General features: G+C 42.5%; 3 protein-coding genes across 5 annotated transcripts; 1 reads left to right on the forward strand and 2 right to left on the reverse strand.

The window, feature by feature from the left end:
• The first annotated feature begins 43,305 nt into the window (after positions 1-43,305).
• LOC109869408 (TOX high mobility group box family member 2-like) lies at positions 43,306-178,946 on the forward strand. Of its 3 annotated transcripts, none has more exons than XM_020459531.2 (9): positions 43,306-43,907; positions 93,987-94,082; positions 116,486-116,545; positions 136,634-136,894; positions 162,826-163,053; positions 169,416-169,496; positions 174,371-174,742; positions 174,940-175,076; positions 177,479-178,945. In XM_020459531.2, the coding sequence occupies exons 1-9, from the start codon at positions 43,818-43,820 to the stop codon at positions 177,519-177,521; spliced, it is 1,368 nt and encodes a 455-aa protein (XP_020315120.1). In that variant the 5' UTR covers positions 43,306-43,817; the 3' UTR covers positions 177,522-178,945. The 3 variants fall into 3 exon arrangements, with proteins under 3 accessions (XP_020315120.1, XP_031659338.1, XP_020315121.1); XM_020459532.2 differs by lacking the exon at positions 43,306-43,907 and adding an exon at positions 88,288-88,512 and having other exon boundaries at positions 177,479-178,946; XM_031803478.1 differs by lacking the exon at positions 93,987-94,082 and having other exon boundaries at positions 43,778-43,907; positions 177,479-178,946.
• An 805-nt stretch (positions 178,947-179,751) lies between these two features.
• On the reverse strand, positions 179,752-181,903 carry LOC109869647 (ladderlectin-like). Its single transcript, XM_031803480.1, has 6 exons — positions 181,809-181,903; positions 181,468-181,507; positions 181,234-181,362; positions 180,917-181,026; positions 180,654-180,791; positions 179,752-180,295 (listed from the first exon to the last, which is right to left on the reverse strand). Exons 2-6 carry the CDS (start codon positions 181,499-181,501, stop codon positions 180,266-180,268), a joined length of 441 nt encoding a protein of 146 aa, XP_031659340.1. The 5' UTR covers positions 181,502-181,507; positions 181,809-181,903; the 3' UTR covers positions 179,752-180,265.
• Positions 181,904-185,808: 3,905 nt separating this feature from the next.
• Positions 185,809-203,181, reverse strand: LOC109868935 (large neutral amino acids transporter small subunit 1-like). The gene is made up of 12 exons (XM_020458705.2): positions 202,800-203,181; positions 198,763-199,160; positions 198,454-198,625; positions 197,947-198,072; positions 195,877-195,982; positions 192,227-192,271; positions 191,880-192,003; positions 191,593-191,696; positions 191,338-191,434; positions 190,778-190,927; positions 188,249-188,423; positions 185,809-187,838 (listed from the first exon to the last, which is right to left on the reverse strand). The coding sequence occupies exons 1-12, from the start codon at positions 202,876-202,878 to the stop codon at positions 187,729-187,731; spliced, it is 1,686 nt and encodes a 561-aa protein (XP_020314294.1). The 5' UTR covers positions 202,879-203,181; the 3' UTR covers positions 185,809-187,728.
• Positions 203,182-288,358: the final 85,177 nt, after the last annotated feature.

Consider the following 288,358-nt stretch of genomic DNA (forward strand, 5'->3'; position numbering starts at 1 on the left):
TTAAACCTTTGGATGCCATCTACCATACTACGCTTTGTTTTGTTACAGGTGACAGTTTTGATACTCCTCACTGCATCCTGTATCAAAATGTTTGCTGGATGCAATGTTGATCTCTACATTGGCCATTACTGTCTTATCTAACTTTGCTGTTGAAGTACAGACACCTGAGTTGCCTAACCCGTTCACAGGATTGGTTAACTCTTGAGTTTCCAAGGCTCTACACCGAGCTACGTAAATCTGTTTTTAGTTTTAATGCACTGTATTGTCATGGTTCCACCGGGCACCAGAGGGTTGCAGAGACCGCCCTAGAGACTTTGGTACCCAGGGGTTTCTTATCATTTCATTATTGTTTCCCCTTTAACTTCCTCAGGCTAGGGGGCATTATTCAGAAGTTTGGATGAATGAGGTAACCAAAGTACTGCCTGATACTCAGGCCCAGAAGCTAGGGTATGCATATAATTGGTAGTATTGGATAGAAAACACTCTAAAGTTTCCAAAACGGTTAAAATAAGGTCTGTGAGTATAACAAAACTGATATGGCAGGCAAAAACCCGAGGACAATCCATCCAGAATATTTTTCAGCTCACCCTTGATTACTATGGCTGTCAATGGGAATATAAAAGGAATACCTCCCAGATTGCAGTTCCTATGGCTTCCACGAGATGTCAACAGTCTTTAGAAAGAGTTTCAGGCTTGTTTTTTTGAAAAATTAGTAGTTTTAGTAAGTGGCTCCCATTTTGGCTGTAGTGTTTGTTGCGCATTCCGGAGAGTGCGCGTACTTTGTTATTTATCTCCGGTAATGGTCTCCGTTATTCTCAGTCTTAAATTTGATAATTTATTTACATATTAGGGTACATGCGGATTGATTAGGAATGTTGTTTGATATGTTTGGAAGAAGGTTATTGGTAACTTACGGGATTCATTTGTATGCATTTTGAACGAGGGAAACTGGTGGATTACAGAGTCTAGCGCACCAATGAAACAAACTTTTTGGGGATATAAAGAAGGACTTTATCGAACAAAAGGACCATTTGTTATGTAGCTGGGACCCTTGTGATTGCAACCAGATGAAGATCTTCAAAGGTAAGTGACTTATTTTATTGCTATTTCTGACTTTCGTGATGCTTGGTTGGAAAATGTATGTAATGCTTTTCTGTGCTGGGCGCTGTCTTCAGATAATCGCATGGTGTGCTTTCACCGTACAGCCCTTTTGAAACCTGACAACGTGGCTGGATTAACAAGAAGTTAAGCTTTTAAATGATGTATGACACTTGTATTTTCATGAATGTTTAATATTACGATTTCTGTAATTTGAATTTCACGCTCTGCAATTTCACCGGATGTTGTCGATGTGAGACGCTAGAGTCCCAATGGTCCATAAGAAGTTAAGATATGTGTGTTTTCTGTTGAACCACTCTGAGACTCTTAGTTTCCTGTTGATCAATGCTCCCGAGAACCCCCTTATCTTAGGGTACCCCTGGCTAGAGCTACATAACTCACCAGTTTCCTGGTCCAGGAACGCCTACTAGACTGGGGCAAGGACTGCCAGACGAAATGTCTAAGACCCCACCAAGAGCCTTGCTGACTTCTCCTCCTCCCGAATACTTTGACCTTCGGGAGGCCTTCAGTAAGAGGCAAGCCGCCACCCTTCCCCCTCATCGTCCTTACGACTGTGCCATAGAAGTCCTACCCGGCGCCACACTTCCCCAGGGTCATCTGACACCTGAAGCAGCCGTCATGGACAATTACAGTGTATCTGGGATTCGATGGAGGTTTCATTCACCCCTCTATATCCCCTGCTGGTGCTGGTCCAATGGGCCCAATTATTTACCAAACTGGACCTCTGTAACGCTTACAATCTGGTGAGAATCAGGGAGGGAGATAAGTAGAAGACCGACTTTAACACCCCTAGTGTCCACACTAGTCATGCCCTTTGGATTATTGAACTCCCCGTCAGTCTTTCAAGCATTGGTCAATGACACCCTGAGGGATATGTATAATCGGTTCATCTTAGTTTACACCGATGACATCCTGATCTTCTCCAAGACCCTTCCGGAAAACATTCTGCATGTCCGCCAAGTCCTGAGATGCCTCCTGCAGAGTCAACTATATGTCAAGACAGAGAAGTGTGAGTTCCACGTATCCAAGTTTCCTTCCTGGGTCACATTATCTCTACCACAGGCATCCAAATGGACCCCGTTAAGATTGAGGCAATCGCGGACTGGACCTCTCCCACCTCACTCAGAAGTCCAGCGGTTCCTCAGGCCTGCCAATTTTTACAGGCGTTTTATACGCAGCTTTGGTGTGGTGACAGCGCCTCTCACGGTCCTAACCCGTAAGTCCCAGACCCGTTTTTGCTGGACCCCCGAGGCTGACAGGGCATTCATGGAGCTCAAGGGATGTTTCACCTAGGGACCTATCCTTGTGCATCCTGATCAAACTTGTACCTTTGTGGTGGAGGTGAAGAATATTATTCATTAGCCTTTTTTATCTGTTCTTAATTATGGTGATATTATCTAAGTGTAGCTGCTACTACTTTTAAACCTTTGGATGCCATCTACCATACTACGCTTTGTTTTGTTACAGGTGACAGTTTTGATACTCCTCACTGCATCCTGTATCAAAATGTTTGCTGGATGCAATGTTGATCTCTACATTGGCCATTACTGTCTTATCTAACTTTGCTGTTGAAGTACAGACACCTGAGTTGCCTAACCCGTTCACAGGATTGGTTAACTCTTGAGTTTCCAAGGCTCTACACCGAGCTACGTAAATCTGTTTTTAGTTTTAATGCACTGTATTGTCATGGTTCCACCGGGCTACAGAGGGTTGCAGAGACCGCCCTAGAGACTTTGGTACCCAGGGGTTTCTTATCATTTCATTATTGTTTCCCCTTTAACTTCCTCAGGCTAGGGGGCATTATTCAGAAGTTTGGATGAATGAGGTAACCAAAGTACTGCCTGATACTCAGGCCCAGAAGCTAGGGTATGCATATAATTGGTAGTATTGGATAGAAAACACTCTAAAGTTTCCAAAACGGTTAAAATAAGGTCTGTGAGTATAACAAAACTGATATGGCAGGCAAAAACCCGAGGACAATCCATCCAGAATATTTTTCAGCTCACCCTTGATTACTATGGCTGTCAATGGGAATATAAAAGGAATACCTCCCAGATTGCAGTTCCTATGGCTTCCACGAGATGTCAACAGTCTTTAGAAAGAGTTTCAGGCTTGTTTTTTTGAAAAATTAGTAGTTTTAGTAAGTGGCTCCCATTTTGGCTGTAGTGTTTGTTGCGCATTCCGGAGAGTGCGCGTACTTTGTTATTTATCTCCGGTAATGGTCTCCGTTATTCTCAGTCTTAAATTTGATAATTTATTTACATATTAGGGTACATGCGGATTGATTAGGAATGTTGTTTGATATGTTTGGAAGAAGGTTATTGGTAACTTACGGGATTCATTTGTATGCATTTTGAACGAGGGAAACTGGTGGATTACAGAGTCTAGCGCACCAATGAAACAAACTTTTTGGGGATATAAAGAAGGACTTTATCGAACAAAAGGACCATTTGTTATGTAGCTGGGACCCTTGTGATTGCAACCAGATGAAGATCTTCAAAGGTAAGTGACTTATTTTATTGCTATTTCTGACTTTCGTGATGCTTGGTTGGAAAATGTATGTAATGCTTTTCTGTGCTGGGCGCTGTCTTCAGATAATCGCATGGTGTGCTTTCACCGTACAGCCCTTTTGAAACCTGACAACGTGGCTGGATTAACAAGAAGTTAAGCTTTTAAATGATGTATGACACTTGTATTTTCATGAATGTTTAATATTACGATTTCTGTAATTTGAATTTCACGCTCTGCAATTTCACCGGATGTTGTCGATGTGAGACGCTAGAGTCCCAATGGTCCATAAGAAGTTAAGATATGTGTGTTTTCTGTTGAACCACTCTGAGACTCTTAGTTTCCTGTTGATCAATGCTCCCGAGAACCCCCTTATCTTAGGGTACCCCTGGCTAGAGCTACATAACTCACCAGTTTCCTGGTCCAGGAACGCCTACTAGACTGGGGCAAGGACTGCCAGACGAAATGTCTAAGACCCCACCAAGAGCCTTGCTGACTTCTCCTCCTCCCAAATACTTTGACCTTCGGGAGGCCTTCAGTAAGAGGCAAGCCGCCACCCTTCCCCCTCATCGTCCTTACGACTGTGCCATAGAAGTCCTACCCGGCGCCACACTTCCCCAGGGTCATCTGACACCTGAAGCAGCCGTCATGGACAATTACAGTGTATCTGGGATTCGATGGAGGTTTCATTCACCCCTCTATATCCCCTGCTGGTGCTGGTCCAATGGGCCCAATTATTTACCAAACTGGACCTCTGTAACGCTTACAATCTGGTGAGAATCAGGGAGGGAGATAAGTAGAAGACCGACTTTAACACCCCTAGTGTCCACACTAGTCATGCCCTTTGGATTATTGAACTCCCCGTCAGTCTTTCAAGCATTGGTCAATGACACCCTGAGGGATATGTATAATCGGTTCATCTTAGTTTACACCGATGACATCCTGATCTTCTCCAAGACCCTTCCGGAAAACATTCTGCATGTCCGCCAAGTCCTGAGATGCCTCCTGCAGAGTCAACTATATGTCAAGACAGAGAAGTGTGAGTTCCACGTATCCAAGTTTCCTTCCTGGGTCACATTATCTCTACCACAGGCATCCAAATGGACCCCGTTAAGATTGAGGCAATCGCGGACTGGACCTCTCCCACCTCACTCAGAAGTCCAGCGGTTCCTCAGGCCTGCCAATTTTTACAGGCGTTTTATACGCAGCTTTGGTGTGGTGACAGCGCCTCTCACGGTCCTAACCCGTAAGTCCCAGACCCGTTTTTGCTGGACCCCCGAGGCTGACAGGGCATTCATGGAGCTCAAGGGATGTTTCACCTAGGGACCTATCCTTGTGCATCCTGATCAAACTTGTCCCTTTGTGGTGGAGGTGGACTCCTTGTACACCTGAGCAGGGGTGGTCCTTTCACAGCGGAACAAGGAGGACAAGAAACTGCACCTACTCGCCTTTCTCTCCAAGCGGTTCTTGCCAAGGGACGCAAATGCGATGTAAGCAAACCGGGGGCTCTTGGCAGTTAAGTGGGCCCTTGAGGGTTGGAGATACTTGTTGGAGGGGGTACCTCATCCTTTCGTGATCTTGACGGACCATAAGCACTTGGTCTCCATTCAAGAAGCCAAGAGGTTGAACGCTCGCCAGGCTAAATGGGCTCTGTTTTTTAACAGGTTCAACTTCACACTAGCACTGTAAGCACTGTATGTCTTGGCCTTAACGAATGACAGCATACATTATGTAATCCCTTCCTTTCTATGGTCCTTTGTTGATTTTGACACATTTTGAACATTTTCAGTAAAACACTGCATACAGATGCACACCATCCATGTCGAAAGATCTCTTTCAACATGAAATAAAACATGGATTAAAATGTATTTGAGGTTTTATGTTTTTTTTTAATATTGTTTTGTGGGCCTGTGTCATTTTCAAAGGTGTCATTTCAGTGAAAATTCCATTCATATTGGAAAGAAAAAACACAAATGAACATAAATGAAAAGCAGAACTGTGAGAGGCAGGCATAATAAACCTTTTGACTGCCATTCTCTCACATTGTTTGGAGTGGATTTCGGGCAAATGATGAGGTGGCACTATTCCCCCATACACAACACTTCGTGTGGGAGTGTGCAAACAGATGGAAGACCTGATCTAAATTATAATCTGGTTATCCAATGAGAAGAGGGACAGCTCTAAATTGACAGGCATGAAATTTGCATGAATCTATGTCTAAATCACCACAATGGAACCAAGTGACAATAGAGTCGTGCAGAAAGCAACAAACCTGCATTCATGAAAATGTGATTGAGATTCATTTGTGCCATTTTTTTGTGGATCACTTTGTATTTTATCCATATTTTTTGTGACTTAGAACAGTAAGTCAAACTGTGTTTGAACAGTCATCAGACTTGTTAGATACCTCATCAACATAGATTGATTGAGTGTGATTGAGAGGGACAATGAACAAGATCTATTGGGGGCAATGCTACAGTCATTCAGTCATTTGGAACCCATCGAAATAAAGGTGCAGCAGCTTGCTTTAAATGACATTTCTGGTGTCATCACACTGAGAAGAAAAATGACTGCCCTTGCATTGGAGGGGTTCTCTAAGGACCTAAGATCAGTGGGCGTAACCTGAGTTTTCACTGAAATCTATCATTGATGGTCAAGTTAAGTATGCGTATCTCAAAGCTAGGATTCTGCCCTCAATTTATTTTAAGTCTAAGTGTCCAAAAGCATTGATCATTATCCCTGTGCCAGTTTTTTCTAATACATATTAACTCAAATCAAAATGTTGATAAAATTGGCAATACCTTACAGATACCTACAACCAAAGGTGATTTTAATATTTGGTTCAGAAATGTGCTTTACCCTTTTGAGATCTCAGAACAAATGACAAATGTGGTTAAAATGTATGTTTTTATTTCAAGTGTTTACTCTTTTGTATCATACTGGCAATATTTCCACAGTGCTCTCCACCATCTGTGGGGATGTGATACCTTTCTGTAGCACAGTGAACGGGGGGTGGAAATGGTGTTTTCTGTAATCCCAGAATCCCTCACATCGAATCATGCAAATTTGGTGCACTTTGAAGAGAATCCAGCTCCTACCATATGCACAGTGAAAACAACAATTTATTATGCATGCATTGCACCAAGCTTATGGTAATGTTATTTCACTGGTATTCAAAAAACTCAAATTTGAGGATGTATACATATCTAAGTTATCTTTAAAATGTATATTTTGTATCTGATTGTGTTGTGCATTCATGCATATCAAGTGATGCATTTAAAGAAAGTTGATGTTAGTTGTTTGGTTTAAGGTTACATGTCTGCAATTGCTAGTTTAAACAGTACTGCTTTATTTTACAGCTCTGTTTCAGCTGCCTAGTATTTACTATAAACTATATAGTAATATGTAATACAAGTATGAGAGTCACACAATATTCATGATTATAGATTTTAGTGAAAGACTAGGGCTTTTGGAAAGTGTACAAAGAAAATGCATTTCAGTGGACGAATGCTGTAACATAAGGGAATAAACTAGTTATGTTTTCCCCATGTGACATACTATTCAACACTCATTTCACTTATGAGCAGCATTATGCACTATGCAGTTCTTTATGAATGTTACTTACACCTTCATGAATATGTTATGAATGTTCTGTGAATGCTGTTATGAACCCAGCATTGATATGCATTGCTTATGACACCATTATGACACCATTTGCCAAGATTTTTTTTTAATCTCAGCTAATTCCTAATTTATGGGAAGAATCATGCAATCTGTAATTGGCAAGCAGAGATATGAAAGATAACTACTGGTGTTTCCCTTTCCGATCTAAACTTGGTTTTGTTTCCACATGGAATTTTGAATGAAGAGGAGTCAGTGCTGCTGTACTGGTGCTGCTGGTTTGATGACATTGTGTTCAATACTTTTATCTAACACTGCTTCAGATTGACTTGTAATGAAACGACATCATCCATGAAGGCTTCCCACTGGGCACAAAATGGTTGAATCAATGTTGTTTCCATGTCATTTAAACCTAAAAAAGTAAACTACGTAATGACGTTGAATCAATGTGGAAAACTGAATGGATTTGAAAGGAGTTTTTTTTTACACATTTTTTAAACTAAATCCAATGACATGGTAATTTTTTGTGGGATTTCACGTCGGATTCACGTTAGTTGACTCAACCAAATGTAAATCACAACTAGTCATTAAACTGACGTCTGTGCCCAGTGGGTCAATACTTAAATTGCAACTTCTGTCAAGGCCTGGTTAATCCTGCCATCATGACAGCTGTTGTCAGCATATTACAACAGGTTTTACATAATAATGTAATTGATTTAAAGGGGAATTTCACCCTGGGGATTCCCTGGGTTTGTTTTTATCAACACAATGAGATGTGTTTCACACATAATTGTATACGTAGAGGGCGGGACTGGCCTTCGCGCACTGAACGATATACCATTTGATGACTGTTGGTCTATTGAGGGTGGTGCGAGATCTGAAAATAAATGTAGTCCTGCTTTGGTATTTCGCAAAGCATCTATGTTATACTGATCGCACTGGATGGTGCCGACAGAGATGGTCACCTCGCTTCCCGTTCTTAGGAAACTATGCAGTATTTGTTTTTTTATGTATTATTTCTTACACTGTTACCCCAGGACATCTGAAGTCTTATAACATACAGCCGGGAAGAACAATATAAGAGCAACGTCAACTTATCAACATTACGACCAGGAATACGACTTTCCCGAAGCGGACCCTCTGTTTGGACCACCACCCAGGACAATGGATCGAATCCCAGTAGGCGACCCAAAACAACGGCGCCACAGAAGGGGCAGATGGAGAGGTCTTCTGGTTAGGCTCCGTAGACGGGCACATTGCTCACCGCTCCTGAGTATACTACTCGCCAATGTCCAGTCTCTTGACAACAAGGTAGACGAAATTTGAGCAAGGGTTGCCTTCCAGAGAGACAGAGATTGTAACATTCTCTGTTTCACGGAAACATGGCTCACTTGGGATGTGTTATAAGAGTCGGTACAGCCACCTGGTTTCTTCACGCATCGCGCCGACAGAAACAAACATCTCTCTGGTAAGAAGAAGGGAGGGGGTGTATGCCTTATGATTAACGAGTCGTGGTGTAATAATAACAACATACAATCAAATGCCGAACGAATTATCTACCGATGCATACAAAGCCCTCCCTCGCCCCCCTTTCAGCACATCTGACCACAACCCCATTTTGTTGCTCCCAGCCTATAGACAGAATCTAAAACAGGAACTGCCCGTGCTCAGGTCTATTCAACGCTGGTCCGACCAATCTGCTTCAAGATTGCTTCGATCACGTGGACTGGGATATGTTCCAGATAGCGTCAACAACATTGATGTATATGCTGATTCGGTGAGCGAGTTTATTAGCAAGTGCATCGGTGATGTTGTACCCACGATGACTATTAAAACCTTCCCCAGCCAGAAACTGTGGATTGATGGTAGCATTCGCGCAAAACTGAAAACGTGAACCACTGCTTTTAATCATGGCAAGGCGACTTGAAACATGACCGAATACAAACAGTGTAGCTATTCCCTCCGCAAGGCAATCAAATAAGCTAAGCATCAGCATAGAGGAAAAGTAGAGTCGCAATTCAACAGCTCAGACATAAGACGTATGTGGCAGGGTCTACAGTCAATCACAGATTACAAAAAGAAAACCAGCCCCGTCGCGGACTGTTAGGTGGAGGGGCACAGGGGAACCCAAGAGCAGACTCAGAAGAGTAAAATGGATGAATAAACCAAAATATTTATTGCCAAACAGGGAGAGATGGAGTGCAGGCCAGAGGAAGCTTGGGTGGGTTGTAGGAAACCAGATGTGGAGGCTGAGGTGAGATGGGTTAAGACAGGGAAAAACGGTCCGGAGGGAAATCCAAGGGAGTGATGGTGAGCTGAATCCAGAACAGGAGACAGGTACCAGAGTCAGAGTGGCAGAATGAGCAGAGATTACGATCTGGAAGAGTGGAAGTGGCAGGACTGAGTATTTGTCTTGATTATGGAATGGTTTGCAGCTGGTGGGGATCTGTTCTGACTCCAGCACACCTGTCTCCAACCACACAATCACACAGAGAGGGAGGGGGAGAGAGCGAGTGTGTACTGGGGAAGTGGCTGCAGGTCAAGAAGACACCGGACGAATACAAGAGGGCGTAGCAGGAGCAGATGTGACAGCGGACACCGCCGTCTTTTTCCCAGACAAACTTAACAACTTCTTTGCTCGCTTTGAGGACAATAGAGTGCCACTGACACAGCCCGCTAACAAATCCTGCGGGCTCTCCTTCAAAGTGAGTAAAACATTTAAACGTGTTAACCCTCGCAAAGCTGCCAGCCCAGACAGTATCCCTAGCCACATCCTCAGAGCATGCGCAGACCAACTGGCTGGTGTGTTTACGGACATATTCAATCAATCCCTATCCCAGTCTGCAGTTCCCATATGCTTCAAGAGGGCCACCATTGTTCCTGTTCCCAAGAAAGCTAAGGTAACTGAGCTAAACGACTATTGACCCGTAGCACTCACTTCCGTCATCATGAAGTGCTTTGAGAGACTAGTCAAGGATCATATCACCTCCACCCTACCTGACACCCTAGACCCACTCCAATTTGCTTACCGCCCCAATAGGTCCACAGACGACGCAATCGCAATCACACTGCCCTAACCCATCTGGACAAGAGGAATAACTATGTAAGAATGCTGTTCATCGATTACAGCTCAGCATTTAATACCATAGTACCCTCCAATCTCATCATTAAGCTCGAGACCCTGGGTCTCGACCCCGCCCTGTGCATCTGGGATCTGGACTTTCTGACAGGCTGCCCCCAGGTGGTGAGGGTAGGAAACAACATCTCCACCCTGCTGATCCTCAACACTGGGGCCCCACAAGGGTGCGTTCTCAGCCCTCTCCTGTACTCCCTGTTCACCCTTGACTGTGTGGCCATGCACGCCTCCAACTCAATCATCAAGTTTGCAGACGACACAACAGTGGTAGGCTTGATTACCAACTACGACGAGACGGCCTACAGGGAGGAGGTGAGGGCCCTCGGAGTGTGGTGTCAGGAAAATAACCTCACACTTAACGTCAACAAAACAAAGGAGATGATCGTGGACTTCAGGAAACAGCAGAGGGAGCATCCCCCTATCCACATCGACGGGACAGTAGTGGAGAAGGTGGAAAGTTTTAATTTCCTCGGCGTACATATCATGGACAAACTGAAATGGTCCACCCACTCAGACAGCATGGGCAAGAAGGCGGCTGAAGGCTAGAGAAATTTGGCTTGTCACCAAAAACACTCACAAACCTTTACAGATGCACAATTGAGAGCATCCTTTCAGGCTGTATCACTGCCACCCACAACCGTAAGGCTCTCCATAGGGTAGTGAGGTCTGCACAACACATCACCGGGGGTAAACTACCTGCCCACTACCTGCCTTCCAGGACACCTACACCACCTGATTTTTTCTTATTTTTAAATTTTTTATGTCACCTTTATTTAACCAGGTAGGCTAGTTGAGAACAAGTTCTCATTTACAACTGCGACCGTACCAAGATAAAGCAAAGCAGTGTGACACAGACAACAACACAGAGTTACACATGGAGTAAACAATAAACAAGCCAATAACACAATAAACAAGTCAATGACACAGTAGAAAAAAAAGAAAGTCTATATACAGTGTGTGCAAAAGGCATGAGGAGGTACAATTTAGCAGATTAACAATGGAGTGATAAATGAGCAGATGATGATGTGCAAGGAGAGATACTGGTGTGCAAAAGAGCAGAAAATTAAATTAAATAAAAACAGTATGGGGATGAGGTAGGTAGATTGGGCGGGCTATTTACAGATGGACTTATGTACAGCTGCAGCGATCGGTTAGCTGCTCAGATAGCTGATGTTTAAAGTTAGTGAGGGAAATGTAAGACTCCAGCTTCAGCGATTTTTGCAATTCGTTCCAGTCACTGGCAGCAGAGAACTGGAAGGAAAGGCGGCCAAATGAAGTGTTGGCTTTGGGGATGATCAGTGAGATATACCTGCTGGAACGTGTGCGGGTGGGTGTTGTTATCGTGACCAGTGAACTGAGATAAGGCAGAGCTTTACCTAGCATAGACTTATAGATGACCTGGAGCCAGTGGGTCTGGCGACAAATATGTAGCGAGGGCCAGAGCATACAGGTTGGCACTGTGATAGACAGATCAAAACGGATGGCACTGTGATAGACTGCATCCAGAGTGCTGAGTAGAATATTGGAAGCTATTTTGTAGATGACATCGCCGAAGTCGAGGATCGGTAGGATAGTCCGTTTTACTAGGGTAAGTTTGGCGGCATGAGTGATTTAGATTTGATTTTGGATTGGGGATGTTTAATATGAGTCTGAAAGGAGAGTTTACAGTCTAACCAGACACCTAGGTATTTATAGTTGTACACATATTCTAGGTCGGAACCGTCCAGGGTGGTGATGCTAGTCGGGCAGGCGGGTGCGGGCAGCGAACGGTTGAAAAGCATGCATTTGGTTTTACTAGCGTTTAAGAGCAGTTGGAGGCCACAGAAGGAGTGTTGTATGGCATTGAAGCTCGTTTGGAGGTTAGTTAGCACAGTGTCCAAGGAAGGGCCAGAAGTTTACAGAATGGTGTCGTCTGCGTAGAGGTGGATCAGGGAATCGCCCACAGCAATAGCGACATCATTGATATATACAGAGAAAAGAGTCGGCCCGAGAATTGAACCCTGTGGTACCCCCATAGAGACTGCCAGAGGTCCGGACAACATGCCCTCTGATTTGACACACTGAACTCTGTCGGATGTCACAAGAAGGCCAAAACGATCATTAAGGACAACCACCCGAGCCACGGCCTGTTCACCCCGCTATCATCCAGAAGGTGAGGTTAGTACAGTTGCATCAAAGCTGGGACCAAGAGACTGAAAAACAGCTTTTATCTCAAGACCATCAGACTGTTAAACAGCCATCACTAACATTGAGTGGCTGCTGCCAACATACTGACTCATAGCCACTTTAATAATAAAACATTGGATGTAGTAAATGTATCACTAGTCACGTTAAACAATGCCACTTTATATAATGTTTACATACCCTACATTACTCATCTCATATGTACTCTATACCATCTACTGCATCTTGACTATGCCGCACGGCCATCGCCGTTAGATATTACTGCACGGTCGGAACTAGAAGCACAAGCATTTCGCAACACTTGCTTTAACATCCGCTAACCATGTGTATGTGACCAATACAATTTGATTCGATTTTTTGTGTGTACTGTAGATATGGATGTCCTTGTTGGACATCTTTCAGCGATATTCCTATCTGCGGATTCATTGCTAAATATACAAAGTGACACATTTTTTTCCAGTCTCTGAAAGACTACAACTTGTGTGGTTGGTGCTCTGTGTTTTGGCCTTGTCCCTCCCCCAAGAATGGCTTTTTTGAAAGGGAGGGGGACTCTAACAAAATAAAATATTTTGGGCAAAACTGAAAGAACTGACCAGACCTCAACGGCTTCAAGTGATTCCACTCATCAATGCAAATTCAACGTGGATAATTGTTTTATGTACTATTAGCCTTTTAGTAATATTCAACCATACATGTTTCAACCAGAAATATAGCGAAGAGGATTTGAAACGAAGAGTTTGGAGTTAGCTAGAAACTCAGCTATGTCAGCACCAAGAAGGCAGATGACAAATACAGTGGCTAGCTAAGTAAGTTATTTTTTATGCAAGCCACCTAGTTAGCTAGCTAAATTTAGTTTATCTACTGAAACCCATATTGTGTATTGCTGGCCAATATACTACTGTGTTACAGAGGCAGGAAATCTAATGATATTTATGTTTGCTCACTTGTACAGTAGCTAGCTTGCTAAGTTAGGTAAACAACTACTGTATAACAAAAAAAAATAATAGGTTTTACATTCAGAGATCTGTTGTACATCGATTGTAAAACCTCTTCTCTTTTTAGATAGATATGGCTACTAAACAGCAAGCTACAATGTTACAACCAGCCATCTAAAGCTAGGTTTCCCAGCCAACATTAGCACATGACTGTAGTTGGCTAGCTACTTAGCATGATGCCTGCTAACTTGCTATGCGCCAAACCTCATGTTTGTAACTTGTTAGCAGATATGTGTAACATCAGCTACTGTAAATAATTGCACTAGCTAGTGATGTAACATAATTAGTAGACATTGGTTATGATGATGACAGTTGTCTCAGAAAAGTAAAGGTATGACGCAAGATATGAATCTAAAGAATTAAATAACAATTATTGGCTATCCAGCAAGCTAGCTAGCTACATTTACTTACAGTGAGGAGAAACAATAATACATACATTTACTGTTGTAAATCTCTAAAACCGATAAACTAGTTTTACTATAAAAATATTTGCCTAGGCATGCCTGATCGACATGGCTGTAGCTAGATACTGTCTGCCTACCTACCTAGGTACATTTGTACATCTGGTCACTATGCAAAAGTTAAGGGTTATGACATATTTCTTTCTTTTCTCATGACTTTCCTGATCAGGTCAGGTTACAGGAGACCACAACCTACAGATTATCTCTCAACCCCAACAGAGGAGGAGAGATCTAGTGGTCTGAAGATGTGGGAGGTTTTATGACCCCTCACGCCCCTGGTAAATCTCAGGCCACAGACAAATTCCTTTGTCCTGTTGCAATGGAGAACCAGCCTCAACTTTACATTTTCTTTGAGTTAATTTGGGAAATAGAAACTCAATAAAAACGAGTTTTCCCATGGAGCCCCAGGTTAATGAGATAATAATTGCTGGATTCAGTTAATCACGCAATTAGAAACTTTAATCTTTCGATGAACAACAGTCGTCACATTAACTAATACAACGTCACAACACTTTTCAAATCAAATCAAATCAAATTTATTTATATAGCCCTTCGTACATCAGCTGATATCTCAAAGTGCTGTACAGAAACCCAGCCTAAAACCCCAAACAGCAAGCAATGCAGGTGTAGAAGCACGGTGGCTAGGAAAAACTCCCTAGAAAGGCCAAAACCTAGGAAGAAACCTAGAGAGGAACCAGGCTGTGTGGGGTGGCCAGTCCTCTTCTGGCTGTGCCGGGTGGAGATTATAACAGAACATGGCCAAGATGTTCAAATGTTCATAAATGACCAGCATGGTCGAATAATAATAAGGCAGAACAGTTGAAACTGGAGCAGCAGCACAGTCAGGTGGAAGTTGAAACTGGAGCAGCAGCATGGCCAGGTGGACTGGGGACAGCAAGGAGTCATCATGTCAGGTAGTCCTGGGGCATGGTCCTAGGGCTCAGGTCAGTTGAAACTGGAACAGCAGCATGGCCAGGTGGACTGGGGACAGCAAGGAGTCATCATGTCAGGTAGTCCTGGGGCATGGTCCTAGGGCTCAGGTCCTCCGAGAGAGAGAAAGAAAGAAGGAGAGAATTAGAGAACGCACACTTAGATTCACACAGGACACCGAATAGGACAGGAGAAGTACTCCAGATATAACAAACTGACCCCGGCCCCCCGACACAAACTACTGCAGCATAAATACTGGAGGCTGAGACAGGAGCTAGATATTGTTCTAATTGTTAACTCTGTGCCTGTGCACATGTATGCATGTTCAACTAGCCTACCCTAATGCTGATGTTATGCTGGCACAGTTCAACTGTAGTTTAAACTGTACAATAGAGTATAAGTTATTATATTCTTTGGTCTTACAGACAATATTGTGTGGTGCCCGGGCCTCTTCCTGGAGTGGATTCTATATCTAGAGAAAAATGATTCCTTTGCCTGCATGTGTCATTGTAGCATAAGTGTATTCCTCTTGATGGATTGGACATTATGCTGGATTTCAAGCAGTAGATGGCTCAAGAGGAGCTGAATGGCAGTTTGATCATGGCAACATAATTTGCTGATCAACAGATGTCTGCAGTTTATACCTCAGACACACTCACACACAACCCAGAATCTGCTATGTCACACAAGTATTCCTGGAACTTTACTACACTGATTGTACGGTATTTTTCTTTGTGAATGACAGTTTCATCATGACCACCTCTCCCATCATCTGTCGATCACCAGTTCTTTTAGCTACAGATTGTTACACCAAATAATGTTATTTAACCATAGACTTGTGTTATCTATTACTGGGAGTTACAGGATACACTACCGGTCAAAAGATTTAGAACACCTACTCATTCAAGGTTTTTTCTACGTTTTTACTATTTTCAACATTGAAGAATAATAGTGAATACATCAAAACTATGAAATAACACATATGGAATCATGTAGTAACCAAATAATCAAATCAAATTTATTTGTCACATACACATGGTTAGCAGATGTTAGTGCGAGTGTAGCGAAATGCTTGTGCTTCTAGTTCCGACAATGCAGTAATAACCAACAAGTAATCTAGCTAACAATTCCAAAACTACTACCTTATAGACACAAGTGTAAGGGGATAAAGAATATGTACATAAAGATATATGAATGAGTGATGGTACAGAGCGGCATAGGCAAGATACAGTAGATGGTATTGAGTGCAGTATATATACATATGAGATGAGTATGTAAACAAAGTGGCATAGTTAAAGTGGCTAGTGATACATGTATTACATAAGGATGCAGTAGATGATATAGAGTACAGTATATACGTATACATATGAGATGAATAATGTAGGGTATGTTAACATTATATTAGGTAGCATTGTTTAAAGTGGCTAGTGATATTTTACATCAATTCCCACCAATTCCCATTATTAAAGTGGCTGGAGTTGAGTCAGTGTGTTGGCAGCAGCCACTCAATGTTAGTGGTGGCTGTTAAACAGTCTGATGGCCTTGAGATAGAAGCTGTTTTTCAGTCTCTCGGTCCCAGCTTTGATGCACCTGTACTGACCTCGCCTTCTGAATGATAGCGGGGTGAACAGGCAGTGGCTCGCCGTACCAGGCGGTGATACAGCCCGACAGGATGCTCTCGATTGTGCATCTGTAGAAGTTTGTGAGTGCTTTTGGTGACAAGCCGAATTTCTTCAGCCTCCTGAGGTTGAAGAGGCGCTGCTGCGCCTTCTTCACGATGCTGTCTGTGTGGGTGGACCAATTCAGTTTGTCTGTGATGTGTACGCCGAGAAACTTAAAACTTACTACCCTCTCCACTACTGTTCCATCGATGTGGATCGGGGGGTGTTCCCTCTGCTGTTTCCTGAAGTCCACAATCATCTCCTTAGTTTTGTTGACGTTGAGTGTGAGGTTATTTTCCTGACACCACACTCCGAGGGCCCTCACCTCCTCCCTGTAGGCCGTCTCGTCATTGTTGGTAATCAAGCCTGCCACTGTTGTGTCGTCCGCAAACTTGATGATTGAGGTGGAGGCGTGCGTGGCCACGCAGTCGTGGGTGAACAGGGAGTACAGGAGAGGGCTCAGAACGCACCCTTGTGGGGCCCCAGTGTTGAGGATCAGCGGGGTGGAGATGTTGTTGCCTACCCTCACCACCTGGGGGCGGCCCGTCAGGAAGTCCAGTACCCAGTTGCACAGGGCGGCGTCGAGACCCAGGGTCTCGAGCTTGATGACGAGCTTGGAGGGCACTATGGTGTTAAATGCCGAGCTGTAGTCGATGAACAGCATTCTCACATAGGTATTCCTCTTGTCCAGATGGGTTAGGGCAGTGTGCAGTGTGGTTGAGATTGCATCGTCTGTGGACCTATTTGGGCGGTAAGCAAATTGGAGTGGGTCTAGGGTGTCAGGTAGGGTGGAGGTGATATGGTCCTTGACTAGTCTCTCAAAGCACTTCATGATGACGGAAGTGAGTGCTACGGGGCGGTAGTCGTTTAGCTCAGTTACCTTAGCTTTCTTGGGAACAGGAACAGTGGTGGCCCTCTTGAAGCATGTGGGAACAACAGACTAGAATAGGGATTGATTGAATATGTCCGTAAACACACCAGCCAGGTGGTCTGCGCATGCTCTGAGGGCGCGGCTGGGGATGCCATCTGGGCCTGCAGCCTTGCGAGGGTTGACACGTTTAAATGTTTTCCTCACGTCGGCTGCAGTGAAGGAGAGTCCGCATGTTTTAGTTGCGGGCAGTGTCAGTGGCACTGTATTGTCCTCAAAGCGGGCAAAAAAGTTATTTAGTCTGCCTGGGAGCAAGACACAAATAAGTGCTAAACAAATTTAATATTTGAGATGATTCAAATAGCCACCCTTTGCCTTGATTACTGCTTTGCACACTCCTGGCATTCTCTCAACCAGCTTCACCTGGAATGCTTTTCCAACCGTCTTGAAGGTGTACCTACATATGCTGAGCACTTTTTGGCTGCTTTTCCTTCACTCTGCGGTCTGACTCATCCCAAACCATCTCAATTTGGTTGAGATCAGGGGGATTGTGGAGGCCAAGTCATCGGATGCAGCACTCCATCACTCTCCTTTTTGGTAAAATAGCCCTTACACAGCCTAGAGGTGTGTTCATAGTCCTGTTCCAAAACAAATGATAGTTCCACTAAGCCCAAACCAGATGGAATGGCGTATCACTGCAGAATGCTGTGGTAGCCATGCTGTTTAAGTGTGCCTTGAATTCTAAATAAATCACAGAGGGTGTCACCAGCAAAGCACCCCCAGACCATAACACCTTTTTCTCCATGCTTTATGGTGGGAAATACACATGCAGAGATCATCCGTTTACCCACACCGTGTCTCACAAAGACACATTGGTTGGAACCAAAAATCTCAAATTTGGACTCCAGACCAAAGGACACATTTCCACCGGTCTAATGTCCATTGCTCGTGTTTCATGGCCCAAGCAAGTCTCTTCTTCTTTTTGGTGTCCTTTAGTAGACCATGAAGACCTGATTCACAGTCTCCTCTGAACAGGTGATGTTGAGATGTGTCTGTTACTTGACCTCTGTGAAACATTTATTTGTGCTGCAATTTCTGAGGCTGGCAACACTAATGAACGTATCCTCTGCAGCAGAGGTAACTCTAGGTCTTCCATTCCTGGGGTGGTCCTCATGATAGCCAGTTACATCATAGAGCTTGTTGGTTTTTGCGACTGCACTTGAAGAAACTTTCAAAGTTCTTAAAATTTTCCGCATTGACTGACCTTCATGTCTTCGAGTAATGATGGACTGTTGTTTCTCTATGCTTATTTGAGCTGTTCTTGCCATACTATGGACTTGGTCTTTTAACAAATAGGGCTATCTTCTGTATACCACCCCTACCTTGTCACAACACAACTGATTGGCTCAAACACATTAAGAAGGAAAGAAATACCACAAAATAATTTTTAAGAAGGCACACCTGTTAATTGAAATGCATTCCAGGTGACTACCTCATGAAGGTTGAGAGAATGCCATGAGTGGGAAAAGCTGTCATCAAGGCAAAGGGTGGCTATTTAAAGAATCTAAACTGTAAAACATCTACAATGTAGACATCTACAATGTAGAAAATAGTACAAATCAAGGAAAACCCTGCAATGACTGGGTTTTCTAAAACTTTTGACCGACATTGTACGTACTGTTTGGTGTACAAATAATTTTTGACCAACCTTAGCTTGGCGATGTTGTCTTCATCCCCGATTCGTGGGAAACAGGAGTCTCACAAATTAGCAGTTTCCAATTGCAGGGGTGGGGCCAGTTTGAATTGAGAAAATGCTCTGTTGTTAATAAAATAAATACTTTTTTTGCTCCATAAAGTAATTCAACAATTTGTACCACGCCATCTTGTCTATTTCAAGTCTTCTCTCATTGATCGAGACTGGTGTCTGTCTTCATGACATGCAGCACTTTGGGGTGGCCACCCACATCTCGATCAATGAGAGAAGACTTGAAATAGACAAGATGGCTGTGTACACATTGATGGAAATTTTGAGAGGAAAGATCAGTCAACAAAATGAATGGGCTGGGGGCTGCAGATGGTGTGAAAAGTCTTAGGAGGGCAGGTCTTACATAGTCTGTATTGTTCAGTATGGGAGATTGAGGAGAAATAGCACCTCTCAATCGCTCTCCTACACAACTTTACATTTGCTGTCTCTAAGCACAACGCTACACAACCAAACCCTCTCATTTCAAAGACCTGTCTATAAACCTACCCCAGCCTGTTGATTTTGACAAATCAGACGACTTTTGATTTTCTCCATAGAGAAGAATGAGGTGGTTGTGTCATTATTGTTGTAGTCTTGATTTTATACATTTCAGTGTCCTTTGCTGGCTTCTGTCCCACAATCTTGTTGTGCTCCATAACCGCAAGGTGTGTCCGCTCCCTCATGTTTGTGTACCCAACCTGCAGCTGCTTGGAGTATTTTATAGCAGGGCACTGTGGAAGGACCCCAACTAACCTGAATTTTTACAAAGAGTAAATTTAAAAGAGAACTGGGTCAGTCTAAATTGATTACATGGTCTGGAAGGTACTCTGTGGTCCTCAGGCTACCTCTAACCACCTGAAACGCAAACACTACCCAATTCATGTTTATGCCATGCTTACTGTAAATTGAGCTATTTTAGATGTTGCCAATTTACCTTCACCTTGTGCAGAGCTATGGGTTGGAAGCGCATGTTGGTGGAATCAGGTTCTGTATCATCTACCTCAAAATACACAACATTACCCAATTTTACCACCCAACTAATTGTATTGATTTCTATTACACTGGCTAGCTTGGCACATCTAACATAGACATTTCAATATTATCAGCTTGCTGAAAGATGGTTAGCCAGCTGAGAACCAACTAACCAACCATAGACAATTCATCATTGTGTGTAATAGATGGCTACCAGATTGAGCTACTCTTATTTGCCAACATTAGCTAGCTTACGTTAGCTAACGTTAGTCAAAGATAGAATGAACAAACAAACATGTTTACTCTCTTGTAGGTAGCTACCAGTGTAGCAGTGACTACCATGGCATAGGTGAAATTGATTGACAGTTTTTATCCAAAAGATAGCTGTATGATTTAGCTGATGGCTTTTAGAGTTCAATATAGGACTGTAACGTTAGCTAGGTTACCTTGAATCAAGAATCTTCTGTTTTGTTGTGAAGGAAAAAATAGCATTAAACTGGCTGTCATTGAAATAGATTCCCCACCAGTTCAGCCTGAAATCCCTCTGATAATCTTTGGTCACCGTAAGCATCATTCTTGTTACCCGCAAGCCACTGACAGCATTGGGGTAAATCTCTGGTAGGTAGGACGGTGAAAGATCATTTTCGAGCTTGTTTGTAATTAGTACAGCAGGACACAGACATGGCATGATGGCAAACATTTGTGAATAGAAATGTAAAAAAAAAAACTGGCATCATCCAAGTTCGTGGGCACACCCCATCTACCTAGTGGGGCGGTATCTGCATTCGCTATGAATGCCAGTGGTTCACAATGTGCAGACAAACGCACAGGAAGTCGAAACCTGATTCTACCAGTGAAATGAAAATGAGCTCGATCTAGCTTGTGGTTTGGATAATTTTTATGTTTATTGCAAAAATATAATGTTGTTAATTTAATACTGACTGTATGCCATGGCTAGGGCTGTTGCGGTGACCGTATTACCACCACGGCCAAGTCATGAAGGCAGTCAAATGTAATATGTGACCATTTGCTAACTGCCTGGTACTCAGCGCTCTATTGTTCCTTGAATCACTCTGACATCAAAGCAAATGTAATCGAAAAATCTAATCAAGCATTTCATGAGAGCTAATGTTGCACAATATTTCTATAGGATATGCAATTGTGTGATAAAACAGAGTGATGGCCTCTTTTAAAAAGAGGAGGATCCCATCAGCTTTCTATAAGCTAGGCCTACTATATTTATTTCTCAACTTTCCTAATATTAAGCAAATATTAAGCACATTGCTTATCTTTACAATAGGAAATAGTCCACTTTGCTGGCATGAAAATGAACCACAGGACAAACGTCCTCCTTTTGCTATTTAAGTGCAGAGATGTATTTTTTCCACTTGTTTCGAAACAGGTACAAGATAATGGTCCATTCTAAATCAAAATGAATTTCACACATATTATTTAGCATATGTAAAGACAGGATTAAATCAAGAATATTCTGATGGGTGACAATTATATATTATCACTTGTGAATGATACCCAGTTTAAAGCAAGTGACAATGCCATTTTTTGTGTGACTTATTTGTATCATAGTCGCACACCTCATGTAGCCTAGCCCATAGGCCTATATGTTTGGGTAAGGTTTGTATCACAACTAAAGTGGCCAAATAACTTAAAATTAAGCACATTAATCTGCTTTACAAGGGGTGTATAGCCTAACTGGCATACATAAGCAGCACGTGAGTGTCAAGTTTGGGGAAGATAATTTTCACCATAAAAATGCACCTTTATAATTAAAACATTAAATGCATAGTCACATTTGCGGTGTTTTCTGTTAATGGAACATTTGTGCTTATAGCCTACTGCTGTGTGCGCATTGCTGCGCTTATAATGTGAAGAAATAGCCTAATATTTTATAAAAATTTTAAGCTAAATGTTCTGATCTGTTGCATCAGCCTCATTGTGTAAAAAAGTTTTTTAGATGCTAGTGGTTGTATTAATTTGGCATCTATCACATCCCACAACTGTCTCAGACTATGTTTGGAACATATATTTCCCGCACAGAATAGGTCCACTTTTGTAGAGCTTTTTTTGTTTGTTAAGCCTACTCATCTTATTGGCTGAAGAAAAGTAAATGTGGACAGTTCTTCCAATATCTTCAAAATGCACCTCGGAATTGGATACAGACACGTGCAATTGTCTGTCTTCACTTGTAGCCTGTGAGAAAGACCCGATCACGTGATGGAGAGCCATGTGAGTGAGATGAGAGAAGCTTCAGAGCAGGCAGCACTCAGGAAGAAGGGCTGCAAAAGGCATGGATTTTTTTAGGGTGCATTATGGCCACACAAACAGCATGCCGCTGGGAAATTCAAGGCCTTATCAAGTGCTTCTCAAATTGTGAATGAGAGACTAATGAATTGCCTAAAGCGTGCGCAAAAAACTAAGCAGAGCTCATGCCTTTCAAGCGACCTTTTTCAAATCATCGCTAGAGTCGCATCATGCAGCCTTACAATGTATTAAAAATCAAAACATATAACCCAATGTTTGTAGAACAACTAAAGTTACATTAATAACTTTAAATTAAGCATATAGGATAAACTATTTATTTGTTAACCGCTCAACACAGAATAGCCGCATGTGAGCAGTCCCTCAAACCCTTTCTTTTATTCAGCACTGTTCAATTGTATTCTTCATACGATAAAATAATATCAAATAATGCCACAGAATTCTAAGCAAATCTTGTCTGCTAAATGAACTAGTGTAGCCCACAGCCATTTGGCATAGCCAGATCAGGATCTAACAGAAGGACAACTCAGCTATATTACATGGACTTACGAGACTTTGTAAAATGTATATGTTCCAAAGGTCTGCATCAGTGGCTTGTGTGTGGAGGCCAGGAGATGCTAAAGGTGTTAATTAACGGTCAATTACCTTGAGACCGACAGTTATTTGCTTAACAATTACCGGTTGACGGACTTTCGTGACCACCACAGCCCTAGCCATGGCAAAGCCAGGGTGAAATTTCCCTTTTAAGTCAATAATGATCAATGAAGTTTCTAGCATTGGCCAATAAGTTGACACATTTTATTTTAGGTTTCTGTTTAGTTTTAGCAAACAACCTTTAACAAAAGCACAGCTTATTTATCTGTAACTAAATAGACTGTTAGGACAGAGGAAACTGAAAGTACTGAAACTGTTGAGGAGGCTGCTTTTTTCAACACTCTCACTCACACGAGACGAACACAATGTATTTCTGTCAATGTGTTTCTTGATATTACTCACTGTGAGTAATACCAGCAAGTTTGGGGCTAGCTTTGGGTCAACGTGGGTGGTGAAAGACAGGGTGACAAGAACCGGCAATAAAACACACAGACACATGCATACACACATGCATACACACACACACACACACACACACACACACACACACACACACACACACACACACACACACACACACACACACACACACTTCACCATTTTCCGGTAAGTGTCAACCACAATAATAATTTATCATAACATGGTTTCAAACAGTCAAATGCCTTGCACAGTGTGTAGATGACTCTGCTGAAAGTCCTGCTAGACTCATAAATGAAGACAATAATGACATTACACTAATGATGCTGTAATTTGGGGGAGTTTGGGGGTGTCAGCAGTGTACATATATATGAACAAACACACAAACAGCACACTGTGCCCATGTGCATCAGTGTATAGTACACCTCATGAAGTGAGGATATGTGGAATAAAAAGCCGTTAAGATACTATTGAGAGACAAGTCTGGCTGGGAGCCTCTATCAGACAAAATGAGATGCTGGGTGGCTTTGTCTCCCCAACTTGCCTCATGTAGCCTGTGGTTCAGCCAGGGAGACTACTAAATTATTCTATGCCAGTGGAGCATTAATTTTCCACATTGTTAGCTCACATTATCCCCTCTGTGCTCAGAAGAAAATTGCCGGAATGAAAAAAATTACTCCCCGTGATCGATTAGACCACTGCGCTAGTGAATGTAGGTTATGAGACAGAGAGAGGAGAAGTTCTGGAGAATGCACAATAGGGTGTTCGTGTGGTATTCCCATTGAGGCCTCTATACAGCCATGTACTGGTATAGTACCAGCTAGGGTTGGTAAAGGTAGGACTGAGAATTATGGAAGCTGTCACGTAAGTCATATACATAATGAGCAGACCAAGGCGCAGTGTGAGTAGAGTTCCACATATTTATTAAAGTGAACCTTCACAAACAACAAAGAATAAACGAACGTGAAGTTCGTAGCGCAGATAGCACTAAACCAAAACTAAACAATATCCCACAAACGCAGGTGGCAAAAGGACCACACTAAGTATGATCCCCAATTAGAGGCAACGATACTCAGCTGCCTCCAACTGGGAACCATACTCACACCAACATAGAAATTCTAGACTAGAGCACCCCCTAGTCACGCTCTGACCTATTTCACCATAGAGAACCCAAAGGTGCGGACCTGGATGGGGAGGGTTACGGTAGGCAACTAGTGTTGGTGGCAGCTCCGGTGCGGGATGTAGCCCCACGGGCTATCTATGGTCAGGGCGTGACATAAGCAGATTCATGCCAGAAACAAGTACAAATTATAACTTTGAATAAAATTTAATTACACTGTAGTACTTTTCAATTTTAAATGCATTATATGGAAGGAGAAGTAATATATATTTTTTGTCCCATGCTCCCATGCCTTGTCCCAAACACAGAGTGTTTCCCTAAACACATTAATATCACCCATTGGCAACGTATGAAAGACCCGATCACGTATGTTTATCTACGTTATAGACTTGTTAAACCTGTTTGCTTTTAGTTCACATGTTGCCAGACCAATGTACTGTATCTATTTGTGAGGGCAGATGCTGGTACAGGGAAGCAAGAACAGGGAGTGAATATTTAAAAAAATAACAGATATGAAACAAAACAAGGACAGTGTCTAGACAGGGGAAACACAATGACATTAATGCAGACACGGGGAAGAAATTGAGGAAGTGCCAAATATAAGGGAGGCAATCAATAAGGTAATAGAGTCCAGGTGAGTCCCATGAAGCGCTGATGCGTGTAACGATGGAGACAGGTGTGCGTAATGATGGGCCGCCTGGCACCCTTGAGCGGGGGCATGAGATGGGGAGCGGGGGCAGGCGTGACACTATTGTCTCTTCTAGGTCAGTCCCCCACTCCTAAAAAGTGTTTTATTTTGACTAAAATCTGTTCTAACATTTCTCAAATGTTGAGTATAAAGTAAACACTGGAATCACTATAAAAGTGCAATTTGTAAAGGTTTCATAATCATGACATTGTGAAGAGATATACTTTTATACTCATTATTATACACCAGCATGTGTAACATCCCTATTTCTACAACATATCGCCCTCAAGGATGCAGTTGATTTGTTCTCAAATAATGTAAAAAGCATAACAACTGTGAAGTGGTAGCAAAAATTGCCTTGAACGGAGAACTGAAGAGAAACAGTTTAAAAATAGCTCCACCATCAACAGTTTGTCACTTAAAAACATTATAAATAAATAATGCTGCTTCCACTCACTCCATGTTCAGACAAGTTTTTAATGGCAAACATTTTCATTAATGCCTTACTTGCTTCTCCTCCATCATTGTGTTACCAGTGATGCATGTAGCATTCCACTAATGTTCAAATGACAAATGCTTGAAGAGCATGAAACAGAAATGCTCAAGATAAAGGTTGTCGTTAGTAGGGAAAACTGCCGCTTGACCCCATCCCCTCCTCCCTTCTCCAGACCATCTCTGGAGACCTTCTCCCATTCCTCACTTCCCTCATCAACTCATCCCTGACCACTGGCTGACCAGTTAAACCACTGCTAAGAACTATACTTTTAGATACAACTACCACCGTTGCAACAACAACACCAGTAACATCATTACTATACATTTGAAGAGAATGGTGATCGAAACTACAGCAGAATTGCTGTTCTTTTGGAAGATAAATTGTCACTGTAATTACATCAGCATAAATATTTAATATTGCGCAAATTAGATATGTATCTAAAACATTCTTGTAAATGGAACTGTATCTGTAGCTCAGTACCATTAGTGGCAGAGTTGGAGGCAGCCTAGAGGACTGTAATTAACTCCATTCAAGCGCGACTAAACATTTTTGACATTTTCCCTAGTCCGGAATGAACTGTCACTGCAGAGGGGGAGTAACCATCTTGTCACATTGTGTTTGTATAAGAATAGCAGAATGCTGTGTGTTCTGTTTCAGAGAGTCTTACGTTTCATTTCAGAGATTTTTCATTATCAGCAAAATGGTGGCAAGAGAGAAAAATATCAGTCTGAAACACTTGGGTATGTCTGCCTTTTGGAGTGTGCATGTGTGTACAAAAGTGTAACAGAGGGAAAGAGACCAAGAGTTTTCAAACTGATTTAAAATGTTTGGCAGCTTAGGATGGAAAGATTCTACTACTCAAACTGCAATGCAAACTGCAACTGCAAAGTGTGAAACATTGATACTGCATGCCTTGGTCAGGAGTGTCTGGAAAAGGAGATTACATTTGTTTTATCACCTAACTGGAAGCAGGTTGTAGGAAGTCTAGCTATCCGATTCTAAAGCCCATAGTCAGTCCAAGTGGACTCACAACCAGGGCTTTAATGGGCTCCCTTGGCCCACTGGGGTTATCCTAACAACATCAATACAGACAATAGGCCCTAGTTTGTGCCTCCAGAATTCTCCTCCTACTTGGGAGGTGTCACGCCCTGACCTTAGAGATCCTTATTATTCTCTATGTTTGGTTAGGTCAGGGTGTGACTCGGGTGGGAAATTCTATGTTTTCTGTTTCTTTGTTTTTGGCCGAATGTGGTTCCCAGTGACGGATTTGACAAATATCCACTTTCTTAGATCACTCATTTTCGGGTTTTTGAAATCCCGACATGAGGTATGTGAACTTGTTCTGATAGACTTTAGTCAAAGTTTTCTATGTTTCATGTCAAGGAAGTTGTCAAGGAAGTGAGTTTGTGTTTATACAGAAGGCAGCTGCCTATCTTTGTCTCTGATTGGGAATCATACTTAGGCAGCCTGTTTTCCACCTGAGTTTGTGGGATCTTGCTTTCTGTTTAGTTACTGTTGCCTGACAGAACTGTGCGTTTTCGTTTTCGATTTTGTTTGAGTGTTTTTTGAATTAAAATCATGAACACTTTCCACGCTGTGCCTTGGTCTACTCTTTCTACCACCAACGAGAGCCGTTACAGGAGGTAAAAGGAATCACCACAGACGCACAGGGCCCCACCTCCACACACAAACCGCGCTGAAATCAAATTAGCATAATCATTTTCATCTCTGCGGTGGAAGACGGCAGAGCTACAACAGTGTTTGTGAGACCAGGGGCCGGGTGCACCAGTTGGTCGTAAGTGGGTTGTAACTCTTCGTCCGACGTAAAATACGCTCAATGCCGGACCAACATTTTTACCAATTGCACCACCTGGGCATAGCCCTTCTATGAGCAACCTCCTCATAACCTCCTCTGGCTTTTGAGTTGCCTATGTGTGAGTCGATAATAAACTTGATTTATGCTACATAGCATGCTAAATATGTCTGATCAGATATTAGCAAACAAATAGATGAACTGCCACCTCCAATTATTTTCCCAGCCAGAGATCAAATAGCCAAATATACAGATTCAGTGAAACAAAATCACATTGATTGATTATCAGATAAATGAAGAGCAAAATAATCCACCTGTTATACTAGGCTAATGTATAACGGGGGACTTCAAACAACACTTTATACAACAAGGAACTTTTGTACATTGTACCGTTTGGTGATTTTATTTGATAATTTTTTTTATTCTGACAACACTGTTAGATGAGCAAATAAGACAAAAAATTATCATGAACACTCAATTTCCCAGCCTAATTTTAATACCCTGATGAAGACAGCTTTTCTGTCGAAACGTTGGATCTGCATCTGTGCTCCTAGAGTGTGCAGTTCTCCTTTTCCTTTTCAAGTGTTCTACTTCGCTAGCCAGTCCCTCGCCTAAACAGGTGTGCTGTAACGGCTCCCGTTGAAAGTGGACCAAAGCGCAGCGTGGTAAGTGTGCATGATTTTATTTTCAAAAAACAGTCAAACAAAATAACAAAAGTGAAAACGAAAGTGAACAGTTCTGTCAGGCTAAGACACTAAACAGAAAACAAGATCCCACAAAACGCAAAAGGGAAATTACAACCTATATGTGATCCCCAATCAGAGACAACGATAGACAGCTGCCTCTAATTGGGAACCACACACACATGGCCAAAAACAAAGAGATAGAAAACATAGACTTTGCCACCTGAGTCACACCCTGACCTAACCAAACATAGAGAATAAAAAGGATCTCTAAGGTCAGGGCGTGACATGTGCGTTTCTTTCACCTCCCAGATGAGCAAACTAGACAAAACGTTATCATCATGAACACTCAATTTCCCAGCCTAATTCTGTGAAGACAAAAATGGGACTTTGATTGATTTATCATGACAAGTCCCCACTCGTCTCAAAGGAGCGTGATAACGCTGTCCCAATCATAATGGTGCTGAAATTATGGTCGACAGCACACGTGACACGACCAGTGCTTTAAAGTATTTAAAACGTTGGATGACTTTGGGATTTTGAGTAAACAACAATATGATAAATGCCTTCAATAGCATTAGCCTACTTTATTCGTCATTCAGTGATATTCATTCCCAAAGTACTTATTGAATGATCCATCCAGTTGTGGTTAAAAATATGTGCATGCATAGTGGTGGGTTTTGCGAAGTGATGGGCAAACTGACATGCCTCGCAATGTTTAGAACTGCCACGAGGATGGGCACTGCCTAGTAACGGGCACTGCCTATTAACCATCATTACGAAGCATCAAGTCTCATGAACGCCCATGGCTTACCCCGGACTTAGCTATGACGAGTCTTAAAGACGATTTATGTTTGATCCTGGAAATGCGGTCTGGAGGTGCCGGCCAAATCTAGAGGCCAAAACTAGCTCTGTATGGTGATGCCATGTGTCAGCGTCGTGTGTATAGGTGGCAGGGAAGTCAGGCGCAGGATAGTCAAAATAGAGTGTAAATGGAGTCTTTTAATAAATGTCAACAGAACACGCTCCATAACACTAAAAGTACAGACATGAAAAAACATGGGTACGAGGACCCGTCGCGCACCAAAATAACAACACTGACAATAAAACAATCTCTGACAAAGACATGAGGGGAAACATAGGGTTAAATACACAATAGGTAATGAATGGGATTGAAAACAGGTGTGTGGGAAGACAAGACAAAACCAATGGAAAATGAAAAAATGGATCAATGATGGCTAGAAGACCGGTGACGTCGAACACCGAGCACCGCCCGAACAAGGAGAGGCAACGACTTCGGCAGAAGTCGTGACACCATGCAGACTTGCACATTTTGGAACAATGCGGAGGGCTTCGTATAGCTCTGCATTGACATGATTGGTTGATGGCAGGTGGGGGTGGTGCATCCTGTATAAACACAAACTCACTTCCTTGACAACTTCCTTGACATTAAACATAGAAAACTTTGATGAAAGTCGATCAGAACAAGTTCACAAATAAAATACATCTTTATGATACCTCGTGTAGGGATTTGAAAGACCCGAAAATGAGTATGAACTCCTGTAAAAAGATTGGGGAGGCAATGGGGAAAGAGTTCAATGGAATGCAGACCATTGGGGATAGAAGGATGCTGGATTGGCGCACATACAACATATCTGATCTAAGAAAGTGGATATTTGTTTTCGCTGCTTTAGAAGTTGTAGCTTTTCAGGTTTAGAAGAAGTTACTGCTAAATGTTAACTCCTGTTTGTATACGCTGGTAGCATAACTAGCATACAGAAATCGGTGTTGATAGTCATGTATTGGGGTTGACATCTATACAATCATTATACTACAATTTTTACCTCAACATAGTGTGAAATACACATTAACAATAGCCTAAATGCTGGGGGGCAATGGGGAAATTCGGGAAGGAGATGCAGGTGGGAAAACGGTGCAACCTTTTTACTTCATCTTGGCTGAGCTCCTATGTTCAGCACTGGGAAACGGACTCCGACATCTCAGAAGAGGTAAGGTCTTTTTGTTTAGCCAGTTGCTCGTAATTAGCTGGATGGCTATCACTACGAGCAGTGTGGTGCAGACCAATTTATTGGAAGCGCATGATAGCACCCCGAAGCTCAAGAAGCATGAATGCTCTGACTTCTGCGGTGGCCGCATCACTATAAATGCTGTACAGCCACTGCAGAAGGCGAATCGGCTTTTATTTTTGGTTGGTAAATCAGGTGTAAATTCTGAACCCTATTTTTTAAGACCAACTTTTTTACACCCAACTGGTGCAACCAGCCCCAGGAGACATCCCGGAAACAGGTCTTCTCACGAAAACATCTGTAAAGTCCGAACGGTTTGAGCTAGTTTTGCTCTACGACTCTACAAGCTTCACAAGAATCCTCAGAAGGTCATCAGGTGATTGTGCGATAAAAATGACTGGAAGTGAATAGGGTCTTTCTACATTATAAAGGTATGGGTCATTCTTCGTCCTGAGCTTTCTTATATCTCTCAGATATAGGAAACACACTTCAAAACATACTTCCTTTTGATTATTTTTTATTATTATCAGTTTTGCTATGACTGTGTTATTAATTATGTTGGGCTAATAGTAGTAAGGCCAAATTCAAATTATTATTATTATTATTTTATAGACCTACAGGGGTCCTAAAATTCAAAATCAAATAGCTAAATTGTTTATGGTATGACCATCTTAAAACAATTTCATACAGTATGTTAGCTTAGTACAGTAGATATCACTATCTAGAGGCTTAGACTCTAGAGGACACAGTCAGCCCTGTAACCCTACAGTGGAATTACTGGATGCCTCAGTTGCACTGTTGTAGATGGGAGGTCCCAGCCTTGGGACCTGCACAACAGTATTACTGACTTCCTGTGCTACAAGTTTATGCTACACTGTTTGAACCCTGGTCCTATTTTACCCCCAACCTAGATACCAACATGCTGCCGCTTGCTGTTATACTTACTGTATAACGCTTGCCACGTTTCCACTCACTACCAATATGTTCAAATATACAGTTACTGAGATTTCTATGCAATCGTTCAACTGAGCAAGCAGTAATGTATGTGTGTACTCTGACTGCAAGTCATTCTGAATTACAACATTTGAAATATATAAAAAGTAAATATACTGTTTTATCTTCTATAGAAATATAATGAGTTAAAGTGCATGGTGAACAAAGCAGAAAGAGATAACAAGGTGACTTTGAATCTAGCAAGGGTTATATTCCATGAGCGTACACAAAGAGAAAAAACATCCAATGTTTTAATAACCAAAAAATGCATTTTATCAACCTCCATAATGGCTGGATTTTTAAAAATATCCTCCTACATAAAGTTGTTCAATTGATTGAAAGAACCAGTAATGGTATGTGGAGAGGTAATAATTTAGTGAAAATATACTATTACTTTATTTGTCTAAACAATGTATCTGTCTTTATTGTGGGTGGTGATACAGTAGGTATGTTTAAAAAAAAGATGAAGATCAACATAATGATTCTTCATTTCATGAAGCCTCGATTTCATTTTAGAAAAAACCTTTTTATATGATTGGCTTGCTTTCTTGCTGAGGTCGCTTATTCAGTGCTGATTCAAATGCATTCAGTCATGGACATACTGAAAATCCAGTAAAGTATTTATTAGTAGGGTAATATTTAACAATATGGGAAATTTTGGAAAATAGTTTTCACTGTCATTAGTGATTCCAATAACAATGGAGGGAGAGTGAACATTGAGATGGTAAACATTGTCATATAATTGTGTTTTTAATGATGTACGAACATATTTCTGCATGATTTGATGGAGGAACAATATGATTTTATATTTTAATATGATTCAAATATAAACATGTAACTTGACATGAAGACAGGAATGAATGCAATACCCCCATACAAACCATGTCTTTTTTTGGTTCAAATAGGTCATATGATCTCCATGACAACAGTCGTAATGGTAACATGGAAATATATTAATGTAAAACCATGGCAACATTCTCCAATTGAATTAAGCAGCACCTGTGCACATTACAGAAGAAGATAAAAGACAAAAGGAGCTGGCTTGCGCTTGCCAAGCAGCTGTGGCTTTCAGACATTAAATCCATGCCTATTTCCTGTATGGGAATAATTTGTTTTCATACCTTTCTGTGCAGTGCATTACCGTGGCATTCAATGGTTTTGTGTGATATTTCAGCAAACAGATCTAAAATAGTCAAATTATGTGAATGGGGCTGTGTGTTAGTAATGTGTATTTGTTTAGCAATCAACCCGATGTGAATGTCAAAGAGAGGGGTTTCATGATTAAACTAATTTGATTGGGTGTTATGTACGTAAAGAGAAATGTTAGGCAAGTGAATACCGTGGTCGTTGTGTGTAGAGAATGGTGAATAGTGTTGATGTGGTCTCTTTTCTCTAAGCTGTGGTGGGAGAGAACATTACATCACCATGCCATCAAATCTGATGGATTTACCCCCCTCCCTCCCCCAGATTCTGTGTTCAGTGGTAATGGCATTGTAACACTCTCACCCTTGAAAATGTTTGTGTATGTGTGTGTGAGAGAGAGAGAGAGAGAGAGAGAGAGAGAGAGAGAGAGAGAGAGAGAGAGAGAGAGAGAGAGAGAGAGAAAGGCATGGGTGCAGAAATTACTTTTAAAGGATATCGTTGTTCCCACCTCTCATTGCCATATTTGATTAATTTATGAATTCAGTGTGCACATTATTATACTTTTTTCGGGGGTGAGATCTAAATATTGCTAATTTAACCATTCTCCTCTTTGTTTAACATGCAAGTTTGTGCTGCTAACATGGTATGAAAATAAAAAAGTGTTCCAAATTAAACACCCCACCTCTCTGTCATGGTTTGAACCAATTATTGGCGGGAGCACTGTGCACTGTTTGGATGCTGTAATTATCTAAGAGTGGACAAATGTGAGCAGGTAGCTTACTTTTTGAAGTGATTTGTTTGACAATCAGATAGAAACATCATGCCTGGTTTTGTTCATGCCACATTAAAGGTAATACATTTTTACCGTAAAAAAAAGAAGGGAGGTCCCATGATAAAAATGGAGACCACCCCAAATGTCACGGTATAATTCGCACTCTGTATTCATTGTTCTCGCAGTGATGTTCAGCATACACGTACTCTGTCCGCCCTGTTTTCTACAATGAGACAATTCATGGCACAGCCTTACAGTTCAAGAAGCGTTGATAAAGCTTACATTTTTACACTCAAGGCAACTTGATCCAACGGAAGACTATTTTCTCCATCCAGTTTTTACATTGTGCAATGAAACCCTTTCCCGTCCAATATCCATTCTATGAATAGCAATACTGTATGTTTTTAACATTAAGTGAGCTTATATAATGCACTCAAGCCTCATGTTACCTTCCCTTTAATGGGCAAATTTCCATTTCAGCCATTTCATGACAGGAAGATACTGAGTGAATGAGGGAAGGTAAAAAAAAATCGAATGGCGTTTTCAAGCTATTTTTTCTAATAGGGTTTTCGAGCTTCCGAATCGGGCAGATAAATGCTACCAGTAGATGGCAATGTTTCAAATAGGCCTAACTTGTGCTTCACTATCACAAGCTATCAGTAGCTAACAGGAAAGAAATATGAGGGCGAGCGCGAAGCATGAACGTGAACAATAGCTGTGAACAATGGCGATAGCAAAGGTCGGTCGCAAAAGGCAAAGCCCCGTATGGGATTATTTTGAGTACATTGCTGGAAAGGACAAAATAAAATGTATTGTAGTGCCAGAAGATGGCAGTGTGTGTGGAACAGAAATAAAAGGGAAAACTCAAAGTTCATCTGAATAGCACCCACAAAGACTTTCAGGATAAAGCCATTTTGCCTCAACTTTGGAAGTATGCTTGGGGTCATTGTCCATTTGAAAGACCCATTTGCGACCAAGCTTTAACTGACTGATATCTTGAGATCTTGCTTCAATATATCCACATAATTTCCCTCCCTCATGATGCCATCTATTTTGTTTCATCAGACCAGAGGACATTTCTCCAAAAAGTATGATCTTTCTCCCCATGTGCAGTTGCAAACCGTAGTCTGGCTTTTTTTATGGCGGTTTTGGAGCAGTTGCTTCTTCCTTGCTGAGTGGCCTTTCAGGTTATGTCGATATAGATAATTCTGTACCTGTTTCCTCCAGCATCTTCGCAAGGTTGATTTGCGTCTCCTTCCTGAGTGGAATGACTTCTGCATGGTCCCATGGTGTTTATGCTTGCGTACTATTGTTTGTACAGATGAACGTGGTACCTTCAGGCATTTGGAAATTGCTCCCAAGGATGAACAAGACTTGGGACATTTTTTTCTGAGGTCTTGTCTGATTTTTATTTTTTTCCCCCATGATGTCAAGCAAAGAGGCACTGAGTTTGAAGGTAGGCCTTGAAATACATCCACAGGTACACCTTGACTCACCTTGAATACTTTTGCAAGGCACTGTATGTATGCATCATATTCCAAGCAAAATGCTATGATAAACATGATTCAATACCTAGCATGTAATGGCCATTCATGTCAATGTGATATTTCAAACGCAGATACCTTATCTACAGTAGCTTTATTAGTTTTCCAAAAAAAGGCAATACTTTACATTAAGTTGCCCCTATTACTATGTAATTAAGACAGTAATACATGTAGTAACAACATAGTAGTTAAATAGTAGTGTAAATAAATAAACAGTAGTGGGAAAGCCTAGCGGTTAGACCATTGGGCCAGCAACCGAAAGGTCGCTAGTCGAATCCCCTAGCCGACAAGGTGAAAAATTAAGCACTGCACTTAACCCTGATTACTCCAGGGTTGCCATAATGGCAGACTCTGGCTGTGACTCCATTCTCCGAGGGCGTCTCAGGGAGAGTGAGATATGCAAAAAACGCATTTCCAATTCAAACATGTGTACATGTGTCAAATAGGACACATATGAGAACTACTCAATTATTATTGTTACATATGTGTTACTATGTAATTACACGGGTTGTAGTTATTACACAATTGTAACAAGGAACGTATAATTACACATCCACTTGCTGATGGTTATTCCATATGTGTAATTAATTATGTTATTACACATTTTCTTGTTTTACTATGTAACTAATGTCTTGTAATTACACATTTCAAAGTCACCTGTTAAATTTGAACAACAATTGTAACAAGGCACACCCAATGATGTTGGGTACACCCTGTCATTAACTACCGGTAATTTTCAATTTGTTTACTTCTATGTTATGACATGGCTCAAAGGCTATTCCGAATCAAGTACAATGCAGTTGCATAGGATATATTTGTAATTATCATGTACCTATTCAAGAGCAAGCAATTTATTGTAAAGTGAAACCCAGTAGGGTATAACTTTTATAATTACTATATAGTTACAATGTAACAACCTTAGCAGACAATAGGCTGGTCAGCAGAAATTAGGAGACAGGAGAACATTAAGTATAACCTTTTTAGATTTTAGTTACATTGTAATTACAATGTTGTTACAAGGGATATACATGTATTTACAATGCAACGTAATGTATAGTGAATTTACCTTTTTTGCAGACAATAGGCTGGTCAGGAGAAATAAGGAGACGGGAAAATGTTTCAGTTTGAATTTTCTTTAATGGATTTGACAAAGATTTATATTAAAACTATTCAAATTCAATTTCCTATTCCAGACTCAAAGCAATAACTGTTTTAGTTAGTAAAACATACTAACAGGTTGGTAAAGCTAGCTAGCTAGCATTTCCCTATTTTTCACTAATGTAGCTAGCTAGCTACAGTAGCTACTGTAAGCACCTGTAATGTAAACACGTTTTATCCACTCAGTCAACGTCACAAAATCATCATACAACTGATGAAACATTTATTTAACAATTTTGCACATTACAAACCTTTATAAACATGACAAATTAAGAGAATGGCTGCAGGCTATATGTGGATCCTGGACTAGGTGTGGAACTTGGACTAGTCAATGTTTTTGATGTAATCGCCTTCCATGGATGAACAACACTGGAAAGGAATCACAAGAATTTGCACTAATGGACTGTGATAGGATTCCACAGGAATGGGCTTGTATTTTAGCATTCAATGCTTGACCATGGCCATTAATGTGCTTCATTGGTTTCAAAAGCCGCTATTCTATCACTGTAAAAGTGCTGGCCATTTTAATACACTGATGGACTTGGATTAGAATGTGATTGTACATTATGATATCACAGGAAAATATTTAGTTTCAATCATATTAACTTGAGTTAATGTATACAAGGTTAACATTCCATTCTACAACCATGCACGTTCACAGGTTTTATCCTGAAACTCTGAATCCAATGGATTGTCCTTCAAATAGATTAATTTAATTATTTCACTTCACAGGCTTTTAGCCCTATCAGTCCCGAGATCCCAGCAAAAAGAAAATGGCTTTTCATTTATCTGACTTGAGTTTGTGACAGCAACTATGTTATGACAGAATAATGTTTTCTGGGATTTCCTATGATTTTCTATGTTGAAGAACCCCTTACCTTCTAACGACTCCTGTGTAGCTTGTGAGCATCATAGAGCAAAACAGGTTACATGTGCATGTTCGTGATAGCTTTTAATAGTTTGTACCTCAAACCATTCGGACTCTACAGACATGTTTGTATACAAGACCCGGCCCGGCCCCCTTTGGAATCCACCCTTGTCTCACAAACACCACTCTAGGGCAGCCCCCGTTAATCACACAGACTACTGGTTAGTACCGACGGATGCAGAAGAAATAGAAAAAACAAAGGGTATAATCCAATCTGTAGCTCAAACACACAATGTTTAAAAGAGATTAGAAGTCTAAAATGCACCGCCATTAGAGTTGGATTCATTGGGTTAAATGATTCAAATTGACAGGCTTTTGTGTCAACCAATGTATTACAGTATGTGTATGTGCCAGAATGTGGAAATCCTTGGTGTAACAATTTATAAAGTTCCTATGGCTAAACATGTCCTAAAATCAAAATAAATCTCCCTCCAAAACCACTCGCCCCTATTATACTGCATGTAAGACACTCCCTCCCTGCCATATTTCATCAACCTGACTACAACCTTTGTACTTGTGAACATTTTAGGTAAAACATGATAGGTAAACCCTGTAGAACATTTATATTTTTTGGATCTTTGTAAAAGTCACACTGACAACATGCTGATTAGATGAATTGGTAAATAATTTGTGTTTTGTTCTGTATTTCATTTAACCAATCAGCCCTAGCAAGTCTGCAAGGGGGAGTTAACCAGGGCAGAGAGAATTGAATTAAGCCCAGGACATGACCAAAGACCAGATGTGCCACATGCTGCCCCTCAGGTTAATAATCCAGGATTTTTAGATTAAATACAGTACATCTTTAAAACACTGCCCAAAGCATCGCTCCCCATTTGCATGGCCCTATTCATTTCTCCTGTTTTTGCCCAATGAAACTGGATGGAAGCCAGGAATGACATAAGGTGGTTTAACAATTGATAGCTTTGGTGTTTGGGCTGTATGTATCTGTTCATAATCATTTGTCAAAATAAATCACTGACAAAAATGAAGTACCTACACTCTAAACTATTAGCATTTTGTTACAGTAATAGCAGAAAGTGTATTCCTATATCAACATCTATAACACAATGCTTTTAGGTATTAACATGTTCATCCAAATTACCTTAGTGTTTTTTTCTCTGGATGGAAACATATTTGATTCTGGCCACTCAAAAGTGCTCTTAATTGCTCGCTTGAAAGGGACATGATTATATAGATGTTCGGCTTTCTTTATATAAAAATGAATCATCATTCCACTGCTGAAATTATGCTGTGTTCTCATGTGAAAAATTCCAAGTGCTTTACAAGGTATTGACGGTAAAAAGGCTGGGTCAGATAGAAAACATGTTCAGATGTTATCTTATAATTTATCCTCAATTTAACCAATTCAGGGTTCTGGCATTACTGTAACAAATCCACGGTTAAGTGTGATTGTTGTCATAATTTTTACAAGCTAATGTCGTAAATTTGCATTGTGACTTAGGTTCTTTTCTGGAGATCTGGTTTAGTAGATAAAAAAAAACAACCATACTATTTTTTACAAGTTGGCATTTTAATATGTGAAAACATTCAGACTGGTTATACACACTCCACAACGAGAGCTGAAAAGCTAAGCAATTAAAGTAGTCGCTTCAATTTCCTTCAAATGAAGTGGTAAATGAAACGTGGTTGGACTGACAAACTGGGTCATTTTTAAAAGGAGCTCCTCTGTCTTTCTTCAGTCTATCCTGCATGCAGAGGCAGATATTGCATCCCTACTTTATCAAATAAAGATTTGCCAAAATTTGCCTCTATTGAAGGTCGTTTTCAAAGTAGATGAGGATGACATAATGAAGACATGAGAGCAGAGAAATTACATAATCTCTGTAATGTTCATGGATGTTTAACCTACTTCTCCTTTTCATGTAGAATTACGCAATGTATCAGCGGTAAAACCCCTACTGGATTGAATATCTTGGTTGTTCAGATGTTAGTGGCATTAAGTCCTAAACCTACATCTCCTGCAAAGGAGGATGGGAGCGGTTGTTGACCTCTGGAGGATGTAGTGCGTGACCTTGTGAATGGAGCCCAAACTAGAGCTGTCTGGGTATATGGCAGTGGTAAGGCAGTGGTGGCTAGTGTCACTTTAAATCGGAGGACTGGCTCGTTGTATTGGCTCATTGTAATGTGCCGTCTTCCCTTCACTAGCCTCCACTGGTGTATGACGGGGTCCGATAGAAAGCAGACAGAGGAGGGGACAGATTGATACAAATATCAACGTGTGTAGGAAACACAATATCCAAAGTTGACTGGAGAGACACTAATGCTCCTCTTCTCCTTCCATGGACGTCTAACTGCAGAGTTATGAGTTATTTCAGCCTTTGTTTATACTATGTGACCAGAATGTTGACTCACTGAAGACTTCAGATTGGTTCCCATGCCCCTGTAGAACACACAGGGTAACCCCTTCTAACACTGGGGTCAAAGGTCAGTTACTCTGCTCTTCCCAGGACTCCGGTCATGGCTAGACTCCGGTCAGTGGAGGCTAGTGAAGGGAAGACGGCACATTACAATGAGCCAATACAACGAGCCAGTCTTCCGATTTAACGTTTTTATCAAATTAACTTACGCAGCTAGGAGTTAGGAGAATTAACGTAGCAGGTTAGGATAATTAGGTTAAGGTTATAAAAAGGGTTAGGTTAGGGTTAGCTAAAGTGCAAAAAAAAGTCACTTTTAATGGAGAGATTTGACAGTTTGTAGAGATAGATGTGTTGTAATATTTCCTGGCACCATGCACCCCCAATAATGACATCCTCATAACACTTTGCATTAAACGGGCATCAGTGCGGCCAGAGGTTTTGGATAATGATATTGTCGAGTTTGAGTCAAAAGGCTTCACTCATCAGCACCCACACATACTGTTTAAAAGTATCTGTGCATGTGCAATCAGAGAAGATTAGCCTCTCGCTTTGTGCTCTTTGTTGTGGTTAAAGTCAGCCCACTACTGCTAATACTCCTCAGTCTAGCACCTTGTTCCCTTGTTGTTTAAGCTGGGCTGAAATGCGTTTGGTACACTTTTGTTCCACTGCTAATGCTAATTTCGTATAGCTAAGTCTAGCTTTTTAAGGCACCCCTTATAAAGGGTTTGTAAAGGGTATATACTGTAAGTAGTTTATATATTTTGAACAGGAGCATGACATTTTGAGTTTATTTGGGATCTTAATAAAATTAGCTCGCTAACTAATTGATCCTGCTTTCTGGAACAGCTTCCTAGTTCCAGAGGTTTTTGATGGATTTTATGAAATACGTGTTACTCCAAAGCCATTTAGGTGACAAACCATACTCAGTATAGAACTCAGTGGGAAATTAAATAGAAGACATGTTCTAGGAATGTGCTGTTCTGTTCAGTACCTTGAAAAGACGTCAGGGGCAGCTTGATGTTGCCATCAACTAATTGCTCCGTGAGAAGTGAAATCACGAGTCCTGATGTTCTTGTGCAAGCTATAGACACAGACAGAAAACAAACAATTAAATGTAATTGTCCAACGTGCGCTGTGCTTATCCAGAACATTAAGTGTAATAACATTTTCAGGGCATCACTGAAATGTGCTGAAATGTGCATACAGTGTTATCACTCACAACATGTGCCTCTCTTTTCACACTGTCCATTAATCCTTTTTGCAGATCTAAAGTAGACACTACATAGGCTATGAATCCTTTATGCAGATCTAAAGTAGACCCTACATAGGCTATGCATCCTTTATGCAGATCTAAAGTAGACACTACTTAGACTATACATCCTTTATGCAGATCTAGCTAATTAATACTTTAGAAATATCCTATAAATCTATTATAAGTTGAAGTTTGTGTAAAGTGTAACTGAAAAACAAAATGGTGAAGCAAGAGTTTTGCAATGAAGCAGCAGTTTGCAAGATACTTGCATTCAGGTCCCAAGTGGCGCAGCGGTCTAAGGCACTGCATCTCAGTGCTAGATGCCTCACTACAGACCCTGGTTCTATTTCAGGCTGTATCACAATTGGCCGTGATTCGGAGTCCCATAGGACAATTGGCCCAGCGTCGTCAGGGTTAGGGTTTGGCCAGGTTAGGCCGTCATTGTAAATCAGAATTTGTTCTTAACTGACTTGCCTAGTTAAATAAAGGTTAAATATATATATATTTTTAAATGTACTAGTTAACAAATCATTATACAGACAGTGGTGTGAGATAATGGGACATAGTATGGGGTGGCATAGTATGAGGTGGCATAGAATGGGGAGGCATAGTATGGGGCGGCATAGTATGGGAAGGCATAGTATGGGGCGGCATAGTATGGGGCGGCATAGTATGGGGCGGCATAGTATGGGGCGGCATAGTATGGGGCGGCATAGTATGGGGAGGCATAGTATGGGGCGGCATAGTATGGGGCGGCATAGTATGGGGCGGCATAGTATGGGGAGTAGAGTAGCTGGTAAGATCGTTGGGCCAGTAACCGAAAGGTTGCTGGTTTGAATCCCAAGCCAACTAAGTGAAAAATCTGTCGATGTAACCTTGACCCCTTAACCCCTCTGGATAAGACTGTCTGCTTAATGAAGAAATTGTAGTATTATAATAACCTGTCTCAGTGAAGATGTCAACTTGATTCATATTTTTAGCATTATTCGGCAGAAGCAGTACAGCGAGCGAAAATACGTTATCCAGCTTTCATCTTTACTATTGTTTTCTTTCATTCACATCTTATTTTGTTTAGCATTAAAGTGGCTAGTGTAGTTTGTTCCATTAATTGCCATTGAGCATTCAGTAATTAAATAACAATAAATCTTTTGTAGAAATTTGTTTCTCTTGTTTGGTTGCTAGCACATCAATTGTGCTTCAATAATACTGATCATTAGCATTCGGTGGGCAGTGAAGGCTTCTGGGAAGGGAGCTCTATACATACAGCACTCCACATTCCATTCCCATGAAGTTATGGCACTGGGCCACGGGGTTAACTCTGTGTGTGCTGACAGTGGTAAAGCACAACTACACAGTCAGGTCCATACTAAACAACGGGCATGCACTATTGGGTCGAGAACGGAACAGGTCCACAACCAATCATAATCATGCTGTCCATATAACATTATGACATATAGCCTACTACAAATAAAATGTTTAGTCAGATCCATACTCTTTTCATGTTTTTACTATCAGTAAATGCAAATCATAATAATTCTAAGGACTCTGGATAAGGATTATTTTTTGGAAGGATAATTTTTTAATGCTGCAACCAACAATACATTGACAATGGGCACCTGAAATATTTACCTACTTTATATGAACATATAAACCATTTTGTGCATGGTGCATGGATCTACAGTGGTATGATAATAACACAACACTGCAAAGTGTAATCTGTACTTTGCCTTGACATGATTGAAAGACAATGGTCCCATGGATAGGCAATTTCAACATCAAATGTGCATGCACATCACAGGGCAAGGGAGTGCTATCCATCAAATTCAGTGAGCTGTCAAAGGGAGCTAGCTCTTTCAACCTTTCCCTATACATTTGCACTCAATTGCCAATATAATATGTAGCTCCTGTGCATATTTTGCACTCCTTTGAGAATGTAAAATGTTTATCACAACTCATGTCACTAATCAGTAACGAGACCTAATAATCAATGTATTTATTTTCATTTATGCTAGTCATTAAACATACTCCTATCTGTTATTGTTTTGATAAAAGTGGTGCCAATTGCTATACCATTATATGATCTGTATAAATGCGAGCACAATTGGCAAAACATACAAAAATAATGTTGATCTTAGACAAAGCATGATAATAGCCAATAGCCATTCCTATTAGCCTACTTTTAACATTCCAAAGTAATTTCCCATGATGCCTTTTTGTTGTGATGGATTTAGACATAGCCTCTATATACCATATAACAATTGTTAACTTCATAATCATTGCTAAAATGGGAAAGAATGCAAATCCTCCTCTGCTTCGTCTGAAATAACATTGGATGTTTTAAGGCAACATTGTTTTATCTTTTACATAAAAATATAACAATGCCAAGAGCTCAATCAGCTTTTGGCAGCAACATTTCATTTCATAACAGCTGTTTGTGTCATTGGTCGATGTGTAATAGTTGCTGTGTATACCCAAACCTTTATATTTGTGTACTGTTTGGAATTCTATAGGTTCATAGTTCTATATTTCTATACAGAGGTTTGTGCTTAAATTAACATGTATGTTGACGAAACATTGCATTGAATGCAGACTGTGGATCCTCATGCCTTTCGGCTTGGCACACTAAATAAAGCAAATGGAACCTTTGGAACGCAATATACTGTATAGGCTAATCTGTGTGTGCTTTATAATGCAGAGCCCTGCACACTACTACATTGCTAATCTGAAACGCGCAGTTGCAGAAAGGAGAGCGGTTGCCAAGGCAGCCACCAACCTCCCCTCCCCCCTTTCCCTCCATTCCTCTTTCCCATTTATTATCAGTAGAGGTCGCATGGCATATGGTGAAGAACAGTCAAACCACTTCTCTGTCCTCGAACCATTGCCTGGAATCAATGCATGAATATGCTCCTCCGTCACAAAGCCTATGGAGTATGAGAACAACGGGAAAAAACAAACACATTCAGAGGGCTCATCTTGTGCTTTTTTAAATAAACCAAGGGGGAACATTTTATTTAATTTGTTCTGGAGTATGCCTAAATTAATAGTATAACTAATCTGCATATGTGCTGTTATTTTTGTTCTACCGTTAAGTGATAATTGTTTTGGTTCTCCAAAGCGGACGCGCTCTAGTAAGCGAAAAAAAAGGACTGTTCATCACTAGGACGCGAGTTGGTGCAGAAGTTCGACCGCAAACGGATGTGAGGGAAGAGTGCACAGAGTGCACAGAAAACTCAACCCCTTTTTATTTCTTTACTTCTTTCTTATTTTGTTTGGCTAAGCAATAGAGTGAGTCAAAGACTCAAGGATTTCATGCCGTCAGTCTCGCAGAACCTGATATGGACGTGAGATTTTATCCTGCGCACCCGTCAAGTGTGGGTTCTGATCCAAGTTGTCTAAGCTCGTTGGACTTTTACCACGCGAACAAGGTAATAACAAAGTGCAGTCCTCCTAGTCCGTTACTGCCTAGAGATTGAAGTCTACACATTTTCTCACCTGCCTCTGCTTCTTGTTCAGCAGCCTGCAACATTTGTGCAATAGACATGCATGGCATGGGGTGTTTAACTGAAACTGGACGTGTTTCCACCAACGCGTGTTTCCATTCAATGTGATTCCATTCCTTATTACAACAATTACACGTTTTGAGATGGGATTCTCTGACAACCCACACATCCACATAGCCTGAACCGTTTTTTAAAAATTGTTCTTCTTCTACTTCTACTTTCTTCTCTATCTCTTTTTCAGTCAACATATTGGGCATATAATATTATAGTATAGTATTAGAATTCTAGGCTATAACATAACTATTTTGCTTACGTTTAGGCTATAATGTAACACACTTTGCATACCTGCTACAATTCGGATACCTGCGACAATATACTGCTACAATGTAACGTTAGCCTACTTGATTGCTGTTAGTCTACATTGACCAGTCTACACGGCGTTTGATAAACCATGTTGCTGGAATCTTAATACATTGCTCTTGTGCATATCCATGCACTTTGCATTTACCCTACATTTTTTACTTTTCTTGTTCTAACCTTCTTAGAGGTCTAACCATCTTTTTTAATCAGCTGGTAGAGTAGGCTATTGCTCTCGTTCTGAGTGGCTATCCCGTTAGTTGAATGAGCATGTTGGATTAAAATAGGCTATTAGTCAATATTGCCCATATCTTTGATGATTCTGAATCACAAACATGATGTCCCACTGTGAAATGAATACTAGAATGGTTTTAGAGCCACATCTTTAGAAGCATATTTTTACATTCCACTGCTTCAGTTCTCGAACTGTGCTGCTTCACAATCACAGACAAGTGTGCCAGTGGCAGCCTATGTTCCATGAATATGCATATTATGGCAACTTGTGGTCATTCATGATCAAAAATAATAAAAAGCATGTGTCAAATGTACAATTAGACAGTTGTAATACTTTTGCTTTTGGTTTTGACTATACTGCTCACATTACAGGCCTATTATAGCTTCCATTTTCAGAAAATCATGATCGGTTGACGTCTGGTCCTGTGGGTGATAATGCTGGGAAAAGGTCTGATCTGTCAGCTTTTCATCACATCCACAGTGACAACGTAGTGGTAGCCTAAAGCCTACTATGGCTGATGGAAACAACAAATATTTGTGCATCTAAAATAAATACTGTCTTCATCAGTTTGCCTAATATGTTACCCTGAGATGGGCCATTGTTGCCTGCAATACTCTTGCAAACAAGAGAAAGAGGAAGTGAACGCAATCAGTCCGATATCTGGATTGAGTCATCATATCCATTAAATCCAGATTAGGTGGTTGAAACTTTGCATAAACATTTGGGAATTGCACTAGGGCAATTCCACGGTAAAGGAATTAAGCTGAGGGTGATTTAAAAGTTTAACAAACCTTACAACTCTATGCACAAGGACTACTTTTAAAAATGTACACAGAACATTTGACAAAAATGTTTACTTGAAGAAGAGTGCAGATGAAAATCTTGGTAACAGATTGGTGGTTTGTGCTGTTGGTGCCGTCATTATGTTACCAAACTTTGCATTTGCACTGTTCTTCAAGTAAATGTGTTTTTGTATAGTTGTATGGTTTGTTAAACTTGGAAATCAAAGGATTTTGTTTGGCATACATTTTAAAGTCAAAAGTCTCAGCATAATTCCGTTACTGTGGAATTTCACACTTCTAAGAATTCAATCCAGTCACATTGAGAGGCAGTTCACAGATGAAAACCTGTGGAATTACTTAATCTCTACATGTGTTGTTCAATTAAAATGGTCTTCCCTGTAACGCACAGCGCTGAGATTGCCTGCAATGACAAGTTCAGTCCGATGATGCTGTTACACACCGCCCCAGACCATGACTGACCCTCCGCATCCAAATCGATCCCGCTCCAGAGTACGGGCCTCGGCGTAATGCTCATTCCTTCGACGATAAACGTGAATCTGACCATCAACCCTGGTGAGACAAAACCTCAACTCGTCAGTGATGAGCACTTTTTGCCCCTCCTGTCTGGTCCAGCAATGGTGGGTTTGTGCCCATAGGCGACGTTGTTGCCGGTGATGTCTGGTGAGGACCTGCCTTATAACAGACCTACAAGCCCTCAGCCCAGCCTCTCTCAGCCTATTGCGAACAGTCTGAGCACTGATGGAGGGATTGTGCGTTCCTGGTGTAACTCGGGCAGTTGTTGTTGCCATCCTGTACCTGTCCCGCAGGTGTGATGTCCGGATGTACCGATCCTGAGCAGGTGTTGTTACACATGCTCTGCCACTGCGAGGACGATAAGCTGTCCATCCTGTCTCCCTGTAGCGCTGTCTTAGGTGTCTCACAGTACAGACATTGCAATTTATTGCCCTGGCCACATCTGCAGTCCTCATGCCTCCTTGCAGCATGCCTAAGGCACGTTCACGCAGATGAGCAGGGACCCTGGGCATCTTTCTTTTGGTGATTTTCAGAGTAAGTAGAAAGGCCTCTTTAGTGTCCTAAGTTTTCATAACTGTGACCTTAATTGCCTTCCGTCTGTAAACTGTTAGTGTCTTAACAACCGTTCCACAGGTGCATGTTCATTCATTGTTCATGGTTCATTGAACAAGCATGGGAAAGTGTTTAAACCCTTTACAATGAAGATCTGTGAAATTATTTGGATTTTTACTAATTATCTTTGAAAGACAGGGTCCTGAAAAAGGGACGTTTCTTTTTTTGCTGAGTTTATAAGAATGTACTGATAAAGTTATGCCTGAATGTAGACTAACAAGACTGCTAGACTAACAAGACTGCTTCAGTGGTGTGAAGCTGAGTATCTCAGAAAGAAAGCACACATGGCTAGGCTATATTGGAATGCTCCCAAATGTGTCTTTAGTCCCTTGAATCTCAGGTAATTATTTTAAATATTAAAACTTTTTCAAATAACAAAGTGAGATCCACAATCCTTCCCCAGGTAACACTAACTACCTTCACTGGTGTTGCAAATGAGACGGAGGCCATTGGGACAATCTGATCTCATGTTAACATGGGTCAGTTTATTATCCTCAAAGCATTGTGAAAATGGTTGTCCCATTTAAAGGTGCAATACGCAGAAATCGCTCCGTCATTGCCTGGTTGTAAAAATTCTAATAGTTCACCTAGTTTCAGTTTATGTAACCAAACAAGCAATGTGTAGACTAGAGAATCATTGTACTATCTTTTCAATAAACAAAAATCTTGTATTTTCAACAGTTTGAAGCTGGTGTGCAAAACCCGAAAGTAAAAGACGCAAAAACGAAACTTAAGAACGGGAAGCATTGAAATAGAGCACTATGGAAAATATCTACCTGCTTCTTAGACTTGCTTTCAATGAGAATTATGAATTTGGTTGGGTCACCCAAAAAGTTACATATTGCAGATTTTAAGAGTTGCATCAGCCTCTCTAATGTAGGCCTCGAATGTATATCTAATCCCTCAGTGGCGATAGTGTTATGCGGACTCTGCTGCTGAGTTCCTCAGAAATTTTGCTACAAACCCTTTCAGAGATGGAAAGGAGGCAAATGAGTCTCATGCATGCTCATATTTCCATTAAACGGTAATATATGCCATTAGTAGACGTTTTATCCAAAGCTACTTCCAGTAGTGCATGTATGCGTTTTTATATGGGTGTCCCCAGCGGGAATTTAACCCACTGTCGTGGGTTAAACGTTGTAAGCGCCATGCTTTACTAAGCCACACAGGTTCACTGGTGCCGTCTTACTTTTTGTTGCACACTTCCTGTGAGTGTGTGACATTTTTTGAATTAGACATTGTGATCCCTGGTCAAACCTTAGAATGGTGAAGTGATTTGAATGAAAAAGAGGTCCCGGCAAGATAGTTTGCTGTCTGAAGAGTGCGCCTGTAATGTTCATCCTCAAGCCGAATCATATCTCTGAAAGATGGGGGGGGGGGGTATAGTCAAAAAGGTAAACCCACAAAGGGTTACAAACCTTGTTATGGTAACTAATTAGTATGCTTACAAGACATCCATAGGAACAAGAATGGCATGGTTCTATTTCAGCATACAATTGTTAGTTTTAGTGTGAATGCTCTTTTGAAAGGTATTTAAAGGTAATTAATTACCCTAAAGGGTAAATCAATAACCTTACTATTCAGTTCAATTGACCATGGCACTCTCCATTATTGGTTGAAATGTCTTGATAAGAGAAAATGTGAAGTATTTTTTTCAGATTTTGTTTGAATATAGCCCCGTAGTATTGTATGTCACTTCCTCCATAATGTCTCTTACATCCTATAGGTAGCCATTTGACTTGGTGGAGCTAAACTTTCCACATTTGAGGGCAAATGGATGTCTGTGAAATAATCACAAAAGGGGCTGTTGGAGGATGAAAAGGGGAATTTCAAATGAGTTGAGATACTGTACAAGTGTAGAGAAGCTCAAGCTCCTCAATCGACTCACACGTGCCCATGAATAACTCGGACATGTCTGTGATAATACGCTCCCTTACTCTGTGGTGCTCCCACAGCCTAGAAATAACATCAAACTTTGTAATTACTGCAATCTTTGTGCTGCTTTGGAAATACGAAACAGTATCACATTTTAATATGGAATTGAGCTGTATTTTTCAATTGTCCTCTACTGCCACTTCTAGACGTTTTTCTACAGATGTCATTATGTATGGCTGTCTATTCTGTCATCCAGCACGTTCAGTTTGCTCTGGGAAATAAGGTATGCTTGTATACCTAAATCAAACCTGTGCAGTTGTCTTTCAGTTCTACAGTATGTCAAATGCTTCAAGTGGAGCTGTTTCTGGCTTCCAAAGTCCCATAGTGAGCTCTTTATTTTAAAACTGGATGGCTTATATGATATATATTTTTCTTTAGCAAAGATGACATATTCCATAATATGCTGTATACATGAAACCTAAACTTGTTGATCAGAAGCATTTGCAATATTGTCAATTCCATTAGATGTTAGACCTTGAAGGAGATCCTTGAAATAATACAAGCTATGGTACAGTTTTATATCCTAGGGCAACAGAGTATTATAGCTATTAGCTAATGACAAGCTCTGTGTTATGTGGTGGAGGGAGAGTGAGCAGAATGGGTTGAAGTAATCAGTGCCACACAGCACATGGACAGTGGATGCATCCCAAATGGCACCCTATGCCCTAAAGAGTGTGCTACTTTTGACCAAGGCCCATATGGCTCTGGTCAAATGGATTGCACTTTGTAGGGAATAGGGTGCCATTTGGGATGCAGCCAGTGTGTGCTCACTCCGACTTCAGCCATTTACTGGTTTTGCTGACTACGGCATCACAATCACAATTGATTTTCTAGCCTGTGAAGGGGAAGGCCATACATACATACCACAGTGTGGACACAGAGAGCACAGTAGGAACAACATGCAGTAAATCACACACTTTCCTCTGAAGAGATTTTAATAGGAATTCCTACCATTTGAAATCATCAATGGGCCAGATATTTTGCACACTGTCTTTAGTCCCCCATGCCATTATGAACCTGTTACTGTTAATAGAGGGCAATTCAACACAGAGTTGGTTTTCAAATGTAAAATGTATGTCAAACAAAAAAACAATGATTGCAAAGTTAAACAAACCATACAACTCAATGCACAATGACTACTTTTAAGAATATCCACAGAAAATGTAACAAAAACACATTTACTTGAAGAACAGTGCAGATGCAAAGTTTGTTCACAGAATGACAGCACACACAGCAAAAAACACCATTCAAACCAACTATCTCACAATCATCTGTCTGCAGATAGCTAGAACCTTACCTTATAGACCCAAGCTCTCTTATTTTTCTCATTTCTCTCCCTCATGAGGAGGGAGGATAATGAAAGTTCAAAGAAGTGGTAACAAGTAAAGGTAGACCTACCAATTAGTTATGGTGTTTTTACTGATCTCAAGTTTGTTTTATTAAGTGATTAGAACTCATAATTATGTTACCAAATCGCTAACGGAATTACTGAAAAATCTGTAACGGCAATTGAATTGGCTACAATGGGAAATCATAGTAGTCACAAACCACAGTTGGGTCACCTGCTACTGTACTCCCTTCCACTGGGATGCTGTTATGTTCAGCTCATAACTGTATCATCAGGTGTTAAAAGCAAGACTGTGAAAACAGTCTGGAAATCCCCTCACTCTCCCTTTCTCTCTCTCTGCCGGTCTCTCTCACTCTCTCACTCCTCTCTTTCTCCAGTTAATGTCACCTCTCTTGGCTATTACTGACAGCTTCTATGACACCTACCACCTATTGACAGTAATAAGCATCCTCAACCACTGAGAACTGACCGACACCGGAAGATTGGACAGTAAAGTAGAGCACAGTAGAGAACAGTAAAGGAAAAAGGGAAAGGGGGATACCTAGTCAGTTGTACAACTGAATGCATTCAACTGAAATGCGTCTTCTGCCATAATCGACATCCACATCACCGGCATTACATTACAGTACAGAACAGTACAGTAAAGAAAAGTAGAGTACTGCACAGTAGAGTTCAGTACAGTACAGTAGAGCACACTAAAGTAGAGTACAGTATAAATGACTGAAATGTACTTTATTGTACTGTACTCTACTGAACATATTTACTTTACTGTACTGTACTGTACTGTACTGTACTGTACTGTACTGTACTGTACTGTACTGTACTGTACTGTACTGTACTGTACTGTACTGTACTGAACTGTACTGTGCTCTACTGCGCTGTACTGTGATGCCCAACTTGTAACGTAGACATCTATGATTGTTTCAGATCTGGTCAGGTCCAGACCAACCAAAAATAGTCTTGTTTGGGGCGCAGCTCATTACAACACCAGCCAGCGTGTAGAACAAGTATCCAAATATGAAAAAGGAAATAGCATATTTCTACCTTTATGTACCTATTCAGGATACATCACCTTAATGATATTCATATCCATCATTTTCAATTTCTGTATAGTACAGATCAGGGACCCATGATTTAATTCCTTCACCGTAATTCCGTTACCAGAAGCAAATCCACTTCACCTACTGTAGTTCAATAACTAAATAAAAATGTTCAAGCTCAGGTGTCATGTCATAGCTGACACCCCATTCTTTCAGCACCTTTGAATCTTAATTCTGAGCAGATTTTTAAGAATTTTTGGAAAACGTGTTCACATAAAAAACAACCTTTATTTAACTAGGCAAGTCAGTTAAGAAAAAAATCGTATTTACAAGGATGGCCTACACTGGCCTAACCCGGACAACGCTGGGCCAATTGTGCGCCGCCCTATGGGACTCCCAATGACAGCCAGTTGTGGTACAGCCTGGATTCAAACCAGGGTGTATGTAATAACACCTCTAGCACTGAGATGCAGTGCCTTAGACCGCTGCGCCACTCAGGAGCTTGGGAATATAGGTCAGACCAATACAATACAGTGGAGGAGAGTGGGGTAAGTCATGTCAAGGGTTAGTTGAGCCAAGTGGTGTAGTGGAGGGTATATGGAGGTATACGCTGTATACCCACTTATTTTTCAGTAGGCATTGTGTATACTCACTACTTAATCCCCACGATGCGTATTGAAGTAGTGTAGTGGAGGTATACAACGTATCAATTAAGAAAGCTGATGGAACAGATCAAAATGTTTAGCTTAAAATGTTGATAAACTATTATTTTCTTCACATTTTATGTGCAGCAATGTGCACACGGCGGTAGGCCTATGCGTGAATGTTCCAAAATGCAATTAGCAAGAAAACATCTTCTCAAAAGCACCCCTCACTTGTGAGCTGATTCATAGACACAGATTTAAAAATAAAAGTTAGAAATTTAGAAAGAGAGGAGATCTTAAGATGCAAAAACTATCACGAGTTGCTAATATTACCTTTGGCTGCTGGACAATGAAAGAAAGTTAGAAGAAAAACAATAGACCAGGATAACGCATAATGAGGAAGTCTTTATAAAATAATTGCCTCTATGTTTCTAAGGTGGGATTTTGTCTATAGGGTACTTTGAAGCAAGGTAAGACATGCCTCATAATATATGAAGTAAAACATCCAGCTTTCAAACAAATAAGGAATAGGAAAAACATTGTGATGCTAATGATAGGCCTAACAGTCTTCTGTTAAATGTAGCCTATGTCTATCTGGGAGAATGATATCATAATTATTTGCATAAATCCAGTGGCCATTTTATTTGCTAACACCCTGTTACACACACAAAAGAAACAGTGCTACAGTTGAAGTCGGAAGTTTACCTGTACCGTAGCTAAATACATTTAAACTCAGTTTTTCACAGTTCCTGACATTTAATACTAGTAAAAATGCCCTGTCTTAAGTCAGTTAGGATCACCACTTTATGATGTACTTCAGTTTTTATTTCGTTCATCACCTTCCCAGTGGGTCAGAAGTTTACATACACTCAATTCGTATTTGGTAGCATTGCCTTTAAATTGTTTAACTTGGGTCAAACATTTCGGGTAGCCTTCCACAAGCTTCCCACAAAAGTTGGGTGAATTTTGTCCCATTCCTCTTGACATAGCTGGTGTAACTGAGTCAGGTTTGTAGGCCTCCTTGCTCGCACATGCTTTTTTAGTTCCGCCCACAAATGTCCTGTAGGATTGAGGTCAGGGCTTCGTGATGGCGACTCCAATAGCTTGACTTTGTTGTCCTTAAGCCATTTTGCCACAACTTTGGAAGTATGCTTGGGGTCATTGTCCATTTGGAAGACCCATTTGCGACCAAGCTTTAACTTCCTGACTGATGTCTTGAGATGTTGCTTCAATATATCCACATACATTTTCCTCCCTTATGATGCCATCTGTTTCGTGAAGTGCACCAGTCCCTCCTGCAGCAAAGCACCCCCACAACATGATACTGCCACCCCCACAACATGAAGCTGCCACCCCCGTGCTTCACGGTTGCGATGGTGTTCTTCGGCTTGCAAGCATCCCTCTTTCTCCTCCAAACATAATGATGGTCATTATGGCAAAACAGTTCTATTTTTGTTTCATCAGACCAGAGGACATTTCTCCAAAAAGTACTGTCTTTGTCCCCATGTGCAGTTGCAAACCGTAGTCTGCCTTTTTAATGGCGGTTTTGGAGCAGTGGCTTCTTCCTTGCTGAGCGGCCTTTCAGGTTATGTCGGTATAGGACTCGTTTTACTGTGGATATAGATACATTTGTACCTGTTTCCTCCAGCATCTTCACAAGGTCCTTTGATGTTGTTCTGGGATTGATTTGCACTTTTTGCACCAAAGTACGTTCATCTCTAGGAGACAGAATGTGTCTCCTTCCTGAGCGGAATGACGTCTGCGTGGTCCTATGGTGTTTATACTTGCGTACTATTGTTTGTACAGATGAACGTGGTACCTTCAGGCGTTTGGAAATTACTCCCAAGGATGAACCAGACTTGTGGAGGTCTACACATTTTTTTATGAGGTCTTGGCTGATTTATTTTGATTTTCGCACGAGGTTAAGCAAAGAGGCACTGAGTTTGAAGGTAGGACTTGAAATACATCCACAGGTACACCTCTAATTGACTCAAATGAGCCTATCAGAAGCTTCTAAAGGCATGACACCATTTTCTGGAATTTTCCAAGCTGTTTAAAGGCACAGTCAACCTAGTGTATGTGAACTTCTATCCCACTGGAGTTGTGATGCAGTGAATTATAAATGAAATAATCTGTCTGTAAACAATTGTTGAAAAAATTACTTGTGTCATGCACAAAGTAGATGTCCTAACCGACTTGCCAGAACTATAGTTTGTTAACAAGAAATTTGTGGAGTGTTTGAAAAATGAGTTTTAATGACTCCAACCTAAATGTATGCAAACTTCCGACTTCAACTGTAGATGCCTGCAAACTTGAATTAAAGGGTAACTACACAAAACTTCTTTGATTTTTCCCAGACCTTAAAAGTGGTCTTCTGATATGGTTTACGCATTATTTCGAATTTAGAACATCCAATTTTGTTGTTTTTCTATTTAAAAAGTTTGACTTTCAAGCAACCTGAAGAAGACTCAGTTGGCAGCTTAATTCATATTTCAAGAATAGGCCTACTATTAGCCTACTTGCACAGTACAGCTTAGGTTGGCCTGACTGTGAAAGACAAAAGATTCATAATTTTAGGTAATTCAGAGTGTATGTTACTGTTTGTCATGTTATTTTTCACGCAGTGCCTTTGTTTGGGAAATGTTTTCAAATTAGAGTATACCCACTTCTCCAGGCACCACTACACACTGGTTGAGCTACCCTTTGTTTCTAGTTAACCATAAATAAAATGTATCATGTGGCCAAATATTTAGGAAGAGGTCATCATTTCAGAGGTCATCTGTGAAACAAGAAACCACATGGAAGATGTGGTTAGCAAGTTAGGTCCAAAAAACAGATTTTCACCCAGTCAAATGAAGGTGTCTTATTGGTTTCATGATATTTGCATCCAAACCGATGTAGATCGTTTTAAGACTGTTTGATACACTGAACAAAATTATAAACGCAACATGCAACATTTTAAATTTTTACTGAGTTACAGTTCATATAAGGAAATCAGTTAATTGAAATAAATTCATTTGGCCCTAATTTATGGATTTCACATGACTGAGCAGGGGCACAGCCATGGGTGAGCCTGGGAGGGCATAGGGAGCCAGGCCCAGCAAATCAGAATGAGTTTTTCCCCCACAAAGGGCTATCTTAAAGACAGAAATACTTCTCCCGTAGGTGAGAAGCTGGATGTGGAGGTTACACGTGGTCTGCGGTTGTGAGGCCAGTTGGTCAAATTCTCTAAAATTACGTTGGAGGCAGCTTATGGTAGAGAAATTAACATTCAGTTCTCTGGCAATAGCTCCGGTGGACATTCCTGCAGTCAACATGCCAACATGCACGCTCCCTCAAAACTTGAGACACCTGTGGCATTGTGTTATGTGACAAAACTGCACATTTTAGAGTGGCCTTTTATTGTCCCCTGCACAAGTTGCACCTGTGTAATGATCATGCTGTTGAAACAGCTTCTTGATATGCCACACCTGGCAGGTGGATGGATTTTCTTGGCAAAGGAGAAATGCTTGATGTGACATCCATTTAAATGTAAGACTGACAGATAAAAAAAAATGTGGGGTTGTGAGAGAGAGAGGGGAGACTTGGATAGAGGGAGAGAAAAAGGGATGCCTGTGCACTAATTAGAGAGAGAGAGAGAGAGAGAGAGAGAGAGAGAGTAGTAGTCTGTTCCTCTGAGAGGCTGTTGGCATAATTAGGACCAGTCGGCTTGTTCCAGTAAGACTGAGTTAGTCAGAACAAGCCTCCCATGGGGCAACTCCACTGCACTCTAATTTTACCTGCAGAAAAGAAGGAACGCTGTGCCAACACCTGCTGTGGAGTAGGCCCCTGGGTGTTCTATTAAGTGTTGATTATGTTTGTTAATGGTTGCGAGTGGCAAGAAGTCAAAAGCTTGGGTTGTTAAAATGGATGCGCTAATAACGATGTACATCCATCACATTGGTTCAACTTCTTGCTGCAGGAGGACAGACGCATGGTCAATGTGATGAACCAATGTGATCCTGTTGTTCTATGTGATTTTCCTGATCACATTATAAGTAGGTATTATGGATGCAAGGGCTTCATTTACTCATGTAGCCTCATTCGGATCTTTTTGGGTGTTTTGACCAATCCCATCAAATCTTTTCATATCAGATCTCTTTCAGAGCTAATCTGGTTGGTCAAAATACCAACACTGCCTGTGTAAATGCAGCCAAGGTGTTTTGTAGTCTCATGAAGCCAACCTTCCAAATTGTGTCTCATAGACTTGACATTTGGAATAGTGAGCTATTTCGTGAGGGAAGCCTGGGCTTCTGAGGCTAGGTGTTGTGTAGATCAGTGATTCTGCACAGTCCGATTGCAATGTAGTCAATTTCAAAGTCAAAGAAGCATATGTACCAGTGTATGAACTTTGAGCGAGGTTTGCCCCTTTAGACCTTCCTTTTCTCATATTTGAGGTGATCAACCAACGGGGCAGATAATACGAGGGTGGAAATGAATGAATGGGGAGGACTGCAAGCTGGGCTTTGGCTGTATGTATGTATGGAAGAGTCTGTGAGCTGGACAAACATCCACACTTTTGTATCAGCCTCCTGAGGTACAGTATGTAATGTGCAAATAGTATCAGTGATGGCAAGCTCGTCATTTGGCTTAAAAGACCCCCCCCCCCCCACTTGTTTTTTCATAATATCCTTTCCGAACATTATCAGGTGGGTATCAATGCCGTGTTTGCACTATGACCTGTAGCAATGGTATCAACAAAAAAAGGGCTGATTAATTAATGATCTAGGTCCAAATGCAAACCAACAAACAGCTAGAGATTGGAAGAGGAGCCAGTTTAGTAATTTATCTAAGTGTAAAAAAATAAAATATGTTGTTGGCATAATTAGGACCAGTCGGCTTGTTCCAGTAAGAGTGGAATGTTTTAGTAGTACGGCATCCCTGGAGCAAATTAGGTCTAAGTGCCTTGGCCAAGGGCACATCGACAGACTTTTTACCTTGTCAGCTTGGGTATTCAAACCATGCCTACTAATAAATGGTGTGCACGATACTGTACATGCAATGAATCCCAATGCCTTATAATCCCAGCTAGCACATTTGGTTCCTTGGAAGTTGTTGGAATGTACGTTTTTGGTTTCCCATTGATCTGGGAACAAAGCCGTAAGTGTCCTGACCGGAACTTTCAGCCTGTTCTGTGAATGTTTATTTTTAGGTTACACGGAGGTTTTACCCGGGTTCCTTGTAAGTTTTCCTAGGGGGTATTATTAACTCTCTGAGAAAGGAAATGTTTTTTGAATAACTTCCTTAAAACTTATTTCAATAAGTCTTTTAATAACAGTGCTAGCTTATTTTGGGTTCACTTTTTTGAACTCCAAGAACAGATAGGGAACATGGAAATTCATTTCCTTAGGCATTACTCATGATAACACATTACAATATTTATTGTGACACAGCATCAGTGAGATTTGAATATAAAATCATCTGTTCTCTATCCATGGAATTAGTCCACTCACTGCAACACCAGGATGGAGCTAGCATACAATGTTTTTTTAAGCATACGAAGCTGTTCATTTTAGTCTATTCCAACAGAACCCATTTCAGCACTCATTAAGATCAGATGTGGCCAATTAGTGGGCGAGGCAACACACCTGAACACACTTAACAAAATAGAGGATAGAGGAGAGTTTTGTTGCTGCTGAAACGTTGTTTGTTAACGTTCTTGGAACAATTTAAGAACATGAAAACTGTAGGAAACGTTATGCTGAAATACTGAAATTCCCACAGAAGAACTTTGTTTCTTAACATTCTCTGAACTATTTGAGAACATTATCAATGTCAAACCATTTGGAGAACTTTCCTAGAACATTACCAAAATGTAAATCAAATGTAACCATGTTTGAACTTTTAGGAAGCATCCGGTAAAGTAATGACATAAAGTTCCATAATTGTGCTGAGAATGTTGCAAAGCCAAGAAACTTTCCTGCACCATTCCCAGAAAGTTGTGGGAAGGTTTCAAAATAACCATAGGGCAACCACACTCTCACCAAGCTCTAAGAAACATATGGTTCTCAGAACATTATGTGCTAGCTGGGATGTGTGTTATATTTAGTATCAGTCTCTTTCGGAAATCCATTGAGTTTATCGATCCTGTTGGTTGGTAGGTAGGAGATGGACCTGATAGACTGTTGTGCCGCCCTCTTATATGGACGGGTCTGCGCCTCTTGCCTTGTTCCTGGTCTGTCAGGAATGCCTGATTATTGTGCGTACTATATTTAGCTAGCAGATATAATTGCATGTGCGAGGTGATGATAGATCACGTCCAATGGAGTCACTAGAGATGGGCGCAGGCAGCGCGACAGCGAGATCAAATCTGTGTCTCATTCTTCCTCATTGAGACTTAATGATGAGATTCATTCACAATGGACAGAGAGAAACATTACAGTGTATGGCAGAGCTGAGCTGAAGCCATCTTTTTCTCACTGCATTGCTATAATGAAGTGGTGTGGCAGGAGAGAGAGAGACAGAGAGCGACAGAGAGAGAGATGGAGACGGAGAGAGAGAGAGCGAGAGAGAGAAAGAGAGAGAGAGAGAGAGAGAGAGAGAGAGAGAGAGAATGGAGGAAAGAGAGAGAGGCCCTCTTTGTCTTTGTTTTGTCCGGCTATTTAGTTTCAGGTTGGCCAAAAGCCATCCTGTTGAGTGGTAAGAAAAACAAACAGAGGAAATAAAGTATGATTTTGGAAATGCTATTAGAGGCAACCGTGCTGTGCTTAGTTGACTCTGTTTTATCTGAACAACAGCAGGACAACTTAGTAAGGTTGTTAACACTGCAAACACAGGAAAGAGAACATCAAGCATATTTTTTTATAGAACAGTAGACAGTAGTGAATAAACACTGTCTGGAGCTGCACTTACTGGCATAACCCACGTGATCAGGGCCCATGTGTGTGTGTGTGTGTGTGGTGGTGGTGGGGGGGTGTCATAATATGTTGAGGATAACACTTTTAAAGGGGTTTAGGGTCCAACTCTCTCAATTGAATTTACTGAACTGTATGGTGGGTACCCAGTAATCATATGGCAAACATGTGTCTTACTTTCTTGATTCCTTTCCTTCATAAACAGTGTAACCATGATGCCTGAAGTCAATATGATCTTTGGTGGGATTTGCTAGATTGCTCAGGTCTGAAAATACACAGAAGACTGGCTCTGTAAAGTCTAGCGCACTATAGAAGAAAATAGGCTGCTGATGAATTGGACCTCTTCACTCTTACTGTAGATGACCATTTTCTAAAAGCTCCACATAGGGAGGTTATAAAAACATAATAACTGTCATACTTTGGCTCGTTGAGTATCAATGATTTAATGAAGAGCCACGATAATCGGAAGGCCCATGAAATCAGAATGTTTGATTTTGGCATTTTATCTGAAATAACAAGTCAATAATGGTAATATTGTCAGAAAATAGGAAGACACTTTGTTTACTGATTGGCCTTCTCTCTCCAATGCTGTAGTTAGGCGCTCACTGAAAATAAAGCACCAGGGACCGTATGCATAAAGTGTCTCAGAGTAGGATTGGTGATCTAGGATCTCTCTATGTAATATTATTCATTGAGATCTAAAAGACAAAACTGATCCTAGATCAGCAATCTTTCTCTGAGATGCTTTGTAGATACTGGCCCAGGTCTCCCCTACGAATAAAAATTAAATCACTATGATCTAAAAGGGAAAACTGATCCTAGATCAGCTCTCCTATACCAAGACACTGTTTGAATATGGGCCCAAGTAGCTCTTGTCGTAAACAGGAGCAAATGTTTGTGGTCCCACAGGTCATGTGATATCAAGTGAAACTGAATGAAGACAACAGAGCCAACAGAGAGATCGTCGTCATGTTTTATTAAATGAGATAACGCGGGCTAATCTCTGGCTCAGGTTACACAGTGCTTTGTGGGTAATTAGAGATCATGTTATACGCCTAGCTTGCTGAAAAATGACACCCCTCTCCTCCCTAATCTCGTTCCCCCTTCTCTCTCATCCACCTCCCTCCGCTTTTCATTGAACGGCATGCTTCCCATAAACTGGCACCATCTGAGACCAAAAACAAACAAACAACCTACCTGTAGGCGCTTCAAACGTAGCGGCTGTACAGTGTACGATATGAGTCAATTGCAAGAAGATATTTGCAAATTTGCCTACGTGCACAAAATTCAACTAGAGGAAGTTGCAGTAGAACACTTGCGGTTTGTTTTGTGTAACTTGTTAGATGAATGACTGCGTTCTGGCAAATGCCCAGCGTTCACTCTTACCCAAACAATGGCACTTGATACAGTGTGCCCTTGGTTTTCACATAGGACATCAGACCACTGTTGTTTTCTTACCAAAATGCTGACTTGTCATTTATAGTACAAAGCACACTAGGGAAATTCTCAAAACGCTCACCTAAAATAATTACCAACACACAGAATTCCTAATGCATTATATATTCACGAGTACATGGGCCTAGCTATCTCTTTTTTCTCCTTGTCAAATCTGTAGAAAGTTATTAGAAACCTGTCATGTTAAGGACCACAGGGGGCTATTCTATTAGAGCAGGTGTTACAATAGAGTTGATATGATTCCCAGGTTGCCCAATTAGAACTGTACATTTCAGACAATTTATGGTGCTAATACACACACACACACACACACACACACACACACACAATAGTGCTGCAAGGCACTCCATTTCCTCTCCCCTGCTCTGACAACATAGGAATATATAATGGGATGTGATGGAGTCATGTGACCACTCATGGCTACTAGGCTATGTGCCTCTATTGCTTGCTTGAAGATAAGATTAGTCAAGTATTACATAAACTAGGCAAAATAATAATACCTAATGTTATCTAACATTGTAGGAACCTTCAAGGTTTTCTGGGCTTGCTAGCTAACCTTGTTTTGTTTCCATTCCCAAACTGTGAATGGACACTTGACGATGCAGCGTCGCCAAGTATTCTCAGCGTGACCCGGTGTGGTTCCATTGATGATGCAGCATTCTCAGTGTGACCCAGTGCAGTGCCACTGACTGTGTGATTTCCACATGAGACTGTAATTAAGTCATCTCAGATCCTCGAGCACACGAGTCGTGCACTGAGCTGGGACCAATCTGGTGCTAATTGTCTTGAGTTTTAATTTATAATGGAATAAGGACCAGAGGGAACAGAGCTTAATGATGTGCAGTCTGCGTTTGTGGGTCTTCATTTCACTCTCTGTGTTCTTATCTGTTTAACTGCTCCAGAGCTTAAGATCGAGTGACTCCATATCAGTACTTTAAGGCGTTTACTTTCATTACTACTTCATCATCCGTCTTAATTCCACACAAAAAAACAGATGATTTTATAAGACTTCTGGATTCTTTTAAATAGGTGAATTTGTTGTGTTCAAAAACTTGTATTCCATTATCAGTGATAGACTGATAGTAACTGTGTTCCTTTCAATATAATGCTTTTTAGTTGTTCCAAAGCTAATTTCTTTGTTGTCTTAGTTGTTGTGCTTTTCATCTGTGTTGAATCATTTAATTTGCTACAGTAGTAACGAGGGTACAGGGCGAGGAAGGTGGCCTGCCCCACCTTGGTAATTGAATGGCAGGGGAAACACTTTTAAAAGTCAAAAGTGCAATGTTGAATGATCTGGGCCATAACCGAAGCCTACTTTATTTCTTTAAGCAGACACTCCAGTGTGTAATAATTTAAAAAGCCAAATGTTGTATTTTCTCTCCATTTGATATGAATATAACTTCAGTTTTCATAAGGTAATAATGAAATAGGTAGAACAAACAATAGCAAGCTATAAAATCTAACGAGTAGTTTGAACAAACCTTACAGTTGAGAAACGTTTAGTCTTTTATAAAATAAATGATCCATGCATCCCTCTTCCTTGCCATTGCGAACTTAATTGCCAAATGCCAAATAATGCAAATTAAAATAGCCTATCAATAGCATTAAGAGAAGTTAAAGTTATGAAGAGTATTTCACACATTTTTTAAAAAGTGTTTAATGTCCTAAAGTTTCAGCTTACAAATGGGAACAATTATAAAAGTCAGAGTCTAGTAGGTGATTCTCTATCACACAGTAACGTAGCCAGAAATGTGTTGGTGTGTGGACCTGCCGAAACTTGGGTGGAACGAAATTGAAGCACTCAAATCATTATTCAACCAATCAATCACATATATTTATAAAGCCCTTCTTACATCAGCTGATGTCACAAAGTGCTGCCTAAAACCCCAAACAGCAAGCAATGCAGGTGTAGAAGCACGGTGGCTAGGAAAAACTCCCTAGAAAGGCCAGAACTTAGGAAGAAACCTAGAGAGGAACCAGTTTATGAAGGGTGGCCAGTCCTCTTCTGGCTGTGCCGGGTAGAGATTATAACAGAACATGGTCAAGATGTTCAAATGTGCATATGTGCATAAATAATAATAATCACAGTGGTTGTCGAGGGTGCAACAGGTCAGCACCTCAGGAGTAAATGTCAGTTGGTTTTTCATAGCCGGTGAAAACAGCAGGTCTGGGACAAGGTAGCACGTCCGATGAACAGGTCAGGGTTCCATAGCCGCAGGCAGAACAGTTGAAACTGGGGCAGCACCACGGCCAGGTGGACTGGGGACAGCAAGGAGTCATCAGGCCAGGTAGTCCTGAGGCATGGTCCTAGGGCTCAGGTCCTCTGAGAGAGAGAAAGAAAGAAAGAAAGAAAGAAAGAAAGAAAGAAAAAGAGAGAAAGAGAGAGAGAATTAGAGAGAGCATACTTACATTCACACAGGACACCTGATAAGACAGGAGAAATACTCCAGATATAACAGACTGACCATTGCCCCCCGACACATAAACTACTGCAGCATAAATACTGGAGGCTGAGACAGGAGGGGTCGGAAGACACTGACCACACAAGGGTGGGGATCCGACGATACCCCCGGACAGAGCCAAACAGGCAGGATATAACCCCCACCCACTTTGCCAAAGCACAGCCCCCACACCACTAGAGGGATATCTTCAACCACCAACTTACCACAAAGATCTCAGCCACGGCACAACCCAAGGGGGGGTGCCAACCCAGACAGGAAGATCACGTCAGTGACTCAACCCACTCAAGTGACGCACCCTTCCTAGGGACGGCATGGAAGATTGTATTTATTTATTTAAATAGGCAAGTCAGTTAATAACAAGTTCTAGGAATAGTGGGTTAACTGCCTGTTCAGGGGCAGAACGACAGATTTGTACCTTGTCAGCTCGGGGGTTTGAACTTGCAACCTTCCGGTAACTAGTCCAACACTCTAACCACTAGGCTACCCTGCCGCCCCAAGATCACCAGTAAGCCAGTGACTCAGCCCCTGTAATAGGGTTAAAGGTAGAGAATACCAGTGGAGAGAGGGGAACCGACCAGGCAGAGACAGCATGGGCGGTTCGTTGCGCCAGTGCCTTTCCGTTCACCTTCACACTCCTGGGCCAGACTACACTCAATCATAGGACCTACTGAAGAGATGAGTCTTCAATAAAGACTTAAAAGTTGAGACCGAGTCTGCGTCCCTCACATGGATAAGCAGATCATTCCATAAAAATTGAGCTCTGTAGGAGAAAGGCCTGCCTCCAGCTGTTTGCTTAGAAATTCTAGGGACAGTAAGGAGGCCTGCGTCTTGTGACCATAGTGTACGTGTAGGTATGTACGGCAGGACCAAATCGGAAAGATAGGTAGGAGAAAGCCCATGTAATGTGTAGGTTAGCAGTAAAACCTTGAAATCAGTCCTTGCCTTAACAGGAAGCCAGTGTAGAGAGGCTAGCACTGGAGTAATATGATCAAATGTTTGTGTTCTAGTCAAGATTCGAGCAGCCATGTTTAGCTCTAACTGAAGTTTATTTAGTGCTTTATCCGGGTAGCTGGAAAGTAGAGAATTGCAGTAGTCTAACCTAGAAGTGGCAAAAGCTTGGATACATTTTTCTGCATCGTTTTTGGACAGAAAGTTTCAGATTTTTGCAATGTTACGTAGATGGAAAAAAGCTGTTTTATTTGAGACGACTGTACAACCATCAAGATTAATTGTCAGATTCAACAGAAGATCTCTTTGTTACTTGGGACCTAGAACAAGCATCTCTGTTTTGTCCGAGTTTAAAAGCTGAACATTGCCGCCATCCACTTCCTTATGTTTGAAACACAGGCTTCCAGGGAGGGCAATTTGGGGCTTCATTTCATCGAAATGTACAGCTGTGTGTCATCCGCATAGCAGTAAAAGTTAGCATTATGTTTCTGAATGACATCACCAAGAGGTAAAATATATAGTGAAAACAAAAGTGGTCCTAAAACGGAGCCTTGAGGAACTCCAAAATGTAAGGTTGATTGTCAGAGGACAAACCATCCACAGAGACAAATTGATATCCTTCCGACAGATAAGATCTAAACCAGGCCAGAACTTGTCCGTGTAGACCAATTTGGATTTCCAATCTCTCCAAAAGAAAGTGGTGATCGATGGTATCAAAAGCAGCACTAAGGTCTAGGAGCACGAGGACAGATGCAGAGCCTCGGCCTGACGCCATTAAAAGGTAATTTACCACCTTCACTAGTGCAGTCTCAGTTCTATGATGGGGTCTAATACCAGACTGAAGCGTTTCGTATATATTTTTTGTCTTCAGGAAGGCAGTGGGTTGCTGCGCAACAGCTTTTTGTAAAATATTTGAGAGGAATGGGAGATTCGAATATAGGCCGATTCGTTTTTTATATTTTCATATATTTTCTGGGTCAAGGTTTGGCTTTTCAAGAGAGGCTTTATTACTGCCATTATTACATGACCATTAAAAGCATATAGGCCACCTTACTACTGCGCTATGTACCAAACAATAATTTATTTACAATGTCAATTCATGGCTCCTCTGTAGGCTGTGAGTCTACACAATACACAATACAGTAAGGCTAGAACTAGATCATAATGCCATGCATGACATTGCACAGTTCATAATAGGGTCAGCAGCCTCTCAGTTTTACTGGATCCTGTCCATGATATCAGTGGAACTAATTGCAGTGTACACATACAATATAGTCATAAACTTAAAATATTAAATTAAGAATAGTCTGATGTGTGACAATATTATCAATATTCATTGTCAAATTTTGAATGAAGATACTGATGAACAGTGTGTGTTTGAGGCAGGGAACAGAGCCATGGTTTTTTCTATTTTTTTCTAAATCGTCATATAAAGTTCCATGCAGTCCAGAGCTTTTGAATTGTATAGACCAGGGACAGGCAATTTAAAGGATTGACTCAGCCTATACTGTGTGTTATATTTCTTCATGATGCCAAACACACCGATAGTTTTGCCCCACCAAATGAATTCGTCCACAAGGACTAGTGAATGTACTGTCATTTACTGTGTGCTCTTGAGTCAAGTTTTTGCAACTGACTCAAGGCCCTTCCTCTTATTGTTTCAATATGTCAGAGGCATTGTTTGAATGAGGTCATCCATTACCGATTTGGCCTGAGGCCAGGTTGACTTCAGCTGATTTAATTGAATCTACAACATGACTCAAACTCAAACAAGCAGAGATTGCTCCGCCATGATATCCTCATTATTCCACATTAAGGACTCATTTCAGATTGGATTGTGACTCGGCTCCTTGACGAACAAGGGGAAGAGACCAAATCAAATAAGTGGGGTGGACTCATTTTAGAGAAATACTCTGGAAATAGAGAAATAGACATGGACATGATAGAAAAAGGGGGCTTGTGCTTTCCTGGGGGTTTATACAAGTCAGAAGTGGATCATGCATTTCTGTCAAATAATTTCAAGTCAATATCTTTGGTGTGACCATTTATACTGTAGTATTGTGAATATAACCAACATTGTTTGTGAAAGCATTGGCAGTGCAGGGAAGCTGAAACATGTGAATCAATCCTAAGATATGATGTGTGATGTCTGATGTCATCTGAAAACAGAAGCAAACAAAGGAAAGGCATTCAGACACCTCTACTAACGATACATCACACAAAGGTTGCATTGATATCGCATAGCGTCATCTACTTTCTGACATTCCATATAAAGCCTATACAACAGTCCACTCTGCAAAGCAATACATCAGTGATCGTCTGCCTCAACACATTTCTCAATTAACCGTACATTCTTTGAAAGGCATTGACTGCTTGGCAAGAAACTTGCAGGGAAACATGTGGTTGGTTCCGAACTGCCAGTGGCTCACACAAAAGGAAAGGAAATGTTGAGACTGTGAGGGCTGCAGAGAGGAGATAGGGCAATGTTTGCTCAGGGCTAGGTATCGGGCACAAAAACAAACATGGATGCCCTTAATGAGCCTGTTTGCCTGCCAAAGGTAAAGACAGCTGCTCTCTCTCTCTCTCTCTCTCATTTATATATATATATATAACTGAACAGCCTCACTGTTTCAAAGAGAAGTGGAACATCCCCATAGGGACGGCAGGTAGCCTAGTGTTTAGAGTGCTGGGTCAGCAACCAAAAGGTTGCTGGATCAAATCCCTGAGCTGACAAGGTAAAAATCTGTTGTTCTGGACAAGGCAGTTAAATAATGGTTAAAAAACTAAAATAGTAAAGTTCACCCTCTCTCTACATCCAGGTGAACTTATAACTTATAACAGAGATGGATAGTGTGATATGTAAGTGGTTAGGCTATCGACAGGCCACAAAAAGAGGTCTTTGTAAGTACAGGCTTTAAATTGTTTACATGAGTGACTGTGTACTAGCTAAGTGACTGTAGTGTAATATACAGGAGTTGAAAGAAGAGTGAAAACATGCTCATATGTTTCGGAGTTGAGAGATTGTCAATGCAATAGATATGTATGTGTAGAGATTATAGCGGTCATGCAGAGTTTGCTGTCATATTTGTCTTGCGATCAATGGGAGGTGGTTTTTATGTGTCTGAAAATTCTGGTTAATTCCCTTTCAAAATCCTCAAGTGACTTCTTCTTGACTGGCAACAATCACAGTCAGAAAATGTTAGGAATTTATTCTGAAATGATCATTGAAATAAAATAATCAGGAACTAGATTCCTATCAAATTTTTTATTTAGATTCCAATGATGAAATAAATACATTTTTTGCTGTTTTCACTAATGGCAAATTGACTGCATCTTGTTGTTATATTTTCCCCTTTTTTTTATGAATAAATGTGTCATCATATCCCCTATTTGCACAAAATACTAGTTGCCTGCTTGCAAACCAATACTTCAACCACCAGAAATTGTGCACAGTCTAAAGTTTGAGGGAAGTTAAGCACATTCTCACTTTATGTAACATTTTTATAAATGCCAACTTTTATGTGGAAACTGGCGTATGCACGTTTTAGGGTTTATTTTGTACGTACACCATGTTTATAAGCTAGCCATGCTCCACATTGCACTTTTATAACCAGAAGGTAGCCTTGTGGTTAGAGCATTGGACTAGTAACCGTAACTGAACGATCGAATCCCCGAGCTGAGAAGGTCAAATCTGTAATCTGTCATTCTGCCCCTGAAAAAGGCAGTTAACCCACTGTTCCTCAGCCTTCATTGAAAATAAGATTTTTTTCTTAACTGACTTGCCTAGTTAAATAAAGGTACAATTTAGGCACATTAGAATTTAACATTTAACACTTCATGTGAAATGTTCATGTTAAAAATTAACACTTCATTTCCTCCCATGTTCATGGTTAGTTTTGATTACCCTCTTGTTGGGAAATATCAACCCATTTCATATAGACACTTACATGTGGTTCCGAGCAAAAAAAGAAGCTTTCTAGTTGAATATTAACTCAAATTTGAAGAAATACACCCATAGCACATATTTTACACTACCTCTGTTTATGCCATTGGCTTTGTACAGTGTGAGTGTAGTGTGAGTGTACATTAGCCTATATTAGTCAAGCCTGGTCATGTTAGGATGGCTTTATGCAAAATTTGTTTTGCTAAATGTTCTCCTCATGATGCTGAATTTACAACAGTATTCTGCTGTGTTGATTGAACTGGAAAGTCTACACAGTATGTCTGGTGTACTGTAATCTGTAGACACTTCCAGTTCCCCCATTTTCATGTCTGATAAGAATCTAAAAGTCTGAGATGGAACTGTTGAATGGCTCCAAGGAGGAGTCTGAACACATTAGACATATTAGAACTTCCATGGCCACTCAGCATTCTAGAGGCGTTGGTCAAATCAAATCAAAGTTTATTTGTCACGTGCCCCGAATACAACAGGTGTAAACCTTACAGTGAAATGCTTACTTACAGGCTCTAACCAATGGTTTCCCAAAAAATGTATGTGTGTGTTTGTAGGTAAGCAAAGAAATAAAACAACAGTAGAAAGACATTTGAAAAAAGAGTAGCAAGGCTATATACAGACACCTGTTAGTCAGGCTTATTGAGGTAGTATGTACATGTAGGTATCATTAAAATGACTGTGCATATATGATGAACAGAGTGTAGCAGAAGCGTAAAAAGAGGGGTTGGCAGGTGGTGGGACACAGTGCAGATAGCCCGGTTAGCCAATGTGCGGGAGCACTGGTTGGTCGGGCCAATTTAGGTAGTATGTACATGAATAGTTAAAGTGACAAAACATATAAGATAAACAGAGAGTAGTAGCAGCAGCGTAAAAGAGGGGTTGGGGGGGCACACAATGCAAATAGTCCGGGTAACCATTGGTTACCTGTTCAGGAGTCTTATGGCTTGGGGGTAAAAACTGTTGAGAAGCCTTTTTGTCCTAGACTTGGCACTCCGGTACCACTTGCCATGCGATAGTAGAGAGAATAGTCCTCTGACACCGCCTGGTGTAAAGGTCCTGGATGGCCGGTAGCTTTGCCCCAGTGATGTACTGTGCCGTATGCACTACCCTCTGAAGTGCCTTGCGGTCGAAGGCCGAGCAATTGCCGTACCAGGCAGGAATGCAACCGGACTGGATGCTCTCGATGTTGCAGCTGTAGAACCTTTTGAGGATCTCAGGACCCATGCCAAATCTATTTAGTTTCCTGAGGATGAATAGGCTTTGTCGTGCCGTCTTCACGACTGTCTTGGTGTGTTTGGACCAATCTAGTTTGTTGTTGATGTGGACACCAAGGAATTTGAAGGTCTCAACCTGCTCCACTACAGCCCGTCGATGAGAATGGGGATGTGCTCGGTGCTCCTTTTCCTGTAGCCCACAATCATCTCCTTAGTCTTGGTTACATTGAGGGATAGGTTGTTATTCTGGCACACCTGGGGAGCTCCAGTGTTGAGGATCAGCGTGGCAGATGTGTTGCTACCTACCCTCACCACCTGGGGGCGGCCTGTCAGGAAGTCCAGGATCCAGTTGCAGAGGGAGGTGTTTAGTCCCAGGATCCTTAGCTTGGTGATGAGCTTTGAGGGTACTATGGTGTTGAACGCTGAGCTGTAGTCAATGAACAACATTCTCACATACTGTAGGTGTTCCTTTTGTCCAGGTGGGAAAGGGCAGTGTGGAGTGCAATAGAGATTGCGTCATCTGCTTATCTGTTTGGGTGGTATGCAAATTGGAGTGGGTCTAGGGTTTCTGGGATAATGGTGTTGATGTGAGCCATTACCAGCCTTTCAAAGCACTTCATTGTTACGGACGTGAGTGCTACTGGTCTGTAGTCATTTATGCAGGTTGCCTTTGTGTTCTTGGGCACAGGGACTATGGTGGTCTACTTGAAGCATGTTAGTATTACAGACTCAATCAGGGACATGTTGAAAATGTCAGTGAAGACACCTGCCAGTTGGTCAGCACATGCCCAGAGCACACGTCCTGGTAATCCGTCTGGCACCGCAGCCTTGTGTATGTTGACCTGTTTAAAGGTCTTACTCACGTCGGCTACGGAGAGCGTGATCACACAGTCGTCCGGAACAGCTGATGCTCTCATGCATGCCTCAGGTAGGCTCATGTCACTGGGAAGCTCGCGGCTGTGCTTCCCTTTGTAGTCTGTAATAGTTTGCAAGCCCTGCCACATCTGACGAGCGTCGGAGCCGGTGTACTATGATTCAATCTTGGCCCTGTATTGACCCTTTGCCTGTTTGATGGTCCGTCGGAGGGCATAGCGGGATTTCTCGTAAGCTTCCGGGTTAGAGTCCCACACCTTGAAAGCGGCTGCTCTACCCTTTAGCGCAGTGCGAATGTTGCCTGTAATTCATGGCTTCTGGTTGGGGTATGTACCTACAGTCACTGTGGTGGGGACGTCCTCAATGCACTTATTGATAAAGCCAGTGACTGATGTGGTGTAATCCTCAATGTCATCGGAAGAATCCCGGAACATGTTCCAGTCTGTAATAGCAAAGCAGTCTTGTAGTTTAGCATCTGCTTCATCTGACCATTTTTTTATAGACCGAGTCACTGGTGCTTCCTGCTTTAAATGTTGCTTGTAAGCAGGAATCGGTAGGATAGAGTTGTTGTCGGATTTACCAAATGGAGGGCGAGGGAGAGCTTTGTACACATCTCTGTGTGTGTGGAGTACATGTGATCTAGATTTTTTTTTCCTCTGGTTGCACATTTAACATGTTGATAGAGATTTGGTAGAACTGATTTAAGTTTCCCTGCATTAAAGTCTCCGGCCACTATGAGTGTCGCCTCTGGGTGAGTGGTTTCCTGTTTGCTTATGTCCTTATACAGCTGACTGAGTGCGGTCTTAGTGTCTATTATGTCTATTATGTCTGTTATGTCTATTTCACGTATCACTTGTGATCGGTTGTTATTAAAAAACTAGGTTTTTCATGTTTTGGTGCTTTTGCATTGTTTATCTCACAATGTATATTTCATGTAGTTTATTAAGGGACGATGGTGGAACAGGAGTGCTATGGAGATCTAGGTGGTATTCATTAGGCAGCAAATTACTAAAACAGGATGGACTATCTGGACTTTAATGCATTTCCTGTTGCTTTCTTGGATTAAATTAACACAAACTGAGTCACTCTCACACCCTGTTTCCCTTTTGAAACAACGTGAAGTCAAAGGTGCTGAAGGTGAAAAGTGCAATGCACCAAGATGGTTATTTAATAGCCTCGGCTGGTTGTTGATTGGGGAATAAACCATAATAAAGAGAGGCCAATTAGCCTAATAGGATAGGGATTATAATGGCAGAATTAAATGCCTGTGACAGACAGACAATAGGCTGCTTTGTCACTGCCATATACTGACTCGCTTATTAAAATTAATCTGGCCTGATTAAAAATGCAAATGGATTTAAATCATTGACGAGTTTACATGTTTTTATAACGTTTAACTGATTTAATTACACAGAAAATTAAACAGGGACGTGTGATTGAATTTTTCCCTCCGCCGATTGCCACACTCAAATTAATATGTTTTCCCTCTTGCCAAGAAGACAAGGTAATGAGATTATTCCTCTCGAGGAAATGATGGCATGGTTTTATAAGAACTAAGAAGGTGACATTTTTTAAGAGGGCTTCACTTGCAGGATTTTCTTAAAACTTGATTTTGCTCGTCATGATGTGGCCATCCGATGCATGAGCTGTTTTTTGCAGGTGTGTGAGTGTGTGTCTGTGTAACATATATTGTGTCATTTTATGGCAGGTTAAGATACCTACAGTCATTCAAATGAGTTTTTCCTTTCCAAGAAGGTTCCTTTCGTTTGAAAGTTTGTTTCTTAATTCCTTTGTTGTTGTTGTTGTTGTAATGAATTCTTTACAGTCATGTTTTTTTTCCATCATATTTTAAATAACTTGTAGAAAATACACTTTATGACACTATCATGAAGCATTATGACCATCTTAATACTCTGAGCCAGATAAGTCTATCACGTACATGTCCTTATATCAGTCATTATATCAGTCAATGGTCAAAAAGAGGGTGCTTTGTCCTGCTCCTGAAATCTGCTCCTGCATTTATCCTAGTAATCAGAAAGAGAGCATTTGGGGTAGGTGCATGTCTGACATCAATGTGTGTGCAATTATAATGACAATTTTATATGGTCAATAAAAATACAAAATAGAACATGAACATACTGTTGACATGTAAGCTATTGTATAAAATAATGCAGCATATGTCACAACAGGTCTAAAGATATGTTTCATGACAGTTATGTCAGCTGTTATGGCATGTTATGACCGCGTTATGACGCTGGGTGTCAAGTAAAGTCTTACCCTGATTGTCTTCCTAGCATCCAACACATATTCTGAACAATTAGTTGCATCTCAGACATTTCAAATAACTGAGCTAATGTTCCAAACGTAGGTCAGATGACGTATTGCCAACAGAATTTCGTCATGACTCTACACTCATTATGTCATTCCAGATGGCTTGTTATAATATTTGCCATTCAGCAGATGCTGTTATTTAAAGTGACTAACATTGAGTGCACATTTTCGAATTGGTGACCACAGCTGGAATCGTATCCATGACCCTGTAGTTTCTAATGTCATGCTGAGCCACACAGGACCACAACTTAGATAAGGTATATTTGTTAAATAGATGAATAGTTTCTCTGTTGAAACAATGGTAGGTTTTTACACCTTTCAGCTGCTGTGGTCATTAAGAATTCTAGCATGAGGTGGACATCCTGTCGGGAAGGAAATAGATTTTTGCCGCTTTGTTTGTTCAAGACTGGTGGGCAGCTCTCATTGTTTGTTGTCTTATTCCTGTATTCTTTGCCATGTCGTTGTATTGACATATTAACATGTTTTATGACCTTTCTCGCTTCATTGCTGCTTTGGAACAGTTAGATTTTTTAAAACAAGTTAGACCTGGTAATTGTTTTCCACAATAAAGATACCTTATCTGTGCTGGCATTGATAGTTGTCTGATATGAACCTGATGCCAGACGTGCATGTGCCTATTTTACAAAAAGAGTAGCTTTGACTCATGTTCCTATATAAGGACAAAGGCCATGGTAGGTTTAGATATTTGTTTTGAGGCAAATGAGAGGGATAATTTGTGTGCTCTTATTGTAAGCAAAGATCCTCAATATTAAAAGATGTAGTCATTTTTTTTGTTATAGGATGACTTTAGGACTGAGTGACCAATGTAACCTGTCCTCAGCTCTCAGTGAACATTTCACAAAGTGTAACTTCGTGTTGGCAACGTAAGATTGATATCAAAGGATCAAATGTGTGGCGATGCACGTCAGCACATTGTGTTGAAATGGAAAGTGTGAGATTGATCTGTGTGACATTAGTGATCTACAGCAGCATGTGCAATAAATATGTACAAAGAATGAGTTTACCCGTAGCATATGGTGAGGAGAAATGTGTTAGAAATAGGCTCTTCACTACAAACCGTATACAGTAATGACAACATTTCACTGACAAACTTTTAAGCAGATTCAGAAGTGGCAATATAGACTTAAGTTTTGCCTTACAGCAAAGTGTCTATTAAAAGTCATAGTAGTAATCTGGCATACGGATCTAAGATTGCTTGATATTAAAAGCAGCCCATGGACCTCAAGAATATCTATTGTTGACAGCACAATATAATTTAATGCAGAAATGAAGTAGTTTAGAATGTATTTCCACAACGAGTTTCCACACTCACATAAAGTAGCCATGAGGCTGCAATACAAACATACTTAACAGTTATGTCGTCCTCGTCGTCCCCCACCCCCCTCAACACACACATACACATTTCCCTCAAAGGAAAAAAAACACAATTACTCCATTGTGCCGAGCAGTATATCACATTCTGCACATTTCAGTCCGGGAACAGAGAGGCTGTTGTTTGTGGCATATGGCATCATGATAAATATGGTTGAGAGGAAGAGGGGGGTGGTAGTTCACTGTCAGGGCATAAATTGAACGAACTATAGTGTGGAGATTGGATTAACATATTGTAAACAATGGGTTATTTTCTGGGATACTCCAGTTAGCGTTCTATATTAAATGGGAGTGAACTGTATAAAAAATATACTGAAGAATATTTGCGATATACAAAATGCCATCCGAGGATTGATTTGATCATTATTTAGTCCATGTGGGAGTGCTGATATGCAGTAGATAGATACAGTATTTCAACAGCAATTCCAAACAGGGATCCTAACATACTTTCTGGCAGTGCGTAAGGAGAGCTATTATGCCTCAATCCAGAAACTCAAACTATCTAATCCACAATGTACTGTATATTGCTGATAGTACAGTTGGGGGCATTCATAACTTTGCCTTTATTGCAGTGCAATTAAAAACGTCCTTCAAAGTGGATGTAACTATAGGTGCATGTAACTGCACCATCAGGGGCATATTTTCAAAATACATTTCCTCCAATGGGTTATTATTAGATGATTAGCAAATTAACTTGGTGTAGGTACAACATAATGTATATGGAGAGGTATAGCTACCAAATGCGTGGTCAGTGGTCGAGACTGAATTGGGTTAGTGCATCTACTGTACCGTGAGCCAACACTGAAATGACAGGAAACTTGTCGGTGACGAGGAAAACCCTGTCAGTAGCATACAGTAGAGCAGAGAGTAAAAATAGGGCACTTGGCAAGAGGAGCAGGAAGTTAGTGGACAGTGGCTCCTACTTGGGGACTTTCTTCTGGGGAGCAAAGAAACTTAACCCTTTGGTGTCTGTGTGGGCTTTCAGTTCAATCTTTCATCTGTGTTATTGTCTTCTACATTTCTCAAGAATGTTGTTCGGTTAATCAAGGCCTAGTGTTAGTCATAACCCCTGTTTTGAAAAAGGTGGCGTACTGTACAATATTGTGTGGGAGTTGCCATTTTTGGAAAAGCAACTCAGCGCCCTGAGGGAAGTCCTCAGAGAGTCATAGGTACTCCCGCCATTTACCCGCGCTTCATTGGTCTGTTTCGCTTGATGGCCCTCCGATTGCAGTTGTTAGATGGACCTCCGACCTGCAACCATTTTTTACGGTTATATACACTACCGTTCAAAAGTTTGGAGTCACTTAGAAATGTCCTTGTATTTGAAAGAAAATCACATTTTTTGTCCATTAAAATAACTTCAAATTAATCAGAAATACAGTGTAGACATTGTTAATGTTGTAAATGAGTATTGTAGCTGGAAACAGCTGATTTTTTTATGGAATATTTACATAGGTGTACTGAGGCCCATTATCAGCAACCAACACTCCTGTGTTCCAATGGCCCGTTGTGTTAGCTAATCCAAGTTTATAATTTTAAAAGGATAATTGATCATTAGAAAACACTTTTGCAATTATGTTAGCACATCTAAAAACTGGTGTTCTGATTAAAGAAGCAATACAACTGACCTTCTTTAGAGAAGTTGAGTATCTGGAGCATCAGCATTTGTGGGTTGTTCTGAGAAATGAAGGCTATTCCATGCTAGAAATTGACAAGAAACTGAAGAACTCATACAACGCTGTGTACTACTCCCTTCACAGAACAGCACAAACTGGCTCAAACCAGAATAGAAAGAGGAGTGGGAGGCCCTGGGGGTACAACTGAGCAAGAGGACAAGTACATTAGAGTGTTTAGTTTGAGAAACAGACGCCTCACAAGTCCTCATCTGGCAGCTTCATTAAATAGTACCCGCAAAACACCAGTCTCAACGTCAACATTGACGAGAACTCTCCCTGGGGCTCCCGCCAGCTTCTCTGGGATTGATTGCGTTATCGCACTGGACGCCACGAAGGGCCTGTCTCTGCCTCTCTGAATTCGTGGATCTGAACCCGACTGACGGAGGCCGTCGCCCTCCCTTTCGAACGGCGTTCGCCCATCTCTTAGGACCGACTGACTCATGTGCAACTGCTGTTCACATGGAACTTCTCCACTTCGGCCTTCAAAGTTCTCGTTTTAATATTTGCTACTACACCAACGACCATAGCAGTTGGCCATACAGCACAAACATATCTGGAACCAGGCTATGAACGCTCTCCTATCTGAGTACTGTTTCACAGAGGTCACGGACTGGTCATTACTGAACATGTAATAATGGTCAGACAGGTAGCCCCCAGGGAAAGTAATCACTTGGCCCAGATATAAGTGATGACAAACGATGCATCCTCCTCCACAGATCTTCCCATTCATCTGCACTCCTCATTAATGGGTAATTACCTATAATTAGTGAATCATGTCATGTTAATGAGGATGGTAAGAGCTGCCAGAAGGAGCAGTCCAGGTTTGGAATGATGTGCAAGACGGTGCACGACTCAAATTAAATTAAGCCTGTGTGGGCCACTTGTTTTGCATGCACATCAGGGGCGTTATGTATCAAGTATCTCAAAGTAGGAGTGCTGATCTAGCATCAGGTCTTCCCTGTCCATGTAATCTTATTAATTGTGATCTAAAGGCAAAACTGATCCTAAATCAGCACTCAATCAGCATTTGACCTGCTGACAATGCTGACATTGATCTCCATAGACATATTCTGCATTCTGTTCGAAGTAGACACCTAACCTGTCCTTCAGTGCAGATTTTCCATGAAATGTCAGCTAGGCCCAGTAGCTTCAGTGCTCTGCCTGCCTTACCCTGCATTTGTTGCATCCAACCAGAACTCTAGTGACATCATCACCTTTCCTTACTCTGGCGGGCAAGTGTGAGTTATTATATCAAAGGAGGCTAATGGGAGATGATAGCCGTGTGTGTGTGTGTGCACAGTGACTGTTTAATCTGGCCCAGTGGCGTGCCGTTGGCCTGGCTAATCATAGTCTGTCTGTAGGAGCACGGTGAGCCAGGGGAGCACGCCGTCGCTAACAGTGCCTGACAGACTCATTAGAGAGAGCTGGCACTGAGCTAGCAGACTCCCCGACACACACAGTCACACACATGCACAGACACACACACACACACACGCTCCACGTGTGAGAACAAGTTAGCCGGTGACCCCTCACAGTCGCAACCCAAACACGAGCCAGTGCTGGGAGAGCATCTGGGAAAAAAGGAGGCAGGAAATGATAAGCAGGAAAGAAGAGAGGAAAGGAGAGGAGGGCGGGGAGGACCAAGTAAGCGAACATCCTCCAATTCAAATAGTTATTTCGACTGTCAAATGACTACTTCAATGGACTCCTGTGGCTTATTTACCTACAATATGAAGAATGCCATAACCAGTACAAGTCAAAAGTTTGGACACAACCACTAATTCAAGGGTTTTTCTTTATTTTTTGTTGTAGAATTGTAGAATAATAGTGAATATATCAAAACTATGAAGTCACACATGTGGAATCTGGTAGTAACCAAAAAAAGATTTAAACAAATCACAATATATTTTATATTTTATATTATTCTAATAGCCACACGTTGCCTTGATGACAGCTTTGTACACTCTTGGCATTCTCTCAACCAGCATCACCTGAAATGCTTTTCCAACAATCTTGAAGGAGTTCCCACATATGCTGAGCACTTGTGGCTGTTTTTCTTGGTCAAATAGCCTGGAGGTGTGTTGGGTCATTGTCCTGTTGAAAAACATACTGCTGTGGTAGCCATGCTGGTTAAGTGTGCCTTGAATTCTAAATACATCACGGAAAGTGTCACCAGCAAAGCACCCCCTCCTTTCCTGTGTTAGTCCTCATGAGAGCCAGTTTCATCATAGTGCTTGATGGTTTTTGCAACTGCACTTGAAGAAACTTTCAAAGTTCTTGAAATTTTCCACATTGAATGACCTTCATGTCTTAAATTAATGATGGACTGTCATTTCTCTTTGCTTATTTGAGCTATTCTTGTCATAATATGGACTTGGTCTGTTACCAAATAGGGCTATCTTCTATATACCACCCCCACCATGTCACAACACAAATGATTGGCTCAAACGCATTAAGAGGGAAATAAATTCAACACCTGTGATTACTGTATGCCTCGCTGTATGTCTCTCTCAAATGTCAATATGCCTTGTATACTGTTGTTCAGGTTAGTTATCATTGTTTTAGTTCACAATGGAGCCCCTAGTTCCACTCTTCATACCCCTGATAACTCCTTTGTCCCACCTCCCACACATGCGGTGACCTCACCCATTACTACCAGCATGTCCAGAGATACAACCTCTCTCATCTTTACCCAGTGCCTGGGCTTACCTCCGCTGTACCCGCACCCCACCATACCCCTGTCTGCGCATTATGCCCTGAATATATTCTACCATGCCCAGAAACCTGCTCCTCTTATTCTCTGTCCCCAACGCTCTAGGCGACCAGTTTTGATAGCCTTTAGCCGCACCCTCATACTACTCCTTCTCTGTTCCGCGGGTGATGTGGAGGTAAACCCAGGCCCTGCATGTCCCCAGGCACCCTCATTTGTTGACTTCTGTGTTCGAAAAAGCCTTGGTTTCATGCATGTCAACATCAGAAGCCTCCTCCCTAAGTTTGTCTTACTCACTGCTTTAGCACACTCTGCTAACCCTGATGTCCTTGCTGTGTCTGAATCCTGGCTCAGGAAGGCCACCAAAAATTCAGAGATTTCCATACCCAACTATAACATCTTCCGTCAAGATAGAACTGCCAAAGGGGGAGGAGTTGCAGTTTACTGCAGAGATGGCCTGCAAAGTAATGTCATACTTTCCAGGTCCATACCCAAACAGTTCGAACTACTAATTTTGAAAATTACTCTCTCCAGAAATAAGTCTCTCACGGTTGCCGCCTGCTACCGACCCCCCTCAGCTCCCAGCTGTGCCCTGGACACCATTTGTGAATTGATCGCCCCCCATCTAGCTTCAGAGTTTGTTCTGTTAGGTGACCTAAACTGGGATATGCTTAACACCCCGCCAGTCCTACAATCTAAGCTAGATGCCCTCAATCTCACACAAATCATCAAGGAACCCACCAGGTACAACCCTAACTCTGTAAACAAGGGCACCCTCATAGACGTCATCCTGACCAACTGGCCCTCCAAATACACCTCCGCTGTCTTCAACCAGGATCTCAGCGATCACTGCCTCATTGCCTGTATCCGCTACGGAGCCGCAGTCAAACGACCACCCCTCATCACTGTCAAACGCTCCCTAAAACACTTCTGTGAGCAGGCCTTTCTAATCGACCTGGCCCGGGTATCCTGGAAGGACATTGACCTCATCCCGTCAGTTGAGGATGCCTGGTCATTCTTTAAAAGTAACTTCCTCACCATTTTAGATAAGCATGCTCCGTTCAAAAAATGCAGAACTAAGAACAGATACAGCCCTTGGTTCACCCCAGACCTGACGGCCCTCGACCAGCACAAAAACATCCTGTGGCGGACTGCAATAGCATCGAATAGTCCCCGTGATATGCAACTGTTCAGGGAAGTCCGGAACCAATACACGCAGTCAGTCAGGAAAGCTAAGGCCAGCTTCTTCAGGCAGAAGTTTGCATCCTGTAGCTCCAACTCCAAAAAGTTCTGGGACACTGTGAAGTCCATGGAGAACAAGAGCACCTCCTCCCAGCTGCCCACTGCACTGAGGCTAGGTAACACGGTCACCACTGATAAATCCATGATTATCGAAAACTTCAATAAGCATTTCTCAACGGCTGGCCATGCCTTCCGCCTGGCTACTTCAACCTCGGCCAACAGCTCCGCCCCCCCCGCAGCTCCTCGCCCAAGCCTCTCCAGGTTCTCCTTTACCCAAATCCAGATAGCAGATGTTCTGAAAGAGCTGCAAAACCTGGACCCGTACAAATCAGCTGGGCTTGACAATCTGGACCCTCTATTTCTGAAACTATCTGCCACCATTGTCGCAACCCCTATTACCAGCCTGTTCAACCTCTCTTTCATCTCGTCTGAGATCCCCAAGGATTGGAAAGCTGCCGCAGTCATCCCCCTCTTCAAAGGGGGAGACACCCTGGACCCAAACTGTTACAGACCTATATCCATCCTGCCCTGCCTATCTAAGGTCTTCGAAAGCCAAGTCAACAAACAGGTCACTGACCATCTCGAATCCCACCGTACCTTCTCCGCTGTGCAATCTGGTTTCCGAGCCGGTCATGGGTGCACCTCAGCCACACTCAAGGTACTAAACGACATCATAACCGCCATCGATAAAAGACAGTACTGTGCAGCCGTCTTCATCGACCTCGCCAAGGCTTTCGACTCTGTCAATCACCATATTCTTATCGGCAGACTCAGTAGCCTCGGTTTTTCGGATGACTGCCTTGCCTGGTTCACCAATTACTTTGCAGACAGAGTTCAGTGTGTCAAATCGGAGGGCATGCTGTCCGGTCCTCTGGCAGTCTCTATGGGGGTGCCACAGGGTTCAATTCTCGGGCCGACTCTTTTCTCTGTGTATATCAATGATGTTGCTCTTGCTGCGGGCGATTCCCTGATCCACCTCTACGCAGACGACACCATTCTATATACTTTCGGCCCGTCTTTGGACACTGTGCTATCTAACCTCCAAACAAGCTTCAATGCCATACAACACTCCTTCCGTGGCCTCCAACTGCTCTTAAACGCTAGTAAAACCAAATGCATGCTTTTCAACCGGTCGCTGCCTGCACCTGCATGCCCGACTAGCATCACCACCCTGGATGGTTCCGACCTAGAATATGTGGACGTCTATAAGTACCTAGGTGTCTGGCTAGACTGCAAACTCTCCTTCCAGACTCATATCAAACATCTCCAATCGAAAATCAAATCAAGAGTCGGCTTTCTATTCCGCAACAAAGCCTCCTTCACTCAAGCCGCCAAGCTTACCCTAGTAAAACTGACTATCCTACCGATCCTCGACTTCGGCGATGTCATCTACAAAATGGCTTCCAACACTCTACTCAGCAAACTGGATGCAGTCTATCACAGTGCCATCCGTTTTGTCACTAAAGCACCTTATACTACCCACCACTGCGACTTGTATGCTCTAGTCGGCTGGCCCTCGCTACATATTCGTCGCCAGACCCACTGGCTCCAGGTCATCTACAAGTCTATGCTAGGTAAAGCTCCGCCTTATCTCAGCTCACTGGTCACGATGGCAACACCCATCCGTAGCACGCGCTCCAGCAGGTGTATCTCACTGATCATCCCTAAAGCCAACACCTCATTTGGCCGCCTTTCGTTCCAGTACTCTGCTGCCTGTGACTGGAACGAATTGCAAAAATCGCTGAAGTTGGAGACTTTCATCTCCCTCACCAACTTCAAACATCAGCTATCTGAGCAGCTAACCGATCGCTGCAGCTGTACATAGTCTATTGGTAAATAGCCCACCCTTTTCACCTACCTCATCCCCGTACTGTTTTTATTTATTTACTTCTCTGCTCTTCTGCACACCAATATCTCTACCTGTACATGACCATCTGATCTTTTATCACTCCAGTGTTAATCTGCAAAATTGTAATTATTTGCCTACCTCCTCATGCCTTTTGCACACATTGTATATAGACCCCCCCTTCGTTTTCTACTGTGTTATTGACTTGTTAATTGTTTACTCCATGTGTAACTCTTTGTTGTATGCTCACACTGCTATGCTTTATCTTGGCCAGGTCGCAGTTGCAAATGAGAACTTGTTCTCAACTAGCCTACCTGGTTAAATAAAGGTGAAATAAAAAAATAAATAAAAAAAATTCCACAAATTAATTTTTAAGAAGGCACACCTGTTAATTGAAATGCATTCCAGGTGACTACCTCATGAAGCTGGTTGAGAGAATGCCAAGAGTGTGCAAAGCTGTCATCAAGACAAAGGGTGGCTACTTTGAAGAATCTCAAATATAAAATGTATTTTGATTTGTTTAACACTTTTTTGGGTTACTACATGATTCCAAATGTGTTATTTCATGGTTTTGATGTCTTCACTATTATTCTACATGTAGAAAATATTACAAATAAAGAAAAACCTTGAATGAGTAGGTATGTTCAAACTTTTGACAAGTACTGTATGTCCTATTTGAAGCTTTTATAACTCAACCTCATACCAGTGCAGTGGATTTCGATGTGCGGCGGCAGAATAATATGTTTACAATTGGTTGATCATATTACTTTGAATAGAAATTCACTGCACCACGTACAGGTTCTTGGGCTGTTTCTGGATCCAGATAGAACCTTTTCACCCAATGAAGAGTACTGAAAGAAGCCTTTAGGAACTCTTTGCTGAAAGGGCAGAGTGTGGTTCAGTGCAGAGGACGACTGAGGGTTTGAATGTTGCACCTGACACACCAGATTTACAATTGCTTGCCTTGCTCTGAGGTTAATTGGAGGGCAGGAGCGCTACACGCAACCAATGGAAAATATTTGGGTCAGCTCACTAACAGGTGGATACAAAACAGGTCAATAATGTAAAGTATGGGTGAGGCAGCTTTTCGTCCCCTTGCTACACTACCACAAACAAATGAAAATGCATGCACACACACACACACACAAAAACACACTCCTGCTCCAGGTAAAAAAAATTGAGCCATTGTTAGATATTGTAATTACCCATTGTCATCCATTGTTAATTTCTTGTTTTTTCCATCTTGCCCACTAGCTATAACAGGTGGACCCCTCTCCTACGAACTGGTTTCACCCATAACCAAATCAAACTAGCTTTAATCTTCTCTCCCACTATACAGAGAGACTGCATCTCTGTGAAGTGATGTACAGTATTGTGGTGAATAATGTATTCTGCTAGGATTTTACACAGCGTGTGTGCGTGTGTGTTTGAGGATGGAACAAACATGCATGTCTGTGTGTTGTTGGGGGAGGGGGTGAGAGAAGGGAGAGAGGGTGTGGGACTTAGCGTTTTGGGCTCCCTTTGTGTGAAGATAAAACATGCAAATTGTGGATTATTTTAATGAATTTTTTTCTAGTGCTGAATCTCTAATCCCTAAAGCAGTTTGAAAGGTTTCAAAGTAACCCCCTCCCCCTTTTTTCCTGATAGGAATTTACAACTACCAGCTGTCTAGGAATGTGATCCTATGCACTTTAATTCCACTGTGGTGCAGTTATACTGCAAAGTAACATGGAATGGACATACACTATATGTACAAAAGTATGTGGACACCCCTTCAAATTAGTGGATTTGGCTATTTCAGCCACACCCGTTGCTGACAGGTGTATATAATTGAGCACACAGCCATGCATTCTCCATAGACAAACATGGGCAGTAGATTGGCCTTACTGAAGAGCTCAGGGACTTTCAACGTGGCACCGTCTTAGGATTCCACCTTTCCAACAAGTCAGTTTGTCACATTTCTGACCTGATACAGCTGCCCAGGTCAACTGTAAGTGCTGTTATTGTGAAGTGGAAATGTCTAGGAGCAACAATGTCTCAGCTGCAAAGTGGTAGGTCACACAAGCTCACAGAATTAGACAACCGAGTGATGAAGCGCGTACACGTAAAAATCGTCTGTCCTCAGTTGCAACACTCACTTCCAAGTTCCAAACTGCCTCTGGAAGCAACGTCAGCACAAGAACTGTTCATCGGGAGCTTCATGAAATGAACACAAGCTCACCATGTACAATGCCAGCGTCGGCTGGAGTGGTGAATCACGCTTCACCAGCTGGCAGTCCGACGGCCGAATTTGGGTTTGACGGATGCCTGGACAACACTACCTGCCCGAATGCATAGTCCCAACTTTACATTTTGGTGGAGGAGGAATAATGGTCTGGGGGTGTTTTTCATGGTTAGGGCAAGGCCCTTTAGTTCCAGTGAAGGGAAATCTTAACGCTGCAATGACAGTCTAGACGATTCTGTGCTTCCAACAGTTTGGGGAAGGCCCTTTCCTGTTTCAGCATGACAATGCCCCACGTGCACAAAGCGATGTCCATGCAGAAATGTTTTTCAAGATAGGTTTAGAAGAACTTGACTGGCCTGCACAGAGCCCTGACCTCAACCCCATTGAACACCTTTGGGATGAATTGGAACGCAGACTGCAAGCCAGGTCTAATCACCTACATCAGTGCCCAACCTAATTAATGCTCTTGTGGCTGAATGGAAGCAAGTCCCCGCAGCAATGTTCCAACATCTAGTGGAAAGCCTTCCCAGAAGAGTGGAGGCTGGTATAGCAGTAAAGGGGGGACCAACTCCATATTAATGCCCATTGATTTTGGAATGAGGTGTTTGATGAGCACGTCCACATACTTTTGGTCATGTAGTGTGGTTGGGTCAAAACCATATGGATGGATGTTATGGATGGATAAATTAATACTCCTTTTCAAATGTTATTTGACAGTGATGATAATGATTGTGATGACACTGTGGAATCAATCTATAGTTCAATCGAGTACAGGCTTAACTGAATGACAACAGAGAATTGTATTGAATAGTTTGAGGTAGGAATGCTCCTCAGAGCCAGATGCTGATGACAGGTTGCCCTATGCTGAGCTGCTGGTATCGCTTGGAGAACGGAGTTCTGATGATGGGCATTCCGGTTATTATGCTGGTGGTGGTGAGGTGGAAAGTTGTTGGAAGACTGTTGCTGAAAAACATTGAGTCAGAGACTGTTGACATAAATACTCCCATAGATTTATGCCCATTGGTTAACAGAAGGGGAAGTGATTATTGCACGAGTGAGCCAATAGGTTAATCAGCAAGTGTGGCGGAATTGCCTTAGTGTGTGGAATTGCCTTAGTGTGCCATGCTCATTGGCTGAAGTTAATAGGTGAATGACATTCCGCACACTTGTTAACGGTAAAGAGGAGGCAAGATGTGACACTATCCTGATGAAGTAACATTATTAACACTACCATATACAGTACACTGAGTATAGCAAACATGAAGAACACCTTCCTAATATTGAGTTGCACCCCACCATTTTGCCATCAGAAGAGACTAAGTTCGTCGGGGCATGGACTCTACAAGTTTTCGAAAGCAGGGATGCTGGCTCATGTTGACTCTAATGCTTCCCACGGTGGTGTTAAGTTGGCTGGATGTCCTTTGGGTGGTGGACCATTCTTGATACACACAGGAAACGGTTGAGTGTGAAAAATCCGGCATCATTGCAATTCTTTACTACCATACCCCGTTCAAAGGCACTTGACCATTCACCCTCTGAATGGCACACATACACAATCAATGTCTCAAGGCTTAGAAATCCTTCTTTAACCTGTCTCCTCCCCTTCATCTACACTAATTGAAGTTAATTTAACAAGTGCCGTCAATAAGGAATCATAGCTTTCAACTGGATTCAGCTGGTCAGTCTGTCATGGAAAGAGCAGGTGTTCTTAATGTTTGTATACTCAGTGTAAATACCTGCTATGCTGATGGGGTCCCATTATAACCTCTACCACGGATATCTGCTATGCTAATGAGGTAACATTATAGACACTACCTTATAAATACCTGCTATACTGATGAGTGAGATAGGAAGCGGTGTGAATTACAGAATTTACTAGATAAATGAAGTGACGATCCATTCAGTCCAGCCTTAATGATTGAACTTCCGTAGCTACATTAAATGTTACTAACTTTGAATTCAAACTGGGTATAAAAAGGATACCCACATATCCTAGACAAATTAAGGCTCCTTTTTAAATGTTATTTGACAGTGATGATGATAATTGTAGAACATTTTCTGGATCTATGTATCTGCATTTAGTATATTTTCATTGTAAATGTAAAAAAGGATGCCCGCACATCAGTCACTTATGTCAGTTATCCCCTATAGACTCCAAGGCAACAAATGGGAAAAGCTCTTTGCACTTACTCAAATGATATACTGGATATAGTATCATTATGCAGTCTTATATAGTACATAAGTGAACACTACATGGACCTGCACTTAAACACTATCCCTGTTTTTCATTGAACAAGGCCTTACTGATCCATTGCATTCAATGTGTTTGTGTTTGTAATATTGTATGTGACTTAGCAGGATATAGCCCCACGGACATTTGATACAGTTGTAAGGGATTATTGTAGGGTGGGAATTGCCAGGGACCTCACAAGACGATATAGGATGTTCACCAATAAAATGTTTAATTGATTCAAGGTTTATAGGTCCATTCAATAGAGAATTGCGTCAGAAAAATTGTCCAAAAAAGCATGTCTCATCACAGACATTATCAAAAAGTGCTCACAGAATGGCATGGCGCTATTTAAAAAAAACGTTTTATTGTATTTAACCTTCATTTAACTAGGCAAGTCAGTTAAGAACAAATTTGTATTTACACTGACGGCCTACCAAAAGGCCTCCTGTGGGGACAGGGGCCTGGGATAATATATTTAAAAAAATACAATATACAATACAATAGGACAAAACACACATCACAACAAGAGAGAACACACAACACTACAAAAAGAGAGACCTAGACAACAACACAGCAAGGCAGCAACACATGACAACACAGCATGGTAGCAACACAACATAACAATAACATGGTAGCAACACAACATGGTAGCAGCACAAAGATGGTACAAACATTATTGGGCACAGTCAACAGCACAAAGGTCAAGAAGGTAGAGACTACAATACATCACACAAAGCAGCCACAACTGTCCGTAAGAGTGTCCATGATTGAGTCTTTGAATGAAGAGATTGAGATAAAACTGTCCAGTTTGAGTGTTTGTTTGCAGCACGTTCCAGTCGCTAGCTGCAGCGAACTGAAAAGAGGTGCGACCCAGGGATGTGTGTGCTTTGGGGACCTTGAACAGAATGTGACTGGCAGAACGGGTGTTGTATGTGGAGGATGAGGGCTGCAGTAGATATCTCAGATAGGGGGGTGAGGCCAAAGAGGGTTTTATAAATAAGCAGCTTTGAACGTCAACTGACAAGCTAACCAGTGGCTGCAGGTTCGTGAGTGAAAACATGGACTTTTTAAAAATTAAATCAGCTAAATACAAAAATAACAAAAAATTGGAACTATTTACAAGCTAACAGAATGAATTTCAATATCCCACCCTCCACGAAGAGAATATATTCCTGTTTTCATTGTTTGTTTTTTATTCTTTCCCTTTAAATCACCAGAAACTGCTCTTCACAACGTAGATTGATTGGCAATATAGCCAATGAAAGGATCTGGAGATGAAAATAAAGATGGTATCAAGTTGATTTTGATTGGAAACATGGAAACATCTTCAAATGGTACCACCTCCCAACACCAAATATGGAAGAGATACAACCAAGAGCAGTGCAGTCTAAACTAGTAACGGTCGCAACAAATGTATGTTTTTATTTCATCAACATTGTCAAGGACAAGTATAAGGTTATAATATTTTAGAGAACAGTCTAATTATTAATTATATGTGATTTAGAATGACATAGAGCAAAGAAAACTAGTGGTGGAAAAAGTACTGAATTATTATACTTTTCATACCTTCATAGAAAATGACAAGTAAAAGTAAAAGTCAGCCAGTAAAATACTAAATTGTCAGCCAGTAAAATTGTCAGCCAGTAAAATTGTAAAAGTATCTGGTTTTAAATGTACTTAAGTACAGTGGTTGAAAAAGTACTAAATTGTCATACTTGAGTAAAAGGACAAAGTTAAAGTAAATGCTATACATCAAATTTCTTATATTAAGCAAACCAGACGGCACTATTTTTTTATATATTTTTTTATTTACGGACAGATGGGGGGGGGCACACTCCAACACTCAGAAATAATTGACAAACATTATTTGTGTGTAGTGAGTCCACCAGATCAGAGGCAGTAGGTATGACCAGGCGTTATATTGATAGGTGTGTGAATTGGACGATTATTCTGTCCTGCCTGAGCGTTTACACTCAACAGTTCCCCATGTGTATCAGGAATGGTCCACCACACAAAGGACATCCAGCCAACTTGACACAACTGTGGGAAGCATAGGAGTCAACATGGGCCAGCATCCATGTGAAACGCTTTCGACACCTTGTAGAGTCCATGCCCCAACAAACTTTGTCACTCACTATTATGCATGTTAAATATACAGTATGTCACATTGCAGACATATTGCAAAAATGTTGGTGAAGAGAGCAGCAGAGTCCCCAAAGGCAAGTATCCTGTAAGACATCATTCACTTCATTGGTCCATGAGCTGGATTCCTCCCTAGTTGAAGTTGTAATCGTCATTGAGATTGTTCTGTTGGTCAATTAAGCCAGTCAAGCTCAATCACACACAGATAACATATTTTAAACGATTTCCAATAGTATATGTAGCCAGGTCTGGTATAGAAAATAAACGAGAGGAAATCGAACATCTCCTCATGTTAGTCATATTTGCTTTACAGAGATAATTCACTGTCTCAGTGGGATCTTTGATATTTAAAAAACAAATGTGGCCCAAGGCAATATTCATTAACTGTAAATAATAGAACTGCTTGGATAGTGTAGCACCAAGGTGAAATTAGCCTCTTATTATTTTATAAAGTTAGTGTTCCTCGGGCTTTCCAGTTAGGAGTATTAAAAATGTACAACCCTCTGACAAATTATTCACTTGACAGATTTGCTATTTGCCTTAATCACTAACCATTCAGCTCCACATTGTTTCAAATTGATAAAATTAGATGTCACGTATTTTCCCGTACGGCAGATAGCTTGGTATATCCTTTATCTTCTCTGCTTTTTACATTTCTAATTACACAAAATAATTTTCAAATAACTGTATGACACAAACATTGCAAGTGAAACCTTCTTCAAAATGTTCATAGAATTGTATTTGCAGAGGTTCTTAAAAATGTCATTTCCATTTGAGGCCATAGGCTATGGCATGTCTAAAGGAAAACACATTGAGCACAACTGTCTTGTTATTTGTGCACAAGAACGCTTTGTGGACTACCTACCTAATTCTTTGTCCTCAATTGCCATGAAATTGACATTACCTACAGGTCAAAATAGAAGCTGCCTGTCGACCAACAAACACACACAGTAGTATTAGATTGAGAAATAATAATGAGGAAGTACAGAACCATGCCCACCGCACCCCCACATCCCCAAGTGAGTAGCATCTTGTGGTTGTGACCACCGAGCCTGGGACTTATCTCCATATCAGTGGGGTTGGATGGATCCACTTGTTCTCCCAATAGGGGGGTAATGGAGCTCCTCATTGAGCCAGACTGGCGACAGGCTGGTAGATGAGTAGCCAGGGCTTACATGCGCCAGCTCTCCTAGGGGAAGTCTCACTGGCAAACAAACACATCAGCCCTGTGCCAACGCTGAGGGAAGCAGGGTCTTTTTCTGTAATTTTTTTAACGTAGGTAGGGTCTTGAAATGTAGTTTGCTTACAGTAGCTAGCACCATTTCTCATCTGTTTGCGAACCCATTTTAGTTTTATGACGGTTTAACCTTGCTTTACCTCTTGTTATTTTTCTGTCTTTCTCTCTCATTCGCTCTCAATCTCACCACTGTACTTTGGGGAGAGTGGGGTAAGTTGAGCCATTTTTACATTCAGCATCACTCCATCAAGGGAACAACAGTATTCTTTCAATAGTATTCTTTATAACAACAGTATTCTTTCAATAGTATTCTTTATAACAACAGTATTCTTTCAATAGTATTCTTTATAACAACAGTATTCTTTCAATAGTATTCTTTATAACAACAGTATTCTTTCAATAGTATTCTTTATAACAACAGTATTCTTTCAATAGTATTCTTTATAACAACAGTATTCTTTCAATAGTATTCTTTATAACAACAGTATTCTTTCAATAGTATTCTTTATAACAACAGTATTCTTTCAATAGTATTCTTTATAACAACAGTATTCTTTCTATATATTTCAGGATGTTGTGCATCCCTGGAAATCATCAGAATTCATGTAAACATTACAGTTTTGAAAACATAGCTTGTATGATAAAAATGGTCTCTTGGCACAACTTATGGGGTACGTTGAGCCTTGGGACAGGGTATGTTAAGCCACCTACACATTTCTGTACTGAATTAAATATTACTGCTACCTTTTTCAATCGCTGTATATCTTTATTTCCAAAACACAACTGAACACAATCACATGAGCTTTTTTGTATTTTAACTATTTGAAGCATGTTTTAACACAGGCTTAAAACCTAACAAACACTTTGCACTTAAAAAAAAAATATTCCACATATGCCCGGCCCTGTTGTTACCCAATATCCCAGCGATAATGCCTTGCATTACGTCTGGGAAGAATACTCAACAATTTGCTCAACTTGTCATTGGCTCAGCCATTTGCTCAACTTATACCAAGGCTAACATTTGTATTATATTAGCCCACACATCTACAAGGATGCACTTTCATGCTAGTTTTAGGACCTCACATTGAGGCTTATTGAAACCCCAACTGATGTATAGAACAATGTTAAAATGATCTACTTTGGTTTAGATACATGCATCATGAAACCTCTAACAGTGGTTCCCAAACTTTTTATAGTCCTGTACCCCTTCAAACATTCAACCTCCAGCTGCGTACCCCCTCTAGCACCATGGTCAGTGCACTCTCAAGTGTTGTTTTTTGTCATCATTGTAAGCCTGCCACACACACACACACTCTACGCAAAATGTATTAAACAAAGGAATGAGTGTGAGTTTTTGTCACGACCCGGCTCGTGGGAAGTGACAAAAAGCTCTTATAGGACCAGGGCACAAATAATAATCATTCATTTTGCTCTTTGTTTAGCCATCTTACATATAAAATCTTACTTGTTCATCAAAAATTGTGAACAACTCACCACAGGTTAATGAGGTGAGGGCTGAGAATCCACTCTCAAATAGGTACGTGGTTGCAAAGGTCATGAGTGTCTTAACAGTGCGATTTGCCAAGGCAGGATACTCGCAGCCCTATCCAGAAATCTGGCAGTGGCTTCTGATTAAATTCAAATTTCACAGAACTGCTCGTTGCAATTTCGATGAGGACCTCTTGTTCAGATATTGGTAAGTGAACTGGAGGCAGGGCATGAAAGGGACAACGAATCCAGTTGTGTGTGTACCTGCGTAATTGCGCACCCAGCTCACTCCGGTGCGTCGCTATATCACATTTGACATTGTCCGTAAGCTTGAGTTCATTAGCACACAAAAAATCATACAATGATGGAAATTCAAACAGAGAAGAGCTCCAAATTCTTAATCATAGCCTCAATTTTGTCCCGCAGATTGAATATAGTTGCGGAGAGTACATGTAATCCTAGATTCAGATCTTTCAGGCGAGAAAAAAAACATCACCCAGATAGGCCAGTCGTTTGAGAAACTCGTCATCATGCAAGTGGTCAGACAAGTGAAAATGATGGTCAGTATAAAGAAAACATTAAGCTTGTCTCTCAATTTAAAAAAAAAACCGTCTCAAAACTTTGCCCCTTGATAACCAGCGCACTTCTGTATGTTGTAAAAGCATTACATGGTCACTGCCCATATCATTGCATAATGCAGAAAATACACGAGAGTTTGATGGCTTTTGCGCCATCAGTGCAGATACCAACACATCTTGACCACCAAAGTCCATTTGATAACATCTCCTGTTGTCCTGGTTTCCAATGGTTTTCAGAAGAGGATGTCTTCCTTAACTGACCCCCCATAAATGTAACGGACATTTTCCAGGAGCTGTGCCAGGCCCGCCATGTCTGTTGACTCATGTTGCTGTAACGCATAGAATTCACGACTTACTACTAATTCTCGCTCAAAAAACGCCTGTGTCTTATTTTTCAAATTGGCATGTTTCGTTTCTAAAGGTTTTATTGAGTTGTGAGATCATACTTTTGCACGTATAACACACTGTGGCTGAGGAAAGGCACTACTCCCAATATAATTGAACCCCAAATCAATGTAGTTCTCATCATATTTGCACCTCTTCGATGGTCCAACGTCCCTGTCTGTTGTTCGGTGCTTTCCCAGGTAATGGGGCAGTAGCTGCGTCAGATTCACAACTGTCAGTGTCCATGCTAGCTGGGCTAGCAACAAATGTAGAATTACTGATGCTAGCATTGGATGTGCTCGTGGAAGCAGAGCAACTTGTGTCGTCGACAGGTGCAGGTGTAGTACCACTGGTACTACCAGTGGAGCTGGTATGTGTCTCTATGGATGCGGGCTTGACATTTTTTTACCATATATCAATTTTAAAACAAACAGAATGAGCAGCAGCTACGTCTGGCTACATATGGACCGTTAGTGGAATTTCCGCGAGAGAGTAACGGTTAATGTGATTGGATGTTCATTATTTGACTAGGCTACCTGTATTTGACATTGTGTTGTTGTTTGTGTTGTTGTTTCGCTGAACACTAGATGGTTTCATTTTTGGGGGGGCAGTGAAACGAGGCTACTCAGGTGAGAAAAAAACATCACCCAAATGTATAGCCCATTGGAAAATCTAAATGGCATGTTTGAAAATGTGAATCACATTTTTATTTCGCGTACCCCTGACGGCATTACGCGTACCCCTGGGTAAATTCAACTATATTTTTTTGGAGCTAATTTGCTTACCACTTTTTCTATGTGGTTTATTCCTTCACAGACTCCATGAAATGACCTCTTCCTAAATATTTGGTCAATATTTGGCTCGATCAACTTACACCTTTTGCTCAACTTACCCCACTCTCCGCTACCCATGTGTGGGAGGCATCTTCATACTGGCTTCCGGTGATGCAACATAAAAGGCTGCTGAGGCTTTATTTAACTTTTTATTCACCCACAAACCACGTGACAAACGAGAAATAGGGGAGCTGTCAATGGCCTGATTGGTTATTTCATCATGTCCTTTAAGGTGATAGGCCACAGCCACACCACAACGCTTTGAGGCCCTGGTTTCGGTGTGGGTACCTCGGCTGAACGTACTGTGTTCCTAACTGCTGTACAGCAAGGCTGTGTGGCTTGGTAGATGTTTTTAAGTGTGGTGCTCAGAGGTGTGCATACATTCTGAAACGTGTGCATGTGTGAATGTGGTGCTTGTACAGAGCCTTCGGAAAGTATTCAGATCCCTTGACATTTTGTTAGGTTACAGCCTTATTCTAAAATTGATTAAATCGTTTCCCCCCCTCAATCTACACACAATACCCAATAATGACAAAGCAAAAATAGGTTTTTAGTCATTTTTGCTTATTTATTAACAATAACAAAATGGACACTTTACTCAGTACTTTGTTGACCTTTGGCAGCAATTGCAGCCTCAACTCTTTTCGGGTATGATGCTACAAGCATGGCACACCTGTATTTGGGGAGTTTGTCCCATTCTTCTCTTCAGATCCTCTCAAGCTCTGTCAGGTTGGATGGGGAGTGTTGATGCAAAGCTAATTTTAGGTCTCTCCAGAGATGTTCGATTGAGTTCAAGTCTGGGCTCTGGTTTGGCCACTCAAGGACATGTCTCGATGCCACTCCTGCGTTGTCTTGGCTGTGTACTTAAGGTTGTTGTAATGTCCAGTCTGAGGTCCTGAGTGCTCTGGAGCAGGTTTTCATCAAGGATCTCAAGGATACTTTGCTCCGTTCATCTTTCCCTCAAACTTGACTAGTCCCCCAGTCCTTGCCACAGAAAAACACCCCCACAGCATGATGCTGCCACCACCATGCTTCACTGTAGGGGTGGTACCAGGTTCCCTCCAGACATGCCGCTTGGCATTCAGCCCGAAGAGTTGAATCTTTGTTTCATCAGACCAGAGAATCTTGTTTCTCATGGTCTGAGAGTCTTTAGGTGCATTCTGGCAAACTCCAAGCGGCTGTCGTGCCTTTTGCTGAGGAGTGTCCTCCGTCTGGCCACTCCACCATAAATGCCTGATCAGTGGAGTGCTACAGAGATGGTTGTCCTTCTGGAAGGTTCTCCCATCTCCATAGAGGAACTCTGGAGCTTAGTCAGCGTTACCATTGGGTTCATATATAGCGGGACCTTATATAAACAGGTGTGTGCCTTTCCAAAGCATGTCTAATCTATTGAATTTATCACAGGTGGACTCCAATCAGGTTGTAGAAACATATCAAGAATGATCAATGGAAACAGGATGCACCTGAGGTCAGTTTCGAGTCTCATATTGAAGGATCTGAATTCTTGTGTAAATAAGGTATTTCTGTTGTTCCTTTTTGGCAAAATGTTTTTGCTTTGTCATTATGGGGTATTGTGTGTAGATTACTGAGTTTTTTTTTTATTTAATCAATTTTAGAATAAGGCTATAATGAAACAAATGTGGAAAAAGTCAAGGGGTCTGAATACTTTGTGTGCATCTGTGAGTGTGTAGTGTGTGTTCTCATGTATGTGTTTGTGTGTGTGTATACATTTGATGATGAATCCTCAATGGTTACAATTCATAGTGACCTCTCTTTCCTGTGATTCATCCTAGCCCGAATAGCACAGGAGGTTGGTGAAACCTTCATTGGGGAGAATGGGCTTGTGGTAATGGCTGGAGCGGAATAGGTGGAATTGTATCAAATACATAAAACACATGGTTTCCAGGTGTTTGATGACATTCCATTTGCTCCGTTCTGGCCATTATTATGAGCCGTTCTCCCCTCAGCAGCCTCCAGTAATGTATAGATTGCTCTAGTTTAGGCCAGCCAGCCACTACTATGAGGCTTGAGAGCTCTATGGTTCTCCACTAGTCTCCAGAGCCTTGGCTCTGTGCCAGTGTTCAGCCCCACTCTCTCTTGGGGGTTGAGGGGCATGGGGAGTGGCCGGTAATGTCAGCTCATTAAGCTCCATTCTTCCTCGTGAAGCGTTGCACTGTATGGAACCACTGTTTGAGACCCATGTCATTACCCCTCCCCCTGCACGCATGTGGAGGGAAGGGTGGAGAGGGGAGGGTATTACGCGGATTGATATGTTCCTTTTGAAAATGCACTGCTTGTAACTCCTAAAGGGCCTCCCTCTTTTTTCTCCCCTCCTGCTCTTCTCTCTCTCCTGTCTCTCTCACTCTTTCTTTCTCTCTCCCCCCTGTCTCTCTCACCACAGGCCCGGTACGGTGTGGGTGAACGAGGAATTCGGCTCCTCCACGGTACCCCACCCCCAGGCTCCAACCCAGCTGGGAAAAGACTGCCCACTGCTGGGGTGAGATATGGCTAAGGCCCCCCTAACCTTCCTCTATACTAAAGCCCCAGAGGGTGTTCCCCATGGATCGGTGCTGAGCCCCTTGAAGGTTGTGATCCGCGAATTAACACTCACTAGAGTCTAGAATTAGCGCATTAGTGGTCCTCCGACATGCCAACAAGAAAACCCAGAGGCACTTGTACGAAGGGAATGTACACACACACACACACACACACACACACACACACACACACACATCGAAGAGTCTCTAAATAGGCGCGACTATAGTCTAGTAGTTAATGAAACCATCCCTTGTGTTTCCTCCATGGTAGTCTGTCGCTCCAAACGTCCAATCCCACATAATACACATCAACAACACTGCAGTCTTCAATAAGTCACACAAGGCAGCAACACAACAGTCTACCTTTTGACACGGAACCACGCAGGGGGGAAAAAAACAGCCAGAGATGAAAATAGACTGATACGTCTCCTTTGCTTGTAATGATTTATTTTTGTCACTGCCAGAACAGTCAAAACTTCAGCCGCACTTTTTTAAAACATTTTTTTATTTTCCTTTTCTCTTTCAAACATTCATATGGTGCAGGGAGGCAAGAGAGCAGTAGATTGCATTAAGATAACCAATTATATGCTAGAGGAAACCAGACTTTTTTTTCTTCCACTGCCGTTATCTGATGTTGCGGTGAGCAGAGGCAAAGGGCTGGGGTAATGTGACATTCACTCTGCCCTTTATCTCCCCATCGCTGTTTACCAGATTCAGTTAAAAGTGGGTTCTGCTCTGCATCCTCTCCCCCGCCAGAGAAACCCCACATACACACCCACACACACACGTGCAGACGCACGCGCACACACATTCACGCACACACATACACAAACTCCTTCCCCTCCCCGCTCCACGGCTACACTTTTCCATTACATTTTAATGTGTGTGTGGCTTTGTGTGTGTCTACAGTACAGTATACTCTTTGGTGTAGTTTGTGGGTGGATGGGTGAGGTAGACATAAACTATATATACACAAAAGTATGTGGACACCCCTTTAAATTAGTGGATTCGGCTATTTCAGCCACACCCATTGCTGACAGGTGTATAAAATCGAGCACACAGCCATGCATTCTCCATAGACAGACATTGGCAGTAGAAGGGCCTTACTGAAGAGCTCTGACTTTCAACGTGGCACCATCATAGGATGCCACCTTTCCAACAAGTCAGTTTGTCACATTTCTGCACTGCTAGAGCTGCCCTGGTCAACTGTAAGTGCTGTTATTGTGAAGTGGAAATGTCTAGGACCAACAGCGGCTCAACCGCAAAGTGGTAGGCCACACAAGCTCACAGAACGGGACTGCTGTGTGCTGAAGAGCGTAGTGCGTAAAAATCATCTGTCCTCGGTTTCAACACTCACTACCGAGTTTCAAACTGCCTCTGGAAGCAACGTCAGCACAAGAATTGTTCATCTGGGTTTCCATGGCCGAACACCCTAAGATCACAAAGCACAATGCCAAGCATCGGCTGGAGTTGTGTAAAGCTCACCGCCCTTGGGCTCTGAAGCAGTGGAAATGCGTTCTCTGGAGTGATGAATCATGCTTCACTATCTTACAGATGAATCTGAGTTTGGAGGATGCCTGGAGAACACTACCTGCTCCAATGCATAGTTCCAACTGTAAAGTTTGGTGGAGGAGGAAAAATGGTCTGGGGCTGTTTTTCATGGTTGAGGCTAGGCCCCTTAGTAGTAGTGGAGGGAAACCTTAATGCTACAGTATACAATGACATTCTAGACAATTCTGTGCTTCCAACTTTGTGGCAAAAGTTTGGGGAAGGCCCTTTCCTGTTTCAGCATGACAATGCCCCTGTGCACAAAGCGAGGTCCATACAGAAATGGTTTGTCGAAATCATTGTGGAATAACTTGATTGGCCTGATCAGAGCCCTGACCTCAACTCCATAGATCACCTTTGGGATGAATTGGAACGCCGACTGCGAGCCAGGCCTTATCGTCCAACATCAGTACCCGACCTCACTAATGCTCTGATGGCTGAATGGAAGCATGTCCCCGCAGAAATGTTCCAACATCTGGTGGAAAGACTTTTCAGAAGAGTGGAGGCTGTTATAGCAGCAAAGAGGGAACCAACTCCATGTTAACTTCCATGATTTTGGAATGAGCTGTTCGATGTGCAAGTGTCCACATACTTTTGGTCATGTAGTGTAACTTTTATTTGTTTGTGTGTGTCTGTGTGTGCGTGCGCAAGTATGTGTGCCTGTCTCGGTGCCTGTGTTCAGTTCTTGTCTACCTCTCCACTTGTTACCCTATGTATGCTCATGTTTAGGTTTCTGCCAGTGCACAGGTTAGCCTACACTAGAATATATTGAAGTCCCATTGAGACCACAGTCGCTTTTACAAGGGAGCACTGCATTTTACACTTTAAACATTTTTAGAATACAAGCAACAGTTAAAATACACAAAAATTTAAATAAAAAATGATAAAGGAAAACATCAACATATCTCAGCTAGCAATTCTTCAGTCAATAGCCTAAACTGCCTAAATGGCACCAGAACATCCAATTCCAGCGAGTTGTACAGATTGTTCCAGCAGTGAGGCACATCAAAACTTAAAGCGCATCTACCCAATTCGGGGAAGTCCTGAGGAATCACAAGAGTTAAACAACCCTGCAAAAGTGTTTTGTGACTCATGTCTTTATACTTCAACAACGAAGTGAGGTATGTTGGAAGCTTGTGCAGAAGAGCTTTGTAAACAAAGAGGGAGTAATGAAGTTACCAACAGGACTAACCTTTTGATACAGGATGCAGAGATGTGTATTTAAACTGTCACCTGTGATAAAGCGAAGGGCTTTATGGTAGACGGCATCCAAAGGTTTAAGAGTAGTCGCTGTTGTATTCCGATAAGTGGTGTTACAAATGTCAAGAACTGGCAGGAAATTTGACTGTACAATCTGCTGTTTCCTGCTATTTAGGGAGAGGCAAGACCTGTTTCTAAAAAAAGAAGCCCCCTTGAAACCGTAGCTTTTTAACCAAATCATATGGGCTTACAGTTTCACCTAATATCCCCTCTAAAGTGACTGGCTAATTGTAGTTGGCTCATTAATTTGATACGATGCTGTTCATTTCTAAGGAAGTGTTTCCTCAGACACGGGTTAATAGGTGGCCTGTCAGAGGCCACAGTGAGAGGATGGGGGAAGACGGTGTGGGTGGTACACATTTCCCAGGGATGTGAGCAAGTACCAAGTATACATGTACCCATGCACACACACATGGGCTCTTTTACTCACATGCTCACACACTTTCTCTGATGTACACACACATCCTTGTCACACTGTCAAACCAACAGACACTCAAGTTCATGAAGAGGCACACACAGATGCATACACCCTCACACACGTAAGATACTTGCAAACATAAACACGTAGGCCAAGACTCACTGTGTAAACAGTATTTATTATGAGGCTATTTTACATTTCCTATCCCCTATTGTGGGTTGACTAGACCAGGTCAATGACACTTTTGTTATACTATGGCAGTAGTTTTAAATTAGATTCCTATATATGCTTCAATCTTTTCTAGTACTGTGTTTGAGCATACTGTATGTTGCTCTACTATCGTCTTGGCATTGGTTCTAAAACAAAGGCTATGTTGAGTTCAAACTCTATCTGTAAGTATTGTGAAATTATTATTTTTACATTGCAAGTGAGTTGAAAGTTAAGGTTGAGATTGGTCATAGTGGCCATATCAAATTACGGTAAAATGGGTGAATGTCTAAAAAGGCGTCATGCCTATAGGGGGAACAGGGGCACGTGCCCTCTTCGATTAGTCCTGTTAAAAATAAATACATGCTTGCCCAGATACAGTGCATTCGGAAAGTATTCAGAGCCCTTAACTTTTTCACAAAACAATTACATTACAGCCTTATTCTAAAATGGATTCACTCATCAATCTACACATTATACCCCATAATGACAAAGCAAAACATGCATTTATAAATGTTATAAAAAACAGAAATACCTTATTTACATAAGTATTCAGCCCCTTTGCTACGAGACTCGAAATTGAGCTCAGGTGCAACCTGTGTCCATTGATCATCCTTGAGATGTTTCTACAACTTGATTGGAGTCCACCTGTGGTAAATTCAATTGATTGGACATGATTTGGAAAGGCGTTCGCCTGTCTATTGACAGTGCGTGTCAGAGCAAAAACCAAGCCATGAGGTCGAAGAAATTGTCTATAGAGCTACGAGACAGGATTGTGTCGAGAGCACAGATCTGGGGAAGGGTACCAAAACATTACTGCAGCATTGAAGGTTCCCAAGAACACAGTAGCCTCCATCATTATTAAATGGAAGAAGTTTGGAAACACCAAGAGCTGGCTGCCTGGCCAAACTGAGCAATCGGGGGAGAAGGGCCTTGGTCAGGGAGGTGACCAAGAACCCGATGGTCACTCTGACAGAGCTCCAGAGTTCTTCTGTGGAGATGGAAGAATCTTCCAGAAGGACAGCCATCTCTGCAGCACTCCACCAATCAGGCCTTTATGATAGAGTGGGCAGACGGAAGCCACTCCTCAGTAAAAGGCACATTGGAGTTTGCCAAAAGGCACCTGAAGATTCTCTGGTCTGATGAAACCAAGATTAAACTATTTGGCCTGAAAGCCAAGCATCATGTCTGGAGGAAACCTGGCACCATCCCTACTGTGAAGCATGGTGGTGGCAGCATCATGCTGTGGGGATGTTTTACTGGGAGACTAGTTAGGATTGAGGGAAAGATGAACGGAGAGATGTACAGAGAGATCCTTGATGAAAACCTACTACAGAGCTCTCAGGAGCTCAGACTGGGGTGAAGGTTCACCTTACAACAGGACAACGACCATAAGCACACACCCAAGACAACACAGGAGTGGCTTTGGGACAAGTCTCTGAATATCTTTGAGTGGCCCAGCCAGGAGCCCAGTCTTGAAACCTGACAGAGGATCTGAGAGGATCTGCAGAGAAGAATGGGAGAAACTCCCCAAATACAGGTGTGCCAAGCTTTAGCGCCAAACCCAAGAAAACTTGAGGCTGTAATTGCTGCCAAAGTTGCTTCAAGAAAGTACTGAGTAAAAAGTCTGAATACTTTCTGCACTGTAGGTTCCCAATCTCCCATCCTTATAACTAGCTACATGTACCAAGAAGCCATTTCAGGTTATCAATCAAATTATAGTAGGTAGCTTGTCTAACTATCTAAGCTGGCATGCCTGCTGGCAAGTTCGTTAGACTTTAGAAAAGCAAGCAATAATTAAATGTCTGAATAAGAATCACATTCCTTTCAATTTACCCAGATTTTTAGCAGCGATGCAGAGAAGCATATATATATATATATATTTTTTTTTTTTTAAGAACCACAAGTCAGAAGGACAGCTCAAGAAGTAGGCTTAGATATGGAGAAAAATATATATTTTTTTACACCAAATTAATAATAATGATTATGACTCTAGATTGCAGTAAAAAGCTTTCTGATGTTTGAAAAATGCTGAATTCTCTGGATGGAGGGCCTAGACCCACTTCGGACCAACCCCCCAGTCATCCTCACGTACTTTGTGCCGCATCTGATTTTTGGGGTGCATGGCTAAAAACTGATTCAATCTTTCTTAGTTGTATTGACCTGTATTGCTTGATTGGGAGATTGTGCATCGACGTCAAGATTTTTATTCTATTGTACACTCTCGCAGTGACAACAAGACCTTATTAAGCACCACCCCACCTACCCCCATTCCACAGTGCCTTTCTCTTCAATCTCTCTTTCAATCTCTCTGTTGTTCAAACTCTGCTGTGTTCTAGTGGTTTGACTGCAACAGAAAGTGGAGGGATGGAAATAATCTCAGCTGGCTGCCATTTTCTTTTTTACCACCCATACATATTTGCAGTGAAAACAGGCCTCCATAGATTGTCAAAAGTTGAATCCATCCTTCTTTTGCTCTTCATATTAGAATATATATATATTATAATAATTAGCACTCTACTATGAATTAGGACTACATTGATTCCTGGACCAAATAACAATACCAATGGAACATTCTCTCTGACTCGCTATATTTATTGTTATAGTTTAATTTTGTTGTCTTTAAGGGTTTTGTAGCATTAGGCCTTACCTTCCTTAATGGTAGAAGTTAGGCTCTAAGGTAAGCTAATGAGACTGGCAAATATTATGTATTTCATAAACATTTGTAGTTGGATTCATTCAGGTGTAATGCCACAGAGTTTGACACTCACCCGTCTAGCTCGTGTGTACTGCTAGCTGTAGAGATGATCATATCTGTAATAAAGATCTGTGTACTATGTATAGATAAAGACATATTTGCATCTGCAGATGAATTATGTGGTAGAGAGGGAGAAAACAAAAGGTGGATGTGAGGCACTAGTGGTGGCAGTTAACTAGCACTGCTGCAGCAGCTCTGTCTGTGTAGTTGGGATCAAGCAGTCAGAACCAGGAAGAGGCCCTGTTTCCCCTTATCTAACGACAACAGAGCACATGTTGCCATGGCCACAGGCTGCTCTCTTTGTGTGTGTGTGTGTGTGTGTGTGTGTGTGTGTGTGTGTGTGTGTGTGTGTGTGTGTGTGTGTGTTCCATGTCCATTGTTTGCTCCGGGTGTGTTAAAACATCAGGATTGTCACTGTGGTAGACACACTTTTCTCTCCTTGTCGCCATTATAACTCTGAGAAACATTCTCTTCTTTCTTTCTTTCTTTCTTTCTTTCTTTCTTTCTTTCTTTCTTTGTGACAGGTTGGGCCCTCACAAAATTCAGTCACACATTGTTTCAGGAAATGTTGAGGTTGAGGTTGGCGAGGACCTGGTTCAGTTAATTGCACAGAAAGAAAAAGGGAGAAGGGGGAGATGGAGAAGTAGGGTGCTCAAACAGACATGCATATTGCATGAGTCCCTCTACTGCACCCCTTTCTTCACAGAATGGCTGAGCAGTGCTTGTTAATTCCGCTTGGTGAGATAATAATTTTTAGTGAGAGTTAGTGTACTGTACTGGCAAAAGCTTTTAAAGTCACAAGCATCATACACTTTCTCTTAATAGATTCTCTTAGAAATTGACAAAAAATAAATCGTTGTCAAAAGTTTTTCTTTCTACCATGGTACACGGTGAAATGCAGCCACCAATGTGTATGGGTCCGAGAACACTTCCCCTGGGATTGAGATATCACTTTACTTAAAGGCCCAGTGCAGTCAAAAACATGATTTCCATGTGTTTTATATATGTTTCTACACTACGAGCAGGGTTGGAAATTAACACCCAGCACCAAATACAGGTAGATTTTGTCATTGGTAAGAATGTCTATTTCACCAGCCACGTTGGCGGGGGGTTACACAGAGCATTTGGGAATGACAAGGAAAGCTACTAAAATGTGACTTGTTCTCGTGTTTCTTGGCCAGTTATATCATTTTGTTCACACGCTAGGTGATTTTTTTCATCACAGACAAGCGAGTTCCCAAGTTACCATGGTAATGATCTGTCCCTTAAAGGGGCAGCTGAACTTTTTTGTCTCACCAAATGATTGCGCTTGATTGAGAATGGATCATGGATATTCATGAACTTTTTGTAATTTCTTATCATTAAAATAATTAAATACATGAATTGTTTCCTTAGATTTATTTGTGTGCTTCTAAATTTCTACTTAGGAGAACATCATGTACTCCTTGTAAAGAAATGTCACCATAGAGTCCTGAACTATAATTAAGCGATAAGGCCTGAGGGGGTGTGGTATATGGCCAATATAACACAGCTAAGGGCTGTTCTTATGCACGACGCAATGCAGAGGGCTTGGCGATATTGCCCATTGCCGTGTTAAAGTATATTGGCCATATACCACACACCCAACATAATTAGAAGAGTAAAAATTACTTTTTTGTCATACATGGTAATGTAAAATTCCACCCATAATTTGGTTTTAATTCAGAGAGAATAGCAAAAGTATCTAGATCCTCTATGAGGCCGTGGAGAGACTAATTGTGGTTTTAAAAGAAAACATGAATCATCAGCGTACATTTCTAATCACTTAATATTATTGTTTGATCTAATCTTAACAGCTAACATTTCGATGGCAATAATAAATAGATATGCCGATAGTGGACAACCTTATTTTAATCCTCTAGAGAGTTTAAAACTTTCTGAGATGTAGCCATTATTTACTATTTTACACCTAGGGTTACTATAAATAACTTTAACCCATTTTATAAGAGATTCTCCAAAATTGAAATATTCTAGGCATTTATATATAAACTCCAGTCATACTTTATCAAAAGCCTTTTCAAAATCAGCTATGAAAACCAGGCCTGGTGTCCCCGATATTTCATAGTATTCTATTGTTTCCAGTACTTGTCTTATATTATCTCCAATGTATCGTCCATGTAAAAAACCTGTCTGATTAGGATGAATAATATCTGACAATACTTTTTTAATTCTATGCGCTAGGATTTTTGCATCACAACACTGAAGTGTAAGAGGTCTCCAATTTTTTTAATGGACTGGATCTTTATATATACCACTTGGGTCCTGTTTCAGTAATAATGATATCAGACCTTCTTGTTGCGTGTCTGATAATCTACCATTTATATAGGAGTGGTTAAAACATGCTAATAATGTTCCTTTGAGTATATCAAAAAAAGTTTTGTATACTTCCACTGGTATGCCATCCAGCCCTGGAGTTTTCCCATCCTTAATACTTCTACTGGTATGCCATCCAGCCCTGGAGTTTTCCCATCCTTAATACTTCCACTGGTATGCCATCCAGCCCTGGAGTTTTCCCATCCTTAATACTTCCACTGGTATGCCATCCAGCCCTGGAGTTTTCCCATCCTTAATACTTCCACTGGTATGCCATCCAGCCCTGGAGTTTTCCCATCCTTAATACTTCTACTGGTATGCCATCCAGCCCTGGAGTTTTCCCATCCTTAATACTTCTACTGGTATGCCATCCAGCCCTGGAGTTTTCCCATCCTTAATACTTCTACTGGTATGCCATCCAGCCCTGGAGTTTTCCCATCCTTAATACTTCCACTGGTATGCCATCCAGCCCTGGAGTTTTCCCATCCTTAAAGGCCCCAATTGCATCAAGCAGTTCCTCCTCTGTAATTTGACCTTCACATGAGTCTTTCTGTACAGATGTTAATTTTACAATATTATTAGGACAAAAATCCATACAATTAGTTTCAGTTAGTGGAGATTTTTTATTTCACCTTTATTTAACCAGGTAGGCTAGTTGAGAACAAGTTCTCATTTGTAACTGCGACCTGGCCAAGATAAAGCATAGCAGTGTGAGCATACAACAAAGAGTTACACATGGAGTAAACAATTAACAAATCAATAACACAGTAGAAAACGAAGGGGGGGTCTATATACAATGTGTGCAAAAGGCATGAGGAGGTAGGCAAATAATTACAATTTTGCAGATTAACACTGGAGTGATAAAAGATCAGATGGTCATGTACAGGTAGAGATATTGGTGTGCAGAAGAGCAGAAAAGTAAATAAATAAAAACGGTACGGGGATGAGGTAGGTGAAAAGGGTGGGCTATTTACCAATAGACTATGTACAGCTGCAGCGATCGGTTAGCTGCTCAGATAGCTGATGTTTGAAGTTGGTGAGGGAGATAAAAGTCTCCAACTTCAGCGATTTTTGCAATTCGTTCCAGTCACAGGCAGCAGAGTACTGGAACGAAAGGCGGCCAAATGAGGTGTTGGCTTTAGGGATGATCAGTGAGATACACCTGCTGGAGCGCGTGCTACGGATGGGTGTTGCCATCGTGACCAGTGAGCTGAGATAAGGCGGAGCTTTACCTAGCATAGACTTGTAGATGACCTGGAGCCAGTGGGTCTGGCGACGAATATGTAGCGAGGGCCAGCCGACTAGAGCATACAAGTCGCAGTGGTGGGTAGTATAAGGTGCTTTAGTGACAAAACGGATGGCACTGTGATAGACTGCATCCAGTTTGCTGAGTAGAGTGTTGGAAGCCATTTTGTAGATGACATCGCCGAAGTCGAGGATCGGTAGGATAGTCAGTTTTACTAGGGTAAGCTTGGCGGCTTGAGTGAAGGAGGCTTTGTTGCGGAATAGAAAGCCGACTCTTGATTTGATTTTCGATTGGAGATGTTTGATATGAGTCTGGAAGGAGAGTTTGCAGTCTAGCCAGACACCTAGGTACTTATAGACGTCCACATATTCTAGGTCGGAACCATCCAGGGTGGTGATGCTAGTCGGGCATGCAGGTGCAGGCAGCAACCGGTTGAAAAGCATGCATTTGGTTTTACTAGCGTTTAAGAGCAGTTGGAGGCCACGGAAGGAGTGTTGTATGGCATTGAAGCTTGTTTGGAGGTTAGATAGCACAGTGTCCAAAGACGGGCCGAAAGTATATAGAATGGTGTCGTCTGCGTAGAGGTGGATCAGGGAATCGCCCGCAGCAAGAGCAACATCATTGATATACACAGAGAAAAGAGTCGGCCCGAGAATTGAACCCTGTGGCACCCCCATAGAGACTGCCAGAGGACCGGACAGCATGCCCTCCGATTTGACACACTGAACTCTGTCTGCAAAGTAATTGGTGAACCAGGCAAGGCAGTCATCCGAAAAACCGAGGCTACTGAGTCTGCCGATAAGAATATGGTGATTGACAGAGTCGAAAGCCTTGGCAAGGTCGATGAAGACGGCTGCACAGTACTGTCTTTTATCGATGGCGGTTATGATGTCGTTTAGTACCTTGAGTGTGGCTGAGGTGCACCCATGACCGGCTCGGAAACCAGATTGCACAGCGGAGAAGGTACGGTGGGATTCGAGATGGTCAGTGACCTGTTTGTTGACTTGGCTTTCGAAGACCTTAGATAGGCAGGGCAGGATGGATATAGGTCTGTAACAGTTTGGGTCCAGGGTGTCTCCCCCTTTGAAGAGGGGGATGACTGCGGCAGCTTTCCAATCCTTGGGGATCTCAGACGAGATGAAAGAGAGGTTGAACAGGCTGGTAATAGGGGTTGCGACAATGGTGGCAGATAGTTTCAGAAATAGAGGGTCCAGATTGTCAAGCCCAGCTGATTTGTACGGGTCCAGGTTTTGCAGCTCTTTCAGAACATCTGCTATCTGGATTTGGGTAAAGGAGAACCTGGAGAGGCTTGGGCGAGGAGCTGCGGGGGGGGCGGAGCTGTTGGCCGAGGTTGAAGTAGCCAGGCGGAAGGCATGGCCAGCCGTTGAGAAATGCTTATTGAAGTTTTCGATAATCATGGATTTATCAGTGGTGACCGTGTTACCTAGCCTCAGTGCAGTGGGCAGCTGGGAGGAGGTGCTCTTGTTCTCCATGGACTTCACAGTGTCCCAGAACTTTTTGGAGTTGGAGCTACAGGATGCAAACTTCTGCCTGAAGAAGCTGGCCTTAGCTTTCCTGACTGACTGCGTGTATTGGTTCCGGACTTCCCTGAACAGTTGCATATCACGGGGACTATTCGATGCTATTGCAGTCCGCCACAGGATGTTTTTGTGCTGGTCGAGGGCAGTCAGGTCTGGGGTGAACCAAGGGCTGTATCTGTTCTTAGTTCTGCATTTTTTGAACGGAGCATGCTTATCTAAAATGGTGAGGAAGTTACTTTTAAAGAATGACCAGGCATCCTCAACTGACGGGATGAGGTCAATGTCCTTCCAGGATACCCGGGCCAGGTCGATTAGAAAGGCCTGCTCACAGAAGTGTTTTAGGGAGCGTTTGACAGTGATGAGGGGTGGTCGTTTGACTGCGGCTCCGTAGCGGATACAGGCAATGAGGCAGTGATCGCTGAGATCCTGGTTGAAGACAGCGGAGGTGTATTTGGAGGGCCAGTTGGTCAGGATGACGTCTATGAGGGTGCCCTTGTTTACAGAGTTAGGGTTGTACCTGGTGGGTTCCTTGATGATTTGTGTGAGATTGAGGGCATCTAGCTTAGATTGTAGGACTGGCGGGGTGTTAAGCATATCCCAGTTTAGGTCACCTAACAGAACAAACTCTGAAGCTAGATGGGGGGCGATCAATTCACAAATGGTGTCCAGGGCACAGCTGGGAGCTGAGGGGGGTCGGTAGCAGGCGGCAACCGTGAGAGACTTATTTCTGGAGAGAGTAATTTTCAAAATTAGTAGTTCGAACTGTTTGGGTATGGACCTGGAAAGTATGACATTACTTTGCAGGCCATCTCTGCAGTAAACTGCAACTCCTCCCCCTTTGGCAGTTCTATCTTGACGGAAGATGTTATAGTTGGGTATGGAAATCTCTGAATTTTTGGTGGCCTTCCTGAGCCAGGATTCAGACACAGCAAGGACATCAGGGTTAGCAGAGTGTGCTAAAGCAGTGAGTAAGACAAACTTAGGGAGGAGGCTTCTGATGTTGACATGCATGAAACCAAGGCTTTTTCGAACACAGAAGTCAACAAATGAGGGTGCCTGGGGACATGCAGGGCCTGGGTTTACCTCCACATCACCCGCGGAACAGAGAAGGAGTAGTATGAGGGTGCGGCTAAAGGCTATCAAAACTGGTCGCCTAGAGCGTTGGGGACAGAGAATAAGAGGAGCAGGTTTCTGGGCATGGTAGAATATATTCAGGGCATAATGCGCAGACAGGGGTATGGTGGGGTGCGGGTACAGCGGAGGTAAGCCCAGGCACTGGGTGATGATGAGAGAGGTTGTATCTCTGGACATGCTGGTAGTAATGGGTGAGGTCACCGCATGTGTGGGAGGTGGGACAAAGGAGTTATCAGGGGTATGAAGAGTGGAACTAGGGGCTCCATTGTGAACTAAAACAATGATAACTAACCTGAACAACAGTATACAAGGCATATTGACATTTGAGAGAGACATACAGCGAGGCATACAGTAATCACAGGTGTTGAATTGGGAAAGCTAGCTAAAACAGTAGGTGAGACAACAGCTAATCAGCTAGCACAACAACAGCAGGTAAAATGGCGTAGACTAGGCAACGGGGCCAACAGATAAAACAAACAAGCAGAATGGAGTACCGTGATTTATGGACAGTCCAGCGTGCATCAGCTATGTAGCCAAGAGATCAGTGTCCAGGGGGCAGCGGTGGATGGGGAAGGGAAGCTGGACTGGCGAGTGTTATCCAGGTAAAAAAAACGAACATTGACTAAATAGCTTGTAGCTAGTTAGCTGGTTAGCTTCTGGAGGTTCTTGAGTGTGTTCTAAAAATAAATAAAAAATAATAGCGATTCCGTATCACATTGGGTGAGGCAGGTTTCCGGAAGGTATAAACAAATTAAAAGTCAAAAGAGATAGAAAGTAAATATGGGTCCGGTGGGCGTTTGGGACGCGGCGATTCAGGCGGTTAGCAGGCCTGTGCTAACAAGCTAACAGTTTGTAGGCCCGGGCTAGACAAGGTAGCAGTTAGCGGACCGGAGCTGGACAAGCTAGCAGTTAGCAGGCCGAATTAGCAAGCAGGGAGATAGCGAGGGCTAGAGAGTTAGCCTTTGGGGGACGTCGCGATGGGGTGAGTCTGTTTATTCCTCTTCATGCGGTGACATCGATAAACCGGTCGTGGGCCCGGGTATTGTAGCTCAGGAGTATGCTACGGTGGTAGCGCAGGCCGGGCTAGCTTCAAGCTAAGTGGGTGGAAACGCTAGCCAGGGGTAATCATCCAGGGTTGCGGTTTAGCTAGATAGCTAGTTGTGAAGATCCAGCGTATTTGGAAGCTTAGGTTTAGCAAAATGTTTTTAAAGGGATAGCTATGTAAAAAACGAAAAATATGTAAAAAACGAAAAATAAACAAAATATAAACAAAATATACAGGGACACGACACTACAGGACGACTTACTGCTACGCCATCTTGGTCATCCACGAGATGGAGGAGCATATTCTTAAAGTACTTTACTTCCTCTTTCAAAATATATTTTGGTGAATCATGCGTGACTCCATCATTTGTAACATGTTTTAATAAAGCATTTTAGGTAGCATTTCTATATTGAAGATTGAAAAATAATTTGGTGCATATTTCCCCATATTCCATCCAGTTCGCTTTATTTTTATAATCTATTACACTGGATCTTTCTTGAATAAGTTCCTCCATTTCTTTTTGTTTTTCCTCTAACTTATTCTGTGCCTCTATGGTACCGTTTTATTGCTATCTAACTGTACTGTTAGTCCTTCAATTTCCTTTGTGAATATGGACTCTTTTGATCTAAATGGCTTTTGTTTTTTAGATGAGTACTGAATTGCATGGCCTCTAAAGGCACATTTAAAAGTGTCCCATACAATAAGGGGATCTGCTGTACCTATGTTATGTCTGAAAAAGTCAGTTAAATTCTTCTGTCCTAGTTCTAAACAATTTATCATCTAGTAGGCTTTGATTAAATTTCCAATATCCTCACCCACGTGGAAATTCTGTAAGAGTAATATATATGCCAATTATGTGATGATCCATCCACATTCTGTCCCTTATCGACACTTTTTAAACTTTTGGTGCCAGAGAGAATGCCATAAGAAAGTAGTCAAGACGACTAGCTTGATTAAGCCTCCACCATGTATATTTCACTAGGTCAGGGTATTTAAGTCTCCATATATCCACTAATTACAATATATCCATGACATTCATGATTTCCTTAAGTGCCTGAGGGTGATAGTTTGTAGTGTGATTTCCTTTCCGGTCCATAGAGGTTTTTAAGACAGTATTAAAATCTCCCACCATAATAATAGAGTCTAGTGTTGCTTTTAGAGTTGATAAATTCTTATAAATATTTTCAAAGAAGCTTTGATCATCATTATTCGGACCATATAGGTTAATAAGCCATATCTGTTTATTGTCCAATAACATACACTGCTCAAAAAATAAAGGGAACACTTAAACAACACAATGTAACTCCACGTCAATCACACTTCTGTGAAATCAAACAGTCCACTTAGGAAGCAACACTGATTGACAATAAATTTCACATGCTGTTGTGCAAATGGAATAGACAACAGGTGGAAATTAAAGGCAATTAGCAAGACACCCCCAATAAAGGAGTGGTTCTGCAGGTGGTGACCACAGACCATTTCTCAGTTCCTATGCTTCCTGGCTGATGTTTTTGGTCACTTTTGGATGCTGGCGGTGCTTTCACTCTAGTGGTAGCATGAGACGGAGTCTACAACGCACACAAGTGGCTCAGGTAGTGCAGCTCATCCAGGATGGCACATCAATGCGAGCTGTGGCAAGAAGGTTTGCTGTGTCTGTCAACATAGTGTCCAGAGCATGGAGGCGCTACCAGGAGACAGGCCAGTACATCAGGAGACGTGGAGGAGGCCATAGGAGGGCAACAACCCAGCAGCAGGACCGCTACCTCCGCCTTTGTGCAAGGAGGAGCAGGAGGAGCACTGCCAGAGCCCTGCAAAATGACCTCCAGCAGGCCACAAATGTGCATGTGTCTGCTCAAACGGTCAGAAACAGACTCCATGAGGGTGGTATCGGAATCCCCACCGGCTAGGTACAAAGTCGTCAAGGTTCTCAAAAGGCAGCTTTGAGAATTTCCTTGTATAGTATGCTCTCCCTTTAGGAGGCGTTGGCTTTGCAGGACCAACCCTGCCAAGCATGCTCAGAATCTTGAGGGGGTAGTGCTGCCCTTGGTCTCTGACCGCATTTTGGCTGCATACAGACCGCTTACAGCAGGCCCATAAAACAGTTAGGGACTTCTCCTTAGTTTCTGGGTCATTCAGGTGGGTGTCTAGGGTATAGGGTTGTGGACCGTACCATTAAATTAGGATCATAAATAAATAATTAGATATAATTTATTTTAAAAATGTAGTTCCCCATGATAGGACAATAAATAAATAAGACGTATAATTCATTATTGAAGTATATCCATCATCTGAACAACATTGAAAGCCCTCTCATACCCAGGCTCACAGCAATACCTTGGTTCTGGGATATGCAACCATATCATTTCTCACTCACTCAACTTTCCAAACATAACAAATAAAATAAAAAATAAACATACACCACACCAGCTACACATACTGTGCTTTCTGTTTACATAGTTTTTACTTCACCAGGTTGAATTAGTGCTTGTGTGTTCCAATTAGTTATATGTGAAGATATATACAAAAGCAAAAAAATATATAAATTGTATTGTTACAATCCATAACCGGGCTAGAATTGTTTCATTATTTTCCTCATCTATGAGAACTTTGTCATTTTAAAATAACCATGGAGTAGTCTTTGTGTCTCTGAACAACTGGTTATCAATATATAGTTTATCAACGACGAGAGTTACTCGTTTCCCTTTTAACATATTTTCTTTGAAAATTGGATACAGAACTTTGCGCCGTTCTGCAATTTCCTTCGGAAACTGATCATTCATGCCAATTTTGGTCCCAGCAAGTCTTTTACCCAGGCTTTTAACCATTATTTTATCTTTAAATGAAGCTAATTTGGCAACGATTGGGCGTTCATACCTCTGGCCTCTCTGTCCGAAGCAGTGTACACGTTCAAGTTGGATTTTGTCGATAGCTTCACATGGAATCTTAAGCGCTGTAAGGAGGAACTCTAACTACAGATTCAGGAACTTCCCTTTCTTTCTCCTGGATACCTGTAAGTACCAGATTCTCTCTCATGGATCTAGTCTGTATGTCCTTCTCTCAGAACGATGTTCTCCTTTTTAATTTCATTCACTTCGGTTTCAATCTTATTGACAGTCCCTTTTAGCTTGTTTGTTTCCTTCTCCAATGTTGCAGCTTTTTCATCACTCATCTCGAGGCTTGCCTTCAACACTTTTATATCCTTACTAACTAATTAAAGTATACCCGGTTTGTCATTTATTGATTTTAACAGAACGGTTTCGACCTTTACCATTCCCGGTGGTGAAAATATTAAATTGTCTGTGTCTGTAGAAGAGTCACGTTTTCGTCTCCGTCAGGTTTGGATGTTGCTTGTTTTCGTAATATTTGCCGTTAAATGTCTTAAGATTTGTTTTGTGTTATTATCCAGATTGAAGGTTATCACCCACCAGATTGTGCAGTGCTAATATTTTAGTCCAACTTGTTGATGTTGAATATTACATTTTATCTTGAGGTGCTCCACCTAACTTCGTTCAGTCAGCCATTACATGTCCGCATCTTACAGTATAGGCAGGTCGGCCACCTGGCAGACAGTCAGAACCGTGCACTAGGCCGATCCATCGGCAATCAAAAGCTGTATCACGCGATGGAATGCTGTCTTTCACAATTTCTTGGCTTGCAATGTCTTGTGACTTCAGTAAAGCAAGGGCCTACAGTATCATCAATGAATAGGCTAGGATATTGAAATGAGCGAGATGAAAGACTTCGCTCTCACACAGTCACACTATTGAGCCAGTATGTTGCTTACTTTCTGCGTCAACATAAAACATTTAATTAAAAAACTGTTCGAAAAATTCTTGATTGAGAAAATGCTCTCTGCTAAAAAAGCTATTTTTGTTTCTTTTTGACCATTTGAATTGAAAAACAATCACAGTAAGGTACTTAATTGTTACCCAGAAATGATTTGATATTGAGAGAAAAGCAGCTGCATTGGATCTTAACATTTTTTTCCTTCAGTTCTTCAGTCCCATTTGGTGCCTAGTGAATAGAACCCAATGGAGTGGTCTAATTGATCAGCCTGTTTGTTTTCTTACTGCCGTTCAGCTGTAGGCCTATGCTGCAAGCTAAAATGTGAAGTCAGGTCTATGTAAGGTGTTTGAAGTGTTGTAACTTTGGCTAGCCCACCAAGGGGAATCGATTCTTTAGTGTAATGGTGGGATAGCAGACATGGGTACAAATTTGAAATCTTTGAGTGTTTGCTGTAACCTACCAGGGTTAGCACCAGAGATGGAAGAGGAAGCGAGACATCCCACTCCCTAATTTATTTCTGGTTACGTTACAGTCAATGAACTAAGCAGACCAGACCCAACTGCTAATGCATTGTTGTCTATGGGAGAACCACCCCATTAAGCAGACCGGAACTGACAATTCTTTTCAATGGTTAAAAGCTTTTTAAACATAGTGGGATATCTTAATTTATCCACAATCTTTGTTAGCACTTTTGCAGCTACTCTCTTGGTTCCATTGCGCCAGGCCAACTCAATCAAACCCTTATAAAGTATTTGAAATAATTTTAAATAGTATTTGAACCCAGGTCTGTGGGATAGTTGTATTGATGTGCAAGAGGAAATGAGGACATACAGCTCCCCAGATGTTCCATAGTAGCATGGTAGCATTATGGCAGTCATATTACCCCATCCATCAAAGGGTTTCTTCAATGCAAACTGTAATTTTCAAATCCAGCATTGAACAATCCAAGATGCCAAGATGAAAAGACAGCAACATTGTATTCTACTATTAGCACTGTAAATATTACATGTATTCCCTAGATACGCTAGTTAGCATTACTTCCACCTTGTGGGTTCATTATTTTTGAAGAGCCATGCTCGTCGATGATGGCAAGGCCTGACCTAGTTCTGGGCCATCACTCCCCCCCCCCTCCCCTCACACTCTCTCTCTCTCCCTCTCTCTCTCCCTCTTTCTCCCTGTCTCTCCTTCTCTCCACCACGTTTCACACTGTGAAACATTGCGAGAGGTGGTCCCTGCTGAACAATTACCATGCAAAGCAATCCAAATAGAGATGTTTGCCGAAAACAACATGTGTGTAATTACTGCTTAATGACTCCCTTGTCTAGTCAGAATGCACAATTAGACCGGCAATGGGGAAGCACTGCCAGTGCCCACTGGAGAGAGAGAGACAGAGTGAGAGGCAGGGAGAGAGACAGGCAAAGAGAGAGAGAGAGAGACAGGCAAAGAGAGAGAGAGAGAGAGAGACAGGCAAAGAGAGAGAGAGAGAGAGAGACAGGCAAAGAGAGAGAGAGAGAGACAGGCAAAGAGAGAGAGAGAGAGAGAGAGAGGCAGGCAAAGAGAGAGAGACAGGCAAAGAGGGGGAGAGAGAGAGAGAGAGAGAGAGAGAGAGAGGGGGCAAAGAGGATGGTTTCTGCAGTGAATGTGGAGTAATGGCTGCACTGATAGCATTCAGCTGAGGATAAATTGGCATTTTAAATGGGAGAGCCAGTGCAAGGAGAGCTATAGCAGAGCATAGGAAAAGGCTTACATTGGAATATATGAGCAGCCATGTTGAATTACAAAATGTCTGACCTTTATCTGTTGTCTTGGGGGTTGATTGGTAGTTGGATGGTTTCAATTTGAACGTCAGATTTTCATCCCACCTCCGTGTTGAAAAGACAAGACTGTGACATGAAATAAACACTTTAATTCTTTATCCATTTTGTTTAATGGCATAGCTTTAAAACAAGAGGATAAAATATTTAAAAAATGTGTGTATTTGTTGACTGTACTATGAGACCCAGAAGAGGGTCTGTTCCAACCTTACCTCTTTATCTCACTTTATCTAATCGCCGACATGACAGTGGTTTTTGATACATTAAATTAAATACAGTAGTCCAAATACAGTATGTGGACGTACTGTAGAGGCTTTCATATGAAACAATTATATCACCCTGTACCACTCATTGATCAAGTTGTTGTTCACAAATGTGGTGTGGTTTTGAAAGGAGATAAGCCTGTGATCTCACAAAGCTAAATGTCTGACAATATATTACTTATTCAAAGCAAACAGAATGTTGATGCTCAGTATTTAAACTATGCTTATATAAACTGAACAAAAACATAAACACAACATGTAAAGTGTTGGTCCCATGTTTCATGAGCTGAAATTTAAAAAAAAAACGGATATATTCCATATATACAAAAATCTTATTTCTCTCAGATTTTGTGCACAAATTTGTTTACATCCCTGTTTGTGAGCATGTCTCATTTTCCAAGATAAGCCATCCACCTGACAGGTGAAGCATATTAAGAAGCTGATTAAACAGCTTGATCATTACCCAGGTGTACCTTGTGCTGGGGACAATAAAAGGCCGCTCTAAAATATGTAGTTTTGTCACACAACAAAATGCCACAGATGTCTCAAGTTTTGAGGGAGCATGCAATTGGCATGGTGACTCTAGGAATGTCCACCAGAGCTTTTGCCAGAGAATTTAATGTTCATTTCTCTACCATAAGCCGCCTCCAATGTTGTTTTAGAGAATTGAGCAATGCATCCAACCGGCTTTACAACCGTAGACCATGTGTATGGCATTGTGTTGGCAAGTGGTTTGCTGATGTCAACGCTGTGAACCGAGTGCCCCATGGTGGTAGTGGGGTTATGTTATGGGCAGGCATAAGCTATGGACAATGAACACAATTGCATTTTATCAACGGCAATTTGAATGCACAGAAGTACATTGACAAGATCGTGAGGCACATTTTTATCTGTGACCAAAAGATACATATCTGTATTCCCATTCATGTGAAATCCATAGATTAGGTCCTAATGAATTTATTTCAATTGACTGATTCCCTTATATGAACTGTAACTCATTCAAATCTTTGAAATTGTTGCCTGTTGCGTTTCTATTTTTGTTCAGTATAGTTCTCTTTAAGTAGCATAGTTGCCCCCCAAAAAATATTGTAAGTGTGTTTTGTGCAACACTAAAACGTGTTGAATATATTCTTGGAGACAAGAAAGGGAAAGGGGGTTACCTAGTCAGTTGTACAACTGAATGCCTCCAACTGAAATGTGTCTTCTGCATTTAACCCAACCCCTCTGAAACTGAGGTGTCATTGAGACGGCATATTTAAGTGTCTGGGTGGTGAATCTATAGTTAGGAATAGTAATGTATTCTTTAGAATAAGCAAGTAGATCCTCACAAGGTTTCCTTTGAATGCATCATTAACCAACCATTGCCTCAGGTCACTGCTCATTCCCCAGTCATTACTCGCTATTACTAATAATCTGGTGTAATTTGTGAATCTCTCTCTTTCTCTGCCTCTCTGTATCTCTATCTCCCTCTTTTTAATATCTTCCACTGTGGATATTTTCTTTCACCCTCAGGGATCGTATCCATCAGACTTCTCAGGTCATCATTTCTTAGCCAATCACAGTGGCCCATCTGTGTTCACTGATATTCTACCTGTGTTTTTCTAGCTAGCAAATCTTCAATCCATTTCTTCTGGATCGGAAAAGACCACCCATTAAATCCCACTGTATCTCCCCATCTGTGGAATTTGAAATAGAATGCTGTTTGATCATGTTTTCATTGCCGTCTGTCTGTTCCCCTTCCTAAACCCACAGAGCTAGGTGATGTGGCCCACGCTATGCAAATAATTACTTTTGTCAACAAACAAGAAAACATTGTCTCTCCTTCATGCCTTTAAATAATTCCATAGCGGGTTGAGAGCTGGTATTGATATATGTCTATGAATGTCCTGTATTACCCAATGCACGGTGAGGGCACTGTCAAGGTTAATCCCATTTGCCGTATAAACGGCTTCATGACAGATCTGAGTGCTATGGAGAGTCCAAGGTTGTACGACAATATATTGCTTTCTGGTGGGCCATAAAAAAAAATTCTCCATCACAATGGCTTCATGAAATTCTCTTGTAGTATCTTCAGTTTAGGCTTTGTGAACTTTCCTCATTCTTAAGAAATGCATTTTAAGGTGTTAGATGACTATCAGGCAAGAAGATTCCAACTGAAAAGTGGTACTCCTCATGAATTTCTGTGTTGCTTCAAATCTGGGCCTGATTCATAAAGCATTTCAGAGTAGGATTGCTGATCTAGGATCAGGTCCCACCAGTCCATGTAACCTTTTTAATTGTGATCTAAAAGACAAACTGGTCTTAAATCAGTACTGGGACACTTGATATGGCCCCTGAGTCCTCAAAGGGGCCTATGTCTGAGTAGGAATCTTTCCTAAATTGTGGCCCATCTGTAAGTCACGCTAACCATAGCAATGTAGCTAAAACAGCATAGCACTGTAGTTTGTCTAGTGTCAGGGCCATGTCATAAAACAGTTCAGCCACGCAATCTGATTGGAGCACAGCCATGCTAAAACCACAGTAAAGGCATTCCCCCTCATTTAATAGTGTTTAGCATTAGGGTCAGCATCAAGTGTTCTCTTCTCTTAGCATACTCCTCATTGCTAATACCCCATGTGAGAGACATGGCATCCCTTCCCTTCAACAGCCAAGTACTCATACACACACATGCGCACACACACATGGACACACACACACATGAGCACACACACAGTATACACATAGGGTATTCTCGACCCCACGGGGGAAAGCCCATCGCTCGTCACTTGGCTCAACTAGCCTAATTACCGCCCACTGATGAACTGTAATTACCGACACTGCCACAACGAGGTTTAGAGAATGTGACAAAGTAATTAGACTCATGCTTCAGGCCACCCGTAAAGACATCACTACTTCTCTCGCTCTTTCTCTCTCTTTCTCTCTCTTTCGCTCTCTCTGTGTTTAGAACTCTTATTCACATAATATTTGTTTTCTTTCTATTTCTGTTTACAGTTTGATGGTGACAACATGTACATGAATGACAATAACCAGGAGTTTCGGTCACCAAGCCAGGTGAGTAGGCCGGATCACCAACTAATACTGAAGTTTGAAAAAACAGGTTCTACCTTATGGTCAAATGCCATTCTATCTGTGGCGGCTGCATCAGCTAAACTGAAGCGTTTAAATGTCTAATAGCAAAGTATGAAAAGCAAAAACAATTGAACAATGTTGCTTCAGAGCTACCACCCTCCTGGTCATCCACATGTTGTAGTTTTCTCTATTCCTAACATGGAGAGTAACTTCCCATGATTAATTATTGACTAGTTATTATGGAGTTCCCAAAACCCATAGCTGTGTTACCTAGTCCAGGCAAGGTAAGGTGTGGATTTGTCTTTACCAAAACAGTTTTCACTGACTTACTTGTCTCAAACCCTTTCGTTCCATTGAGAGCATAGGCCATGCACAAACTTCCTCCAGACTTGGTGTATTGGGGTTTTACAGTATTAAAAGGTGTTATAAGGTGTTGTTAGATTTCTGTCTAACTAGCCTGTTGGGAGCTTAGGAGTGTAGCTAAGATAGGAGCTGACACGACACTCACTCCAGTAGACTGGGGGGAGGGGAGCAGAGTACTCACAGCTAGAGCTGGAACACATGGGAAGAGTTGTTGATACAGCGGCAAACCTTGATGCTTTAACAAAACATGACAAGGTTACAACTCCTCATCAATTAGCACTTGCCAACAGAGAGGGAGGGAGAGAGAGAAGGGGGAGGGAGACTTTAAGTGATCAAAGGTCTCAACTGACATCTCTTTGAACTTAAAAACTTCTTAGGGCTGAGATCCCGCTAACGGGGTCAATATGACAACAGCCAGTGAAAGTGCAGGGCGCAAAATTCAAAACAACAGAAATCCCATAATTAAAATTCCTCAAACATAGAAGTATTTCACACCATTTTAAAGATACACTTCTTGTTAAACCCACCACAGTGTCTGATTTCAAATAGACTTTACGGCGAAAGCACCACAAACGATTATGTTAGGTCAGAGCCAAGTCACAGAAAAACACAGCCATTTTTCCACAAAAATCTGAAATAGAGATCAAATTAATCACTAACCTTTGATGATCTTCATCAGATGACACTCATAGGACTTCATGTTACACAATACATGTATGTTTTGTTTGATAAAATTCATATTTCAAAAACAAATTCTCAGTATACATTGACGCGTTATGTTCAGTAGTTCCAAAAACATGCGGTGATTTTGCAGAGAGCCACATAAATTTACAGAAATACTCATAATAAATGTTGATGAAAATACAAGTGTTATGCATTGAACTTTAGATAGACTTCTCCTTAATGCAACCGCAGTGTCAGATTTCAAAAAAGCTTTACGGAAAAAGGAAAACATGCAATAATCTGAGAAATAACATTATAAATATGAACTTACCTGTGATGATCTTCATCAGAATGCACTCCCAGGAATCCCAGTTCCACAATAAATGTTTGTTTTATTCGATAATGCCCATCATTTATGTCCCAATAGCTACTTTTGTTAGCGCGTTTTGTAAACAAATCCAAACTCGCGAAGCGCGTTCACTAGGGGCAGACGAAATATCTAAAGGTTTCATTACAGTCCGTAGAAACATATCAAACGATGTATAGAATCAATCTTTAGGATGTTTTTAACATAAATCTTCAATAATGTTCCAACCAGAGAATTCCTTTGTCTGTAAAAAAGCAATTGAACGCGAGCTAACTCTCACGTGAACGAGCGTCACGAGCTTGTGGCACTCTTATTAAATACTTTTTTCTTTACATAGTTGAATGTGCTGACAACAAAATCACACAACAATTATCAATGGAAATCAAATTTATCAACCCATGGAGGTCTGGATTTGGAGTCACACCCAAAATTTAAGTGGAAAACCACACTACAGGCTGATCCAACTTTGATGTAAGGACAGTCTGTGGTGCAATGTGGCTTTGGTGGATGGAGCGAGACATGATGTCCCAGATGTGCTCAATTGGATTCAGGTCTGGGGAACGGGTGGGCCAGTCCATAGCATCTATGCCTTCCTCTTGCAGGAACTGCTGACACACTCCAGCCACATTAGGTCTAGCATTGTCTTGCATTAGGAGGAACCCAGGGCCAACCGCACCAGCATATGGTCTCACAAGGGGTCTGAGGATCTCATCTCGGTACCTAATGGCAGTCAGGCTACCTCTGGCGAGCACATGGAGGGCTGTGTGGCCCCCCAAAGGAATGCCACCCCACACCATGACTGACCCACCGCCAAACCGGTCATGCTGGAGGATGTTGCAGGCAGCAGAACGTTCTCCACGGCGTCTCCAGACTCTGTCACGTCTGTCACATGTGCTCAGTGTGAACCTGCTTTCATCTGTGAAGAGCACAGGGCGCCAGTGGCGATTTTGCCAATCTTGGTGTTCTCTGGCAAATGAAAAACATACTGCACGGTGTTGGGCTGTAAGCACAACCCCCACCTGTGGATGTCGGGCCCTCATACCACCCTCATTGGAGTCTGTTTCTGACCGTTTGAACAGACATATTTGTGGCCTGCTGGAGGTCATTTTGCAGGGCTTTGGCAGTGCTCCTCCTGCTCCTCCTTGCACAAAGGCGGAGGTAGCGGTCCTGCTGCTGGGTTGTTGCCCTCCTACGGCCTCCTCCATGTCTCCTGATGTACTGTCCTGTCTCCTGGTAGCACCTCCATGCTCTGGACACTACACTGACAGACACAGCAAACCTTCTTGCCACAGCTCGCATTGATGTGCCATCCTGGATGAGCTGCACTACCTGAGCAACTTGTGTGGGTTGTAGACTCCGTCTCATGTTCACCCACGATTGCGTGGCCACGCACGCCTCCAACTCAATCATCAAGTTTGCGTACGACACAACAGTGGTAGGCTTGATTACCAACAACGACGAGACGGCCTACAGGGAGGAGGTGAGGGCCCTCAGAGTGTGGTGTCAGGAAAATAACCTCACACTCAACGCCAACAAAATTAAGGAGATGATTGTGGACTTCAGGAAACAGCAGAGGGAACACCCCCCTATCCACATCGATGGAACAGTAGTGGAGAGGGTAATAAGTTTTAAGTTCCTCGGCGTACACATCACAGACAAACTGAATTGGTCCACCCACACAGACGGCATTGTGAAGAAGGCGCAGCAGCGCCTCTTCAACCTCAGGAGGCTGAAGAAATTCGGCTTGTCACCAAAAGCACTCACAAACCTCTACAGATGCACAATCGAGAGCATCCTGTCGGGCTGTATCACCGCCTGGTACGGCAACTGCTCTGCCCACAACCGTAAGGCTCTCCAGAGGGTAGTGAGGTCTGCACTATGCATCACCGGGGGCAAACTACCTGCCCTCCAGGACACCTACACCAACCGAGATCATCAAGGACAACAACCACCCGAGCCACTGCCTGTTCACCCCGCTATCATCCAGAAGGCGAGGTCAGTACAGGTGCATCAAAGCTGGGACCGAGAGACTGAAAAACAGCTTCTATCTCAAGGCCATCAGACTGTTAAACAGCCACCACTATAACACACTGACTCAACTCCAGCCACTTTAATAATGGGAATTGATGGGAAATCATGTCAAATATATCACTAGCCACTTTAAACAATGCTACCTAATATAATGTTTACATACCCTACATTATTCATCTCATATACGTATATACTGTACTCTATATCATTTACTGCATCTTTATGTAATACATGTATCACTAGCCACTTTAACTATGCCACTTTGTTTACATACTCATCTCATATGTATATACTGCTGTAACGGTTCTCTTGGGGTGAAGTAGAGGCTGACCAAAACGCAGCGTGAATATATTGATTCATGTTTAATAAACAAAGATAAACACAAACACTACAAAACAATAAACATGGAAAACCAAAAAACAGCCCTGTCTGGTGCAAAACACAGAGACAGGAACAATCACCCACAAACACACAGTGAAACCCAGGCTACCTAAATATGGTTCCCAATCAGAGACAATGACTAACATCTGCCTCTGATTGAGAACCATATCAGGCCAGACATAGAAATAGACAAACAAGACATCCAACATAGAATGCCCACTCAGATCACACCCTGACCAACCAAAACATAGAAACATACAAAGCAAACTATGGTCAGGGTGTGACAACTGCACTCAATATCATCTACTGTATCTTGCCTATAACGCTCTGTACCATCACTCATTCATATATCTTTATGTACATATTCTTTATCCCCTTACACTTGTGTCTATAAGGTAGTAGTTTTGGAATTGTTAGCTAGATTACTTGTTGGTTATTACTGCATTGTCGGAACTAGAAGCACAAGCATTTCGCTACACTCGCATTAACATCTGCTAACCATGTGTATGTGACAAATAAAATTGGATTTGATTTGATTTGAGTGAAAGCACCGCCGGCATTCAAAAGTGACCAAAACATCAGCCAGGAAGCGTAGGAACTGAGAAGTGGTCTGTGGTCCCCACCTGCAGAACCACTCCTTTATTGGGGGTGTTTTTTTAATTGCCTATAATTTCCACCTGTTGTCTATTCCATTTGCACAACAGCATGTGAAATTTATTTTCAATCAGTGTTGCTTCCTAAGTGGACAGTTTGATTTCACAGAAGTGTGATTGACTTGGAGTTACATTGTGTTGTTTAAGTGTTCCCTTAATTTTTTTGAGCAGTGTATATATAAATATACTAATAATTTGTATATATTAGCAACTGGGACTGAGTAGCAGGCAGTTTACTCTGGGCACCTTATTCATCCAAGCTACTCAATACTGCCCCCAACCATAAGAAGTTAAGACTTAGTGGCTTTCCAAAACATGGAATCTAAACTCTAGCTGAGTTTATGAAAGTTGCCCATTCCCAATACTCTTCAGACCATACTGCCTCGAGGCCTAGCCAACCTCTCATCTGAAAATAATTCAAAGATTTCACAAGTGTTTTCCCTTCGTTCCACATAGAAATCATTACAGATACTCAATGCATGTGTTTGGAAAATGAGGCAGTTATTGCGTAATTGACATCTAATTATGTACATTAGATGTGCATTTACTTGCTGCATATAATCATGGCCTTTGAAGATGAATGAAACAAACTGGGGCTTCTTGTACTGGATCTTCACTGCGTTCATTTCTGTGATGGTGAATAGCCATTGATGTCAGTGTTTCTCCTGTATGAATTTAGCAGCGGTATACCACCCAATTGTTTTTCTGTGTTTTGTTTTATTATAATGTAGATGTATAGATGTACAGTGCCTTCAGAATGTATTCACACCTCTTGAATTTTTCATATTTTGTTGTGTTACCGCATGCATTTAAAATGGATAAGATTTTGTGTCACTGGCCTACAAACAATGCCCCATAATGTCAGAGTGGAATTATGTTTTTAGAAATTTTTACAAATGAATAAAACATTTAAAGCTGAAAAGTCTTGAGTCAACAAGCATTCAACCACTTAGTTATGGTAAGTCTAAATAAGTTAAGAGCTAAAATGTGCTTAACAAGTCACATAATATGTTGCATGGGCTTACTCTGTATGCAATAATAGTGTTTCACATGATTTATTAATGACTACCTCATCTTTATACCCCAAACATACAATTATCTGTAAGGTCCCTCAGTAGAGCAGTGAATTACGAAAACAGATTCATCCACAGAGACCAGAGAGTTTTTCCAGTGCCTCGCAAAGAAGAATAGGTTGATTGGTAAAAAAAGCAGACATTGAATATCCATTTGAGCATGGTGAAGTTATTAATTACACTTTGGATGGTGTATGATTCCAAGAACACAGGATGAGGTGTTACTATCCTTTGTGCAAGCACTTCCAAGAGTTAATGAACAGTGAGCCTGGTGAAATTTGGGGAGCGCATCGTCAGTAGTGTACCTTTGGTTCCTAGGGTGTTTCGGCCTTTCACACTATACACCCTCCCCAAAGGCGGCCAGCGACAGGGTGATCAATCCTACGCTTGCGTCCCATTCCCAATTAGTCATAGGAGTTGCCTTGTTGATGATAGCCAACATCCCATGGGACTATGCAGTCAAGCATTGTTGACCGCATACGTCCTGGCCCTCTCACTTCGGGGCCCAGCTGGGGTCTTTCCTCTTCATCCAGAGCCACTGACTGCTGCCTTCTGCCGCCTCCGATACAGCTTTGATTGCCGAATGCTGGCTCTGGCCCTTAATTCCAAGGTCTCTAAGCAGTCTGGTTGTAGATGTTGCCACAAAACCTCTGCAGCCCACCTCCACTGGTCGGACTTCTGTGTTCCAGCCATGATGCCGTGCTTCGGCAGCTAGATCGGCATAGCGCAGATACTTTCGCTCATAAGCCTCATCTACTGAGTCCTCCCAGGGTACTGTGAGCTCAATGATGAAGACCTTCTTGAGCGAACGGGACCAGAGCACCATGTCAGGTCTTAGGGTGGTGGTTGCGATCTCCGGAGGAAACACAAGTTGCCGGCCAATGTCAGCTAGCATTTTCCAGTCGCGGGCCAAGCGCAGCTGGTCTCGCTCTAATGGTGTCGAGCCGCGCTTCGGTGGTTTAGTCCCTTCGCGGACAAAGTTTGTCCGTAAGGGGTGTGATGCTGCTGGGGGTGGTAGGGAGTTGGTGGCAGCTCGCTTGTCCTCCAGGGCGGACGCAAGGTTTTTAAGGACTTGGTTGTGACGCCAAGTGTAGCGTCCTTGGGTGAGGCTTGTTTTACACCCCGTGAGAATGTGCCTGAGGTTGGCTGGCATGGAACAGAGGGCACAGTCCGGATCTTCACCATACCATTGGTGAAGATTAACTGGAGTTGGAAGGACGTCATATGTTGCTCTGATGGAAAAGCTCAACCGCCTCGCTTCCATGGCCCACAGATCCTTCCAGCTGATCTTCCTCTTCTCCACACTGTCCCATCGAGTCCACTGTCCCTGTTTGGAAAGCGAGACTGCCTTGGCCCACCTTGCAGCCTCCTCCTGATGGCGTACTTCCTGCACTACCATCTTCCGCCGCTCTGGTGCAGTGGCCTTACTCCAAGCAGCACGGCTAGTTAGCCCAAGGCCTCCTCTCCCTTGCTGAACATGACCCACAATGTCAGCATGTCTGAGGGCTGCTGTTGCCTCCTGGACTGCTTTTCCTGGCCTCCATTTGCGCCCAGTTGCCAAGGTCGGCGCGTTGTTGCTCACCACTGGGTCTCGAGATTAATTCAGTGTCATCTGGAGCCTGGTGTTTGAACACTTGAATTCCTCTGTTAGACTGGTGAGGGGCAGCTTGAGGACACCATCTCCATAGAGGCCGATGGTGGTAAGGCATCGTGGAACTCCGAGCCACTTCTTTAAGTAGCCTGTGACTCCTCTTTCCATCTTCTCCACTGTTGAGATTGGAACCTCATACACTGCTAAGGGCCACAACACCCGGGGTAGGAGACCAAACTGCAGACACCAGGCCTTTAACTTTCCAGGTAGCTGGGTGTTGTCGATGGACTGTAGGCTACTACTGATGTCTTTGCGCAGCTGTTGCACCTGGTCTTTGTCCTACAGGCTTGCATCATACCACCTTCCAAGGCTTTTTACCGGCTGCTCAGACACTGTTGGGATTTGGTCATCTCCGATGAAGAATTTCAGGTCAGAGAGTACTCCCTTCACAATCGAGATGCTGCGTGACTTGGATGGTTTAATCTTCATACGGGCCCAGCTGATGTTCTCCTCGAGTGTTCTGAGCAGTCTCCTGGTGCATGGGACAGTGGTGGTCAATGTTGTAATGTCGTCCATGTAGGCTCTGAGTGGAGGGAGGCGGAAACCAGAGTCGACTCGCTGTCCACCAGCAACCCATTTTGAGGATGTGATGATAACCTCCATTGCCATTATGAATGCCAACGGAGAAATGGTACATCCCGCCATTATACCTACATTCAGGCACTGCCATGAGGTGGTGAACTCTGAGGTGGTGAAGCAGAACTGCAGATCCTGGAAGTACGACTTCACCAGGGCTGTGATGGTGTCCGGTATGTGGAAAAATCTGAAGGCAGACCACAGGAGTTCATGGGGCACAGAGCCAAATGCATTGGCGAGGTCGAGAAAGACTACATGGAGGTCCCTTTTCTCCACCATGGCCATTTGGATCTGGTGCCAGATCATGCTGGAATGTTCCAAGCAGCCAGAGAACCCTGATATTCCTGCCTTCTGTACAGATGTATCGACGTACGCATTCCTTTGCAGGTACTCGGCCATCCTCTGGGCAATGACCCTAAAGAAGATTTTACCCTCGACATTCAGTAAGGAGATTGGGTGGAATTGGCTGATGTTCACTGCATCCTTCTCCTTAGGGATCAGGACCCCGCCTGCCCTACGCCACACTTTGGGTATTATCTTATTTTTCCAAGCTGTTCTCATAAGCCTCCAGAGGAACCTCAGGACGTCTGGTGCGTTCTTATACACTTTGTACGGGACTCCATTTGGCCCCGGGGCTGATGCTGTTCTTGCCCCTCGAACTGTGTTTTCCACCTCTTTCCATGTCGGAGGGCTGGTCTCAATATGATGTTCCGGGGGTTCAATGGGTGGGATATCTGATGGGATGGCCAGATGTTCATGTCGCTTTGAGTCAAAGTTTGTTATTCTCAGGTGCTCCTCTAGGTCTTTCTTTGTTGTTTTTAGAGCTCCACTTTTTTCCTTTGTGAAGAGACTTTTAAGGAACTTGAAGGGATCTTTATAGAATCGAGTTCTAGTTTGTTCTTTCTTCCTTCTGCGTTTCCGTAGGTTCTCTGCTCTACGGAGGGATGCCAACCGGGTTTTGATATCAGCCTGAAGTGCCTCTATGCCCTCCTTCTCCACTTCCGAGGCCTTCTTCCACTGTTTCTTAAGCTGTCGCCTTTCTTGAAAGAGGCGCTTGATTTCTTGTTGCCTACTGGAAACTGGTGGGGTTGGAACCTTTCTCCCGCCTTTTGCCTCTTCCACTCCAAATCTTTCTGTCCCGTACTCATAGATAATGTCCCCCATCCTCTCCAACTTCTTCTCCACTGTGCCTCAAAGTTTCTCGAGGGTCAAGGTAAGGTCAGTATTCACTGTTTCCCACAACTTCTTGTCACTGGCGCCAGGCCACTTCACATACGGTCTGTGCCCTGGTAGTCTCCTCTCGACTGCAGGTCTGGGAGGCTCGGTGAGTTCCACTCCTGTTGTTGGTTCCACCTCAGTTGTTACTTCGGTGCTTGAGTTTACGTCCTCCATGACAGTGGTACTGATGCACTGCAAACTAGGGTTTGCGTCCAGTTGCTGTGCTTCATTCGACTGATTTGATCGCTTTCGCAGAAAGTAATCAATGCGAGGCCTCTGTCTCTCTTTACCCAAACACCCCTTCTTCCCCTGGTGGATCCTCAACCCATGGTGTGATGTAACTTTCCTCCAACCACAGACACATACCTGCATCTGTTTGTGGCCTGCTGTTGCAGCGGAACTTGTGACAGTTGCTGTGGTGTTCTCTTGTGCTGTGCTCTCATTACTCGTAGTCGTTTCCGGTGCAGTCGTTACCATGTTGTCAGCCGATGAGTCATCTTCCGCCCCCGCTCTCGCAGACTCTAGGGGTATTCTCGTATGTTGACTTTCTGTAGCTAAAGCGGGTGTTTCCAACATACCGCGAAGCATGGGCTACTACAGAAATGGGAAGCTACCCCATGACTGTCACAGTGGGGTCTATTCCCTCCTGTCAGCCGTCTCTCCGTGCCGCCACAAGGACTTTCCCCTGTTGTCAGCTGATCTTTCTCAGCAGTCACTGGACAAGTCCAGATATTCAGATTCCAAGAACACAGGATGAGATGTTACTATCCTTTGTGCAAGCACTTCCAAGAGTTAATGAACAGTGAGCCTGGTGAAATTTGGGGAGCGCATCGTCAGTAGTGTACCTTTGGTTCCTAGAGTGTTTCAGCCTTTCACACTATACACCCTCCCCAAAGGCGGCCAGCGACAGGGTGATCAATCCTACGCTTGCGTCCCATTCCCAATTAGTCATAGGAGTTGCCTTGTTGATGATAGCCAACATCCCATGGGACTATGCATGTAAATACACCTAGTCACTACAAAGACACAGGCGTCCTTCTTAACTCAGTTGCCAGAAAGGAAGGAAACCGCTCAGGGATTTCACCATGAGGCCAATGGTGACTTTAACACATTTACAGAGTTTAATGGGTGTGATAGGAGAAAACTGAGGATCAACAAAAGAAATTACTCCGTAATACTTACCTAAATAACGAAGCCTGTACAGAATACAAATATTCCAGAACATGCATCCTGTTTGCAATAGGGCACTAAAGTAAAACTGCAAAAAATGTGGCAAAGAAATTAACTTCATGTCCTGAATACAAAGTGTTGTGTTTGGGGCAAATCCAACACAACACATAACTGAGCAGCACTCTTCATATTTTCAAGCATGGTGGTGGCTGCATCATGTTCTGGGTATGCTAGTCATCGGTAAGGACTAGGGAGTTTTTTTTAGGATAAAAAGAAACTGAATAGAGCAAAGCACAGGCAAAATCATTAAAAGAAAATCTGGTGCAGTCTGCTTTCCAGCAGACACTGAGGGACAAATTCACCTTTCAGCAGAACAATAACCTGAAACACAAGGCCAAATATACACTTGAGTCACTTACCAAGACGACATTGAATATTCCTGAGTGGCCTCGTTAAAGTTTTGACTTAAATCGCAAGACTTGAAAATGGCTGTCTAGCAATGATCAACAACCAACTTGATAGACCTTGAAGAATTAAACAAAATTATGTGTAAATATTGTACAATCCAGGTGTGCAAAGCTCTTAGAGATTTACCCAGAAAAACTCTCAGCTGTATTTGTGGCCAAAGGCGATTCTAACATGTATTGACTGAGTGGGTTGAATATTTATTTAATCAAGATCTTTAGTGTTATTTATTTATATATATTTTTTTACAAATGCTATAATGGTTCTTCCACTTTGACATTACATTGTATTTTGTGTAGATTGTTGGGGAAAACAATTACAATTAAATCTATTTAAATCCCACCTTGTAGTACAACAAAATTTGGAAAAAGTAAGGTGGTGTGAATACTTCCTGAAGGCACTGTATGCATGCCCCAGGAAGACCCCAGGAAGACTCCCCCACCACCCCCTTTGTTGTTGATTAGATCTCTAGGTGCAATCTCTAGGTGATGTCTTGGGGATGATGTCATGTTTTTTTTGTCGTAACATGACATTTGTGGGTTGCAAAATGTATAACTTCAATTGCACATGTGACAATATACTTTTGATGTCCCACCGGCCCATCAATATTGTATGTCTGTGGAATTAAAAAAAATGTATATTATAGAGTTACCTTTGTGAGTGTCCAGAGCTTCTTGTGTCTAGCTAGCACACTTCAGCACATAGTCAGGAGATTACATTACATATGTAATCTAGCTAGCACACTTCAGCACATAGTCAGGAGATTACATTACATATGTAATCTCAGGCCCTTTCAAGAGAAAAACACTAAATAGAAACAGCTTTCATTGATTCTCAGCTAGGAAACAGGTCTAGTCACTCAGTGGCTTCTTCCAAAAGGTATTCATTTGTTTGTTGTAACAGTACACGGAAGGGACATTTTTTGTTTGTTTACCAGCTGAAATTCTTGATCTGTGTTGACTGCATACCAACTGCATACAAATATAACTCATAATATCAATAATTCACCCTATGGACTTTGATTTGTGTCCCGCGTTTCATTTGAATCTGGGATTTATCTGAAATATATGCTTTATAAGAGTTATATAAGCTCGTTCAATTATGCTGATTTATATATTCCTTACCACAAAGCATAAAATCTATCATTTGATGTTTTCAATCTGTCATTGAATGCACATTGTTCACAAGCACTCATCTCCGAGTGCAAGAATGTTCATTGCTATACATACATGTAAAGTATATTTAGTATGCATTGTGTGTTAACATCAACAAACATGGCCACCATATTCTGTGTGGCATCATGGGTAGTATAGTAGTGTAGTGTCCCATTCAAGTCTTTATCTAGCCTGCGTCCATTCAGCGCGTTATGAGTCCGGTGGTGCCCCGAATAATCAGGCTGATTGGGCATCAGGCAAGTGTGACTGGAAGGAAATTATCTTGTGGGATTGTGGGTAGTGTAGTCTCCTCTTTCAAGCTCAGCGCATTGAGTGTCTAGCAGTGCCCCAAATAACCAGGCTGATTGGGGATCAGGCCAATTTGATGGACAGGAAATGCTTTGATTGGGATTGGTCTGTCAATCAGCAGTGAGGGTGATATGTTTGGTTCATTACAGACTGGAGCCGGTGTGTGTTTATGTGGCCTCTCTGTTTTTACAGTCCTTATCCCACTGGGGTTTAATTTACAATAGAGTTGTAAACTGATGGGATTTACAACTTCCTCCCTATGTTGTTATCAGTCACTGTACAGAGAGCAGACCTGGGTTCAAATAATATTTGAAATCATTCAAATACTTTGAGCATTTGCTTTAGCATATACTTTAGAGTACTTAGAGATGATTATTTGAAATGATTTAAAATAGTATTGGTACCCAGGTCTGGTGTGCAGAGCCAGAGGCAGAAGGAGAGAAAGAACAAGAGAGAAATACTTTTCTCTCTGTTACCTCGTCTTTTTAAAAACTTTTGTTCTGACCCTGCCCTGCTGTAGAAATAAACTCAGGGTCTTCAAGAACTAGATAGTTTTAGCTTCTTTGTGTTTCTGCCTTTGGTTCTTCTGTTGTTGAGGAGACAACGTGGGCCTCTATTGATTTAGTCACAACCACAGGGGAGCAGTTGCTGATGGTCTAGATTAGAATAGAAACTTCACCTGTTGGTTAAAGTCTCTCTCTCTCTCTCTCTCTCTCTCTCTCTCTCTCTCTCTCTCTCTCTCTCTCTCTCTCTCTCTCTCTCTCTCTCTCTCTCCCCCCCTCATACTAACACACACACATTACACTCCAGGTAGACCCATACAATAAGCTTGGTCAAGTCTAGGGTGGCAAAGCTATCAGTAATTTACCAAAGTTACTATAATCTTCAGTCATTTTGGTAATTAACAGGTCAGCTATGGCAATCTATGGTAACGGGTAATTTATACTTGAATAACTTTAATATATATATATATATTATGAGTTTGTAAGCGCGGATATCAACTCTGCCGCTCGAGCATGCTTTTGGGGCACAGTCGATAGCGCACTGGACTTCGGGCTAGAAGGTTGAGGGTTCGAGGCCTGCTCTCTGCCATTTCACTACAATAATATTTTAAAAAATATATCAGAGAGCAAAGACACCTCATAACACACTGGTACCACACTCAACACATGTGGGCGATGGCAAAATTACTTAATGGTGTACCATTATACTCTACTCGCACACATGTGCGCAGGGATACGTACACACAGACATGCACGCGTGCAGACACACACACACACACTCCCCTTCCATTTTCAGTGGGTAGTTCTCTTCTCATCATTCTTCCTTTTTGGTCATGCAAAAAGTTGCCAGAGTAGATTACTAATCATGTACATGGAAAGCATGATGCACATCTCTTTCTCAAGCCCAACTAGAAAAATGTGACATAGTTGAGAAAGAAAATTGAACACTCTGTGTACAGTGCATTCGGAAATGATTCAGACCCCTTCCCTTTTTCCACATTTTGTTACGTTACAGCCTTATTCTAAAACTGATTAAAGGGATTTTTTCCTTATTAATCTACACACAAATACCCCATATTGACAAAGCGAAAACAGGTTTTTCGAAATGTTTGCTAATTTATTACAAGTAAAAAACAGAAATACCTTATTTACATAAGTAGTCAGTTTGCTATGACTCAAAATTGAGCTGAGGTGCATCCTGTTTCCATTGATCATCCTTGAGATGTTTCTACAACTTGATTGGAGTCCACCTGTGGTAAATTAAATTGATTGGAAAGGCACATCTCTGTCTATATAAGGTCCCACAGTTGACAGTGCATGTCAGAGCAAAAACCAAGCCATGTGGTCGAAGAATTGTCCGTAGAGCTCTGAGACAGGATTGTGTCGGGGCACAGATCTGGGGAAGGGTACCAAAACATTTCTGCAGCATTGAAGGTCCCTAAGTACACAGTGGCCTCCTTCTATTTAAGACTGATGAAGTTTGGAACCACCAAGACTCTTCCTAGAGCTGGCTGCCTGGCCAAACTGATCAACTGGGGAAGAAGGGCCTTGGTCAGGGAGGTGACCAAGAACACAATGGTCACTGACAGAGCTCCAGAGTTCCTCTGTGGAGATGGGAGAACCTTCCAGAAGGACAGCCATCTCTGCATCACTCCACCAATCAGGCCTTTATGGTAGAATGGCCAGACAGAAGCCACTCCTCACTAAAAGGTACATGACAACCCGCTTGGAGTTTGCCAAAAGGCACCTAAAGGACTCACAGACCATGAGAAACAAGATTCTCTGCTGATGAAATCAAGATTGAACTATTGGCCTGAATGCCAAGCATCACATCTAATGTAAACCTGGCGCCATCCCTACGGTAAAGCGTGGTGGCAGCATCATGCTTTGGGGATGTTTTTCAGTTGCAGGGACTGGGAGACTAGTCAGTATCAAGGGAAAGATGAACGGAGCAAAGTACAGAGAGATCCTTGATGAAAATCTCAGGAGCTCAGACTGGGGCAAAGGTTCACCTTCTAACAGGACAACGACCCTAAGCACACAACCAAGACAATGCAGGAGGGGCTTCAGGACAAGTCTTTGAATGTCCTTGAGTGGCCCAGCCAGAGCCTGGACTTGAACTTCAGCGAACATCTCTGGAGATACCTGAAAATAGCTGTGCAGCAACGCTCCCCATCCAACCTGACAGAGCTTGAGAGGATTTGCAGAGAAGAATGGGAAAAACTCCCCAAATACATATGTCCCAAGCTTGTAGCGTCATACCCAAGAAGACTCGAGGCTATTAATTGCTGTGAAAGGTATTCAGTATTCAGACCTTTTACTCAGTACTTTTACTGAGTAAAAGGTCTGAATACTTATGTAAAACATTTCTAAAAACATGTATTGTACTTTGTCATTATGGGGTATTGTGTGTAGATTGATTGGGGGGGAAACAATTTCATCCATTTTAGAATAAGGCTGTAACGTAACAAAATGTGTAAAAAGTCAAGGGGTCTCAATCCTTTCCGAATGCACTGAATGCTCCCAACATTTGAATGGGTAAATCTAACCAACGTTTTGGCACGCAGTGCCTTCTTCAGTTTTGAGATTAAAACCTATTCATCTAGTTATATTGGTTGAAAATGAACTGTTTACATTCTAACGGTGTTTCTCAGTGAAACATTATTCTTCGACATTGAAACAACATTGAAACAACATTGAGGGAATAGGATGCCCACACCCATGCTGAGAGGATTTGTTATGGACATCCTATCTTGGTCAGCCAATAAATCCAATTATCATCAGCTTCTGAAAGAGAAGAAATACAAGAATAAAAAAGCCTAGGGTCTCCATTATGTCTATTCCAGTTTTATCCACGATGTCTCTTCATATTTCAGGTTCTACTAGACTAAACAACATGACCGATACGAGACTATCCCAATATATACATTTTTATTTTTATTTTTTACCTTTATTTATTTAGACAAGTAAATTAAGAACAAATTCGTATTTACAATAACGGCCTACCACAAAATAGCCATGAGTACAGTAGACCTTGGTTAAGAAATACTTTTTAAAACATTTTTGCTGGGCTTGATTGAGCTTACCGAGCACAAAGGAACCAATAGCTTAGTTGCAAAATATCAGGCAATCCAGGCAGGCTAAAGCAAACAATTTAAAATAGTACATTTTGAACCCAGGTCTGGAGAACAGTGCATGAAGATTATTCAGAGAAGGTCCTCTTTTGGCTGTGAGCCACTTGGTCCTCCTCAACTTAATGTACATAATGCTGAAACCTTAAAACCACCCCAAAACAGAACTTATCAGCAGTGAGAGTACACTGAATGATTCATACGCTCTTTTAAGAGAACTTGAAACCATGGATCTATTTTGGGCTCCGCTTTATATGCACTACTGCTGCTGCTGCAGAGGGATTTAGAGAGGACTAAGTAGTTTGATATTTCTATTGGTTTTCCATGGATTTATTTTCTCTCTCTCTCTCTCTCTCTCTCTCTCTCTCTCTCTCTCTCTCTCTCTCTCTCTCTCTCTCTCTCTCTCTCTCTCTCTCTCTCTCTCTCTCTCTCTCTCTCTCTCTCTCTCTCTCTCTCTCTCTCTCCTCCCCAGTGATCTTTCTCATCATATGGAGACCAAGGTCATGCCTGATTGAAATATAATAGAAGTGTAGACATCTGGTCTAATACTGTGGGAAGTTAAATCTATTTTAATGGCCCTGCCGCAGTGGATTCTCTCTGATGCACTCCTCGCGGTTCAGTGACAGTAAATCACAATGTTCTCTTATTACCCTGACTGGAATGAGGGCATAGAGAGAGAACAATGAGGGATCCACACCATTTGTTTTTCTCTCCTCCCTCCCCCCCTCCTCCCCCTCCCTCCGTTTGCCATGGCTTAAAGAGAATGACATCACAAAAATAAAAATAAAGGGGGATTATGGCTAGGCTATTGTGCCATATGTGATTACCGGGGCTTCCACATTCCCTTGGGGGGATGAGTGACTACAGGCTGACATCTTTTATTTATTTATGTGATTTCAGCAATAATGATTGGATGAAATAGGGAAGTGTGGTGCACCACAATACTAACCCCACAAATATGTCCAGATTTGTAACTGAACTAACAAAGAGTTAATGGTGTGCTTCTTTTTCAGCTTCCTCACATTTCATTTTTGGGGTGTTTTTGGTCTGATTTCAAGCTCAACTCAAATAGGCCACACACAGCTGTAATGGAGTGTGTGTGGGGGTCTTTTACCCAACTAAATTAGATCTATTTTGATGTGATATTTGAGGGAATTGCCAGTGGGGGGAGCAAGATGGAGGAGAGCTCAGTCCCCATACCCCCCAAGCCCACCTGTCCTGACGGGATTGGACGGAGAAAACCGCCCTTTTTCAATCCACTTATCCCAGTTCTACCTGGCTGTCAGTCAGCCAGCTCTGAAATCTATCTTCTGCTCTTTTTCAATCGAGGGCTATTCATCGCCATCTATTGTATTACACTGGCTAGTTCTGCTGATGCATCACCCCAATGGAGTTTCTTGTCATTTCAGAGCATGGTGGCTAGGTCAACTGCTTCAACACACTGTCCTTCATTTGACGATCATTCTGAAATACCCTTCAGCCATTTGTCCTCGCCATTAGTTGATGGGTGTCTTATTTGTCCTCCCTATGCTCAAGAGGCTCTTCTTGGCATTTGGCACTACTAGAATGTCGTGTTGTGTTTGAGTAACCTATCCTAACCCAAGTGTCTTCTTCCTATATCTATCTCTTATCTAGAGATGGCTGACATCTCTTTTTGTGCATCACAAGCTGCTGCACATCGCCAGAACAAGGCCGATCTGTTGTTTTCTCGACATGGCATATGGCTACTGGACCTGCTTTCAATAGATGCTATTTTTAGTAAAGATAGAGGGTGTTTGATTAAGCAAATGGAATACAGTATTCAAATATATCAAATCAGAGCGTTTACTGTAAATGTATGCTGTCAAATACTATCGTTAGTGTGTTTATCCGATAGTATTCAACATAGACATTAATCCATATAACCACTAGCGTTAGATTATCTCATGTGGACAGCCGACATGTACAATGGAACTGTAGAGAGGAGGGAGATAATGTAGTGCCCTCGGAGCTTTACAAGCATTTTCTTTCCATAAATAGGAAAGATTTGCTTAAATTTCACCTTTATTGGGAGGGCTAAGGTGGTGGAGTAAGGCTGAATCAACATTTGACATTTAGTTTTGACCCTTTTGTTTTATCCACATGACCTGAAAGACAGCAGATGTATGAATTATTTATCTGCGTTTGAAAATATTAAACTTGCTATGTCCTTGTTCCAGATTTTATCCCCAAGGACATGAAAGGACTTGTTAAAACAATGGAAGGCCTGATTGTAAAATTGCCTCGTGCAGCATTCAAATCTTCGAACATGCATCCTACATTAGTTACATTTTATCTTGGAGAAGGAATTGTCTGAAATACATGATGTTGTTCAGATCAAAGCTAGATGAAATGCATGGAAAGCTTAGTTTTGTTGAGCATTTGAAAGTGGTGAATCCATGTAAGAATAATTTTTCTGAATTTTTCATCATGTTTTACCAACACAATAGCCTATATCCATGACACAAATATCTCATTGAGGCTGTAGGCTATGAGGAAAGTAGAAAATGGTCATAAAATGTCTTAATAAATATACCGTAAGCTTTGACAAAACATACATTATTCCTCCAATACCAACCAGGCCTACTGGAAGACACAATCGGAGGCCAATAGAACTGAATAGAGACCCCAAAAATGTATAGGGTGTTCTGTAGACAGTTATTTGAGGGTATGGTCTGCCCAAATGACATCCTTGAAAATGCTTGCCAAGTTACATATTTGTCTCTTGTCAAGAAATCCTAAGATATATAGTACAAGAACGTACAATATTTATCTCACTTATTAGACATAACTACAGCTGTCCTTGAAAGTTTTATGAGAAGTGCAATTCCAATGGACTAAGTAGAAAATAAATGTAGGTTAATAGTAACCTGTTATGTGCGAAAACAAGCTCTCCCTGACGTTGGATATAGCAATAGTAGCGAACATCCGCACTAAGAACATCCGCACCAAGATAATCTTCATGTAAAGTGTATGTTATTATGAAAACATAAAGAAAAACAGTATTTTGAACTCAATTTCCCATTGAAAGGAAAACGAAAACATTTCAGCCTGATGTAGGTTTATGTCTCTTTTTCCTTACTTACAATGTTCTATTATAAAGGAGTTTTATCTTGGTTCCATGCACCAGCATAGCCGGATGGAGCATGCCTGATTTTCCTCAGTATTTCTTGCCATTTGTTTGCTAAAAGTATTTGTTTGCAAGATAAATGGCTGTTCTGACAGGCGAGATGACAGCCTACACGAAGATGATATTGAATTGATTTCTGAAATGTTGCAGAACGGACTGCTTGATGTGTACCGTGAGACATGAATCATACAAATTCTATTAAAAAGCTCTTGAATGGCTGACACTGGAATATTACTTGTGATGATTAATTTTCCCCAGTCATTATAAAGGGAGTCAGCATCAGATTGCCTCTGACAAAATTGCTTTTCATTCCCTGGTGAATACCCTCGGTGTGCTTTTGAGAGTGCAAAACCATATTTCTCAGCACAATATTATGTCAAGATAGCCCTTGGAGATACCACAGTGAGGCTTCTTCCTGTACCACCTGATTTGCATTTGCAGAATCATAAGAAAGTATTTCACCTTGTTGTGATGTCTGGAGAGAAGAGGTAATTTATTGACCTTAGATACAGCTCATAACATAGAGACTATGTCAGGGGGATTTGGTCAATTCCATCTCAACCCAATTCAGTTCAGGAATTTGATTGAAATCCCAATGTGAATCATAACATTGAGGAATGTTGTGAGGATTTTCTATTTAAAATTCAATGAGTTAAAAGGAATAGACCCCAACCGGTGTTGCTAGTGTTCTATGGGTAAAAGCTTTGTTTGGGTTTTTCATTATTAAGCCATTAACCTTTAACAGAAATGAGTTTCTTCATCACAAACACATTTCTTTCTTTGCACATTATCTTGCTTTCTGGACTGACACAGAGGCACCCAAGGCAGCGAGAGCGTTACATTCTGCATTACAACACGCTATAGGATTGATTTTAAAAGCTGATTGAGCACATCAGTGTTGGTGATTAAACCAGGATCACTATATTACTGTTTTGCTACATAGTTAAGCATATGCAGTTTGCTTTTCAGGTTAATTAATTATAGTTTAATCTCCTTCTAATAGATGACCATAATTTGTGGCTTCATGTCTGATGGCATTTGCTGATGTGTTTGATTTCAATATCTCAACTCCTATGGTCTACACACTTGCCATCTCACTCCTTTTTATCTTTAGTGAGCAAGATTTCCAATGTGTTTGTCACAAATGGTAAATAAACGAAAAAATTTGAATCTTGAACTTGAAACCTGTCCTGTCATCTTGTCCCCATTCTCAGAACTACTCCAGTCAAGGCCGAGGAAACAACAGCGGAGGAGGAGGGGATGAAGACTACGAGATCCCCCCCATCACACCCCCCAACCACGCTGACCCCTCTCTGCTTCACCTCATGGACCCCGAGTCGGGCTACACCTTCCACTCACTGCCCCACAATGGCCTGCTCAACCCCTATTCCTACCCAGAGCTGCCTGCTGCCCTCATGATGTCCAATATGCTGGGCCAGGATAGCCATCTTCTCTCAGGGCATAATATGCACTCGGTAAGATTCACCAGTTACAGTACAGTTCTCCTAGGATTCAATTCCATGTTTTTGTTATTTTCAGCGTGGCTTTATAAGGGACATGTTATTGTCTTAGAACAGGGATACACACTTGTTTTAATTAGCAGGAGTGTGGAACAAAAGCTAAGGAGATCCCAGCAGACACATGCACCATTTATGCTTTTATACATTCTTCTTTTTGTGACAGACTCCGTCATATCTATTCAATCACCACACTCAAAAATATTTGACTCCCTCAAAGTGAGCACAGAAAGAGAGCAAGGAGCTGTACAGTACACATCTCATCTGCTCTCTGATTGGTAAAACAAAAAAGGGGGTCTTGGAGGAGAAAAGAGAAGGGTTCTCCCTTGTCAGCTACTTTTATCTTTCAAAATGATGCAGAGGACGTCCATTCCAACACCAGTAAGCGACTATTTCATGTGTTAAACATGGTTCACACTGAGCAAACACCCCTGGCGTACACATTCAAGTCCTTTAATCATAGAATCGAACGAGATGAATTATAAATGGCCCGCGTGTGAATAATTCAGCGTTATATACTTTCATCTGACACAAATATAACTTCTGGGTCATAAATATTCATGCTTTAATGTGAGTATCCGTGGCATTTATCCTTGGTTAATCAGGTCTTGTGTGATTTCGGGAATCAAAGTACATTTTATGTGTGTGGCAGAGTGTGCCATTTAAAGTCAGACTTGGGCTTAACCTTTTCACATGTGAGTTCCAAATATCTCTGACGGTCACCCCAGCTTGACTTGTTTTATGCACAAGATGTCAGAAGGAACTCACTGTTCCAAAATGTGATTGTTATGCAATAGGACACTTAACACGCGCTGCCTGCTAATTATCTATAGGCTATGTTTCAAATTATTTTCAAACCAGTTTTATTTATTTAACATTTTGAATTGAGGTGTGTTCCGCCTCCTACTTAATTCACATAGAAGTATCCAATTTCAGTGTTGCAGACAATTTATGTTTGAGGCTTTACTGAGACGGACAAACTTCTCTCTTCGAGGAGAGCTCAAGCACTTCCACCAATGTTTCCGTAGATCAAGTATGCAGACATTAGCACAGTCTTGCACAAATTGGCATATTTTCTGGCTGGCGCTCGCATTACCTTCCTTGTTGTTTTCCTTACAAATAATAACTTTGGACGTGTGTGCATTCATATCAAAGTAAGTGCCTTATTTTCTGTATATCGTGTTGTCATTTCCACTGTAACATACAGTATGTATGTATGTATGTACAGTACCAGTCAAATGTTTGGACACACCTACTCATTCCAGGGTTTTTCTTTATTAAAAAAAACTATTTTCTACATTGTAGAATAATAGTGAAGATATCAAAACTATAAAATAACACATATGGAAAAGTGTGAAACAAATCTAAATGTATTTTATATTTGAGATTCTTCAAAGTAGCCACCCTTTGCCTTGATGACAGCTTTGCACACTCTTGGCATTCTCTCAACCTGCTTCATGAGGTTGTCACCTGGAATGTGCTTAGTGGGACTATCATTTATTTTTCAACAGGACAATGACCCAACACACCTCCAGGATGTGTAAAGGCTATTTGACCTAGAAGGAGAGTGATGAAGCGCCTCATCAGATCACCTGGCCTCCACAATCACCCAACCTCAACCCAATTGAGATGATTTGGGATGAGTTGGACCGCAGAGTGAAGGAAAAGCAGCCAACAAGTGCTCAGCATATGTGGGAACTCCTTCAAGACTGTTGAAAAAGCATTCCAAGTGAAGCTGGTTGAGAGAATATCAAGAGTGTGCAAAGCTGTCATCAAGGCAAAGGGTAGCTACTTTGAAGAATCTAAAATCTAAAATATATTTTAATTTGTTTAACACTTTTTTGGTTACTACATGATTCCATATGTGTTATTTTCACCCTTGAATGAGTAGGTGTGTCCAAACTTTTGACTGGTACTCTATGTATGGAGCATAGTGTATTGACAGTTTTATTCACGTTTTCAAGTACTGGTGACAAATAATGCAATCTGATTATTGCATAGGTTATAATGGACACTTATGATGTGTGTAAAATATATTTTTTGAATGTTCTACTGATTATAATGAGCTTATGCTAAGCTATTTGCCAACAATGTGTGGTACCATGTTTGTTGACATTACACAATATATTCTGGTTGTGACGTAATTGTCTGTCAGACAAAATATGTTATAATGAGGTGAAGGTTAAACATCCAGAGGTGAATGAAGGGAAGTGAATGATCGTAGACGACACACCCCCTTCAACATGTATACTGTAAACAGACCAAACTCCTCGTATCCTCTTTGGTTGACGCGGAAAAACATATGCAGCACGCACAAACTAGCATTCTCGGATTACTTTCGATTTCTAGGAAGTGTTTTACTCAATTATTTCGATCAATGCTGAGCTCACCCGTGATGTGATGAATTATAAATAGTAATTGCTATTAGCCAATTCATATTGTGGTTTCTGACAGCAGGGAGTTACCTAAATATGACCCTAGGACTATTGTAGCCTACATTTTCCGGTTTGGATGATAGTGTATGTTGTCACTACTTCTGTGAATGTCTGAACATTGCATCCTGTCACGCCTGCTCCTGCCTCCCTTCTCTGGAGCTCAAGGGCGCCAGGCTGCCCTTCATTACGCACACTTGTCACCATTCATTATGCACATCAGTGCTCATTGGATTCACCTGGACTCCTTTACTTTGATGATCGACCCTCTATATCTGTCTGCTCCTCAGTTTGTTCCCCGTGTCAGCATTATTGTCGTTTTGTTTCCCCCTGTCCAGACGCTGTCTGTATTCTGTTCCTGTCTGTGTTTCATTAAATGTTCACTCCCTGTACTTGCTTCTCGTCTCCAGCGTTGTTCCTCACACATCCAAAAATAAACTGGTCACATTCAGGACATAACATTGTAAGGACTGTGTTTGTGCAAAATGTTTCTGTGAAAAAACAGTGTGGGATGCTCAAATGCTGACTGTTGCATCAATCGAAGCTGGACGTTCTAAATAAGTGTTCTAATCACACGGTGTAACGGTTCTCTTGTGGTGAAGGAGAGTCGGACCAAAATGCGGCGTGTATATATATATATATACATATATACAAAGTAAACTATGGTCAGGGTGTGACAGTACCCCCCCCCCCCCCCCCAGGTGCGGACTCCGGCCGCAAAACCTGAACCTATAGGGGAGGGTCTGGGTGGGCATCTGTCCGCGGTGGCGGCTCTGGTGCTGGACGTGGCCCCCACTTCACCGTAGTCTTCCCCCACCTTGTCCGCTTCCGTGACCTCCTAGCCACGGCAACCCTACTTAATAACACGGGACAGAGGGGAAGCTCGGGACAGAGGGGAAGCTCGGGACAGAGGGGAAGCTCGGGACAGAGGGGCAGCTCGGGACAGAGGGGCAGCTCGGGACAGAGGGGCAGCTCGGGACAGAGGGGCAGCTCGGGACAGAGGGGGCTCTTCAGACTCCGGCAGCACAGGAGAGGAGGAAGGCTCTGGCAGATCCTGGCTGACTGGCGGATCTGGAAGAGTCTGGCTGACTAGCGGATCTGGAAGAGTCTGGCTGACTGGCGGATCCTGGCTGACTGGCGGATCTGGAAGAGTCTGACTGACTGGCAGATCTGGAAGAGTCTGGCAGACTGGCGGATCTGGAAGAGTCTGGCAGACTGGCGGATCTGGAAGAGTCTGGCAGACTGGCGGATCTGGAAGAGTCTGGCTGACTGGCGGATCTGGAAGAGTCTGGCGGATCTGGAAGAGTCTGGCTGACTGGCGGATCTGGAAGAGTCTGGCTGACTGGCGGATCTGGAAGAGTCTGGCTGACTGGCGGATCCTGGCAGACTGGCGGCTCTGGCTGCTCCATGCTGACTGGCGGCTCTGGCTGCTCCATGCTGACTGGCGGCTCTGGCTGCTCCATGCTGACTGGCGGCTCTGGCTGCTCCATGCTGACTGGCGGCTCCATGCTGACTGGCAGCTCTGGCGGCTTCTTGCAGACTGGAAGCTTCTTGCAGACTGGCATCTCTGGCTGCTCCATGCAGACTGGCAGCTCCTTGCAGACTGGCAGCTCCTTGCAGACTGGCAGCTCCTTGCAGACTGGCAGATCCGGCTGCTCCATGCAGACTGACAGCTCTGGCTGTTCCATGAAGACTGACAGCTCTGGCTGCTCCATGCAGACTGACATCTCTGGCTGCTCCATGCAGACTGACAGCTCTGGCTGCTCCATGCAAACTGACAGCTCTGGCTGCTCCATGCAGGCTGGCAGCGCTAAACAGGCAGGAGACTCCGGCAACGCTGTAGAGGCGGAAGGCTCTGGTTGCGCTGAACAGGTGGGAGACTCCGACAGCGCAGGAGAGGAGGAAGGCTCTGGCAGCGCTGGAGAGGCGAGGCGCACTGTAGGCCTGATGCGTGGTGCTGGCACTGGTGGTACTGGACCGAGAACACGCACAGGAAGCCTGGTGCGGGGAGCTGCTACCGGAGGGCTGGGGTGTGGAGGTGGTACTGGATAGACCGGACCGTGCAGGCGCACTGGAGCTCTTGAGCACAGAGCCTGTCCAACCTTACCTGGTTGAATGCTCTCGGTCGCCCTGCCAGTGCGGCAAGGTGGAATAGCCCGCACTGGGCTATGCAGGCGAACCGGAGACACCGAGCGCAAGGCTGGTGCCATGTAGGCCGGCCCAAGGAGACGCACTGGGGACCAGATGCGTAGAGCCGGCTTCATGTCATTTGGCTCGACGCTCAATCTAGCCCGGCCGATACGCGGAGCTGGAATATACCGCACCACTGCATAACACGGTGCCTGCCCGGTCTCTCTAGCCCCCCGGTAAGCACAGGGAGTTTGCGCAGGTCTCCTACCTGGCATAGCCATACTCCCTGTGAGCCTCCCCCCAAGAAATTGTTGGGGCTGACTCTCGGGCTTCCATCCGCGCCGCCGTGCTTGCTTCGCCAACTCCATTCTCCGATAACCTTCCGCGCACTGCTCCATCGAATCCCAGGCGGGCTCCGGCACTCTCCCTGGGTCGACCGCCTACCTGTCTATCTCCTCCCAAGAAGTATAGTCCATACTCTTGTAGTCCAAACCGTACTGTTCGTCCTCCCATGTCCATAAATCCTTATGTTTCTCCTGCTGTTGCTGTTGCCTGTTACCACGCCACTTGGTCCTGTTGTGGTGGGTGATTCTGTAACGGTTCTCTTGTGGTGAAGGAGAGTCGGACCAAAATGCGGCGTGTAGATTGCAATCCATGTTTAATCAACAAACGTAAAACACGAATCAATACAAAAACTACAAAAACAACAAACGTGGGAAACATAACGAAAAACCGAAACAGCCCTATCTGGTGCAAACACAGAGACAGGAACAATCACCCACAAACACACAGTGAAACCCAGGCTACCTAAATATGGTTCCCAATCAGAGACAATGACTAACACCTGCCTCTGATTGAGAACCATATCAGGCCAGACATAGAAATAGACAAACTAGACATGAAACATAGAATGCCCACTCAGCTCACACCCTGACCAACCAAAACACAGAAATATACAAAGTAAACTATGGTCAGGGTGTGACACACGGGTTTGAGCGTACGCTGCAGGGAACACTGTAGAATGATCACTCCCATTTTTTGGAATGTGTGAAAAGGTTATTAAGTCACTGTGTTGAACATACTAGTGAGATGAATATAGCTGGTGGCATGGATATGTACAGTAATGTAGTACATAATGTGCAAGAGTATTTATGTGTTTATTTATTTCGTTATACATTTGCCGGCGTTCAGAAAATTATCTGGCTACTATTTTTCATAGCAAATACAGCTTTAATTGATACAATTGGTGTGAGGCTGGTGACGGAGGTGTGTGTGTACGTGGATTTGGGCGTGTTCATGTTCATGCCTTACGTGCACAAACATGTATGGGAGAAAGCAGCTCCCTTTTCTTCTTGGTGTAATAGGCCAATAACATTTCCGTAAGAAAGACAGTCCTGGTTTTTAAACAGCTTTCGATTCACCTTTGCAATTATTTATTTTCAAATAGTCCTTCAGGGTAATGTTCCATTATCTTATTTCACACCCCCTTTTCTCATAAATGAACCGTCATTGCCATAAATCACTGCAAACAGAGACTTGCACACCGTGAAAGGTCCAAAGATTTATGTAACACATTCATGTTTTCCACTTCCTCATTTTAGTACTACTCTACTGGAGCCTGGCTAATAATAGTGACTATTAATATTTCCTGTTGCCTAGCAACCTGAGCAAGTAATAGCTTACGTTGGAAAAATAGATGACCGATAAGGAAAAAAAATTCAATTCATTTATTATCTTTGGGGACAAGAGGAGCTTATTTCTCAGGCTGAGGCATCGAAAAGTAAGCTGAAATATCTTAAAGGAATTGAAGATGAGGTTATTTTCAATTTCATTCCATTAAGACAGGATGTTGCATTTGACGTTTTTCCTATGATGTCAATTAGCCTTAATTTCATGCCAATAAAAGCATAATAGACAGATTCAATTCATATTTCTGTCATAGGCACTGCACAGTATTTGTGTTTTAGGAACGTACCCTATAAATTAGCCAGAATGATAGGTTTTTGCAAAGTGGGGAAATGTGAAAAAATAAAGGTACCCCTAGTATTCGATGTAAGGGATACACTGATCATAATATGATCCTGAACCTAATTTTGTGTCAATTGTTTTCTTCCATTGTAGCTGTAGTTTTTATTTATTTAACAACAATGCCTCAAGGATACATTTCATATCAGAAATGATAACTATCTTACGCTGTATGTAAACTCCCTTACAAATACAAGCTCAGCTGGAGCAATAGATATTGCTCATCTCCGGGGATGATGTTACTTGTTTTAGTATAACATTTAGCCTAAGGCTAAAGCTCAGTAAACTTCTTTCTGCTTAGGGATCCTCTTTTCCATCATGCATCTCATGGTCCCCAATCACACAGCAAACGGTTAAAGGGATTGTTCAGAGAAATTACATTCTCTTAATGTTTGTTGTCTTACCCTGAAAGCATTATTTTGGACAAGGAGTGATCTGCAATCCCCTTTCTTTTGTTTAACTAGCCACCATACTGTATATATACTGTACACATCTACATATGTCGTTTTGCTATCCCTTTAAGGCATTACAGTATTGTGAGCAGTAGATCTGACCATGACCATGAGCATTTTCAGAAATGCACTTTGCGATATTAGCCCACTTGTTCAGTTTTTGTTGTAGTTGTCTAAAATAGCACATCTTGTTTATGTCACAAATATCTTAGATCTCTGATCACTAGTGGAACACATGATAATAGTAATACCCTTGCTCTCTCCATCAGAATCCTCTTCTTTCTTCCTCTGAATTCATCTAATTTTTGACAGCCTCCTCCCTCTCAGTTCATTCTGACTGCTCTGAAGGCAGAAATATTAGCTGCTAAATCACAGGATGACATGTGCAGTAGATGGAAAAATGGGCTTGAAGCAATGATGAGAAATAGTTATATTTAGGTATTTAAAAGCTATGTTGATGTGATTGTTTACATGCTTGGACTTAGATATAAAAGTAGTGGTATGTTTTATGATGGTTCAAAGGAATTCATGTTACATTAAGATACTGTATGTTTATTCAGAATATTTAATTTATATAGAGACTTTTAATCTAAGCCTGCCTTTCTACAATGCATTTGCATTTAGTAGCTAACACCAAACTGCTAATTACAATAATGACATATCATAAATGTGGTTAAACTGCTAGCAAGATAAGTTCCCATAACATGAGGGAATGGTTTTGATATGTTATCCTTGATTAGAAACATACAGTGGCTTGCCATTGCTAAAGTCAGCAGCCCACCACTCATTTGGCTGATGGGTTTTCTAGAGGTTCAGACGGCAGTAGCCAATAGAGTATAGGCTATCGACATGGGTCCAATATCAGCTTATAGTGGTGTGCTCATAGCCATCCAAAAGGTGCTTGCTGGCTGGATAATGTTTCATAAGATGGTTAGGTGTTTAGCCAAGTGTGATATCCCAACCCACCCCTGCCCTCTGTTGTCTAAGGCCAGACAGACACATAGTTTGGATGGGACATTGAACAATGCATAATTTATCCAAGTTGGATGGAGCGCTCATTATGCCTGCATTTAAAAACCCTATCACAGCTAGCCCTCACTGTCAATGTTGCCTGCTCCCCCCAGTCTGCTACTGTGGGGGGGCTTCATGTTTGACAGGCCCCCAGATCCCGAGCCTGGCTGGTCTGGCTCATTTTTGCGAGAGGGGAGATGGGAGTGAGAAATGTCTCTTTGAAAAAGAGGAGGGAATTCCCTGGCAGGTGGTAATGAGGGTTGAGGAGGGGCCCGAGCACGTCGCCGAGGAGAACGCCGGCACATTTAAATTTGGAAACTGAACGCCTGCCGATATCTCATTATAAGCGTAAATGAGGTTGGTTTGGGGAAAAGCCCACTGCCAAAAAAGCTCAGCCAAATCTGCAAGTTCATGTAGCAAGATTTGTTCAATCTTGTTAAACGTGTGGCGCTACATAGTTATTTTTGGCAGGGTGCATCTGTTACTAGACCACAGGCTGGCCATATTCAGGACCCTCCCTGTTGTCTAGATACTGTCAATGTGGGTTATTGTTAGAATATGAATAGTTTCCAGGTTGCTTCCGAGTGCCGCAGCGGTCTAAGGCACTGCATCATACTGCTGAGACGTCACTTCAGCCGGCCTGTGACTGGGTGCCCCATAGGCCAGGGGCTTTCCTTGGCTCATCACGCTCTAGCGTCTCCTTGTGGCGGGCCAGGCAGTATTGTCCCAACCGTCACCTCTCCCGAGCCCGTTGGGGAGTTGCAGCGATTAGACTGAAAGCAGTCTAGGAGACAAGGAGAAATAGCAATCCACGCTTTTCATGTGTTTACCTAGCCACTGTAACCAATAGTTAACATAAGCTTTTTCTTAGCAAATATCAATGGAAGTCAATGTTCAGAATGTTTGAAATCACATGCCCAAGCATGGATAACTGTCTCTCCTTCTCTATAGACTGCTTTCAGGGTAAGAAAACAGGTAAGCAATTCTTACATTTGGATGAAATATCACTTTTTTACTCTGGATGTTATACAGTAGAGAATACCATTGATGCACTGTTGCCTTCAACTGGAATAGATGTGCCATCTTGTTTCGCTTTCTACAGTGGGGAGAACAACTATTTGATACACTGCTGATTTTGCAGGTTTTCCTACTTACAAAGCAGTGCCTGTAGAGGTCTGTAATTTGTATATAAATCACTTTCTTAGCTACAGGTGGAATGTTGTTGTTGTGGTTGTTTCATTTGACAAAAAGATGGATGTCCATCAATGGTATTCTCTAGTCAACAGGTTGTGAGCAATATGTCTTTCTGAAAATAATACATGTCAGGGCACTATGATTCGCTTTGAATAAAAACAAATATCTTATTAAAGAAAGTGTTTAATAAAAGTCCATATTTGCTTTGAGAGGCTTATTATTCATGGATGAGAATGAAGTAATGAAGAAGTGTATTGAATGATTGAACATAAAAAACAAATGAGCAATTATTGCAGCTCATGAATATCCATGCTGCTAATTCAAATAACCTTAGGCAACTGTTAAGACTAATGAATATTTAAAACAGCATGGTCGTAGAGTTTTTGAACATTGCATTAGCTGACTTTCTAAGATGTACAAGAGTGAACAATTGAATCTGGAGAACCGCTTTTAATCATGATGAAAAAAGTTCTGCTCTTTCATGTTGCAGTGCATAATAGTTCCAGAACAGTAAAGTACTAATATTCTATCATGGAGAGAAGACCCAAAACAAGGAAAATAGTACTTACTATTTAGTATAACTAACATAAACCTTATACATTTCTAATACCAATATCCAGAAATCTAGGGCAGAGGGAAGGCATTGACTTAACAGATTGGGACACACTCCAAACAGACAAAACATGTTGCTTTTCTACGCTAGTCTGAAGAGGGGAACCTGCTTACAGTACACATCGACAGTGGGACAAATGGGCCATTTGCCCACTTAAAAGGGGCTCGCTATTTCCTTTGAAGGATCAGCATGGCGAGCTCGTCCTCGATCACTAGGGTGACGCTAATTAAGCCTAGCACACAGCGAACCTGTGGGGGATAATGTCCCATTATCAGAGTCATTTGTTTCAATTAAATGCTTTGTGATTCTACAATAGCAGCCGCGGCCCCATGCACGAGGAAGCCATTACTCTCACCCAGAGAGCGACTGTGGTTCGGGTTAAGAGTCAGTTCTCAGGATTAGGCCCTACTACCTACTTTCACCAGCGCGTTCGCTTAACACAGCTGCTTTAGGCCTGCAAGCAAGAGAGGGTGTAGCACACATAGGCCTATAATACAACCAGTGACACTTTATTTGAAGGGACTTCATAACACATTCATAACCCATACATTTTTTTATTTTTTTTATTTCACCTTTATTTAACCAGGTAGGCTAGTTGAGAACAAGTTCTCATTTGCAACTGCGACCTGGCCAAGATAAAGCATAGCAGTGTGAACAGACAACAACACAGAGTTACACATGGAGTAAACAATTAACAAGTCAATAACACAGTAGAAAAAAAGAGTCTATATATACATTGTGTGCAAAAGGCATGAGGAGGTAGGCGAATAATTACAATTTTGCAGATTAACGCTGGAGTGATAAATGAGCAGATGGTCATGTACAGGTAGAGATATTGGTGTGCAAAAGAGCAGAAAAGTAAATAAATAAAAACAGTATGGGGATGAGGTAGGTAAAATTGGGTGGGCTATTTACCGATGGACTATGTACAGCTGCAGCGATCGGTTAGCTGCTCAGATAGCAGATGTTTGAAGTTGGTGAGGGAGATAAAAGTCTCCAACCAGCGATTTTTGCAATTCGTTCCAGTCACAGGCAGCAGAGAACTGGAACGAAAGGCGGCCAAATGAGGTGTTGGCTTTAGGGATGATCAGTGAGATACACCTGCTGGAGCGCGTGCTACGGGTGGGTGTTGCCATCGTGACCAGTGAACTGAGATAAGGCGGAGCTTTACCTAGCATGGACTTGTAGATGACCTGGAGCCAGTGGGTCTGGCGACGAATATGTAGCGAGGGCCAGCCGACTAGAGCATACAGGTCGCAGTGGTGGGTGGTATAAGGTGCTTTAGTGACAAAACGGATGGCACTGTGATAAACTGTATCCAGTTTGCTGAGTTGAGTGTTGGAAGCTATTTTGTAGATGACATCGCCGAAGTCGAGGATCAGTAGGATAGTCAGTTTTACTAGGGTAAGTTTGGCGGCGTGAGTGAAGGAGGCTTTGTTTGCGGAATAGAAAGCCGACTCTAGATTTTCGATTGGAGATGTTTGATATGAGTCTGGAAGGAGAGTTTACAGTCTAGCCAGACACCTAGGTACTTATAGATGTCCACATATTCAAGGTCGGACCCATCCAGGGTTGTGATGCTAGCCGGGCGTGCGGGTGCAGGCAGCGAACAGTTGAAAAGCATGCATTTGGTTTTACTAGCGTTTAAGAGCACTTGGTAGGCCTCGGAAGGTGTGTTGTATGGCATTGAAGCTCGTTTGGAGGTTAGATAGCATAGTGTCCAAGGACGGGCCGGAAGTATACAGAATGGTGTCGTCTGCGTAGAAGTGGATCAGGGAATCGCCCGCAGCAAGAGCAACATCATTGATATATACAGAGAAAATAGTCGGCCCGAGATTTGAACCCTGTGGCACCCCCATAGAGACTGCCAGAGGACCGGACAGCATGCCCTCCGATTTGACACACTGAACTCTGTCTGCAAAGTAGTTGGTGAACCAGGCAAGGCAGTCATCAGAAAATCCGAGGCTACTGAGTCTGCCGATAAGAATATGGTGATTGACAGAGTCGAACGCCTTGGCAAGGTCGATGAAGACGGCTGCACAGTACTGTCTTTTATCGATGGCGGTTATGATATCGTTTAGTATCTTGAGCGTGGCTGAGGTGCACCCGTGACCGGCTCGGAAACCAGATTCCACAGCGGAGAAGGTACGGTGGGATTCGAGATGGTCAGTGACCTGTTTGTTGACTTGGCTTTCGAAGACCTTAGATAGGCAGGGCAGGATGGATATAGGTCTGTAACAGTTTTGGTCCAGGGTGTCTCCCCCTTTGAAGAGGGGGATGACTGCGGCAGCTTTCCAATCCTTGGGGATCTCAGACGATATGAAAGAGAGGTTGAACAGGCTGGTAATAGGGGTTGCGACAATGGCGGCGGATAGTTTCAGAAATAGAGGGTCCAGATTGTCAAGCCCAGCTGATTTGTACGTGTCCAGGTTTTTCAGCTCTTTCAGAACATCTGCTATCTGGATTTGGGTAAAGGAGAACCTGGAGAGGCTTGGGCGAGTAGCTGCGGGGGGGGGGGGGGGGGGGTGGAGCTGTTGGCCGAGGTTGGAGTAGCCAGGCGGAAGGCATGGCCAGCCGTTGAGAAATGCTTGTTGAAGTTTTCGATAATCATGGATTTATCGGTGGTGACCGTGTTACCTAGCCTCAGTGTAGTGGGCAGCTGGGAGGAGGTGCTCTTGTTCTCCAAAGGCTGTCCCAGAACTTTTTGGAGTTGGAGCTACAGGATGCAAATTTCTGTCTGAAGAAGCTAGCCTTAGCTGACTGACTGCGTGTATTGGTTCCTGACTTCCCTGAACAGTTGCATATCGCAGGGACTATTCGATGCTATTGCAGTCCGCCACAGGATGTTTTTGTGCTGGTCGAGGGCAGTCAGGTCTGGAGTGAACCAAGGGCTATATCTGTTCTTAGTTCTGCAGTTTTTGAACGGAGCATGGTGAGGAAGTTACTTTTAAAGAATGACCAGGCATCCTCAACTGACGGGATGAGGTCAATGTCCTTCCAGGATACCCGGGCCAGGTCGATTAGAAAGGCCTGCTCACAGAAGTGTTTTAGGGAGCGTTTGACAGTGATGAGGGGTGGTCGTTTGACTGCGGATCCGTAGCGGATACAGGCAATGAGGTAGTGATCGCTGAGATCCTGGTTGAAGACAGCGGAGGTGTATTTGGAGGGCCAGTTGGTCAGGATGACGTCTATGAGGGTGCCCTTGTTTAAATCCTTGATGATTTGTGTGAGATTGAGGGCATCTAGCTAAGATTGTAAGGACTGCCGGGGTGTTAAGCATATCCCAGTTTAGGTCACCTAACAGAACAATTCACAAATGGTGTCCAGGGCACAGCTGGGAGCTGAGGGGGGTCAGTAGCAGGCGGCAACAGTGAGAGACTTATTTCTGGAGAGAGTCATTTTTAAAATTAGTAGTTCGAACTGTTTGGGTATGGACCTGGAAAGTATGACATTACTTTTCAGGCTAACTCCTCCCCCTTTGGCAGTTCTATCTTGATGGAAAATGTTATAGTTGGGTATGGAAATCTCAGAATTTTTGGTGGCCTTCCTGAGCCAGGATTCAGACACGGCAAGGACATCAGGGTTAGCAGAGTGTGCTAAAGCAGTGAGTAAAACACATTTAGGGAGGAGGCTTCTGATGTTGACATGCATGAAACCAAGGCTTTTTCGATCACAGAAGTCAACAAATGAGGGTGCCTGGGGACATGCAGGGCCTGGGTTTACCTCCACATCACCCGCAGAACAGAGGAGGAGTAGTATGAGGGTGCGGCTAAAGGCTATCAAAATTGGTCGCCTAGAGCGTTGGGGACAAAGAATAAAAGGAGCAGATTTCTGGGCATGGTAGAATATATTCAGGGCATAATGCGCAGACAGGGGTATGGTGGGGTGCGGGTACAGCGGAGGTAAGCCCAGGCACTGGGTGATGATAAGAGAGGTTGTATCTCTGGACATGCTGGTTGTAATGGGTGAGGTCACCGCATGTGTGGGAGGTGGGACAAAGGAGGTATCAGGGGTATGAAGAGTGGAACTAGGGGCTCCATTGTAAACTAAAACAATGATAACTAACCTGAACAACAGTATACAAGGCATATTGACATTTGAGAGAGACATACAGCGAGGCATACAGTAATCACAGGTGTTGATTGGGAGAGCTAGCTAAAACAGTAGGTGAGACAACAACAGCTAATCAGCTAGCACAACAACAGCAGGTAAAATGGTGTTGACTAGGCAGAGAGGGTCGGATTAACTACAAACAGAGCCTGAGTGTGGCTGGGGCCAACAGATAAAACATAAACAAGCAGAATGGAGTACCGTGATTAATGGACAGTCCAGCATGCATCAGCTATGTAGCCAAGTGATCAGTGTCCAGGGGGCAGCGGTGGATGGGACAGGGAAGCTAGACTGGCGAGTATTATCCAGGTTAAAAAAACTGTCTGGCTGTGCAGAAGGTAAAAGCCGCTAGCAGTGGCTAACAATGACTAAATAGCTTGTAGCTAGTTATCTGGTTAGCTTCTGGAGGTTCTTGAATGTGTTCTAAAAATTCAAAATAATAGCGATTCCGTATCACATTGGGTGAGGCAGGTAACCGGAAGGTATAATCGAATTAAAAATCGAAAAGAGATTGAAAGTAAATATGGGTCCAGTGAGTGGTTGGGCTGGCTGGGGACGTGGCGATTCAGGCAGTTAGCAGGCCTGTGCTAAAAAGCTAACAGTTAGTAGGCCGGGGCTAAACAAGCTAGCAGTTAGCAGACCGGAGCTAAACAAGCTAGCAGTTAGCAGGCCGAATTAGCAAGTAAGCAGATAGCAAGGGCTAGAAAGTTAGCCTTTGGGGGACGTCACGATGGGGTTAAGTCTGTTTATGCCTCTTCATGCGGTGACACCGCTAGACCGGTCGTGGGTTCGGATATTGTAGCCCAGGAGTATGCTTCGGTGGTAACACAGGTGCTCTGGCCGAGCTAGCTTCAAGCTAAGTGGATGGAAACGCTAGCCAGGAGTAATCATCCGAGGTTGCGGTTAGCTAGTTAGCTAGTTGTGAAGATCCAGATGAAAATGTTCCGTTTGCGTGGGGGAATCCGGGAATAAAAATAATAGGTCCGTTATGCTCTGGTTAGAGTCGCGTTGTTCGAACTGGCGAGAGCTTTCCGAGCTAAAGGTTAGCTGATGACCGCTAGCAATGTTTTGCTGCCTGATAGCTGGTAGTTAGCTGGCTAGCTTCAGTTGAGGGGTTCCGGATCCGAAGTAAATATAAATACTTTAGAAAAAAAAGCTGATCCACGCTACATTTGGTGAGGCGGGTTGCAGGAGAGTATTTAGATGTTGAGGTTTAGCAAAACGTTTTAAAAGATATGCGAAGAAAAATATGAAGAAAAAAAACGATATATACAAGGGACACGACACGACAAGACGTCTGACTGCTACGCTATCTTGGATCAACATAACATTTTCATTAGCAGTACATGAGCATTTCTTTATCCCAACAACCGCAAGTTAATATTTACCTTATGTCTCAGTAACGTCACTTGTCCTGCACATCCTTTGGGGCGAAGAAGTGAAGATTATAGAGCTAGAATAATGAGAGAGAATAACAGGCCTGAACTCTGAGCCACAGAACCAGTTGCTCATTTTCCTGTTTTAACCAAAGAACATTGGAGACAGACGGAAATGTTATTCTTAGATACACTGTCTTACAATATATATTTTTTATTATAATTTGATTTATTACTCGCTATGTGTTTCTCTTTCTTTTGTGAAATCGTGTTTGAAAGAGATCCAAATGTTTGGTGTGGTGCTACACTAGTGAAGTGACTTTGACACCCCTTTATCATCTAGTCTTTTCGTATGAGACAATGCACGTCAGAGGCCAAACAAAGCCTGTTGCTCTGACAATACCCCACCCCCTCCTCACAATTAGCATATAGTACCTATGGCAACCAGCTGCCATCATAATAGCCTGTCTCGTTATGTTTGGGCACCATCGCTGTACCATCAGCAGGAAACGCAGAGAGAAAGAGGCTAGGTATGAGACTTACTGGCAGAGCATGTTGCATAAGGTGTGCACATGGAGGAGATTATGATTGTGACTAAGCTCACTGATGCTCTTCTCAGGAAAATACTGCTTTTTTTGTTGAACATAGCCCTTGACTTGAATTAATGGGTTACGGCAGAAGCTCAAATCAGCTTGGCTTTCTGCATAAGCAGTTAGCTCCTACTGTACATGGGCATATGTCAAGCCTTGTTTAGTAGGGAAGCCATTGCTGATTTCTAAGGACCTCTTGATTACCTCCTGAGTCTTTCTAAACCACAATGCATACTTCAGCCTTTACATATATTTTCTATCAATTTAAAAGTAGTTACATTTTAACTGAAGGCTAGTTACAGTACAGTGCATTCGGAAAGTATTCAGACCCCTTGACTTTTTCAGTCTATTATTTTTACAGTCTTAAAGTGATTTAAAACATCTCATCAATCTACACACGATACCCCATACTGATGAAGCAAAAACAGGTTTTTAGACAGTTTTGCAAATGTATTAAATATTTAAAAAAATGAAATATCACATTTACTTACGTATTCAGACCATTTACACAATACTTTGTTGAAGCATCTTTGGCAGCGATTTATGCCTTGGGTATGACGCTACAAGCTTGGCACATCTGTATTTGGGGAGTTTCCCTCATTGTTCTCTGCTGATCCTCTCAAGCTTTGTCAGATTGGATGGGGAGTGTCGCTGCATAGCTATTTTCAGGTCCCTCCAGAGATGTTCGACCAGGGTCTTGCTGGGCCACTCAAGGGCATTCAGAGACTTGTCCCGAAGCCACTCGCCTTGTCTTGGCTGTGTGTTAAGGGTCGTTGGAAGGTGAACCTTTGCCCCAGCCTGAGGTCCTGAGTGCTCTGAAGCAGGTTTTCATCAAGGATCTTTCTGTACTTTGCCCCGTTCATCTTCCCCTCGATTGTGACTAGTCTCCCAGTCCCTGTCGCTGAAAAACATCCCCACAGCATGATGCTGCCACCACCATGCTTCACCGTAGGGATGGTGCCAGGTTTACTCCAGACATTACACTTGGCATTCAGGCCAAATACTTCAATCTTGGTTTCATCAGACCAAAAATGTTTGTTTCTCATGGCCTGAGAGTCCTTTAGGTGCCTTTTGGCAAACTCCAAGCAGGCTGTCATGTGTGGCTTCCATCTGGCCACTCTACAATAAAGGTATGATTGCTGGCATGCTGCAGAGATGGTTGTCCTTCTGGAAGGTTCTCCCATCTCCACAGAGGAACTCTGGAACTCTGTCAGAGTTACCATTGGGTTCTTGGTCACCTCCCTGACGAAGGCTCTTCTCCCCCGATTTCTCCATTTGGCCGGGCAGCCAGCTCTCGGAAGAGTCTGTGCCTCGACCCAATCCTGTCTCGGAGCTCTAACAGACAATTCTTCGACCTCATGGCTTGGTTTTTGTTCTGACATGCACTGTCAACTGTTGGACTTTATATAGACAAGTGTGTTTCTTTCCAAATCATATCCAATCAATTTAATTTACCCCAGGTGGACTCCAACCAAGTTGTAGAAACATCTCAAGGATGCACCTCAGCTCAATTTCGAAGTCTCATAGCAAAGGATCTGAAAAATTATGTAAATACAGTATTTCTCTTTTTAATCAGTTTTAGAATAAGGCTGTATGTAACAAAATGTGGGAAAAGTCAACGGATCTGAATGCTTTCCGAATGCACTGTATGTACTGTAAGTGTAGTTACCAATCCCCATTCAGCAAAGTGGCAGGATTAGCCTGTTGAAATTACATATTGTGCCTTAAAAAGTGGTAAGGCACTCTCCAGATATGTCATCTCAAAATGCAGTAGAATGCTCTGCGGAGTACTTTCCTTTTTTTCTCCAATAGAACATAAAAGTTCCCCTACGAGTATAACTGCAGTTAGAGTACAGTATAACCGTGCTTCTACACCTGCATTGCTTGCTGTTTGGGGTTTTAGGCTGGGTTTCTGTACAGCACTTTGAGATATCAGCTGATGTACGAAGGGCTATATAAATAAATTTGATTTGATTTGATTTAACTGCAGTTACAGTGCAGTATAACTGCAGTTATTCTGCAATTACTGCATCCAAAATACCACAGTCGACTGCAGTCACTGTTCTTTTATGGAAATCTTTTTTTGTAAGGGTTGATTGATATATTAACAGGTTGTGGCTCTGTGATGACTCTGTTGCCTGACTTTCTGTTGCCGGCCATCTCTCCTGCTGGTCTGATGTTTACAGAGAAACATAGCAAAAGGCCAATAAAGGGTTTGAATTGTTCCCTCAGGCTGTTGCTATGGAAATAGCCCAGCCGTGGTAGACCATTCATGTTTGACTAATTGTTTTTCTCTTCTTGTATTGCCACTCAGTCTGCAAAGCTCCGTTCAGAGGACCATGTCAGATAAAACAAAAAAATATAAATATAATCCAATACTCAGGGTTTTTTCTTTTTTGGGGGGGACTGAATACCATTTTGAGTTGAAAACAATAATTATTCCCCCCACCCCCTTTAAATTGCACGGTTGCGTCTACAGCAACCCACTGGGGCCAATTAGAACGCTAGCGAAGCCAGGAAGTGTGTGGCAGATGCTTTGCCACTCTTTATAAAGAGTCGACCTGCAAGGGGCCTCTCCAACATCTCTTTAGCGAAGTGTTAATGTAATTAGTTTTCGCTTAGGACTGTTTTTGCCACATTACCAAATACGAGTCCTCAACTTTAGCAATTTGTGCTGATTAGTTAGGTCCACCGCTGGGCGAGGCATTAGAAATATGAGACCCACCACCTGGATTCAGTCCTATGTAGCAACATTTGAAATTGTGTTTTTTACATTGGATACAAGTGGAGACTCAGAGCTAGAAAACAGTATGTCATACACTGCAGTTGAGGAACAATGGGAAAATAATTGTGGTTTGAAAGTTGATAAACTTGTAACCACACTTTTGAAAATGGCCCTTGAATGTTTTGGTCCACCTACTGGAGAGCTCTTCTTTGTCTGCACCCATTCAGCATTTTTCACACTCTCTTAAGTCTTATCCCCACCCACCTCTTTAAGGATTCATATGTGAGGCCATGTGCTAAACATAATGAGTAGTGTAGTAAAGTAGTAGCCTACAATATGGAAAAACTCCAGGTAAAAATACACTTTATCTAGTCCTTGGCCTATATCCTAATCTTTGGTGCAGGTCATGTTGTTATTCACATTACTGTCACTGGTAAACACACACTATATAAAATAAAATCAAAGTTTATTTGTCACATCCACAGGATACAGAATGTGTAAACAGTACAGTGAAATGGTTAATTGCATAGTAGCAATATCAAAACCAGAAAGTCTCCAGATAAAAATATTTGTATAAATATTTATAATTCCTAGATGACGCTTACCAAGACACACGTGTCTAAATTGATGGGTCATGTGAATGAAATGCTATAACCACCCCCAGACACAACTGGGTAACTTTGATAGATCATGTAATCATCTGGCGAAGTGTGTAGCTAGCTAGCTAAACAATGAACCAGGATAATCCCAACTCATACTACTACCAATACAAACATTGTCATAGCTGCAGCATGAATCTGCCGGTTGCTAAAGCTAACCAACTAGGTTCAATGTTATCTAGCTAACATTAGTCTATAACTAGCAATTATCCTGGCAAATTGATTTCTGCTTCACGGCAGACTGGAACAATTTAACTCAGTTTTGTTTGTAGCTACATGTTTGGCCAGCATTGTGTCAGGTCACTCCTGTTCACACTGACCGTGGCGTGTGCAGAAAGTAGCCCATCACAACTCATTCCAACAAATGTGTCGATAGCACCTGCTAAATTCAGGGTATCAATGTTGTTGAGAAAAGTAGCAAACTTTTGTAGTTCTCGATGTCTAACATTATATCTTTCAAAAACACATCGGTAGAAAGGACTATGAACACATACTAAGCAACTCAAGTTATAGACAGAAGCACACTACATGGAACACCAATCCAAACTTATGTCCAGCCTATCCATTATCTCAGACAATCATGGAAGGTTCCTTTCTTTTTCCGTGGCTAATCCAACTAGGCTCGTAATTTACAATTTTTTTTCGTATTTGCAGATGGAATACACTTTTGTTATTAAGGAACATGAAAGTTCACATGTTCCAGGAGGCATTTCTCCCCAAAAATGCATTTAGATTTTTTTTAAGACGTTCAAATGCCTCTCCTGCGAAGTAGTGACGTGCGACATACGCCTAGCTTCCTGAAACCAGTTACATACCTCCTTAATATTGACAGTTGTTCATTGTTCATAATATAATAATATGCATGCCATTTAAAAGATGCTTTTATCCGTAGCGACTTATACTGCATATATTTTCATATTGGTGGCCCCATTGGGAATTTAACCCACAACGTTCACATTGCTAGTGCTATGCTCTTACCAACTGAGCAACACAGGACCAATCACTCATAATTTAAGATTTGGTTCATTTTTACCTGTTCAATTATCATCTTCATGGAAGGTTATTGGTCGATGTTATGTCCGGTGTGCAAGTTAAGTCTGTAAGTCTGTACCCGTTACCCAACCGGGAACAAAGTTGATGACTATTGACTACTGAATATAGGCTTACATTAGGAGCATCAGGCTCTGTGCAATCAGTATCTGGTGATGTGATCAGGCAGGGAGATGAGAAGGTTGTCTGACAATGAGAATCAGTTGACGTTTTTGAATTTGACACATCTCTGAACAAAATGGGATTGAAGAATTTGGCTTTTATGTTTGAGGAAAAACCATGTATTTTTTTTTCTCATAAATCATCAAGAGTTCTGAGGTTTTCAATGTCTGCCTTGGTTGCAATTTCCTGAGCCAATACCATAACATGTGCATTTACACTTCCTCTTCATAATTGTGTGGGCTGAACAGTATTTCCATTTGATTTGTGTGGTTCTCTGGACATATGCCTGGATATACTCAGGGTTATGACGTTCAGTCAGACTTATTACTTACAGATGGACAGTATGACAAGAGTTGAAATGGATTCCAGATGTGTGTGGTTTATAGTTTAAGCATAAACATCAGTCTCTTGCTGGTATAGGTAGGGCTGGGAGGTTTTCCTTGTGACCATGTGACTTGACTAAGAAAAACGTTGGACCTTATCTATAACCAGAAATAATTAGATAATGTAGAGTTGCAGAACGCACCTTGGGAGCATCCGGATCCTCTGTAAATTTAAACACATTGCGATCCGTCATCACAGTAAAGCAATGCCCATTTGGCTATTTATGGACCAACAAAGGCTTGGTCAACAGCTGCATTAAGCACTCCTCTTATAGAGTGTGCTGTTGGAAGGGTCTATTTTCCCCAGACTTGAAGGCTTTAGATTTTTTCCCTCCCAATTCTTTAGTTGATGTTCGAGGATTTGTATTTAATAAGCTGAGCTGTGCTTGCACCGCTCAACCAGTCTTGCTGGCTGCAGCGTATATCTCCCACTTGCATCAAGTACCTCACTGACTCCACTCACTCCAAAAAGCAATAGATCTTATTCGTCAGCTCTGTACGCTGCCCATGGCGTGTATACATTCCCACCCATTTGAAATCGATACGCAGCACTTGGGAAATGTTTCAGGGATAACCTTACCCTTTTTGGGTTTCATTTTGCTTTTCAGTTTATGTGTAAATATAGGTATGTGCTGGAGCCTCTGATTAAACAACCCCTCCCTTCCTCCCCATCTCTCTCTCTCTCACTTGCTCTATCTATCTGTCTCTCTCTCTCTCTCCCTCCCCCTCTCTCTTACCCCTCTCTCTCGTGTTTTGATAGTGATGCAGGTATCAGGCTGTCAAATCTAATCTCATCTTCTCTGTGCAGTGCTGTCCATTCAGAATTACAGCAACCACTCCCCCCTCTCCCTCTTCTCCTCTCTCCCTCTTCAAATGTCTGACAACAGCCATGCTGATTGTATGGGCCTGGGCCTGACACTTTCAAATACAGTCCTTGACTTGCAAACTGAAAATGTATTTATCGCCTATATACCAATTTGTTATATGTTTATAGTGAAGTGCAATAAGCAATTGGTGACCGTGTAGTGTAGTGGTTGGAGAGTGGCCATTACTATTTAGATCTGTAAACAGATCTATCTCGCTTTATACCTTCAGTACCTTCAGTAAGCATCTTTTACTGTACTGACACTTGAATGTATAGACTACCCAGCTTAACAAATGCTACTCATCTATTCCAATTCATTAGTATTCTATTCCATCTCAGTCAATGTTCCATTGAAGTGTAATTTCTTGTCTATCTAGTGTAGCCAACTATCATTCTGAATACAGAGGGAAAATGAGAGAATTTCCTTTTTGTCTCTAGCAGTTCGCTTGTTTTGCCGCGCTTTCAATTTATAAATATAAATGATTTTTCCTGGAGATTATTTTGCGTTTCAGTTTGTCATTCCATTAGCTCTCCTCCAATTTATTCACCCTTCACATCAAAGGCAGAGGGGAACAGATGTCATTTCAAACGCTTTTCTTTGCCTCATTGCATAAACGTGAGAGATGATTGTTTTTTATGAAACCACACACTCATGGATAAAAAATTCAAACTATCCAAACCAGTCTGTGGAATGGAGAGAGAGAGAGAGAGATAAAGCCCTTGAATTGAATTGAGAGAGAGAGAGATAAAGCCCTTGAATTGAATTGAGAGAGAGAGAGAGAGATAAAGCCCTTGAATTGAATTAGAGAGAGAGAGAGAGAGAGAGAGAGAGAGAGAGAGAGAGAGAGAGAGAGAGAGAGAGAGAGAGAGAGAGAGAGAGAGAGAGAGAGAGAGAGGAGAGAGAGAGAGAGAGAGAGAGAGAGAGAGAGAGAGAGAGAGAGAGAGAGAGAGAGAGAGAGAGAGAGAGAGAGAGAGAAAGCCCTTGAATTGAGAGAGAGAGAGAGAGAGAGAGAGAGAGAGAGAGAGAGAGAGAGAAAGCCCTTGAATTGAGAGAGAGAGAGAGAGAGAGAGATAAAGCCCTTGAATTGAGAGAGAGAGAGAGAGAGAGAGAGATAAAGCCCTTGAATTGAGAGAGAGAGAGAGAGAGAGAGAGAGAGATAAAGCCCTTGAATTGAGAGAGAGAGAGAGAGAGGAGAGAGAGAGAGAGAGAGATAAAGCCCTTGAATTGAGAGGGAGAGAGAGAGAGAGATATAAAGCCCTTGAATTGAGAGGGAAGAGAGAGAGAGAGATAAAGCCCTTGAATTGAGAGGGAGAGAGAGAGAGAGAGAGATAAAGCCCTTGAATTGAGAGGGAGAGAGAGAGAGATAAAGCCCTTGAATTGAGAGGGAGAGAGAGAGAGAGAGATAAAGCCCTTGAATTGAGAGGGAGAGAGAGAGAGAGAGATAAAGCCCTTGAATTGAGAGGGAGAGAGAGAGAGAGAGATAAAGCCCTTGAATTGAGAGGGAGAGAGAGAGAGAGAGATAAAGCCCTTGAATTGAGAGAGAGAGAGAGAGAGAGAGAGAGATAAAGCCCTTGAATAGAGAGAGAGAGAGAGAGAGAGAGAGAGAGAGAGAGAGAGAGAGAGAGAGAGAGAGAGAGAGAGAGAGAGAGAAAGGCATGGGTGCATTTTCAATTTGAATAGGGGAATCTTCTTTCGTTTCAATTCCACATCCACATCACATCCAAAGTTATATTCAAGTGACCTCTTTTCTTATACCCAAACATTCGGGAGCCTCCGATTCTGATTAGCTAATTTCATACTGTTTGGAAGATGTTGTTTCGGCTTCAAATGGTTTCTAAAACAATGACATTTCAAAGGCAATCATTTCTGTTTAGAAAGCAAAGTTAAAAGCAAGACAACCCCAGCTCTTAATCCCATGATAAGTATGCATGATGATTGTATGAAATGGGAATGCTTTTAAACATCCTAGAGTTGCCGTTTGATAGTTGCTAGTCAAGTGATCATTCAGTATTCTTTCACATGGTTTGTGTCCCTGATTGCCTGTTAAAAAGAGAGCAGTATGGATTAATGTTGTTTTTTTTACAGAGCATTTTCAAATTACTTTTATTTAGTCAAATCTAACATTAACATGGCATTTGGAGATAAATGGATTGTATAGACTAATCATGTGACGGTGACCATGCCACCTGAAAAAAGCCCTGAAAATGGTCCCACTTGAGTCATGGGACACTCTGAATGCATGCATCATTCATTCCCATCTTTGTTTTTTATCCCCCTTTTCAATCTTTTCTCATCACTGCAATTCCCCAACGGCCTCAGTAGGCAAAGGTCGAGTCATGCGTCCTCCGAAATATGACCCACCAAACCGCATTTCTTAACACCCGCCAGCTTAACCTGGAAGGCAGCCACACCAATGTGTCGGAGGAAACACCGTTCACCTGACGACCGGAAGTCAGCCTGCAAGCTCCCTGCCCACCACAAGGAGTTGCTAGAGTGTGATGAGCCAAGTAAAGCCTCCCCGGCCAAACCCGGACAACACAGGGCCAATTGTGCGCTGCCCTATGGGAATATCTCGATCACTTTCGGTTATGACACAACCCAGGTCTGTAGTGATGCCTCTAGCACTGCGATGCAGTGGCTTAGAACGCTGCACCACTCGGGAAGCCTCATTCCGTCTTTCAATCATCTACTGTAGTTGATCATTATATATTCAGTCATTATGTAGGCTATCAAATGTGATTATTTTTCTTTATGTTCCCCAGGACTCAGGTTGCGGTGATCTTAATGGCACATCAAGTCGCAGTCACTTCTCCCTTCCATCCTCCATTAGCTACAGCCTCTTTCCACTAAATGTTTGAATTGCTTCCCTCTCCTCAAATGGTTGATGGGCTCTACTCACTTCAGGAGGAATGCAATTTCCATAAACAATCACACTGAGGCTACGTTGACCTGGATTTGACTTCTTCGAAGCTTTATGTGCTAAATGACAGATGTATTCATATGCATTTGATTCACGTAAATGTCAAATATATGTACAAAAGCTGTACTTTACTGTGGAAAATATAGTATGATGGCCATTTATCATCATTCTTAAATAACCCAGCAGATTGTCCTTGAAATAAATTGTGATGTGCTTTTATTTATCCAACAAATTACTATTTAGAGCTGCAGTTTGAAATTTGTCTACTCAAATCCTTTAGATAATCTCATCCCAGGAATATAATTGTATTAATTAAATTCTCAATCTGGCCCACATACTATCATAGCCACCTAATCATCCCGAATTTATAATTGCCTTGCTCATCCTCTCTCCTCTCCCAAAAATGAAATACATAAAAACAACAAACACACAAAGTCGAGTATAAAACAGCATGTAAAGTGAATGAGTAGTATAAAACAACATTTCATTGTGATAAGCTACTGCCTAGTGTCTTCCTCGAGACTACGGTACTCTGCCAAGTTTCTCTCCCTCAGAGGGTGTCCTAAAATGTTCACCATACTTTTGGGAGGTAGAGATACTGGGCTGTGGGTGAGTGTGTCCTAAAATGAGCTCCGTACCAGCGGCAGCTTTCTGTCTGCCTCCATTCTCCCTTATCCTCAGCCAAATTGATTTGTTTTCTTTTTCTTCTCAGAAGAAGGGGCTGTTGCTTTTTCTCAGAACCCTCCTTTTCTCGTCCGCTCGTTATGTGTTTTTGTTTGTGGAGGAAATCGAGTAGTCCTGTTCAATCCATGTCGTATTTGTCAATAATAAAACAGTGTTGCTCTCTTTCCTTGTCGAGGGTTTTCCCTACAAGAGGTGATCTTACCTGTCTCTTCACTGTCTCGATGGTGATACCATTGTGAGGACATCGGTTCTATAGTTCAGTTTCTTTCAGTAGTGTTGACCTTTCACATTTACAGCACCCCCCTTTCTACATAGACAACAACAACATAAATTGAGCTTCCACAGACTAACCATGGAATTACAATAGGTGGAACCAACAACCGATTTCATTGAGATCCTTATTTGTTGGGAAAATGTTATGTCCATTGTTGCTTACAATCCTCCTTCTCCCTTTCTCCCTCTTTCCTTCCTCCTCTCCTTCTTTCCTCCATCACTCCTCCCTTCCAGATAGGGGAGAAGCGGCCATCCTCAGAGATGATGAAGCCCAAGCCCAAACCGCAGAAGAAGAAGAAGAAAAAGGACCCCAACGAGCCGTCGAAGCCCGTGTCGGCCTATGCCCTCTTCTTCAGGGACACCCAGGCGGCCATCAAGGGCTCAAACCCCAATGCCACGTTCGGGGATGTGTCCAAGCTAGTGGCCTCCATGTGGGACAGCCTGGGGGAGGAGGCAAAACAGGTGCACAAACACACACACATACACAGGTGTGTCTGCACAAATGCACGTGCACGATCACACACATACACACACACACAAACACTCAGACACACACACTCAGACACACACACACACACATTGCTGAGTTACCAGTAGATGGAGCAAGTGCACTAGCAGACATTCCAAGCCATTATATATAGTAATTAACAGAGCACAGTGCACAGAGATAGAACTCACCTTAATGAGCTAGTTCTGCTCTTTCTAAAGATAATCTATCCGTTTATCCCCGGTCCCTTGACTCTCATTAAAATTATTTTATTTTCTACATTTAATTAGAGCCAAAGAGAAGAGCCTCCGTGTGTAGCAGCAACTGTAGAAAAGTCATTTGACAGAAAAACCTGGCCAAGTCGATAAACACCCACTGTTTATTTAGCAATGGAGTACCCCCTTCAAACAGTTCTGATAACAGCTGATACAGAGCAGAGCCAATCTGGCTATAATCTAGAATGGAATATTATGTTTCCCCTATATTGTACTGTATTTTAGGGCAGGGCGCTAATTAAGTCACCTGAAGTGGCATCCACAGCTGTTGTTGTCACCTGGATTTTCAATTGAAAGCAGTTGAAGCTCAATTTGATTTAGAAGGATACAAAGATCAGAGAAGGAGGGATGGGGGGAGGGGTTGGATAAAGGCTGGGGAAAGTGAAATCTTGGCCACTGCTTTAATGCATCCTTCCTTCTTCCCTCCCTTTCTTGAAGTAATCACTGATCTGACATGGATCATGGATCTGTCTGGATGATGGAAGGTAAATAGTGGAACCTTTGTTTCCCCAATCCAGTCACGTTAGATCAACGATTACTCCAAGGAAAGGAGGAAGAAAGGAATCATTCCCTTCCTCCTGTCACCAATCCTGCGGTTTAAGGTATAGGACAGCCGTACATTGGTTTGTGTTCAGTCAGTGTACAGTACTGTGTAAAGTATAGGACAGTACAGTGTTCTTGTTTACAGTGTACAGTACAGTGTAAGGAATAAGACATTATGTTGGTCTTGTCTATGAGGTATATGAATACAGGCAGTCTGTTGTACTGTACTGGAGCCGCTATGTTCTCAGCTCTTCTTCTGTGATGAATTACACTTTTGACAGCCGAGAATGTGACATTCTCATTTCCGGCCATTTTTATTTATTTCTGTTGCCTGGCATTTTGAAACTACCCAGAATACAGAATGATAAAAAAAATGTCCTTGGATTTGCCTCAAGGGCATCTATCTGTCTCTGTCTCTGTCTATTTAGGGCAATAAGCTGTATTGTTCATCTTCATCTCCACCCAACAGTCTCAATAGCAAATTGCAAAATTAAGATTTTACCTTTCACCATGCATTTGATCTCGTCTGTCTTTAATATTATCGTTATTTTGTAAAAAAAAACAATAATAATAATTCTAGCTATCAGGGAGGTATTAACCAATAGCCAAATATTCTACGTAGAACCGAAGACCACATTTTTGACCATTTTTCTTCAAAAATAATTTCCATAAATGTCCAGTTATGCTATCCATTGCCCATTGTAATCCCGTCCATAAGTATCCATCCTAGATCTTCAGAGCACCAGTTGTTATGAATTAAAGTTGTTTTGAATATTGTTATGGATGATACTGCAACTCTCATGTCATGAATGGTGTTATGAATGATTTTACGTATACTCACTTCAAGTGAAGGGTTATGTCCAGTTATGCTATCCATTGCCCATTGTAATCCCGTCCATAAGTATCCATCCTAGATCTTCAGAGCACCAGTTGTTATGAATTAAAGTTGTTTTGAATATTGTTATGGATGATACTGCAACTCTCATGTCATGAATGGTGTTATGAATGATTTTACGTATACTCACTTCAAGTGAAGGGTTACGGGCCGTATGTAGCCCAGCGGCTAAGGAGTTGGACCTGTAACCGAAAGGGGGCTGGTTTGAAAGCCCAGGACGGACTCTGGAAAAAAGGCGGGAATTGATGTGGCAACTGGAGGGCTACTATGTTCACATCCTGAAGACATTGCCTTACCGTTGGGCCCTTGAGCGAAGCCTTTAACATGCTCTTCATCCAGGGCGCTGCACTGTTTGTGTTTGGACCATTCTAGTTTGTTGGTGATGTGGACACAAAGGAACTTGAAGTTTTCAACCTGCTCCACTACAGCCCCGTCGATGAGAATGGGGGTGTGCTCAGCCCTCCTTTTCCTGTAGTCCATAATCATCTCCTTTGTCTTGATTACGTTGATGGAGAGGTTGCTATTCTGGCACCACCCGGCCAGGTCTCTGACCTCCATCCCTATAGGCTGTTGTTGTCGGTGATCAGTTCTACCACTGTGTCCTCTGCAAACTTAATGATGGTGTTGGAATCGTGCCGGGCCATACATTCGTGGGTGAACAGGGAGTACAGGAGGGGACTGAGCACAAACCCCTGAGGACCAGCGTGGCAGATGTGTGGCAAACCTACCCTCACCACCTGGGGGCAGCCATCAGGAAGTCCATGATCTAGTTGCAGAGGGAGGTGTTTAGTCCCAGGATCCTTCGCTTATTGATGAGCTTTGAGGGCACTATTGTGTTGAACACTGAGCTGTAGTCAATGAATAGCATTCTCACGTAGGTGTTCCTTTTGTCCAGGTGGGAAAGGACAGTGTGGAGTGCAATAGAGATTGCATCATCTGTGGATCTGTTTGAGTGGTATGCAAATTGAAGTGGGTCTAGGGTTTCTGGGATAATGGTGTTAATGTGAGCCATGACCAGCCTTTCAAAGCACTTTATGGCTACGGACGTGTGTGCTACGGGTCTGTAGTCATTTAGACAGGTTACCTTAGTTTTCTTGGGCACAGGGACTCAATCAGTTGAAAATGACGAGCGTCGGAGCCGGTGTAGTACGATTCATTCTTAGTCCTGTATTGGCACTGCCTGTTTGATGGTTCGTCGGAGGGCATTGCAGGAATTCTTGTAAGCTTCTGGGTCCCGCACCTTAAAGGCGGCAGCGCTAACCTTTAGCTCAGTGCGAATGTTGCCTGTAATCCATGGCTTCTGGTTGGGGTATGTACGTACAGTCACTGTGGGGATGACGCCCTCGATGCACTTATTGATAATGCCAGTGACTGATGTGGTGTACTCCTCAATGCCATCGGAAGAATCCCAGAACATATTCCAGATTGTGTTAGCAAAACAGTCCTGTAGTTTAGCATCTGCTGTGTGGGTAGTAAAGGTGATCTAGAATTGTTTTCCCTCTGGTTTTACATTTAACATGCTGATAGAAATAAGGTAAAACTGATTTAAGTATCCCTGCATTAAAGTCCCCGGCCACTAGGAGTGCCTCCTCTGGGTGAGTGGTTTGCTTATTTACTTATACAGTTGACTGAGTGCGGTCTTAGTGCCAGCATCCATCTGTGGTGGTAAATAAACAGCCACGAAAAATATAGATGAAACCTCTCTTGGCAAATAGTGTGGTTTACAGCTTATCATGAGATACTCTACTTCTGGTGAGCAAAATCTAGCGACTTCCTTAGATTTCGTGCACCAGCTGTTGTTTACAAATATACACAGACCTCCCACCCTCGTCTTACCGGAGTGTGCTGTTCTATCTAGCCGGTGCAGCGTATATCCTGCCAGCTGAATGTTATCCATGTCGTCATTCAGCCACGATTCAGTGAAACATAAGATATTACAGTTTTTGATGTCCCAGTGGTAGGATATTCGTGGTCATACCCTGTCTAATTTATAGTCCAATGATTGTACGTTGGTAAGTAATACTGATGGCAAGGGCAGATTTCCAGATTGCCTTTTTACAAGGCACCCCGCCCTGTGTCCTCTATGCCTGCGTCACTTTCTCTTACCAATGATGGGGAGTTTGGCCTTGTCGGGTGTCTGAAGTACATCCTGTGTATCCTGTTTGTTGAAGAAAAAAGCTTTGTCTAATCCGAGGTGAGTGATCGCTGTCCTGATATCCAGAAGCTCTTTTTTGGCAGAAACATTATCTACAACATAACCGAAAAAGCCCCACATAATAGCACAATTGGTTCGGCGCCCATAAAACGGCTGCCATTTCTTCCGGTGCAATCTTTGCTTTATGGGCATTAATGTGGAGTTGATCTTCCCTATGCTGCTGTAACAGACTCCACTCTTCTGGGAAGGCTTTCTACTAGATGTTTGAACATTGCTGTGGGGACTTGCTTCCATTCAGCCACAAGAGCATTAGTGTGGTTGGGCACTGATGTTGGGCGATTAGGCCTGGCTCGCAGTCGGTGTTCCATTTCATCCCCCAGGTGTTCTATGGGGTTGAGGTCAGGGCTCTGTGCAGGCCAGTCAAGTTCTTCCACATCGACAAACCATTTCTGTATGGACCTCACTTTGTGCACGGGGCATTGTCATGCGGAAACAGGAAAGGGCCTTCCACAGACTGTTGCCACAAAGTTGGAAGCACAGAATTGTCTAGAATATCATTGTATGCTGTAGCGTTAAGATTTCCCTTCATTGGAACTAAGGGGCCTAGCCCAAACCATGAAATCAGCCCCAGACCATTATTCCTCCTCCACCAAACTTTCTAGTTGGCACTATGCATTGGGGCAGGTAGCGTTCTCCTGGCATCCGCCAAACCCAGATTCATCCGTTGGACTGCCAGATGGTGAAGCGTGATTCATCACAACACTGCTCGTGAATCCAATGGCAGCGAGCTTTACAGTGCTCCAACTAATGCTTGGCATTGCGCATGGTTATCTTAGGTTTGTGTGCAGCTGGAAACATGGAAACCCATGGAAACCCATTTTATGAACCTTCTGATGAACAGTTCTTCTGCTGACGTTGCTTCCAGAGTCAATTTTGAACTCGGTAGTGAGTGTTGCAACCGAGGACAGACAATTTTTATGCGAACTGACTTGTTGGATAGGTGGCATCCTATGACGGTGTCACTTTGAATGTCACTGAGCTCTTCAGAACGGGCCATTTTACTACCAATGTTTGTCGATGTTATACAACGGGTGTGGATGAAATAGCCGAATCCACTAATTTGAAGGGATGTCCATATACTTTTGGCTGTGATGTGTATCTATACACACTGAGTGTACAAAACATTAAGAACACCTTCTTAAAGTTTGTTGTCTTGCCCATTCACCCTCTGAATGGCACACATACACAATCCATGTCTCAATTGTCCCAAGGCTTAAAAATCCTTCTCCTCCCCTTCATCTGCACTGATTGACGTGGATTTAATATTTGACATCAATGAAGGATAATAGGTTTCACCTGGATTCACCTGGTCATTCTATGTTATTGAAAGAGCAGGTGTTCTTAATGTTTTATACAATCAGTGTACATGCCCCATCCCATGTATTTTGCATCTGGAAAGTATTCAGACCCTTTGACTTTTTCCACACTACGTTACAGCCTTTTTCTAAAAATGGATTGAAACAGTTTTTTCCCCTCATCAATCTACACATAATACCCATATAATGACAAAGAAAACAGGTTCTTATAAATGTTAGCAAATGTATTAAAACAACATCAACTGAAATATTAGTCACCGATATATCATATATCATGCATATATCATATATCATGCATTCCTAGCTGTAGCGTAACAAAATGTATAAAAAGTCAAGGGGTCTGAAAACTGTTTGTATTTATATCCATTTTAGAATCAACTGTCAATTAAAATGCTGCAATGCTGTCCTTATGGAATTTTAATCCATTATGATGTATTCACTGGAAGCAACCAATGGTGCATCAGGGCTTAAGTGTTATTTACCCCACAACCCTGGTCTCTTGGGGCTTACTGTGTGCTTGTTATTTTACAACCCCCCTCGACATACACACATGCCAACATGCGCGTACACACATACACACACACTCGCACACACATGCATACACAGGCACACGTACACACATGTGGGTGCACACACACAACACACGCATGCACACTCACAAACCATTTATTTATTTTATAGAATTGCACCAACATTTAGAGTTTTTTTAAATTTTACCTTTATTTAACTAGGCAAGTCAGTTAAGAACAAATTCTTTCTTTTCAATGACGGCCTAGGAACAGTGGGTTAACTGCCTTGTTCAGGGGCAGAACAACAGATTTGTACTTTGTCAGTTTATGAGTGTATGATGCAATGGGTGTTGCAGTGTTAAAATGATGGAGAGTGCCAGTTAATTTCTCTAGTATAGAAATGATGTCTTTCTACAATGGAGGAAATAAGGACATACGGATGTAGTATGATGTGGAAATGGAAGGGTTCTGTTCCATTGGCTCCAATGGAAAGTGAACCATTTGTGAGAATGTGTTTGTGTGCACATTTCTATGTTTGTACGTGGGTAGACCTCATCTCACTCTCTTTTTCCTCTGATTTCCAGGCGTACAAGAGGAAAACCGAAGCAGCCAAGAAAGAGTACCTGAAAGCCCTCGCCACGTACAGAGCCAGTCTCGTTTCCAAGGTAACGCTTATGACACGCCAGGCTTGCTTAAAGTGATGATGGATTGGATGAAAAATCGCAGCTAATGGTGGGGGAGGGGCTAACGGAGAGTGGAGGTAGAGTGATGCAACAAGACTATAGCATACGAGGGACAATACCTTATTTCCATAGGTTGGGGGTTGGAGTTGGAGTTGGGGTTGGTGTTGGGACAGTTGTTCCGATAGAGGGAATGTCATACTTTTCCCTCCTGTATGCCAAAAGAGCTATTCAGTAAAGAAGCTTGGTTAGAAAGGGCATATGTTGATGTTATTGATTGTAGGGCCTGTATGTATGCCCTCTATTTGTATACAATATATTAAGCATTTCTCGGTGAAGTCAACAACTGTTGTATTCGGCGCATGTCACAAAACTACTTTATTTTATTTTATTTTTATATATTTCATTGGGCCATTATCTGTATCTGTCTTCATAGGATATATCTTGTCTATGGCTATTCATACAAGACACATGCATGGAACTCTTGGTTTGTTGTTGTTATCGATGCACCCATTGTGTCTTCTGTTGCATTGCTTGGGAGTGCACATCCAATTCAACGCTACACATAATTGGGTTTTTGTAGCATTTTTTCAGTGTGACACCTTGCTGCTAATTTAGATATATGACATTCTCCTTTTTTCCTATGAGTGATGGCACACTATTTCTTACGCAGGAACATGGAGAGGAAGGAAGGATTGGTGGAATTGTGTTGTTTAGTGCCGGGTCGCGTTAACAGCCCACAATGTAACGTCGGGGAGATTCCTTTTGTCATTCCATTTGTTCTTCTGGCAAACAGTCTCATTTTCCTGTGTGCGTGTGCGTGTGCGTGTGTGTGTATATGTGTGTATATGTATGTGTGTGCCCTCTCCATTCCCATCCATCTGTCAAGGTGTCCATTGATCATTATCCGGTGGCCCGGCAACAATTCATACAAATGGGCACCGTTGCTCCTGTAATCAACACTGATAGGTTCAGATAAGCAATCTGACAGCTCATCATAGGGGTTGGGTGGGGGAGGGGGGAGCAAGGCGAGGGCTGCACCTGCTCTGAATGATGCACCCATGAAATACATAAAGAGTCAATAAGTCTTCTGATATCTTTCAAAGATTTTATGTAATCTGTCACAAGACATCTATTGGCCCTTCTGAGTACTTGGCCCTTCTGGGTGTTTGTAATTATCTCTGGTCCTCTGTGTGGCCTCATTATCAAAATATATGAAATTATTAAATAAGATGATTACATTTTTGTTGTTGTTGACAAAACCTAAAAATAAACCATCGACTAAGTGAATACCTTTTGGTGTTTAATATGAGGGTTTGGTAACACTTTACTTGACACCCAGCGTCATAACATGTTATGGCATGGTCATAACCATGTCATAATATGTCATACATAACCTGTCATAATATGGTCGTAATACTCTCATTACCAATATATGACACGTTGTGACATATATTCAGTGGTGTAAAGTACTTAAGAAAAAATACTTTAAAGTACAACTTAAGTAGTTTTATTTGCGTATCTGTACTTTACTCAACTATTCATATTTTTGCTAAATTTTACATCACTAAATTCCAAATGAAAACAATGTCATTTTTACTCCATACATTTTCCCAGACACCCAAAGTACTCAATACATTTTGAATGTTAAGCAGGAAAGGAAATTGTCAAATGCACACACTTATCAAGAGAACATCCCTGGTCATCCCTACTGCCTCTGAACTGGCAGACTCACTAAACACACACGCTTCGTTTTTAAATGATGGTGTGTGCCCCTGGCTATCTGCAAATAAATAAAAACCAAGAAAATGGTGCTGTCTGGTTTGCTTAATATAACGAATTTTAAATGATTTATACTTTTACTTTTGATACTTACGTATATTTTATCAGTTACATTTGCTTTTGATACTTAAGTAAATTTATATGTACAGTTGAAGTTGGAAGTTTACATACACCGAATACATTTAACTCAGTTTTTCACAATTCCTGACTTTTAATCCTAGTAATAATTCCCTGTCTTAGGTCAGTTAGGATCACTACTTTATTTTAAGAATGTGAAATGTCAGAATAATAGTAGCGAGAATGATTTATTTCAGCTTTTATTTCTTTCATCACATTCCCAGTGGGTCAGAAGTTTACATACACTCAATTAGTATTTGGTAGCAATTGCCTTTTAAATTGTTTAACTTGGGTCAAACGTTTTGGGTAGCCTTCCACAAGCTTCCCACAATAAGTTGGGTGAATTTTGTCCCATTCCTCCTGACAGAGCTGGTGTAACTGAGTCAGGTTTGTAGGCCTCCTTGCTCGCACACACTTTTACAGTTCTGCCCACAAATTTTCTATAGGATTGAAGTTAGGGCTTTGTGATGGCCACTCCAATACCTTGACTTTGTTGTCCTTAAGCCATTTTGCCACAACTTTGGAAGTATGGTTAGGGTCATTGTCCATTTGGAAGACCCTTTTGTGCCCAAGCTTTAACTTCCTGACTGATGTCTTGAGATGTTACTTCAATATCTCCACATAATTTTCCTACCTCATGATGCCATCTATTTTGTGTGAAGTGCACCAGTCCCTCTTGCAGCAAAGCACCCCCACAACATGATGCTGCCACCCCCATGCTTCACGGTTGGGATGGTGTTCTTTGGCTTGCAAGCCTCCCCCTTTTTCCACTAGACATAACATCAGATCTGTAAACAATTGTTGGTCAAATTACTTGTGTCATGCACAAAGTAGATGTCCTAACTGACTTGCCAAAACTATAGTTTGTTAAAAAGAAATTTGTGGAGTGATTGAAAAATGAGTTTTAATGACTCCAACTCCCGACTTCAACTGTAATTATATATATATATATATATATATATATATATATATATATATATATATATATATATATATATATATACACACAGTACCAGTCAAAAGTTTGGACACACCTACTCATTCCAGGGTTTTTCTTTATTTTGACTATTTTCTACATTGTAGAATAATAGTGAGGACATCAAAGCTATGAAATAACACGGGATAATGTAGTACCAATTTTTTTTTTTTACAAGTCAAAATATATTTGAGATTTGAGATTCTTAAAAAAAAAACTATTCTGTATTATAGCAAGAACAGCTCAAATAAATAATGTTTATAGTTATGTTTTTTTAAATATATTTTAAATAACTTGCAGAAAATACACTTTATGACACTGTCAAGAAGCATTATGACCACCATAATCATATAAACCAGATAGGCCAATTACTTACATAGCCTTATGTCAGTCATCAGTCAATGGGTTGTCTTGTCCTGCTCCTGACATCTGCTCCTGCGTTCATCAGCAATAGAGCATTGGGGGAGGTGCATGTCTGACTTCAATTTCTGTGCAATTACAATGATAATTTAATACGGTCAATATGATCCGTTTCGGAAAGTGTTATATAACATACACATACTATTGACATGTAAGGCTATGGTTTCATTGAATATTTTGCCTTGTGCGGTAGGTTTTGTGGGTTTTGACACTCTTACTGTATGTACTGTGTCATAACCAGCCATAAAATAATGCAATATATGTCACAACAGGTCCGAAAATTTGTGTCATGACAGTGTTATGACCATATTATCACAGGTTATGACAAGTTATACCAGCTGTGATGACATACAATGACATGGATATGACCGTAATGTAAAGTGTTACCGAGGAGGTAAGCATGAAATTAAAAAATAAAATAGAATTACAAATGTATTTTACTGTCAGTAAAAACTTTTGGCTTCAAACTGATAGTTGGAAGAGTTGCAGAGTTAATTGAAAATAATGCCATTGTTGATTAGATGCTCTTTTCATTAATTAGGCTATTTTCTCTTGAACCATATGGTCTATCTACTAGAAATGAATGGACAATATGGACACAGATATAACAAATGAATACTATATATATAATTACTTTTTATGAAGTTATTCAAGCATAAATTACTGAAGATTCCTGTAACTATGGTAAACCTATAGCTTTGCAACCCTGTGCATCACACATGACCCAGCACTAGTTGGTCGCATTAATTTGGCACGACACGAAAACGGGTCATAATAGGGAGAGACTATCTGAACTTGTCCAAAAAGAAACACTTGTTTTCGTTCAACCTTTTGAAACATTTGCGTGTGTCCTTATGAATAAATCAAATCAAATTAAAGTGTATTTGCCATGTGCGCCAAATACAACAGGTGTAGACAGTGAAATGCTATTTGCACCAATAGTGCAAAAAAGGTATTGGGTGAACAATAGGTAGGTAAAGAAATAAAACAACAGTAAAAAGACAGGCTATATACAGCAGCGAGGCTATAAAAGTAGTGAGGCTACATACAGACACCGGTTAGTCAGGCTGATTGAGGTAGTATGTACATGTATATATAGTTAAAGTGACTATGCATATATGATAAACAGAGAGTAGCAGCAGCATAAAAATAGGGGTTGGGGAGGGCACAATGCTAATAGTCCGGGTAGCCATTTGATTACCTGTTCAGGAGTCTTATGGCTTGGGGGTAAAAACTGTTGAGAAGCCTTTTTGTCCTAGACATGGCACTCCGGTACCGCTTGCCATGTGGTAGTAGAGAGAACAGTCTATGACTGGGGTGGCTGGGGTCTTTGACAATTTTTAGTGCCTATCTCTGACACCGCCTGGACCCTGAGTAGGATCCTGAATAACACTTGAATGGTGCTATAGGGCCTTTTTCATGTATCATAGATTAGTCTTGTGGGGGGGGGGGGTCAACAGTATATGAAATCGCAACAAAAATGTGAGAGTTTTTACACATTTTACAAAATATCCTAACCTTCCTACTTCCTACATCCTCTTTGTTTTGTATTTCTCCCCTCCAGCCCTACAATGACCCTGTCGAACCAAAAAGCTCCCAAAGCAGCCAGCCCTCACACATGCTGCCCCCCAAGCAGCCCCTGTACAGCGTGCCCCCGCAGGCCTCCTCCCCCTACGGTCTGGGCCCCGGCTCCTTCCCCTTGTCGGACCTGCAGAGCTTCGCCGGTCCGCCCCACCACGCCCTGGCCCGGACCCTCAGCCAATCCCAGATGCTGCCGCCCAGCATGAGTGCCTCACCCCCCTCCCCCTTCCAGATCAGCCCACCCCTCCACCCCTCCCAGCTCGCCCTGCACCAGAGTTCCCTGCGCATGCAGCAGGTTCAGTCGCACTCAATGGGGCTCCAGGGGTCTCTGCACTCACCTCCTCTCAGCCAACAGGTTAGTCCAATCTCTGTTCTCCAGCATTCAGCCCTGCTTGGCCATTCAGAGTTGTGGGGAAACAAGTTGAGCATTGCCCCTATTGCCTGCAGTAGACGTGAACGTCATGCTACTGGGAAGCCCACCAACCAAATTGGAGCATTTGAAGTGGTAGCGTTTTTTAACAGAGCACTCCTCTGTTTTCTCTTCTGCTCCAGGGTTTCTCTCACATTCAGGATTACCAGAACAGTGTGGGGGGGTCCCAGTCCCCGGTGGCGCCCAACCCAGGGCATGGACAGAACCCAGACTGGGACGGCGAGTACTGCAACCGGGACTGTGGGCCCAACCATTGCAGGTGAGCATGCCCTGATACCCTACTGGGACGAGTAACAGTCTTATCAACATTCCTTTGCCAGAGTGAGGCTGAGGGTGTCTTAAAATGGACACTGTGCTGTTTATTCAAAAGCCACAGTAGTGAAATAACACTTTTCCCTACACAGTGAGAAAGTGTGACTCACAGTTGCTATTCTGATGAAATCAACAATATGTTTTACCGCTTTGGTGCAATATTCAAAAGTTTATGGTAACTCAAAACAGATCATCAAAAAGGCATTTGTTTCAAAACTCTAAACATCAAAACATCATAAACCAACTTTTTCACCAAACTTACTCAGTGTTTCACAGACATGTTTCATGTTGCAATACATTTTTTTATATATAAAGTAATTGCCTTTCACAATGCAATGCTCACAGTACTTTTGTTAAAAGTAATTTTACTAATACTAAATCTGACTTAATTGATGATCACTTAAACATTTGGTAAATCTAGAGATTTGACATGTAAACTGGTTTGTCTACTACAGATTTTTGAGGACTACATAATGAACATTTATGTCTGTAAAGTAGAAACGTGGAAAGTTGTATATACTCGATTGCACTACTATGATGATGACTATTCTGATTTTACTTCACAGTACATTTTTTTAATCTGATATTGACAAAATCAGAGATGTATTGTATGTAACAAATCAATTCAAAGTTTATTGGTTGTGTATACATATTAGCAGATGTTAGCAGGTGCAGCTAAATGCTTGTGTTTTTATCTCCTACAGTGCAATAATACAATATCAATACAATACAATACGCAAATAATCCATAAAGTCCAAAACAGTAAACATGTATCCAAAATGAAGTTGCTTGATGGGTTGGGGGGGTTCACACTGCTTTAGAAGGCCAGCATCCCGGAATCGCCTCTTCACTGTCGACGTTGAGACTGGTGTTTTGCGGATACTATTTAATGAAGCTGCCAGTTGAGGACTTGTGAGGCGTCTGTTTCTCAAACTAGACACTAATGTACTTGTCCTCTTACTCAGTTGTGCACCGGGGTCTCCCACTCCTCTTTCTATTCTGGTTAGGGCCAGTTTGCGCTGTTCTGTTAGAGCCAGTTTGCGCTGTTGTACGAGATCTTCAGTTTCTTAGCAATTTCTCACATGGAATAACCTTCATTTCTCAGAACAAGAATTGACTGATGAGTTTCAGAAAAAAGGGTATTTGTTTCTGGCCATTTTGAGCCTGTAAACGAACTCACAAATGCTGATGCTCCAGATACTCAACTAGTCTACAGAAGGCCAGTTTTATTGCTTCTTAATCAGAACAACAGTTTTCAGCTGTGCTAACATATATGCAGAAGGGTTTTCTAATGACTAATTAGCCTTTTAAAATTATAAACTTGGATTAGCTAACACAACGTGTCATTGGAACACAGGAGTAATGGTTTCTGATAATGGGCCTCTGTAGATATTCCAGCTACTATTGTCATTTACAACATTAACAATGTCTACACTGTATTTCTGATCAATTTGATGTTATTTTAATGGACAATAAAATTTACTTTTCTTTAAAATTCAAGGATATTTCTAAGTGACCCAAACTTTTGAACGAAAGATGTCTTCGATGATCACACCTTTGATCACACATGGGATAGAAATTATGAAAATGTGATGTTCAATCATTTTTAAATAGAGAGTGCAAGTGTATTGCCTAATGTGAAAACAGTTTAATTGACTGTAGTTTATGGTACTGTAGCATACCACATTCATAGAGCAATTTTGAATCATGCATATTACATGTTTTGCTGTTGGATTAACTGGTTGTTAAAATAACTCAATTGAGAAGGCATCATTATGTTGTGTTTTGGTGATTAAACCAATGTATTCATTATATTTCAGAATAAACATATTTTGGATCAATGGTTGTGTTGTGAAAGATGTCTACAGACAAATTAATTCCCAATGAAAGGTTTTAAATGTAAGACTGACTGCGTTACAAGTGTTACTTACCAGTTTGGAGTTGTGTACTACTTTGAAAATTCACAACATACTTTTGAAAAAAAAGTAGCTCCGTATTTGACTTAATAATTACATCACTGACCGGCAACAGTTTGTCCTACTGAAAAACCACTGGTGAGGGTGTGTGGATGTTACACAAGGTGTCCTTCAGGAGTCAATATTGAATCCACTCCTCTTCACAATTTACCTCCCACCTTTGGACAAGATCATGCAACATAACTGTGTTCATTCACTTCCACCTCTATGCATCCACTGCTATGTTCATTCACTTAAACTGCTATGCTATGCTTCTACTGCTATATGCACAGCTCTCCTTCTCTGCGAAATAAATAGTACTGAATAGAATAAATATATGTTTTTTGAGTGGCATTCAATTCATTGGATTTTGACGCCATCTTCTCTTCATCAGCAGTGGCATGGGAGCTCGGGACAAGCCTCTCTACCTCACTTGAAGCTGACGGACCTCCGAAAGTCAAGACTCCAGGGAGTTTACAAATGTTCATTAACAACAACGTCAATGTATCTTTCCTCCTCCTTGTTTTTTTCTGAAGGATTTTTAAAATCCCAAAGACTGCTACTACTTCACATATTTGCCAAGCACTTAGACTGGACAGGAGCCTTGCTTCTTTTTTCCATGAATGTTCCATTTTGTGGGGGGTTAAGCTTCAAGCTCATGTCAACATACTGTACACAAAGACTAAAAACATCTTCTGCCTTTGTTTTGACATTTTCAAAGTGTTTAATTTTTCTCCTATTTTGCTTCTCCTTTCATCTTACTCAGTTTTGCCATGTACTGCCCACTTTTGGGAGAAACAATACTGTAAGCATATTCATTGTAGGGGTCTAGGTTAAGATTCAGGACCCTAGAACCTAGTCACCTCACTAAGGGAGGATACAACTATTTCAGTAAAATAAAGCAAAAACACAAAGTGAAATTAGAAAAAGACAACATCCTTACATCAACCCAGCTCCAAATAAGAGCTTCCCCCTTTTTTTTCAAAGTGATTGTAAATATCTACCAAGATGGAACCTGCCCCCCAAAGCCTAGGTGTGTGTATCTAGCCACAATCTCTTGCTTTTTTTCTTATTTTTACATTATTTTGTTTGGTTATGTGATTTTTGTGTGTGCTGGATTCAGTGAGGGAATACACACACTAAATCTTGTGTTAAAGCTCTGTTCACTGGTCTTGCTACTTTCTAGCCTGTCCTCAGGATGTGACTGGACCGAAGAGGTCAAAGGTGAAACCTCTTCCTTAGTTTAAACCTCTCCTGGTCCAGCGGACGACACCCCCCCCACTCCCCAGCACCACTTGTATAGGTGAAATAAAAAAAATGTTGCTAAATGTGAAATGTTACTAAAGATAAAAGCATAACAGTGGGTTTTAAAGTTTTTGACTAGTTTTATTAGGTGTTTTAGAAATTGTGTTGAATTCATCTTTACACTTTTTTGTGAAAAAATGTCATTCTTAAAAATTTTGTTTTTCACTGTAGCACAATTTAAGTTTATAAGGAATGGTCACTGGTAGATATTTCATTTGTGTACAAACCTGCGAAATGTACTTTTAATTGTAAAGCCAGCAATGAAAGAACCCATTTAGTTTTGTTGAATAACATGTTTATGGACGCAATATGGTCATTCTATTTAATTCGATTGACTGGTTTCACATATTTATGAATGATATGAAGTAACGTTTTGGCTTGTTTTCATCAGGGTGCATTATTATTATTATTAAATTCCATGGTCATTTGAATAATTATTATTTGTACATCACTTCTTGCTGGTGCATTGGCTTTTTGCCAGCATTTGGTTCATTTTGTGTGGCGATGCTTTTTTTTGTTTTCTTTTGTCAGTAATAAAATGTAAGTGGAAAATAAACTCTGTGTCTCTGTTTATTTTGGCTTGTTCTTAGGGGGTTTATCACATTTATATGGTGAGGCTAGCGAGTGGACGGCTACTTCCTCTCAAGGCTTGGCTGCCTCAGTTTTCTTCACCCTGCTTGAAAACTGCATTTACACACTTTCTCTTAAGAATTTTACAATGGTGGAAACTTCTTACAACCAATTCTTAAAGTATACCAATCATGTACAGTTTTATGTGCATACTGTATATCAGATATTTAGCTACTAGTTGGCTGAAGCAATGTAGATATATTTGTTCACACAACATGTTTTCATTTTCATCAGGTTAGACTATGAAGATGAGAAGACTATGAGAGTTAATGCAGTGTGCGCTGTACTGCTAGGCCTACCTGAAAATGAAAAAAAAAAACACTTCTGAATTTCACAGTTGGATTGGAGGTAGAATTTTCTTTGAATCTATCATCCCTCTTCTCTCCTCTCTCTCTCGCTCTCTCTCTTTCTCTCTTTCTCTCTCTCTCTCTCTCTCTCACTCACTCACTCACTCACTCACACACTCACTCACACACACATGGCTTGTAACTGCAAAACATGATAATATAGTGCCCCTAGTGTTAGCGTGAAACATGTTCTTAAACAATAACTGCTGTAAAACTAATGTTTTCGAATCCTTAACAGGGACAATTCGATTTCACTAGAAATTGATCCCAAAATGCTAATGTTGTTAATTGTTTTCAGAGACTAAAGTGTGGATTGCAGTCACTCCTTGTCCATAGACCACTTTCAAGGTAAGGAAACAAATATATAAATATGGAAAATCTCTGAACTATCCTTTTAATCGTGTCTGACAAAATGTCTGTATAAAAAAGAAAGCAGCGAATATCATGCATTTCTTAGCAGTTACATCAAAAAACATTTAGCATTAAAGGCAGAATTAAGGAAATACAATTAAGGAAAATATAATGACATTTCTGTCATTGCTGTTCAAAGATTCTGAATAACACTGAATGAAAACATGTTTACTATACAGTATCAGGTATATGGACTACATTTTTTGTTCCCGTTGAAGTTTCTCAGGATTTATTAACAGATTATCACACAAAATAATATTTGTTTCTAAATATTTCATCATTCCAGCGTTTCTCACCTATAGGGGAAAAAAGGATTAAAAAATCACATCACATCCAATTGAAATTGATTGATTTTTAAGGTGAGGTGAGTGATTAGGATCAAATGACAGTAGGTTTAATGTACCTCCAGAGTTCATCATCATACAAGGCTCCCGCTTGCCGTTGTAATTGTTGGGTTCTCCTGTGTGCCAGCTAGTGTAATCCAATCTTCACCCTTCACTCCAAAGCCACACCCGTTTCTGAAGGAAACATTTCATTTATTCAACCAGAGCAGATGGGAATCTCTTTAAAGCCACAAAATTAGGCTCCGTACACACTCAAGTTGTACAGCTGATGTACAACACATTTGGCAACGGTTGTGATACAATTAAGAGGTTTTTGGAAACTACACAAGCTTTGTGAAGACACCAGATAATGGTTGTGTAATAATTTCTGTACATACAAACTCTATGTTTTATCACAAAAATTTCAGATGTATCACAACCTATGTGTCAAATGGGTTGTACATCATTTGTACAACCTGTGTGTGTGGCTCTGTGCTAAGTATTCCCAAACCTACTGTATAGCTAGGTGTGGCATAATTCATGGGCACTGTACCTGAACATGGTCAAATCCTACGATACAAGCATAGGTTAAATCCTTCGTATGTCGTCTCTCCAACTCTTGCACAAAGTGATGCTCTTCGTACGGACGCAAGGTTTGCCCCAGAGTGCACGCAGTATCGCTATAGGAAGGCTGAGAGAGAGAGTCAGTACTGACAAGTGAGTTTGTTACAAAACTGTATATTTTTTTTAGACTCAATACAGAGTAGACAATGGAATCTTTCCGAGTGGAAGACGTGTTTTGAAATATCGGTGTACCTCTGCCTCAAGCCATGTCCTCTGTGTACTGACAAACATAAAGCAGCGAGATCCATATCTGGTCCAGCTGGAAGGACATAACCTGCTCTGTGTCTTCACCTCCTCAGTCTCTGTAGGGAGGAAAGACACAGGCAGTGTGACATCACTCAATATAAACACCACACCTCATCATAGGTTACATAGCCTTTCTGAGACAGACTTCTTCTTAGGCTCGGAATCAATTCAAGGCCCACTACAGAGAAGCGCACTGACTGCTGACGTTTACAGAGATCGCATTCATTGTAAATGCTGCGAATGTCAGTTCAAGCGTAAATTACCTTGAAAAGGTGTGTTGACGGTTGTCCAGTGCGAAACTCTATGACACGCCTGGGATTGAATCCCAGCCTTACTGTTAGATGAAACACCCATAGGAGGAATCTGTTTAAGGTTCGTCTGCAGTAAGGGCTCTGTAACAGGGATATATCATACGTGATCAATTATGATGATGATGAAGTGTTAGCGAATTCAGTGAAGAGGTCAATTCAGACCTGTTACAGCAGGGGGCGATATACCTCTTATCAAAAGGGAGGAGTTGTTCCCCATCATTGGCCTCTGAAATAGCAACAGGTCTTATCAGAATAATGATAGCATTTCCCAAATTCAAATGTTGACACACACACAATGAATCAATCATGTAAAGTGAAGCAGAAGGATGATCAACAACATCGCCATGATGATAGTCGAGGGAGAGAGCGAGAGAGAGAGAGAGAGAGAGAGAGAGAGAGAGAGAGGGAGAGAGAGAGAGTGAGAGATGGAGAGAGGAAGAGAGAGTGAAAGCAAGTTGGACAGAGACAGGGGGCAAAGACAAATTCAGTGAGTAGTTCAGACGAGTAGCTGTAGTTGAATAGCATACCTTTCAGAGTGAATCACAGGTAGTTTCTAGGTTATCTTCAGGTAATCAGCTATATGTTCTGTTAAGCTGGAGAAAGAGAATAGCTTTAATACACCTTGCCACAAGGAAGCAACAATAATCTTCTGACAATAGTTAACTAATGCTGATTTGTTTATTGGGTAGCTATTCCCGTAACACACGCATGAACAGACGCATGCACGTGCACACACACACACGCATGCACGAGCGAGCACACACACGCACGAACACACACACATTTCTTCTTTTTGTACATAATTACCTGGCTGATAAACCGAGTCATTACAGGGTTGTTGTTGGGTCTGTAAGAAGCGGTGAGTCGAGGAACTAGTTCGGATGATTAGTTGATTTATTACATTACAGGAAGAAAAACACATTTGAAAACGTTACACGTGCTATGATCAGCAGGGAACCACCTCTGATGAACTTATGTGTTTCTTCACGTGATGTTCATAATGATGATGATCATGGTGGTAAAGAAGAAGAAGAAGTGTCTCCTAACTCCCACTGTCTCAGTCTCCAGTGTATATGCTTCAATAGTCTATGTACCAGGGGCTAGGGTCAGTTTGTTATATCTGGTATAATTATCCTGTCTTATGTGGTGTCCTGTGTCATCTTCTGTCTCTCTACCGCACCTGCCGCACCTGAATGCTCGGCTATTTACTCCTGAGGTTCTGACCTGTTGCACCCTCTATAACCACTGTGATTATTATTTGATCCTGCTGGTCATCTTTGATCTGACCTTAATAGACATGTACATAATCTCCACGTGGCACAGCCAGAAGAGGACTGTTCACCCCTCAGAGCCTGCATCATCTCTAGGTTTCTTCCTAGGTTCCTGCCTTTCTAGGGAGTTTTTCCTAGCCACCGTGCTTCTCTGGGTTTCTGTATAAGCACTTTGTGACAACTGCTGATGTAAAAAGGGCTTTATGAATACATTTGATTGACATTTGAAGAACAAGATGAACAAGAACAAGAACAAGAAGTAACAAGAAGAAGAAGAAGACAATAATGATCAGAAATTCAAAATACCATTGTTTGTTGTGCACAAGCACATTATAATTTTTTATTTTTTTACCTTTATTTAACTAGGCAAGTCAGTTAAGAACAAATTCTTATTTTCAATGACAGCCTAGGAACAGTGGGTTAACTGCCTGTTCAGGGGCAGAACGACAGATTTGTACGTTGCGGTTACTAGTCCAACTCTCTAACCACTAGGCTACCCTGCCTAACATTATTCCATAATGCCAATAAATAATAAAGTAAGGCATTGGCAAAAAATTATGCAAATTAATCTGTGAATTTCTTACTCTTTGGCTAATGTAAATGTGATAGAAGACAACCAAAAGGCACAATGGTGCTTATTGTACTATTTCCCAAAGTTCACTGATTTGACCTTCCATTTGATTTTACTGCACCTTCCATTTTTGTTTTTACTTAAGTGCCAACTTTAGGGCCATGTTCACATCAGAACTGTTAACATCACATCTCATACAGAGGGATTAGCTAAACATCATTTTACATTTATACATTTTATATTTCAAAAAAATTAATTCAAGGTCTAAAATCTTATACCAAAAAAATGACCGTTTGGGATGATGATTTGAAATAATGTGGAAATTGAAGCCCGTTTTTTAAACTACAATTTCAATGGTTAGATGACAGTCAGAGACACCTCTGTTTGACAGATGTGTATATCAGCCAGACCAACAAGGAAGTATGGGTACAGTCTCTCAGTAAAGGTGTCTTTGTGAGCTTACCAGTGTCATATCTTTGGGGTCGTAAAAGGACACCTCCCCACTGGATCTCACACTGGTCAGATCATCAGACACAGAGAGACAGGGGTTTTCAGTGTTAGGGTTCAGAATCACAGGAGTGTATTGGACCAACTCTTTCTTCTCCCAGACTCTTAACTGCAGGTTTCCCAGAGGTTTGGCCACGTTGAGAAGCGCTCCTGAGACCAACTGTGGACCGGGGTGTGTGTTGTTCTGGGTGTGTTTGTAGCTCATGAGGAATGTAAGGTCGTCTTTCTACAGGTCTTGTTTCAGAGAGATCTGCTCCTGAATTCTCTCCATCTCGCTGGCAATATTCTTCTCCTCTGCTGTTCTTTCTGCCTCAGCCCAGCCAGTCTGGCCTCCTCTTCCTCTCTAAGGAAATGGTGAAACTTCTCAAACTACTCTCTCTATCTGCCTCGCTATGTCTGCACATTGCTTCTTAATGTGGACCTCCATGCTTTAGTCGTTTTCTTGATTCTTTCAAAGACTCCCTGTTGGATTTCAGTTCTTCCTTTTGATCAAATGCAGTCTTTTTTATTGCCAGAACCTTTCCTAGAGTGTCTGTCTCTAACTTTATAGCGAGATCATTCTGGTTGATCTTCCTCAGAATTTCCAGTGAGATCTTCACAGCTCCTTCATCATCTTCTCTACAGTATCTTGCCTGTCAGCATTCTCCAGACAGCCCTTAGGAATGGGAGACAAGCCATCTAACACGTTCATAGTCAGGTGCCACTGAAATCCCTTCAGGTAATCTGAGACCAAGCCTTCCAGAGCGGCCAGCAACAGCTCAGGGACAGGAGCAGGTGTCGGCATCGTAGACCACTCAGAAACTAGACTACAGGCAGTAAAACTTTGAACTTTCACTTTTATCAGCTGCACTTGGAATCTACTGTTTGGATGGTACAGTATGTCTTGGCAATTGTTTGGTCTATTGATATTTGTCAGGAGACTAATTCCAGTTGTGTATCATGTTAAGAGTGAAAGTTACAAACAGTCCCTCTGTAATGATGACAGATGGAACAAATTCACTCTCAATTTCGACAACCCTGTCTTTATTTTCTTTGCTCTTTATTACACATTGTGTAGATATTGTTATTGCTATCATCTAATGTTGACATTCCACCTGAGCTCCACCTCGATTTTAGTGACACATTAACCTTCAATCTCAATGGTGCCTGACGAAGACTTTTGGTCAAAAGGCATCACGCCATGCATAGGTGTATTTCTAGGCCATAGAGTTGGATAGAGGCCACACCTTTGCGTCTTTGCCATAATGGCATCCGTGACATCATGAGCAGTGCCACTGAGGGCAATCTCCATTTTAAAGTAGTATATTTCTACAAGTTTATCGACAGTCAGTAAGCAAGGGTGCATACCACCACCTGGAGTGTGTTGTCTGAACAGGCATGAAGCCAAGCTATGGTGATTTACTGCCACCTGCAGTTATCACATGTTTGCTCAGGAGTGTTGGAATTATGGTATCCTTCCTTAGCCCATAGGAAGTCCCACCCATTTGACTAATTCAAAATTGTAAAAGTCCTCATTGGCTCAGGCCATGCTAAAACAGGCTTCATAACAAGTGGGCCCACTATCTAAATCTATGAACCAAGACAATCTACCATCTTTAATATGATCCTTAGTGGATCCTCGACTGGCTTCAAATCACAGAGGCAGCATCCTCATTTCCTTTCCTAGCGGATATGAACTCCTTTCCCAGAGCATGCCTCAATCTTATTACCGTTTGGGAATCAATGAACACAGAGTTCATTAATCCATGCCTTAGATACTAGCTTTGGAAATCAACACAGAAACAATCGCAAAAGAGAGCGTATTACTAATATTATCCAAACACTTCATATCAGATGATGATCATGGAGTACTGGGTATAGTGGTTGTATTCCGAGACCCTCATATAGCCAATTTTGTTCTTTGGAGATGTGTTATCTTGTTGTGGGAATGGGTTGTTGTCTGTATGCAGCCAGTGTCGCTGAGTTTTGCAATAGCTGACGTTGTTTCCCCTGAAAGTGCATAATAATACAAATCTTTAGTTATTTTAAATAAACAGATGCAATAAAGAGGTTGACACATTCAAAGCATTTCACCATTTCACCATCATGCTTTAGCTGGCAATTAGAATGATAATACAATAAAATGTGTGAAATATATGAAAGAAAAATTAGTTTGTTAATTCCGCAACAAAGACCCAGACCTTTTGAACAAAAATAGTTTAATGGTTATTGTACATACCCGCCATGGTCACTGACATTTAAGTCACAATAACTGACAGAGGTACAATTGTTTCTTCCGATTCAAATAATAAAAAGTATTATACCATAACATTCAGTACATTCAAAGACTTTATCGTACATAATACGCAAGACTTTGTACACACCTGAACTATGTTGTGTGGTGCATTTTGGGCCACAAAAATATGAAGGTACCCCGACAGTTTCTCCTTCATGCTGGCAGTCATGAATATACTCTTACAAGACAAAGCGATCAGTAATCCATTTAAACGTCCCTATTCCCTAAACTTCCTTGTTTACTCTATCTGTAAACTCTGTGCCTGTCAAGTTACTTCACAGTTTGTGCTTTCTGTAAGTGCAGTGATCTATTGTGCTATTGTCCCTACTTTCCCAGCGATTCAAGAATTCAATGAGGATTTTAAAAAAGAAGAATAGGAGCAGTTAACATTCTATACTGCATTGTGTCCCTAATTCAGGAACATGTACATGTTTGTGCTAATATTTTGTGCCTCCAGAATTTCATTAAGTCTCTATTCCACCCATATCACGAAAATGTAGTGCTAAAGCCCAACAAAAATGTAAATGCAATGTTCCCGTGTTGGCAGGGATGGCATTCATGGTCAAATCTGGATATGTCGGCTCAATCAGAAATTACCTTCACATTTCTAATGCTAAATCTGTAATGCTTCAGCGATACGGATTGTAATAGTGCCATTAGGTGTTTTGTTTTTGTTTGTTTTTTGGCTTGAACTGGTCTGGCTTGGGGTCAGAAAAGGTTTGGACTGGGGTAGGGAAAGCTTAAATCTGTACTTGCAGTAATCGCTCATTTGAAAGAGAAAAGACCCTTCAATATCCACTTATGATACTCACAACATGACAAAAGTATACATCAGTAGCAAAATTGTCATGTTGGCTGAATGTTGATAATCACATTTCTGGCATGGTATCTGTACAAACAATAAAAAAACATCAAATGTAATCACCGAATATAATGGTTTTAAATGTATGGAAACCGGTAGATTTCATAAAGGAACTGACTTGTGTGACATCAATCTTAAAGCAACACATCAGATATCATATCAGAAATCCACTTTGCACAAATGTGCTTCAAATAGTAATCTGTCGAATAAATAAGTTGGTTATTTGAAAATGTTTCAAAGTGAATTTGAGAATGGGATATAACTGTGTTCCAAACAATGGATATAAAATTGATTGTAGCAATACAGTGCACAACTAGATATTAAAATCTTAATTGTTATCATGAGTCCAATCATGTCAAAGGGAAATTAAGGTAGTTTACAGAATGTGTGGTATGAGTTACCTGAATAAAATAATGGGTTTATCACAGATAGAATCAATTTAGGTAACCAGTAGCTAGTTCCTTCAACTACAGTTAAAGACATACCGTCAGTTAAAGGGGGGGTTAATAGTTCTATAATTCATAAGTCAAATATGAAATTATCTTTCGTTCGATGAAGACCGTTTTAAGACAAAGCAGGGTATTGTACGTATTATCAAAGATGATTGGATGATTGTCTAGAGAACATACCAACACATATTACTTTTGTTAATATAAATGGATTTTCCTTTTTAGCTTAATTCAGGCCTACTGTGCAAAATAGGTTAAAACATATGAAATGTAAAAGAGGTTAGTTTAGGAAAATTGTGAAAAAGTTTGAAAGTAAACTATATCACTGAAAAGTGGAATTGAATTGCTGGAGAGAATACAAAGAGACAACACAGTAAGAAAATGCATGTAAAATACAAAATATGTACACCGAAGCAATTTGCGTAAACCCCTACTAATACCAAGAGTCATGGAACTCTGTAACAGAAGCAACAATGAGTGTAAACATGTAATGTTCCAACTAAAACATTAACTCAGTCATCCTTTGTTGTTTCGACTTCTTCAGCTACTTCAGCTGACTCCTTCTCTTCACGTTCTTCTGGAACGGACATAAAAATCTTCTGGCAGAACAGAGTAAAGATCTCTGAAAATAGAAAAACACACATTTCACATGAGTTATTTTCTGGTAGTCTAAAACTGAAGGCCACGTTTAATTTGCAGGAATGGAAAGATTGCATGTAGAAACGTGTAAATGTGACTATTTTAAATGACCTTAACCTGTATGATTGTTTTTCTTTCAAACCCTTATTTACTTTGTATGTTCAATTTAATTTGGGATTAAACATGCAAACTTTGCATTTGAGTAAAAACTTCATACAAATCTATTTGACTGGATATGAACTTTAGACACAAAACAGCTTGTTACTAGCGTGCAAAAACAAAAACGCCATTTTCAAAACAAAACAAAAAAACCAGGAACAAAATCTCCGGCCTTGACTTTGCAGTACTGTACATACAGACAGAATGTAAGAGTTAAATGTATATCCAGCTCACCTAAGATCTTCTTTATAATGTGGGGCTTCTTCCACTTGTACCCCAGAAGATAGGCGGGGATACCAGTGAGGATGATCCCACTGCCTATCAGGCACTCGAAGGGAGCTGCCCAGAAGGACACCACGATCATGAAGACACAGCCCAGCACAAACACCACAGGGACCACCAACCAAATCTGCCAGGGAAAATAAGATAAGATTAATGTACAGAAACCCAATGGTTACTGGATGAAACAAAAATGAGCTCAGCTTCATATCACTTCAAACATTTAAAAGTGTATTTATTTATTTATTTAATTTTACCCCCTTTTTCTCACCAATTTCATAGTATCCAATTATTAGAAGTTACTATCTTGTCTCATTGCTACAACTCCCGTACGGGCTCGGGAGAGACGAAGGTCGAAAGTCATGCGTCCTCCGAAACACAACCCAACCACTGCACTGCTTCTTAACACAGCCCGCATCCAACCCAGAAGCCAGCCGCTCCAATGTGTCAGAGGAAACACTGTACACCTGGCAACCTTGGTTAGCGTGCCCAGCGCCCGGCCTGCCACAGGAGTCGCTGGTGCGCGATGAGACAAGGATATCCATACCGGCCAAACCCTCCCTAACCCGGACGACGCTAGGCCAATTATGCGTCGCCCCACGGACCTCCCAGTCGCGGCGAACCCAGAGTCTCTGGTGGCACAGCTAGCGCTGCGATAAAATATATATTTTCTGGACATAAAAAAATATGTATTTTCCAGATGTTGAAATTAGGTTCATTTTCAGTTCTGAATGAAAGTTGAAAATACTTTTTTTTCCCCTGGATGATAAAAATTATTATTTTACAGACATTGAAAATATGTATTTCCCGGACGTTGACATCAAGCTAATTGTTGGTTCTGAATGAAAGTTGAAAAACATGAATTTGTAGACGTCTATGTTTGGGCCACATCAAGACGTACAGACTTGGTCCGGACCAGACCAAAAACCAATGTCCGTGGATGTGGAAATCAAGGCCAGTCCAGAACTGCACCAAAAAAAGAAGTCCAAAAGGTATTGGCATTCCTGATGCCTGTGACTAATCAATTTGGCTATTTAAGCTCTAAATATCAGCTACCCAACTTTATCAGGAGTTATCGCGAGCCTATTTGCAATGTGGTTACACAGCGTGAAATGCAGAAATATTTTATTTTTCACTATGATCAGCTTGTCAAAAATGGACAGATTCAAACTTGAACCCACTGACAATGGGTTGAAACTCCTGGACAACAGCTGTGATTGTTCATTATATATTGTCCATTTCTCTTTGACCTATCCTGTTTTTATGATATTTTGTTTGATAACATGACAGCACATTTTTTATTTGATTAAGAGCAATTTAGGTTAGGCGATTTGATGGGAGAAACCTCCACGATGTAAAAAGTGTCCATCTCATTACATTGTCATACATTTTATCTCCAGCTGCAGAAAAGGCCACATACTCTTTGTACCATATCCTATATCTGCTACATGATTTATGTTAGATCATTTTTTTGATGGAACGTTGGTGGAGCGCTGCAGAGATGCGTCTCTCGAACCGCACGCTGGAGAGGCATGCTGGGAATGGACAAGCAAAATATGTTTTGCCCCTTCCTTTGACAACTTGGGTACTGCTTATCAAAAGGTGGCATCGCTGAAGTTGGAGACTTTTATCTCCCTCACCCACTTTAAACATCTGCTATCTGAGCAGCTAACCGATCGCTGCAGCTGTACATAGTCCATCGGTAAATAGCCCACCCAATTTACCTACCTCATCCCCATACTGTTTTTATTTATTTACTGTTCTGCTCTTTTGCACACCAGTATTTCTACCTGCACATGACCATCTGATAATTTATCACTCCAGTGTTAATCTGCTAAATTGTAATTATTCGCCTACCTCCTCATGCCTTTTGCACACAATGTATATAGACTCTTTTTTTTCTACTGTGTTATTGACTTGTTTATTGTTTACTCCATGTGTAACTCTGTGTTGTTGTCTGTTCACACTGCTATGCTTTATCTTGGCCAGGTCGCAGTTGTAAATGAGAACTTGTTCTCAACTAGCCTACCTGGTAAAATAAAGGTGAAATAAAGTAAAATAAATAAAATCACCGTTTACCCAAAAAGCCCATATGCCACCGGTTGAGAGAAATTGTCATTGTTTTTTTGGGCAGAATTATGTGAGGTTTCATGTGTTGTTGTTGGAGGTGTGTCTTCTTCAGTTTAGCTGTTGATCCGCCTAATCCTGCCTAATGACGGGGCCGGCCGTGAGTTGGGCCATACTTTTGAAATGCACTTATCTGACATGACATAACTGGTGAAAGAAATGTATAGAAAATCTGGTATACACCAACCCAGCCATGTCAGATCAGTGATTACTTCAAGGTAGGGATGAAGGAAGGATGCATTTGAAGAGTATTCAAACCATAACCTGAGCCTCCCAATGAGCAAAATTGGTTGATTTAAGTTTTTCCAATGTATTTTCAACTTCTTGTGGTCATAGAGCTGTGTACAGAAACAGTACCTTGATGGGCCTCCTGAGCTCTGGCTTGGTCCAGCGGAGCCACAGCAAGCCGGCGATCGCCATGCCCACACACAACCAGGTAAAGAAGCTGAACAGGTTGATAACCGAGAAGATGTCCTTGGACAGGGCGTAAAGCATGGACAGGAAACACTGCAGGGAGAGGAATCATATATAGACATTGTGCTCATGTATTAACCCGAATTCCTCATTTCATTTTGTGATAGCTAATTGCCTTCTCCAGCTGCATAAGTACGTAGACTATACATTTGCCTTTACTCCACACCCAACTTTTTTTCAGCAAAAGGTTACCATTAAAAAGCAGTAAATGTACCACTTTATTTATACAATGTTTTTATTGTAATGGGAATAACTACTATTCAGTTACTATGTACGATGTTGAGATGTACTGTATCTACAAATAATAATCTGTGCCAGATTGACTTGAGTAGATGACTATGATTATAACTTTGCCCAATTCTGGGTTCTGAAATGTAAAATTCTGTCTAACCAAGGATGGCATTACATTTGAGATCAATTCAGGGACCAATGGCAGTACTCACTGTGAAAATTAGGGAGGGCACTGGGGTGAAGAGGTCAGTGTGGACCAATCCCAGTGCAGCAGGGAGCTGACCCTCTCGAGCGCCAGCATAAAACAGCCTATAAGAAGAGGCAGACGAACCCTGATGATTGAGTGTTCTGCAGTTGTGCGGCATTTTGATAAAATCTCTAGGCTTTAAGTATCAAAGGACTGAATTAAAAACACACAGATACACACACTCTTTGTCAAGTTATCTGTGTGTTGATTAGATACAGACCGTGCCGAGGTGAACAGGCTTCCGTTGACAGCTCCGAAGCAGGACAGGCCCACGAAGACAGGGATGAGCCAGGACATCACACCAAGATGGTATTCCCCAAAGATCTGCAATGGGAAAGCACTACCATTGAATACTCTTATTCCAATTCAACATCTCAATGTATTATCTTTATCATTATTATGCTGTCTGTTACCTTTTTGTTAGCAAAATAAATGGCAGGAACTTAGGTAATATGAGCTCACTGTTATCCTGCTCCAAAACATGATCTTTAATAAAGCCATCCTTACCACAGCTACTGCCTCGGACTCAACCATCACACTTGGGGGGATAGTGGTGAAGTAGGCCAGGTTGGTCAGTACGTACACCACGGTCACAATGGGCATGGAGATAATGATGGACAGGGGCAGGTTTCTGGAAACAAGGTCATCAATTAAAGATCATGTAATTGGGGGCACTCATAATGTGTCAGCCAATCACATTTGAGGTTCAGAGTCAACAGTGTGATTTGATCTAATATTTGTGTTTAAATTCATGCAATTTTATGACTGTATTCAATGTGATTACATTATATGAGTGTGACATTTGATAAACACTGTACAATCCTCAACAAAACCTTAAATCACACATAAGTCACCTCTCTGGATTGATCATTTCCTCTGTCACATAATTCAGGTAATTCCTAAAGGAGAGGAAACAGAACATGATGCATTATATTCCAACAAAAAGAGTTGAAGTTGGAAGTTTACATACACCTCAGCCAAATACATTTAAACTCAGTTTTTCACAATTCCTGACATTTAATCCTAGTAAAAATGTCCTGTTTTAAGTCAGTTAGGATCACCACTATATTTTAAGAATATGAAATGTCAGAATAATAGTAGAAAAAATGATTTATTTCAGTTTTATTTCTTTCGTCACATTCCCAATGGGTCAGAGGTTTACATATACTCAGTTAGTATTTGGTAGCATTGCCTTTAAATTGTATAACTTGTGTCAAACATTTTGTGTAGCAACAAGTGGGACACAATCATGAAGTGGAATGACATTTATTGGATATTTCAAACTTTTTTAACAAATCAAAAACTGAAAAATTGGGCGTGCAAAATTATTCAGCCCCCTTAAGTTAATACTTTGTAGCGCCACCTTTTGCTGCGATTAAAGCTGTAAGTCGCTTGAGGTATGTCTCTATCAGTTTTGCACATCGAGAGACTGACATTTTTTCCCATTCCTCCTTGCAAAACAGCTCGAGCTCAGTGAGGTTGGATGGAGAGCATTTGTGAACAGCAGTTTTCAGTTCTTTCCACAGATTCTCGATTGGATTCAGGTCTGGACTTTGACTTGGCCATTCTAACACCTGGATATGCTTATTTTTGAACCATTCCATTGTAGATTTTGCTTTATGTTTTGGATCATTGTCTTGTTGGAAGACAAATCTCCGTCCCAGTCTCAGGTCTTTTGCAGACTCCATCAGGTTTTCTTCCAGAATGGTCCTGTATTTGGCTCCATCCATCTTCCCATCAATTTTAACCATCTTACCTGTCCCTGCTGAAGAAAAGCAGGCCCAAACCATGATGCTGCCACCACCATGTTTGACAGTGGGGATGGTGTGTTCAGGGTGATGAGCTGTGTTGCTTTTACGCCAAACATAACGTTTTGCATTGTTGCCAAAAAGTTCAATTTTGGTTTCATCTGACCAGAGCACCTTCTTCCACATGTTTGGTGTGTCTCCCAGGTGGCTTGTGGCAAACTTTAAACAACACTTTTTATGGATATCTTTAAGAAATGGCTATCTTCTTGCCACTCTTCCATAAAGGCCAGATTTGTGCAATATACGACTGATTGTTGTCCTATGGACAGAGTCTCCCACCTCAGCTGTAGATCTCTGCAGTTCAGCATCTCTGATCAGTCTTCTCCTTGTATGAGCTGAAAGTTTAGAGGGATGGCCAGGTCTTGGTAGATTTGCAGTGGTCTGATACTCCTTCCATTTCAATATTATCGCTTGCACAGTGCTCCTTGGGATGTTTAAAGCTTGGGAAATCTTTTTGTATCCAAATCCGGCTTTAAAATTCTTCACAACAGTATCTCGGACCTGCCTGGTGTGTTCCTTGTTCTTCATGATGCTCTCTGCGCTTTTAACGGACCTCTGAGACTATCACAGTGCAGGTGAATTTATACGGAGACTTGATTACACCCAGGTGGATTGTATTTATCATCATTAGTCATTTAGGTCAACATTGGATCATTCAGAGATCCTCACTGAACTTCTGGAGAGAGTTTGCTGCACTGAAAATAAAGGGGCTGAATAATTTAGCACGCCCAATTTTTCACTTTTTTAATTTGTTAAAAAAGTTTGAAATATCCAATAAATGTCGTTCCACTTCATGATTGTGTCCCACTTGTTGTTGATTCTTGACAAAAAAATACAGTTTTATATCTTTCTGTTTGAAGCCTGAAATGTGGCAAAAGGTCGCAAAGTTCAAGGGGGCCGAATACTTTCGCAAGGCACTGTATTATGTGAAGTGCACCAGTCCCTCCTGCAGCAAAGCACCCCCACAACATGATGCTGCCACCCCCATGCTTCACTGTTGGGATGGTGTTCTTCAGCTTGCAAGCCTCCTCCTTTTTCATCGAAACATAATGATGGTCATTATGGCCAAACAATTATATTTTTATTTCATCAGAGGACATTTCTCCAAAAAGTACTATTGTCCACGTACAGTTGCAAACAGTAGTCTGGCTATTTTATGGCGGTTTTGGAGCAGTGGCTTCTTCCTTGCTGAGCGGCCTTTCTGTCACAACTTCCACCGAAGTCGGCTCCTCTCCTTGTTCGGGCGGCGTTTGGCGATCGACGTCACCGGCTTTCTAGCCATCGCCTCTCCATTTCTCATATTCCATTGGTTTTGTCTTGTTCCATTACACACCTGGTTTTCATTCCACAATTCCTGCATGTATTTATTCCTCTGTTTCCCCTCCATGTCTTTGTGTGTAATTGTTTGTTTGTTATGTGGATTATTGTCAGGCGCTTTACTTTTGCCATGTTCCATGTTTTTGGCACGTTATTGTTTTAATGTGCTGTATTTTGTAGAACGGAATTAAAGTGCACCTGTTCACTACACTCTGCTCTCCTGCACCTGACTTCGCCTCCCGTACACACCCTTGACACTTTCAGGTTATGTCGATATAGGACTTGTTTTACTGTGGATATAGATACTTTTGTACCCGTTTCCTCCAGCATCTTCACAACATCCTTTTCTTGTTGTTCTGGGATTGATTTGCACTTTTCGCACCAAATGACGCCCATCTCTATGGGGCATCTCCTTCCTGAGCGGCATGACGGCTGAGTGGTCCCATGGTGTTTATACTTGTTGTACAGATGAAAATGGTACCTTTAGGCGTTTGGAAATTGCTCTCAAGGATGAACCAGACTTGTGGTCTACAATTGTTTTTCTGAGGTCTTGGCTGATTTCTTTTGATTTTCCCATGATGTCAAGTTTGAAGGTAAGCTTTGAAATACATCCACAGGTACACCTCCTATTGACTCAAATTATGTCAATAAGCCTCTCAGAAGCTTCTAAAGCCATGACGTAATTTTCTGTAATTTTCCAAATTGTTACAAGGCACAGTCAACTTATTGTATGTAAACTTCTGAACAACTGGAATTGTGATACAGTGAATTATAAGTGAAATAATCAGTCTGTAAACAATTGTTGGAAAAATGTCTTGTGTCATGCACAAAGTAGATGTCCTAACCGACTTGCCAAAACTATAGTTTGTTATTAACAATACATTTGTGTGGTTGAAAAACTAGTTTTAATGACTCCAATCTAAGTGTATGTAAACTTCCCGACGTCAACTGTACATTAGATCCGTTTAGATTAGTTGCGTAGCATCAACCTTCTATAGGCTACACACTGGAATTATATCCATAGTACATAACAAGCATCCTGTGAACAGTTTGTGTCCACATTCTGATTGTGTAGGTAGACCGTCAAAACACATGCTGTCACTGTTGTCACAATGTAATAGACATGTTTTTAATACCATGTGTAGACGCATTGAACCCTGGATCAATTGTGATCAGATCATCTTGATTAACAAAAGTCATATGATAATACCAGGGTCGTATATACTACGCACAAAATAGAAGCAAACTATTTGAAATTGTCCAATAAGTAGTGCTTGTTTACACTTTCCATTGCATATGGCTTTGAACCATTTTGTTATGTTGGAACCTAATACGACTCAGGTGTAAACGTACCCTGTGTGGTGTTGCAAAGGCCTTACCATCCACCAAAAGCAAAGAGTCCACTGTATAGAGCCAACACAATGTTGTCGACTCCCCATTTGCTGCCTTCAAATGCTAATTCTGGTGTCAGGTATGGCACATCACCTGTTTAGACACAGACAAGAAAGCAGCATTAGATGTCACTACTTTGCAAAAGGGACTGACTCCAACGAACAATGAACTGAGAATATAAACAGTATATTGAATGCATGGATGTTTGCTGCATGGAATATGGTAGACACACACGTGTACACAATCACACGTGAGCGTTTTAATATGAAGCCATATAAAGTCACAATTGTTGTGATGTTTTGCCTTTGCACACTTGCTATGTATGACTACATTTGACTGATAGAGATGACATTTGGAAAAAGAGAAAATAGCTTTTTTTGACATAGGCTGCACCCTCCAAACACCTAACCCTGGGTTAGTCCATCTTCCATTGATGCGCTGAGAATATAATAATGTTTGGGAGTTGACATTTTAAAATTAGGAGGGAGACCTTTTTTTATGATAACAAATGTCTATCCACTCAATTATTCGCATAATATCCAGGCCAGTGAAAAGCCTACTTAGAGGCCTACATCAGAAAGGGAACATGCTGTCAGGATTGGAAAATGGAAAATGTTTGTTTTCTAATCCACTGTCTTGTCTACCTGTTCATTTTAGTTGTAAATGACAGCGCTTCCATTTTAGTTGTAAATGACAGCGCTTCAATTGCTAGGATTGCTATAGAAGCACTGCTTAGTATACTGTACCTCTCTCTTTCTCTCTGTCCCTCTGTCTTTCTAGCTCTCTCTCATCCCTGAACAAGCAGAAGGGTGCATACCTTGGAAGAGTTTAGGCCTTATTGACCATGTTGGAATAAATGAACGTAATCTCTAGAGGCAAACAATGATACTCCTATGAGTTGTGGCTCTTTGTTGTCATCCAGGCATACATCAAAGGTGGAGTGGTGATAAGATGAAAATAGGGTTTACAACACTGCAAAATGGCAATCTCATCAAGATTGTTTTTAAATAGTTGTGTTGATTTTGAACTCAACAAGATAATCTACATGCCAAATTATCCACCCATGCGGTAAGATCATTTATCTTTGGCAAATATTTACTTTGCTTATTTTCAAGCATATATTGGGAGAAAAGTGGGGTAAAATATACTAACTTGCTTTGTAACAGAAACCACATGTCCTTGACTCCTAAAATGATAAATGTGGGTACAATGACACATTGACATATTAGAAGTGAAGAGGGGAGCTGGACCCCATCCGTATGCAGTGCTGATTGCTGATCTCTCTATCACTGCTCTCTTGTGTGCACAATATATCTGTACAATGTAAAGTTATGAGTCTTTCCTTCACCTTGTCCTGTCTCTCCTACTCTAGAATCTATATGAGAGGTAGAAGATGCTAGAGAGAGAAAACTGAAACAGACACCCCTTCTTTTCAGACGGCAGAGCGTTCATTTTTCCCCGTCCTCCACTCCAGTCTTAAGAATCTTAAGAGCACAGCAAAAGGAACAAGCTCATTGGCTAGTTATTTTTTTAAATATAATTTCTCTCTCTGCATTGTTGGGAATGGATTTGGGAACAGCATTTCACTGTTAGTCTACACCTGCTGTTTACAAAGCATGTGACAAATAAGATTTGATTTGATTGATTTGTTTTAGTTTTCATGGCAACCCAATGTGCAGCACAAAGGTAGCCGGAGTGGTCTTGTGGCAGCGGGACCAGATGTAGTAGGGAGAAAAGGTGGCTTCACAATGTATGTTGGATGGGTGGGTTGTCTTTAAATACAAAGCTATTTTGCTAGGAATTCGTGAGGGTGCAGATGGTTTAGCTATATCGCAGACAGTAGGCTATGAAATTTCAAAATAATTTTCAGCTTCACTTTAGTATTTTATAATGAGATGGTTGCAAAAACACTGGATAATACACATGACTAGCTAAGCCTTGGTGAAATATGTATAACAAGCACGAACCTATAGACCGGATGAGAGGATGTGTCAGACGTGTGTCTGACGTACCCACAGACACCGGTACATGTGTGTGCACTGGGTGTGTGAACTTACCGGTTCCGATCTGAATGAAGCCGAAGATGATGATGATGATCAGGGCCAGGAGCTTGGACACAGTGAACAAGTCCTGGACCTTGGTGGCAGCCCGCACGCTGATGCAGTTCACAAAGGTCAACGATGCTGACCGAGCGAAACACAGGGTAGAACATGATTGACCCTCGAATGTAAATTGCATATGTTTATGTTTTTTAAATTATTTTATTAATGTATTTTTGTTATTTAAAAATAAATATACAGCAGATGTGAGAGAACATCAGTGGGGGAAAACAGTCCCTTAAAAAAAGACATAAGGGAGGCCAGCAAAATAGTAATTGAGTGAATACAGAAGTAGTGGCGGTAAACAAATATTAAATCATGCAGCTGGCTAAGAAACACCTGTTTGGTTGATGTGTGTTGCAGTACGTGTCAGTATTTGTATAGTTCACTAATAATATTTTTTTAAGTATTATTTGTGCAATGTACAGGCACCCCGATTCCGGAGGCAGTGATGGTTATACTCACTGAGGCAGAGACAAGCGATGAGCTTTGCGGCACTATCGGGAACACTGCAGTTTGGGTAGAGGGGTTTGAGCAGGTAGGTGGCGAACACCAATGACACCACGTACTGGGAGGAGGGCCTGATGATCAGCATCTCCACCCACAGCTTGAGGAAGGCGGCCAGCTCACCGTACACCTACAATACAACTTCATTTGTCCAGCTGCAAACAACAGAGTTTTGGCTTCTGCTTGTTTCTCAAGCCCCGCAGATAGCACACAGACACACACAAACACAACCCCCAACACAACCACCCCACCCCCACACACACACACCTCCAGGATATAGGTGTAGTCTCCGCCCGACTTGGTAATGGTGGTACCCAGCTCGGCATAGCATAGGGCGCCCATGGTGGACACCACACCACACACGGCCCACACCACTAGCGAAAGACCGGCCGAGCCCGCCTCCTTAACCACCCCGGTGGGTGTGATGAAGATGCCCGAACCGATGATGGTGCCAATGATCATGCCCACACCGTTAAAGAGCGTGATGCTGCGCTTCAGTTCAATCTTGCCGCCTGCCGCCTTGGCTGGGGAGGAGGCCTCTGCGGTAGGGGTGGTGGCTTCCATGGCATCAGCAGCCGTAGGGGTAGGGGTGGATGGGGAGGCAGGCTTGAATGGAAGCTTGTCCAGCGACGGAGGCTGGTCAGTGTTGTCCGGAGCCGCCTCAGCTGCAGGATGAGGGGGAAAGGTTGAGGGAGGAGGGGATGACAGGGTGGGAAAGAGGGGGACAAGGTAGAGTTCATTAAAAGGGATTGCTGGCACTCTCCTCTCGATGATAGTTCAGGAGTTGAGCAGCACATTGACTTTACATGGCCCTGTATTGTAAATAGACTGAACAGACAGGGAATTAATTGATAAGCTATGCCATGAAGGGAAAGTAGAATTATGCAAGCACCATGACTTCTATTGGATGCTTATGAAAATCTGTGGTTTATAACACAGATGCCATCAGATGAATGCCAAGTTGACTAATACCACTCCAGTGCATCTTCGAACCTGTTAACTTTTTATGGCTGGGGGGCAGTATTGAGTAGCTTGGATGAATAAGGTGCCTAAAGTAAACGGCCTGCTCCTTAGTCTCAGTTTATAATATATGCATTTTATTATTGGGATTGGATAGAAAACACTCTAAAGTTTCTATAACTGTTTGAATGATGTCTGTGAGTATAACATAACTCATATTGGCAGGCAAAATTCTGAGTTGAAATCAAAACAGGATGTCAGATATCTGAGCTTTGTATGTATTCACCAGAGTCCCCAATGAAATCCCCTTGAGGTATGAATGATGTTGCACTGCCTAGGGGTTCAACTAGATGTCAACCATCAATAGAAATTATAATGAGACTTCTATGATGTTGTGGGAGTGAATGATAGCAGAATCAGTCAAGTGTCTGGCAGTCAGCCATTTTCTGATCATGTTTATTCCTCGTGGTAGTCACTTGCATTCCATTGCTCACGAAGACAAGAAGGAGTACTCCGGTTGGAACATTATTGAAGCTATATGTTAAAACCATCCTAATGATTGATTCTGTACTTAGTTTGAAATGTTTCTTAGATGGTAATATCACTTTTTGAAGTTTTTGTTCGATATAACGCTGACCAGAATTAGTGTTTGGATATGTATACCAAACGCGCTAACAAAAGAAGGTATTTGGATATAAATAACGGACATTTTCGAACAAAACAAACATTTATTGCGGACCTGGGATTCCTATAGTGCTTTCTGATGTAGATCATCAAAGGTAAGGGAATATTTATCATGTAATTTCTTGTTTATGTTGACGCCATCTTTGCGGCTGTGGTGTTTTTACTTTTGAGCGCCGTCTCAGATTATTGCATGCGTTTCTTTTTCCGTAAAGTTAAAAAAAAATCTAACACAGCGGTTGCATTAAGGAGAGGTTTATCTATAATTCCATGTGTATAAATTGTATTATCATCTACATTTATGATGAGTATTTCTGTTGAATGATGTGGCTATGCAAAATCACTGGATGTTTTTGGAACTAGTGAATCTAATACGCCAATGTAAACTCCGATTTTCTGATATAAATATGAACTTTATCAAACAAAACATGCATGTATTGTGTAACATGAAGTCCTATGAGTGTCATCTGATGAAGATTATCAAAGGTTAGTGATTCATTTTATCTCTATATGTGCTTTTTCTCTCTCTCTCTCTTTTGGCTGGTAAAATTGGCTGTGTATTTTAGTGAGTTGTTGGTGACAACAACATAATCGTTTGTGGTGCTTTCCCCGTAAATTCTATTTGAAATCGGACACTGTGGTGGGATTAACAACAAGACTACCTTGAAAACGTTATAAGATAAATGTATGTTTGAGGAATTTTAATTCTGAGATTTCTGTTGTTTTGAATATGGTGCCCTGTACTATCACTGGTTGTTGTTATATCGCTCCTGGTAACGGGATCTCAGCCATAAGAAACCAAGACAGACCAGACCTCATGAACGCATTAATGCAGAAATGTTGAGTGTTTGTCTGTGTGTGTATGTATGTGTTGTGCGTGTGTGTATATATATATATATATATATACAGTGGGGAGAACAAGTATTTGATGCACTGCCGATATGGCAGTTTTTCCTACTTACAAAGCATGTAGAGGTCTGTAATTTTTATCATTAGGTACACTTCCACTGTGAGAGACTGAATCTAAAACAAAAATCCAGAAAATCACATTGTATGATTTTTAGTAATTAATATGCATTTTATTGCATGACATAAGTATTTGATACGTCAGAAAAGCAGAACTTAATATTTGGTGCAGAAACCTTTGTTTGCAATTACAGAGATCATACGTTTCCTGTAGTTCTTGACCAGGTTTGCACACACTGCAGCAGGGATTTTGGCTGTCGCTGGGCAATACGGACTTTCAGCTCCCTCCAAAGATTTTCTATTGGGTTCAGGTCTGGAGACTGGCTAGGCCACTACAGGATCTTGAGATGCTTCTTACAGAGCCACTCCTTAGTTGCCCTGTCTGTGTGCTTCGGGTCATTGTCATGCTGGAAGACCCAGTCACGACCCAACTTCAATGCTCTTACTGAGGGAAGGAGGTTGTTGTCCAAGATCTCGCGATACATGGCCCCATCCATCCTCCCCTCAATTCGGTGCAGTCGTCCTGTCCCCTTTGCAGAAAAGCATCCTCAAGCATGTCTCATCAGACCACATGATCTTCTCCCATTCCTCCTCTGGATCATCCAGATGGTCATTGGCAAATTTCGGATGGGCCTGGACATGCGCTGGCTTGAGCAGGGGGACCTTGTGTGCGCTGCAGGATTTTAATCCATGACGGCTTAGTGTGTTACTAATGGTTTTCTTTGAGACTGTGGTCCCAGCTCTCTTCAGGTCATTGACCAGGTCCTGCCGTGTAGTTCTGGGCTGATCCCTCACCTTCCTCATGATCATTGATGCCCCGCGAGGTGAGATCTTGCATGGAGCCCCAGACCGAGGGTGATTCACCGTCATCTTGAACTTCTTCCATTTTCGAATACTTGCGCCAACAGTTGTTGGCTTCTCACCAAGCTGCATACCTATTGTCATGTAGCCCATCGCAGCCTTGTGCAGGTCTACAATTTAACCCTGATGTCCTTACACAGCTCTCTGGTCTTGGCCGTTGTGGAGAGGTTGGAGTCTGTTTGATTGAGTGTGTGGACAGGTTTTTTTTATACAGGTAACGAGTTCAAACAGGTGCAGTTAATACAGGTAGTGAGTGGAGAACATGAGGGCTTCTTAAAGAAAAACTGGTCTGTGAGAGACAGAATTCTTACTAGTTGGTAGGTGATCAAATACTTATGTCGTGCAATAAAATGCAAATGAATTACTTAAAAATCATACAATGTGATTTTCTGGATTTTTGTTTTAGATTTAGTCTCTCACAGTTGAAGTGTACCTATGATAAAAAATTATAGACCTCTACATGCTTTGTAAGTAGGAAAACCTTCAAAATCGGCAGTGTATCAAATATTTGTTCTCCCCACTGTATATATGTGTGTGTGTGTGTGTGTGTGTGTGTGTGTGTGTGTGTATATAAGCGCTGTCATAGGCCTTTCAGACAGATCAAAACATATCCCCACTCTTAACCTCTCACTAGCCCTGTAGCAAATCACATCATTAGAAAACTCCATATATAAATGCATGCATTGCTGCACCAGATTATGCAGTAGCCTGAGCATCTGATGCAACTCTGCACCATGTGGTATCTAGGCTAGGCTAATGTATGTGTGTGTGTGTGTGTGTATGTGTGTGTGTGTGTGTGTTTACGTGTGTGTGTTGTGCTGGAGCGGTGTACCTACCCTCCATCTTCTCCTGGCCCTCGGTTGCCGTCTTCAAGCTCTCCTGGCTGTTCCATGGTTTCAGCTCCGGCTCTGCCATCCTGTTGTTCGTTTGGCCCCCTTATCTCTTTTACCCTTCCTTTTTTGCTCTCTTCCTCCTAGCTAGGCTTCCCTACAGTCTCTCTTTCTCACACACACCCTCCCTCTGTTTTTCTCCTCCTCCCTCTTTTTCTCCTGCACACTATATCTCGTCCCGCTTGTCTCCCTCTCTCCAGTGTGACAGTGAGTGCAGGAGAGGTAGCAGCAGACCTAGTGTGGTGCCTGATGTGGTGATGGTGATGCTGCCACCTAGCCTACGCCCACTTCTGATGAATGATGGGAGAGATAGAGAGCTCAGCAAGAGAGGGGGGAACTAGGTCAGCTTTTGGAGGGACTGCAGCCACGTGACAAATCTTTTTGTGCCGTGTGTGAGGCAACGATGTGTGTGTGACTGTGTGCTTTGATGCGAGCGTGACACACGGACAAAGAATGCAAAAAGCTCCGGCACTCCACCTAGTGGCCATGACAGGGAAGTCCATTTTCTTTGTTCTCTCTCCCATGCTGAAAGATGACTGGGGGAATAGAATGGGTCATATAGAATGCATCAGATCTAAAAAAAAGCTTCAGCCCCAAAAAGCCATCTTTGATGTCACTCTCCAAATATATACAGAGAGTACCGCATTTCCCTTGGGATACAATCCTTCCAGGAGGATACCCTTTGACCACCACTAGGCCTAATTAATGACTGCAAGTCATACTATCCAATAACGATTCTATGGAAGTAACTACAACATTTTAGCCCTCATATCTGGATATGTGTGATTGAATATGAAGTTGAAACCCTGCATGGCTGTCATTCTAAGTCATCAACTTATGTATCTGACGTATTTCCACTAGATGGCACTCCTACATATGCATAAGGGAGAGATAAAGTGGTTATGGCTTGTGATTTCTTCCTGCCCATTCCTGTTTGCTACATACAGAACATTTGTTCTAAGCTGACTGCACAAGTGTTCTTCTAAACCAGTAGTGCATTTTCATAAAAGTGCATTCTGAGAATGAGCCATGTTCTTTTAATGCACTAGTTTTACTTGCATACCTATCACACTGCCAAAGGTGACCTGTGAGTACCAAGCTCCGATTCATGATGGAACATCTCATCTACAGATGGTAATGCATGGACAGGTTGTATAACATAAAAGGTAAAGGTGATAAGGATGAATCTATTAAACCAATATATCTCAAATAAGGAAAATAAGGAAATTACTGTACATGACTACTTATCGGCGATGAGGGCCAGATCCAAGATGTCTTTAGCAGGAACCCAGCACCTCTCCTCATATGCCTTTCAACTCGGGATCTGCCATTTCGGGTCTCCCCGGTTTCATTGGTCCTTTTCCCATCTCCAGAATCCTGAGTTCCACTGCTGTCCGTCTTGTGTTACACCGTACCCTCCGTATTCACCCTATCTTCCATGTGTCTAGGATTAAGCCTGTGTCTGCCCAATGTGGTAGCGGGGAGCAAGGGTCCGGCAATGGTCCGCTCGTCGACGATACCTGGAGTTGGTCTTGAGAATAGCCGCCCTGGCTCTTCTCCAGGTACATCAACAGCGGCGGACAAACAACTGGGACGAGGATATGCTGACCTCCTGCTCTTGTTCAGGGAAGACTTGAGGCTGATACCTCATGGAGCGCTCGAAAGGGAAAAGTCCCATGGCAGAACTGGGAAGAGTGTTCCGGGCATACTCCACCCAGACCAGTTGACGGCTCCAGATAGTGGGGTTGGTTGAGACCGTTTAGGGTGGTCTCCTGCTCTTGGTTTGCTCGCTCCGACTGACCGTTAGTTTGGGGATGGAATCCAGATGACAGACTGGCCGATGACCCAATAAGGATGCAATATTTCTTACAGAACTGAGACGAGAACGCAGATCGGAGACCATGTCTACCAGGAGTCCATGGATCCGGAAGACATGCTGCACCATAAGCTGGGCCGTCTCCTTGTCAAAAGGTAGTTTGGGGGGAGGGATGAAATGGGCGGTCTTGGAGAACCGGTTGACTACCGTTAGAATGACAGTGTTGCCATCAGACGGAGGGAGCCCAGTGACAATGTCACGCCTTGGTCATTGTATTTTGTTTTTTCGTTATATATTTGGTCAGGCCAGGGTGTGACAGGGGTTTATGTTATTGTATTTCGTATTGGGGTTTGTAGTATTTGGGATCGCGGCTGATTAGGGGTGTTGTATAGGCTTGGCTGCCTGAGGCGGTTCTCAATCAGCAGTCAGGTGATTCTCGTTGCCTCTGATTGGGAACCGTATTTAGGTAGCCTGAGTTTCGCTTTGTCTTTCGTGGGTGATTGTTCCTGTCTCTGTGTAGTTTCACCAGATAGGCTGTAATTAGGTTTCACGTTCTGTTTGTTGTTTTTTGTATTTATTAGTTAGTTAGTTCATGTATCGTTCCGTCATTTGTTTCATTAAAGATCATGATTAACCACCACGCTGCATTTCGGTCCTCTCCTTCAACAAACGAAGAACGCCGTTACAGAATCACCCACCACATACGGACCGAGCAGCGTGTTAACAGGCAGCAGCGAAAGGAGGACGTTATGGACAGGAATGGCATGGAGTATACGACGTGGGAAGAAATCGACAGGTGGGCGGCAGACCCAGAGAGAATGCCTGAGCCCGCATGGGATTCGCTAGAGCAGTGCGAAGAAGGCTATAGGTGAATGGAGTTGGAGAAAAGAAAGACACGGCGGCGCAGAGCGAAACCCGAAAAGCAGCCCCAAAAATGTATTGGGTGGGGGCTCAGAGGGAGAGTGGCTGAGTCAGGAGATAGACCTGAGCCAACTCTCCCTGTTTATCGTGAAGAGCCAAGGAGGAGACCAGAACCAGAGCCGGTGTTGGAGGTGAGCGAAACAGAGACTGTGAAGGAGTTAATGGGGAAATTGGAGGAGAGAGAAATGAGGGAGCTGCTGTGTTGGTGCTTTTTGCATAGAATTCGCCCGACGGAACGTGTTGGGGATTTGATGGCACCTGGGTTAGCGCTCCATACTCGTCCTGAGGTGCGTGTTAGTCGGCTGGTGAAGTTGGTGCCAGCCTCACGCACCAGGCCTCCTGTGCACATCCCTAGCCTTGCACGTCCTGTGCCAACACTACTCTCAAGATCTCCAGTACGCCTTCAAGGTCTAGCCCATCCTGTGCCACCTCCACACTCCAGCCCTCTGGTAGCAGCTCCCCGCACCAGGCTTCCTGTGCGTGTCCTCGATCCAGTACCACCAGTTCCAGCATCACGCACCAGGCCTCCTGTGCACATCCCTAGCCTTGCACGTCCTGTGCCAACACTACTCTCAAGATCTCCAGTACGCCTTCACGGTCTAGCCCATCCTGTGCCACCTCCACACTCCAGCCCTCTGGTAGCAGCTCCCCGCACCAGGCTTCCTGTGCGTGTCCTCGATCCAGTACCACCAGTTCCAGCACCACGCATCAGGCCTACAGTGCGCCTCGCCTCTCCTGCGCTGCCGGAGTCTCCCGCCTGTTTAGCGCAGCTAGAGCCTTTCTCCTCTCCTGCGCTGCCGGAGTCTCCCGCCTGTTCAGCGCAGCCAGCGCTTTTCTCCTCTCCTGCGCTGCTGGAGTCTCCCGCCTGTTTAGCGCAGCCAGAGCCTTTCTCCTCTACAGCGCTGCCGGAGTCTCCCGCCTGTTTAGCGCAGACAGAGATGCCAGCCTGCATGGAGCAGCCAGAGCTGTCAGTCTGCATGGAGCAGCTGGAGCTGCCAGCCTGCATGGAGCAGCCTGAGCTGTCAGTCTGCATGGAGCACCCTGAGCTGCCAGTCTGCATGGAGCAGCCTGAGCTGCCAGTCTGCATGGAGCAGCCTGAGCTGCCAGTCTGCATGGAGCAGCCTGAGCTGCCAGTCTGCATGGAGCAGCCTGAGCTGCCAGTCTGCATGGAGAAGCCGGAGCTGCCAGCCTGCATGGAGCAGCTGGAGCTGCCAGCCTGCATGGAGAAGCCAGAGCTGCCAGCCTGCATGGAGCAGCCTGAGCTGTCAGTCTGCATGGAGCAGCCAGAGCTGTCAACCTGCATGGAGCAGTCAGAGCTGTCAGTCTGCATGGAGCAGCCAGAGATGCCAGTCAGCAAGGAGCTGTCAGCCTGCATGGAGCAGTCAGAGCTGTCAGTCTGCATGGAGCAGCCGGAGATGCCAGTCAGCAAGGAGCTGTCAGCCTGCATGGAGCAGTCAGAGCTGTCAGTCTGCAGGGAGCTGTCAGTCTGCAAGGAGCTGTCAGTCTGCAAGGAGCTGCCAGTCTGCAAGGAGCTGCCAGTCTGCAAGGAGCTGTCAGTCTGTAAGGAGCTGTCAGCCTGCATGGAGCAGTCAGAGCTGTCAGCCTGCATGAAGCAGCCAGAGCTGTCAGTCTGCAAGGAGCTGCCAGTCTGCAAGGAGCTGTCAGTCTGCAAGGAGCTGTCAGCCTGCATGGAGCAGTCAGAGCTGTCAGTCTTCAAGGAGCTGCCAGTCTGCAGGGAGCTGTCAGTCTGCAAGGAGCTGTCAGTCTGCAAGGAGCTGCCAGTCTGCAAGGAGCTGTCAGCCTGCATGGAGCAGTCAGAGCTGTCAGTCTGCATAGAGCAGCTAGATCCGCCAGTCAGCCATGATCTTCTAGATCTGCCAGTCAACCAGATTCTTCCAGATCAGCCTGTCAACCAGAATCTTCCAGATCTGCTAGTCAACCAGAATCTTCCAGATCTGCTAGTCAACCTGAATCTTCCAGATCCGCCAGCCAGCCAGGATCTACCGGAGCCTACTACCTACCTGAGCTTCATCTCAGTACTGGGCTTCATCTCAGTACTGGGCTTCCTCTCAGTACTGGGCTTCCTCTCAGTACTGGGCTTCCTCTCAGTACTGGGCTTCCTCTCAGTACTGGGCTTCCCCTCTGTTCCGGGCTGCCCCTCTGTCCCGGGCTGCCCCTCAGTCCCAAGCTGCCCCTCAGTCCCAAGCTGCCCCTCAGTCCCAAGCTGTCCCTCAGTCCCGAGATGCCCCTCAGTCACGAGCTGCTCCTCAGTTCTGTGGGGTTCTGGGTGATGACTATTAGGCCATGGTCGGCGGCGAGGGTGGATTATCCCAGGACGCGAAGGGGAGGAACTATGACATTTATGGAGTGGGGTCCACGTCCTGAGCCGGAGCCGCCACCATGGACAGACGCCCACCCGGACGGAGTCCGCACCTTGGGGGGGGGAGGGTTCTGTCACGCCTTGGTCATTGTATTTTGTGTTTTCGTTATATATTTGGTCAGGCCAGGGTGTGACAGGGGTTTATGTTATTGTATTTCGTATTGGGGTTTGTAGTATTTGGGATCGCGGCTGATTAGGGGTGTTGTATAGGCTTGGCTGCCTGAGGCGGTTCTCAATCAGCAGTCAGGTGATTCTCGTTGCCTCTGATTGGGAACCGTATTTAGGTAGCCTGAGTTTCGCTTTGTCTTTCGTGGGTGATTGTTCCTGTCTCTGTGTAGTTTCACCAGATAGGCTGTAATTAGGTTTCACGTCCGTTTGTTGTTTTTTGTATTTATAAGTTAGTTCATGTATCGTTCCGTCATTTGTTTCATTAAAGATCATGATTAACCACCACGCTGCATTTCGGTCCTCTCCTTCAACAAACGAAGAACGCCGTTACAGACAAAGTCCAGAGATATGAGACCAGGGATGATGAGGAACCGGTAGTGGCTGCAGGAGGTCAGAAGGAGCTTGCTGTGGAGTCTTGTTTTGAGCACACATAGTGCATGCGGTGACAAAGGTAGAGACATCAGGGACCATTGTGGGCCACCTGAAATGCTGTCGAAGGAAGGCTAGTGACCGGAATGGTTTAAGGACAAACAGCCAGTTAGCCAGGCCCCCTTCAGATCCAGGCTGGGAGTGTTATGCCTCGCAAACCAGATTCTCAATAACCCAATCCACAGTGGCAGCAAGGCATGAGGCAGGATGAATGGTTTCGGAAGTCGAGGGTGTGGCAGAGGAACTGTATAGGCGGGAGAGCGCATCACGCTTCACATTTTTAGACCCAGGACGGTAGAAAATGGTCAAGTTGAATCTGGTAAACAGAAGGGCCCACCGGGCCTGCCTTGAGTTGAGGAGCTTGGCTAAACAGAGATATTCCAAGTAAGTATGGTCGGTCCAGACCAGGAATGGCTGTTCTGCTCCTTCCAGCCAGTGCCTCCACTCCTCCAATGCCATCTTCACTGCCAGGATTTCTTGGTTGCCCACATTGTAGTTCCTCTCAGCAGGATGGCACAGGGATGAAGCTTCTGGTCCTGGGCAGATCGCTGGGAAAGGATGGCCCCCTCCAACATCCGAAGCATCCACTTCCATCACAAATTGACACGAACGGTTCCGGTGGATGAGAATGGGTGCTGTTGTGAAACGATGCTTCAGGTACACAAAGGCTTTGTCGACAGCTGGAGACCATTTGAGCGGTACCTTGGGAGAGGTGAGTGCCGAAATGGTGGCCACCAGAGTGCTGTAATCCCGAATGAAATGGTGGTAGAAGTTTGCAAACCCAAGAAACCGTTGCACCTGCACCCTGGACGTTGGTTGAGGCCAATCCACCACTGCTTTCAACTTTCCACACATCTTTGACCAAAGCCTGGAAGACAGTGGGGGCATTGGTGAGTCCAAATGGCATGACCTGGTACATTCTGCCCTCTGCCATAGTGGTGCCCAAAAGTTGTGAGAACCCCAGTCGTTCTGAACTGAGGCAATTCATTTGCCATTCATCCATCATCATGTCGTCAAATTTACTTTAGATAGATGGCAATGTCATCATTAGTTAGCAAAGTTTGTCAAAAAGCTAGCAATGCTAACGTTAGCTAGCTAAAATCCTGTGGTCTCCCCTCAATCTTAGCTAGCTTACTCTATACTGAAACTGAAGTCAATCTGGCGACATCAAATAATGACAAAAGTTTTTCCTACTAACTATTTGCCTCATTTTATTTCCAAGCCACTGTAATGCATTTTTTATTAAATCTTCATCAGCTCTCATTGACAATGCATTGAGTGGAATGCTCAGTCGGGCATAGGTCCTAAAGCGAATGTTCAAATATTGTGATGAAAAGTGCAACCCATGACTAGAACATACCCTTCCTTGTGGTGTCAGACAAGCAAGGCTCTAGAATGCACCCCCATTTTGTGATGGCAAGGACTCTCTTTTTTTATCCTTGTTTTATCCTTTTAGCTCTAAGCCTGATTTTAACCTGTCAGGTTATAAATCTATTTATTGACAATAATTTCAAAATATTGAGTAAAACAGTTGTGGCTTTTAGAAATGATCTTATGTGCACAATGTAATGTCCAACTTCGTCACAGATGTCATTATTTTTTTCTTCCACACAGTGGGATGACCAGAGGTTTACATTTGCCTGGTGAATGAAGAAGTACAGATGGTCCTCACAGTGAACTTCTCTACTTGCACAGTGGTCTAAAGACACTGCATCTCAGTGCAAGAGGTGTCATTGCAGTACCTGGTTCAAATCCAGACTGCATCACATCTGGCTGTGATTGGGAGTCCCATAGGCTGGCGCACAGTGTTGCCGGGGTAGGCCGTCATTGTAATAAAAAATTTGTTCTTAACTGACTTTCCTAGTTAAATAAACAAAGTAAAATGCTGATCTGCAGGGATGCATGCTCCTCCCCTATCAAGGTGTTCTGGTTCTTCCCTCATGCTAACAATATCACAGGTCAATGTTGTCTACCAGTCAACTGTCTATCCTGCCCTCTATCCATAGTGGTAGGTGGATCGTTTGTCCAGATCTGCAAAACGCACCGAACGTCAATCTAAGTAATATAATACAAAAAAATCTGTTTAAATATCAGTTTTTATGCATTTCAATATGGTGCGTTTTGTCGGCCTTCAGCAGCTGCGGTAGAAGGTGACCAAGCTACAGACATCTTTGTCAGACCATGAAACATCCAGAAAAATCGGTCTTCTCTTGAAAACGTCTGTAGCATCTGAATGGTTTGGCCTACAAAACTATTATGAGCACTATGGAAAGGGAAGGCTCTCACGAACACAATGGTGTGCTCACGGAAAGTGTCACAGGACTCGTCTGAAGATAATCTATACAAACGAATGGAAGTATGGAGGTAGTTGTGTCCCAAAAAATAAAGGGTTAAATATGTGTCCCAAAAAATATATTTCTGAGCTTTTATACAGACGTGCTCAAATGTTGGTAAGCCTCCACAAAAAATGAAGAATGCATAATTTTCTCTGAAATAACTTCAGACTGAGAAAAGTAATTGGCATCCATCATTGTTTATTCCACTTTTAATAGAAATCAGACTTTGCTTTAGATTTTTTTTGTCAACATAATATTGTAAATAATGAAACATGAAAATGGCATGGACAAAAATGATGGGAGCCTTAACCTAATATTTTGTTGCACAATGTTTCTGTAGCTCTCAATGAGACTTCTGTGAGATAATTTGGCCCACTCTTCCTGAGCAAAATGCTCCAACTGCCTCAGGTTTGATGGGGGTGCTTTCTCCAGACTGCAAGTTTAAGCTCTTTCCATAGATGTTCGATAGGATTCAGATCAGAACTCATAGAAAGCCACTTCAGAATAGTCACATTTTTTGTTCGTATCCTGTTGGAGGACACATGACCTGCGACTTAGACAGAGCTTTCTGACACTGGGCAGTGCGTTTCGCTCCAGAATGCCTTGATAGTCTTGAGATTTCATTGTGCCCTGGACAGATTCAAGGCACCCTGTGCCAGGCGCAGCAAAGCAGCCCCAAAACATAACCGAGCCACCTCCATGTTTCAATGTAGGTATGGTGTGCTTTTCTTTGAAAGCTTCATTTTTTTCTGTGAACATAAAGCTGATGTGACTTGCCAAAAAGCTCCAGTTTTGACTCATCTGTCCAAAGGATAATCTCCCAGAAGGATTGTGGCTTGTCAATTAGCATTTTAGCCATGCATCATTTAGCTAATGATGCATGGTATTACCATTGTTACGAATCCCTTTTGGCCCGACAGTGTAGGGGGGATGGTAATGAGACCCGTAACATAACTCATGCAATTTATAATAGTGACAAAGTAAAAGTGTGAATGAAATAACCACAACAACTGTAATCTACCGTCAAACTCAGGGTTTATTAATAAACACACAGTTAATGGGGGCTGAGCTGGACCCAAGGAAAGAAACAATAAGTATTCAAAAACACCCCTGGGCTAGACTAGCCTACTTTAACAACAGCTAACTAACCAAAAATACAGTGGGTGGTCGGGTAGTGTATGGGCGACTTGTCTTGGTTCCCCCTTTTCCCACCAGCAAACAAACACCATAACCAAAAACAATACTCACAGGTGATGACAAAGTGCTATGGAGGTGCTCAAACAAAAGATAGCTCAATACATAAAGAGAGTGAAACAGAGAGATCTACAGACATGGCATTTACAGAGAGATTGAGCTCCACAGCAAACAACTGACAGGGTTTTTAAACAAAGGGAAAGGAATGGTGATTGGGTAGGAAACAGGAGGAGGTGTGTCTTCTGATTGATGACTGATTGGGGAGTGATGATTTTCACCTGTGAGGGGAGAAGGAGAGAAAAGAAACACACAGGATACTTGTATCCGTAACACTCCCACCCTTAAAAGAGCAACCCTAGAGATTGCGACCACAGTATTACAATGAATACTCTCAAGATCAACAACAAAGTCAACCTTACAAAACTTACAAAAATCATCATTACACACGAGACAAAGCATCTGCCAATACATTGTCAGAACCCTTTTTGTGGCGGATCTCCTAATTATAATTTTGTACAATCAGCGCCCAACGCATAAGGCGCTGGTTCTGGTTGTACATCCGGTGGAGAAACACTAAGGGGATATGGTCAGTATATACAATCACTGGTAGGGCACTGGAACCAATATATACTTCATAGTACTGCAGAGCCAACAACAAAGCAAGAGCTTCTTGTTCTATTGTCGCATAGTTTGTTTGACAGAATTTACCTTCCGATAATCCGTACATAACCTGCAAGGAGAACTCCAAGGGCTTGAACTTGGCGTAGCCAGGTCATTCTCCAACAAATATTTCACCTCATCCCTCATTATCTTCCTCTTGGAAGCATTGATACGATATGGGTGTTGCTTGATAGGTGTAGCATTTCCAACATTAATGTCATGTTCCAACACATTTGTGCGAGTAGGAACATTATTAAAGAGACATGGAAAACTGTGTAGTAGCCTCACAATATCATTGGCCTGTCCATCCGTTAAATGAACCAGACAGCAGCATTTCTGAGTTGGGCAATCTAACACACTGCTGTTGAGTATTGTGCAACTAATCCATCAACATCATCAATATGACAGTCCACTATCATCGCAGAAGTAGCAGAGGAGACAGCAGTACCTTCCTCTGTTTTTGAACTCTCTAACTGTGTGATGGGTCGGGTGTGGTAAGCTTTCAACATGTTAATGTGACACACAAGATTGGCGTCTATCAGGAGTTTGAAGCACATAGTCAGTTTCACTTATTTTCTTTTCAATTAAATAAGGACCAGAGAAACGAGCTGACAGTGAAGATCCTGGAACAGGTAATAACACCAGTACTTGGTCACCTGGCTGTAGTGGATGAGAAACAGCCTCTTTATCCTCTGTGAGGAAGACAGAGCTTCCTTTGCGAGAGTACAAGCTTGGTGTAGGCGCTCACGAAAGCGACTAACGTAGTCCAACACATTCTCATCTCCTGTACACAACTCTTGGGACAAGAACTGTTCTTTAGGGACTTTTATTGGTCCTCTCACTGTGTGACCAAACACTAGTTCAGCTGAGCTGAAACCTAGGGACCCCTGCACAGTTTCACGAGCAGCAGACAAAATTAGAGGAACTCCCTCATCCCAATCTTTCTCAGATTCCAAACAATATTTACGTAGCATAGACTCCAGTGTCTGATGCCATCATTCAAGCGCACCCTGAGACTCTGGGTGATAGGCGCTTGACACACGGTGCGTAATTGACAAGGATTTTAACACCTGCTTGAAGAGCTTGGATAGGAAATTGGTACCTTGATCGCTTTGTGCCACCTTAGGTAACCCGAATGTCGTGAAGAATTTTATTAAGGCTTTACTCACTACCGGGGCTGTAATCCTTCGCAGAGGAATGGCCTCGGGGTATCTTGTAGCCATACACATAATCGTTAACAAAAACTGGTTACCCGATTTTGTCTTCGGTAACGGTCCGACACAATCAACTACCACATGCTCGAATGGTTCACCTATGACAGGTATGGGACAAAGAGGAGCGGGAGGAATAACCTGATTTGGTTTTCCTGTTATCTGACATGTGTGGCATGTCCGACAGAACTGAGCCACATCTTGTTTTAAACCCGGCCAAAAGAAATGTCGAAGGATCCGATCTTTGTGATTCCGAAATGACCAGACCACTGGTGATCATGAGCAAGGGATAACACATTTTGTCGAAAGGCTGTAGGAATCACTATTTGATAAACAGCATTCCAATCTCCACACGTGTCAACATGGGATTTCCATTTACGCATGAGGAGATTACCATCAATGAAGTAAGCCACGTTCTTCTTCACATCTTCCAATGAGACAACACTAGAAAAACATTTAGCAAGCTTTTTGTCAACCTTTTGGTTAGCAATCAGCTGCTCACGAGTGACTGGTAACTGTATTGCATCAGCAATCATTTCAACGTTCTTTGATTCTTTCCTGGACTGTTTGTCAGAGGTGATCAGCTTCTCAGAGGTATCACACAATCCATCCTCTTGATCAACCTCTTTGAACAGAACAGTGTTCGACAAATCTATCACGTCACCCTCTTGTCGTGCCTGAGCACGAGTGACAGCACAAGCGGGGAACACATGTGGATAACTTTGTGCCAGCTCATTCGAGAGAGAGTGGTCACTTTTATCCAATACGGGTACTACCTTTCCTCCGGCAATATCGTTACCCATTATAAAGGTCACACCTTTCACTGGCAACATAGGACGTACCCCCACTCTGAATATTCTAGCCTAGACTAGCCTACTTTAACAACAGCTAACTAACTAACCAAAAATACAGTGGGTGGTCGGGTAGTGTATGCCCATGGCCGACTTGTCTTGGTTCCCCCTTTTCCCACCAGCAAACAAACAAACACCATATCCAAAAACAATACTCACAGGTGATGACAAAGTGCTATGGAGGTGCTCAAACAAAAGATAGCTCAATACATAAAGAGAGTGAAACAGAGAGATCTACAGACATGGCATTTACAGAGAGATTGAGCTCCACAGCAAACAACTGACAGGGTTTTTAAACAAAGGGAAAGGAACGGTGATTGGGTAGGAAACAGGAGGAGGTGTGTCTTCTGATTGATGATTGGTGACTGATTGGGGAGTGATGATTTTCACCTGTGAGGGGAGAAGGAGAGAAAAGAAACACACACACAGGATACTTGTATCCATAACAACCATATTAAAACAATTCCATATCTTAGCTTAGTATGGCAGACTGAAGACTGGGGTGTAGAATACTCATGGACAATAACCATCAATCTGGATAACAACAGAAAACAAATTATAAGGCTACAGAAATGTATTGACCAATACAACCAATTCAATCAACAGAAAAACATTTCGGAGAGTAAGCATGGAGAACCAATCCCTGAAAGAAAGTAAGACTCCCCGATGGACACAGACGATTTATGCATTCCACCATCGGGAATGGTAAGTGTAGAAACTGACTTGCTAAAGTCGATGAATGATAACTTGGGCATTCTTGAACTTGTCAGTAAAGATGTAAAGGAATTGAAGGCAAGCCTCGAGATGCATGATGAAATAGCTTCGACAATGGAGAAAGAAACAAACAAGCTAGAGGTACTAGAGGTCAACCGATTAATCGGAATGGCCGATTAATTACAGCCGATTTCAAGTTTTCATAACAATCGGAAATTATTATTTTTGGACACTGATTTGGTGTGTTTTTGAGTTACTAGGACATGCTTTTGCTAATTTAGTTTTTTACATTTTTAATCTAGTTTTCTAACTTCCGATGATGCTAAGCTAATTGCGAAACTAACTAACTACGAAAACTTCTACCATTCACTTAACATTGTGTGTTAGCATGCTAGCTAACATTGTGTGATGGAATTTAGCTTCTATGGGTTTTGGATGTATGTAACTATTTTAAGTGTTCAGATATCACTTGTGGCAGAGCTAAAGTATAGTCATTAAGCTATATGGGCACTTAGATTGTGTGTATATGTTTTGTGGCACCTTTCCTGTGATGTAAATTGTCAACATTTCTGCACGGTCAAGTTGGCTAGCTAGGCTTATTTTCTTGTTGCTAGGTCGTGACAGAAATGCTGTTCTTTATTTGTATGCATTTGTGTGAATGTGTATCGTGATTTTTCTAATAGATGTTCTCCTTTCTGTATCTGTTACAGTTTGACAAACAAAATATATTCTACTAAAGATTCTTAACAGTACCAATGCCTCCCCGATTATTTATTGGAAGAGTGTAAGCTGTCTGCAAAGCTTTGTAGCTTACACATTGTGAGGGCAAATCAAACTACAAATACACCATACCATTAAAAATAGGGAATGTTGTAAAATAATTAGTATTCAACTTTCTATTTATAAATAGATAAAGACAGCATTAGAAGAAAGGATAATTATAGAAAAAATACATCTTAAAATATAAGGAACTGAAACACAAAAGTCCGAAATTAGGTAGGAATCAACACAGTAGGGATAAAAACACAGAGGACATAGAAGGCACAGTATGTGTGGGTGTATTGTGATGGAACGTGGGGGGATAAATATTTTTGGGGATATACATGGGATAGGATATACATTTTTAAATTAATTATAAATATAGTTTATTGTCATATCATGATGGAACAGTCCCCAACCCTATATCATACCACACTAAGGATAAGTCCTTATCGGTTTTATAGGCCTGTTTATTAGGCCTACTGCAAGTAGCCTATATGCAGTCAAGACCAAAAGTTAAACGTGGTCAGAGACCCACTAAAGCATCACTGCCCCCTCAACAGTCTGAGCCTGCCTGGCAGGGTTGGTCCAACAAAGCCAAAGCCCCCGGATGGGTGAGCATAATATACAAGGAATTTCTCAAAGCTGCTAATGAAAACCTTGACGATCTTGTACCTAGGGAATTCCGGTGGGGTGTCCCCACACAGGTAGTGGCAGTGCTGGCAACACTAGCTGCAGAAACCCATGGAGAGGTGGTCACACTCGGACAATCAGAGAGGGGGCAAATTATTGTGGCCAAGGTGGCACAAAATAATCAAAAGGTCTGACTACTCAGAGACACTTGGGAAAATGGTCACAACGGGGGACCAGTGTGTGTGGATTTCATTGTAGGGGATGTCATGACGTGCCCTTGGGGGGGGAGGATCATAGGTGCCCCCCACCCCCCTCTCTCTCCACAGTTTTATGACAGTTGTAAATACTCTCCTTTTGGGTCTGTAGTATTGAGATTGGAATGTGTGACTGTGGGACACGGAGAAACACCTGGCCAAACGTTAACATCAGAAGGTTGAATAATTAAACAGTATTTCTCTCTATTCCAAACATTTGGAATGGTCTGTGGGTTTTTAAAGTTTCAATCTGGTTTCAGAGCTGGTCATGGGTGCACCTCAGCCATGCTCAAGGTCCTAAACGATATCTTAACCGCTATCGATAAGAAACATTACTGTGCAGCCGTATTCATTGATCTGGCCAAGGCTTTCGACTCTGTCAATCACCACATCCTCATCTGCTGTCCGGACCTCTGGCAGTCTCTATGGGGGTGCCACAGACTCTCTTCTCTGTATACATCAATGAGGTCGCTCTTGCTGCTGGTGAGTCTCTGATCCACCGCTACGCAGACGACACCATTCTGTATACTTCTGGCCCTTCTTTGGACACTGTTAACAACCCTCCAGGCAAGCTTCAATGCCATACAACTCTCCTTCCGTGGCCTCCAATTGCTCTTAAATACAAGTAAAACTAAATGCATGCTCTTCAACCGATCGCTACCTGCACCTGCCCGCCTGTCCAACATCACTACTCTGGACGGCTCTGACTTAGAATACGTGGACAACTACAAATACTTAGGTGTCTGGTTAGACTGTAAACTCTCCTTCCAGACCCATATCAAACATCTCCAATCCAAAGTTAAATCTAGAATTGGCTTCCTATTTCGCAACAAAGCATCCTTCACTCATGCTGCCAAACATACCCTTGTAAAACTGACCATCCTACCAATCCTCGACTTTGGCGATGTCATTTACAAAATAGCCTCCAATACCCTACTCAACAAATTGGATGCAATCTATCACAGTGCAATCTGTTTTGTCACCTAAGCCCCATATACTACCCACCATTGCGACCTGTACGCTCTCGTTGGCTAGCACTCGCTTCATACTCGTCGCCAAACCCACTGGCTCCATGTCATCTACAAAACCCTGCTAGGTAAAGTCCCCCCTTATCTCAGCTCGCTGGTCACCATAGCATCTCCCACCTGTAGCACACACTCCAGCAGGTATATCTCTCTAGTCACCCCCAAAACCAATTCTTTCTTTGGCCGCCTCTCCTTCCAGTTCTCTGCTGCCAATGACTGGAACGAACTACAAAAATCTCTGAAACTGGAAACACTTATCTCCCTCACTAGCTTTAAACACCAACTCTCAGAGCAGCTCACAGATTACTGCACCTGTACATAGCCCACCTATAATTTAGCCCAAACAACTACCTCTTTCCCTACTGTATTTAATTTATTTTGCTCCTTTGCACCCCATTATTTCGATTTCTATTTTCACATTCTTCCATTGCGAATCTACCATTCCAGTGTTTTACTAGCTATATTGTATTTACTTTGCCACCATGGCCTTTTTTTTGCCTTTACCTCCCTTATCTCACCTCATTTGCTCACATCGTATAGACTTGTTTATACTGTATTATTGACTGTATGTTTATTTTACTCCATGTGTAACTCTGTGTCGTTGTATGTGTCGAACTGCTTTGCTTTATCTTGGCCAGGTCGCAATTGTAAATGAGAACTTGTTCTCAACTTGCCTACCTGGTTAAATAAAGGTGAAATGAAAAAAATGAAAAATAAAAGAACAACTATGTCGAATTTGTTTAATTTTGTGACATCATGAAACACAGTAGAACCACATTACTGTATCTTTGTTTGTATACACTTCTCAATTATGGGTTTTTCATCTGAATGTTGTATAAAATATATGGTTAAGTATAAAAATACTTCTGGAAAGATAACGTGATTTTAGTCTTCTAAATGAGAATTGTTTTCATAGTAACTTATGATCAGTCAGTAGCCCCACCCCAAGTGTACACAGACATTGGGTGGGAATGATGAAACACCCCTTTTTCTACTGCACTATAAAAAACCTGCAACAAAATGTAAATTATACCAGAGAACATGGAGCAGTAGCTACATGTTGAAATGGTTGGCAATTTAAATTAGACGAGTTAAGTGCAGTGCAGTGTAATGAATACATTACAAATGGTTAAGAACTCTACCTTCAACAGAGAAGAAGAAAATCTCTGCATACTAAAGACTCCACAATCAGTCTGCAGCTGTTTAAGTGCTTTAGTCTGGTAAACCCGACCGACAGAAAGACCGAATGGTACTCTGAAAGATCCATTCTGGAGAACATTTCCTTTTCGAATGACCATTGGTATGCCTGATGTATCCATTATAACAGACACTTTCCAGAGTCCGCTGAACAAGATGCAACCCACGAAAGACCTTTTGATCTCTGGTGAACAAACCAGAGACTTTCTGTCGACTGACTCTCCAGCAGACGGACCGGTGATCACAGAGAGGGCATACTTAAAGGGAACCCCCTCCCATTCAGCTGAAAAAAATATTCTTTAGAAATACTTAACTTTCACACATTAACAATTCCAATATAGCAAATGAAAGATAAAAATCTCCCGGAAATTGCAGTCACGAAAACACCGAAAAAGATTCAAAATTAGCTCCATAATATCGACAGAAACATGGTAAACATTGTTTATAATTAATCCTCAAGGTGTTTTTCAAATATCTATTCGATAATATATCTGTCGGGACAATTCGTTTTTCAGTAGGACCGATTGGAATAATGGCTACCTCTGTATTTTACATGAGAGTCACTATGGGAGCCATCAGGTGACCACTTGCGCAATGTAGCCACTTACGGGTATTCTTCAACATAAATGCGTAAAACTGCGTCACAATGCTGTAGACACCTTCGGGAATACGGAGAAAGAGTAATCTGGTTGATAGCCCATTCACTGCTCAATAGGGACGCATTGGAACGCAGCGCTTTCAAAACATGAGGCACTTCCGGATTGGATTTTTCTCAGGTTTTTAGAGTGTTTTCTATCCTAAGCTGTCAATTATATGCAGATTCTAGCATCTTGTCCTGACAAAATATCCCGTTTACTACAGGAATGTTATTTTTCCAAAAATAAAAATACTGCCCCCTAGTCACAAAAGTTAAACAAAGAATATGAATTCAGAGGGCATAAATTATTCAATATTAAAGCATTAGAATTCTCACTAAAGGCTTCAGTCATACAAGCGTTATACTTAAATCTGAACGGGTTCTCTAGCAGATTAGTAAGAAGGTCTCACCCATTGTTGAAGAATGGCTTTTTCCCCTTTATTGAGATTACAATTTCGGTTACTCTCCAAAATATTGCTATTTTTAAAGCAACCCATACAAAGTTGGTTTCAATTTCAATTGAATCCACCAAAAAAGACAGAACAAATATTATGGTTAAACTGAAATATACTCATTGATTAAAAGCATGATAAAAAATGTATTTACAAAACGGTATAATTTTTGTAAAGGATATTAATAATAGGACTAACATAGGACTAACATGCAGCTAACAAAAATGTATGAAAATGTCTGCTTTACCCAAAATTACTACCAACTAATTGCTGCATTACCACAAAAATGGAAGAGGCAAGTGGAAGGGGGAGAAAGTAAGGAACTTGTCTGTCGGCCCTGCATTAAAGACCAACATTTGTTAAGAAAATTGCGATAAATAAAAAAGTATTCCAGTTTCACTCAAGGACCTAAAAATGTACAGCTCTGCCATATAGATTGCAAAATAGTTGGGATGAGATTTTCGATGTACCGATTCCATGGCACATGTTTTGTGAACTGATACACACAACAACGTCGAATTCAAATCACAGTTTTTCAATTTAAATTATTATACAGAATTTTTGCAACCAATTGAATGTTTTATATATATGGGGGGGAATACAACGACCCAGCTCTGCAGATTGTGCTTTGAAGAGGCAGAATCATTAGATCATTTGTTTTGGTACTGTCCATATGTAGCTTTTTATTGTTCGCAGGTTCAGGAATAGCTGAAGTTAACTCTGCAAATTGCACTGTTGGGTGATTTGAAAAGTCATAGTCAATTGCTCAATGATATAATAATACTCTTAGAAAAAATGGCCACTCTAAAATGTGCAGTTTTGTCACAACACAATGCCACAGATGTTTCAAGTTTTGAGGGAATGAGCAATTGGCATGCTGACTGCAGGAATGGCCACCAGAGCTGGTGCCAGAGAATTTAATGTTAATTTCTCTTCCATAAACCGCCTCCAACATCATTTTAGAGAATGATCAGTACATCCAACCGCCCTCACAACCGCAGACCATGTGTATGATGTTGTGTGAGCGAGCGGTTTATTGATGTCAACATTGTGAACAGTGTGCCCCATGGTGGCGGTGGGGTAATGGTATGGGCAGGCATAACCTATGGATAACAAACATAATTGCATTTTATCGATGGCAATTTGAATGCACGGAGATACTGTGACGAGATCCTGAGGCCCATTATCATTTCATTCAACAGCCTCCATGACCTCATGTTTCAGCATGATAATGCACGGTCCATGTTGGAAGGATCTGAACACAATTCCTGGAAGCTGAAAATGTCCTACTTTCTTACGTGGCCTGCATACTCACCAGACATGTCACCCATTGAGCATGTTTGGGAAGCTCTGGATTGTCGTGTACAACAGAGTGTTCCAGTTCCCGCCAATATCCAGCAACTTCGCACAGCTATTGAAGAGGAGTGGGACAACATTCCAGTCTGATCAACTCTATTCGAAGGAGATGTGTCGCGCTGCATGAGGCAAATTGTTGTCACACCAGATACTGACTGGTTTTCTGATCTACGTCCTTAACTTATTTTTTAACGCATCTGTGAGCAACAGATGCATATCTGTATTCCCAGTTATGTGAAATCTATAGATTAGGGTGTAATGAATTTATTTCAATTGACTAATTTCCTTATGTAAACTGTAATTCAGTAAATTCGTAGAAATTTGAATTTTATATTTTGTTTAGTATAAATCCACAAGATGGAAGAATAGCTGATTTGCCAGGTGTCATTGCACATAAAAGAACAGTGATGACATGCAGCTCAAAAATCTCCCCTATTGATGTTGTTTCGGGACAATAAAATGATCCTACCCAGACTAGCCTACAACACTGAATAATTGCATTATTGTTGTCAAGTGAGTACAATTCTACTCTAGGCTGTAAAACCGTAGTGAAAATGTCATTTGAATAATGGTGCAAAATCCCTGTTATTTGAATGTTTTATTCCATTTGGATAAACTGTGGGTCTACTCTTGACAGATTATAGAAAGGCACAGTAGCAGACCAGATTGTCTGTATTTTTACTTCTGATGCGCTGTCTGTTCCCAATCATTCTCTGAAGTTGTTCAACAGGCCTATGCTCCCAGCAGGCCTAGTTATTCAGGAAAACTTAACACGTGTTCTGCGTCCTTTCCGACCCGAGAGGCTATTACTCAACGTAAAACCTAACGGTTCAATATAGCCTAAATATTTGTCAATTAAAGTTAAATGATTCCACCCAAATTGGCCATTTTAACTTATAGGATTCATATAATATTCAATAATTATACTACCTAACATCCGATTATTATATGTATTTTTCTGTTCAGGGAAATGTGTCATTGAAGCTGTTGGGTTTCTGTCCCAACCTACAGTGCCTTCAGTAAGTATTCACACCCCTTGACTTATTCCACATTTTGTTGTTACAGCCTGAATTCAAAATGGATTAAATGAATACAAATCTCACCATCTACATACAATACCACATCATGACAAATTGAAGACATGTTTTTAGACATTTTTGCAAATTTATTGAAAATGTAATAAGTCTAAGAGCTTTGCACACCTGGATTGTACAATATTTGCATATTACTCTTTTGAAAATTCTTCATGCTCTGTCAAGTTTGTTGTTGATCATGCTAGACAGTCACGTTCAATTCTTACCAAAGATTTGGCCTTTTGTTTTAGCTTATTGTCCTGCTGAAATGTACATTTGTCTTCTAGTGTCTGTTGGAAAGCCAGCTTTTCCTCTAGGATTTTGCCTGTGCTTAGCTCTATTCCATTTATTTTTATCCTAAAAAAAACTCCATAGTCCTTGTCCTGATGACAAGCATACGCATTACCTGATGCAGCCACCACCATGCTTGAATTTGGCACTCAGTGATGTTGTGTTGGATTTGCCCCAAACATAACGCTTTGTATTCAGGACAAAGTTAATTTCTCGTCCACATTATTTGCAAAAACAGGTTCAACCACAAAGACCAGAGAGGTTTTCCAATGCCTCGCAAAGATTGGTAGATGGGTAAAAAAAGCAGACACTGAATATCCCTTTGAATATGGCAAAGGTATTAAATTAGGCTTAAAATGGTGTATCAATACATCCAGTCACTAGAAAGATAGTCATCCTTCCTAACTGAGCTGTCCCAGAGGAAGGAAACCGTTCAGAGACCTTATTTTGTACATAATACCTTCTCTAATGACTCTAATAAATAACTTCTGGACATCAGAACAGCGATTACTCACCTCAAACTGGAGAAAGTCTGACGCAAATGATATACTGCTTCCCCGAGACTCAAATCTCCATCACCCATGTGAAGAAAAGACAGAAATACAGAGGAGGTCGTGGTGCATTGTGAGTATTTTGGGATATGAATACCGAGTACGTCCACTTCACCATCAGACCATTTTATTGTATTGTGAGTATTTTGGGATATGAATACCAGAACCTGACCCCGGCTTAGTTTTCCAGATTCCAGGATGATTAGAACAATAAGGGATCTCTATCTTGGTCACACACACCACATCTTGTCTATGGAATGCCAGCTTTAGGTTTTTATCACCAAATCATTGTCACCTCAAGCTATCTCTAGCAAAAACCATTTACTAGACCATATGCCGACACTAACTGCAGGAAGCTAGAGTGGAGACCATAAAGAGTATTAGTAGAACAGAAATATTTTACTATTAGTTTAATATTAATTGTTAACCATTCAAATCAAATAAATCAGGTAAATATATCATTTTTCTATCACATTAGGCAAGTCAGTTAAGAACAAATTCTTATTTACAATTGACGGCCTACATCGGCCAAACCTGGACGACACTGTGCACCGCCCTATGGGACTCCCAATCACGGCCGGTTGTGATACAGTCTGGATTGGCAAAGAATTCCAGGCTAATTCCAGAATGCAAACAGTGCTCTGTGCACTCATGTCATTTGATGAATGGAAAGGGGCATCTGTTACAAAACACCAACATATTTAATGACATTCGGTGATTGTCATTGGGTCAACACTGTTGTAGCCTGAATTAATTGATAAGTTGGGACACTTGAAAATGGGCTGAGATACGGGACTGTCCCGGGATGACAAGTGCAGTCACATGAATACATTTTTTGGGGGGGAGCTTTTATAAAAAATGTTAACCACTGTATCAGTACAAATTACATGTAAAAAAAATAGGAGAATGGTTCAATTAGCATTATTTAGAGACCCCTGAAAATTAGACTTTGTTGCATTTAGGGGAGCTCATGCCTCATTCACAGGGTCTGAGACCCGCCTAATTCGCATAATGGTTGTCCTGTTTTGATTAAATTAGTGTGTTTTTTCCCAGTGTGTGCTTTACCTTGCCTTTGGCTGTGACAATGTGGGATTGCAGTATAGTTTTCTTACAAAGCAGGTATATATTACCACCTTGTGTGTCAGGCCAGTTAATACTGCCCACGGTCAGCTTTGGCTCTTATAGAAATCAAGAAGCATGGAACCGAGTCTACTAATTGCTCCATGTTCAACTTGGGGCTCTTGAAGTTATATAGCAGCTGCTTATATTCTTAGTCTATTATTAATGTATTCCAATGCATTTCAAAGGCCCAAACAATTTAGCTGGCAAAATAGTCATATTCCCAAGGGCCCTTTGAATGTATTGTCTTTCTTGTAAAATATTTTTCTTAAACTTAGAAATGCGATTCTGAGACAGCTGGAGGCAAAAGCTCCATTTTCTAAACCTCTTGGATTAGTTACTGAAAGAATTGATCCGTTGTTGTGGAATTATGGTGTGTGGTATAATGCGTCTCTTGTTGACATACTTCAGTCCGTCAGACAGGGATATAATGTAAACCATCACCGTATGCTGAACAGCTCAATGACGTCAAATTCTGTATGTCACCTCATATGACGTATTTGATATTATTTGATGTAATATGTCATTATATACAGTACTGTATATTTATAGTAATTTAGAAATTCTAGTTACAGCTGTCTGTGAATTGCACCATATACCTGTAGCCTACACTAATACACTTGGCTTTAGATTAGCTTGTTTTAGCTGAGGGATAGCAGTACAGGTTCCATATTCGTATTGTTATTTTCTTTGTCAGCGCTATCTCATAAGATTGAGATTATACTTTGGTGTTACTAAACACCTGCCATGTTGCCCCTTCACATACTTAAGCATCAACATATCATCAGAAAAATAAACATATAGATCCATTCATTCATCTTAACCGCTGTTTACAACTAAAGTGCAGGAGTGACAGAGTAACTATAAATACAATGTAGTTTATCCAAGTCAGGGTTTGGTGTAAACCAATCGATCTGCAACAACATTCTATAAGAACCACCTTATAGGAAATCACTGTTGTTGTATTTTGTTATTTTACCTTTTCTATGAGCTAGGGTTCAATATTGCACACTACAACAGGTAGAACACTGGTTAACTCTACCTCTAGTTGTTATCTGCTGTTATTTTAGTATGTGTATTGAATGACCATAGACCATACTCAATATTTTATTTTTTACCTTTATTTAACTAGGCAAGTCATTAAGAACAAATTCTTACTTATAATGACGGCCTAGGAACAGTGGGTTAACTGCCTTGTTCAGCGGTAGAACAACATATTTTTACCTTGTCAGCTCGGGGATTCGATCTGGCTGGCCCAATGCTCTAACCTATATAAGTTAAAGCAACTCACATGGCATGTTTGTTTATAAAGTAGTAAAGTAGCATTGGGAAATCTTTCAAATTCATGAAAACATTTTTGTTTCTGTACGTCTATTTCTACATCTAAAATATGAACAGGATTATGCACAAGAAAAAGTACTTATTATAATGATATGGATTTCAATAACACAATAGTTATTGCAATATTTCTAAACTCTCTAATGCATCAGGATTTTGACTGATTTAACTAAACACTCATGGTTAACTCGTGCATAAGTTTATCTGAAATGATTACAATACAGTAAATACAGTATATTGTCTAGGAAATAGTCCTTAGTATGCTGGAGTAAACAAATTAAGTGAAGCATACCAGTACAAAACAATCAAATTAAGAAAACACTTTCTCCTCTTATTCTTTTGATGGGAACTTTACTTATTTCAGTTGATATTCATAATCCACAACGATGCTGAAAAAACAAATGAACAAAATAAATAGATATTTGGCCATGACAACAATATATTATCATAAAAAGTGTCATGCATTATCACATCCTATCAGGTGGGTTTCAGGCTCTGTCTTTCTGAGTTTTTTTCTTCCTTTATTTTTAAAAACTTTTTTTCTCTGATGTCCAATATAACCATTTGTCAAGGATTTCCTCCTCTTCTTCCGAAGAGGAGAGGCGAGAAGGATCAGAGGACCAATATGCGGCGTGGTAAGTGTCCATGGTTCTTTTAAAATGTAAATGTACACATGAACACTACAAAACAATAAACATGAAAAACCTAAACAGTCCTATCTGGTGCAAAGACAGAGACAGGAACAATCACCCACAAACACACAGTGAAACCCAGGCTACCTAAGTATGATTCTCAATCAGAGACAACTAATGACACCTGCCTCTGATTGAGAACCATACTAGGCCGAAACATAGAAATACCCAAATGATAGAAAAACAAACATAGACTGCCCACCCAACTCACGCCCTGACCATACTAAATAAATACAAAACAAAGGAAATAAAGGTCAGAACGTGACACCATTCCTCATGTCTTCTCCCGCCCATCCCCACCTCATCCACTCCCCAAAAAGCCCATCTGCCCATGCAACACTTACCCGGTGGGAGTATGGTGGAGACCATTTCCGGGTCCTCCAGTATGTCAATAATGCCGCGCTGGAATATCTTGCTGATGGGGCACTGCAAATAACTGTAGGAGGAAGGGATGGAGGAAGAGGAAAGAGGAGTCAATGGGTGGCCTTGCACTGTCAGTGCTCTGTCACACTGTCCATAAAGGCTTTGTAGAAGGTATTTTAATCATGGCCAAGCCCAACAGCATTGCAATATCCCATCTATATCAAGGCTTTTGGCAGGAAAACTGATTTTGGAAGAATTCTGAAACCAACACTCAACCCCTCTGATCTCAAAAACTACAGACTACAGACCGATAACTACAGATCCCTTTTTTTAAACACTTGAGTGTTTCTGACCAACTCTCTCACTCAGAACGATCTTCTAGACCCTAACCAGTCAGACTCAAGACGGGTCACTCAACTGCTCTCCTCTGTGTCACGGAGGCTCTCCACTCTGCGAAAAATGACTCTCTCTCTTTCTTCCCTGTGCTTATCTGCCTAGATCTATCCACTGCCTTCAACACTCCTCTCCACCATCTCATGGCTGAGCGTCTCAGGCTCTGCACACTCTTGGATTGCATCCTACCTGGTAGGCTGCTCCTTCCAGGTGACGTGGAGAAGATCTATGTCTGCACCACATACTCTCACTACTGGTGTCACCTCAGGCTTGTTTCTAGGCCCTCTCCTCCAATATCATCTCTTGGTCTCTCCTATCATTGCTATGCGGATGACACTCTACTTTTCTCCTTCCCACCTTCTGACTCCCAGGTGGCGGCAAGCATCTCTGTGTGCCTGGCAGCTTGGCTGTCGGCCCACCACCTCAAGCTCAACTTCGACAAGACAGAGCTTCTTTTCCTCCTGACGAAGGCATGCCTACTCCATGAACTCTCCATCACAGTTGACAACTCCATGGTGTCCACAGCCCAGAGTGCAAAGAACATTGGTGTGACCCTGGACAACACCCTGTCGTTCTCTGCCAACATCGAAGAAGTGACTCGCTCCTGCAGGTTCATGTTCTTCAACATCCGTGGAGTCTTAATCCAGGCACTTGTCATCTCCCATCTGGACTACTGCAACTCTCTGTTAGCTGGGCTCCCATATCACCCTGCTTCTCCGCACACTCCACTGGCTTCCAGTCGAATCTCGCATCCACTACAATACCATGGCAGTTGCATATGGAGCAGCAAGAGTAACTGCTCCTCCCTACCTTCAGGCTATGCTCAAACCCTACACCCCAACCCAAGTACTCCACCCTGAAAGCTATGGTCTCTTGGCCCTTCCACCCCAACAGCAGGGCAGCTCTCACTCAGCCCAGTAAAAGCTCTTCTCTGTCCTGGCACCCCAATGGTGGAACCAGCTTCCTCCTGAAGCTAGGACAGCAGACTCCTTGCCCATCTTCCCGAAAACATCTGAAACCCTACCTCTTCAAGAGTATCTTTAATAATCCCTCGACACCCCCTTGCCTTTTGTAAACTAACACTCGCACTTCACCCTCCTCCCTACTTTATAGAGTATAATACTCTCACAGACCTGTTAGTTTTTCTTTAAGAAGCCGTCCTGTTCTCCAATCATTACCTGTATTAACTGCACCCGTTTGAACTCGTTACCTGTATAAAAGACACCTGTCCACACACTCAATCAAACAGACTCCAACCTCTCCACAATGGCCAAGACCAGAGAGCTGTGTGTAAGGACATCAGGGTTAAATTGTAGACCTGAACAAGGCTGGGATGGGCTACAGGAAAATAGGCAAGCAGCTTGGTGAGAAGGTAACAACTGTTGGCGCAATTATTAGAAAATGGAAGGACTTCAAGATGGAGGTCAATCACCCTCGGTCTGGGGCTCCATGCAAGATCTCACCTCGTGGGGCATCAATGATCATGAGGAAGGTGAGGGATCAGCCCAGAACTACACGGCAGGACCTGATCAATGACCTGAAGTGAGCTGGGACAACAGTCTCAAAGAAAACCATTAGTAACACACTACACCATCATGGATTAAAATCCTGCAGCGCATGCAAGGTCCCCCTGCTCAAGCCAGCGCATGTCCAGGCCCGTCTGAAGATTGCCAATGACCATCTGGATGATCCAGAGGAGGATTGGGAGAATGTCATGTGGTCTGATGAGACAAAAATAGAGCTTTTTGGTTTAAACTCCACTCGCCGTGTTTGGAGGAAGAAGATGGATGAGTACAACCCCAAGAACACCATCCCAACCGTGAAGCATGGGAGGTGGAAATATCATTCTTTGGGGATGCTTTTCTGCAAAGGGGACAGGATGTTGGCACCGTATTGAGGGGAGGATGGATGGGGCCATGTATCGCAAGATCTTGGCCAACAACCTCCTTCCCCCAATAAGAGCATTGAAGATGCGAGAGACAGAATCTAAAACAAAAATCCAGAAAATCACATTATGATTTTTAAGTAATTAATGTGCATTTTATTGCATGACATAAGTATTTGATACATCAGAAAAGCACTTAATATTTGATACAGAAACCTTTGTTTGCAATTACAGAGATCATACGTTTCCTGTCATTCTTGACCCGGTTTGCACACACTGTAGCAGTGATTTTGGCCCACTCTTCCATACAGACCTTCTCCAGATCCTTCAGTTTTGGGGCTGTCGCTGGGCAATACAGACTTTCAGCTCCCTCCAAAGATTTTCTATTGGGTTCAGGTCTGGAGACTGGCTAGGCCACTCCAGGACCTTGAGATGCTTCTTACGGAGCCACTCCTTAGTTGCCCTTGCTGTGTGTTTTGGGTCGTTGTCATGCTGGAAGACCCAGCCACGAGCAAAGTTATATTACTAAGATAACTAAGCTGCATAACACACTTCAAATTATATTTTAACCCTGAACCTCGGCTGCAAATGTTTCTTCTTTTACATTTTTTTATTAGACCTAGCCTGAAAAATGCATTATATTGTGCACGTACTAGCCTAAAGCCTATGTTCTGTTCATTATGAGAAGGAGAGCGCGAAAATGAGGACCGGAGGTCAACTTTGACAGCTTGCTACTAATATAATTGATTTTATTAAAAACAATATGTTTCTTGCCCATGATGTATTTATCAGAGTTACAAGCTAGATTACTTGTTGGTTATTACTGCATTGTCAGAACTAGAAGCACAAGCATTTCGCTACACTCGCATTAACATCTGCTAGCCATGTGTATGTGACAAATAAAATTTGATTTGAAATTTGATTTGATTTGATGTCACAGGCCGGCTCATAGCCTGTGGTAAAAATGAGGGGACACGAACAACAGATATAGGCCAATCAAAAATGTTCTTTATTATAAACCAAACTATTAACTTTAAACAAAGAAAAAGGAATGAGGTGTGAAAGTACCATAATGTAAGGTGTATGTAAAGTGCAGGGATGCGTGAATCTGTGTGTGTGAATGACTGAGTGAAAACTATGCAAAACTACAAAGGAACAAACAAAACAGGATCATACCTGGAGGAGCAGAGAGAGACAAGATTGATTAGTGAAGCAGTTTAAATAACCTGAGCCCAGGTGACTCCAATCACTAACGACCCTCCTCTGCCTGCAGGAGGAACCGCCCCTGCACTGCAGAGGAGGGGCCGTGACACTGACCTCACAATAAGCCAGATTTAAGTAACTTACATTGTGGTGCTGAAACTTGAAGCAGCAGCCATAGCACAATCAATTGGAAATGGACAGCTCCATTGGGGAGTTGGGGAGTTGCAGGATGAGACAAGATCATAACTATAATTAAACACAACTGTAATTAAACACACAAAAAAAATAGGAAATAGACAGCTAACGGTGCTGAAAGTAGGCAAATTCGAGTTGGCATAATTCATTTCAACAGTCTTAATTTTGATTAGACAAGAGGGATTTGTGTTGGAGCCCATGTCTTCCTATTTAAGAAATAAGAAGTAGGCCTACCTGTTCGACAGATTAAATTAGGCTATAGGCTGCTATATCCAAAGATTTGTCAGTTAATTCCTCCATCCGTCATGCACTCTTTAAATAGCCTACCTCTGTGTCAGTGAAGGGCTGTTAAGTTAAAACCAAGACTCAAATTGACGGGGTATGAGAGGGTATGCCATAGGCAAAAAGCACAGGCCTACCCCTTGTTAGTTTAGACATTTGTATCTGATTATATAAAGTGATCTATAACAGCGCTTTGGTCTGCAATGCTTTATGCTAGAAACAAGCTGTAAAATACCCAGGAAAGACGTGACTCCGATGCATATGGGAATGTCATTGTTTCATTTATTTGACATTCAGAGGCGGACTTTGTTTGGGACGTAATCTAATTCTGTCACTATCAATTGATTAAGCTATTCACTTTCTGTACAATAGAAGATGTTTAAACCCAGACAGCCTTTAGGGAAACACTTGTGACCTTCTCCCATTGGGTTAAGCCACAGAAGAAGAGTAGCCAGCAGTTAAAGCTTAAATTGTTCTGTGTCAGTAGGTCTACCCTGTCTGGGGTGGAAAGGTAGGCCTACCCTGTCTGGGGTGGAAAGGTAGGCCTACCCTGTCTGGGGTGGAAAGGTAGGCCGAACTTTTGAAAGTACAATGCTCGTAATGACGTCTCAGATTTAATTATTTGCAAACAAGACACACTGATTTGGCATTGGAGAAATATGATAGGAGGAACACACAGGCCTATCTTACTTAGCCTGTCACTTCGGCAATTTATGTGGTATTAAAAAAATATTCTGCTAATATGTAAAATTACATAGAATTGCATGAAATGTTTAACAAAGGCAATTCTTTTCTCGGACCTGCAAACACGATGATAGATTCATGCAATGCTTTTACTATATAGATCTTTCCACCCCTACTCTTGTCCACGGTGGTCTGCGAACCCACAAGCTTCTGGCCCGCAGCCCTGTGTGCTATCAAAATTGCCATGTAATGCTTACAGGATGAAGAACAGTTTCTAAAACTGCATATCAAAGGCTCTGGTCTGTCCAAGAAGTGAGGATAAACGATGGACATGTTCTCTGCTATCCACTTTATTTTAATTATTATTTTGGGTATAGGGGATGGTCACTTGTTTTTTTTTAAGCGTTCAGGGATGGTTTAGGTAAAATATATTTTGCTGAAGGGAGGGCCAACCATTTTCCTTTCAAAGAGGTCCGATTTTCTCCATGTAAACCACGTAACCTCCATGAAACCCTCCTCCCCTTCTACAATGATTGAAGTGGATTTAACAAATGACATCAGTAAGGGATCATAGCTTTCACCTGGATTCACCTGGTCAGTCTATGTCATGGAAAAAGCAGGTGTTTCTTAAGTTTTGTACACTCAGTGTATACCCTCCACCCAGAACATGCTGCTGTGCAAATCAATTGCATTCACTTTTTGTTATGTTTGTTCCTTATATAATGACAAACTGGGGGGTAGGTTTAACTACTTTTAATGAACATATACTTCAGCTAGAAAACTCCATGTTTAGCCATGCAAGGCATTCTTTAACCAACTCCCGCGCCCGCATAGCATGCTGGGTAACGTAGTCTAAATGTTATTAACACATAACAACACACTTCTGGCAGTACCATCCGGAAATCCCAGCCTGATTCGATCACATACCAAATTTGTGCTAAATTGATCTTAAATGTGCTAAAGGTGAACATTTTACAGTGGCAGGTGCCATGTGTAATGGTATGTGACAAGTACTGTAACATGGTCAAAATATTGTTAATGATACTTTTGTTTTACTGCACTCATAATTTCATTGGAGGACACTGATTTACAGTAGCTCAGAAAGCCTGCTGTGTTTGCACTGGTCTCTTTATGATTCAGTTAAATTTTTGTTAGTACTAAGAAGCCCCAATGGCCCTATGAAATGAAGTTATCGAAATTGAGTGTGCTGGTGTTTTGAAAAATTGCAACCTATGGTTTATTGTATTCCTTCCTTTGAGGGGACTGATTGAGATCACTTCGGAGATTTAAAGAGGAGTATTAATGGGAGTTGTCATCAAGCTCTTACGCCAGTTTGTTTTTGAATAAGCAAGGCTAGGACTAGGGAAGGCAAAGCTGATCTCAGTACAGCCCTTCAGGCAATAACGTCTCCTTGAGTGAATCAAAACGGACATTGGGCAGATTAATGACAGAATGGAAAGGTGAAGAGGGACTGTGTGAGGGTGGGAGAAAGAAATAGATATGGAGAGAGAGAAGAGGAGATGGGGAGAACAGCTGTGGTTGCCATGGCGCCGTGTAACTCTGGTGCAGTTCTACTAGTTCTATGGTTGCCATGGTGTCGTGGTTTCACAGCAAATTGAGATACTGCTGACTATCAGGCAGTGAGGCAGGCTGTTGCTGAGGGAGTGAGTGACTGAGTGAGTGGTGGGGAGTGAGGGGGAGGCCCGGAACTCGGTGGGGTGTGTGTGCCTTGAGCACAGTCATTGGACTTGTTTTACATTGAAGCCTATAGTGCAGGCGACTGCCGACTGACTGATCTACAAAGAACCTTGCATCATAAACAACTACGCATGTACTATTTGTAGATCAGTCAGTCAGTCACAATTTACCCAATATACATTATGGCTTTGAACCTCTCGAACGTGTTGAGAGTGCTGCTGCAGGCAGCAGGCAGCTGAGTGAGAGGAGCGCAGAACGTGTTGTATCCTGACAATCCCCAGTCCTACCAATCATTACTAGACCCAACACAGCAAGGGAGAAAAACTGAGACATTATCAACAGTTTCAGAGAGAGGGAGCGAGGATCGAACAACGTGCTTTCTTTCTGGTTAGGCAATATGACCTTTCACTCTGCTCTTGTAACCATTTGATCTGAACGAAGTGTGCCTCGAGTATGTCAAAAGAATCAAGACTTTAGATGTTTGACAATTATAATGTAGGATAATTAACATGGCTAGCCTATATTTATGTGATTAAAAGTCTCCTTAAAGTTTAGCCACATTTTCTAGCGTAGGTGTGGACATGAGAGGCTGTAGCAATACATACACTGCTCAAAAAAATAAAGGGAACACTAAAATAGCACATCCTAGATATGAATGAATGAAATATTCTTATTAAATACTTTTTTCTTTACATAGTTGAATATCCTGACAACAAAATCACACAAAAATGATCAATAGAAATCAAATTTATCAACCCATGGAGGTTTGGATTTGGAATCACTCAAAATTAAAGTGGAAAACCAACACTACAGGCTGATCTAACTTTGATGTAATGTCCTTAAAACAAGTCCAAATGAGGCTCAGTAGTGTGTGTGGCCTCCACGTGCCTGTATGACCTCCCTACAACGCCTGGGGATGCTCCTGATGAGGTGGCGGATGGTCTCCTGAGGGATCTCCTCCCAGACCTGGACTAAAGCATCCGCCAACTCCTGGACAGTCTGTGGCGTTGGTGAATGGAGCGAGACATGATGTCGCAGATGTGCTCAATTGGATTCAGGTCTGGGGAAGGGGCGGGCCAGTCCATAGCATCAATGCCTTCCTCTTGCAGGAACTGCTGACACACTCCAGCCACATGAGGTCTAGCATTGTCTTGCATTAGGAAGAACCCAGGGCCAACAGCACCAGCATATGGTCTCACAAGGGGTCTGAGGATCTCATCTCGGGTCCCTAATGGCAGTCAGGCTACCTCTGGCGAGCACATGGAGGGCTGTGCGGCCCCCCAAAGAAATGCCACCCCACACCATGACTGACCCACCACCAAACCGGTAATGCTGGAGGATGTTGCAGGCAGCAGAACGTTCTCCACGGCATCTCCAGACTGTCACATGTGCTCAGTGTGAACCTACTTTCATCTGTGAAGAGCACAGGGCGCCAGTGGCGAATTTGCCAATCTTGGTGTTCTCTGGCAAATGCCAAACGTCCTGCACGGTGTTGGGCTGTGAGCACAACCCCCACCTGTGGACGTCGGGCCCTCATACCACCCTCATGGAGTCTGTTTCTGACCATTTGAGAAGACACATGCACATTTGTGGATAACTGGAGGTCATTTTGCAGGTCTCTGGCAGTGCTCCTCCTGCTCCTTCTTGCACAAAGGTGGAGGTAGCTTTCCAGCTGCTGGGTTGTTGCCCTCCTACGGCCTCCTCCACGTCTCCTGATGTACTAGCCTGTCTCCTGATAGCGCCTCCATGCTCTGGACACTACGCTGACAGACACAGCAAACATTCTTGCCACAGCTCGCATTGATGTGCCATCCTGGATGAGCTGCACTACCTGAGTCACTTGTGTGGGTTGTAGACTCCGTCTCATGCTACCACTAGAGTGAGAGCACTGCCAGCATTCAAAAGTGACCAAAACATCAGCCAGGAAGCATAGGAACTGAGAAGTGGTCTGTGGTCACCACCTGCAGAACCACTCCTTTATTGGGGGTGTCTTGCTAATTGCCTATAATTTCCACCTGTTGTCTAATGCATTTGCACAACAGCATGTGAAATTTATTGTCAATCAGTGTTGCTTCCTAAGTGGACAGTTTGATTTCACAGAAGTGTGATTGACTTGGAGTTACGTTGTGTTGTTTAAGTGTTCCCTTTATTTTTTTGAGCAGTGTATATAACCTAACCTAGCTTCACTTTTACAAGTAGGCAAATTTTATAGACATTTAATCAAAATATAATAAAATATTACTCCAATGTTGTCCTTTTTAGGGACCATTTTCTAATGGTCCCTATTTATCTATTTCAGTAGTAGGCTACAATTATCAGGTTAAACAAATATTTTCATTTGGGACAGTTAATCTGCAATTTAGGACTTTTTAAATTGCACTTCGAGACAAATCTGGTACGGTGATGAAAACATTTAGTCTTGAGCCCTGTATGTAGCAAGCTAGCTAGCTAGCGAAAATTGGCCAGAAAGTTGAAGTCAGAGGAGAGAGAAAGTGGTGCAGCGGTGAGGACAGAGAGGAATAGATTAACTCCATTATTGACTATCAAATTACAGTAGTGATTGATTGATTAATAGTAGAATAAAACTCAATGGATGTACTGGACTCATGATGGATCTCCTCTATCTCTTTCCTTTCCATGTTGTTCCAGAGGGATGGATGGCTGGGACAAAAAGACGACAAAAAGCAAACTGTTGGGGCTTTTAGTTTTTTATACTCCAGTTGAAAATATTATTATTTTGGAGTAATGTGACTTGTATTAACCCTATTTCACAATGTTTAACATGGTGTTAACACCATTTCACCATAATGTTTTTGAAGAAAAAAAACATACGTCTTAAAGTGATTTTATCAGTTGTATTTTGATTGTCATTATGGAGACACCTTTTGCCTAAATGTGGCAACACCTCACTCCCCCAAATGTGGTCATTGGGCTAGAAATGTGCTAGACTTGGCAACCCTGCCAGAAAGCTCTGTAAATATTGTACACATTTTGTTTTATAAGCTGCAATATGTATCTTTTTGGGTGACCTGAAATTCACATAGAAATGTGTGTTATAGATCTGTCATTCTCATTAAAAGTAAGTCTAAGAAGGGGTAGAAATGTTCTATGTTTCCTGTTCTTAAGTTTTGTTTTTGCGTCTTTGACTTTCAGTTTTGTACACCAGCTTCAAACACCTGAAAATACAATATTTTTGTTTATGGAAAATTTATTTCACAGCGGTTTAGATGGTATACTGATTCACTACACGATACTTGAAATTATGCAACGCTGTCGTATGCATCAATCCAGAGCATCCCAAACATGCTCAATGGGTGACATGTCTGGTGAGTATGCAGGCCATGGAAGAATTTTCAGCTTCCAGGAATTGTCTACAGATCCTTGTGACATGGGGTTGTGCATTCATGCTGAAACATGAGGTGGTGGCGGAGGATGAATGGCACGACAATGGGCCTCAGTATCTCTTCACGGTATCTCTGCATTCAAATTGCCATCAAAAAAATGCAATTGTTATGCATGACCATAACATAATCCCACTTTGTTCACAACATTGACATTAGCGAACGGCGACACCATACACACTGTCTGCCATCTTCCCTGCTAAAGTGGAACATTTCTGGGATCTTTTAATTTAGCTCATGAAACATGGGACCAACACTTTACATGTTACGTTTATATTTTTGTTCAGATGAATATGGATTGGAATGCTGCAACAACACCAGATCAACAGTATCAGCAGTTTGGCCACCTGCCCCGGTTCCTAGAGGGAAGTGGACTGCGGTGTGAATGGATGCAGAAGCTCGTAGGCTTTTCCGGACTACTGCTGATGTGTGGTGGTCTTACTGCCACTTTTACAATAGCTGAAGCGATTGTCCACTACTGAAATGTAGTGGACAATCCAGCCTACCTACGGAGGAGGAGCTGTGAACATCGAAGACAAGAGATCCCACAGGGCACACCATGTAATTTCAACGTGGAAATGTAGGTACTATTTGGTTGAGACATTGATCAATGAAATGTCAACCTTTATTCACCCACTCTAAAAGACAGCCAGAAGTTTGTTGAATTCACAATGTGTTTTCACTATGCTTTCAACCATCTAATAGCGCATACAAATTACAAATAGAAAAATGTCAGATGTTGGTGTTAGTTGTCATCTAAATGTGCTATCACTTTGCTTTCAACCATCCACCATCCACCAGTGTTGTGATTAGCTGTGATATTCACCTATTGATTTCTCCCACCAGAGTGGCATCTGTGTTACCTAATGTAAATCACTCTGTCATTTCCTGGTTTCTGAAATTCTACACTGTTCGCGCAATTTAAGTTTATGTGAGAAATACTGTGAAACACTATCATTCCACTATTAGCGCCAGATACACTATGTATACAAAAGTATGAAACATGGAAACATGTGGATTCAGATTTTTCAGCCACACCCGTTGCTGACAGGTGTATACAATCGAGCACATAGCCATGAAATCTCCATAGGCAAACATTGGCAGTAGAATGGCCTTGTGAAGAGCTCACTGACTTACAATGTGGCACCGTCAAAGGATGCCACCTTTCCAACAAGTCAGGTCGTCAAATTTCTGCCCTGCTAGAGCTGCACCGGTCAACTGCCACACAAACTCACAGAATGTAGCACATAAAAATCGTCTGTCCACGGTTGCAACACTCACTACCGAGTTCCAAACTGCCTCTGGAAGCGTCGTCAGCACAAGAACTGTTCGTTGGGAGCTTAATTAAATGGTTTTCCATGGCCGAGCAGGCGCACATAAGCCTAAGATCGCCATGTGCAATGTCAAGCGTCGGCTGGAGTGGATTAAAGCTCGACGCAATTGGACTCTGGAGCAGTGGAAACACGTTCTCTGGAGTGATAAATCACGCTTCACCATCTGGCAGTCTGACGGACTAATCTGGGTTTGGTGGATGCCAGAAGAACGCTACCTGCCCCAATGCATAGTGCCAAACGTAAAGTTTGGTGGAGGAGGAATAATGGTCTGGGGCTGTTTTTCACGGTATGGGCTAGGCCTTAAATTGCCATTGATAAAATGCAATTGTGTTCGTTGTCCGTAGCTTATGCCTGCCCATACCAAAATCACACTTTCACCATTGGGGCACTCTGTTCACAACTTTGACATTGGCAACCCACTCCCCCAGACGACGCCATATACACTGTCTGCCATCTGCCCGGTACAGTTGAAACTGCAGAAATCCTTCAATTGTTTACTGGGTTTGGAGGTAATTTTGCTTAAAGGACTACCATACTTACAGCACCTGTCCAACTAGTGATAGGTTGGTCCTCAGACAGACACATTTCATTCCAAAGTTTACAATGAAAATACCTGACTTGGAGTCATAGTTGAAATGTAAGTGAGAGGTCTATGCAGGGGTATTTCAGCCTGCCGTTTTAAAATTCAGCATCAGTGTGTTCAAACAGAAAGAGCAAGAGGACTAAGTCGTGCTGATCCACTTTCCATACTGTCATATCACCATTACAGCTGACAGATCTCATAGGCTTTCGGCACTGACAAAAGGCTACCCAAAATCCTACTGGGCTGTCCCCAGTCCGCCTGGCCATGCTGCTGCTCCAGTTTCAACTGTTCTGCCTTATTATTATTGGACCATTCTGGTCATTTATGAACATTTGAACATCTTGGCCATGTTTTGTTATAATCTCCACCCGGCACAGCCAGAAGAGGACTGGCCACCCCACATAGCCTGGTTCCTCTCTAGGTTTCTTCCTAGGTTTTGGCCTTTCTAGGGAGTTTTTCCTAGCCACCGTGCTTCTACACCTGCATTGCTTGCTGTTTGGGGTTTTAGGCTGGGTTTCTGTACAGCACTTTGAGATATCAGCTGATGTACGAAGGGCTATATAAATACATTTGATTTGATACTGTGGAAAAGTGGTTTGAATGTCATAAGCGGATATAGTGTTTACTTCAAATTCTCAGTAGATATCAACAAAAGCTGTCACATGAAATGTGTGCGACGGCAAAAGCTATAACAACAGCAAAATGTAATGGAAAGAGATGGCCCAAGTGAGTTCCTCTTACCAAATGAGTTATGAGAGCTGCAGTTAAGAATCCCATACCACTAAAAGTTGATTCTAATGTAAAAGCTTAAAGAGATAGTTCAGCAATATTAGCATTTGTTGGCCGTGTTAATTTTAACAAAAGCAAAGTATGGATAGTAGTCACACCTTCTCCATAGACTGCTTTTGAAGGTAAGGAAACAAATATCGCAATATGTAATTTCACTGAACTATCCCTTTAAACATGCTGTACTGTATTGGCCACAAAACTCATTAGTTTTGTCCATGGCATTTAAGATGGCGACGTTCAGGTTTTCCACAGCAGACAGGACGTTCAGATATTCCCCCAGGTGTGGAGAGAAGTATTGTAGGGAGTAGAGATACAGAGGATTAGAATGTCCCAAAAATATCATCAAAATCCTTTAAAGGTCAAGTCATTTCTATGAGCAAAGCCACCATTTTATCCTGTGATACATTCCCTGGAGATACAAGGAGGTGTTGATTTGGTATCAGGACACTGTGGAGAAACTGTAAGGGCCTTGGGCCATATGGGGCCATATGGGGATGTGTGTGTAGAGAAGCAAAAAGAAAGAAAACAAAGGATTGTGTAGAAGACCATTATCTAGTATGTGTATGTTATTGTATAATGCATGTGTTGTCGTCAAAGAAAGCCTGGCTTACACCTCTAATTTTCCTGACCTAAGGTAGTAATTACGAGCACATACAGTAGATTGACCACATCGTCTTTCTTTCTTTCCTCTTTCAAAATTCCATTCTTCACCTCTAGTCTGTGTAAAGTGGTTAAGGGCGTTAAAAGCATTGGGTTCAAATCCCCGAGCCGGCAAAGTGGAAAATTCTGCAGTTCTGCACTTGGGGAAGGCAGTTAAACCCCAAAAACAACTGCTCCCCGGGTGACAATGGCGTCGATTAAGTCAGCCCCCTGCACCGCTCTGATTCAAAGGGGTTGGGTTAAATGCAGAAGATACATTTCAGTTGAATGCATTCAATTGAGCAACTGCCTAGGTATCTCCCTTTCCCTAAACGTGCTGCTGTATGGTGTACATTTTAGGACACTATCAGCCTCAAGCTTCACCTCTCCTGGAGCCCTCATTAGACTACTAAAACTAGGGCTCATGCTCTAGATTCTATGCCCCCTTGATGAAATTTTGACACATCCTATTTGAAGAGTAGATGTCCCACCCTGCAGATGGTGACTAAGGTGGATTCCCAGCAGAGGCAGATGAGATGCACTCACTCAGTCTGCTGCATGTCGATGGAATAGAACAGCTCCTGCATCTGCTCCATGGTGATGATACTGTCGGCAAAGTACGACTGGAACTCCTCCAGGGACAGCTTGCCGTCGTCTGAGAGAGGGAAAAGAGGGACATATTAACTACCTGCTGAAATAGAGAGAATAAAGGAATATTCACGACTGCATTTGTTTAAGACTCAAATTAATAGAACTAAAATAGCTCATTCAGACTCAGCATGTCGAGTGCACGCAATAAATTAATAATGGATTGGGAATATCTTTCTTCATGCCTGGCTTTATCTCAAATTCCTATTATTTCACACAACTAGTTATTTATAAAGAACACAAAACCACTGTTGTCAATGGCAACCCTTTCTCAAGGCAATATTTACTTCAAAGAGTTTATCCTCTTGAAACTGAAGTATGCAAAAATCAGATTGTTCCTTGTGTCTTATTCTTTCCTACTTAACAGTACATCAGTGTCTCTCATCCTCTCCAATGATATGGAAACAATAACTTTGATGAACATTTTAATTATGATTGACCTTTGACAATCCGATTTGATTCTCTCTCTCTTCTAATATTTCAAACTTCTCTTCGTCTTAAAGGGGTCGTTCACTTTTATTGCCTGTCAAATCAAATAAACTATCCCTTTAAGATAATGACTATGCAGCTATGTGACCCTGTCACAAACAGTTGTCTGTAAGACAAAGTTAAGTACAGTGTATTCCTATGGTAAGTCTCTGCAGAGAGCCTGTGGAGACCCTGGGGTGCGGGCAGGCGGACTGTGGGGTGGTTAGAGCAGTCTGGGCTCACTGACAGGCTTTCTGTGGATTAATGATATCTATCACAGCTCCGCTCCACAAGGCTGAGCAGAGCTTAGAGACAGCTCTGCGAGAGATAGAGATCTGCCAGTCAACAGATGTCAGACAGCTAGGCATACATAAAATCATCTGTTAGGACATGTGCAATCATTCTGTCACGACTTCCGCCGAAGTTGGCTCCCCTGCCTGTTCGGGCGGTGCTCGGCGGTCGTCGTCACCGTCCTGCTAGCCGCTACCGATCCCTTTTTCATTTGTCTGTTGGTTTTGTCTTGTTATTTTCACCTGTATGTATTTTAGTTTAATTAGCTTCCCTATTTATAGTAGGTTGTCCCGCCCTTGTTTTGTGCGGGATTGTTTTTGTAACTCTGTTGGATTGTGGTTTTCATGTGTGTATTCTCCGGACTGTTTGGTCCTGTGTTCGGTCTGGTCTAATTCTATGCGCCCTGTATGTTGGCGTGACCGTTTTTTGGGCCAGAGAATAAATTCACGATATACTGAACCCTGCTCTCTGCGCCTGATTCCAACCCACCACTCCTAGTATCCCGTGACAGAATCCCGCACCTAAAAAAATACATGGAAACAGCAGGAGCAGCCGCATCTCCTCTCCCATCGATGGAGGAGAGGGTCCTCCATCATACCAGCGTTCTCCATAGGATTGGTTCGGCCATGGACCAAATGATGGAGAGGATGGATCGATGGGAGAGGAGTGGCCTTACCACCTCATCTCCAGCACCCCCTCCTTCAGCACCTCCTTTTCCTGCAACCACATCTGGCTCCGGGGCTCTTCGGCTGGCGCTCCCACGGGAGTATGATGGAACGGCGGCTGGGTGCCAGGGTTTCCGTCTCCAACTGGAACTGTACCTGGCTACTGTGCGTCCTGCCCCCTCCGGAGAGGAGAGCATGAGCTCCCTCGTCTCCTGTTTGACTGGGCGAGCCCTCGAGTGGAATGGTCCGGACTCGGCGAGGGATAATTACCCAGAGTTCACCCGCCGATTCCGAGCTGTGTTTGACCATCCACCAGAGGGTCGGGCGGCGGGTGAACGGCTGTTCCACCTGCGTCAGGAGACGAGGAACGTGCAGGACTTTGCCCTGGAGTTCAGGACCTTGGCCGCAGGAGCAGGGTGGAACGACAGCCCTGATAGATCATTTCCGATGCAGTCTCAGGGAGGACGTCCGCAGGGAGCTAGCATGTCGGGACACCACCCTCACACTGGATGAACTTATTGACTTGGCTATCCGTCTCGACAACCTGCTGGCTGTCGTCTTCAGATCAGGTCCTGTCGTTTCCACTTCCCAGCCCTCCTGCCCCTATCCTGCCCCTATCCATATGGAGTTAGGAGGGGCGGACCCGGTGATTTCCTGGCGACAGGGAGCTCTTAAGGGGTGGTTAGAGGAGTGTTCAGGCAGGTGTATAGGAGTTGCCATTGTTTCGACTACGGTGGAGAGTCCAGATCCAGGTTTCCACCGTGCGCATTCCCTCTGAATATGCCGATTTGGCTATCGCCTTCAGTAAAAAGAGGGCGACACAATTACCACCCCATCGTCAAGAGGACTGCGCGATAAACCTTCTGGAGAACGCTGCACTTCCTAGGAGTCACGTGTATCCATTGTCCCAGGAGGAGACCGTAGCGATGGAAACATATGTTGCTGAATCGCTGGGCAGGGGTACATTCGGCCCTCCGCATCACCCGTCTCCTCAAGCTTCTTTTTTGTGAAGAAGAAGGATGGAGGTCTGCGTCCGTGCATTGATTATAGAGGTCTAAATTCCATCATAGTGGGGTTTAGTTACACACTACCTCTCATCGCTACGGTGGTGGAATCATTTCACGGGGCGCGCTTCTTCACAAAACTGGACCTGAGGAGTGCGTATAATCTGGTACGTATCCGGGGAGGAGATGAGTGGAAAACCGCATTTAGTACTACATCTGGTCATTATGAGTACCGCGTCATGCCATATGGGTTTAAGAATGCTCCAGCCGTCTTCCAATCCTTCGTAGATGAGATTCTCCGAGACCTGCTCGGGCTGGGAGTGGTAGTGTACATCGATGACATCTTGATCTATTCTGCCACACGCGTGGCGCATGTGTCTCTGGTGCGTAAGGTACTTGGGTGACTGCTGGAGCATGACCTGTATTGCAAGGCGGAGAAATGTGAGTTTTTCAAACAGTCCGTTTCCTTCCTGGGTTATCGTATTTCCACCTCCGGGGTGGTGATGGAGGATGACCGCGTTACAGCCGTGCGTAATTGGCCGACTCCGACCACGGTGAAAGAAGTGCAGCGTTTTTTTAGGGTTTGCCAATTACTACCGGAGGTTTATCCGGGGTTTTGGTCAGGTGGCTGCTCCCATCACCTCACTGCTGAAGGGAGGACCGGTGCGCTTGCGTTGGTCAGCAGAGGCGGGCAGAGCTTTCAGTCGTTTGAAGAAGCTGTTCACCAATGCACCCGTGTTGGCGCATCCGGACCCCTCTTTAGCGTTCATAGTGGAGGTGGACGCGTCCGAGGCGGGGGTCCGGCCGTGCTGTCCCAGGGCTCGGGCGTGCCACCCAAGCTCCGCCCGTGTGCCTTCTTTTCGAGCAAGCTCGGTCCAGTGGAGCGAAACTATGACGTGGGGGACCGGGAGTTGTTAGCTGTAGTCAAGGCTCTGAAGGTGTGGAGACATTGGCTTGAGGGGGCGAAACACCCTTTTCTCATCTGGACTGACCATCGTAATCTCGAGTATATCCGGGCAGCGAGGAGACTAAATCCACGTCAGGCTAGATGGGCCATGTTTTTCACTAGGTTTCGGTTTACCATCTCATACCGGCCAGGCTCCCAAAACACCAAAGCCGACGCGCTGTCCCGCCTCTATGATACCGAGCAGCGGTCCGTTGAGCCAACATTCCACCTTCATGTCTCGTGGCACCGGTGGTATGGGAGGTGGACGCGGAGATAGAGAGGGCCTCACGGTTAGAGCCGGCCCCCCCTAACTGTCCAGTGGGGACTCAGTATGTGCCGAGGGGGGTCCGGGATAAGCTGATCCGGTGGGCTCATACTCTCCCCTCCTCGGGTCATCCTGGCATCGAGAGGACAGTGCGGAGTCTTAGAGGGAGATACTGGTGGCCCGCGCTGGCTAAGGACGTGAGATTTTATGTCTCCTCCTGCTCAGTGTGCGCTCAGAGCAAGGCTCCTCGGCACCTGCCTAGAGGGAAGTTACAACCCCTCCCCGTTCCACAACGGCCGTGGACACACTTATCGGTGGACTTTCTTACCGACCTTCCCCCGTCCCAGGGAAGTACTACGATCCTGGTCGTTGTGGATCGGTTTTCTAAGTCCTGTCGTCTCATCCCATTGCCCGGTCTCCCTACGGCCCTGCAGACTGCGGAAGCCTTGTTTACCCATGTCTTCCGGCACTTTGGGGTGCCTGAGGACATTGTTTCTGATCGGGGTCCCCAATTCACGTCCAGAGTGTGGAGGGCGTTTATGGAGAGACTGGGGGTCTCGGTCAGCTTAACCTCAGGTTTTCACCCCGAGAGTAATGGGCAGGTGGAGCGCGTAAACCAGGATGTGGGCAGGTTTCTGCGGTCCTATTGCCGGGACCGGCCTGGTGAGTGGGCACGGTATGTTCCTTGGGCTGAACTCGCTCAGAACTCCCTACGCCACTCCTCAACTAACTTGTCCCCTTTTGAGTGTGTGTTAGGTTACCAGCCGGTCCTGGCCCCATGGCATCAGAGCCAGACCGAGGCTCCTGCGGTTGAGGAATGGGTACAGCGCTCCAAGGACACCTGGAAAGACGTCCAGGACTCGCTAAGGTTAGCGGGAGAACGGCAGAAGAGGAGCGCTGACCAGCACAGCAGTGAGGCCCCCGTGTTTGCACCGGGGGACAGGGTCTGGCTCTCGACCCGAAACCTGCCCCTCCGCCTGCCCTGTCGGAAGCTGGGGCCGCAGTGGGTGGGGCCGTTCAATGTCCTGAGGAGAATAAACGAGGTGTGTTACAGGTTACAACTTCCTAGGTATTACCGTATTAACCCCTAGTTTCATGTGTCTCTCCTCAGGCCGGTGGTGGCTGGTCCCCTGCAAGAAGGTGAGGTGCCTGAGGAGAGATGCTGTGTTCCGGTGGGGGACATTTCGGACCCTTCTCTCCTGAGAGATTTCCACCGCTTCCACCCGAATCGCCCGGCACCTCGTCCTCCGGGCCGGGTATGGTTCTCAATCAGGGACAGCTGTCTGTCGTTGTCTCTGATTGAGAACCATACTTAGGTAGCTCTTGCCCACATGGGTTTTGTGGGTAGTTGTTTTCTGTTTAGTGTTTGTATCATCTTTAGAAATGTTTCGGTTATTCCTTTTGTTAATTTGTATTTAGTGTTCAGTTCTATTTAATAAATATGAACAAGTACCACGCTACATCTTGGTCCTCACCTTCTTCCTCTGAATGCCGTTACAGAACTACCCACCACCAATGGACCAAGCAGTGTGGTAAAAAGGAGGAATGGACATGGGAGGACATTCTGGACGGGAAGGGATCTTACATATGGGAGGAGATCCTGGCTGGAAGGGATCGCCTCCCATGGGAACAGGTGGAGGCAGCCAGGAGAGCGGAGGCAGCAGGAGAAGGGAACCAGCGGTACGAGGGAACACGTCTGGCAAAGGAAGCCCGAGAGGCAGTCCCCACAAAAAACGTGGGGGGAGCACACGGGGAGTGTGGCGGAGTCAGGTTGGAGACCTGACCCTACTCCCCGTGCTTACCGGGGCGAGCAGGTGACAGGTCAGGCCCCGTGCTATGGGGTGATGCGCACTGTGTCTCGGCCGAGTATTCACAGGCCGGTGTGCTTGGTGCCAGCGTCCCGCATTTGCCGGGTGGTAGCTGGCATCCAGCCAGAACGGGGGGGGGGGGGGGCAGCTATGCGGTCAAGTCCGCCAGTGCGCCTCCACGGCCCTGTGTATCCGGTGACTCGGCCAAGGAAGAGGCCGCCTGTATGTCTCCCCAGCCTGGTGAGTCCTGTGCCTGCTCCCAGAACCAAGTCTCCCTCCTGTCCGGAGCTGCCAGAGCCGCCCTCCTGTCCGGAGCTGCCAGAGCCGCCCTCCTGTCCGGAGCTGCCAGAGCCGCCCTCCTGTCCGGAGCTACCAGAGTCGCCCGTCTGTCTGGAGCTACCAGAGCCGCCCGTCTGTCCGGAGCTGCCAGAGCCGCCCGTCAGTCCGGAAGCTGCCAGAGCTGCCCGTCAGTCCAGAGGCGCCAGAGCCGCCGTCAGTCCAGAGGCTGCGCCAGAATCGCGGCCCCTCAGTCCAGAGGTGCCCTCTACGAGGGTCTTCAGTCCGGGGGCGCCACCTAAGTGGGCCAAGACTGAGGTGGAGCGGGGTCCACATCCCGCACCCGAGCCGCCGCCGTAAAGAAGGCCCACCCGGACCCTCCCCTTTAGAGTCAGGTTTTGCGGCCGGAGTCCGCACCTTTGGGGGGGGTACTGTCACGCCCTGGCCATAGAGAGGCTTTTTATTCCATATTTTGGTTAGGCCAGGGTGTGACTAGGGTGGGCATCCTATGTTCTTTTTTCTATGTTTTTGTATTTATTTCTTTTTGGCCGGGTATTTTTCTCAATCAGGGACAGCTGAGAACCATACTTAGGTAGCTCTTGCTCACATGGGTTTTGTGGGTGGTTGTTTTCTGTTTTGGGTTTGTATCACCTTTCAGAACTGTTTCGGTTACTCCTTTTGTTACTTTGTATTTAGTGTTCAGTTCTATTTAATAAATATGAACACGTACCACGCTGCATCTTGGTCCTCACCTTCTTCCTCTGAATGTCGTTACACTGGATGAGGGAAACGGTTTGACCTAAGTCATATCAGAATGTAGTTCAGGTCAAATTGAACCCAACTGGAAATTATGACATAAAGGACCAGAACCATTTTCTCCAAAGTATTCCATATGCAAAGCCTGCTCTACGTTAATCATCAAGTACAGTAAGTGCTTAGGGCAAATACTGAATGTTGAGCTTTCAGCTCATTCCCATGCACAGGTTTCCAGGTTGCACTACCATATGCTTCAATCTCCTTGTTCTAGTTTCACACCCATTTACTTACCTGAATGTAAGTAAGCAGACAACATAGTCCAGATTGCACATGTAAAAACATGTTCCCAATCGAGATGGGCTATATTGCTATTATGATTAAGCAATGACTACTGCTATTTCTCCCCCAGAGCAAGTTGGCCAAATTACACTGCATGTCTTTTACCTCTGTCTACCTCTGTGGATGTAAAAGGTGTCTGTACTAATTGTAGGTGCAAGTACTCATTTTAAATATACACTACCAGTGTTCATATTTTAGAGGAAATATTCTAAATGAGGCGTTGGTACTGTTAAAAAAGCAGAAGAACATTAGAAGTGCCAGTACTCTGTACCGGTGTGCACCGGCCTAATTCAGGCACCTCCTGAAATTTAAAATCTCTGCTACAGATGAAACAAGATGTCTGACTCAGCTGTAACTCAGTTACAGTTGAAGACGGAAGTTTACATACACCTTAGCCAAATACATTTAAACTCAGTTTTTCACAATTCCTGACATTTAATCCTAGTAAAAATTCTGTCTTAGGTCAGTTAGGATCACCACATTATTTTAAGAACGTGAAATGTCGGAATAATAGCAGAGAGAATTATTTGTTTAAAAAAAAATATATTTCATCACATTCCCAGTGGGTCAGAATTTTACATACACTAAAATAGTATTTGGTAGCATTGCCTTTAAATTGTTTAACTTGGACCAAACGTTTCGGGTAGCCTTCCACAACCTTCCCACAATAAGTTGGGTGAATGTTGACCTATTCCTCCTCACAGAGCTGGTGTAACTGAGTCAAATCAAATCAAATTTTATTTGTCACATACACATGGTTAGCAGATGTTAATGCGAGTGTAGCGAAATGCTTGTGCTTCTAGTTCCGACCATGCAGTAATATCTAAGCTCATGAACCATTTATAGGTTATATTCTTCAATAATTAATTAATTTATATTTATCATACATTTATAAGTCAAAAAATAGATGTTAAAACTAAGGATTCTAGCTTTAAACATCAATTATGTAGATTAGTTGATTTAATTACTTATTTTTAGAGTCAGTGTATATTTCAGTCTCTCGGTCCCTGCTTTGATGCACCTGTACTGACCTCGCCTTCTGGATGATAGCGGGGTGAACGGGTAGTGGCTCGGGTGGTTGTTGTCCTTGATGATCTTTTTGGCCTTCCTGTGACATCGGGTGGTGTAATTGTCATGGAGGGCAGGTAGTTTGACCCCGGTGATGCATTGTGCAGACCTCACTACCCTCTGGAAGGCCTTACCGTTGTGGGCGGAGCAGTTGCCGTACCAGGTGGTGATACAGCCCGACAGGATACTCTCGATTGTGCATCTGTATAGGTTTGTGAGTGTTTTTGGTGACAAGCCGAATTTCTTCAGCCTCCTGAGGTTGAAGAGATGCTGCTGTGTCTTCTTCACCACGCTGTCTGTGTGGCTGGACCATTTCAGTTTGTCCGTGATGTGTACGCAGAGGAACTTAAAACTTTCCACCTTCTCCACTACTGTCCCGTCGATATGGATAGGGGGCTGCTCCCTCTGCTGCTTTCTGAAGTCTCCTTTATTTTGTTGACATTGAGTGTAAGGTTATTTTCCTGACACCACACTCTGAAGGCCCTCACCTCCTCCCTGTAGGCCATCTCGTCATTGTTGGTAATCAAGCCTACCACTGTAGTGTCGTCTGTAAACTTGATGATTGAGTTAGAGGTGTGCGTGGCCACGCAGTCATGGGTGAACAGGGAGTACAAAAGAGGGCTGAGAACGCACCCTTGTGGGACCCCAGTGTTGATGATCACCGGGGTGAGGATGTTGTTACCTACCCTCACCACCTGGGGGCGGCCTGTCAGGAAGTCCAAGGACCCAGTTGCACAGGGCGGGGTCGAGACCCAGGGTTGTAGGCCTCCTTGCGCGCACACGCTTTTTCAGTTCTGCCCACAAATTTCCTATAGGATCGGGGTCAGGGCTTTGTGATGGCCACTCCAATAGCTTGACATTGTTGTCCTTAAGCCATTTGCCACAACTTTGAAAGTATGCTTGGGGTCATTGTCCATTTGGTAGACTCATTTATGACCAAGCTTTAACTTCCTTTACTGATGTCTTGAGGTGTTGCTTCAATATATCCACATAATTTCCCTACCCCATGATGCCATCGATTTTGTGAAGTGCACCAGTCCCTCCTACAGAAAAGCACCCCCAAAACATGATGCTGCCACCCCCGTGCTTCACGGTTGGGATGGTGATCTTCGGCTTCCAAGCCTCACCTTTTTCCTCCAAACATAACGATGGTCATTATGGCCAAACAGTTCTATTTTTGTTTCATCAGACCAGAGGACATTTCTCTAAAAAGTACAATCTTTGCCCACATGTGCGTTGCAGACCGTAGTCTGGCTTTTTAATGGCGGTTTTGGAACAGTGGCTTCGTCCTTGCTGAGCAGCCTTTCAGGTTATGTCGATATAGGACTTGTTTTACTGTGGATATAGATACTTTCGTACCTGTTTCCTCCAGCATCTTCACAAGGTCCTTTGCTGTTGTTCTGGGATTGATTTGCACCTTTCGCAACAAAGTACGTTCATCTCTAGGATCCTTCCTGAGCGGCATGACTGCTGCATGGTCCCATGGTGTTTATACTTGCGTACTATTGTTTGTACAGAAGAACGTGGTACCTTCAGGTGTTTGAAAATTGCTCCCAAGGATGAACCAGACTTGTGGAGGTCTACAATGTTTTTACTGAGGTCTTGGCTGATTTCCTTTGATTTTCCCATGATGTCAAGCAAAGAGGCACTGAGTTTGAAGGTAGACCTTGAAATACATTCACAGGTACATCTCCAATTGACTCAAATTATGTCAATTAGCCTATCAGAAGCATCTAAAGGCATGACATCATTTTCTGGAATTTTCCAAGCTGTTTAAAAGCACAGTTAACTTAGTGTATGTTACCTTCTGACCCACTGGAATTGTAATACAGTGAATTATAAGTAAAATAATCTGTCTGTAAACAATTTTTCTTGTGTCATGCACAAAGTAGATGTCCTAACCGACTTGCCAAAACTATAGTTTGTTAACAAGAAATTTGTGGAGTGGTTGAAAAACATGTTGTAATGACTCCAATCTGAGTGTATGTCAACTTCCGACTTCAACTGTATCTGTAAGAAAGTGAATTGTGATTAAGGAATATATTCATTATAATTTACTTCCATCATTTTGTGGCTGACAAGTCTATATTAAACCGATGATTGTAACAGTAATAGGTTCATATAAAAAGCTATTAATAATAGTTGGTATTAGTTGAATAAAGGAATAGTTAAAAAAAAAGATTTTGATAAGATGATTGGCCTTTACCTCCCCAAATAACTTACTTGCTTCAATTCTGTCACTTTGGACTGGATAAAACATAGCCTAAATCAAAGAAACCCCCACTACAATACTGTCTCTATCCAATCTGACTGGGAACACATTTCTTTGAGGGTCTCTTGAAGTAAGGCAGCCAAAAATGGACTCTCAGAGAGTCTGGACCGAAGCAGCACAATCAATAATTCATAAGGCCCATCACCAGCCTAGTTTCTGTGAGTATCGTAGCCAGAAAACTTAGAGCATCTCATGTTCCAGTTTACTCAGTCTGTCAATTCCTGTGGTTAGACCTTCCCCAGGACACGCTCTGGATAGTCGAACATTAGGGTCCGGGCAAATCAGGGAGTCCACCATCTCCCTGGCCATTGTGATGCAGGGGGGGGTCACGAGGAAAGAATCAGTCTCTTCCTCATTGACGCTCCTGCGTTTCCCGTGGTACTAGGCATTCCCTGGTTGGCTTGTCATGACCCCACCATTTCATGGCAACAGAGGGCTCTCAAGGGGTGGTCGCGAGAGTGTTCGGGGAGGTGTGTAAGGGTTTCCGTTGGTACTACCACGGTGGAAAGTCCAGACCAGGTCTCCACCGTGCGCTTCACCCCAGAATATGCCGACTTGACTCTCGCCTTCTGTAAAAAGAAGGCGACTCAATTACCACCCCATCGACGGGGGGATTGTGCGATAAATCTCCTGGTAGACGCTGCACTTCCCTGGAGTCACGTGTATCCCCTGTCGCAAGCGGAGACAGCGGCTATGGAGACATATGTCTCCGAATCCCTGCATCAGGGGTACATTCGGTCATCCACTTCCTCGAGTTTCTTTTTTGTGAAGAAGAAGGATGGAGGTCTGCGCCCGTGCATTGACTATAGGGGTCTCAATCAAATCACGGTGAGGTACAGTTACCCGCTACCTCTTATCGCCACGGCGATTGAGTCAATGCACGGGGCGCGCTTCTTCACTAAACTGGATCTCAGGAGCGAGTACAACCCGGTGCGCATCCGGGAGGGAGACGAGTGGAAGACGGCATTTAGTACCACCTCTGGATTATGAGTACCTCGTCATGCCGTACGGGTTGATGAATGCTCCATCAGTCTTCCAATCCTTTGCAGACGAGATTTTCAGGGACCTGCACAGACAGGGTGTAGTGGTGTATATCGATGACATTCTGATATACTCCGCTTCAAGCGCCGAGCATGTGTCCCTGGTACGCACGGTGCTTGGTCGACTGTTGGAGCATGACCTGTTCGTCAAGACTGAGAAATGCCTGTTCTTTCAACAGTCTGTCTCCTTCCTAGGGTACCGCATTTCCAGCTCAGGGGTGGAGAGTGACCACATTTCAGCCGTGCGTAATTGGCCAACTCCCACCACAGCAATACCACCTCTGTCTACCTCTGTGGATGTAAAAGGTGTCTGTACTAATTGTAGGTGCAAGTACTCATTTTAAATATACACTACCAGTGTTCATATTTTAGAGGAAATATTCTAAATGAGGCGTTGGTACTGTTAAAAAAGCAGAAGAACATTAGAAGTGCCAGTACTCTGTACCGGTGTGCACCGGCCTAATTCAGGCACCTCCTGAAATTTAAAATCTCTGCTACAGATGAAACAAGATGTCTGACTCAGCTGTAACTCAGTTACAGTTGAAGACGGAAGTTTACATACACCTTAGCCAAATACATTTAAACTCAGTTTTTCACAATTCCTGACATTTAATCCTAGTAAAAATTCTGTCTTAGGTCAGTTAGGATCACCACATTATTTTAAGAACGTGAAATGTCGGAATAATAGCAGAGAGAATTATTTTTAAAAAAATATATATATTTCATCACATTCCCAGTGGGTCAGAATTTTACATACACTAAAATAGTATTTGGTAGCATTGCCTTTAAATTGTTTAACTTGGGCCAAACGTTTCGGGTAGCCTTCCACAACCTTCCCACAATAAGTTGGGTGAATGTTGACCTATTCCTCCTCACAGAGCTGGTGTAACTGAGTCAAATCAAATCAAATTTTATTTGTCACATACACATGGTTAGCAGATGTTAATGCGAGTGTAGCGAAATGCTTGTGCTTCTAGTTCCGACCATGCAGTAATATCTAAGCTCATGAACCATTTATAGGTTATATTCTTCAATAATTAATTAATTTATATTTATCATACATTTATAAGTCAAAAAATAGATGTTAAAACTAAGGATTCTAGCTTTAAACATCAATTATGTAGATTAGTTGATTTAATTACTTATTTTTAGAGTCAGTGTATATTTCAGTCTCTCGGTCCCTGCTTTGATGCACCTGTACTGACCTCGCCTTCTGGATGATAGCGGGGTGAACGGGTAGTGGCTCGGGTGGTTGTTGTCCTTGATGATCTTTTTGGCCTTCCTGTGACATCGGGTGGTGTAATTGTCATGGAGGGCAGGTAGTTTGACCCCGGTGATGCATTGTGCAGACCTCACTACCCTCTGGAAGGCCTTACCGTTGTGGGCGGAGCAGTTGCCGTACCAGGTGGTGATACAGCCCGACAGGATACTCTCGATTGTGCATCTGTATAGGTTTGTGAGTGTTTTTGGTGACAAGCCGAATTTCTTCAGCCTCCTGAGGTTGAAGAGATGCTGCTGTGTCTTCTTCACCACGCTGTCTGTGTGGCTGGACCATTTCAGTTTGTCCGTGATGTGTACGCAGAGGAACTTAAAACTTTCCACCTTCTCCACTACTGTCCCGTCGATATGGATAGGGGGCTGCTCCCTCTGCTGCTTTCTGAAGTCTCCTTTATTTTGTTGACATTGAGTGTAAGGTTATTTTCCTGACACCACACTCTGAAGGCCCTCACCTCCTCCCTGTAGGCCATCTCGTCATTGTTGGTAATCAAGCCTACCACTGTAGTGTCGTCTGTAAACTTGATGATTGAGTTAGAGGTGTGCGTGGCCACGCAGTCATGGGTGAACAGGGAGTACAAAAGAGGGCTGAGAACGCACCCTTGTGGGACCCCAGTGTTGATGATCACCGGGGTGAGGATGTTGTTACCTACCCTCACCACCTGGGGGCGGCCTGTCAGGAAGTCCAAGGACCCAGTTGCACAGGGCGGGGTCGAGACCCAGGGTTGTAGGCCTCCTTGCGCGCACACGCTTTTTCAGTTCTGCCCACAAATTTCCTATAGGATCGGGGTCAGGGCTTTGTGATGGGCTCGGGGTCAGGGCTCTGTTTCCTCCAGCATCTTCACAAGGTCCTTTGCTGTTGTTCTGGGATTGATTTGCACCTTTCGCAACAAAGTACGTTCATCTCTAGGATCCTTCCTGAGCGGCATGACTGCTGCATGGTCCCATGGTGTTTATACTTGCGTACTATTGTTTGTACAGAAGAACGTGGTACCTTCAGGTGTTTGAAAATTGCTCCCAAGGATGAACCAGACTTGTGGAGGTCTACAATGTTTTTACTGAGGTCTTGGCTGATTTCCTTTGATTTTCCCATGATGTCAAGCAAAGAGGCACTGAGTTTGAAGGTAGACCTTGAAATACATTCACAGGTACATCTCCAATTGACTCAAATTATGTCAATTAGCCTATCAGAAGCATCTAAAGGCATGACATCATTTTCTGGAATTTTCCAAGCTGTTTAAAAGCACAGTTAACTTAGTGTATGTTACCTTCTGACCCACTGGAATTGTAATACAGTGAATTATAAGTAAAATAATCTGTCTGTAAACAATTTTTCTTGTGTCATGCACAAAGTAGATGTCCTAACCGACTTGCCAAAACTATAGTTTGTTAACAAGAAATTTGTGGAGTGGTTGAAAAACATGTTGTAATGACTCCAATCTGAGTGTATGTCAACTTCCGACTTCAACTGTATCTGTAAGAAAGTGAATTGTGATTAAGGAATATATTCATTATAATTTACTTCCATCATTTTGTGGCTGACAAGTCTATATTAAACCGATGATTGTAACAGTAATAGGTTCATATAAAAAGCTATTAATAATAGTTGGTATTAGTTGAATAAAGGAATAGTTAAAAAAAAAGATTTTGATAAGATGATTGGCCTTTACCTCCCCAAATAACTTACTTGCTTCAATTCTGTCACTTTGGACTGGATAAAACATAGCCTAAATCAAAGAAACCCCCACTACAATACTGTCTCTATCCAATCTGACTGGGAACACATTTCTTTGAGGGTCTCTTGAAGTAAGGCAGCCAAAAATGGACTCTCAGAGAGTCTGGACCGAAGCAGCACAATCAATAATTCATAAGGCCCATCACCAGCCTAGTTTCTGTGAGTATCGTAGCCAGAAAACTTAGAGCATCTCATGTTCCAGTTTACTCAGTCTGTCAATTCCTGTGGTTAGACCTTCCCCAGGACACGCTCTGGATAGTCGAACATTAGGGTCCGGGCAAATCAGGGAGTCCACCATCTCCCTGGCCATTGTGATGCAGGGGGGGGTCACGAGGAAAGAATCAGTCTCTTCCTCATTGACGCTCCTGCGTTTCCCGTGGTACTAGGCATTCCCTGGTTGGCTTGTCATGACCCCACCATTTCATGGCAACAGAGGGCTCTCAAGGGGTGGTCGCGAGAGTGTTCGGGGAGGTGTGTAAGGGTTTCCGTTGGTACTACCACGGTGGAAAGTCCAGACCAGGTCTCCACCGTGCGCTTCACCCCAGAATATGCCGACTTGACTCTCGCCTTCTGTAAAAAGAAGGCGACTCAATTACCACCCCATCGACGGGGGGATTGTGCGATAAATCTCCTGGTAGACGCTGCACTTCCCTGGAGTCACGTGTATCCCCTGTCGCAAGCGGAGACAGCGGCTATGGAGACATATGTCTCCGAATCCCTGCATCAGGGGTACATTCGGTCATCCACTTCCTCGAGTTTCTTTTTTGTGAAGAAGAAGGATGGAGGTCTGCGCCCGTGCATTGACTATAGGGGTCTCAATCAAATCACGGTGAGGTACAGTTACCCGCTACCTCTTATCGCCACGGCGATTGAGTCAATGCACGGGGCGCGCTTCTTCACTAAACTGGATCTCAGGAGCGAGTACAACCCGGTGCGCATCCGGGAGGGAGACGAGTGGAAGACGGCATTTAGTACCACCTCTGGATTATGAGTACCTCGTCATGCCGTACGGGTTGATGAATGCTCCATCAGTCTTCCAATCCTTTGCAGACAAGATTTTCAGGGACCTGCACAGACAGGGTGTAGTGGTGTATATCGATGACATTCTGATATACTCCGCTTCAAGCGCCGAGCATGTGTCCCTGGTACGCACGGTGCTTGGTCGACTGTTGGAGCATGACCTGTTCGTCAAGACTGAGAAATGCCTGTTCTTTCAACAGTCTGTCTCCTTCCTAGGGTACCGCATTTCCAGCTCAGGGGTGGAGAGTGACCACATTTCAGCCGTGCGTAATTGGCCAACTCCCACCACAGCAATACCACCTCTGTCTACCTCTGTGGATGTAAAAGGTGTCTGTACTAATTGTAGGTGCAAGTACTCATTTTAAATATACACTACCAGTGTTCATATTTTAGAGGAAATATTCTAAATGAGGCGTTGGTACTGTTAAAAAAGCAGAAGAACATTAGAAGTGCCAGTACTCTGTACCGGTGTGCACCGGCCTAATTCAGGCACCTCCTGAAATTTAAAATCTCTGCTACAGATGAAACAAGATGTCTGACTCAGCTGTAACTCAGTTACAGTTGAAGACGGAAGTTTACATACACCTTAGCCAAATACATTTAAACTCAGTTTTTCACAATTCCTGACATTTAATCCTAGTAAAAATTCTGTCTTAGGTCAGTTAGGATCACCACATTATTTTAAGAACGTGAAATGTCGGAATAATAGCAGAGAGAATGATTTATTTAAAAAAATATATATTTCATCACATTCCCAGTGGGTCAGAATTTTACATACACTAAAATAGTATTTGGTAGCATTGCCTTTAAATTGTTTAACTTGGGCCAAACGTTTCGGGTAGCCTTCCACAACCTTCCCACAATAAGTTGGGTGAATGTTGACCTATTCCTCCTCACAGAGCTGGTGTAACTGAGTCAAATCAAATCAAATTTTATTTGTCACATACACATGGTTAGCAGATGTTAATGCGAGTGTAGCGAAATGCTTGTGCTTCTAGTTCCGACCATGCAGTAATATCTAAGCTCATGAACCATTTATAGGTTATATTCTTCAATAATTAATTAATTTATATTTATCATACATTTATAAGTCAAAAAATAGATGTTAAAACTAAGGATTCTAGCTTTAAACATCAATTATGTAGATTAGTTGATTTAATTACTTATTTTTAGAGTCAGTGTATATTTCAGTCTCTCGGTCCCTGCTTTGATGCACCTGTACTGACCTCGCCTTCTGGATGATAGCGGGGTGAACGGGTAGTGGCTCGGGTGGTTGTTGTCCTTGATGATCTTTTTGGCCTTCCTCTGACATCGGGTGGTGTAATTGTCATGGAGGGCAGGTAGTTTGACCCCGGTGATGCATTGTGCAGACCTCACTACCCTCTGGAAGGCCTTACCGTTGTGGGCGGAGCAGTTGCCGTACCAGGTGGTGATACAGCCCGACAGGATACTCTCGATTGTGCATCTGTATAGGTTTGTGAGTGTTTTTGGTGACAAGCCGAATTTCTTCAGCCTCCTGAGGTTGAAGAGATGCTGCTGTGTCTTCTTCACCACTCTGTCTGTGTGGCTGGACCATTTCAGTTTGTCCGTGATGTGTACGCAGAGGAACTTAAAACTTTCCACCTTCTCCACTACTGTCCCGTCGATATGGATAGGGGGCTGCTCCCTCTGCTGCTTTCTGAAGTCTCCTTTATTTTGTTGACATTGAGTGTAAGGTTATTTTCCTGACACCACACTCTGAAGGCCCTCACCTCCTCCCTGTAGGCCATCTCGTCATTGTTGGTAATCAAGCCTACCACTGTAGTGTCGTCTGTAAACTTGATGATTGAGTTAGAGGTGTGCGTGGCCACGCAGTCATGGGTGAACAGGGAGTACAAAAGAGGGCTGAGAACGCACCCTTGTGGGACCCCAGTGTTGATGATCACCGGGGTGAGGATGTTGTTACCTACCCTCACCACCTGGGGGCGGCCTGTCAGGAAGTCCAAGGACCCAGTTGCACAGGGCGGGGTCGAGACCCAGGGTTGTAGGCCTCCTTGCGCGCACACGCTTTTTCAGTTCTGCCCACAAATTTCCTATAGGATCGGGGTCAGGGCTTTGTGATGGGCTCGGGGTCAGGGCTCTGTTTCCTCCAGCATCTTCACAAGGTCCTTTGCTGTTGTTCTGGGATTGATTTGCACCTTTCGCAACAAAGTACGTTCATCTCTAGGATCCTTCCTGAGCGGCATGACTGCTGCATGGTCCCATGGTGTTTATACTTGCGTACTATTGTTTGTACAGAAGAACGTGGTACCTTCAGGTGTTTGAAAATTGCTCCCAAGGATGAACCAGACTTGTGGAGGTCTACAATGTTTTTACTGAGGTCTTGGCTGATTTCCTTTGATTTTCCCATGATGTCAAGCAAAGAGGCACTGAGTTTGAAGGTAGACCTTGAAATACATTCACAGGTACATCTCCAATTGACTCAAATTATGTCAATTAGCCTATCAGAAGCATCTAAAGGCATGACATCATTTTCTGGAATTTTCCAAGCTGTTTAAAAGCACAGTTAACTTAGTGTATGTTACCTTCTGACCCACTGGAATTGTAATACAGTGAATTATAAGTAAAATAATCTGTCTGTAAACTATTTTTCTTGTGTCATGCACAAAGTAGATGTCCTAACCGACTTGCCAAAACTATAGTTTGTTAACAAGAAATTTGTGGAGTGGTTGAAAAACATGTTGTAATGACTCCAATCTGAGTGTATGTCAACTTCCGACTTCAACTGTATCTGTAAGAAAGTGAATTGTGATTAAGGAATATATTCATTATAATTTACTTCCATCATTTTGTGGCTGACAAGTCTATATTAAACCGATGATTGTAACAGTAATAGGTTCATATAAAAAGCTATTAATAATAGTTGGTATTAGTTGAATAAAGGAATAGTTTAAAAAAAAGATTTTGATAAGATGATTGGCCTTTACCTCCCCAAATAACTTACTTGCTTCAATTCTGTCACTTTGGACTGGATAAAACATAGCCTAAATCAAAGAAACCCCCACTACAATACTGTCTCTATCCAATCTGACCGGGAACACATTTCTTTGAGGGTCTCTTGAAGTAAGGCAGCCAAAAATGGACTCTCAGAGAGTCTGGACCGAAGCAGCACAATCAATAATTCATAAGGCCCATCACCAGCCTAGTTTCTGTGAGTATCGTAGCCAGAAAACTTAGAGCATCTCATGTTCCAGTTTACTCAGTCTGTCAATTCCTGTGGTTAGACCTTCCCCAGGACACGCTCTGGATAGTCGAACATTAGGGTCCGGGCAAATCAGGGAGTCCACCATCTCCCTGGCCATTGTGATGCAGGGGGGGGTCACGAGGAAAGAATCAGTCTCTTCCTCATTGACGCTCCTGCGTTTCCCGTGGTACTAGGCATTCCCTGGTTGGCTTGTCATGACCCCACCATTTCATGGCAACAGAGGGCTCTCAAGGGGTGGTCGCGAGAGTGTTCGGGGAGGTGTGTAAGGGTTTCCGTTGGTACTACCACGGTGGAAAGTCCAGACCAGGTCTCCACCGTGCGCTTCACCCCAGAATATGCCGACTTGACTCTCGCCTTCTGTAAAAAGAAGGCGACTCAATTACCACCCCATCGACGGGGGGATTGTGCGATAAATCTCCTGGTAGACGCTGCACTTCCCTGGAGTCACGTGTATCCCCTGTCGCAAGCGGAGACAGCGGCTATGGAGACATATGTCTCCGAATCCCTGCATCAGGGGTACATTCGGTCATCCACTTCCTCGAGTTTCTTTTTTGTGAAGAAGAAGGATGGAGGTCTGCGCCCGTGCATTGACTATAGGGGTCTCAATCAAATCACGGTGAGGTACAGTTACCCGCTACCTCTTATCGCCACGGCGATTGAGTCAATGCACGGGGCGCGCTTCTTCACTAAACTGGATCTCAGGAGCGAGTACAACCCGGTGCGCATCCGGGAGGGAGACGAGTGGAAGACGGCATTTAGTACCACCTCTGGATTATGAGTACCTCGTCATGCCGTACGGGTTGATGAATGCTCCATCAGTCTTCCAATCCTTTGCAGACAAGATTTTCAGGGACCTGCACAGACAGGGTGTAGTGGTGTATATCGATGACATTCTGATATACTCCGCTTCAAGCGCCGAGCATGTGTCCCTGGTACGCACGGTGCTTGGTCGACTGTTGGAGCATGACCTGTTCGTCAAGACTGAGAAATGCCTGTTCTTTCAACAGTCTGTCTCCTTCCTAGGGTACCGCATTTCCAGCTCAGGGGTGGAGAGTGACCACATTTCAGCCGTGCGTAATTGGCCAACTCCCACCACAGCAATACCACGGAGGTGCAGCAGTTTCTAGGGTTTGCCAATTACTACCAGAGGTTTATCCGGGATATTGGTCTGTTAGCGAATCCCATTACCTCACTGCTGAAGGGGGGACCGATACGGTTTGCAGTGGTCGGCTGAAGCGGACAGTGCTTTTGGTCACCTGAGGGCTCTGTTTACTTTAGCTCCCATGCTGGCCCATCCGGATCCGTCTTTCGCATTCATAGTGGAGGCGGACGCATCCGAGGCTGGGATAGGAGCTGTGCTCTCTCAGCGCTCGGGTACGCCACAGAGGCTCCGCCCCTGTGCCTTCTTCTCAAGGAAGCTCAGCCTGGAGGAGCGAAACTATGACCGAAATAAAGTGTGCAGCTGTTCACAATTCTCTGCTCTCCTGCACCTGACTTCACCAGTGGGGTACTGGGAGCTGTTGGCTATTGTCAAGGCTTTGAAGGCGTGGAGGCATTGGCTTTAGGGGGCTAAACACCCTTTTCTCATCTGGACTGACAACCTCAATCTGGAGTACTTCCAGTGCTTTCTTACAGACCAGGTTCCCAGAACGTGAAGGCAGACACACTGTCCCGGCTGTATGACACAGAGGAGTGGCCCATGGACCCCACTCCCATACTCTCGGCCTCCTGCCTGGTGGTGCCGGTAGTGTGGGAGCTGGACGCGGACATTGAGCAGGCTCTACGTGCAGAGCCCACTCCCCAACAGTGTCCCGCTGGGCGTCTGTACGTTCCATCTGCTGTCTGTGATCGGCTGATCTATTGGGCCCACACATGACACCTCTGGTCATCCAGGTATCGGTCGGACGGTGCGCTGTCTGAGTGGGAAGTACTGGTGGCCCACTTCGACTAAGGACGTGAGGGTTTATGTTTCCTCCTGCTCGGTGTGCGCCCAGTGTAAGGCACTTAGCCTTCGATCAGCCTTACCTCGGGTTTTCACCCTGAGAGTAACGGGCAGGTGGAGAGAGTGAACCAGGATGTGGGTAGGTTTCTGAGGTCTTATTGCCAGGACCGGCGTTTGTGCCTTGGGCAGAGATGGCGCAGAACTCGCTCCGCCAATCCTCCACTAACCTCTCCCCCTTCCAGTGTGTACTGGGGTATCAGCCGGTTCTGGCTGGCCCGCTCCCGGAGTCTGAGGTGCGGGAGGTTCCTCCGCCCCCCCCCTGGACATCAAGAGGGCCCCGGCGTACTCCGTTCGCTCTATACTGGAGTTGAGGTGCTGGGCGTGGGGCCTTCAGTACCTCGTAGACTGGGAGGGGTACGGTCCGCTGGAGAGATGCTGGGTTCCGGTGGAGGACGTGTTGGACCCTTCAATACTGCGGGAGTTCCACCGTCTCCTTCCGGATTGCCCTGCACCTCGCCCTCCGGGTCGTCCCCGAAGCCGGTGTCGGTGCTCTGCTGGAGCCGTGCATCAAGGGGGGGATACTGTCACGACTTCCGCTGAAGTCGGTTCCTCTCCTTGTTCAGGCGGAGTTCGGCGGTCGACGTCACCAGTCTTCTAGTCATCGCCGATCCACCTTTCATTTTCCATTTGTTTTGTCTTGTTTTCCCACACACTTGGTTTACATTTCCCTCATTACTTGACATGTATTTAACCCTCTGTTCCCCCATGTCTGTGTGGAATTGTTTATTGTTTTGTGTATGCGCATGTTAGACTGGCTGCACTGGGTTATGTCAACCCGTATTGTGTTTAGTGTTCTTTGCGCCGTGTGTTTTGTTCGCCTAAATAAAAGTCTCTGTTTGCTACCCAAATTCTGATCTCCTGCGCCTGACTCCCTTACAGCCAGTTACGCATACCTAACACATATCAATGTCCAACATTAGGCCCTTTATGTAACACACAGGTTTAGTTCACTCCCCACTATAGACTCTCTCAAAGATTTTGCCCTTCTGTATTTCTACAGAGCCAAACGGTCACTCTCTGGCACTCTCTATAATACAAAAAGAGTTGACCTTTTCTCCTGGAAGTCAGTATTGTACATCCTCTGCCTCTTCTATACACAACAGCCTATCTCCCTGACCAGCAAAATAGCATATTTTAGGGCTTCATGTCTTGGATGACACGATTCACTAATGGGTTTGTTTCAGTGATTCCTCATATCCTATTTCCTTCTGTCCAAATTGGAGGAGAAATCCCGCTTATGTCCTCAGACTAACCATCAAACAAGCAAAGCATCAATACAGAACTAAAATTTAATCCGACTACACCGGCTCTGACGCTCGTCAGAATTGGCAGGGCTTGAAAAATACAAAGGGAAACCCAGCCACGAGCCCAGTGGCACAAGCCTACCAGAAGACCTAAATTCCTTTTATGCTTGCTTTGAGACAAGCAACACTGAAGCATGCATGAGAGCACCAGCTGTTCCAGACGACTGTGTGATCACGCTAACCTTAGCCGATGTGAGCAAGACCTAAAGTGTCTCCTGACCCCTCCTGTCTCAGCCTCCAGTATTTATGCTGCAGTAGTTTGTGTCGGGGGGCTAGGGTCAGTTTGTTATATCTGGAGTACCTCTCCTGTCCTATCCGGTGTCCTGTGTGAATTTAAGTATGCTCTCTCTAATTCTCTCTTTCTCTCTTTCTTTCTCTCTCGGAGGACCTGAGCCCTAGGACCATGCCTCAGGACTACCTGACATGATGACTCCTTGCTGTCCTCAGTCCACCTGGCCGTGCTGCTGCTCCAGTTTCAACTGTTCTGCCTGTGATTATTATTATTTCACCATGCTGGTCATTTATGAACATTTGAACATCTTGGCCATGTTCTGTTATAATCTCCACCCGGCACAGCCAGAAGAGGACTGGCCACCCCTCATAGCCTGGTTCCTCTCTAGGTTTCTTCCTCGGTTTTGGCCTTTCTAGTTTTTCCTAGCCACCATGCTTCTACACCTGCATTGCTTGCTGTTTGGGGTTTTAGGCTGGGTTTCTGTACAGCACTTTACATCAGCTGATGTAAGAAGGGCTGTATAAATACATTTGATTTGATTTGATGTATGTTGTAAGTATTTACGTGTGTATGTATTTTGAGTCTTTCAGAATAGAATATCTCTGACACTATTGCTCTTTCACCATTCCAGTTGGCCCTAATTATGATGACTTCTTCGACAGAAAGATCTTTGAGAAGAAGTGTGACCACACCTATCGCATCTTTAAGACAGTGAACCAATGCCTTTCCCTTTGCTGGAGACTACTCCATCACTGGGCGGGAAGGCTCCCAGGTGTCTGTCTGGTGTAGTAATTGATAGCCACCCCTCTGTCCTCAAGGGGATTCAGTAAGTCAGACATCTTGGCTCTTTCTCAATTAATCTTTCCTTGATTCCTCACATCCTGGTGAGGAGATAGGATGCGAGCAATCCCAGAAAGACAAATTGAGACTGAGGCCATGACGCAGTGCAAAGAGACCAAAGGCTAAATTCATCCGACTCAAATCCTTAGATATTCTATTAGATATTCTACTTACAGTACAAGCATATTCTTACGATACTCCCAGAAAGCTTAGTCTAAAAAACAAAACAAAACAATCGACTGATAGCTGTATTATCAATTTGTGTTAGGAAATTCGGTTTAAACTGTATTAGAAAGTTGGAAATTCAAGAAGATCTTTGATGTTTTGGAGATGAGATTATAAGACTTGATGTTTGACTGTGATTCTTCTTGGATTCTCTCAGGGATGCCTTGAGTAGACATGGAGCGGGGGCCGGTGGCACCAGTACCAGTAACTTCCATATGCTGCTGGAGCAAGAGCTAGCCCAGCTCCACCAGAAAGATGGAGCACTGGCCTTCTCACCCTGCTTCTTGGCCAATGACTCCACCCACTTTACCCTGGCCAAGATGCGGCATGGTGTGCTTAAACACAGGGCCCTGACCTCCAAGCTAAAGGTCAAATGTTGACAGGTAGCCTAACCCCAGACCTATTTGTGTGGTATTGCCAGCTCCATAGGAGTTGGCAAGGTAACACATACACAGCTCAGACCAGAGATAGAAAATATCAGATACTCATTATATAATACTGTATATGTCATTTAGCAGACACTTGTATCCAAAGGAACTTACAGTTATGCGTGCATCCATTTTTTACATATGGGTGGTCCCAGGAATCAAACCTACTATCCTGGTGTTGCAAGAGCAATGCTCTACAAACTGAGCAACAAAGGACCGCGTTCCATTCTAATCAAAACCACAGCATTGGTTTCAAGGGTATTGTAATAAGGATTTGCACCAATCTATACTGAATAAAAATATAAATGCAACATGAAACAATTTCAACAATTTTGCTGAGTTACAGTTTATGATAGTAGATACTAGTAGACTTCCAGTCATTGTGCTAACGCTAGTCAGCATTGGCTCGCTGTAACGGCTTTCTTGCGGTTAAAGAGAGTCAGACCAAAATGCGGCGTGGCTATTGCGATCCATGTTTAATGAAAACAAAATAAACACGAATCAAATACAAAAAACAATAAACGTAACACGAGAACCGAAACAGCCTAATACTGGTGCTAAGTAACACAGACAGCACAAGGACATAAGGCATCAAGAAGTTCTTCCTCTGTAAATTGGCCTTCAGGTGAGTGTTTCTGTACAGCTGTAACTGTTACATTATTAATGGGAAAAAAATCCTTACAATTTACTTCGGTTAGTGGAGATGGAAGAAAACATATGCTTAACTCTGCTTCCTCTTTCAAATTATTGTTTGGTGAATCATGGGGTAAATTGTTTTTCGTAGCATTTCTACGTTGAAGATTTCCCCATTTTCCAGCCAGTTTGCTTTATTTTTTTAAATAATATATTACACTTGATCTTTCTTGAATAAGTTCCTCCATTTCTTTTTGCTTTTCCACTTACTCTGTGTCTGTTTTTATTGCTATATGCACTGTTAGTCCCTCTATTTCCTTTCTTAATACGGATTATTTTGACTTAAATTGCTTTTGTTTTAAAGATGAGTGTTGAATTGCATAGCCTCTAAAGGCGCATTTAAAACTCTCCCATACAATAAGGGGATATGCTGTACCTATGTTATGTAGGGAAAAGTCATTATTTCCATGATATTGGTGATTTCCTTAAGTGCATAAGGGTGATTTATTTGTAGTGTAAAAAAAACCATATTATAATCTCCGACCATAACAAGAGTCTTGCACTGCTTGTAGGTTTGATCAATTATTACATATATTTGTGGCTCATCATTATTTGGACTGTATAGATTAATGAGCCAAATATGTTTATGGTCCAATAACATATTTAAAATAATCCAACAATTTACACGTTCACATCAAAATGGTTGTTAATTAATATCATCACCCCCTTTGAGTTTCTTTGTCCATGGTAGAGGTAACCCCCCAGCACTTTCTCTACACAATTTCATTTAAAACAGTTTAATGAGTTTCCTGTAAACAATAGATATTATATTCGTTCTCTTTTAGACAGGTAAATATTGATAGTATTTTCTTATGATCTACTAAGCCATTACAGTTATAACTGGCTATACTTATTTCACCATTTAACATAATGAGATACAAGTCTAAATTCTCTGTATCATAATATACAGAGACTCCTGTCCACCTGTATCCTATGGCAGTATATTAAAAAATCGTGCAAATGATTATTTATTTCCACAATGAATGAATAATATGCTAATAATGCTGACAGTTCATATGAAGGATTGACACCTAAAACCAGGTTTGACAAGCAATTATCATCATTGGAAAACAACTATTGTGATTCATCCTGTATTGTCTCTAACATCATTACCCCATAGCAACAGATGTGAAAACACACACACACACACTCCCAAACCTTCCCCCAAAGACAACCACAAGCTCAAACCCAACTCAATAGAAGACTTGATGTGTGAATGCATATACAGTTGTAGCTGTTAAGAAGGCATGCAAAATGTTGCAATATTTTTTTTTACAATAATTTCCTCCCTATCTGAATGTCTGAGTCTGACCCTCTCCCAATGTGTTACTACAGCTAGTATTGCCAGCACTGCCACTGCCTGGGTGGAGTCACCCCACCGGAATCGCCACCGGCTATGTAAAAGGTTGTCAAGGTTCTCATTAGCAGCTTTGAGAAATTCTTTGTATATGATGCTCACTTATCCGAGGGCTTTGGCTTTGTTGGAGAAATCCTGCCAGGCAGGCTCAGACACTTGAGGGGGCAGTGCTGCTTTAGTGGGCTAATTGCAGTAGGCCTATAAAACAGATAAGGATTTCTCCTTAGTATATGGGTCGCTCAGGTGGGTGTCTACGGTACAGGGTTGAGGACCGCTCCATCGTGATAAGACAATAAATAAATAAACAATATTTATAATCTATTTTAAAATATATATCCCATATCTGCACAAAAACTGACAGCTCCCTCTGTCACAACTAGGGCTGTGGCGGTCATGAAATTTTGTCAGTTGGTGATTGTCAAGCAAATAATTGGTCTGTCTCACAGTAACTGTCCATTCATTAAATACATGGGTACATAAATACATGTACCATCTCCTGGCTTCCATACATAACCTACAAGCTATTTAAAAAAGTTGAATAAGTCAATGCAATTAGAAATCCATATTGTGTAGTAATACGCCTGTCTCCAAAATCTTTATACCAGTGTGACAGAATCACCGACCCGCAAAATGGGTCCCCATATTGTTTTTATTTACTTTTCTGCTCTTTTGCACACCATCATCTGCTCATCTATCATTCCAGTGTTAATCTGCTAAATTGAAATTACTTCGCTACTATTGGCTATGTATTGCCTTACCTCCTCATGCCATTTGCACACACTGTATATAGACTTTATTTTTTTCTATTGTGCTATTGACTGTACGCTTGTTTATTCCATGTGCAACTCTGTGTTGTTGTTTGTGTCGCACTGCTTTGCTTTATCTTTGCCAGGTTGCAGTTGTAAAAGGTTGCAGGTTGCAGGTTAAATAAAGGTGAAATTAAAAATAAATTTTTTTTAATTAAAAATCACTACTAGTCAGGCTTCATTCCGGGCCTGCTATTTGCACGGTTGCTGCCGTCAGACAGAGTGAGCTACGATCAAGTGGGGCATCTCCTCGGCACGGCCTAGAGACTACGGTGATGCCATTTGCCAACACTTTAACCTCTTGCGACGAGCAATCCCGTATCCGGGAGCGTAATCATAGCCTCAAATGCATTAGCATAATGCAGCGGACAGAAATACACCTAGAAACTTTTCATATTCATGAAAATCGCAAATTAAATTAAATAAATATATTCAAACACAAGCTTAGCCTTTAGTTAACAACACTGTCATCTCAGATTTTCAAAATATGCGTTACAGCCAACGCTAGACAAGCATTTGTGTAAGTTTATCATGGCATAATGCAATGCTAGCTCTGCTGGCAGCAGGCAACATTTTCACGAAAATAAGAAAAGCAACCAAATTAAATAATTTACCTTTGAAGAACTTCAGATGCTTTCACTCAGGAGACTCCCAGTTAGATAACAAATGTTCCTTTTTTCAAAAAATATTATTTTTGTAGGCGAAATAGCTCCCGTTTCTTCATCATGCTTGGCTGAGAAATCGACCGGAAAATGCTGCAACTATAACACCAAACTTTTTTCAAAATTTGCTCCATAATATCGAAAGAAACACGGCAAACGTTGTTTAGGATCCATCCTCAAGGTGTTTTTAACATATATATTTGATAATATATCAGTCGAGGCAATTGGTTTCTCATAAGAAGCGATTGGAAAAATGGCTACCTCAGTATTTTGGGGGAGACACCATGTGACCACATGCTATATATGGTCCCTTACGGCCATTCTTCAATGGAAATGCCTAAAAAGACGTCACAATGCTGTAGACACCTTGGGGAATACGTGGAAAACGTAAGCTCATTCACAGCCATATAAGGAGTCATTGGCAAGAGGCGGTTTAAAAAAATGCGGCATTTCCTGGTTGGATTTTTATCTGGGTTTCGCCTGTAACATCAGTTCTGTGGCACTCACAGACAATATCTTTGCTGTTTTGGAAATGTCAGAGTGTTTTCTGTCCAAAGCTGTCAATTATATGCATAGTCGAGCATCTTTTCGTGACAAAATATCTTGTTTAAAACGGGAACGTTTTTCATCCAAAATGTTTAATAGCGCCCCCTAATGCATAACTGGTTAAGTGATGATTTCAGTCTGTCATTTTGGTGATGGTTCTTCACTGTTTAAACTTATTGCAAACGGACAAAAGTCAGTCATCAAGTCAGCGTCCATCAGTCAATAAGATATCATTCTGACACCAAACCGATACATACTGACACCAAACCCACTTTGTACAACTCATTTAGAAGCCAACTATCACATATTTCAGAGCAGGCCCAAAATTCATAGTGCCTTCTGTTAAAACCATAATAAAAACTTAAAACACATAGTTACACTCTAGCTGCGGGTCCAAGTCTGACATTATGTGTAGGCCTAGCTGCGGCGGCTCCGCATCCCAAGTTTCAGCTCGATAGGTCATTCGGACCATGAGCAGCAACCTTAATTAGTGCTGAAAATCCGTTGCTGAAAATACGGGTGTTGCAACGGGGTTCCTGAATAAGCTATCGGACAAAAACTTTAGGGTCCATCTCTATGGGCCAAGGCGGTTTCAATGCACCTAGACTTTTCTAAATGTCGTCATTTTCACGATGGTCAAAATTAATTGAAGTCATTGCAAATGTACGAGGCTGTTTCTCAGCCTGAGAACCTTCTAGAGCCACATAACTCACCATGCACTATAGACTTAAGCTCCAGAATATGTATATATGTCACGAATCCCGCTTCCTGAGTCTGTGTTTGCCTGTGTTTCTGTCCTGGAGTGTGTTTCCGGTGTCCTGGAACGCACCCTGTCTGGTTGCCGGGTGAATTAGCTTGTTGGGAGATCGATGTTCACCCGCACCTGTATCCCATCAGTAATCTGCACACCTGTCCTGATCATCACCTCTCCCCTTCAAAAGCTCTGACCTGACATCCATTCCCTGCCGGATCGTTAGCCATGAACAGTATGTTGTGCCTACGAACCAGCCTCCAGTTTATAGAGTTTGTTTTGTTTTATTGTTTTGTACGTCTTGCTTGCCTTTAACTTACCGCCGTTTGTTTTGTCTACAGCCATTCACCCGGAACCCATACCCCATCCCTGTCTGCTCGTCGCCAGTGTGTTGTTATCCATTGGATCTGCCTATCCACTCCAATCAACCCACCTCCGCTGCCCGCTCCTCCACCCGGAACTATCTACCTCCACGTTCTCATTGATTAATAAATACTCACCATCTTTATACTCACCTTGTCCTGGTCTGCTTCTGGGTCCAATTCTGGTAAACCTTGACAGAACGATCCGGCCAGTGATGAACCCAGCGGACCTGGACTCCGTTTGCCATGCAATTACCCAGCAGGAGAAGATGTTGGGATAACACAACACGGCGCTTCACGAGATAGCGGGTTCAATCCGGAACTTATCGGATAGATTAACAAGTATCCAGGATCAGCTCAGGTTGCCGGCGGATCATCCACCACCTGTTTCACCCATTTCACCTGCCGATGCGGGAGCGGGTTCCTTCCGTGAGCCCAAGGTTCCGACACCGGAGAAGTACGAGGGAGATCTGGGAGGATGCCGTTCATTTCTTTTACAGTGTGGGTTAGTTTTTGATCTGCAGCCCTACTCTTACGCCACAGATAAGGCTAGGATAGCTTTTGTTATTGAGCTGCTGCGTGGTAGAGCTCTGGAATGGGCTTCAGCTGTTTGGGAACGACGGGACACATGCATGATGTCATACCAGGGTTTCACGGCAGATATGAGAAAGCTTTTTGACCATCCAGTCCGAGGTAAGGACGCAGCTAAACGTTTGTTCTCTCTTCGCCAAGGAGCTCGCAGTGTGGCAGACTTTGTGATAGAATTCAGGACATTGGCTGTGGAGAGTGGTTGGAATGAGGAATCACTACAAGCGTTTTTTTACCAGGGGTTGTCGGAGCAACTCAAGGACGAGCTGATCTCCTATCCAGAGCCTAGTGACCTAGATAGTTTGGTCACCTTAGCTATTCGGGTAGATAATAGAGTCCGAGAGAGAAGGAGGGAGAAGCAGTGGGGTCCATCTAATCAATCTGAGACTCGGTTACCATTCGGGTCAGGAAGTGGACCAGAACAGGTTGATCATTTTCCCTCACACGGGATTAGTGGAGGAGTCCTGCCGCCAGATCCTGAACCTATGCAAGTGGGGCGGCACGGGTTAACTAAGGACGAGCGCCAACGTAGATGTGAGACCAACAGCTGCCTCTACTGTGGTAGCTCGGGACATTACATCTCCGTTTGTCCTCAGCGCCCGTTAAACTGCTCGGTTCGTTAAGTTTGGGAGGTTTGTTAGTGAGCCAGTTTCAACCTCTCAGGAGCCCTGTCAGACCTCGTTTTCCTGCTACCCTCATAAATAAGAATCAGAGTTTAGCGATTAACGCTTTCATCGATTCAGGTGCCGATGACAGCTTCATTGATGCCGACTTAATGGAACAGCTGGGGCTTTCCAAGGAGCAATTACCGGAAGCCATTGAAGCAACCACTCTCAACGGCAGTAGTCTGGCACGGATCACTATGAGGACTGAACCGGTTAAGATGTTGTTGTCGGGGAATCATTCAGAGGTTATTTCTTTTTTCATTTTGCCTTCCCCCCATGTTCCTCTGGTTCTTGGATACCCCTGGCTAAGAGAACACAATCCTTCGTTCGATTGGGTGACTGGTAAGGTAACTAGTTGGAGCATTGAGTGCCATGCTAACTGCCTCAGGACTGCCTGTTCTCATGCTGTCCCCAGTCGGGTCAGTGAGTCTGCTCCTCCTGATTTGTCCCTGGTTCCTGAAACATATCACGAGTTGGGTGAGGTGTTCAGTAAGCAGAAAGCTCAGTCACTTCCTCCCCACCGACCTTATGATTGTACAATTAAGCTGTTCCCTGGAGCTGCCTTTCCCGAGGGACGGTTATACAGTGTTTCTCGACCTGAGCGGGAAGCCCTGGAGACCTACATAAAGGAGTCTCTTACTGCAGGTCTCATTCGTCCCTCGTCATCACCCCTGGGAGCTGGATTTTTTTTTGTGAGTAAGAAGGATGGCTCTCTTCGACCGTGTATTGATTATCGGGGGTTGAATGATATTACGGTCAAGAACAAATACCCCTTGCCCTTGATGAGCTCCGCTTTCGATTCTTTACAGGGTGCTACTGTGTTTACGAAGCTTGATCTACGCAATGCGTATCATCTGGTTCGGATCAAAGAGGGGGACGAGTGGTTGACTGGATTCAATACACCTATGGGACATTTCGAGTACCAGGTGATGCCGTTTGGACTTTCCAACGCTCCAGCAGTGTTCCAAAGTTTGGTGAATGACGTGCTGAGGGTAATGATCGGTCTGTTTGTGTTCGTTTACCTGGATGACATCCTGATTTTCTCCAAGGAGCTTTCCAGCCACACCCAGCATGTTAAGCAGGTCCTGCAGCGGTTATTGGAGAACCGTCTGTTTGAAGGCAGAGAAGTGTGATTTTCACGCCCACACTACATCCTTCCTCGGGTACATCATCTCCAGGGGTGAGATCAAGATGGACCAAGAGAAGGTTCGGGCGGTTCGGGATTGGGCCCGGCCCGGTACGAGATTGCAGCTCCAGAGATTCCTGGGATTTGCGAACTTCTATCGGAGGTTTATCCGTGATTACAGCCGGGTGGCCCCTTTAACTGCTCTGACGTCTTGCACCAGAATTTTCTGTTGGACTCCTGAGGCAGACCGAGCATTTCTGAACTTGAAGAGCCGATTCACCAACGCGCCGATTCTCTCTCAACCTGACACTTCCCATCAGTTTGTTGTTGAGGTGGACGCGTCTGATGTGGGGGTGGGCGCCATCCTGTCCCAGCGTAGCTCCCCTGACGGTAAACTACATCCCTGCGCCTTCTACTCTTGTCGTCTTTCACCAGCTGAGAGAAACTACGATGTGGGTAACCGGGAGCTTCTCGCTGTGAAGCTTGCCTTGAAGGAGTGGCGTCACTGGTTGGAGAGGGTGGAGCAACCGTTTGTGGTCTGGACTGACCACAAGAATCTGGCTTACGTGCAATCGGCTAAACGTCTCAACTCCCGTCAGGCCAGGTGGGCTTTGTTTTTTGGACGCTTCAATTTTTCCCTGACGTTCCGACCTGGGTCGAAGAACGGCAAAGCGGACGCCTTGTCCCGGATGTTCTCCAAGACGGATGAGAGTGGGGCCAAGACTGAGACGATTCTTCCCCAGAACCTTGTCGTGGGAGCCGTTACATGGAAGATTGAGGAGGATGTGATAGCGGCCCTTCAGACGCAGCCCGGCCCCGGTAATGGTCCACCCGGTCGGTTGTTCGTGCCTGAGTCGGTCCGTTCTGCTGTTCTTCAGTGGTCCCACGCCAGCAAGATAGCTTGTCACCCTGGCGTTGCTCGGACTATGGCGCTACTGCGCAGACGATTTTGGTGGCCTGACATGGGAGAAGATACCCGGAGGTTTGTTGCCGCATGTCCTGTTTGTGCTCAGAACAAAAGTACCAATCGGCCCAGCTCTGGGCTTCTTCACCCCCTACCTATTCCTCGGCGACCTTGGTCGCATCTGGCCCTGGATTTTGTCACGGGATTGCACCCTTTTGTTGGGAACACGGTCATTCTGACCATTGTGGACAGATTCAGCAAGTTTGTTCATTTTGTCCCTCTCTCCAAGCTTCCATCTGCCACGGAGACGTCCGAGATCCTGGTTAGGGAGGTTTTCAGGGTCCACGGATTGCCCAGTGACATTGTTTCTGACCGTGGTCCTCAGTTTACCTCTGCTGTCTGGAGATCCTTCTGTTTGGCCATTGGAGCTACAGTCAGTCTCACTTCTGGATTTCACCCACAATCTAATGGTCAGGCGGAGAGAGCCAACCAGAAGATGGAGTCCACACTGCGTTGTCTTGTCTCCTCTGATCCCACCTCTTGGTCATCTCAATTACCCTGGGTCGAGTATGCCCATAATACCCTTCCTTCATCTGCCACTGGGATGTCCCCCTTCCAATGCCTGTACGGATACCAACCTCCCTTGTTTCCTTCTCAGGAGAGGGATCTTTCGGTTCCTTCTGTCCAGGCCCACATTCGTCGTTGCCACCGGACCTGGCATCGGGCCAGGAAGGTCCTCCTTAGAGTTTCTGACCGGTATCAGATCCAGGCGAATCGTCGCCGTATTCCTGCTCCCGCTTATACCATCGGAGATAAGGTTTGGTTGGCTACACGGGATCTTCTTCTACGGACTGAGTCGAGGAAACTGTCACCAAAGTTCATTGGTCCGTTTGTGGTGGAGAGAATCATTAACCCTGTTGTGGTCCGACTCAAATTGCCGGCAACGCTTCGAGTACACCCCACCTTTCATGTCTCCTGCCTCAAGCCGGTTCTCCTCAGTCCTCTGTTGCCCCCTCCTCCTCGTCCTCCTCCTCCTCGGATGATCGGAGGTGGTCCTGCCTACACGGTGCGCCGCATAATGGATTCCAGATGGCGGGGTTGAGGTTTCCAATATCTCGTGGATTGGGAAGGATATGGTCCAGAGGAGAGGAGTTGGATTCCTCAGCGTCAGATCCTTGATGACGACTTGCTTCGTGACTTTTACCACCTCCACCCTGGTGCTCCAGGTAGTCCGCCCGGTGGCGTTCGTCGGAGGGGGGGTACTGTCACGAATCCCGCTTCCTGAGTCTGTGTTTGCCTGTGTTTCTGTCCTGGAGTGTGTTTCCTGTGTCCTGGAACTGTCTGTTTGCCGGGCGAATTAGCTTGTTGGGAGATCGATGTTCACCCGCACCTGTATCCCATCAGTAATCTGCACACCTGTCCTGATCATCACCTCTCCCCTTCAAAAGCTCTGACCTGACATCCATTCCCTGCCGGATCGTTAGCCATGAACAGTATGTTGTGCCCACGAACCAGCCTCCAGTTTATAGAGTTTGTTTTATTGTTTTGTACGTCTTGCTTGCCTTTAACTTACCGCCGTTTGTTTTGTCTACAGCCATTCACCCGGAACCCATACCCCATCCCTGTCTGCTCATCGCCAGTGTGTTGTTATCCATTGGATCTGCCTATCCTCTCCCATCAACCCACCTCCGCTACCCGCTCCTCCACCCGGAACTATCTACCTCCACGTTCTCATTGATTAATAAATACTCACCATCTTTATACTCACCTTGTCCTGGTCTGCTTCTGGGTCCAATTCTGGTAAACCTTGACAATATAACGTTTCAGAGCTCTAGGTCTGACGGTCCTTCGATAGTTCGAAAGCAGATAACTATTGCAGGCTCTGTGTGTCTGTAAGCCTCATACTGTGTCACTCACCATTGACTGTGTATGTGTGAGTTCAGAAAATCACAGAAATCACGTAGAGCTCCGAAACCCACCTTAACAGATTCGTCTGAACACGCCGCAAATGGATCTATAATTGTTTCTCTAAAAATGTCTTTAACCATCACCAATTGTACATTGTACGATTTCTCATAAATTACTGGCTAGTTCTTTTTTTCCTTACACCGTAAGTTCATGTACTTTGACATGAAGTGCTCTATTACCGTTTTTGACCTTGAATCCAAGAAAATGGGCCTTACCTCAAAAAGCGTTGAGGCCTCGACACAATCTTGTTTCTGGGCTAAAAGCTCATTTGGCCAAAGCTCACCGAGTTTCGTCTTCAAAGTCTTTCCATTTACTAGAAATGGCCATGTCACTTGGTGATGTTTTGTCCATTTGCAATAAGCAGCCAGTTGCCATCTAGTGGAATTTTCCGGTACAAGCGGAAAAATGACAAAAAATATATATAAATTTAAAACGGAAACCAAATGTCTGAGAGACTTAATTTGATTACTTCCCGGAAGAGCTGGCCCAGGCAAACGTCCTGAGGCCATCGGCCTATTTTAACAACACTTGCGGATGTCTATTAAGGGACCATACATTTGCCATATGGAGATCCTCATCAATCATTTAGGAAATGTCAAATTGGTCCCTCCATGTATGTAATGGAGTCCAGGTGAGCCTGACGAGCCGGCTGAGGCATAACGTAGGATGTGAGACAAGTTTAGGGACAAAATTACTTGGTGTTACCTTAGACTGTAAACTGTCATGGTCAAAACATATAGATTCAATGGTTGTAAAGATGGGGAGTGGTCTGTCCACTATAAAGAGATGCTTTGTGGAGTGTAGTGTCAAAAAAGCAGAGCAAGTCCTGCAGTCTCTAGTTTTATCTTACCTTGATTATTGTCCGGTCATATGGTCAAGTGCTGCAAAGAAGGACCTAGTTAAGCTGCAGTTGGCCCAGAACAGAGCGGCACGTCTTGCCCTTCATTGTAATCAGAGGGCTAATATTAATACTATGCATGCTAGTCTGTCTTGGCTAAGAGTTGAAGAAAGACTGAATACATCACTTCTTGTTTGTATAAGAAACATTAATGTGTTGGAAATTCCAAATGGTTTGTATAGTCAACTTACACACAGCCCTGACACACACTTACCCCACCAGACATTCCACCAGGGGTCTTTACAGGAACACCCTTAAAAAACCAGAATAAAGCAACAACTCACGGCACAATGCCTCTCCCCCATATGACCTACTTGTTGTGACATGTATGTATAACTGATTGATGCACACACTACATGTTAATGTTTTAAAATGTATGTCAATTGTAGTGCCAGGCTAAGTCTTTTGTCTGTAATTAGTTTTTTGTTAGCTGTCGCCAATGCCTAGTTAATAAAGGTTAATTAAAATAAATAATAGGGATTCTAATCAAATCAAATACAATTTTTTCATCAAAGTACAGCAGGTGAATTGCCACCTGCAGCTGAACCAGTGGTGTAGAGGAGGTTATACAGTGCTTTGCGAAAGTATTCGGCCCCCTTGAACTTTGACCTTTTGCCACATTTCAGGCTTCAAACATAAAGATATAAAACTGTATTTTTTTGTGAAGAATCAACAACACGTGGGACACAATCATGAAGTGGAACGACATTTATTGGATATTTCAAACTTTTTTAACAAATCAAAAACTGAAAAATTGGGCGTGCAAAATTATTCAGCCCCCTTAAGTTAATATTTTGTAGCACCACCTTTTGCTGCGATTACAGCTGTAAGTCACTTGGGTTATGTCTCTATCAGTTTTGCACATCGAGAGACTAAATTTTTTTCCCATTCCTCCTTGCAAAACAGCTCGAGCTCAGTGAGGTTGGATGGAGAGCATTTGTGAACAGCAGTTTTCAGTTCTTTCCACAGATTCTCGATTGGATTCAGGTCTGGACTTTGACTTGGCCATTCTAACACCTGGATATGTTTATTTGTGAACCATTCCATTGTAGATTTTGCATCATTGTCTTGTTGGAAGACAAATCTCCGTCCCAGTCTCAGGTCTTTTGCAGACTCCATCAGGTTTTCTTCCAGAATGGTCCTGTATTTGGCTCCATCCATCTTCCCATCAATTTTAACCATCTTCCCTGTCCCTGCTGAAGAAAAGCAGGCCCAAACCATGATGCTGCCACCACCATGTTTGACAGTGGGGATGGTGTGTTCAGGGTGATGAGCTGTGTTGCTTTTACGCCAAACATAACGTTTTGCATTGTTGCCAAAAAGTTCCATTTTGGTTTCATCTGACCAGAGCACCTTCTTCCACATGTTTGGTGTGTCTCCCAGGTGGCTTGTGGCAAACTTTAAACAACACTTTTTATGGATATCTTTAAGAAATGGCTTTCTTCTTGCCACTCTTCCATAAAGGCCAGATTTGTGCAATATACGACTGATTGTTGTCCTATGGACAGAGTCTCCCACCTCAGCTGTAGATCTCTGCAGTTCATCCAGAGTGATCATGGGCCTCTTGGCTGCATCTCTGATCAGTTTTTCCTTGTATGAGCTGAAAGTTTAGAGGGATGGCCAGGTCTTGGTAGATTTGCAGTGGTCTGATACTCCTTCCATTTCAATATTATCGCTTGCACAGTGCTCCTTGGGATGTTTAAAGCTTGGGAAATCTTTTTGTATCCAAATCCGGCTTTAAACTTCTTCACAACAGTATGTCGGACCTGCCTGGTGTGTTCCTTGTTCTTCATGATGCTCTCTGCGCTTTTAACGGACCTCTGAGACTATCACAGTGCAGGTGCATTTATACGGAGACTTGATTACACACAGGTGGATTGTATTTATCATCATTAGTCATTTAGGTCAACATTGGATCATTCAGAGATCCTCACTGAAATTCTGGAGAGAGTTTGCTGCACTGAAAGTAAAGGGGCTGAATAATTTTGCACACCCAATTTTTCAGTTTTTGATTTGTTGAAAGAGTTTGAAATATCCAATAAATGTCGTTCCACTTCATGATTGTGTCCCACTTGTTGTTGATTCTTCACAAAAAAATACACTTTTATATCTTTATGTTCGAAGCCTGAAATGTGGCAAAAGGTTGCAAAGTTCAAGGGGGCCGAATACTTTCGCAAGGCACTGTATATGCATGTACACTCACTTTTTAATTCCCACAATGTTTATTAAAGTAGTGTAGTGGAGGTATACCCTGTATCAATAAATAAGCCCGAGGGAACAGATCAGAATCTTCAGCTTAAGATATTGATAAACTATTGTTTCTTCACATTTTAAGCGCAGCAATGTGTACACGGCAGGGGCCTATTTGCAAATGTTCCAAAATGCAATATGCGTGAAAACACTGTTCTAAAATGTGCACTGCTCATGCAAGCGGTTTCATGGACAGAGATTGAAATTTTCATTAGAAATTTGGAAAAGGGGGAGATCTAAAGTTGCAACAACTGTGATGGGTTGTTAATATGACTAGGATGGTGCCTTTGGCTGCTAGAGAATGAAAGAAAGTTGAAAGAAACAATGAAAGAAAACCAATAAAACAAGAGAACGCATATGAGGAAGTCTATGGTCAATGATGGGATTTTGGCTATTGGCTACTTTGACGCAAGGTAAGACATGCCTCATAATATGAAGTAAAACATCCAGGTTTCAAACAATTAATGAACAGGAAAAAAATTGCCTTACTAATGATAGGCCTAACCGTCTTTTGGTAGATGGAAAGGCTTTCCCAAAAACCTTCTCAATTAAATGTTAACTAACTAAAAAGTAGCTTATGTCTACCTGGCAGAATGATGTCAGGATTATTTGCGTTAATCCAGTGGCCATTTGTTTTACAAACTCTCCTGTGCGCTACAGAAACACTGCTTATTAATGGTGTTTAATTTGAGCCGGATCCGGCACCTCTCAGTTTTGGACTGTTTCATTCCAGAACCTGTTCGTCAGGATCTGGTACCTCTCATGACATTAAACATTATTTTCCCTTTTTTTAAAAGCAATCAGAGTTAATTCAAATTGATTCTATGTAAATCTGATGGCGGCACCCTAAAAAATATGTGACAACAGTGCTTGATATTTTTTGAATTGATTTGTGTGAAGCTGGCCCGGGTTTATGGTTTGCACAACATTGTAGCCTATATAGATCAACGCGTGGCCATTGCTGTAGTGAGAGAGAGAAGTGTGCCTGTATCTCTCACAGAACTAGAATGAGATTCACTTTATATGATCTCTCGCCTTGGTCTGATAGACATGAGCATGCAACTCTCATCTCTCCAGCGTTGCACTTAAAACTTGTTAAGCCTATGGGTTCACCTACAGGAACTACACCCCCCCCCCCGTTCAGCTGAAACGGTGGCGCAGGGAATGCAAAAATATTCTTAGAAATATTTAACCTCCACAAGTCCAATACCTCAAATGAAAGATAAACACCTTGTTCATCTACCCAGCGTGTCAGATTTTTAAAATGTTTTACGGTGAAAACACAGCATATATTTATGTTAGACCACCACCAAAACAAAGAAAAAACATGGCCATTTTGTACAACAAAAGATCAAAAAATGACAAAAGCAGGATTTTTTTTTTTATCATTCACTAACCTCTTGAAAATCTTCATCAGATGACAGTCATATGACATGTTACACAGTACATTTATGTTTTGTTCGATAATATGCATTTTATATCCATAAATCTCGGTTTGCATTGCCGCCATGTTCAGAAAATTCTCCAAAATGTCTGGAGGAATTATAGAAAGCTACGCCAGATAACAGAAATACTCATCATAAACTTTGACTAAAGATACATGTTCTACATATAATTAAAAAGATACACTGGATCTTAACGCAACCGCTGTGTCACATTTTTTTTTACGTTACGGAAAAAGCCTAACATTGCAATAATCTGAGACGGCGCTCAGACGTAACAATATTTCTCTGCTATGTTGGAGTCAACAGAATTACAAAATTACAACATAAATGTTCCCTTACCTTTGATGATCTTCCATCAGAATGTAGTGCAAGGAGTCCTAGTTCAACATTTAAATAGTTTTGTTTCATAATGTTCAATTCTAGTGTCCATGTAGCAGCATTTGCTAACACTTTCAGCTCAAATTCCCCAAAAATGATTTCTGGTCCAGGATAATTTTGCATCAAAACTTCCAAATGACATATTACAGGTCGACGTACCTGGTCAAACTAAGTGCAGAATCAATCTTCAGGATGTTATAATCATACAAATCGAATAGCATTCCAACCGGGCCATCCTAGTTCATCTGGGGCTGATTGGAACAGACGAAGCACTCCAACGCATACGTGCCTTCAAGCACCTGAATCTTTTGCGACACTTTAGTACTTTCCTTCCCATTAGGTCAAAGTTCACAGCAAATGCTCCATTACACTTTCTACTGAATGAATCTAGTATTGAATCTAGTGGAAGACATAGGAAGTGTTTCCAGATCCATAACTTGTTGGGAAGGGAGGGGCGATGACGTCAAAGTTGCCCCAACTTTCAGGATTTCAAAACTAGTTTGCAAGATTGCCTGCCCTGTGAGTTCTGTTATACTCACAGACATAATTCAAAGGGTTTAGAAACTTCAGAGTGTTTTCTATCCAATATTAATTATAATATGCATATATTAGCAATTTAGGACAGATTTTGATGCAGTTCACTATGGGCACTCAATTCATCCAAAGGGGAAATACTGCCCCCTATCTCTAACAGGATTTATAATTATTAATAATTTATTTACTTATAGAATCATAACCGCTGGAAGGGTGCTGGAGATGTCGCAGCACCCCTGATACAATGAAAAACATTTACCAAACATATATAATTTCTGCTGTCAGCCAAAACAGGCCTTTTGCAGTATTTCAAATACAATCACGGGAAAACACAGATTCTGCTGAAAAGAGAAGACTAGTCTGTCTTATTGAGCGAAGATAATTGTTTTTTAGGGTCCGTATATCAAACGAGAGATAAGCTTTGGGCACGAGCGCAATCATTGGGTGAGTCAGTGAAACTGAAACGTTTTTTTAGGACTATAATTTCCTCCTCATATTGTACAATATGTGTCTCCACATATATAGGCCTAGAATTTTGATTGATTCAAGACAAGGTCATTTTCATTGATCTCAGATTCTCAGTTTGTCAGTGTCAAAGTATAGCTTGCCATTTTGATCAATTGTGATTTATTTAAAAAGTTTCTGCTAAAGTCTCCAGTCATGAAATGTGTTTATAAAGGCACATTTTTGCACAGATTCTAGGACACAAAAAAAATTCCCCACCTCTGCAAATGCCTCTCTCTGATGTACTGCTCTATGCCAGTATGCGAAAGTGATTTTTCGTTCATGTGTTCAGGTACCTCAGAGGTCCCCAGGTCACTCCCCTCTCAGGCTCACTTTTTGTTCCTGCACCTTCCAATTTACAAATGTATGCACGTCTGCTAACCAAGCAACAGTGTGCTAGATTCCTGCACAGTTGATTTAAAGGGTAACAACTCTCAAAATTCTAAATTTCTCAGATTTTTCCCAGACCTCCCAGACCTTTCCCAGACCTCTGGTATCCTGACGTGGATGAAACATTATTGTGGATTTATAACATCCAATTTGGTTATTTCTCTATTTTAAAAAAAGAAAAATTTGAAACGTGACAGCCTCATTCGTCTGTTTCGTGGGCCTACTATTAACCTACTTTCACAGTACAGCTTGGGTTAGCCTGACTGTGATAGACCAATAAGGGATTTATAATTTTAGGTCATTCTAGTATGTTACTGTTTGTCATTTTAATGCTTTTCCAACAATCTTGAAGGAGTTCCCACATATGCTGAACACTTGTTGGCTGCTTTTCCTTCACTCTGCGGTCCGACTCATCCCAAACCATCTCAATTTAGTTGAGGTCGGGGGATTGTGGAAGCCAGGTCGTCTGATGCAGCACTCCATCACTCTCCTTCTTGGTCAAATAGCCCTTACATATCCTGGAGTTGTGTTGGGTCATTGTCCACTTGAAAAACAAATTATATTCCCACTAAGCACAAACATGATGGGATGGCGTATCGCTGAAGAATGCTGTGGTAGCCATTTTGGTTAAGTGTGCCTTGAATTCTAAATAAATCACAGACAGTGTCACCAGAAAAGCACCCCATAACACATCCTCCTCCATGCTTTACGGTGGGAAATACACATGCGGACATCATTCGTTCACCCACACAGCGTCACACAAAGACATAGCGGTTGAAACCAAAAATCTCTCATTTGGACTGCAGACCAAAGGACAAATTCCCACCGGTCTAATGTCCATTGCTCGTGTTTCTTGGCCCAAGCAAGTCTCTTCTTATTATTGGTGTTCTTTAGTAGTGGTTTCTTTGCAGCAATTCAACCATGAAGGCCTGATTCAGAGTCTCCTCTGAACAGTTGATGTTGAGATGTGTTTGTTACTTGAACTCTGTGAAGCATTTATTTGGAGTGAAATTTCTGAGGCTGGTAACTCTAATGAACTTATCCTCTGCAGCAGAGGTAACACTGGGTCTTCCATTCCTGTGGCAGTCTTCGTGAGAGTCAGTTTCATCATAGAGCTTGATGGTTTTTGCGACTTCACTTTAAACATTCTTGAAATGTTCCGTTTTGACTGACTTTCATGTCTTAAAGTAATGATGGACTGTAAATGTATTTTTGCCATAATATGGACTTGGTCTTTTACCAAATAGGTCTATCTTCATACCCCCCTACCTTGTCACAACACAACTGATTGTCTCAAACGCATTAAGGAGGAAAGAAATTCCACAAAATTAACTTTTAAGAAGGCACACCTGTTAATTGAAATGCATTCCAGGTGACTATGTCATGAAGCTGGTTGATAGAATGCCAAGAGTGTGCAAAGCTGTCATCAAGGCAAAGGGTAGCTTTTTGAAGAATCTCAATATAAAATATATTTTGATTTGTTTATCCCTTTTTTGGTTACTATATGATTCCATGTGTTATTTCATTGTTCTGATGTTTTCATTATTATTCTACAATGTAGAAAATAGCAAAAAATAAAGAAAAACCCTTGAATGAGTAGGTGTTCTAAAACTTTTGACCTGTAATGTATGTTTTGAAATAGTCACAAAAATAAGCATGCGCTGTTTTCCTCAATCAATTCACAATTGTTAATATATAATTCACAAGTGATAGGCTAATATTGTCACCCATCACACTATTCTTGATTTAATATTGTCTTTACATATACTAAATAATATATGTATGATTTTTTATTTATTTGGAATGGACCATTATCATGCACCTGTCTCGAAACAGAGGAAAAAAATACATGTCATCTATGCACATAAATAGCAAATGGAGAATGCTTTTCCTGTGGATAATTTTCATGCCATCCAGGTAGGCTATACTCCTGTTTTAAATAGAAGCAATGTGCTTAATATTAGGAAGGTTGAGAAATAAATATATTAGGCCTAGCCTATAGAAATCTGATGGGATCATCCTCTTTTTAATAGAGGCCATCACACTGTTTTCTCACACAATTGCATAGCCTATAGAAATGTTGCGCAACATGAGCTCATTTGCTCTTATGAAGTGTTTGATTAGTTTTTCAAATACATTTGCATTGATGTCAGAGTGATTAAAGGGACAATAGAGTGCTGAGTCCAGTTAACAAGTTTGGTAGGCTACTAATGACCATCAGCAGCATCAGAGCTTGGAGAAGCCTAATTACCTTGACTAAACGGTCACATGGAATTTGACTGCCATCATGACTCCTGACCATTGGTGTGGTACTAATACGGTCACTGTAACAGCCTTATGCATAACCAAAGCATTTCTGCACAAACTATCAGAAACCATCTCAGGGAATCTCATCTACATGTTCATCGTCCTCACCAGGGTCTTTATCTGACTGCTGTTCAGCGTCGTAACAGACTTCAGTGGGCAAATGCTCACCTTCGACTGCCACTGGCATGCTGGAAAAGTTCTCTCTTCATGGATTAATCGCATCTTCAACTATACCAGGAAGATGGCAGACAGCGTGTGTGGTGTCGTGTGGGCGAGCGGTTTGCTGATGTCAACGGTGTGAACAGGGTGCCCCATGGTGGCGGTGGGATTATGATATGAGCAGACATAAGCTACGGACAATGAAAACAATTGCATTTTATCTATGGCAATTTGAATGCACAGAGATACCATGAAGAAATCCTGGGGCCCACTGTCCTGCCATTCATCCGCCATCACCTCATTCAGCATGATAATGAACAGCCATGTCGCAAGGATCTGTGCACAATTCCTGGAAGCTGAAAATGACATGTCTTCCAATTCCCACCAATATCCAGCAACTTCGCACAGCCATTGAAGAGGAGTGGGACAACATTCCACAAGCCACAATCAACAGCCTGACCAACTCTATGCGAAGGAGATGTGTCACCGCTGCTTGAGGCAAATGATGGTCACACCAGATACTGACTGGTTTTCTGATTTTCCCTACCTTTTTTTAAGGTATCTGTGACAAACAGATGCATATCTGTATTCCCAGTCATGGAAAATCCATAGATTAGGGCCTAATGAATTCCTTTAAATTGACTGATTTCCTTATATTTCCTTAACTGTAACTCATTAAAATCTTTGAAATTGTTGCATGTTGCGTTCATGTTTTTTGTTCAGTGTATATGTCGCAAGTGAAAGCCTTGGGTGAAAGCCTCAGACTTAGGAAGATGTTAAACTTTTATTTTTAATTCTATGAATTTTATTTGACTATATCAAGTCTGTTTTATACCAAGTATACTTTTTTTAAAGAATGTCTTCGGTGGGGTAATTGGTATTCTAAAGAGGTTAATTTTACCTGCAAGATGTATGCTGAGTAATGGAATAAAGTTATATTTATAGTATCCACTTAAAGGATTGCTGTAGATCGTGAGTTATTATTTTTCTTTTTTCCTATTGTCATTATTAAGTTTTTTTTCCACATTCATTTTTATAACCTGAGATTTTTTTTGTATTCTGAAAATAGCAATAGTTTTCAATATTTGTCAGGTACACTACAATACCAAAAGTATGTGGACACCTGCTCATTGAACATCTCATTCCAAAGTCATGGGCATTAATATGGAGTTTGCTGCTAAAACAGCCTCCACTCTTCTGGGAAGGCTTTCCAGTAGATGTTGAAACATTGCTTGCTTCCTTTCAGCCACGAGACACTGATGTTGGTCGATTAGACCAGGCTCGCAGTCGGCATTCCAATTCATCCCAAGGGTATTTGATGGGGTTGAGGTCAGGGCTCTGTGCAAGCCAGTCAAGTTCTTCCATACCGGTCTTATAGTTGATTGGGGCAGCTCTAGCAGGGCAGAAATTTGACGAACTGACTTGTTAGTTCGTCAACATCCTATGAAGTTGCAAGTCACTGAGCTCTTCAAGTAAGGCCATTCTACTGCCAATGTTTGTCGATGGAGATTGCATTGTGGTGTGCTTGATTTTATTCAACTGTCAGCAGTGGGTGTGGCAATAATAGCCGAATCCACTAATTTGAAGGGGTGTCCACATACTTTTGTATACACAATTGAAGTCAGAAGTTTACATACACTTAGGTTGGAGTCATTAAAACTAGTTTTTCAACCACTCCACAAATTTCTTGTTAACATACTATAGTTTTGGCAAGTCGGTTAGGACATCTACTTTGTGCATGACACAAGTCATTTTACCAACAATTGTTTACAGACAGATTATTTCACTTATAATTCACTGTATTACAATTCCAGTGGGTCAGAAGTTGACATACACTAAGTTGACTGTGCCTTTAAACAGCTTGGAAAATTCCAGAAAAGGATGTCATGGCTTTAGATGCTTCTGATAGGCTAATTGACATCATTTGAGTCAATTGGAGGTGTACCTGGGAATGTATTTCAAGGCCAACCTTCAAACTCAGTGCCTCTTTTCTTGACATCATGTGAAAATCAAAAGAAATCAGCCAAGACCTCAGAAAAAATGTGTAGACCTCCACAAGTCTGGTTCATCCTTGGGAGCAATTTCCAAACGCCTGAAGTTACCATGTTCATCTGTACAAACAGTAGTATGCAAGTATAAACACCATGGGACCACAATACCGCTCATGAAGGAGACGCGTTCTGTCTCCTAGAGATGAACGTACTTTGGTGCGAAAAGTGCCAATCAATCCCAGAACAACAGAAAAGGAACTTGTGAAGATGCTGGAGGAAACAGGTACAAAAGTATCTATATCCACAGTAAAACGAGTCCTATACCGACATAACCTGAAAGGCCGCTCAGCAAGGAAGAAGCCACTGCTCCAAAACCACTATAAAAAATCCAGACTACGGTTTGCAACTGCATATGGGGACAAAGATTGTGCTTTTTGGAGAAATGTCCTCTGGTCTGATGAAACAAAAATGGAACTGTTTGGCCTTAATGACCATCGTTATGTTTGGAGGAAAAAGGGGGAAGCTTGCAAGCCGAAGAACAACATCCCAACCGTGAAGCATGGGGGTGGCAGCATCATGTTGTGGGGGTGCTTTGCTGCAGGAGGGACTGGTGCACTTCACACAAAATAGATGGCATCATGAGGGAGGAAAATGACGTGGATATATTGAAGCAACATCTCAAGACCTCAGTCAGGAAGTTAAAGCTTGGTCGCAAATGGGTCTTCCAAATGGACAATGACCCAAAGCATACTTCCAAAGTTGTGGCAAAATGGCTTAAGGACAACAAAGTCAAGGTATTGGAGTGGCCATCACAAAGCCCTGACCTCAATCCTATAGAACATTTGTGGGCAGAACTGAAAAAGCTTGCAAGGAGGCATAAAAACCTGATTCCATTACACCAACTCTGTCAGGAGGTATGGGCAATAATTCACCCAATTTATTGTGGGAAGCTTGTGGAAGGCTACCCAAAACGTTTGACCCAAGTTAAACAATTTAAAGGCAATGCTAGCAAATACTAATTGAGTGTATGTAAACTTCTGACCCACTGGGAATGTGATGAAAGGAATACAACTGAAATGAATCATTCTCTCTAATATTTTTATGACATTTCACATTCTTAAAATGAAGTGGTGATCCTAGCTGACCTAGGACAGGGAAGTTTTACTTGGATTAAATGTCAGCAATTGTGACAAACTGAGTTTAAATGTATTTGGCTAAGGTGTATGTAAACTTCTGACTTCAACTGTATATCAGGACATCTTCTGCTACTACTTTTTCTGCGTTCAACTAATGTCAGGGTTGTATCTGGAATTTCATATTGAAGATAGAAATATAATTAATAGAGAATACAATGTTCTATACTATTCCAATCTATCTGACAGTCATATTGTATCTACACAAAACATTTCTATCCAAACATTCTTTAAATGTCCTTTCTCCTGAATTTCCATTGCCCCAGGTGTACATTATCAAGTCAAACCAAATAATCAATGGTATTTTGTACATATAAATGTAAATAAGTTGTGATGCTCAACTATTGTATGACTCTCAATATGCCACTGAAAAGGTTGAAAGCTGCAATAAATGTATGATACCTGAAAATACTGAAGAGTAATTCAAGACATTTAAAAAAATGCAAACAGCAAGTTGGATGTTTAGCAAAAACAACTTCAAACCTCTTTGTCCATCTGAGGGTAAGTGTTCTTGTTTCAAAAACACACTATATCATCTTTAAAGGGATAGTTTACTCAGAATACAAAACTAACATGATCTTCTACCTACTTTAGCTGTAGTTATTTATGAAGGAATATTTACTTACCTTTCCTCACTTAATAAGTCATATGTCTTTACTGTTAGCATTCTCAGTAACAGTAACATTAAATTGTTCCCATGTTTCCCCGACTGTGAATCTGTCTAAGGTGTTCCTAATGTTTGTACACTCAGTGTATACCCATTGATATACACCATAAGCCCCCAGTTTGTGTCTCAGGAAAAAAATAATGCTTTGGGAGGGAAAATGCATTCAAAGTCAACTGAAGTTCTTGAACTTAAACACACCCTGGCTTTGTTAGACCAGGGATCAAATACAAATGGCTTATTACCTGTGCATTAATTAATATTACCTCAAATGAGGGAAGACTATGAAAAAACACCCCATATGTTTATCCAGATAAAAGCACGTTAAAGTCGATTGATGCACTGGTGTGTAAATCTAAGTTACCTAACAAAAAATCCCCATCCAAATTGGTCAGTTTAAGCTAGAGATATCTTTTTTTTTTTTTTGCATTGAATGGGTTTCAATCCACTTTATTTGCCAGTGTCACACTTCCGCATCTGCGGTGAATGGTGGCAGATCGTGGGTGTTTGTCAGACCATCAGACATCGCGAAAATTGGTCTTCTCACAAAGACATCTGTAGTAACATCTGTGTCGTCCGAACGGTTTGACCTACAAACTAATGTGGAAAGGGGAGATTCTCACAAACAGGATGGTGTTCTCCGTTTTTCACAAGTGTCGTGGAACTCGGACGATAACCGGTACCAGTTTTAAAAAATGAATTGAAGT

The sequence above is a fragment of the Oncorhynchus kisutch genome, linkage group LG24 (assembly GCF_002021735.2).
Source record: "Oncorhynchus kisutch isolate 150728-3 linkage group LG24, Okis_V2, whole genome shotgun sequence".
Taxonomy (NCBI): Eukaryota; Metazoa; Chordata; class Actinopteri; order Salmoniformes; family Salmonidae; genus Oncorhynchus; species Oncorhynchus kisutch.

Coding starts and splice junctions, on each gene's coding strand:
- LOC109869647 (XM_031803480.1), bottom strand. CDS start 181,501: ATGATGGGGAACAACTCCTCCCTTTTGATAAGAG. Junction 181,363..181,467: donor CTCCTCCCTTTTGATAAGAG/GTATATCGCCCC, acceptor TCCCTGTTACAG/AGCCCTTACTGCAGACGAAC. Junction 180,792..180,916: donor GGACATGGCTTGAGGCAGAG/GTACACCGATAT, acceptor TCTCTCTCTCAG/CCTTCCTATAGCGATACTGC.
- LOC109869408 (XM_020459531.2), top strand. CDS start 43,818: ATGGACGTGAGATTTTATCCTGCGCACCCGTCAAGTGTGGGTTCTGAT. Junction 116,546..136,633: donor AGTTTCGGTCACCAAGCCAG/GTGAGTAGGCCG, acceptor CCCCATTCTCAG/AACTACTCCAGTCAAGGCCG. Junction 175,077..177,478: donor TGTGGGCCCAACCATTGCAG/GTGAGCATGCCC, acceptor TCTCTTCATCAG/CAGTGGCATGGGAGCTCGGG.
- LOC109868935 (XM_020458705.2), bottom strand. CDS start 202,878: ATGGCAGAGCCGGAGCTGAAACCATGGAACAGCCAGGAGAGCTTGAAG. Junction 198,626..198,762: donor ACTACACCTATATCCTGGAG/GTGTGTGTGTGT, acceptor GTTGTATTGTAG/GTGTACGGTGAGCTGGCCGC. Junction 195,983..197,946: donor CTTCATTCAGATCGGAACCG/GTAAGTTCACAC, acceptor GTGTCTAAACAG/GTGATGTGCCATACCTGACA.